This window comes from Seriola aureovittata, chromosome 22, assembly GCF_021018895.1.
Source record: "Seriola aureovittata isolate HTS-2021-v1 ecotype China chromosome 22, ASM2101889v1, whole genome shotgun sequence".
Taxonomy (NCBI): Eukaryota; Metazoa; Chordata; class Actinopteri; order Carangiformes; family Carangidae; genus Seriola; species Seriola aureovittata.
Genome location: NC_079385.1, coordinates 19,181,095 through 19,424,887, shown reverse-complemented (window position 1 = coordinate 19,424,887; position 243,793 = coordinate 19,181,095). Strand labels below are relative to the sequence as shown.

Genomic DNA, 243,793 nt, shown 5'->3' with positions numbered 1-243,793 from the left:
AAAAAGTCATTGTATAGTAAGGTATAAAAACGACATAGTATAGTAAGGCATAAAAAGGACATAGTATAGTAAGGCAAAAAAAGTCATAAAAAAGTCATAGTATAGTAAGGCATAAAAACTCATAAAAATGTCATAGTATAGTAAGGCATAAAAAGGACATAGTATAGTAAGGCATAAAAAGTCATAAAAAAGTCATAGTATAGTAAGTTATAAAAAAGTCATAAAACAGTCATAGTATAGTAAGGCATAAAAAGGACATAGTATAGTAAGGCAAAAAAAGTCATAAAAAAGTCATAGTATAGTAAGGCATAAAAACGACATAGTATAGTAAGGCACAAAAAGTCATAAAAAAGTCATAGTATAGTAAGGTATAAAAAGGACATAGTATAGTAAGGCATAAAAACGACATAGTATAGTAAGGCCAAAAAAGTCATAAAAACGTCATACTATAGTAAGGCATAAAAAGTCATAAAAATGTCATAGTATAGTGAGTCATAAAAAGTCATAGTATAGTAAGGCATAAAAAGTCATAAAAAAGTCATAGTATAGTAAGGTATAAAAACGACATAGTATAGTAAGGCATAAAAAGGACATAGTATAGTAAGGCAAAAAAAGTCATAAAAATGTCATAGTATAGTAAGGCATAAAAAGTCATAAAAAAGTCATAGTATAGTAAGGCATAAAAAGTCATAAAAAAGTCATAGTATAGTAAGGCATAAAAAGTCATAAAAAAGTCATAGTATAGTGAGGCATAAAAAGTCATATAAATGTCATAGTATAGTAAGGCATAAAAAGGACATAGTATAGTAAGGCATAAAAACTCATAAAAAAGTCATTGTATAGTAAGGCATAAAAAGTCATAAAAAAGTCATAGTATAGTAAGGCATAAAAAGTCATAAAAAAGTCATAGTATAGTGAGGCATAAAAACTCATATAAATGTCATAGTATAGTAAGGCATAAAAAGGACATAGTATAGTAAGGCAAAAAACTCATAAAAAAGTCATTGTATAGTAAGGTATAAAAACGACATAGTATAGTAAGGCATAAAAAGGACATAGTATAGTAAGGCAAAAAAAGTCATAAAAAAGTCATAGTATAGTAAGGCATAAAAAGTCATAAAAAAGTCATAGTATAGTGAGTCATAAAAAGTCATAGTATAGTAAGGCATAAAAAGTCATAAAAAAGTCATAGTATAAAGGCATAAAAAGTCATAAAAAAGTCATAGTATAGTAAGGCATAAAAACGACAGTATAGTAAGGCATAAAAAAGACATAGTATAGTAAGGCAAAAAAAGTCATAAAAATGTCATAGTATAGTAAGGCATAAAAACTCATAAAAATGTCATAGTATAGTAAGGCATAAAAAGGACATAGTATAGTAAGGCATAAAAACTCATAAAAAAGTCATTGTATAGTGAGTCATAAAAAGTCATAGTATAGTAAGGCATAACAAGTCATAAAAAAGTCATAGTATAAAGGCATAAAAAGTCATAAAAAAGTCATAGTATAGTAAGGCATAAAAACGACATAGTATAGTAAGGCATAAAAAAGACATAGTATAGTAAGGCAAAAAAAGTCATAAAAATGTCATAGTATAGTAAGGCATAAAAACTCATAAAAATGTCATAGTATAGTAAGGCATAAAAAGGACATAGTATAGTAAGGCATAAAAACTCATAAAAAAGTCATTGTATAGTGAGTCATAAAAAAGTCATAGTATAGTAAGGCATAACAAGTCATAAAAAAGTCATAAAAAAGTCATAAAAAAGGACATAGTATAGTAAGTCATAAAAAAGTCCATAGTATAGTAAGGCATAAAAACGACAGTATAGTAAGGCATAAAAAAGACATAGTATAGTAAGGCAAAAAAAGTCATAAAAAAGTCATAGTATAGTAAGGCATAAAAACTCATAAAAATGTCATAGTATAGTAAGGCATAAAAAGGACATAGTATAGTAAGGCATAAAAACTCATAAAAAAGTCATTGTATAGTAAGGTATAAAAACGACATAGTATAGTAAGGCATAAAAAGGACATAGTATAGTAAGGCAAAAAAAGTCATAAAAAAGTCATAGTATAGTAAGGCATAAAAACGACAGTATAGTTAGGCACAAAAAGTCATAAAAAAGTCATAGTATAGTAAGGCATAAAAAGGACATAGTATAGTAAGGCATAAAAACGACATAGTATAGTAAGGCCAAAAAAGTCATAAAAACGTCATACTATAGTAAGGCATAAAAAGGTCATAAAAAAGTCATAGTATAGTGAGTCATAAAAAAGTCATAGTATAGTAAGGCATAAAAAGTCATAAAAAAGTCATAAAAAAGTCATAGTATAGTAAGGTATAAAAACGACATAGTATAGTAAGGCATAAAAAGGACATAGTATAGTAAGGCAAAAAAAGTCATAAAAAAGTCATAGTATAGTAAGGCATAAAAAAGTCATAAAAAAGTCATAGTATAGTAAGGCATAAAAAAGTCATAAAAAGTCATAAAAAAGTCATAGTATAGTAAGTCATAAAAAAGTCATAAAAAAGTCATAGTATAGTGAGGCATAAAAAAGTCATAAAAATGTCATAGTATAGTAAGGCATAAAAAGGACATAGTATATAGTAAGGCATAAAAACTCATAAAAAAGTCATAAAAAAGTCATTGTATAGTAAGGCATAAAAAAGTCATAAAAAAGTCATAGTAATAGTAAGGCATAAAAAAGTCATAAAAAAGTCATAGTAATAGTAAGGCATAAAAACTCATAAAAATGTCATAGTATAGTAAGGCATAAAAAGGACATAGTATAGTAAGGCAAAAAACTCATAAAAAAGTCATAGTATAGTAAGGTATAAAAACGACATAGTATAGTAAGGCATAAAAAAGACATAGTATAGTAAGGCAAAAAAAGTCATAAAAAAAGTCATAAAAAAGTCATAAAAAAGTCCATAGTATAGTAAGGCATAAAAAAGTCATAAAAAAGTCATAGTATAGTGAGTCATAAAAAGGACATAGTATAGTAAGGCATAAAAACGTCATAAAAAAGTCATATTATAAAGGCATAAAAAGTCATAAAAAAGTCATAGTATAGTAAGGCATAAAAACGACATAGTATAGTAAGGCATAAAAAAGACATAGTATAGTAAGGCAGAAAAAGTCATAAAAAAGTCATAGTATAGTAAGGTATAAAAAGGACATAGTATAGTAAGGCATAAAAGCGACATAGTATAGTAAGGCCAAAAAAGTCATAAAAACGTCATACTATAGTAAGGCATAAAAAGTCATAAAAATGTCATAGTATAGTGAGTCATAAAAAGTCATAGTATAGTAAGGCATAAAAAGTCATAAAAAAGTCATAGTATAGTAAGGCATAAAAACGACATAGTATAGTAAGGCCAAAAATGTCATAAAAAAGTCATAGTATAGTAAGGCATAAAAAGTCATAGTATAGTAAGGCAAAAAAAGTCATAAAAAAGTCATAGTATAGTAAGGCATAAAAAGTCATAAAAAAGTCATAAAAAAGTCATAGTATAGTAAGGCATAAAAACGACATAGTATAGTAAGGCATAAAAATGACATAGTATAGTAAGGCAAAAAAAGTCATAAAAAAGTCATAGTATAGTAAGGCATAAAAAGTCATAAAAAGTCATAGTATAGTAAGGCATAAAAAGTCATAAAAAAGTCATAGTATAGTAAGGCAAAAAAAGTCATAAAAACGTCATACTATAGTAAGGCTTAAAAAGTCATAAAAAAGTCATAGTATAGTAAGGCATAAAAACGACATAGTATAGTAAGGCATAAAAAGGACATAGTATAGTAAGGCAAAAAAAGTCATAGTATAGTAAGACATAAAAAGTCATAAAAAAGTCATAGTATAGTAAGGCATAAAAAGGACATAGTATAGTAAGGCATAAAAAGGACATAGTATAGTAAGGCAAAAAAAGTCATAAAAAGGACATAGTATAGTAAGGCACAAAAAGTCATAAAATGTCATACTATAGTAAGGCATAAAAAGTCATAAAAATGTCATAGTATAGTAAGTCATAAAAAAGTCATAGTATAGTAAGGCATAAAAAGGACATAGTATAGTAAGGCAAAAAAGTCATAAAAAAGTCATAGTATAGTAAAGCATAAAAACTCATAAAAAAGTCATAGTATAGTAAGGCATAAAAAGTCATAAAAAAGTCATAGTATAGTAAGGTATAAAAACGACATAGTATAGTAAGGCATAAAAATTCATAAAAATGTCATAGTATAGTAAGGCATAAAAAAGACATATTATAGTAAGGCAAAAAAAGTCATAAAAAAGTCATAGTATAGTAAGGCATAAAAAGTCATAAAAAAGTCATAGAATAGTGAGGTATAAAAACTCATAAAAATGTCATAGTATAGTAAGGCATAAAAAGGACATAGTATAGTAAGGCAAAAAAGTCATAAAAAAGTCATAGTATAGTAAGGCATAAAAACGACATAGTATAGTATGGCATAAAAAGGACATAGTATAGTAAGGCAAAAAAAGTCATAGTATAGTAAGCATAAAAAGTCATAAAAAAGTCATAGTATAGTAAGGCATAAAAAGGACATAGTATAGTAAGGCATAAAAAGTCATAAAAAAGTCATAGTATAGTAAGGCATAAAAAAGACATAGTATAGTAAGGCAAAAAAAGTCATAGAATAGTGAGGTATAAAAAGTCATAAAAAAGTCATAGTATAGTAAGGCATAAAAAGGACATAGTATAGTAAGGCAAAAAAAGTCATAAAAAAGTCATAGTATAGTAAGGCATAAAAACGACATAGTATAGTAAGGCATAAAAAGGACATAGTATAGTAAGGCAAAAAAAGTCATAGTATAGTAAGGCATAAAAAGTCATAAAAAAGTCATAGTATAGTAAGGCATAAAAAGGACATAGTATAGTAAGGCAAAAAAGTCATAAAAAAGTCATAGTATAGTAAGGCATAAAAAAGACATAGTATAGTAAGGCAAAAAAAGTCATAGTATAGTAAGGCATGAAAAGTCATAAAAAAGTCATAGTATAGTAAGGCATAAAAAGGACATAGTATAGTAAGGCAAAAAAGTCATAAAAAAGTCATAGTATAAAGGCATAAAAAGTCATAAAAAAGTCATAGTATAGTAAGGCATAAAAACGACATAGTATAGTAAGGCATAAAAAAGACATAGTATAGTAAGGCAAAAAAAGTCATAAAAATGTCATAGTATAGTAAAGCATAAAAACTCAAAAAAAATGTCATAGTATAGTAAGGCATAAAAACGTCATACTATAGTAAGGCATAAAAAGTTATAAAAATGTCATAGTATAGTAAGTCATAAAAAAGTCATAGTATAGTAAGGCATAAAAAGTCATAAAAAAGTCATAGTATAGTAAGGTATAAAAACGACATAGTATAGTAAGGCATAAAAATTCATAAAAATGTCATAGTATAGTAAGGCATAAAAAAGACATATTATAGTAAGGCAAAAAAAGTCATAAAAAAGTCATAGTATAGTAAGGCATAAAAAGTCATAAAAAAGTCATAGTATAGTAAGGCATAAAAAGTCATAAAAATGTCATAGTATAGTAAGGCATAAAAAGGACATAGTATAGTAAGGCAAAAAAAGTCATAAAAAAGTCATAGTATAGTAAGGCATAAAAAGTCATAAAAAAGTCATAGTATAGTAAGGCATAAAAACGATATAGTATAGTAAGGCATAAAAAAGACATAGTATAGTAAGGCAAAAAAAGTCATAAAAATGTCATAGTATAGTAGGGCATAAAAACTCATAAAAATGTCATAGTATAGTAAGGCATAAAAAGGACATAGTATAGTAAGGCAAAAAAGTCATAAAAAAGTCATAGTGTAAAGGCATAAAAAGTCATAAAAAAGTCATAGTATAGTAAGGCATAAAAACGACATAGTATAGTAAGGCATAAAAAAGACATAGTATAGTAAGGCATAAAAAGGACATAGTATAGTAAGGCAAAAAAAGTCATAAAAAAGTCATAGTATAGTAAGGCATAAAAACGACATAGTATAGTTAGGCACAAAAAGTCATAAAAAAGTCATAGTATAGTAAGGTATAAAAAGGACATAGTATAGTAAGGCATAAAAACGACATAGTATAGTAAGGCAAAAAAAGTCATAAAAACGTCATACTATAGTAAGGCATAAAAAGTCATAAAAAAGTCCTAGTATAGTAAGGTATAAAAACGACATAGTATAGTAAGGCATAAAAAGGACATAGTATAGTAAGGCAAAAAAAGTCATAAAAAAGTCATAGTATAGTAAGGCATAAAAACGACATAGTATAGTAAGGCATAAAAAGTCATAGTATAGTAAGGCAAAAAAAGTCATAAAAATGTCATAGTATAGTAAGGCATAAAAAGTCATAAAAAAGTCATAGTATAGTAAGGCATAAAAACGACATAGTATAGTAAGGCATAAAAAGGACATAGTATAGTAAGGCAAAAAAAGTCATAAAAAAGTCATAGTATAGTAAGGCATAAAAAGTCATAAAAAGTCATATTATAGTAAGGCATAAAAACGACATTTTATAGTAAGGCATAAAAAGTCATTAAAAAGTCATTGTATAGTAGGGCATGAAAACTCATAAAAACGTCATACTATAGTAAGGCTTAAAAAGTCATAAAAAAGTCATAGTATATTAAGGCATAAAAACGACATAGTATAGTAAGGCATAAAGAGGACATAGTATAGTAAGGCATAAAAAGTCATAAAAAAGTCATAGTATAGTAAGGCAAAAAAAAGTCATAAAAAAGTCATAGTATAAAGGCATAAAAAGTCATAAAAAAGTCATAGTATAGTAAGGCAAAAAAAGTCATAAAAAAGTCATAGTATAGTAAGGCAAAAAAAGTCATAAAAATGTCATAGTATAGTAAGGCATAAAAAAGACAGTATAGTTAGGCACAAAAAGTCTTAAAAAAGTCATAGTATAGTAAGGTATAAAAAGGACATAGTATAGTAAGGCATAAAAACGACATAGTATAGTAAGGCCAAAAAAGTCATAAAAACGTCATACTATAGTAAGGCATAAAAAGTCATAAAAATGTCATAGTATAGTGAGTCATAAAAAGGACATAGTATAGTAAGGCATAAAAACTCATAAAAAAGTCATAGTATAGTAAGGCATAAAAACGACATAGTATAGTTAGGCACAAAAAGTCATAAAAAAGTCATAGTATAGTAAGGTATAAAAAGGACATAGTATAGTAAGGCATAAAAAGGACATAGTATAGTAAGGCAAAAAAAGTCATAAAAAGGACAGTATAGTAAGGCACAAAAAGTCATAAAATGTCATACTATAGTAAGGCATAAAAAGTCATAAAAATGTCATAGTATAGTAAGTCATAAAAAAGTCATAGTATAGTAAGGCATAAAAAGTCATAAAAAAGTTATAGTATAGTAAGGCATAAAAAGGACATAGTATAGTAAGGCATAAAGAGGACATAGTATAGTAAGGCATAAAAAGTCATAAAAAAGTCATAGTATAGTAAGGCAAAAAAAAGTCATAAAAAAGTCATAGTATAAAGGCATAAAAAGTCATAAAAAAGTCATAGTATAGTAAGGCAAAAAAAGTCATAAAAAAGTCATAGTATAGTAAGGCAAAAAAAGTCATAAAAATGTCATAGTATAGTAAGGCATAAAAAAGACAGTATAGTTAGGCACAAAAAGTCTTAAAAAAGTCATAGTATAGTAAGGTATAAAAAGGACATAGTATAGTAAGGCATAAAAACGACATAGTATAGTAAGGCCAAAAAAGTCATAAAAACGTCATACTATAGTAAGGCATAAAAAGTCATAAAAATGTCATAGTATAGTGAGTCATAAAAAGGACATAGTATAGTAAGGCATAAAAACTCATAAAAAAGTCATAGTATAGTAAGGCATAAAAACGACATAGTATAGTTAGGCACAAAAAGTCATAAAAAAGTCATAGTATAGTAAGGTATAAAAAGGACATAGTATAGTAAGGCATAAAAAGGACATAGTATAGTAAGGCAAAAAAAGTCATAAAAAGGACATAGTATAGTAAGGCACAAAAAGTCATAAAATGTCATACTATAGTAAGGCATAAAAAGTCATAAAAATGTCATAGTATAGTAAGTCATAAAAAAGTCATAGTATAGTAAGGCATAAAAAGTCATAAAAAAGTCATAGTATAGTAAGGTATAAAAACGACATAGTATAGTAAGGCATAAAAAGGACATAGTATAGTAAGGCAAAAAAAGTCATAGTATAGTAAGGCATAAAAACGACATAGTATAGTAAGGCTTAAAAAGGACATAGTATAGTAAGGCAAAAAAAGTCATAAAAAAGTCATAGTATAGTAAGGCATAAAAAGTCATAAAAATGTCATAGTATAGTAAGGCATAAAAAAGACATAGTATAGTAAGGCAAAAAAGTCATAAAAAAGTCATAGTTTAGCAAGGCATAAAAAGTCATAAAAAAGTCATAGTATAGTGAGGCATAAAAACTCATAAAAATGTCATAGTATAGTAAGGCATAAAAACGACATAGTATAGTAAGGCATAAAAAAGACATAGTATAGTAAGGCAAAAAAAGTCATAAAAAGGACATAGTATAGTAAGGCATAAAAATGTCATAGTATAGTAAGGCATAAAAACTCATAAAAATGTCATAGTATAGTAAGGCATAAAAAGGACATAGTATAGTAAGGCATAAAAAAGACATAGTATAGTAAGGCAAAAAAAGTCATAAAAAGGACATAGTATAGTAAGGCATAAAAATGTCATAGTATAGTAAGGCATAAAAACTCATAAAAATGTCATAGTATAGTAAGGCATAAAAAGTCATAAAAAAGTCATTGTATAGTAAGGTATAAAAACGACATAGTATAGTAAGGCATAAAAAGGACATAGTATAGTAAGGCAAAAAAAGTCATAAAAAAGTCATAGTATAGTAAGGCATAAAAACTCATAAAAATGTCATAGAATAGTAAGGCATAAAAACTCATAAAAATGTCATAGTATAGTAAGGTATAAAAACGACATAGTATAGTACGGCATAAAAAGGACATAGTATAGTAAGGCATAAAAAGTCATAAAAAGTCATAGTATAGTAAGGTATAAAAACGACATAGTATAGTAAGGCATAAAAAGGACATAGTATAGTAAGGCAAAAAAAGTCATAAAAAAGTCATAGTATAGTAAGCCATAAAAATTCATAAAAATGTCATAGTATAGTAAGGCATAAAAAAGACATAGTATAGTAAGGCAAAAAAAGTCATAAAAAAGTCATCGTATAGTAAGGCATAAAAACGACATAGTATAGTAAGGCATAAAAAAGTCATAGTATAAAGGCATAAAAGGTCATAAAAAAGTCATAGTATAGTAAGGCATAAAAAGTCATAAAAAAGTCATAGTATAGTAAGGCATAAAAACGACATAGTATAGTAAGGCATAAAAAGGACATAGTATAGTAAGGCAAAAAAAGTCATAAAAAAGTCATAGTATAGTAAGGCATAAAAAGTCATAAAAAAGTCATAGTATAGTAAAGCATAAAAACGACATAGTATAGTAAGGCATAAAAAGGACATAGTATAGTAAGGCATAAAAAGTCCTAAAAAAGTCATAGTATAGTAAAGCATAAAAACGACATAGTATAGTAAGGCATAAAAAAGTCATAGTATAGTAAGGCAAAAAAAGTCATAAAAACGTCATACTATAGTAAGGCATAAAAAGTCATAAAAAAGTCATAGTATAGTAAGGCATAAAAACTACATAGTATAGTAAGGCATAAAAACGACATAGTATAGTAAGGCACAAAAAGTCATAAAAAAGTCATAGTATAGTAAGGCATAAAAAGTCATAAAAAAGTCATAGTATAGTAAGGCATAAAAAGTCATAAAAAAGTCATAGTATAGTAAGCATAAAAACGACATAGTATAGTAAGGCATAAAAAGTCATAGTATAGTAAGGCAAAAAAAGTCATAAAAACGTCATACTATAGTAAGGCATAAAAAGTCATAAAAAAGTCATAGTATAGTAAGGCATAAAAACTACATAGTATAGTAAGGCATAAAAACGACATAGTATAGTAAGGCACAAAAATTCATAAAAAAGTCATAGTATAGTAAGGCATAAAAAGTCATAAAAAAGTCATAGTATAGTAAGGCATAAAAAGTCATAAAAAAGTCATAGTATAGTAAAGCATAAAAACGACATAGTATAGTAAGGCATAAAAAGGACATAGTATAGTAAGGCATAAAAAGTCCTAAAAAAGTCATAGTATAGTAAAGCATAAAAACGACATAGTATAGTAAGGCATAAAAAAGTCATAGTATAGTAAGGCATAAAAACTCGAAAAAACGACATAATATACTAAGGCATAAAAAGGACACAGTATAGTAAGGCAAAAAAAGTCATAAAAAAGTCATAGTATAGTAAGGCATAAAAAGTCATAAAAAAGTCATAGTATAGTAAGGCATAAAAAGTCATAAAAAAGTCATAGTATAGTAAGGCATAAAAACGACATAGTATAGTAAGGCATAAGAAGTCATAGTACAGTAAGGCATAAAAACTACATAGTATAGTAAGGCTTAAAAACGAAACAGTATAGTAAGGCATAAAAAGTTTTATTAACAACATAGTACAGTATGGCATAAAAACAACATAGTACAATAAGGCATATAAACGACGTGGAATAGTAAGGCATAAAAAATCATAAAAAAGTCATAGTATAGTAAGGCATAAAAAGTTATAAAAACATCATAGTATACTAAGGCATAAAAACGCCATAGTATAGTAAGGCATAAAAATGATGTAGCATAGTAAGGCATAAAAAGAAAAAAAAATGACATAGTATAATAAGGCATGAAAACGTAATTCTATAGTAAAGCCTAAAAATGACATAGTATAGTAAGGCATATAGATGCCATAGTACAGTAAAGCATAAAAAGTCATAAAAACGAGATAGTATAGTAAGGCAGAAAAACGACATTTTATAGTAAAGGATAAAAACGACATAGTATAATAAGGCACAAAAAGGATATAGTATAGTAAGGCCTAAAAAGTCATAAAAAAGTTATCGTATATTAAGGCTTTAAAACTTTTAAAAAACGACATAGTATAGTAAGGCATAAAAAGTCATATTAACAACATATTTTAGTAAGGCATAAAAAGTCACAAAATTGTCATAGTATAGTAAGGCTTAAAAACTGCAAAAAACGCCATAGTATAGTATGGCATAAACATTTAAAAAAAACAACATAGTATAGTAAGGCATAAAAATGACATAGTATAGTAAGGCATAAAATCTGCATAGTTTAGTAAGGCATATAAAGTCATATTAACGACATATTATAGTAAGGCATTAAAAGTAAAAAAAACGACATAGTATAGTAAGGCATAAAAACGATATACTATAGTAAGGCAAAAAAACGCCTTTTTATACCGTAAGGCCTAAAAAGTCATAAAAACGTCATCATATATTAAGGTATGAAAACACCATATTATCGTAAGGCATAAAAAGTCACAGTATAGTAAGGTATAAAATGGCTCCTGCTAGCGCCTGACTGGTTGCCTACAGAAGACAGAAGCCACGGTTCGCTTGTTAGTTAACACTAGCAAACATGGTTAAATAGCATCATTTGTAATTTTTCAACAGTGGGAAGGATGATGTTACGTACCAGTACGATATTCTCACATGACGTGAGCCCTCAGATAGCCATCGCCCTTGCATCAATCAGGTGCTAGCATGCCTTGGAGACGTAGCCTCTTGGAGGGCACATTGGAAAGATCTGTTATGACTTCTCTTCAAACACAGAGCAAACGAGTTCACTTAAATGTTGGTAGGGAGAATTCTGTCCTCCCAAGATATCAGTAGGAACATTTCCTTACCGTCCATATGCAAACTTATGACCTTGGACCTCTTAAGGTGGTTTGGTTGTAGTGTTCATTTGTTACAGCTGACATACTGTAGACATACTGTATGTATGTGTGTTTGTGTGTGTGTGCATATATGTATTCATCCCCCTGAGAATCACTGATACTGCACTACTCCTTCCCTGTAAAATAACAATTTAATATTAATAAAATTTAAAAGATAAATACATTTAAAACATTAAAAATGAATATTAATACAGATTGAAAGCACAGTTTTCTGTTTCTATCCATTTTCCATCCATTTTTATTTTAAGTAATTCCAAAGCCATAACATAACTAACGTTAATTAAATGACTTGGTTCTCACTTTACAGTATTAACACTTTGTTCGGAACAGTTAATAATTCAGCTGTAACGTCTAAATGAAGGCAGGTTTTGTTTGATTGTTTCAACAGAGCAGCAGGAAGGTGTGTGGTTTCTCTTTAAGCTGTGACTGTGCATCGCTCTGCGTTTGTTCTGTTAACCACAGTGAGGCCTGACTTCCTATATCTCACCATGCAGCACTGTCAACCCTTCCCCCTCCACACAGCTGTGGCTTTAAATATATATATACATATATATATAAATTTGTAGCTGAGGATGTATCTTTAGTTTCTGTGGGGTAATTCTGTTCAATGTAGTAATACTTCAAAAATAATAAATATTCATAAATAGATAAATGCGTTTGTACTGTTGCTAAAAGGCCCAATATATATAACTGACTAAGAGGCTGCAAAACATGATAAAATGTTAATTAATTAGAAGAAATTTGAACATTTACATAAACTTGAATCATGATAAATTACATTAAATTTGAAATCCTGAATGTTTTGTTAAATATTCTTGTTCTAATGCTTTTGTGGTCATATAATTTACACCTCATAGCTAATAATGAGGCTCAGTGCGTCATCCTGTGAGTCACTTTTGCAGCGACTTCATAAAAGAAATTCAAGTAAGTGGCCCTTGAGTCACAAACAGTAATGTGAAATGCACACAATTACATTTTCCTGCAGGTACAAACAATTAGTGGTAAAAGGAGGAAGAAAAGACAAAAAGAGATAAAAATCAATAGAAATTTATTTTCTTACTTATCAAAAATATCTGCGACACCTTTGCATAGATGGACACAAAATAGCTTTCATGATTGTTTCATGTGATTGTAACAGTGAGAAGAAGCACTGGGTTTGGAGTATTTTGGAGGGTGGTGACATGGGACACCTTTCTTTTCTTTTTTTAACAGAAACTGAGATGTGAATCGAAACAAACACAGATAGTGGTTTGTGTTTGTGAAATAACGTGTATATCATTATCATTATTTTCTCTGCATCCAAATAGACAGATTCGTCCTTATAAATAAGGATTACAATAAATATTCCAAATATATTACTTCTTGGGTTGTTAAATACTTTTCAAATATATATTGTGTTTTTGTGTCACACAAAAAGGGGAAAAGTCTTTATGATTCATTATTATTTTAACTTAAATGCTATAATGCTCCTCTATCACAAATAAAATGGGAATGAAAAGTAAGAAATAAACATAAAAGTCTTCAGAAACAGAGTCTGCAGCTTCTCAAAATGACTTCTTCACAGATCAGGAAAAGCACACGGATCCATTCCCATGTGTTTGGTTTGAAGTTTATGTGGGTTCTGCGTCACGTTCTCACACCGACAGCGCCCCAGAAATGAATCCTTCAGCTCCTCGTCAGAAAACGTCCTCCAGTAAATTCATGTTCCCAAAAACAAAAACAAAAAAATTCCTTCTTCTCGCAAAGTTGGAAATCCACACAAACTCCACAAGTTTTCCACCAGGAGGAGGGAAGCTAATCCAACACACATTTGTCCACGTCGTGCACAAACACAACTTGTCTCCTGTCAGCTGAGCGCAGACGTTCAGTGGCGCTCAGTTGGCGTACTGTCTGTAGAAGGCGACTTTGACGCGCTCGATCTGGTGACACAGTTTGATGGCGGGGCCGAGCTTCAGGTCCATACACTCCTGGACTGTGGGCAGAGTCAGCAGCAGCAGCGCCTGACCGTCGATGTCCTGCACAGGAGGAGATAACACATTTTTACTTCACTTTTAAAACTAAATTCACAGATTGTTTTAAGAGAAAAAGATTCTATTTACAGGAACCTACGTAACAAAGGGAAACGAGCCTTTAAATAAGTAAGAAAAACCAACCAACTTCCTCCTGACAAGTTTTCCAGAATTCTGACTTTTATTTTTTTTAAATGAAGCAGGAAAAAATTAGCTGTAACCATCAAAGAATAAAGAGGAGTTTGATCGTCGTGCTGCAAGTGATTCATCTGACGTCACGAGGTGAATAAATATCTGATCACACACGACTCGACTGAGCGCCGGAGATCTGAGCGGTGACACAAGACAAATATTGGCTCAACGTGTTGTAAGGTGGAAAAGCAGAGGAAAAAGTAAATTTACCTTTTCCTGCTTAGTGTGTGTGTGTGTGTGTGTGTGTGTGTGTGTGTGCACGCGTGCATGTACCTGCTCCTGGAAGATGTTTGCCAGCGACGCACAGTCAGTCGAGTTGATGAACTGAACCACTTCGTCTACCGTCCACTCGAGAGGGTTTCTGTCCAAAACCAGCTGACCCTCCTCCTCCTCCACCTGACACACACACACACACACACACACACACACACACACACACACACATATATTAAAGACAAACTTACTTACACAATAACATGCCAACACCTGTGCAGCTGTTCTTTGCACATACTTTGACTAATTCAGGCTCCAGTTGTGCTGCTGCCTGTGGACTGATGTACAGTTAATCAAAGTGATTAACCTATTGATCATCACAGAATCACCACCAGATGAATATGTTGTTGTATCTCTAATGTTCAACCAGTAAATGATAATTAGTCACAGATTTTATCCTTCACTTTGGGAGCAGGTTAAAGTATCTGCTGTAAGCGTCTCACTCCTCCCGTCTCACCTGCACGTCTTGTCCTTTGGGCGGCTGGTACTTGCTGTCGCTCTGGTTGTAGGCCGACAGCGAGCGGGTCGACCTCCTGCGGCCCTCGGAGGCCTCCTGGCCGGACCCCGTGGCGTTTCCCATGCTGACGGCCCTGCGCAGCGTCGCGGCCCGGCGAGGGCGGCTGCTGGTCACCTCCACCGAGGAGGCGTCGGTGTGGTCGTCGCGGGGCTCCGAGCTGTTGCCCTCGCTGCCCGACTGCAGCGCCGCGTCCTCGTCCTCCTCTCCCTCGTCGCTGTCCTGAGGGAAGTCAGACGGCTCAGAGTCAGAGAGGCGAGGCGACAACCTCAGACTCCGCTCGCTTCTTCATAACTGTGTCAGGAGCCACTTCAGTTCGTTTTAAAAGTTTTAATTAAACATTTAGATTCAGAGATTAGGAGCTGTTAAAATAACTTTACTAATTAGACTCGTTAACTATATTTTTATTCATTCAACAAACAATCAAAATAGATTTTCATGAATTCTCAGAGACTTTCAAACCGTTAGTGTTTTGTGACATATTCTCTGTTCACTGTCTGTAAACTAGCTGATGCTTATCGTCATATATGGGAAATGCCATAATCTCATTTCTACTGTTGTTCCATTATGAAGCACTTTCACAATAAGAGCTGCACATATTTCAATATTATCGTGACAACATGCAGCCAATCAGTTACAGCGGCTCTGCTGACACTGAACTTTGTGTTTGAATAATAAGAAGTTCGCTTGTATCTGAACAGGAAGTGAGTGTGAGCGTCTTCTTCTGTTTTTTTTTTTTTTTGTCCATTTGTTTCTAAATTATTCAGCTGTTTCTCGTCCCGTGAACAATGTATTTTTTCTAAATCTTTTTATATGATGTTTGTTAGCGGTCACGCTGACGGTCAAACCTGACCACTTCCTCTGATGTCACACAGGAGGAGACATTTGAGCTGGACACACACACACACACACACCACACACACACACACACAACACACACACACACACACACACACAGAGGTCTGGAGACTGAAGTTCCCCGTCAGTGACGTTAATCATGACTCATGTTGTCTTCAGATTTTCAACTTTCCGCTGACTCGAGGAGCCAGAAGAGTTCTGGTTCCAGTCTGGTCGGATTCTCAGATTCAACAAACTGCTCGTCATTAAAAATGTACAAAACACTTTAGTCATTTAGTGGAAAGTAAATACAAACAGGGAAAACTTGTTCTGATTCTTTGAATGTTAATATTTAAGTTGTTAAGTTCTTAAGTATGAAGTTTACGATTGAAAACTCTCGTTGTTAAAAACGGATGAAAACTGAAAACTTTAATACATCTGATGTAGAATTGGAGGCTTTGGATTCGTTCAGTTAAATCCACCTTTTCTTGATTGATCGATTAGTTCCTTGGTCTTTAAAATGAAAGCGACGACTACAGATGTTTCGTTTTTATCCAAAACACAGATTCAGTTTGCAATAATACAAAACAAAGAAAAACATTTTCTGGCATTTTTGAGCTAAAAATGACTCAAATGTTTAATTAATACTTTTTTTGTTAATCAGCTAATCAATTAAGGGACTAATCATTTCACCTCGACATTATTTTAGAGACCCAAGATCAATATAATCAGGTGCAGCTCAGCTCCTGATTCATCTCAGATTTTCTTTGTACAACATCACACAAAAAAACGTGAGCACATATTGAAACTGAACTTGCAGCGAGTGTAAACTTCCTGCCTGTGTCGTATTTATGGGTGAGTTTGTTTATATTGACACACTGTGATGCGAGCCGGAGCGTGGAGGACGCCCGCTGACACAATCCGAGAGAGGAAAGAAGACGGACGAGGTGGAGAGAGAAGACGAGACGTGTTATCTAACCTGCGGTGAGCCAGCAGGAGTGTAGTCCACAGCGGACGAGCGTCTCTTCTTCTGCACAAAGATAGCTTTCCTCTTCTTCCTGCGGCGCGTCGGCTTGGCCAGCTCCCCCTCCGCCGCCTCCTCTCCTCCCATCGGCTTGGACAGCTTCCTCTTCTTCCCATAGTAATAAGCTGTGCGCACACACACACACACACACACACACACACACACACACACACACAGACAGCAGACGTTTAAAAACAATGCATCCCAGAAACAAAACTCAGCCTCTCATTCATCAGAGGCAATTACCCTCTGATTTACGGCGTCTTCATAGCTGTGGCGAAGGAAGCGATGCGTGTAATTACAGAGACTCACTGTATTTGGTTTTGGTCTGAACGAAGCAGTTCTCCGGGCACTTGTCGGTGACGAGGACGGGGCTGAAGAGGTTCGGGCAGCACTGCAGCTTCACACACACCTTGCGGCAGAAGTCCGGGATCTGGTCGGCGAGGCGGACTATCCTGATGGTGGAGCGATAGGTTTTCCCTTTATATCTGGGAGCGAAACAGAAAAGGAAGGAGGGGAGCGAGGACGTTATTTATTAGAAGAATGGATGGATAATTAAACTATCTGTAATCCATCATGGCGCTCAAGAGTGAGTGATGACCGCCTGTGAAAGTGACGATGTGAAAGTGGCTGACGGTCTCGTTGATGAGGGCGACACAGGAAGAGGCGGAGTGACGCAGGGTCAATGTCAGAGCTAACGGCTAAGGTCAGCTGAGGTGAGCCGATCTGTCGGCGCCGTTCAAGGACGAATCTGATGCTTTTCTGAAGTCGGTCTGAACTCAAGCGACTTCTTCAAACTTTAAATAAATTCCCACGAGAGGAGAAATGACATCCTGTGACTGAACCTTTAATAACACTAAGTTTTTCTCTCCAACATTTTAAGAGTGAGTGCGCAATAAAGAAGAGAAAGAAAAGAAAAGAGCGATTTGATGAAAACGAAAGAGTCGAAATGGAGAGAAAATGATTAGTTGCTTAATTGTTCAATCAGAAAATAAATCAGTATTCTATTTAAAATAAAAGGTTTTAGTCATTTTTCAGGCAAGAAAGTCAAATATTTTGAAAAAAAAGCTAATATCTGTTAAAGTACTTTGGAACTACATTTTTTTCAACCCTTGAACTACCGTATTCCTACGCTCCGTTCTGTCTGATGGGCGTAGTGATACAGTAGTTCAGCGGTTGAGAAAAATGTAGTTCCAAAGTAAAGGGCTGTTTGACGGCAAGATAAAGCTGTGAAAATTTTCAAAATAAAGCGAATACTTAACTTGATATTCGCTTTTTCTTTTTTTTTTAAGTGAATCTACTGCAGGTAATGCACTGACTATAGATGACTATAGATAAATTACCTCACACAACCCCACGTCTAATATCCCCAACTCTCACTTCCACCATTCGGCCGTCAGGTCACACCAGATTTACAGTTTCTATCATGTGGGTATGAGACACGTCGACTCCCCGGCCTCATCAGATCTGAGTAGACTGAACTGAACTTGGAACCTGGTTCAGGTTCCTTTGTAAAAACAGCTGAAAATCATCTAAATATTATAAATGGTAATCAAAAGGAAAGAGGACAAACAAACTAATTATTCCATCACGCTGATACTGACAGATACATTTCCCTCTCATGTTTGTTTTGTCGGGATGAATTGAGTTGTGTACTGAGCCTCCTACACCGCAGACACCAGAGTCAGAAATAAATTGGCTCTTTGGGCCATAAATGCCCCAGAAAATTAAAAGCAGCCCTCTTTTTTGTTGTGAAATCAAAACATTCATGCATGAATGTGATCACTCTGCTCCGCAGGCCACCGCAGGTGACTCACTACAACTTGTTAGCGGCCGATTCTTATTCGTTTTCAGCCGGAAAAACGGGGCCAGTTTTTGATTAGAAAACACCAAGCGTGCAGCCTGAAGCTGTGGAATAATTTGGCTCGGTGCAGCTGGTGGTCGTGGTGGTGGAGGGAAAAACGCAGACCTCACACAACAACAAAAATCAAATGATCAAAAAATTAAATGCTAAAATATTTGAAGGGACGGAGAGTAAAAAAGACAAAATAAAAAAGGCAGGTTTTTCTGTGAGGTCTGGTAATGATTTTAACAGCGGGACAGATGTGATGGTTTCTCTGATTTATTATGATTTAGAAAACATTAAGCATGAAAACCAATAGGGGGTGAAATTTTAGGGCTTCATAGTTGAATAAAATTGCCCCAGATCCAGCGAATCTCCAAATCGAATGGGAAAAGAATCTGTTCTGGCCTGTCGTGGTGCTCAGTGTTTGTACTTTGGGCTCCTCACTTGGCTTTGAGGGTCTCCTCTTGGCAGTCCCAGCTCTGATCCTCCAGCTCCTGCAGCTCCTTCAGGACTCGTCCGGGCTTGTAGGCGGCGTTGATCAACATGCTCAGCAGCTGAGGGCGAAAAAAAAAGAAAGAAAGAAAGAAAAACGAAGCACAACTCAGATTAAAAGAAATAAACTCCTCGTTCAACTCAACAACTTTCAGGAAGAATCACGAGTGAGCGCACACAAACAAACTGGAACGGACAGAAACACACAGATCACGCTCGTCTTTACAAAACTGCAAGCTTGCTCACACACACACACACACACACACACACACACACACACACACACACACACACTCACACATAAACAGAAAATGCGAGTGCACGCACAAACACAGTCTCTGGAGAAATTAAGAGGTTGTTTTGCTGAGCGGTGGTGATGGTGTGTATGTGTAAACACACTTGACTGACAGCTCCTCACATTAAAATGAAGGCGCCGCTGAGAAACGGCAGGTGGTTAACAAGACATCGCCGTCTCGCCCTCCATATTTCACCTCCTCCCCCTTTCAATCTCCGCCGGCCCTCCTCTGCCTTTGAAAGTGTCTAACTCTTTGATTAAACCTGCTCCCCCCCCCCCCCCCCCCCCCCCCCCTGCACACACACACCTCTTTGAGGACCAGCGTGCATTTTCCGGGTCCGACGGCCTGCGGCAGCTCCGCGATGCGTCCTTTGTTGAGGTAGGGTCCTGAGAAACAGCGGTGGTTGACAAAGATCTTGGAGCAGCAGTATCGGCCGTTGGCGGAGCCTGAAAGATCGTGAACAGGACGGTTAACCAGCAGCAGCTCATTAATTACCCCCCCCCCCCCCCCCTTTTACCTCCACATCATCGTGCCTGCTTTATTATCATTACAGATGAGTCACGTTGAGTCATCTGAAATAAAGAGTCTGGGATCTGAGACTAAAATGAAACAAATCTTTCAGGTTATTTGGAATAAAGATTTTGTGTTTTATTTGAATATTTAAAAGCAGCTGTTTTACTCATATTATATTTTAGTTCGAAGCCCTTCCCTCAGGCTTTACCGGTTCAGCTGCAACAGGACTAAGAACTCCTTTATTCTTTTCCTGTGTGCAGTAACCCGGCTACATGTGCACATGTAAATAGTCTTTTTAAACTGTTGTGTGTTTTATTGTATTGTGTATATTTTTTGCATTTATGTTTTTTTCTTTTTTTAATCTGTTCCCCTGACAGCAAATCAAGCTTTGGGCTCCTATACGTCGAGCGGCCTCGGTGCAGAATCTCAGTTTAAATGCTCAGAAATATCTATTTTTTAAAAATGAATTCTTCTTTTCTTCTTCTCTGGATAGAGCGAGAAGTTTAACAATACAATCTTCTTTTTGAACAAAGAAAAAACATTTCACTTGAATGTGAAAGACTCTGACTGTAGAATAGATGCTGAATATCTATGTGGTCCTTGGCTACGGAGCCTTTTGACAATGGGACTTTCCCGTCCACTGCCACAGACGCTCAAAGACACTTTGTCTCATCCTTTTTCTTTTCTGTGGAGCTTAACTTTATTTAAATGAACTGGCAGAATGGTTTTAAATCCATGCTGTCATTTCCTGTTTTAAAGCCTATGAAGTTGTATGTCTTATTGTTTGTTTGTTGTTTTGTAAGTAACTGTATTTATTTCTCTTTTTGTTAATATCATTAGTATGTAACCCGTTTCTGTGACTTCAAGGGTCGACTGAATGATGCTGGCAGCCTCCCGACTACCTGGAAGCGCACCACTACTGCTGGGGGTGAATAGTAATCAGGTGAGGGGATGAATATGCATGAGCGAGTGGGTGGTTTTTAAACAGGGAATTTGGAAAAGAGGGCAGGGGTCTCACGGAAACAATGCTCAGCCCCTCTGCTCTATTTGAGCTTCAACATACATGTTGTTTATTACATGTAAACGTAGCACAAACATAACTGTGTCTTCTGGTTTCAGTTGCTCACATGCATCCAGACATACACCTACTGTCCACCGCCAATCTTCTAAAGGAAATTAATCATTTTTACTTGAGGTTTGTGGCTTGTTTCTATGTTGTTGTTTTTATTTAAGTTTAATATAGATATGATGGATAAAACTATAAAAATAACACTGAAGTTGTTTTTTCTTTAAAGAGAGATTCATTTTAAAGCTCCTCCAGTGTAAAGGTCTGTGTCCATGTGTAGTGTGATTATAGATCAGCTCTAGCTTCTATATTAATACTGTGAAAGTATCAAAGCCTCAGTCCACAGAGAAATGCACACAGCCTGTATTCAGAAACTGAGCCTTAAAACCAGCCGTCAGGACTTCCTGTAACTTTGTGATGTCACATCAAAGCAGTCACCAAGCTCCGCCCACCTGGACCCACCATCCAAACCTTGCAGGATTTGGTTTCTCTGAGTGTTTTCAACTGAAATCTGCTATATTTCTATTGGATCACTCAGAAAACAGTCAGCCAATCAGAAGAGAGGCTCAGAGCCTCCTCTCTTCTGATTGGCTCACCGACCTGTTGTTACTAGAGCTCCAGAGAGAAGCCTGAGAGAGGAGATGTGAAACTACACTGAGATGGTTTTTGGTTCTTAAAACCACAAATATATACATCTATCTATTAGATATATATGATATCTTCTTAAAACTTCAAATAAAAACAGGAAATGTGTCAAATATGGACTTTTAATACACTTTAACATGGTTGGAAAAAAGGGATGCTGCATCTGTGCTTCTCTATTTTTTCCTTATTTATCTTTATGTGGGTGTATTTTTCTTGTTCCAGCTGATAAGAAGCCAAATACAGACATAGTAGTTTCACTACAGCTACAATAACATTTCCTGGCAGAGAAATGTTTCTGTTCTCTAATGTATTAGTGACAAATGAGGATTTCAATAAGCACACAGGGAAATGTTCTTCAGTTGTGCCAAGTAGTTGGACGGTTACACATTTAATCCTCTTCAGACTCTGTGTTGCAACACGTTTAATTTGACATAAATTAGTATATACTATCATAAAGTGCCATGTCTCTGCGTTGGTTTTGAGCAGGTTTACATCAGTGCAGAAATAACTATGTGAGAGATATAGATATAGTTCTGTTCTGTTATTTTTATATCAAACTGAATGTGCTGAAGCTGCAGAAGAAGAAAAACAAACGTCTAACTGTCCCAGTGAAGAGGAAATGAGACTCAACTGGCCACAGTGCAAAATACAGCCACAAGTTGCATCTTGTTGTAGCGTCTTCAATAATCTTTTGAACCGAATCAGGAATGCACAAACACTCCTTTTCTTTGAACAAGATGAATTACTTCGCTGTCGGTTTGACTTTCATCGTCCTGCATGTAAACAACGGTTGTTTCTCTTTCGGGTCGGGTCTGAATAAGTCACTTTGGAAACAACACGGCACAAGTTTGGAGTGAATGCAGTCGGACTGATGTGAGATTACAACAGCTGAAATACACAAGGAGCACGTCGCTGTAATAACTTTATCAACTAATTATCATCAGCTTTGCACAAAGGAACTAAATTAATTTAATGAAAAACTGAACTGTGATATAGAGGATCAGTCTATGAAATTACTTTGATGATTTATTTATTAATTTACTGATTTAATTCAATTACAATTTAATTACCACTGGTACTTACTAACTTGCCAAGCAGTTTCTTTACACCACTCCCTGTTAATGCCTCAATCCCACACATGTTAAAACAAGAACGTCTCCGGCCTCTTTGATGCATCATTAGTGGGTTTGGGATTTTAGTTTGTTTAAATTATTTATATATATTGTATTTATAATATAACATGTATGTTTAATGTTTAGTTTTGCACTTTACATGTTTTATTTAACACAACAATGAAACTTTTATCTATCTATCTATGAAGAGTGAGCGTAGGGGACAACCTCTCTCTCTCTCTCTCTCTCTCTCTCTCTGGTCATTGATTCATTGATTAAAGGGCTTCAACAGTAAAATAGCTTTTGTAAATCTCGTCAATAACGCAGCCCAAAAAGGATTTTGAAGTTAAAACACAAACTAAAGACCGAGCAGCACAAAGAGCGGGGGTTTCCCTCTCGCTCCCAATCACAGCAGCTCATTAGCGTTAATTACTGGAGATAAATCATGTGCGGCGTGGCTTTTGATTACCTGGATCCATGGCGACGGGCTGGCAGTGGTTGACGGGAGTCATCTCCAGCGGCTGGGACGGCGCCAACCTGCGGGAGAAAGGCGATCAATCCGGTGAAAGTAATCAATGAAATTATCCAACTGATGTAACCAAACAGGAAATAACAGAGGGACAGAGTGATCGCTCGGTCAGCTGATCAATCGACACGGCGGCTCCTACAGTGAGTGTAGGATTTAGAGGCAGGTGGGGGGATGAAGTGACCGGGGGGGGTGGGGGGTGGGGGGGTATTGATGAACAGATTCCCCTGAAGGTGAGAAATGGAATCAGAGGTTAGACGAGAGAGCTGACAAAGTGCCGGTGAAGACCACATATTTCTCCCGCTCTCGGGGACCCGCCATTTCCTGCCGCCGGCGGTGTAACGTGTCATTTGTCAACAAAATCAATCAGCGCCCCGGGGAAAGCAATTTCTACTTTAAAGAGCCACTGTTTTAATTAATGGCTCCGGAGCGACAGAGAGGGAGAGGCGGCGAGAGACGGCGAGAAACAGCGAGAGGAGTTTCCGAGGAAAAACCTTCACTCAGGTAAAAAAAAAGAGGCGTGAATGAAACTATTTTCCAACCCTCGTGATTAACTGTCGTTCAATACGGGAACAGTCAGTTTTACCAGTGTTGAGTAAAAACACAAAGACGGAAGAATTATCACTCTGTGATCGTACAAGGTGCTCAGAGCTAAACCAAAGGAAGCTAACTTATTATTTGTTGCTTTACATTCAAATTGAAACATATGATTAAAGTCATGATATAAATGGGGATTAAAACTATATTATATCTCATGGTATAGAAACTGTGATTATAGATTATTATCCTGGGTTTTAGTGGATAATCTGAACCGATGGTTCACAGAACTTAATCAGTTTCTATGTTGTATTATCTCGCACAGTTGTAGATTCATCTGAAGATAGAAAGAAAACAAAAACCTCTGAATCTCTGAATTTCAGCCTTTTAGACAGTCCAGTGACAGACTCCTGTCTACCTCCAAAAACCCACATCAGTCTTTCTCCACCTGCAGCAACTTTGGGTAAATAAATGTTTGTTTTTCTTACTGTTTCTCTGGCTGCACCACCGCTATCTTCTTCTGCTTCTGGCCTGTGGACGAGACAATTAAAGACAGACGGAGTTTGTATCGAGGCCGTCACTCGCTGGGGAAATATACAGTGTCTGTGTGTGTGTGTGTGTGTGTGTCTGTGTGTGTGTGTGTGTGTGTGTCTGTGTGTGTACATACAGACAGGTTTGAGCGGAGGGGTCAGAGGGTAAGCGTTGGCCTCGCACCAGCCAACAGGGAAGATGTCCATGGAGTCGACGTCCACGATACGCTCTGACAGGGGCTTCGCCACACCTGGAGACAGGTAGACAGCAGAGAGAGAGAGAGAGAGAGAGAGAGAGAGAGAGAGAGAGAGAGAGAGAGAGAGAGAGAGAGAGAGAGAGAGAGAGAGAGAGGACGGGTGAGGGAGCTGTCACACACAAACACACACCCACACACATACGCACACTGCTTTTTACCTTCACTCTGAGACACACAGCAGGAGTCCTCTGACACTTAATCCTTCTTACACACTCAGACACACACACACACACACACACACACACACACACACACACACACACTCAGACGTCTGTACCTTCCAGTCGGAGCCACAGCAGGCGTCCTCTGACCTGTGTGATCTGAGCCACACACACCTCCACCGGCCGGTGAGGGTTCACCGCCTCCAGCCACATGTCCTTGGCAAAGCCTCTGCTCTGCCATGCCTGAACACACACACACACACACACACACACACACACACACACACACACACACACACAGGAGAGACAGAGGTAGAGTTTACTCCACGTCCAGGACAGTGATCTAACCAGGCGTAACCTAAAACTGGAGTCACATTACAAGATATTCAAACTGATTTAACCCTGAGTTTCGCCTCGAAGGCTTTAATACAAGCTGCCGGTTCACTGTGTGTTGCGCTGCGCCAGAGGCGGCCCGGCCACGAAATCTTGGTCACCATCTGTGTCGGACCGCACAGTGTCAATGTTGAGGGAGATTAAGGTTGTGTGATGAGAAGCTGTTTGCTTTGCTCTATTGGCAACATCAGACCTTATCAGATTGTTTCTGTCGGTGCCGTTTTCACAGACTTTCATCACAATGGAGACGTTCTACGAAAATATGATCACCATCATCCGTGTGGGCTTTTTTCTAAATGACCAGGACACTGAAACAAAACGGTGAGAGCGTAAAGTCCGGTCACGCCGCTCTTACGTCGGGGAAGCAGGCGTCGGGAACTGCTTCGGTCCCGCTCTGCTTCAGGTAGTCGGCCCAGTCGAAGTCCTGGCCCTCGTATCCTCGGGGCCTCTCCAGGCCCACGCCGTTCTTCAGGCACCACTGGACGGGCAGGATATCAGGCGAGTTGGCGTGACACACCACAAACCGTGGCTTGGCATCGACGGAGAGGTCGTCCAGCGTGACCTGGAAGTAGATCTCGTTGTAGACCTGAAGAGGGAAAAAGACTTTTTAGACATTTTTAAATCAACGTCCACAGAAACATAAAGGTGTGAATCTGCTTCTTCCTTATTCTCCTTCTTCTTCTTCTTCTTAAAGAGGCACCTGCTCGAGCTCGGAGGTTACAGGTGTAAAGAAAGATGCTTTCAAGGTGCATCATGGGAAACGGTCGACTCTGGACTAAAAGTCAGGATATCTCTGATGACTCTGCTGCTGAAGTGCAATACTAAATATGCACTGAAGCAAAATATAAAATAATAATAATAAACAAAAACTAAAATTACAATTTTTAAAGCCAGTTGTACAGTTTCAAAAACATATTTTTGTGTTAAATTCAAATGTGTTTTATTTAATAGTATTTTTTCATATAATTAGCACGTGTAAATGTACAATCCCTGATTTGTGACGGTTCAAATATCCCAAATAAATCTCCAAACTTTACATTTGTGTCCCATCTATTTAAACTATTGATTACTGACACAAAAGGTTGCTTATTTAGGATTTGGATGTCACACACTGAGTCTACTTGTTATTATTATATAACACATACAACTCTACTTATTACGAATACAGCATAGGAATAGTTTTATTAATCAAAAGTAAACTGCTCAATTATAATTTACAGCGAATAAAAAGAGTGATGATGACATGAGGATGAGAAGAGCGAGGCCAAAATGTGCTGCTGCATTAATAAAGGCATCTGAGGAATGCAGGAGGGAGGAGTCCGCTTGGTATTCGTGCCTCCCCCGAGGAGATTATGTTTTCACCCGTGTTTGTCTGTTTGTTTGCTTGTTTATTTATCAGCAGGATTGTGCAAGAAGAAGAAGAAGAAGAAGAAGAAGCCAGAGAAGAAGCCGCCACATTCTGGTGCAAATCTGGTTAAAGAGGCAGATCCAGGAATTACCACTTACGAGAAAGGGCATTTTCTGCCTCGGGGGAGGTATGTGCTCCGCTGATTGCCAGTCTAGTTTTAGATATTGTTCTGTGTGACTCACCTTGGTGACAGAAACGGGGCAGATCTTGAGCTGCTCCCACGGAGAAACCATCTCCAGCTTCATCCCCATCATGAAGGAGTGCCTGGGCAGGTCTACGTGGTCCTGACACAGTAAAGTCAAAACTTTCAGACGAATGTGCTCCACTTCTGATAATTCTCTCTCTCTCTCACACACACACACACACACACACACACACACACACACACATGCACACACACACACACACACATGCAAGATAATGTAGGTCACGCATACGCTGCTGGGTGGGCCTGTAATGAAAGAAGCGCTCGCTGAGGCAAAGTGTTATTCCCAGTTTAATGGTTAAAGAAAAGGCAGATGAAGCGACACCAAACTAAATGTTAATATTTTTTTATTTTTTAATTGATGAATCGATAATCTATGATTTATCTTTTGTGTTTCATTGTGCTGCGATGTCTTTTTTCCTTTCATTCGGTGTTGACAAAGTTTCTTCCGTCTGCATCTCCTCCTGCCAATTACCTGATTCGTCTTCGAATCATTTTTAAACCAGCTGGAAAACGTAAACACGACACTTCCTGTATGACGCAGACTTTTGTTTTGTTTCAGGAAAGGCCTCCGGTCCCAGACAGTGAGTGTGCACAACTGTGAGGGAGATAAATAATGATTTTCTTCCTCAGAATTAAGGTGATGATTCATAGGGAAACAGTTTCTTAATGAAAATAGAAACTTACAAAACTACTTCTTTTTTTTCTGCCTTTGAGATCCTTTTTTTTTTCTTGTGGTAGGAGCAAGTTTTATCATTTGTTTTCGTTCTTATGAAGCTTTTTGTTTCACCATGTTACTCATTCATCCCTCTTGCACAAGCTAGATTTGTCTTGTGCACAGCTCAAAGTTCAGGAGTGTTTGCTTTAATGCAGCAGGTTTCGCTGCTAACACACAAGGTCTGCATGTAAGAATGAGCTCCTGTGTATTTTAATCTTGCATTCCTACTGGCTGATGCTGCTTATATGAAATCAGCATGTTTTAAACACTAAGTCATTTATACAGAAATATTTGTTTCATGCGCCTGTAATTTCCATTTCTTTGGAAGTTTCCGTATAAAATGTAATAATAATAAAATCTTAAAGGTAAACATACTATTCACCTTATTTTTAGAATGAATTCATTCCCATAATGAATTAAAAAGGTTGGTTCAGATGGAGAAATTCGTTCACTGGGGCGTTTTCCAGAAAGTGAAGTATGTGTGAAGTGCGAAGTAATTTACTACAAAGTTCTTCGAAGGGAAACCTTCAATTACCGACTTGTTAAATAAAGCCTCACCGTTTATTATCCACTTTTCACATCATAAATCAATCGCAGGCAACAGAGGTAGTAGTGAGTGACACAACAGTATCGTCTCACCCACACAGTCCCGCAGGCCGGTCGAGCGCCACACGCCGTTTCTGTGAAGGGGAAGAAACGCGGCGGACGTTCACTCACCTTGAACACCTCGAGCGGCAGCGGGCTCTTCTGTCCGTCCAGCCGAGCGTCCTCCAGCGCCTGCTGCCAGTCGGCAGCGCTCTTCACGGACCGAAGCTCTGAGGGTTAAAGAGACGAGAGGAGACGAGAGGTTGATGAGTTAGATCGCAATTCTCCTTCTGATACTCAGCAGCTTCTAAGGAACTTTTCCTTTAAATTACTAAGTTTATTTAATGTGTTTTTTCTGCATCTGCTTGTAAACATTCAAACTCTATAGACCATGTTTTTAATAGTTGCACCTTTAAATCCTTTAACTCACATTTTGTGCTTTTTTTTTTGTATGAATTTCTCCAAAAGAAAATTTTTTTAAGCACAATTTTTGTTAAATTTACTCTCCAGCTGAAATTGATCAGTTTTATCAATTAGCTGAAATGAATTCGGACAAATTCTGCAAAGTGATTCATCATTTAAGTTTATGTTTGGAGAAAAAGTGTAGAAAGATCCACTGGTTCTGATTTCCATGTGTAAATATTTGGCAGTTTTCTTAGTCGTCCATGATAGAAAATAAATCTATTATAAATCTAATAATCTGAAGAAATTGTGATTCTTCACAATTTTCTGACATTTCATGTACGAAACTATTAAGAGATTAATCATGAAATAGTAAACAGATTAAAAGCCCTTATTTAAAGTTGGTGTTAATATAATTATTGTGTTCAGGCACCACAGCAGTTAGACTCCTAACTTCAGCTCCTGTTGGAAGTCTGGGCCAAAATAAATAATCAAAAAGAAAACAAAAGACTCATTAAGTATCATTAACTTTCTCATACACTCTGTAATTAGGTTTTGGGTAAAAATCAAAGTTCCCCCTTGTCGCCACGGCGGTTTGAGGCTGATGTAAATGAAAAGGTGTGAGCAGATCAGACGATCACCTGTGGGCGGTTCCAAGGTGAGACGGTTCTCCGGGGCCCAGCCGAGGGGCCGGAGCCTGACGTCCAGGTAGAACAGCCAGGTGTCCTGAGCCTGGAGGTCTTCAGAGAGGCCGGCGTAGCGCAGGCGAAGCCTCCCTCCGACGTTCTGGATGACTCGGACAGGCCAGTACAGGAAAGGGTCGGAGACGTCCTGAAGCTCCAAGACGGAGCCCTCGACGATCAGGTCGACTGTGTTCTTACCTCGGAGAGGCTGAGAGAGAGAGAGAGAGAGAGAGAGAGAGAACATCAGGAAATTAAAATTTGGGGAATTGTCGCAAAATATGAATCTCAGTTTCCGTCATAAACCTTCAAAGTCTTCCCCTGTGAGATATTCTGACTCACCCCCTCCAGCAGGTTGGCCGGCGCCGTCCTGGAGCCAGTCAGGTCCTGTACGAGGAACTCTGTCCAGTCGCTGTATTTCTCCTTGATGGCTGCAAAGAGACAAAAGAAATAACAAAAAAAACAAAAAAAAAACACAGAGCAGAGACTGAAAAGACGCAGACAATCGCAGCGTGGAACGTGAGCACATCTTTATGTCATGTTGAATTATTAAATGTGTAACCACTACAGAGCAGTGTTAAGTGTGGTCACCAGAGAACAGCATGCGTGAGCTCAGTGCATGCGTGTACTTGAAAACACAAACACACACACAGACACACACACACACACAGCGTTTCTACTGATGCATCTTAAATTAAAACTGCATATGTGTAATATTTTAACACTGAATGTTCATTTTTATGCAACTCAGAGAAATTATTCAGTGTTTTTTTTTTTTTTTTCCTGGAAAAGCATCTGAAGCCTCAATGGCTTCATTCACACTGAAAACATTAAAGCTCCTCCAGTGTAAAGGTCTGTGTCCATGTGTAGTGTGATTATAGATCAGGTCTAGCTTCTATATTAATACTGTGAAAGTATCAAAGCCTCAGTCCACAGAGAAATGCACACAGCCTGTATTCAGAAACTGAGCCTTAAAACCAGCCGTCAGGACTTCTGGAACTTTGTGATGTCACAACAAAGCATGTCACCAAGCCCCACCCACCTGGACCCACCATCCAAACCTTGCAGGATTTGGTTTCTCTGAGTGTTTTTACCTGAAATCTGCTATATTTTTATTGGATCACTCAGAAAACAGTGAGCCAATCAGAAGAGAGGCTCAGAGCCTCCTCTCTTCTGATTGGCTCACCAACCTGTTGTTACTAGAGCTCCAGAGAGAAGCCTGAGAGAGGAGATGTAAAACTACACTGAGATGGTATTTGGTTCTTAAAACCACAAATATATCTTCTTATGGGTCAACAATTATATATAATAACATTATATTGTTTATATATTACAAATAAAACACAGGAAAAGTGTAAAATATGGGACCTTTAATGCTAAATTTAATCCACATGCAAAAGAGAAGTAAGAAAAGACATCATGTCTGGCAGGTATCTGCACGAGTAAACATCAAAATCAAAAACACTATTCGATGCCATATTGAACTGTGTAGTTTCAGTGTTAATGAACCAAACAACAGCTGAAAAATAAACTTTTAAATGTGTCTATTTGTGGATATTTCTGCGAGGTCGGTGGTGGGAAGAGAAACAGGAGTTTCATCCAGACTTTCGGGCATCGGAGGTCGTCAGGTTACTTGTAACTTCCTCTGTGAGCAGTAAACGGTGCATTCATTCAAAGTCACTGTTCAGGTCACGCTGCCACGAATTAGATCATCTATGCGTATATAAACACACATATTTCTATGGGCTATTATTAATTTTATATATACTTTTTGAATATGTTTCTATTTTTATATGTACCATATTACATTTGTGTGAGGGACAAATGAGGAAAAAGAAAGAACTGCAACCATGACTGATATGAAACCAATACTAATATTGATGGAGATGATGTAAAACTGACCAGCTAGACAAAAGATGAAAAAGATGCAAAAGCATTAGCCGAATTTAAAATAGCTCACGTTAGGGTTTCCCCCCAAAAACAACCAGAGCAGTGTTAACAGGGCCAATAGGTTTTGGTTTTCATGCGTCAGAATGAAATATGTTTATTTTGAATATTAAACCTTCACATTGTTCTCTGCACTTCCAATTACTGGAAGACTTTTTTTTACAGCTCCCCTCATCACATGACCTTGTTTACAGTAAACTGCAGTGAGAGCTTTCACACAGATAGTGAACTGTATTTGGGTGCAGAGGGCACTAAATGAGGCAGAACATTTAAATCAGTCTGCTTGTCTTAAAAAATTATATATACTTCGGTAACGGTCAGAAAAAACAAAAAGTGGAATGATGCAACAATAAACATGATATTAAACCCACTGGATCAGATTTGACCCTGAAATCAGGCCTCATGTGTCTCTTAACTTAAATCACAAAGACGAGGACTTTAGACTTGGTCTTGGCTTTTATGAGACTTAACTGGAAAAAAAAACAAGCTACCAGATCACCCAGCTTTTACCTGGAAAGTTTTGGAAAAATAAAAATAAAAATATACATACTGTACGTGCAACTATTAGACTTGTGCATTGAAACTAACAAGCCTTGCAAACAGAAATTCATTTGTTATTTTACTGTCCAGAATCCAGAGACCTGAAGGACTTTCACTTTGTTATGACTTGAGTAAAGTCGACCTGACTCGGCTCTCGACCCTCAACAGTGTCACTGTGACCAAAGCTTTTAACAACAATGGCTGATGTTGTGGGGACCGACTCTTTGAGGTGATTCCTCACAACGTTACCACAACATGAAAAAAAATTTGTGTCTCTTTAATGTGACTGATAGCAGTACACACAAACACACACACTGACATACACATACGTATATTTATATATATATATATATATATATGCCAGGTGGAGCGGTGCCAGGCTGAGAAGCCAAGTGCTGCTTCCTGTTTCCCATAATGCAGCAGAGTTATATAATTCCTGCTTTGCTTTTCATTTGCTTCTGACTCCTGTTTGTCCTTTCCACTCCTTTTAAAGAAATTCAAGGAGGATGCTGATGCTAACCTTCAGTGTCCTGCATGTTTTATTTTTTTCTTCCTGTTAGTAACTTGGAAAAAAAAAAAAAAAGAAAAGAAAAAAGCATCCACAAGCTCAGACACTTGCAGGAGCCACTGAAACGTTGCCAAATGAGTCACAGTTACAGAATGACTCCAACACGCTGTGAGAACTGACGTTCCCTGCAGCATTGATTAGCATCAAGCTGAAGTGAAAGTGAAATGCAGTCTGTGTACTCTGAAGCACGCCACCGCTGAGACTGAAAAGAACTTCTGGATTGAGCTTCTTTGGAACTGTGAAGTGTTTTTGTTGGAACATTTTTATTTTTTTTTGTATTGTATTGTTTTGTTTGGTTTTGCTGGTGATGAAGATGAGTGGGTGTGTTTCCATGGTAAAGAGCCAAGAGAGAGCACTGGTGTTTGAGGATGTGTCCTCGGTTTACCGTGTTTATCGAGCTCCTGTTTGTGTGTTTTTTACTTTTCTAAAATCTTCAGTTAACAGAGAAAAACACGAACCAACATGTTGAGTGGGATTTTTTTTTAAAAGATAGAATAAACAGTTTATATTAGGGGAGGTACATGAAATAAAGACCGATCACTTCGTTAAACCATGGAAAAAAGATGTTTATTTAATGAGGATTAATAGTTCTTCACTGAAATGTTGCTAAAAAAAAGGTTTGTTTTGACTTTTTCTACAAACATCTTTGATTTAGTGTGACATTAACGCCCAAACAGAAACCTAATCTATGACATTTATGCCCATTTATAAGTTTATAACACATGAAATACCCACAGTAAAATTACGTAAACATGAACATATATTAAAAATATGACCAATTTGTATATTGTATAACTTATTGTTGGCATATACAACATGTTAATATATATTTATTTATATATGCAAGGTTATCAAAACAAGAATCAATATGTTTATATCAGACTTTATTAATATCTATCTTGCCATTCTCTAAATGTTTGGACCCTGTTATTTGAAAGTTTTTTAAAAGTTAATTTAATGAGTATTTATACTTCTTAACTGAAACTAACTTTTTTTTTACTTTTTCTATAATAATCTTCAGCTGATATCAGTTGATTGTGACGCTTTTACTTTGGTAAGAGATCCTGGGGTCGACCCAGAACACACTGGAGAGAGATTACATATCTCCCGTGGCTCGGGAACGCCCCAGGGATTCCCCACAGGATGATTCAGAAGTTGTTTCGGGGGAGAGGTGTGATAAGATAAGCTGTGGCAAAATGAATGGACGGAGATGGACTTTCACTTTAAAGCGTGATTCAAACTCGGTGCTTATCAGCGTCTGAAAGCTGCATCAGAACTGAGTGGGGGGGGGGGGGGGGGGGTCAACAACAATTTTCCGTAACTTTCCAATCTGACCATCACACACTTCACACAGCGTCTGGCCAGCTGTGCAGAGGCAGGAGAGAAGGAGGGGTCTTGAACTTCTCTCTACAACTTTCATTCTGTCGCTTTTTCTTGCACACAAAACAAACGCACCTTTTCATGGGGAGGGGGGGGGTGGGGTTAAATAAAGCGCCATCGTCTAAAGAAGTGCGCTGCCTTCACCGCACAAAAACATTGGAGGCTTTCATATCTGATAAGCGCAAGAAACGATCGTATGATTATGAGATCACAGCTATCGAGCTAAAGCATGTAGGTCAAATTCCTAATCAGGTCACAGAACACCTGTTTCCAGATGTTGCATTTACAGTATGAGACAGTAAGTCATTATTATGTCGATGTTTGATGAATGCAAATCACTTGTGTAATTATTTGTAGGATTAATCACATCCCGTCTCTCAGAACAAAGACGTGGTCGTACAACATGTTGTTTACGCTTCAAACCCCCGTCAGCGCTTCAACTTCAACTGGAAACAACATTTAAAGAAACGATTATTTTGTTCACGTCTTCGATATCTAACTAACCTCCAACATGAACGGCCACCTGACCTTTGACCGTTCACCCTCATACTCACACCAGCAGGTAAACCAGAATTCGCCGAGGAGAACCTCCACACAGAGAGGTTCTGGGTTGGAAACCCTGTTTGCTGTGAGGCGACAGAGCCAACCACTGCAACACTGTGCCGCCAAAACTTTCTCTCTTTAATTCCTGTCTGTGTTTTTTTTGTTTTTGTTTTTGTTTCCGTGACATGTTAACTTGAAGGTGTGACAGATGTGATCACCACAGTGAGAAGTTGTGGTAAACAAGAAAAAACGAATTTTCATCTTTCACACACACGTAGAAGCTTAAACATCGAAACGTTCTCACAAACGTTCTCTCTCTGAAAAAGTAAATATCGAACACGCTGGAGTTACAGTTTTTAGAAACTGAAGGCCAGATGTTTTCCCTCTTTTACACTGTGTAGTTTAGTAAATGTCAGCGACAGCTGTTTCCAAAACAAACTAGAGACGTTCAACAAACCTTCTTACTACAGTTATTATTATAATCCCCATTTAAATCACAGATTCGAGTAAATATCTCTGACGCTCAGCTCCTCGGCGGCTGCTGAGGATTTTAAATATATAATCGACCAAATCAATAAAACCTCTAACTCACGGCTCCGGACTCCACATGTCCTGCCTGATTCAAACTCAAATCAACAACCGTGGAATTTTTCCAGCAAATAATTCGACGTGTCGACACGGGAGAAGCCGTTTTTCCTGTGACGCTAACGTGAACGGCGAATGTCTCTGTGGCCCAGTCGCTCACTGTACGGCTGTTTAATAATAGTGTTTTTTCCTGTGAGACTATTTTCTTTCCTCGCTGCTGCTGCTACTGCTACTGCTACACACACACACACACACACACACACACACACACACACACACACACACACACACACACACACACACACTGCTGTGTTGATCTCGGGTGTGCAGAAATAGATAAACTATTTTTACAGATCCTGCTGAGATTAGTCATGAAGCCAGTTAGAGCTCAGCTGAATGGTTGCAGCAGAAGCTAAAACATGCAAACTTCAACCTCCTTCACCCTCCCTCCCTCCCTCCCCCCCTCCCCACCCCCCACCCTTCCTCCCCCCTCCCTCCCCAGCTTGCGGCTTCATTTTGCTGTAGTGCTGCTGTGTATATAAATAATTATCTATTATTCTTCATTTCCATCCCGAAGGCAGCAGACACGCAGAGGTGAAAGCCTGACTTTCACATAACAATAAGTGCATAATTAACCTTGAGGGAGGAGAGATCTTTAAAGCACCCCACCCCCCATCCTCCCCCATTCTTCTACAACTGTCCCGGTGCCAACCTCACCCCTCCTCCTCCTCCTCCTCCTCCTCCTCCCCTTTCCCAGAGGCCCAGGCTGCACCAAAGCTGGCTTCAGTCTCCGAGCAAATATCTTAACATTAAAAAACAAACAAGAATATATGAAAGTTGCATATTTGCATATTCCCCCTCTCTTCTCTGTAAACAACCCGGGCTTATTTAAAAGCTTTACTTTAGATAATCAATGTTATAATTAAAGGAGAAAAAATGGTCTCGGTGCTTCTCGGTGATCGCAGCGGTGCAACAGATTCTAATCAGAGTTAATGGGAGCAAATTGCGCCTGATTCCCCGCTCCGTCTTATCCAGTCATTACGCGGCGGCATAGAGATGAGCTGGAAAGCCCTTTGTAATTTAACTCCATTTTAACTGACAGGTTTTCCAAACAGGCCGTGAGCACGTGGGCGCGAGGAAAAAAAAACCCAACAAAACAAAACAAAAGCCTTGTGTGTTTACTGAGAGACGTCCCACTGTTGTGTTGCTGTGTTTGGCCGGGGCGGTTTCATAAGCAATATTGTTAACATTTTTATAGTCCTGCTCATGACAGGGCAGGGAATATTACAGCAAATCTGTGTAAGTATGAATTACCTCAGCGACGTGTTAGCGCTAAGTGCTAAAGAGCCCCGCAGTGGTATTGTCATCGTGTGTGTCTGTTTTGACGTAGACTTCCTTTGATTCTTTTCTCCACTCACGAAAAAAAAAAAGCTTCTTTTAAAAAGGCGCATACTGCTTATGAAAATGAAGCCTATTCACACACACACACACACACACACACACAAAAGGCACAAACACACACACACTCTTCTATAGTATACAAGACAAACACAGAACCATAGTGAGGTTATGCAAATGTAGAGGTTGCAGCAGGGAGGGCTGCTGAAACGTGAACCAGACTAGAAGCTGTGTGTTGTGTTGTTGTATCAGGCTGCGCTGCTTTCAGTGGAAAGTTAAAACAGGCATCATGACATTACTGAGAGAATACTGCATGTGCAAGTCGATATACAGTATATCACATATGGCAAAGATGTGCAAAAGCTCATATCAAATAAGCGTGGTGAAGTTTCCCACTGTCAGACACCAAAGATATATGTATTAATAATAATAAAGAAGAGGCGGAAGAAGCAGAAAATTAAGAAGATAAATAACAAGAAGACAATTAAGAAAAAGAAGAAGAAGAAGAAGCAGAAAATTAAGTAGAAGAAGAAGAAGAAAAATCTATGCTGTGTCCCTGAGAGCTCACAACATAATGGAAGTGTTTCCAGGGGACACAAAGAAGTGACGCACTTGCATGGATTCATTATAATACACGTGCTATAAAACGTCCATGTGCACTTGTTGTTCAATGCTTTTAACTTCAAAAGTCACAAAGCATCGAAACAGCAAGTGCGTCCCCCTGGAAACGCTCCCGTTGTCGTCGGTGCCACTAACGATCTGCCCCAGGAAACGGGCGGACTCTGCGATCTCCTTCAAGTCCCGTCTTATAACTCACTTTTATCCCACAGCTTTTCCTAATTTTACTTTTCCCCTTGAAGTGAAGTTTTATTTCTCTGTACTCGTTTTTATTCCCTGATTGTTTGAAATCTATTGCCTTTGTTAAGAATTTAGATTTTGAAAAGAGGCTCTATAATTGAAGATTATTATTATTATTATCATGTGCTTGTGTTTTCTTCAGTTGCAGTGCTCTGAGCCCTCAGGGCCACCGTACGTAAAGCCCCTCTCCGCGCTGCCCACTCATTCATTACAACAGCACGTCTGTGAGCTTGTTGCAGCAGAACCAGCTTCCACAGAAACCTGACTCTGGCTCAACTTCTGCTGCAACATCATGTGGCAATGAACAACTGTGTGTAAGGCAAACACGCATCAGGAAAAATATTAAGAGGTTTGACTGTCGGTTTATGTCTCAAATGTAACTTTAATTATAATTTTTCTCTTTTTGAAGGTGGCAGTTATTGATGTAGGATTACTTGCAGGGTTTTTGTGGTTGTATGTGTTGGTGTTGTCTTGTTACTGTTGAGTAATATTTATATCTCTGCTTCTTTCTACCTTCACTATGTTCCTACTGTTTTTTGGGACAACAGTGGAAAAGTTTCTTAAATCCTTAAATCTTAAACTTTTTGGAAGTTTTTTTCACTTTCAATGCAAATTATTATCTTAAATGGTCACGATGCTCAAACTGAATCAAATCAAACGTATTGTTAGTGCACACTGTGGGACTGAGCTAATCTGCTGTTTACCTGCAGAAGCAGATGTCTTGCTGCTGCGGACATTTACACTTGGACTGTTGCAAGAGCTGCGATTGGTCAGTACAGGTTTGCAAGTTCAGGGGAGATTACTGATCAAGTAAATTGAGGAAACGCTCAGATTTAGAGGCAGTGACTGTGTGAAAAGTCAAAATTAAACCTGTTTGTTGTTCCTTTATACCACAAAGTAAATCAGAGAATGTAAACAGCTTAGAGTTGAAACCATTAGTCATTTATCGTTTAGTCGATCGACAGAAAAACTATTTTGAAAAATGCCTAACATTTCCTTATTTTGGCCTTAAGGACATTGTCAATAGGTATTTTATTGACCAAATGATTAATTGAATACTCAAGAAATTATTCTTAAAACACATTTGTACGTTTTCTCTGCCGCCAATCGTGGTTTCTTGCCATTGTGTTTACAAGACAAGAGGTTATAATACGCCCTCCGAGCAGCGCTGGAGCTACAGTGACTCGGTATCGGAAAGTGATGAGACAGGCTAGCTGGTTAGCGTGCTAACTAAAGTAGAAGAAAAGATATGATAGAGACAAGATTTAACATTGGCAATGGTTTCCAGCTCTTGGTGAGTAAAGGAATAACTTGCAATGTTTCTTCTAGACTAGTATGTAAACAGCTGCTAATGCTAACGCTAGCTATGTAGCAATAGCAACCCTTACATATACCTCCTTATAAGCAAAGTACGGCCTAATAATGCACCAAATGAAAAGTAAAATATGACCTTTACACTGGAGCTGGAGGCATAGATCCACTTTTCCACGTCAGCTGATAAAAGCAGTGTGTCAGGGTTCAGGGGTCGCAAGGGTCACACCCAAACTAAAGCAATGTCAGTCTGATTACAGCCAAACACCACAGCACACCACACTACACACACACACACACACACAGCAGAAGAAGAAGAAAGGTCTATCTGAGCGCGTCATCTCCAGCAGGCACGGTGAATTCATTATGCAAATGAAATCTGTTCGACGAGCAGCTACCTTACCCACATGACCAAACTTGTGATGTAGCCTCAAAAAATAAAAATATATAAATAACCTCTTTACTGAATGTATCACACACACATACACACACACACACACACACACACATGAGATACCAAGGGAATCCACAGCAGCTCGAATCCGTCTGAACGAGCTTCACGTGCACTAAAAATGCCATAAATATGCAAAGTAGGTTGAATTACATGTCACTGTCTGGATCTGTAACCGCTGTTAATTTAACTTTCTGACTTACCTGCCAGAGGATTAGAGAGAAAAAGATTTATTTTCCGAGATCTGCATTCGCTCGTCAAAACTTAATTTATATTTCTCATGCACCTTCCTGCTTGAAATCTTCAAAATAAAAACACACAAAAACACGAGGTTACCATGTTTAAATTAAGAGTTATTCTCAGCTAATAATCCAAAAGCAGGAGGGGGGGCACGGAGCCATTACAGGCGAGGTGGAAAAATCAACGCTTTAGCCTGTAAAAATGACTTTTTAATGTCGAAAAATGAGCAAATTACACAACAGAAGTGCTCGCAATGCTGCAAACGGAGACGCTGATTAACTCGGGCGCTGATTTGATGAGCACAAGGGCTTTGCCGAACGCATCACTTAGCAGGGGAGCATCTGAAGTGGAGCGTGTGTGTTTGTAAGGGTGTGTGTGTGTGTGTGTGTGTGTGTGTGTGTGTGTGGGCTGAGTTTTAGGAGCGAGTTTGACAAGGAGTTTAGGTGTGTTCGTTATATGTGGTTTAGTCCAGTTGAAACACTTTAAAGCAAATCTGTGTTCTGGTTTCGCACCTTCTCACAAAAGCGAGCGAATTCTGAAAACGGACTGCAGAGTGAGCAGGGAACCAATCAAAAGCCTGCTGAGTACAGTCATTGTGAAAGTCTGACATCTCTTCTTAAAGCTCAGTCTGGTCTGAAACAACACTTTCAAAGTGTTTTAAATGTGTTAAATATAAAGTTTGTATTATGTTATAATTCATTTAAGTGATTGACAATAAAAGCAGCTGCTGGTTGCAGCTTGTGAGATGGTTTTTGTGTGTGTGTGTGTGTGTGTGTGTGTGATAGTATCCAACCGTGAAGACAGTTTTAGTTTTATTTGCCCTGATATCTGAATGAGATTTTTGTGCTGCACACAGCTTTGAAAAACAACTTTAAAAAAAAAAAAAAAAAAAGAGATAAACAGGAACAAACAGAAACGGTTTCCCTGTCACTTCATTAACGCTGAAGCAACACAGTGACATCAGCAGGATTCACCGGGACGATATGGCGGCGCTCACATTCATATTCATATTCACATCGTTTGTGACAGAGCTGCACAAGCGAGCGCGTCCCGAGAGGTCAGCGCACGATACAGATGATAAGCTCGTGTCCCATTCGCCCAGATTTGGTTTGTTCACACTTCAGTTTGGGTCACTTCAGCATTTAATGTGCGTTTTATCTGCGCGGGTCGAAAAGGGCGAACTGAGCCTTTAAGGAACTTTCTCATTCTCACAGACGTCTCTTTAGCTTCACACGTCCACAACTTTAAATATCCTCAAACTGCTGGTTTCCAAGGTCAAAGATCAACCTTGAATCTTAAGATTAGCTCTTTAAATACTAACAAGTTAAACATCTCAGCTTTATCCCGCTGAGGAGGAGGATTGTGGGAAACTATCACAAGGTTTGGAGCTGCTACTAAATGAACTAAAGAAACAAATACAACACTGCTACAACCAGGAGTCCTGAGACGTCCTCTGAAAAATATGTTATGGCTGTCGGGAAAACACGCTGGTCTCATCGGTACGCCTTCTTTTTCTTTTAAATATGATTTTCAGTCATATGACACACACACACACACACACACACACACACACACACATCCAAAAATGAAAGAGGACAAACAATACACGCAGAGCAAACGACCCTAAACATCATTAACATGTAATTGTGACTCTGTTGTAAGTTACAGAATCAACTGATTATAAAAAGAAACACGTGTTTATGACGGTTTAGCCACTAAAGAAGCGATATCAGAAACTTCTCAGACACTTTTGCGACACATATTGATCTTATCTGCTCAAACACATTTCACACCCAGCCCGTCTCAAGTGACCAGTGACCTTCTCTTCCCCCGACACACACGCCTGTTTATCAAAGCGTCACATTTCTGACCGAGCTGCTGCATTTTGCACTAGTTATCATACGAGCACAGCTTGGTCTTAGCAGGCAAAGGCAGCAGCGCGTGCGTGTGTGTGTGTGTGTGTGTGTGTGTGTGTGTGTGTGTGTGTGTGTTGTGTGTGTGTGTGTGTGTGTGTGTGTGTGTGTGTGTGTGTGTGTTATCGCTCTGCTAAGACACTCAGCTAGAGAGGAGTCACATGCAAGAAAGATGCAAGGCATGACAACTGAGCTGTGAGGTCACTTCCTGTAGAGAGATGAAAAGAGGAAGAGGAAGAAGAGGAGGAGGAGGAGGAGGAGGAGGAGGAAGCACACTGTACATGCGGCCTAACGTTGACACAGTGTTGATTCGATGTTAGCCACTAGTGAGCCGGGCAGGCGAGTTAGTCAGAGGCGCTGTTAGCGCTGCTTACCTTTTCTTAGGTAAACGTTATCTGAGAAACAAAAACACAAACAAAAAGGAAACAAATAAAACAGGTAACTGTAACACAGGTGTGAGCACTCAAAAACACACACAAACACACACACACACACATAACGCTGCTCTCATATTCCGGATGACTAAGCAACACACACACACACACACACACACACACACACACACACACACAAATATGCATAAAATGATGCAAAGCCTTGAAATGAAGCAACAATTTTTATTTTTTTTTGTGGCCATATTCATAAACTGACAGTATGTTGCAGCAGCCTCTGTGGGGAATATAGAGCCGCCTTCATTACATGATTTATGCTTCGGTTTGCATCATTAAACACGCAGCACTGTCAGCTGTCCGTTATCATTATGAAAAGGAAAAGAGGGGAAACAGCGAAGGGAAGAGCTTCCTGAGGGACACAGGAGGAGATGGTTAATAGAGGTGGACATCAGTGGACAGAAACAGCTCATTTTTACAGATTTCTCTTCTTTAACTTCGGCTGAAATCCCTTTTCTCAACTGATATTATGAAAATTGGTGATATATTGATATATATATATAAATGTACGTGAGTTTTGGGGGTTTTTTTTGTTTCAGTAAACGGGTGTTTTGACTTTTTCTGTTTTTTTTCTACCGTCGCCATGAAATAAAAAAGAAGAAATGCAGATGTTGGAGTTGTTGGGATGATTTGAATCTAATCTAACTTCCTTCTTACTTCAATCTACTGAGCGGGTTTCGACTTGTTTGGCACACCTACAGAACGGCTGGAGGATCACGTCGTCGTCCGGTCGACTCTTTCTCCTACAAGGTGCGTATCATAACACACGCCAACAACTCCCTTCACCAGGTGTGTTTTGGACGAACCGTAAATGCTGCTTCGCTGGCAAAAGAGGCGAACGAGCTCAGGTGTGATTTGGAGACGTTCACACGGCTGTTTTTCTTTTATATATTTACATGGTTTTTCTGTCTTTTTCCATTTCAAACCCGCCTCTGTGAATCTGTGAACGTTTCTTCAGATGAAAACGTCGTCGTTACTTTATATGAGTGTTAATTTTAAGAGAGATTTTCACCTTACGGCAACAATTTCATCACCTGCTGTGCACGGACTGAGAGGATGGAGAGTTTAAACTCATCACTCATCTCTGCTGAACGTAAACACATTTAAAAACACCACCGCTCAACAAATTTATACCTTTCTGACAAAATCCTGACAATCTGAACTCTTTAACGGATGTGATTTGACATATTTCAATTCTCCAGTGTGAAGCTAAAACAATTAGTCAGTTAATTGACAGGAAACTAATTGGAAAAATCTTTTTTTAGCCAAAAAAAAGCCTCAAATTTACATTTCCAGCTTCTCCGACTGTAAACTGAATATATTCACATTTTTTTTGGACAATTAATCAAACAAAACACGTCAAATCATGATGGGCATTTAAAAAATAAATAAATAAATCATCCAACAGATTGATTGATGGTAAAAGTAAATCACTCCCTGCTGTCATGTCGTGCTTGGTGACTTGAAATACAAAAATAAATAAATAAATAAATAAATAAAGGCTAGTCCACTGCCGAATGAACGTGTCGTTTCCCTGTTTGATAGATAATCCACGGAGACGTGAAAACAGACGTTTACGAATCACCTGCTGCTACAAAAGGGAAAAATGAGTGAGTCGGTGAAGGGGACATATGGAGGCCGGCGTGAGGGCGAGGACGACCGAGTCAGGTGGAAAACATATCCAGGTCGTCTCACCGTCTCCACAACAACAGAGACGCCGGCTATCCATCAGCGGGGGAAAGTGTCGAGTAAAACAAATGGTCTGAACGCGGCTGGAGAGGGTGAGTCATCTATCTAGTGGGGTGAGGGGGGGGGTGAGTTGGAAATATCACTGTGAGTGAAAAGCTTTGGCAAAAAGTTGTGATATTGTGAAAGGGACAGCAAGAGGAAAAAGGAGATGTTAAGGGTGACGCTTTATTTTGGTGAGGAGTGAGAGGTCCCTCTTTAGGGGTGGGGGGTGGGGAGAGGAGAAGACCCGTCTCTGGCTGTGACCTGGCTGGCAGGTGGAATGACGCTGAGCGAATGTGATGGCGAAGGGCGTGATGTGTCGGTTAGAAAACTGGCAGCGACAGTCAAAGCACTTCAAGGAAAACCTGTCTTTCCGCTCAGTTTATTTAAAGCATTCTTTGTGAGGTGAAGATGGGAGGTGTTCACATGTTTGTGTGTGTGTGTGTGTGTGTGTGTGTGTGTGTGTGTTTGTGTGTGTTTGTGTTACGGTTAGCTGACCTTTGGTGCAACTACCTAAAAACCCTTAAGTGACTCAGTGTCGTGCTGCAGATTTTCAAGTTTTCAATCGGATTCCTTCAGGATGGAAAAGATTTTTTTAAGAAACCAACTATACGGTCACACCATGTTACGAGCGTATCATCATCATCAGTGCAAGAAAAAATAAAGTTAAGACTGTTTTTTTTTTTAAGCTACAATAATAACCGTGTGGTGCATATAATAAAGACACAAAACACCCAATTAAAAAGGCAGAAAATCCCCCCAAAAAATACTGGAAAAAAAATATTTTGCGCAGATTCCTTCACATCTAAAAGACACTTTTCACCCCTGTTTACAGTAAACAAGTTAATGATCCAACAGGCACGGCTCAGGAAACTGTCTTTTGCTTTTGTTTCTGTTGCCACAAAATGCAAATTGAGCAGTAAATTATCTGACTGAGTCTCTCAGACTCAGAGTCGCCGTGTTAAAACAGTATTTTTCTAAAAAGGTCACATTTTGTATAAAGAGAACCAAAAGAGTCCACCTGCAGTATTTTAAGGAAAATTTACCATTTTCACTTGAGGCTTGTTCTCCTAAATTTTAGCTTTAAATTTTGAATTGACCGCAGGTGAAAACAAAAGACAACGCGCACAAATGTATTTGTACCTGGCAAAGGTCAAAGTGACTGCGGATGTTTAAAAAACAGGTGAAAATGTGAACATATACATTAATTTTCACTTCTAATATATTATGTACAGTCAATGGTTTACATAGTATGTTTAACCTGAGGGTGTGTTTGCGTTTTTTTAAGTTGAATAATAGATATAAAACTACAAAAATAAGCCTGAAGTTGTGAAAAAATCTTTTTTAAAGGTCCATCCAGTGTAAAGGTCTCTGTCCATGTGTTGTTTGATTATTGATCAGGTTTAGGTTCTATATTAATACTGTGAAAGTATCAAAGCCTCAATCCACAGAGAAATTCAGAAACTGAGCTTTAAAACGAGCCGTCAGGACTTCCTGTAACTTTGTGATGTCACAACAAAGCAGTCACCGCCCTCAGCCATGCCCCAAGCCCCGCCCACCTGGACCCACCATCCAAACCTTGCAGGATTTGGTTTCTCTGAGTGTTTTGCCTGAAATCTGCTTTATTTTATATCAGATCACTCAAAAAATAGTCAGCCAATCAGAAGAGAGGCTCAGAGCCTCCGCTCTTCTGATTGGCTGACTGACCTGTTGTAACTAGAGCTGCAGAGAGAAGCCTGAGAGAACTAAAACTACACTGAGATGGTTTTTGGTTCTTAAAAAACCACAAATATATCTTCTTATGGATCAACACTTCAGGAGCTTAATGATCCAATTATCGCCTTGAATTTTGTTGTTGTCTTGCAAACAATAAATATAAAACCTGATAAATTTCCAGAACATAACGAGCCTTTCATTTAAGTATAATAAAGCTCTGTATCCTCAATTGATTTTGCAGCAAAAAGTTGTGCTAACTTATTAACTTCATGAGGAACCTCCTTCATATCAGGGATTTCATGTGGCGGCCTGATGCTTCAGATACACGTGTTTCTTCCTACCTTCAGGGGGCATGAGGGCCTTGTCGTTCTGGGCGCACCAGCCCACCGGGTGCAGCTCGGCCGTCATGACGTCGCACCAGAAGTCGGCCTTGCGGTCCTCGCCGTAGCCGCTGAAGCGCAGCAGCAGCAGCTGGCCGCACGTGGTGATGATGGTGGCCACCCAGTACGTGTCCGGGCTGCTCTTATTGGCCACTTCCAGCTTCATACCGGGCTGGAAGCTGCTCTGCAGGCTGATCTCCACCTGGGAGGAGACGGATTGTTAAAGGAAAGGTTGCCGCTACATCGCTGCTTCAAATGTGGAACTAAAAAGGTAATAATCACCATTCGCCTTCATATTGATGCTTTTGGTGCTTTCTGATCAGATTTACACAATAGGAAACAGATGTAAGGTATAAAAAGGGAACTCCACTAATTTTACACATAAAGGTCAGTTTATGGGAAGTAATACGCAGCCTGCTGAAGCAGATGTCATCACGGTCAACTTGCTTTAACAGACAGTCGGAGTTACTAACTGGAACGCAGGATCATGTGTTTTTGGAGCTTGAGTCACACTTGAGGCTAAAAGTCGAGATATTTTTGCCTCTGCTGCTTCAATTTTGCTTTTTCATTTTCAAAATCTCTCCCTATAAACTCCACTAAACTACAACGGTCAATAATATCCCTCCACCGACCCGCCAAGTTGCGGTAAATAAGGTCACAATGTCTCCTTCCTGAGTTACAGCATTTACTAATAACCAGCAGTGCTTTGGCAGAACATTATGATGTCACAGTGAAGTTGACCTTTGACCTTTTTTTGGACATAAAATGCCATCGCTTCATTTTATCCTTATGGAGACTTGAGTCAAATTGTGTCATAATTAAGTAAGTGTGTGAATTTGTGAGTTTTGTGAGGTCACAGTGACTTTTGACCTTTAACGTTTGACCACCAAAGTCTTTTCAGTTCATCTTTGAGTCTGAGTGAATGTTCGTGCCAAATTTGAAGAAGTTCCCTCAAGGCGTCATCAAGATATCTCCTCCGGATGCATGAAAATAGATCCTTTAAACTGCAATTCTACAAAGACAATGAATTGCTGTTTTCCACTGTTTCATATGTGACTGTAAACTCAATCTTTTTTTTGGGGGGTTTTCGGACCGTTTTGTTGAGTAAAACAAGCATTTCAGAGACGTCCGTCTGTGGGAATTTTATAGGCTGAACAATCGATAAACTGAAACGATAAATCAATAAAGAAAATAATTGTGAGATTCAGCCATAGATTTTAAATCAGAGGAGAAACTTTCCTGAGACAGTTTTTAATTCGACTGCAGGCAGCGGTGCTATGAACCGCAGGTGAGAGTTTAATAATCACCGAACAGACTTAACGAGAGCTGAGTGGAACCGGTCCCAGACAACAGCCTTTCAGTTTCTCCTCGCACTGATTTATCGCTTTCCCTCCGCGAGACACTGAATGCAGCACAGCACATAATGCATTTCCACCATAGCCACAGGCTGCCATACAATTCTCGAGAACCCTACGAGCCCGACAGGATGTTCACATTCTACACTCAACACAGACGCACACACTCTCTCTCTCGAGTGAATGGAAAAAGCCAAGATCTTAGAAATAAACACAATACAAATGGCCCCGTGACTTCCTGCTGCAACAATGCAAACGTGCTGTATCACTCCGGTTGGCTTATGTAAGAGAGCTACGGGCAGCCTCGGCAGCAAACACTGACTGCGTGTGTGTAGTGTGTGTAGTGTGTGTAGTGTGTGCGTGTGTGTGTGTGTGTGTGTGTGTGTGTGTGTGCAGGCCCAAGAGAAATCACTGTTTCAATTTGTCCAGGCACAGAGAGAGAGAGAGAGAGAGAGAGTGAGAGTGAGAGAGAGACGAAGGGCTGCACTTTACTGAATCACATTTTTCTGGGGAATTCATGGTCTGTTTCCCAGTGACTCAATCCACTTACCAACAAGGCAATTTAGCTTCCCAGGAGACCTGAGCCGCTCAAATCACCACAGTTTGTCCGACATCGGGGCCTCGCTCACTAAAAAACCAACAGATTCAAATCTCAACCCTTATTACGCTCATCGCTCCGAGTGACGTAAGAAACTGAAACACTGACACACTTCTTTAAAATTTTCTTCCTTTTCTTATTTAAACCACCGAGCAGACAGACACGTCGCCGGGCGCCGCCGAGCCTCACCGGGACGGACAGCTGCGCCGTCGGGTCAAAGACGGAGTCGGCTGAGGTGGATAAAGACCTCGCATCCAGGATGAACCGCGCTCGTCCCATCTGGCCCTCTCCTGTGATGTAACATGGTAATGGAGGCAAAGCCTGGTAATTGTTTGGAAACGGGATGAGTTGTTTTTCGGAGGGAGGATTGAAACAAAAATGACATCAGAGGAGTCTGAGTATTCACATCGTAACAGGCCAATTAATAGAAACCGGATCAATAATCAGTTACCCAAGAGAGGGGTTTAAATCGACCCGACATTCAGATATTTTTTCAAATCATGAAGAAATAAAAGAAAATAATCAAAAAATTACAAAGTAGATTCTGCATTACACCAATCAATCAATCAATCAATCCATCTGTCAATCAAACTGTATTCCCACACAGGTCTGTGCACTTCAAACACCTTTACAGGCGTCGAGACGAGCCAATGATGCGCGTCGAAAATATAAAAAATAAAACATTACTGGAGCTCGTGCACACGAGGAAAGAGAAAAGTGAATAACTTAAATGCGTTTCCGTCCCCGCCCCTGAGCTCAGCTTCCAATCACTTTATCTGAGAGTCAGTATTTTCATATTCTTAGTCTCAATATGTTTTTCTATAAATTAGAAAATAATCAATAACATCAATTATCACGCCACATACATCCACACAGCTTCATTTTGTATTTTAGTATCTTCTGGGATTTTTTAAATCTTTAGTAGAATCTGAAACGGAGCACAGTGGATTAAACCAGTTTGTAATAACTGGCCTGCTGCAGGTCAAAGAGGTTTAAGAGGCTTGAAAGAGAGTTAGTAAAAACAAATAAATAAGTAAAGTAAAGTAATAAAGCTGGAGGACAAAACCGAAAACGCTGGATGCCACAAACTTCCAAACAGGACGCTAGCCTTTCATTAAAACCCTCCTCTGTTTGGTAACTCAAGTGATGTCACCCGAGTCATTTTCTCAAGACACCAGAGACGGAGAAGACGTCAGTCACCTGGTGAGCAGTCAGCATCTTACGTCTGGTGGTGCTTTGAGGGAAAAATGATGGAGTATCATAAAACATAAAGACATGAGGAAATATCTGAACCAGACAGAATCTGACCGTGTTGCTGCCCCCGATCCTCAAAACAACAACGGACACAGAGTCAAAATAACATCTGGCCACTTTGGGTAAATTCAAGTAACTTCAGCTTTTCCTCGGGAAGTTAATTCATCATGATTCTGGCACAGCGGCCGTTCTGCTGAGCTCAGCGTTCGGATGACGAACAACAACATTTAGAAGAAAGGGAAACAAAAAAACCCAAACAATTAGCTGATTCAGTTTTATTTTTGGAAAATCCCCTTAATTCAGTTACTCAGAACACACACGTGTTGATAACATACAGCAGCTTTTCAGTTGAGACCAGATCAGATACTGAAAAGAAAAAAACATGTCAAGTAAAAACTAAAAGGAAGTATAGATGTGGATTTCCTTCGGCGACACGCAGCTCAGCGGACCCGGACCGTGATCCTCAGTCTGAACTAACTCTGCTTCACTTTGGTATCAGACAGTTTCAGCCCGGTGAATCAGAGCAGAGCGCAGATGGCCTGCAGAGTTGTTGCCAAAGGGGGGGGGGGAATAAAAAAGTACCTCACCCTTTCATGCCACCTCCCCACTTTGCATTAAAGTTTTACATGCAACGGTCTCAGCTCTGATCGAGTGGATGCGCTCATCAATACATTCCAAACAAGTTTTAAGTTGTGCGTTAGTTCTTTTCTATCTGATGATTCAGTTTTTCTAGAGAATTTAAGCGGTTTCCTGACTCAGATATCAGAGATAAAGATCAGCGGGGGCTGGTTGAACAAAACACCTTTAGTATGAGAACTTGAGTTTTAATTTCTCCTTAGCTGAGCGAGTTACTTGAGGGAGTTGCACAGAATCTCTTAAAAGGTTTCCTTAATTTAAAAAAAAAAAAAAGGGAAAGAGTTAAAGCATTTGCAGCAGTAAAAGAGATTTTACGGTGGTAAAATTCTACCGTTTCCATGGAGACCGTTGATTTGCTGCCATCAGCACTTGTGATACCTGTTGCCATTTTCTTTATTCATACAAGATAAAGTCAGAGGTACCTTTACTTTTTCTCTCCTTACTTTGGTCGCTAAGTGCAACAGCAGGAGGACGAGATCGCTGCTTCTTCAATGTTACAAACTTCCCAAAAACTGACAACAGGTTTGACAAGTGCTAATGGCAGCTAATCAACGGTCACCATGGAAACAGTAGAATTTTAAAATTGTAAAAATCTCTTTTACTGCTGAAAATAACTTAACTTTTTTTCTTAACTAACACAACTCCCTTAAGTAAAAAAGAAATTAAACTAAGTGTTAAACTTAACCAAACACACACACTGTTAGTTTATTCTGACCCAGACCACACACACACTGCCCTGCTGCCCCAAATACTCACTAGACCACCAAATGTGGATTAATCCGCCGTTGAAAATAGTCCCCTGCGAAAACACCATTTCCCCCTGTTTGAGTCACGTTTCCTGAAAAGCTGCAGGGCCCAGCTGATTTAGGAAATCACTGCAACCCTTTTAAAAAGTGAAAGTACACATTTGTAACCTAGTTAGTTTGACTTATTATTCTTTCAGAAATTCTCTTTGTGTCTGCGGCAACTGTTAGATGAATACAACCACAACAGAGAAGACAGGCATTTAACAACAACGCGCTCCACAGCAACATCGCCAACTCTCGGGGATTAAGTACAATAAATGCAAAAGACACACCTCTCATAGTTACAAGTTTAACTGAGCTCTACTCGGAGGATTAAAGGATCAGTCAGTGAAAAATACCAAGCAATAAAGCCAAAACTTTGAATATTGTCCACAAATGAACATTAAAAAGGAACCATTGGATGTCTGTCTACTGTGATATATCTAAGCCACGCCCACTTGAGAGCAAGGAAACAGAAAAAGAGAGAGGATGATGAGGAATGCTGAAATTAAAAATCATGATCATTTCATCCGACTCTGTAATTTCTGTCTCTAAATATTTTAAAACGACCTTGCCCTGTTTTTGTTTTCATTGTGATGCTTTTTCTTTTGTGCTCCAGTAATTACCCACAAAAAGTGTTTACAGAAGCCCGCAGAGGTTGTCAAACGACTTGTGCGTCACGACGGGGAACAAAGCCAACGGGAGCGCTCCATTGAGCGGCATCATCACCGTGACGCCGAGGCCTGGCGCTCTCCAATGTGTCGTTAAAGGATTTCTGCATATGGTACTTAAACCGAGAGGCTGTATTTAAAGGATCACCGTGGCGATGGGATTGTAAGGCGAAGATGATACGCGGTCACTCACGTGTTTGAAGGTGGTGTGAGGGGCGGCGTTTGCCCCCGTCTCCTCCATGTACTCCTCCCAGTTAAACTCCGCCTCCTCCTCCATGGACTCCGCATCTGGATGAACAAAATGTCCCGTCAATCAAACAGACCTTCGTTCAGGGGATGAGACGCAGGTGGCAATTACACACACAGGCTTCGTGTTTTGTAAATGTAGCCGATCTTACCAGTGTGTGTGTGTGTGTGTGTGTGTGTGTGTGTGTGTGTGTGTGTGTGTGTGTGTCTCTGGAGACTCTTCAGTGTGAAGAGTGTGGGACTGAACCTGCTCTGTCTAATGAGACGGCGCGGTGGGAAGCTGATGTTTTGATTGAGTTTGTTTCTGCTCACTTTTTCTCGTGAACACACACACACACACACACACACACACACACACACACACACACACACACACACACACACACACACACACACACATTTGATAACAAACAGAGCTCAACTCTTAGCATCCTGCCGACACATTGTGTGTCAAACATGGCACATTTTCTTCTCAGTTAATTCAAGATGTCAGATACGAACTACTCGAATGAACACCACTTACTTCTGTGTTGAGGAAAATGTTCCTACAAACTGTCAAACTTTTTTTACGTGATCTTGCAAAGAAATTCTGAAGTTTTCCTTTTCTTGATGGTGATTGTTTCTCGACCGTTTGTAGATAATAAACAAGACTTCTTATGGTGCACATTTACCAAAATGTAAAATACAGGCTAAAAGCAGAACTATGTTACTATATACTGACTGTGTCTGACACGGTAGTTGTAATACAGTTAGTGTCAAAAATATCAACTTACTTTAGCAGGAAATGATAGTATCTACAAACTGTTACTTTGGCAAGTCACTCCCACTTACAGTAAACGACATCCAACTATAACTATTTAAAGGTCCCATATAATATATAGGTCTCTGTCCATGTGTTTGATTATAGATCAGCTCTAGCTTCTATATTAATACTGTGAAAGTATCAAAGCCTCAGTCCACAGAGAAATGCACACAGCCTGTATTCAGAAACTGAGCCTTAAAACCAGCCGTCAGGACTTCTGGAACTTTGTGATGTCACAACAAAGCAGTCACCAAGCCCCGCCCACCTGGACCCACCATCCAAACCTTGCAGGATTTGGTTTCTCTGAGTGTTTTTACCTGAAATCTGCTATATTTATTTTTTTATTTTTTTATGAGATAACTCAGACAACAGTCAGCCAATCAGAAGAGAGGCTCAGAGCTTCCTCTCTTCTGATTGGCTCACTGACCTGTTGTTACTAGAGCCTGAGAGAGGAGATGTAAAACTACATTGAGATGGTTTTTGGTTCTTAAAACCACAAATATATCTTCTTATGGATCAACACTTCAAAATAAAATACAGGAATAGTGTAAAATATGGAGCTTTAATAGTTTTTTCTTTTTAGATTATTTTTGGAATTTTTTGCCTTTATTCAATCGTCACCAGTAAAGAGGCAGGAAGGAAGATCCACGGCCAGAATCGAACCGTGGACGTTGTGGTTACGTGGCATGCAGTCACCAGAGCGTTCTTAATAGCTGCTTTCTGTATTCAGGATTGTAAACAAAGCTGTTTTACCACAATCCAGAATTTGTTTTCATTTTTTTCAGCTGTGGGCATTTCCTCCATTCCCTCTGTGCAATGCATCATGGGGCATATGACACAACTTATGATCCACCAGCTTTCTTTTTGTAAAGGTGGTGCCAAAATTATATATTATTTTAATTACATTCCATCTTCACCTGAACTGAAGAAGAAAAAAAAAAAACACACACACACTGGTAGTATCTCATAGCGTTGCATCATTTGACCCATATTGATCATTGCCTGTGACACAGTGTAATTACTGAAGGTGTAGTCGCTGGGATTTACCGATCCAGAGAGGGACTCTCATAAAACCACAGCTTTTCTGGAGACTTGACACGAGCTGATGCTGAGAAATAAGACACTAACGAATCCTGATGAGCTGGGGCTTACACAGAAAACTATAGTTGAGGTGTTTCAACCTGTGTGTGTTTGTGTGTGTGTGTGTGTGTGTTTCCACTGAAAACACAGGGACAAAAGGGACGACACTCAATTTTTTTTCCCTAAAAATGCTCCATTAACATTTACAGTACCACACAGTGCTTATGCCATAAGCCTGCAAATAAAGGTAATTAACGCCAATAAAAGAACAGCCTGATGCAAAACCTACAACTTCAAAATCTACAACAGACTCAACAGTCAGAGTAACACAGTGAGGAAACACTGATTTATAGACAAATATCAAACATAGTCTTTCCAGGAGACAGAGATTCCTACGTCTACCTTATCATTCACCTGATCTTACGAGGGTAAAGATGAAGCTACAGGGCCTCACCTGTGTTCACCTCCTCTTCTTTCCCATTGGTTGAGTTGTACGTCTTGACCGTGGCGAGGGCCAATGGCTGATCTTGAGTGCGAGACTGCATCCTCCACTTCCCCCGGCGAGTGTTAACTTCAGACCTGAGGTTTTTTTCAGTTCTTCCTCAGTGCATCCCTCTCTTTCCTCGACGCCCCTGGAGGAAGAGAAAGCTCAATTAATAATTTGTTCAAGATACTTGATGAGAAACTCTCCTCTTACAGTAAAACAACAGTTCATAAAGGCTTAAAGTGTGCTCAAACAAACACCCACTTCTCAAGTTAGAATTTCCTTGGAAAAGTCATCTGGCAGACAGGAAATGATGCACTTTGCATCTCCAGTTTCTTCAGAATAAACAAAAGAAGAAGTGGGCGGTTTGCATGAGCGGCGGTGGTCACTGTGGCTGAAAAGGGCAGGAAGAAATGAATACGAACCTCCAGAAACTTTAACTCAATCAACACAAGAAGCAGCTGATCTCTCGGAGCAGAGGCCGAAGCGAATTAAACCAAAACAAACAAGTTGTAGATTTCAACACACAACGCTCATTTTCAGCATCATTCAGAAGCAGAGTGAAAAACCTGTTACTCTGTCTTCTGCGTTTTGCAATATCTACCAATGCATACTGTCTGCCGGCCGCGCGCATTTGCATACCACAGCGAAAAACAAAACGCCGTCAGGATGACCAATCAGAGTCCGACGGAGTAGAACAACTGGAATGACACGAGCGGGAGAACGAGGCTGGTGAATTAAACGCGATTTGAAAATGAGGGGGGAGAGAAAAAACGCAGAGCTGCAGAGCGACAGCACTGTAACTGAATATTGACGGTAAAAGAGGAAGTGTGACAGTAAATATGTATTTGTGACACACACACACACACGAAGGACTTGTTTCCCTGTAAACACCACGATGATTTAAAAACCAGCCCCATTTCCTTCTGTCTAATCCACGTGCCATCCCTCAACATGAAGCAGCTTCCACTCGGTTCTAACTCACTTCAACTGGTGATTATCAAACCGACCAATCAACACCTGATTGGGACTGATTGGGGTTGTTAGTCTCTGCCTTCCCCAGCAACGTTTGATTTTCATGCCGCTCTGATTAATCACTGTGAGGCAAACGTATGATGTGATCAGTCAATCAATCACTCGCAGAGCAGAGCTCATGTCTCTCGTCTCCTAATTAATGTAGTTCAGTCGCTCTCTCACTCTTTCTCACTCTTTCTTCTTTCCTAGATTCATCTTGTGGCCCATTCGAGGGTCCCTGAACCCCAGGTTGGGTATCACTCATCGACATCTCTCTGAATAACCTGCAGACCATCTCCTAGATTCATGTATTAATTATTTGGTAAATAAAGCATCTGAAAATAGTAAAAAAAGAGTCCTTCTTCACTTGTTTTGCAAACCAACCGTCCCAAATGGGAGAAAATTCAGCAACAAATCCTCACACTGAAGACAACTTTCACTTAAACAATCAATTTTCTCTGATCGATTATCCTGTCAGCTCTCATTGTAAATGTTACAGGTCCAAACCACCACGTCACCAGAAGCCAGAGCACGTCAACAAACCGCACGTGTAATAAACAAAACCGAATGAAACCCAGTGTGTATCTGAAACTGTCCGGAGCGATCAACACAACGACAATATGTGAAAATCAGCACCTTCACAACAACAGACCTTGTTTGTCACTTGCCTTGGCGGTTGTCCTCGGCCGTGGAGTCACATCACCAGTGACGCACTCACCGACTTCCACCCACTTTCACCAACCTGGCAATTAACGCCGAGGCTCGCTGCCATCGCACAGCGATCCTCAAAAAAATAAATACATTTACAAAAAAAAAAAAAAAAAGAAAAACAAGCCAAAAAAACAGATCCAGATCATCGGTCTTTGAAATCAATATCCAATAAAAGAGCGGGAAGTATCCTTGTTTTTGATGAGGATCATTGCTGGTATTTACTCAGGCGGGAAAAACAGAAGGAGAGAATCCAACGATCCTCTGATGAAGGTGGAATAAAGTCCTGCGTCTGAAACCCTGAGAAAATTAAAGCACACAAAACACACTGAGACGGCTCCCGCTGCCGAGTGTGTTTACAGAACTGTGAGGCTACGAGGGCTGTGACAGCCTCCACAACCACCCGAGTGTGTGTGTGTGTGTGTGTGTGTGTGTGTGTTCGTGTGCCACCCCCCCTGACGTCCCACAGTAGCTCCAGCATACATCCATTGCGTAAACAACAAGCTGAGCTAATTTGGCTCACATGACATCGTCCACTCCCCCCTTCTACCCCCCCCCCCCCCCCCCCACCCCCCCACCCCCTCTTCACAGCCTATCACTGTTTCTCAGCTACAATCTCCAGCTGCATTGACACATCACTGTTGTCAGCATGCAGCTCTCACTGAAAGTCACCAGAGTCCACTCAAACGTTACGAGGAGCAGCTCTTCAACACGGTTATTCCCCTTAAAATCCCCCTTAAGTTTTTTTTCCCCCCTTACACTATTACACACACACACACACACACACACACACACACACACACACACAGATCTTGCGTGTCTGCTTCTTCCAACACTAAGTGTGCTACAGCTCTGAGGACCGACGGATGATTTCATCAAGCAGAAATTGATGATGAAACAATTAGAAATGTAAGCTTCTAAAATGTGACAATTTGCTGAGTTTTTTTCTGTGTTAACGAGAAATTTGAAGACGTCTCTTTTGGCTTTAGGAACATTATTCACTATTTTCTGATGTTTTATAAACTAAATAATTAATTGATTTATCAAAGATATAAATGAATAGATAAATAAATAGTGATTAAAGTGGCTGCAACCCCAATATTCATGCAGTCCTGGTGGAAATCCACAACATTTTGGATTGTTCTGGCTCCACACTCCAGCACATTGGATTTTAAGTTCAACAATGACCACGCTGGGTCAAGTGCTGACTCAGAGCTTTAATTTGAAGGTTTCAACAACCACATCAGATGAGCAGTGTAGGAGCTGCAGCCCTGTCATTGTCCTCCTGCGCTGTCCATAAACCGGTCTACTCAATACAGATGTGAACACCCTGAAAACTTCCAAATCCAGTGCAGAGCTCCGAGCTCCGAGCCAACAAAACAGGAAATGTGTCACTGTCCAAATACTTATGGACCGCCTTGGTCATTTCCCCAAAATTCACCATGACACATTTATTACATTTGCAAACTTTTTGGACGCCCTTTGGAATTTCAAAGGTCACATATTTTAGTCTTTTTTATCAAGTTCCCAGAGGTTTTAAAAAATGTTTCACAATTCATAAACAAAGAGCAGAACCATTTCTATGTGCACACGAGCAATAAAAAATAAAGTTTTTCCCAATAAAGAGCCTTTAAAAATATATTTCTGTGGGTGGATCCAACAGGTTTAGACAAAATCCACCATTCTCCTTCAAACAACTGGCATTTTATAATAAATCACGGTGAGAAAATAACATTAAGGTCAACTTTAATCATCTTGTAAACTTCCTGTAAGAGCATGTTGAGTTTCTCTTCATTTGGTCCCTCACTGGTTAAACAAGTTTCATCACCCTCGAACCCTCGGGGGCAGAAAAGCATCCACAGGCTTCTTTGTTCAGAAGGCGGTTGTCAGTGTCGATGTGTTTGTCTCGCTCTTTATCCCTGAAACAAACCATCATTTTGGAGGATTTTTTTTTTTTTTTTTTTTTCATTGCAGTGCAGCGTTTTGCTCTTGATGAAACTCACTGGCCTTTCAGCGTCCCGGAGGAAACAGCCCAGATTGGGCACCGGGGGGGATTAAACTGGTCTGGGAGAGTTAATCTCAGACGCGGGACATTTGTGCCCCTGTGGTCTCAGATTGAGAGGAGGGAGGGATTTTTTTTTTATTGATTAGCCCCTGATGGGGCGCTGGGCATCCACGTGTTGTCCTTCTGCCTTTCCCTAAACCCATCCATGCCAAAGATTTAATGGGGGATTTAGGAGATTAACTACCACTGCATGGGCTGGGGTTTTATTGCATTACTCCCTATTAGGTTCTCCTCTTTTAGACCCATCCAAGAGTTGTTTCCTCTTGGCAACAGGAGGCCTTGATGTAACAATTTGTCCTCTGTTTCCTACAGTTTTTAACATAGATGTGCGCACAATGCAGCCTGTGTCTTCCGTGCCCAATTACAACAATCTGATGCTCACTGAAATCAGCTAACTACAAAATGATGAAGGCAAACAGCAACTGCCCCTGATGGACCACAGAAAAACAGAAGAGGAAAACAGTGCAGCAGCCAAGAGAGGGGAGGGGAGTGTGGGGGGGGGGGGAACTCCCTCAGCCTGGAGCTTTCTTATTTCAACATCAATGACTGGAAACACCGTCCTACGACACAGTATGCACAACAACACTGTCTCAAAACAGGAGGACAGAGGCTGAACGTGGCGTTTGCCTACGTCCTCCCCTTATTCAAATACAGGCGGCGAGTTAGTTTGCCAACGTAAAAAAAAGAAAGAAAGAAAGAAAGAAAGCATTTCCTGTAAAGTGGCTGCTTCTTTCCTTCTCATTGGCTTGAACAACTCTTATCAAAAACAGCTAAATGATAAAAGAAAATGACTGTTGGGTGGTTCTTGTAAAAGCCAACAGCTCAACCCGTCTGTAACATGCAGCAGGAGCCATATTGATCTTCACCAGTGGAGAAAATGGATCATATTTTTTTTTTTACTTTTATGGCCACGTTTTCATTTTTCCCCTTAAAACGTGCTCTTTTTTTGGGAGTGGGAGGGGGGAGTGTGGTGGTGGTGGTGGTGGTGGGGGGGGGGGCTTTATCTCCAAGACTGCGCTCACCCACCATCCCCTTCACTCCGCTCGCAGCAGCTCTAAATATCTCTGGAGCAGCAACAACAACAAAAAAAGAAGAAAATCTAAAAGCATGACTTATTCATTTGCACATGATGAACGTTTCTGCTTCTGCTCCGTAACGTGCAGTCTTTATTGTTTCTGTTCGTTATGGTGACGAATTTAATCTGGAGGAGGAATCCTGAGGAATAATGCAAAGCTGTAAAAACCCCCGGATTTGCAGACCGCACGCAAAAAAAAAAAAAGAAAAAAAAAAGAAATAATTACACTGATACGCGCGGTTTAACCCAATTATCTGCTTAATCGTTGCAAATTCACCCCATAGAGAAACAATAGCCGACACTTGGAGGAAAAATATCTCTCCGGACTGTCCAATCATCAACATAACAATCTAAGATTGTGAGCAAAAGGTGGACTGAAATCACCCCGGTGTTGGTTTTAAATGGGTGAAAAAACAATATTAATCTGATTAAATTGGCTTTGGAAAGAAACGTATCGAATGAGCTGCAGCCTTTTTTGATAAAAGTGAAAGAGGAAACGTTAAGTGCACATCAGGAAGATGAGGCGGTGAGGGGTGTAGCCGACCAGGCAGGCAGGCAGGCAGGCAGGCAGGCAGGCATTCAGAGCTGCCTCTCCGGTCATGTACTTTGCACACTCAAAACTGCAGCGGAAAAAAACTCCCACGGAGTTGCCAAATGCTCACTTTGAATTTAATTGATTAAACCTCGTGTATGTCCATCAAAAGAAACCGAACCGGGCGCGTTATCTGCCGTCGTTTTATTTTTTCCTCGTTCAAAGATTTTAAGGCGCAGTTTTCCCCACACGAGCACCATAACCCGCCATGTTGAAAGTGGTTTGACATTTTGGCAGTGTCCGGTATTTTCCGATGGCTTTTTACGCACCTTAAGGTGTCAAAAAAAATCCCACATGACTCATCTATATGTCGGCGATAAGTCATTTCTAACGTTAATCTACGAAAACAACTTCACATCCAACAAAACGTGTCTTTACACGCAGCAATACAACACAGTAAAATAACGTTACAGCAGTTATATCGTGCATATTTTTATTTTTTAAATTAACGTTATTTCCATGACAGTTAATAACATGCTGCACGCGAAGAGAAAGGGAAAGAAAACAACGCAATAAACGGTATTACCGAGAGTGCCACGAGACAGCGTCCTCTCCGCCGGTGAAAGCTGTTAATTACGGCGCGTGAGAGACACTTTGAACAACTTGGGCTCGCGAACGAACGAACGAACGAACGCTCGCGACTATTTTCTCGTTTCTACAGAAACCGCCTCGAGAGCACTTCACGGTTTCTTCTCTTTTTTTTTTTCTTTCTCTTTTTTTTTTTTTTTTTTTTTAAAGCGGAGGAGGAGAAAAATAACTCTCCCCGTGTTTATACCGTCGACATAACGAAAATAACAAAACGCAGCAGCCGCGGAAAAAGCCTCCCAGCACCGCCGGAGCCGTCACCTGTCTTACCTGTCCAAGTTTTTTTGTCGCCTCTCCTTCTCGAGACCCCCTCTGCTTTTTTCTCTCTCTCTCTCTCTCTCTCTCTCTCCCTCTCTCTCCTTCCTCCTCTCCTCGTTCGCGTGAGCCCGAGCAGAGCAGCGCGAGCGACGTCTTTCAGCTGCTGCTGCCCCCGTTCCAATATGGCATCTCCCATCTGCGCATGTCCAAAAACATCTACAGATATTTTCAAGCCAACTCCTTCATTGACCTTTTAGTGCAGCAGCAGCAGCAGCAGCAAAAAAAAAAAAGAAATCTTCAGCCTGATATAAATAGGAAACTTCAGTTCAGCAACGCACCACAGCGGAAAAATATGCAACGGAATATTAGTTTTATTTGCGTTTAAGCAAATTCTGATTAACCTACAAATATTATCTTCAGCATACATCAATTCAACATTACTGGTGGTTAAATCGAAAATTAAATCGTTCATTAATTTTAGCATTTACAGGCGGTTTTATGACCCAACACCCAGCATTGTTTCTGTACCTGAGCAGTTTTAACTGGAATAAAAGCCTCTGCAACCATCAAAACTATAATAAACGTGATAATATTGTTAAGGGCATGTATAAAACTATAGCAGAAACCCAGTTGTGTCGTCATTAAAGCTGCTTCTGTGCACGAAAAGCCTGAAAAGCCAATAAGTTATGATTTCTTATCATCGCCTTTTGCACTTTTGACTATTTCCGTGTATTTTTGGCGTTATTTATTTATTTATTTATCTTTTTTTTTGACAATCCCTTTTTCTCCAAACAGCTCTTGAGGAAATACCCAGACATTTTTGTTGTTGTTGTTATTTTTAATAAACCAGGACCATCTTTTTTATCAAAGTCAACACTATCCTCTAGTGGTGGGAGCCCATTGCACCACTATAGATACATGCAGGCAGTCACAGTTCAAAGGTTGTATTTTATATCAGGTTTTATCTGCTTAAACTGAGGGATGATAATTAACGCCACTACCACTACAGGTAAGTTAGCCCCAGTGAGACACAGTAAAGTTTTATGGCTCATAACTGAACTAAGAGAGAAGAAATGGCCTTGTGCCTACAGAAAGTGAAACCGTCATGACTCTGTGATACAACACGAGGTTAGTTGGGGGCAATATTCAAAATTAAGGCTCAGTGAAATGAAAGTAGCATGTTCCTCTTTAAACATGGAAGTTCACGCTTGACTTTTGGTGAGAAGTGTGCGTAATATAATAATTGCTCAAAGGTCAATTGCCCATTTGTTTTAAAGCGCACAGTAGATTTTTTTTGTTTTGTTACGCAGCATTTTCTTTTTCCGGGAATCCCCTGAAAAATCACCAAAGTCCCCTGACTTTCACCTAAAACTACAGCAAAGTTCATAAAACTACAAAGCAGGGAAGTTATCGCAGGCTTCTATCCTGGCTTCATAACTGAGTATCTTTACTGTGAGAGTCAGTAAAAGAGACGAGCAGACAGGAGGCATGGCGACTCTTTCAAATGGAAAGATGAAGATAGACAGATGAATGAATGAGTAAATAAGTAAATAAAACATTTCCAAACCAAAACTGCGGTTTTAAAATAGTGTTTCTCAGTCTGAGAACTAAGAGACATTAAAGAGTATTTCTTTTACACCATATTCTGTTTTTTTTTCTTCAAGTTTTCTTTCCCAAAGTTTCTCTTTTAATTTGAAATACTGAATACTTTCACTTCTTCAATCCTCAAATAATCAATCTGAAGAGACTAAAATCACTCTTCAGTTCTCGAGGGATCATAATTATCCTTATTTTAAGGGGCCACGAACCAAAGAGGGATTTCAAAATAAGTAACAAGTAGCACCTAGTGACACGATTGCAAGAATGGATTTTATTTTGAAACCTGTCACGGGAAGTTCGTTGTTGTATTTACGGCGGTGGATCTGATTCATTAAGACACAAAGGAATCATAAAGACAGGGGAGGAGGCGCCGGTGCCGGTGTGATGCCACTGGAGGAACAGATGGTTGAAGCGTGCGCCGCGCTCCATTAATCTGCCAGGGAAGAGGCTTTTCCAAGCGCGCGGGAGAAAGGATTATGCCTCCCTTTTGCACCCACACACACACACACACACACACACACACACACACACACAAGTGCATGAGCCTGCAGCCTCTCTGCACGCGGCAGAGAGTCACATATGTATGCATCTGAAGCAGGTTCATGGAGCTCCAGTGAACCATTTAGGAACGCGTAAAAATTCTCCAAATCATCCAAACAACCAACCATCACCATGTGGAGTAAATAGGAATAAATAATTATTTTAAAGAAATTAATGCAAATCTTAATAGCCTATAATCATAATTTACACGGATGCGTGTGTGTTCAATTGTTGGTGACTGTGACACAACTTTACTGCATGTCTGGTTGGTTACGGAACATTTTCACCGTCTTGTTTGGCATCGCAGAATGTGTTGATGTCTCTGCAGCGAGGTGTAAATGTTAAGTTTTATATTTCCCCCTCAATAACATATGATGTGTAACGATCCGTAATAAAAGCCCATTCTAAAAGCCTGCTTTATTTTCATTTATTTCTTATTCTAACAAATACTCTTTATTGATCTGTAAATTCTCTGGCATGTTGTTTCTGTGCCTGTACACCTGAGGCTCCAGGTACGTAATCCCCTGACGTCTGTAGTAAATTGGCATAAATCAGATTTGTCATTAGGAATCCAATAGCTACAGCTTCTTTGTTTTTTTTAGCTTATTTTGAACAGAATGACTGAATGAACCTAAAGATCTCCTTCATTGCATCTTCACATGAGGCAGAGATTTGCCTCGTGCGCGCCTGCCACTGACATAAACACAAAGGGTCTGAAGCGGTCTCGCGCACATTCAAGGAATTCTGCTAGGAGAGTCGCGCGGACCTGAGTCAAACGAACCGAAACACAACAGGAAAGTTAGGGGGAACGTCACTTCAAAATAAAACAAAGGTGGAGCACCTATAGTCATCTCTGTAGGGTGTACTTGTGTGCCTACATGCAAGTGTACGTGATTGCATTTACATATGATCTGATAATAAAAATAAAATAATTCCCCATTAGCATTTATTATATGGAAAATAATTCATGAAAAAACAATAGTGGTATTATGTAAATACACTGTGATTTAAAATGTTAAAATCCTGAAAATGAATGAATATTTGGTAGTTATAATCAGGATTTAGGTTGGTTAAAAGTGTGATGTAAATTATTCAGTTGTTTATCCAATTTCTGTCTCTATGTTTCTCACTTATATTGTTTGAGCTGTATACAAATCCTTTTACCAACATGTTTGCTTTTTCTTTATTATTTACAGTCTCAACACTATTGCAGTGAATTGCAGAAATAGTCTGCTTCAATTTTATATTACATTTGAATTTATTATAGTTCACCAGGATAATCCACTCAGTATAAATTCTGCTCTGTGTTGGCCTACATAGCCTACATTAAAACAAACAATGAAACAAGAAAAAAATATATAAACTAGATGCTTAAAAACATATGAAACAGGACAATAATGTAATTTTATAATTATTTTAAATGTTTATAGGGTGTATTGTGAAATAACCTGACACTTTGTAAAAGGTTAATCTTTATTAATCTCTGTTGTCTCTATCCGTTAATCGCTACAGCCACAACCTTTTATTTTGAAGTAAAACTACCGGAAGTCGGACTTCCTGTGTGGGCTACTTGATCGTAAGTGTTGTTCGTTGTCATAAACATGGATGTGAGTCAGAAAATCGATCGTCTTGTTTGTTCTTCCATCACGACATGTAGCGTCAGCTTCTGGAAACACTGAAGGGGAAACTTAAACTTGAGTCGTTCGCCAGAAAATTTAAAAAACAAAACAAAAAAAAACCCCGCGGTTTGTTTTTCCTCGACTGAAGAAGAGCTAAAGATAAACCCACCGAGGAAGTGCTCCTTTTGTCTCCAACGGCTCTTCTTGTTGTTGTTGTTGTTGTTTTTCTTTTACCGTGTCAACATGGACATGTACGGATACAGCGGGGTCTTCTTGGTGAAACGGTTCCTGGATAACTCTCCATTTGAAATCACAAACATGTCCGACATCAACAAGGCGAATCCGCACGGCTGCGATAACGGAGCTCTGACGGACCGGTTCGGCGTCTTGATCCAGGGACTCCTGGCCATCGTCGCCTTCAGCACCCTGATGTGTGAGTAACTTTTTTTTTTATTGTTGTTGTTGTTGTTTTTGTTGTTGTTGTTGTTGTTGTTGCGTTTATTTATTTTATATTTATATAAAGATTGCAAGTCCACGTGGCGTTTTGTTGACGTTTGTTTTCGCAGGAGCCTCATTAGCTCGCCGCCAGATTCCATTGGAAAATATGCTAATTTAAATGTTTTCCTGTGTTTCGGCAATGAGACACGCCAAATAGGAAACTTCTTGAAACATTATCTGAACATTAAAGACACGATATTAATTTCGGTGTATATTAAGTGCTGTATACGTAACACATTATTCGGAAAAGTTTATCTTTTTATGTGACTGGTGTCGCTTCAAACACCTTACACGTCCACAAAACATTCAGTTGCCAGCAACGGAAGAGATATATATGAACCATTCATTTTAAGTACATATTTTAAGAAAATTAAGCGGTTTGTGGCATATATATCCAAGCCGAATTGGCGGTTAAGACTCAAATGAAACATAAACAATTAAGGTAAACCATACCACACCTATAAACGTGCTGATAAGCAAAGCAGCGTCATAAATTGCGCTGTTTTTTAACTGAAGTTTCGTCAGCGTCTCAGCTCCTCCATTCAGTGAAATTTAATATTCACACACATTGTGCTGCTGCTCAAGGAACATGTCATGCCATGACTGCTTTAAAGAAACTTCTTCAGAGGTGATGTCTGACTGCTTTTAATTATGCTACAGCCTTGTCAGTTTTAAGTGATATATATATATAATTTCAAAAATTTTGACGGTGTGGAGGGAGTATCTACTTTAAGTGCAAAACAAGATTCTCCTTGCAAAGCACAGTGTGGGATTATTCACCCTGAACAATGGCTATTGACTGCTATAAAAACTTGTGACTCTGTGGCAGCTGACTTGGAGAATGTCGGGCATCTCACCAACTTTGGCACCACAGGCAAGGCTTAATACCCCTGCAGCAGTTGCAGCTGAAAGGTGTGATTATTCATATTTAAGCTATAGTTAGTTACTTCTTTCCCAATCACTTTCCTTAAATAATCAATGACAGCATTGATATTATGCAGCTGCCATTTGATATAAAAATAGGTCAGTTATTGGACTCTATCAAGACTGAATTATATGTGCTTTATTTTTATCTTTTGTTCTGAATTCCCAACCTTCTTAAATGTGCTTATATTGTCAATTCACCTTTTGTGCAGGGTGAATTCATGGCCGCTGATATACTATAATGCATGGAAATGAAATACAAATGCACGTGCATCCTGTTTAGATTGCATGAAGTGTGACCGCACATGATCTGATAATCAGTGTGCAGTTTTAAAAGGTCAATGCAGCTAATCAAGCAGCCGACTTCAGAGCAGCTGAATCCTCGGAGCGGGGAAGTGTTGCAGAATTAGACCGGGCCTTGAGGTTGAGTGAGATCAATGAGCTGTAACCTCCGCACGGTTACTTATTAGTAGAGAAATCGATACCTGCTCCCTTTTCCCCTTTTTCTGTTCCTCAGCACGCAATGCAAGTGTCGTTCTCGGTGTAGATACATGCATCTGGTAATACACCGCATTATTTATGTGCAGCAGAGCATTAAGAGCCCTTCAGCTGTAATCACAGTGGCGGTATGCCAAGTCACAGCCAGGCCTGCACTATGCATCCCTCTGCTGATCTCTGAGAGTGCTCTTCCTCCAAGCTATTTTAGGGAGTTTCCTTCCATTTGCTCGACATTATTCCTGCACGCACACAATCCAGATACTGGCTGCATATCCAGTGTAGCTACCACACTTCTTTAATGCAAAGTTTTATACTTTAAAAGTCAGTTTTGAGCTTTTTTTTTTTTTATTTCTTTTTTGAGGAGAAAAGTTTGTAAGCCAGCAGACTTTCAGAAAAGTAAAGTTTGGAACAGTTTAGTGAAAAGTGTGAACAATTAGACTAAATAAACAAGCAATTTAAGCTGCATTAAAAAAAAACTACCAAATAAAAACCCTGGGAAAAGAGTGGAGTGCACAGATGTAAAACACGTCTGCAGGAAGCTCCAGTCCTGTTTTCACATGCCGAGTCACATTCACTGACCTTGTGAGATGGCGAGATAGAGGAACAGTGGGCCTCTGTTCGCCCTGAGCCCGGTGGGGAGGAGTGAAGTGTTGTGGCAGCGCGGAACAAGGATGCGACGTGATCATCTCGTTTCATCTGTCCTCGCTCCCCCGCAGCTCTGCAGACAGACGAGGACAAACTCGCTGCAGACAAACTGTGTTACACATTTTTGTTCCGCAGGATAATCACAAGTCTGACGGCGAAGCTACTGATGAACTGATTACTTTTCTTTTTTGTTCACAGTGAAGAGGTTCCGCGAACCTGTTGGGATCAGACGGCCGTGGAGGATCTGGTCAGATTTATTTCTGTTATCTCTCTGTCTTATCTTTTTTTTTTTTCAGGCCCAGGGCCCCGAGGTGTCAGGGGGCCAAGGGCCAGAGCCCCGATGTGACTGTTGACATTTCTTATTGGAAAGTCAATTAAACAACTACATAAAAGAACCACAGACAGGTGCAAAAGAAAGAGTGACTACGAAGGGACAGGGACAACAGAAAGACACGAACTGACCACAAACCCAAAATGACCAAGTGCAGAATCCAAACAATTACAGAGTTTAAACAAGGGAATTTCTCTCATTAATTATTCTGGAAAATAAAAAGAAATTAGAATTAGAGATAAAAATGTTTGGAATGATATGTTTAGACATGCTACAGAATAGAAAAGTTAAAAGTTAAACACGACCCTTCGTATCTTTCACAGGTTTTTCGACACATCCAAACAGGCCATCGGTGCTCTGTTCATCCACTTTGCCAATGTCTTCCTGTCCACACTCACCAAAGAAGACCCGTGCTCCCTGTGAGTCCTTTATTACCTCAGACAGGTCATGATGAGGTGAGAACGCGGCCATCGCAAGTAATGGTCTTTTACCGTTTTACCATGTCAGGTATCTGATGAACTTCCTGCTTGACGCCACGCTGGGGATGCTGGTCATCTGGCTGGCCGTCAAGTTGGTGTCCAAGCTGGTGGAGTACAAGCAGTGGACGTTGCTTATGTTTGGAGAATATGGTGAGTGACTTCTTTGTGTTTTCTAAAACCATAAAGTATCTGGATGTAGGAGCTGGAGGGAAGAAAGAATAAAAATGTACTTTAGACTGCAGTTGTGGATTCTGCCACCAGAGGGCGGTGTAGGCGAGCTGGTGAGCAGACAGGGAGGAGAGCCAGCGTCTCCAGCTGCAGCTGAGTGTGGAAAACATTCCCAGTAGCTTCAGAGAGAGAGAGAGAGAGAGAGAGAGAGAGAGAGAAACTCCAGGCCAGTTATTTCACTCGCTGGTCAGTAATGGAAATTTACACTGAAACAACTAAAGGGAGCGTTGTGGTCACTCCTCTCCGAGACCCGGGGGTCAAGCTTATACTTGACTTTTCTGGCACTATGACTTCCAGATGGCTGTGTTACAGAAACGCTTCACTTTTCGTATATTCAATAAATGGCAAAAGATGAGCTCGTTTAGACCAGGAACTGTAAACATTAAATGATGATCGCTAGTTTGTGTTTTCGGTTCACTCTCTCTGTCTGCGTCTTTACTTCCTGCTCTTCCTGTCCTAATGACAGACTTGTCCTGCTTTGTGTCTGCTGTGGTGAGACACCTGCATAACAGACCTTTTGGATAGTAGGAGACAACGGGCAGGAAATACTATAAATATGGCCTGAAGTTTCTGTGAAATGTTGTGTTCAAATTACAGAAAAGTTGCAGAATAACTTCTTCACATGCTGACAATCAAGAAATATTGAATTGAACAGAATTTATAGACAAATTTCATGCAAATATTTGACATAATCTGCAATTAAAAAATCTAGAATAAAATGGGAAAATTAAGCCTTATTTGGGGAAAAAAACAAAAGAAAGTACATAATAAATAAATTGAAGGCAAATATAGATCGTGGTTAAACATAGTCCAAAACAGTTGCTAGAAATAAGAAAAGTGAATGTAGTTTTTCCTTCCTGCTTTTGGTTTTAACCACAACATTAATATGAGCTAGAAATGTTTTTTTTAATGATGTTTTCTGGTGTTTTTTTGTGTTCCTCTGTCCTTCAGGCGACCCTCCTCAGGCAGCCGCCTGGCTGGGTCAGTGTGGCATCTACCTGCTCATCATGGTGCTGGAGAAAGGTGTGATCAGCCTGGTGCTGCTCGTCCCCGGATGGTCCAAAGTAAGGACACGCTTCAGCTGTTTGTGCTGCTTTCAGGTCCTGTGGGGAAAGTGGCGTGCTGTGGCATTATCATACCTCTGGCACGGGGGAAAATGTCATTGTTTGACCTGCAAAATAAAAAAACAGAAGAGGAGACGGTTGTTTATGAGCATCAGCTGAGTCTGTTACTGGTTCACCTTGGTTTCTAATCAGGTTTTCAGACTTTTTACCGTCACAAACAACATTTTTACATCCAAAACAATCTTTCCATTTCCATTTCTGGCATCAAGAGATGAAAGAGCAAGAATAAAAAAAGCAGAGGATGAAAAGGGACTTGTATTTTCATTGTAATGGGAACCCTGAAGCAGCGCTGATGTATTTAAAAGACAGTTTGTTCACATGCCATCAGGGATCAAATCTGATTATTTGCATTAGCCCTTGTCCAAGCAACAGATCCATCTAAGGAATAAAAAGCGGTTTACTAGTTTACTTCCGGATAGAACAGAGTTTTGTTTAGTGAAGCGCTCTGTGTTATTTGGAGATATTCCTTTGTTTAAAACCATCTCCACAGAAAGGTTCAGTAAACTCTGATATAAATAAGAAGTTGATGCTTCTCCGTCAGTCTGCATTTTCATATTTATGTGTGTTTTTGTTGATAGTTCTGACACATTTAATATAATTATTTTATTTTATACAGCGCTGATTAAAAACTGAAAGAAACGGAGAGAATAAAAATGAAATATGGGATATTGAGCATATTGTTCTGATATGCTAAGAAACACATTTTTGTACCAGAGGTTGAAGCTTCATGCATATATTTGTATTGTGAAGAATGTTGTTCATCTACTATATGATGGCATGAAATTATAGTCATTTTTCCAAGCAACTAATTGCAAATATCAGATGGTAAAAGAAGAGTTATTTCCACAATGAACTGTGAAAGAAATATGTTTTAAAAAAGTGGAATTTTCTATTAGAAATGATGTATGAAGGAACTTTTTTTTAAAGCTCATAGAGTAAAAATAAAATCGGAATTTATTTGAGCAGATTCGGAGTAAACTTTAAATAAAATTTCAAATTAACGAATGTATATAGTTAATTATATAATCAAGGAATTTATTGCCAAGAGAGATTATTATTATCCAGAATTTCTAATGTCAGAATATTAAACTTTTATTTTTCTTCTTCTCCAGTTGCAGGAGGTGTTGCTAAGCTACATCGCTAACCCTCAGCTGGAGCTGGTGCTGGTCATGCTCATTGTGCCTTTCATAGTCAATGTGAGTTTCACATCTTATTTAAAAAATAAATACAATGTAAAGAGTTCAGTCTTATCTCTGCAGTATTAGTAACCCCCCCCCCCCCCCCCCCCCCCCCCCACCTCTCTCTGGCTCCCCCTGCAGTCCATCATGTTCTGGGTGGTGGACAGCCTGATGATGAGGAAGTACAAGACGATGAAGAGCCTGGACGACTCCTGCGACGGCGCGGTGAAGAAGGCGGACTCGCTGCCCTGGGTGAACAGCGAGGAGTCGCGGGTGAGATGCAGAGTGGAACAGCTGGTTATTGTTTTTAGGCACTTGGGTAATTAAACCAGCTGCTTCGTTCCAGCGATGGTTTCTGTTGAACTTCATTAGAGCTGTAACTGGGAAATTAAAACTGAGGATTAAGACATGACTCTGATCCAAACGGTGAAATTCTCATAGTAAAATATAAGTAAAAAAAAGGGTGAAAACATTAACAATAAAATGAAATTCCAGTTTTCTAAATAAATCACTAGAATTTAAATCTTAAATTATATTGAAATGCATCAAAAATGAAAATGAACAGAAGCATTTTTTACATGTTTACTTCAAATTATTTTGATTTTAATTTGACTGAGCGTAAACAAAAGTGTTTACATGGATTGAAAGTGAGGAATAAAATCTTAGGATCAATACTCTGTTGAAAGATGAAGCAGATGACGGGGGTTATGTGATCTCTCAGAACATAGAAGAGGGTTGGATAATCTTCTCCAGGTCCATGTCTGGAACATTTAACAGAACTTCTTTCTACTGATTTTCTATTTCCATGTTTTGATTCTTTAGTGCAGGTCACATTAAAATGTATTTAAGTTTCTTATAAACTTCTCAAAATAAGCTAAAACATTCAAATCAGACCGATCACTCTGCTCCGAGAGCGACTCCTCGGCCTGTGACTTTTTGATGTTAGAGGAAAAAAGTTCGCCGTTCCCACCGAAACGTCCACGGTGTGTTAAACCAGATGGGCCCCAAACGATAATGTGACGGTTTATTATCTTTTGCTTTTTGGTGAAGAGAGCGGAGACTTTAATGTGTGTGAAAATGGGTGGTGATGGTTGATGTACCCGCACAGTCACGCTGGGTGTCAACCACACCTGTTGTTTTGGGGGGATGAACACAGTGTAAAGAGACACACACACACACACACACACACACACACACACACACACACACACACACACATACACACACACACACACACACAGCTTCTCTCTCTCTCTCTACACTTGATTTAATGAGGAACAAACCCAGAGGAGTTCAGTCCAAGAAACACTGAGTCAGACTGTTCCCCCCCGTCCTCCTTTGTTATTGTAGAGTCGGGAAAATCTGGTTTTCTTTGTGTGAAATTTTGTTATTCTTTAAAATTCATTTTTCTGTTATTAATATTAATGTCTTGAGATTTTTCTTGAAGCTCACATTTACAATATTTTCACCAAAATCACAAAAACAACCCCTTTCTTTTTTTCTTTCTTTCGTCAGACCCGTCCCGTGTCAATTAGCTGCATTACATTAAAATATTTTCATGTTGTTTTTATGCTTTTAAAACATAATAATGTGTTTATGAGCACAAGTTAAAAACACCAATACTTTGGCTCTTTCACTCCAGATAGACAGAATAAACTGCAGATTTTACTGGAACTACTTTCCTTTGAAAAATTAAAATTAAAAAATCTTTATTAATCCTTTAGTAATAATTGAAATCCATCTCTATTGTACTGGATTCCCAGAAACATGGGCAAAGAGACTCTAAACTATCTGCGTTCTGTAATCTGGGTGCGTGACCCTCGTGTCCAGTGGGATGAGAGTGTTTATCCCTCCCTCCCCCCGTCTCCCTCTCCCTGGTCATCTGCCAGGCGGGACATAAATCAAGCCTTCATCCTGGGAATAAAAGTGACATTTAGGAGTCGTTTCCACGCGCTGATGTTATGGAAAGCGGAGTGGAGTGGAGGAGGACGACGGACAGAGGAGGGCATTGACTTGGATGAGGTCTTTTAGAGGAGGATGGGGGGTGGGGGGGGTGGGGGTGGGGGTGGGGGGTTGGTGGTGGAAGCCGCAGCCACAATGCTGTTTGTTGTTTGTGGCTGCGGTTTCATGCCTGTAACATCAAGATTATGGAGGAGATTATCAGATTCTTGGCTCTGGAGCGTTTATTAGAAATTTTATTCAAACAATTTCTTTTAAATTGTCGTAAAAATTCACTTCAGGTTATTGGCTTTAGCAGCAGCTAATTGTCACATTTACTGTGGCGCTTCCCCGGACACTGTGATGGGCGGTAATGGATGCTCCCAGCCCTGTCTTTATCCTCATATCTGAATCTGTACGGCTCCTTAAAGTGCCCTTTATATCAGCTTTTCCACATGTCATGTGCTAACATAGTGCAACACATGGAGGTTTATAATGCTGTAAATTTCTTTTTGCTCCTTGTGGTATTTGAATCCCTGCTGCTGCCGGAGAGCGTCTGCACCGCGGCGGATAAACGGGGATATTTTCCACTTTAGGCCGGGAATGCAGAACCCAAAACACACAAAACAGCTGAGAAGCACTCATCTGTACTTTGTCTTTACGCTCACGGCCTGTGCTCCTCTCTCAGGTCCTGCTGACGGTGGAGACGGACACGGACGAGGCTTCGGAGGGGGAAGAGGAGGAGCCCGGCGATGAGGAGCCAGTCCCCCATGTGCATTACTCAGGGGGACCAGTGAGACCCAGCTGGGTGGTGGTGTAAAGCCAGGTGACGTGACCTCCTACTCGTCCACTCTTAAGAGCCTGAATATGGACAAAAAAAAACTAAACAAAAAAAAACTTGCATCCTCAGATTTAAAGGTCTAAATATCCGCGTCTCTGCAAGCACAATTAAAGGTCATATAACCTGTGAATGTGAACACTACAGCCTTTGCTGCCTTCTTCTGCACTGAAGGTGTGAATAGTTATTGTGTGCATGTAAAAAATCAAATAGCATTTTGGGAAATTAGAAGCTGTTTGTCCTCTCACCTCGCTGCCTCCGACATCAGAGTAACCACACCTGACGGTGTGCGGAGAGGGAGATTACAGAGCAGCGCAGCACCCGCGGGGTGAGACGTACGGGTGGCAGTGACGGAGACTGAAATAAATCTCACTGGGGGACTTTTTGGAACGATGTTGCTCCAAAGAGACTCATTTATCACGTATCATATTCCAAAGAGGAGCAAACCAGTGAAGTATATCTCTATAAATGCTCTAAAATTTTACTCCGTCTTATATAATCACCTCAAATCCACCTTTTTAATTAAGGTGTAATTATAATCATTCCTGCGTGTTCTCGCTCTGGCTGCTTATTCTCAGTGAAGACGGATGATCAAGTTAAAACCACGCACATGTTGATTCCTTGGACGATGTCGATAATGTGGTTAAATGGAAAAGTTTTTATTCCTTTGCAACTGGCTGCTTTTAAAGATGATGATATGTGGGTGGAACGTTGTTTCACGCAATGGCTGAAAAGTGATTTTTATATTTGGAATATACAACAGAATATTAGGACCGATGTAAAATTATATTAAAGTTGTAATTTTATGAGGAAAAAGTTCTAATGTTGAGAAAAAATAAAAATAAAGCAATAATTTATGGGAAAAGAAAGATTTTTATGAGCTTGATTCTCATTTTAGCTTCTTTCTTGCCGAGATTTAGATGAGAGCATCGATATGACTCATGTCAGACACCTGTAGCTTGAGCCAGATGGTTAGCTTAGCTTAGCATAAAGGCTTTAAGCTTTGAGCATAACTGTAGCATAAATCTCTAACACATTATATCCTGTTTGTTTAATATGAACAAAAACCAAAGTGTAAAAAGGGCACATTGTGGTTTCACAGGGGGGCAGCTAGCTGTTCCCCCCTGTATTCAGTCTTTATGCTAAGCTAAGCTAACTGTCTCCTGGCTGTAGCTTCACATTGAGATGCGAGAGTCTTGTCAATCTCCTCATCTAACTCTCAGCAAAAAGGAATAAACATATTTTCCAAAAATGGGAAACTGTTCCTTTTTAAAATGACTTTATCTGGTAAGAATGGCCATTTCGGTGGTAATATTTTCAAAATAAAACATCCTTTTTCTCAAAATGTTATGACTTTATTCTTTTTTTTTTCATAAAATTAAGACTTTTTATTTAATGTAGCTTTATTTTGTCAATATTAGAACAACAATAATTCTCATAACATTTTGACTTTTTTGTCAAACTCTCCTCTCAAATCTCATTTTCCCCCTTTAATAATGGTCCTAATGCTCCTTTGTAGTAACGCTCTCTGTGGGAAGATGCAGCAGCTGTTTGCAAGTTATGGCACATTTATTTATTCTGTTTATATTTTATATGTATTTGACTTTATATATTGTGGTCTGATCTGTGGTGACAACAGTGGAATATAAGGTTTTTAGTGTGTAATGTAAACGGGAGAGTTTTTCAGATCCATCGCCAAACTACAGTTTTGAGTTCTGAATGAATTGAAGTAGGTGATTGATGTATGTTCCTTTTTTTATATATTCAGCAATTTATCACCAAAACATTTCATTTTACCTGTTTACATTTATGGTTTAAAAGCCCGATGGTTTGACAGATTCCGTCTGTAATGTTTTATTTTGTAATCCAATGTAGCTTGTGTATATATATATATATTTTTTTTTTATGAATGAAATGACAAACGTGGATGAAATGTCACAGCACATCCGTCATCAGTGTCATCAACGGGCCGTAAACTGCCACGGTGCTTCTTTACCGAATGTATCTCTTGAATCTGTGCTATGAATAAAGATGATTGACACATGAACCCGCTGTTTGGTGTTTGAATTCCTGCGGCGGCCGGGGGCGGCGCAGCGCGATGACAGACAACCCGAGTGGGACCTGGCCAGAGCACACCTGTGTGGGCGGGGCTGGCAGCCCTGTGACCTCCAGCTGATGACAGGGGTGGTGGTGGGTGGGTGGGGGGGGGGGACTATGGAGCTGTGTGTGTGTGTAGTTGTGTGTTATGCGTGTTAAGTGGACATGTAGTCAGTCATTGGCGCTGGGACATGGGGGTTAGTTGCTGGGGTTGGTGTCTGTGGTAACCAGGTGTGATCTTCAGCTCAGGGTCGCCACGTTTAAGATGTGTTGACACACATATTGGGTGCGTGAGAAAAACACACACACGACACTCTGACATGGACGGAAAATTTAAATTATAAATGTGGTTTTTTACGTCTCTGAACAGAACCTCAAAGCATGTGTTTAAATGTTTTATTTATTTACAATTTAAAAATTATTTTAAAAAATAACACATATATAATAAAAAACATTACATTTCTATTAGAAATAGTAAAAAAATATATTCAAAAGAGAAAACTGTGGGTAAAGAGAACTGAAATGTCAAGTTTGAAATCGTTTGGATCTATTGCAGTGTGATAATTATGGAATTATACAAAATAAAAAGGAGTTAAGTCAAATAATTAAATGCGGCACTACAGTTCGTGGCTGTCACCTCACACTCGGTTAGAACCGTGTGGCCAGTCCCCCGTGTCGAACATGTGCGACATCAGATAGTCCTCATACTGTCCGTCTATCAGCTTGGCTGCGTTGTTTCTGGCGAACCAGCAGTCCACGCTCTGCGTCCCGCTGTAGATCCGCCGGCTCTTCTGAACCACCGGCACCGAGCGGTCCTTCACCTTCAGGACCGGAGACGCAGGAAGCTCCGCCAGTCCCACTTCCTCATACAGGAACTGACCTGAAAGCAGATTGGATCAAAGGCGCGAGTTATTTTTAGTAAAAAGCCTTGACGGTTGATTTTCTGCTGATGTCCGTTCAACCGTTGTGACCATTTGTTCCCACAAAGATAAAAAAGGATTCAGTTTCCACAGAATCGTGCCACAGGCAGTTAGAGAAAACTTACCCTGATGAGGCTCTACTGGCTAAAGTCTTGGCTTTATTGGATCTTTTTTTCTCCACATTTCATTCTTTGGCCTTCGTGCAAATCGTGCAACGAGTGCAGGAGTCTCCTCACAATGATCTCCGATATCTCAAACTGCATTAGACTTAAAACTCACATTTGTTTTTGTTGGGTCTGCAGCTCCTTGATGCAGAATCAGGCAGGTTAAACTGCAAGTGAAGCTGCTCGTAAACTGATGAGGAAGAATCTTTCCATTCGAGATGAAATGTTTTTATTTTGGCTTTTTACTCAGAGTGAAATATAAGCCAATGAAAACACATTCACTGTAATGTTGACCCCAGGAGTTATGGATCAGTTTGCATTCTTAAATCTGGATTTATGTGAAATTCCCGTTAATTTTGGCATCACACCCTGCTTTCAGGTTTTAATTTCAGCTGATGAGGCATCTCAAAAACAAATGGCTGAATTTCCTTGAAACTTTGCGGTGAGTTTTTATAGTCCTGACCTCTTTCTCAATCACCAGCCTTTCTGAAGAAGTTTCAAAACTTCAAAACTGATTCCCATTAAACTTCACGCTGCCCTGGGAGCTCAGTCTGGCCTTCTCATTTTCAAACAAATATGAATACAACCCATAAATCAAATTGAACAAATACAAACCTGCCGCAGTTTAATTCAACTCATAACCTCTTTGTTTTTGTTTCTGAACATATTTAAATCATTTAGCTGGAACCGGATGTGGAGCCACTCTTGGGATAAACTCCCTACTGTTGTGATGTACTGCATATTGTTCCTTCCTCAACGATCACATGATTAAAGCTCTAACCCCAGTGACGCTCACCCAGCAGGCCGTGGCAGTTGTGGGACAACCCCTTGCTGTTGCCGATGTAGAACCCCAGGTGGTCTCTCTGGTAGGGAGCCGGGTTCTTGTACTGATGCAGCAGGATCACAAAGCTGATGTTCCCGCCGACCGTCACCGTCACGTTGGACCTGCCCACAATGGACACCGACAGCGCTCCGCTGTCCACCGCGGCGGTGGAGTGGCAGGGCAGGACGATGCGGTCTCGGCCGTCCAGGATGACTTTCTTCGGGGTCACCTCGATGTAGGCGCGCTTGGGGTGATCCACCACGACGGTGATGGTGCTGAAGTAGGTACGCTGCTGCTTGTGGCTGCCCGGCGGAGGCGGGGCGCCGATTAGCTTGCCGTTCACTGTCACACCTGGAGAACAGAAAAGTGAGATAAGACTTTAAATGCCTTTTGATGATGTTTAACAGAATTATGAGTATTTTTTTGGCCATTTTATGTCTTTATTTGACAGGAAATGCAGCCCGCACGGTTTGCACCATAACCCCTCAGCTGTCAGGTCGCCCCGGCAACATGAGTCTTACCGGAGTGCTTGTGGTCGGATACCAGGCGAAGGATGTGTCCAGGCTCACCGTTGATGTTAAAGCACACTGTCAGTTTGCTGAGGGGGAACTCCACCACAAAGTGAGGGTCACCGTCGGCTGAAGTTGTCAAAGGGGATAAGAGACGGTTGTTTTCAAAAACACAGCTGACGACTTAAAGTGAAATGTCCCAATTTGACAGAGAATTCATTACACAGTGTAAACTAATGAGAAACAGAGACAGTTAGAGTTTGATTTGATGGTATGGAAAGATATTCCTGGATATAGATAAAGGCCTTGTTGTCAGTTCTTGAGCTCAGTTTATGTTCTATACAAGTTTAGTTCACATCTTTAGCCGGGTTCTCCTCGGGCCTGTGAGAACCAGCTCAGATGAACAGAGGAGCGATGAGATGAGAGGAGATGATAGAGCGACAGTAATGACAGGGTCATTAGCCCTCGCTAACTGCCTCTGATGGGATCCCTCTCTTAACTGTAACACATGCACAAACATCCACTTCTGAACTCTTTACTCTGTCCGGTTCACCCACAGTGCGTGTGTGTGTGTGTGTGTGTGTGTGTGTGTGTGAACACGCACATGCATGTTTAAAGTGCCACGTAGGGCCTGTGTTGGCATTTCAATTAGACCCTGCATGTTTTTTTTTTTCTTCCCTCTTTCCAGGTTATGTTCAGAGGCGTCCCTGAACCCCTCGCTGTCTGTGTGATCGCTGCCGACTGTCTGACGAACATCCAAATTACAGGCCGCCCACAGAGAGGGTGTCGAGAGAGAGTCTACTGTACATTCCCCCTCTCCTCTCTTTCAAGTTTTACTGAGGAGCTGTGTAACCGCTGCATATATCCTTACAGTACATAGGGTTCGGATGCTATCGGATGAAACAGGCAGGGAAATGCGTATAACTGTTTACATGATAGAGAGAATGGGGAGTCACCTGATGTTTTGGAGATGGTGATGGATTTCTTGGCCGGTCTCCTCTCAACTTTACCTACGAGGAAGAGAATATTTATCTTCTGTAAATGAGACAAAGGGCTGCAATTGTTCAGTGCTTCCTCTTTAAAAAAATTCCATATGAGTAACATAAACTGTTGTTGGGTTTGTTGTTAGTGCAATACAGGGTGTCTGAGGAGAGGGAACAGTTCAATGGTTCAATCAATCTGCTTGCAGCCTTGACATGCGGCTCTACGGAGTTTGTAGTTTGCTCCTTTGCAGAGGTGTCGTTAGCTGTAGTTAGCTTGGAGTCACAACAGTTACAGTGGCTTCCAAAGGTTACCCGGTCAAATGTTGGGAAAAGATAAACCACCTCCTTTTATCTGTGCATGTGCTAAGTATCATGCAATTACTCATATTTCTGCCACAGTTTGGTAAAAATATAGCTAAATACATAGCTGTAAACAACTAACCTTGCTAGCGACAAAAGATAGCTGTGTATTTAACCATATTTTCTCCAGGGTATGGCCATACACAGTTTTTGTTTGTTGCTAGTCATACTTCCACTCCTAGGAATGACAAATGTAAACAGCTAACTGTGCTAGCAAAAGATAGAAGCTGTTTACAGCCATATGTTAGCAAATTTCTTCAAATTAGCTTTTAATAAACAGCCTGTTTTTGGCTAGTTGGTCGTTAGCGACAAAGCTGACCATGTTAGCAACAAACAGAAGCAGTTGATTTTGCAAAAAATATGAAAATTAGCTTTATGGACTGTGTTGAAGTGGATTATGGAGGTGTTTTCAAAGTCTCAATGGATATTTTGCTTCAAGCTAACTAGAGCTGTCGTCCACCGCAACAACAAAAAAGAAAGGATTTTCAGAATCAATTTGATGCTAAAAATCCATTCTGGTGGAGTATTCTTTTAGAAAAGTTGTAGGTTTCAATCCCTCAAGAGACAGATCAGTTTTTATCCCTGTGTTTGCCTTTTGTAGCAGACTTTTCACACACTCTCTACAACCACATCTAGGAGACACAACCTCACCAACTATGTTGCGCTGAGATGAAGTCTGGCTTCCTGGCTTCCTGTTGGATTTCTGTGGCTTTCCCTCCTCTGTGTCGCCTGGCAGCTCATTGGCAGTTGAGACGGCCTCACCTGCTGCTGGGTTGATGGTGGGCGCTGGAGCCATGGTGCCGTCAGCCAGGACCTCGGGCTTCTCCACCACCAGGTTGGTGAGGGGAGTGAGGAAGTGGTAGGTCAGAGAGAGGTTAGTGGCCTGATTAGTGTGGCCCTCCCTCTCCTTGCTGGTTTGGCTACGCAGCCGCGACCGCAGCCCCTCCTTGACGCTCAGGAAACCCCACACACGTTCCACAAAGTCCTCTGCCACTGAACCCAGAACGTCCGCAAGTCCCTGTGCACCCCCTGACCCCGGCGCCTTGGCACCGGACGCCATTGCGGTTGTAGCTGCTTTCACGCGGTTCGCGGTCTCCATTTCCCGGTGCCGCAGGGGCACGTCCGTCTCCAGGACGATGCTCTTGTCGTTGTTGCTGGCGGTCACCTGGACGTGAAGGGACTCTGCACTTTGGTTGGTGAGCTTCCCAGCGATTACGATCTCAGAACCGTTGAAGTAGTTGGTGAACATTTGCTGAGTGACGTACTTGACGGAGTCCTCTGTGTAGTTGATCCTTATGTCGGACAGCAGAGGAGTTCCTATCTCGTCATAGAACCTGGAAAGAGACGAGAAGAAATGCAGGATTGCAGTAGATTGTTGCAGAGACGACAAGGCAACAATCAGGTATCTCGTAAGCTCTCTAAGGGTGTGTTCAGACTGATTCCCCCTTAGAGAGTTCTGGAAACAAACGCAGAGTCATCAGGCAACTAAAACCTCTTGGTTAAGGCTAGATTGAGGTTCTGGTCGAGGTTCTGGACAGTCGTCGTTGGTAGGAGACGGGATAGAAACAGTCACAACACAATTCAGCTTTATCAGCAAACAACGTGATCTGCACAGTACCCTGCTCTTCTAGCCATCCAGCTGAGCTCTTGTTGGTTTTGTACCTTTGCTCAAGGGCACATCAGTGGTAGTTTCTTGAGGGAGGGAAACGAAACGTGGGTTGTTATTCCAGATTTCATCAAACGTCTTGGTAATCCAAACATGCCACCTTCCGGGCATAAACCTGCTTGTCTAACCCCTTTAAGCCTCTGCCACCCCACTTCAGAGTCTGTGCACACATTCATTAAGGAGTGTGTATGAAGCAGAAATGTGTGTGTGTGTGTGTGTGTGTGTGCATAAGTCCTGTGTCCCATCCTTGTTGTCACGCTGCGGTAAACTTCCTCACCTCTTAGCCAGCGTGTTTGTTCAAGCAGGACGAAGGCTATTATCTGCGGAGTCTATCTGTTAACCCCGCGTACATACCCAGACGCCGGTTTCACAACACGCACACATTCCTGCTCAACTGAACAAACACTTTGTGTGTCCGAGTGCGGAAGAGAGAGAGAGAGAGAGGGAAGAGGGTTGTGTGTAAAAGACAGGGCGGGGGGTCCGAGAGAGAAAGAGGGTGGCTGTTGTGGTCTGTGGCTGTCACATGTTGAAGTTGATTAAAGACGTCTGTTGTCAGCACCGTCACATTTGCGGTCTCCGTTGCTTCGCAGCTCGATGAGAGATGGAGGTGCGTGTCGGAGGGGGAGAAGGGAGGGATTAGGAGAGCTAATTGCTTAATAAGAGGTGGATTAGACTTTTATGAGAGGGGAAGAATTGGACATTAATTGCTTATTTTTAGTAATATTCAGTTACGTCGTCGTATAAAATAGGTGTTGAGAATTTGTTTATTAATTTTCCTACGCTAAATGCCTTGTGTCTAGGATGTGTTTTGTGGGATAATCCTGATTGATTAACAACTGATTCCTGGGAAGTGCATTAAAAAGATAGAACAGCGTAAACCAGAGATGGTTTACGCTCCCAAAAAGGAAAATGAGGATCTTGCATGAAATTTGTGGCAAAATCTTGTATTTTTTAAAGAAATAAATACCTCAAAATGGGGCGTTCTAGACAGCCCACAGTGAGAGAAGGGTCTTCTGGTTTCAGGCCAGTTTTAAACCAGTAAAAATCCAGAAATAAGGAGTTAAAAAAATATTATGTTCTCGTCAGAAAAAGCTGATGTGTAACTGAAAAGGTAGATCAAGCTTCGGGCCAGAGTCTTGCCAGTTTTAAACCATTTTCAGTCCACATTGTAAAGCCAGTCTTAGACCACGTCAGGGCGGTTTTAGACCAGACTAGTTTTATGCCAATTTTTAGACGACTTTCAGACCACATTTTCAAACCGGTTTCAGGTCTGTTTTAGACAAATTCACACTATCTAAGACCAGAAGTTTGGTCTTAAACAAGTCATAGTCGACCTAAGCTTAGCTCTTTGGGATTTAGCCAGAGGAAGTTTTGAATGTTGGTCATTTAGGAGCTGAGATAATGAACAATTCCCATTTTGGTAATTTTTTAAAAATCCAAGATGGCAACCATATTGACATCTAGGAAAATGGGATTGCTTATTTGCTGAAAAAACAAAAAGGTTTAGACTGAACATAAACGCGCTCTTACCCTTTGAGCATGGCGCTGGCGTCGGCCTCCTCGTGGATGCGCCTCATCATCCCGCAGTTCTCCAGGGCCATGCGCTCCAGCAGCCGATAATCCACATCGTTTCCGATCCCGATGGTGAAGATGCAGAACTTCTCCTCCACGGCCGAGCGGGTGTTCCCCAGGATCGCCGTGGACTGGATCTCCCCGACGGTCGGTCGCCCGTCCGTCAAGAAGATAATGAGGGACACGCTGTTCGGGCTGGCGTCGGGGCCCGAGAGGTAACGTCGAAGCAGAGTGGAGCCGGTCTGGATGGCGCCGTCGATGTTCGTGCCTGGAGCGAAGGGACGCCATTGGAGATTAATACTCATATGAAAATGTCAAGGACATGGAAATACGTTTTTATTGCCCTGAAGGGAAAATGAAGAAACCAAAGCTCATTAAACAAGATGTTTTTCCACTTTCAACCCGTATTCAGTGCAGATCTTCACAGTTAACCATGTTCGTTCCAGAAAACCCATCTCTCACGGTCCATTTAAAGTCTTCAGTCAAACCTTAAATGAGACATTTTATGCGACTACAAGAGGAACCGCGTGACGAAGAGGACGAACCACGAGGACGATGAAGTCTCACCTCCCGTGGGCATCAGCGTGAATATAAACTTCTTGGCGTCTCTGACGTTGAGAGGTGTGACGGGAACCAGGCGGTCGGGCTGCCACACTTTGATCTTGTTGGAGAAGCTGATGAAGTTGAAGTGATCGTCAGGACGCAGATCCCTCAGGATGGTGAACAGAGCGTCTTTAGTCTGAGCGAGGAAGAGGAAGAGTTGATGTCAAAACAGTATAAAAAAATGTTTAAATATGAAATTGAGCTTCTGTTTTGTCGCCTGATTCGAGAGGTTTAACGAAGGATCTCAAGGACGCTCTTCAGGAAATTGCCATTTTGAAAAAAGCCTTCAGCGTATTGATGGGGAGGTTTATATAAAATAAAAATATAAAATATAGAATAAAAACATATTCAAATAAAACAGCCTTCAGCCGCTGTGTGGGAGCGTCCACAACAGCACTTTGAAAACTTTTAAAAACTTTTACTTCCAGTTAAGTAACTTTGTTCTGAGAATTAGCTTTAAACTGTAAATAAAAATAACAAGAATTTTAACTCCTAACCTCTAAAGTTAGATAACACATTTTAACCCACAAAGTACGACGTCGTCTCCTTTATCTGACTCTTTGTTCATATCGAGTTAAATAATCAACCTCAAGATTTCGTTTCCTTTGTGAAGACACAGTTAAATCAAATCAAAAAAAGTCTCTTTGCTGGATAATTTAATCAAAGTTCCTCCATCCGAGTTATGAACCGAGATACAAACTAAACATGGAGTTCTGTCGGTCTCTAAGTATTGACATGGGGTTTGTAACATACACAGTTGCATCTGTTTTATATCTCGTGTCGACATATAGTGTGTGTTATATTCTGTATACACTACAGATCTTTGTACACAGCCCGGTCCTGCTCTCTGCAGTGAAGCCATGCGTTATTGTGTAACCGCAGAGAGCTGCAGTGGTTGGAAACAAACCATCAGTCAAACTCTCACAGCCGCTCCACCTCCACCTGTGGAGGGTGGTGTTAGTAATGTTGGAAACTAGTGTCAGAAACAATCATACGCTTAGTTTTGTTTATTATTTTTTGCACCTGACATGTAAAAAGACTTTGGTCATGCATCCGTCAGTGTATTCAGTTGGTTCTGAATGACTTCCATATGTAATTCTTTACAAAACACTTGATCCAAACAAACGTGAAACATTTTCTGGATATTTGCGACTTGTTGAATAATCACGCCACGAATCTTGACACTACATTGTAAAAAAATAAAGTTCAAGTTTTCAGGTTTTAAAAAATGTGTAATTTGTAGAAAGACTCGGAGTCGCAGTGTCTGCAGCTCTGCAGCCCCCCCCCCCCCCCGAGCGTGGGTGTGATATATAATTTGGTGTATGGGCTGTATACAGCAGGGGTCAGAGCCACACTGTGACCTGCTCTGAAGCCCTCTATTGTGAAGCCACATCAAAACTCACTTGTTCTGTTCCTGCAGTCCATTGGGGGCAGCCGATGGGTGGCAGGGTGGGGGGGGGGATCAAGGGGGTCGAGGGTGCTGGTGTCTACAAAGTTCCATTACCCCATAGACACTGACCTTCCTCCCTCACAGCGCGGCCTTGTGCTGCGTGTGTTTCCACTTTTCCTCCTCAACTGAAAATCTGTTTTTCAGTTTCTCTCTCGTCTCCTCTGGTTCTGTGATCTCGGCTCATGGCAGCTGCAGGGATCAGCTCTGAGTCTGGCGGAGGGAGGGAGGGGGAGGAGGTGTGTGTGTGTGTGGGGGGGGGGGTAACTGTGCGATTGCAGATGGAGGAAAAGGTCTGATAATGATATTCCAGTGTGGGAGTGAGGAGGTGGGGAAGTCCGGTTTCGGACCCAATACAGCGATTTGAAAACACTGTAAATGTCTTTGTTCGGGAAGCGAGACTCTCCCAAGACAAACTCCAGGAAAATAAAAAAGACCAAACCCAAATTACCCCTGGAGAGTGAGCGTCAAATTTACTCTAATTAAGACTCACATTTAATTGCTGAGTCAGAAAGTGTCAAATTCAAGCCCATATTTTTCCATTTACGAGAAATACTGTAAACTTTATATCCATCCTCTCAAACAAACATCTGCTAAAGATATTTAATCCATCATGATGAAATATGGAAAAAAATAAAATTCTCAACTCAAGGTCTACTTACTATCTTTTTCCAGCGCTTTCGACTGCATCTCACAGTCTTCATTAACAGGTGGCGTTTGCTCAGAACCCCATCTACTGATGAAGACCATGACATGTAAGTCAAAAGGTCCTGAAACAGCTAGTGGACATTCAGTTGCTTGAATCGTGTCATTGCTGCGTGATAATGAGACTAAAAGCACATTTTATTTTGAAATAGAGTTTCCCATAAGCAATTGAATGCACCAGGATGGATGGATGGATGGATAGATAGATAGATAGATAGATAGTCGTGTGTTTGCTGTAGCTTTAATCTGGCAGCAGTTTTCTGAGCGTGCTGCTTTACCTGTCTGATCTTAGTCCCCAACATGGAGGCGCTGGTGTCGATCACAAACACCACGTTCTTGGGGACGACGGGCAGGTCTTTGGGAGCGAAGTAGTGGACAAAATGGCCGTTTAAAACCTGGGAGGGGGAGAGAGAGAGAGAGAGAGAGAGAGAGAGAGAGAGAGAGAGAGAGCGAGAGAGAGAGAGGAGTTTAAAGACAGGCAGCAGCCGGCGATCAGGTCGGTGCGATTGTGATTGAAGATGAAGCTCTGCGCTGAAGACGGACAGAAGAGTTTGGCAGCGGAGGGAGAGTGAAGCTGGTGGCGGGAAGCCAGAGAAAATGAACGAGTAACAGGTGGGTGGATGAGTGTGTGTGTGTGTGTGTGTGTGTGTGTGTGTGTGATAGCATGCAAAATATGAGAACTATTTTTATGCTTTTTCTGGTTGTCTGCTTTTCTTTATCAAAAGCGTCTGTGTTTATTTTTGTGCTGCAGTTTATCACAGGACTGTTGTTGACGACGTGACTCTCTCTCTCTCTCTCTCTCTCTCTCTCTCTCTCTCTCTCTCTCTCTCTCTCTCTCTCTCTCTCTCACCTGGATGTCTCCTATCCCCATGTCTCTCTGGACGTCGTAGCGGATCACGAAATCTCCCAGGATGCCGCTGGTTGTGATCTTGGCCTGCTGGACGATGTTGGGGCTGAAGGTGATCTTGCAGACGTTCTTCTCGTTTTTGGTCACCGTGGTGACGGGAGGCTCGGGCCTCGCTGGAGCACAAAGAGAGGAAGTGTGTTTGTGTTTTAACTGGATCGAGAACAAAAACCCTGAGAGATGAGTAAAGTGACCGTGACCCAGGAGCGGATACAAACTGGTGCCAGTCTGAAAGATGAGATCCGTGTCCTTTTTATCAGTTTTAACATGAAAATAAGGGAATTTATTAGATTTATATTCAGTATTTCTATTTAAATTCTATATTTATAAAGAATCGTTTATGATATGAAATGAAAAGAATATGATTTGAACATGGATAAAAAAAAAAATAGAGCAAAATAAGAAGGTAAAGCTTCAAAAATATGAAATTTATAATGTAATTCACTGATAAAATATTAAGATGTGATCTGTAAACCTGGTGTCTTTGGTGCACTGGGCACATTTGTGGCTCCGGTGCTCCTGCCGTTGCGGAGCGGCAGCACCTCCAGGTCCGTGATCAGGGAGTGGTCGACGATGGTGACGTCCAGGCTGAGGCGGCTGACCAGCTGCAGCGGCCGCAGGCTGGTGACGTGCTCGTAGCGCCCCAGACGCCGCTGCAGGAGCTCCTCGTAGGTGAGCAGGAAGACCGCCCGGTTCCTACCCGGGATATTAACCGCCGTCCTGAACACCTCCACCTGCGGCTCAGGACTGGAGAGAGGAGGAAACAGGTCACTGACAGTTTAAAGGAATAGTTTGACCTTTATTTTCCTCCTTTCTGAGTTAGATAAGAAGAACAGCGTGAAGTTCTGCTCTTGCTACATAGCTAACGTTAGCATTAACAGCTGTTTACTTACCAGTCTTCAGTGGCTTCAGCCATTGTTGTGTTTGCAAGACAAGAGGTAATAATACGTCCTCTGAGCAGCTACTTCTTCAGGGCAGACTGGGTGCTACAGTGACTCGGTATCGGAAAGTGGCGAGGCAGTCCGATCGGGCCGGGGCTAGCTAGTTAGCATGCTACCTTCATTAGAAGAAAAGAAGTTTGATGGTTGATTTCCACCACTGGAGACAGATCTTAGTGAGTTTCTTCTAGACTGTTAGAAGTAAACAGCTGCTAATGCTAACATTAGCTATGTAGTTATCCTCATTCTTTGATTTCTTAATGAAGATTTTGACTTAACTCATTACTGTATGTATTTTATGTTTAGCTTTTACTGCATTGATGATGCTGCTTTCATGACAGGCCCTATTTTAAAATCTCTTTAATGGCTTCAATGTAAAATTTAAATAAAACTGAAACTGAAGGAGCAGCAGCTGTAAACAGAGAAAACACGACGTGAAAGAAAGAAGAGAAAATATTAGAAGAGGTGGAGCTGTGAGGCGAACGGTCCAAGTGGTGATATCATGAATATGGAAGAACTCTGCTTCTGTCTTAATCTCACATCTTCCACTTCCTCCTCCTCCTTCCTCCTCCTCCTCCTCCTCCTCCTCCTTCCTCCTCCTCCTTCCTCCTCCTCCTCCTCCTCCTCCTCCTCCTCCTCCTCCTTCCTCCTTCCTCCTCCTCTCTGCCCTTTACACAAAATCTCATTTAATAAAATGTCACTTTTCTCATGACAGCTGGAAACGTGATGTCACTCCTTCCATAGATCACTTCTTAGCTCACACATTTATGTGACTGTTTGTCTCTGAATCCATGATCCCCTCCAGCCTCTCTGCTCACACACACACACACACACACACACACACACACACACACTCTCTCTCTCTCTCTCTCTCTCTCTCTCTCTCTCTCTCTCTCTCTCTCTCTCTCTCTCTCTCTCTCTGTGGCCGCCTGGTTGTGGTAAAAGACGTCTTAGTTGGGATATTATCAATGTGTGTTTGCAAAATGGGAACATTAGAGGGAGCGAGTGCTGCTGTGTAATTAGGAGACGCCAGACCATAGGTGTGTCCACACACACACACACACACACACACACACACACACACACACACACACACACACACACACACAGGTTTCTCTTACCTTGCGTCACCTGACTCTTTGTTTTTGGGTTTGCCGTTCTCCTGTTTGACCCTCTTCTCCTTCGGCCTGACCTCGCTCTGGTAGACACGCCCTCCAATGATCCTGGTTCACGGGGTCAAAGGTCGAGGATTAGAGAGCGGCACTCATATTCAGGACCCACCTATTGTCACGGGGCAACCGGGTTCTCTCCGACAAAAGACTGAATTTGTCGGCAAAATCCTGTTGCTGCTTATTTACGGGCACCAGTCCTGCTCCTGAATGAACTACGGCTCCTGTGTGTGTGTGTGTGTGTGTGTGTGTGTGTGTGTGTGTGTGTTAACAGCCGAATAAAAGTAGTCACCCTTTCTTGTCTCCTTGCTAACATCTCCATAAAACACCATCTTTCCAACACGTCCAAATCTGCTCGGACTGACCGACATGCAGACGGGCGGGGACCATGTGACTGTTTGGTGTTTTACTTCTAAAAAAAATAAAAGATGCAAAACTTTTTCTGTTACATCGCTTCCAAAAAAGATTTCTGACATTTATCACTTGATCTCTGTTTTAATGATAAACTTCACAACGTTATTTCCACATGAGTGAGACCAACAGGAGCCCGTTTAAACATTGACTGTAAAGCAGTGGTGCCCAACATGTGGGTGGAAACCCCTTCTAGGGACCTGAGGGGTCACATGACGGTTAAAGAAAATATTCAGACTTTTTCCACAAATTTTTGCCCTTTTTTCCTCTGAAATACTTTTTGCTTTCACCTCCTCAAGGTTCTGAAAGTCCTTCATATTTGTGGACCTGCTTGTAATTGATCTACGCTAAGGCCATAATATGCGATGGGGGGGGGGGGGGGGGGCGATCATCCATCATCTTATTTTGATTTGAGCCCCACCACCTGCTGCTCACGTGACACTGTGTGACTCTTACATGGTGAAGTTGGAGACGTAAGCGTCCGCGGGGATCTGGAACTGGAAGACGCCCTCGGTGGCGGCGGAGTGCCGGTTGAGCATGGCGCAGTACACCGCGGTGAAGGCATAGCGGGAGATGATGGTCGTTTTGATGGAGAGTTCCTGGATGTGCGGTTTGGTCTCCTGCAGAGGAAACGTTTAAAACACCATGAATATTACGCAACCCCCAACGACGCCTATAAATATACTCTGGAACTGCGCCACTGACGCTGAATCTGGCACGACGGATTTTACGCATCCCCGTTGCGCATGTTGACATTATTTTTGATAACTCATCCAAAGAAAAGCTGGACTTCCTTTTAGCTGCAATTACCAAACAGTCAGAGGAATTCTGTTCCCCTGAGCCATGACCCAGCGCATTACAGCTCCTCTGGCACATCTGCGCGCTTGGCTGATCTCCGCGCGTCACGCCCATGGCGCACAAGTTTAGGATGACAAAATTCACTTCTAGATAATTCAAACTAGGTCATGCATTCTGGGGCCACTGTTAACAATAGAAATCTGTGTTTGATCAAACGTTTTCTTAATGACAGGAAGGTCGGTTTCTCCAAACCTGCAAACTCCTGAACTCTTAATATTTATCCTTTGTGCCAAATTATCAAACCCAAGACATCAAGATAAGACCGGACATTAATTTTTATCCTAATTTTCAAATAAACCTCTTAAAATTACCTTTGTTTTCCATTGAATTTTATTTTAAAAGCACAAAAAAACCTTTGGATTCAAACTTTTAATCTTTAAAATTAAGGAACAAAAGTAGAACAGCGTCACATCTCTGCAGTGAATCTGACTTTACCTTGGTTAACAGAGTTTTCACCTGTCGGGGGACCCTGCGTGGTGCCTGTGGGTACAAGGAAAAACAGGTCACGAGAGGAAATCCAAACGCCAGAACGTGCTTCACTTCACTTTTAAATATCTTACAATGTCCAAATCAAATTCTGCCAAGTCGGAATCAATATCATCTTCAAACTGGGAGCCCTCCAGTTCTCCCAGTGCTACACTCGGGCTGGCACATGTCAGTAAGGTCAGCAGCAGCAGCAGCAGCAGCAGCATCTTTCTCCAACAGTCCCGCTCAGTGAAAAGTCAGAAACATAAATGGGACATTATTTCCGAGTCTCCGTCAGTCCGGGTCAAACAGACGGAGCGGGACAGGGGAGTGACACGGTGTGAAGGAGACAAAACACGCCCACCCACCGGAGGAGAGAGATGCGCTGTCCCACTCTTGGATAAGTGGCAATTTGTGCTGCCGCCTTTACGGAGCGTCGGAATTTTGGGGGGAATTAGAAGTAAAGACCCAGGGAAAAAAAAAAAGGAGGAGATCCCCACATTGTTATGTGGGTGTGAAGGAGAGGAATTTGTCTCCACTTTGATGCATTCAAGTGCTTCACGTTCAACATGATGAGTGAAAATTCAGTCAAACTCTTAGAATTTTCCCTCGAAAAGATTCCGATGAGTGAAGGAAGCTGGTGGCGTTTTATATTCTGAAATATAATAATCTATAATAGATTATAATATAATATAATCTGAAAGGAAAATCTCCCACATGCATTTCCACCAGGGGGCAGAAATCCAGCATGAACCCAAAAGTCATGACAGATGGAAAACATGCTGCGTATTGGTGCGTTTCATGTAGACTACTATATGTTTCATTTACCCTTTAACTAAAACTAACTAACCCTTTCATTAAAATACATAATTATGATGAAGTCTAAGCTTGAAGACTAATTTGAAAAAGGCATTAAAGTTTCTTTTATGTCATTACATGTGTAAAGGTAACAGGAGGGTTTGATGGTTGATGACTGGAGTTTACAAGAAGCCCTTGAAGGCAGCATGACACTGCCATAAAGCATAATGAGCTTCCATCAGCTGCCTCTAATCTGACCTCTGTTTCGTAATCAGTAATACAAATTTACGACTGTTATCTTAACCCACACACTCTAAACAAAAGGGGAATATGTTTTAACAACTTGTGAATTGTGCATTTAATTTAAGTGGAAGTAGAAAAACAAATGGCACTTAACACTTTAGTACTCAGGCACAAATTCAGTCAGTGTGGGGGAGTTATAACCTTTGTTTTTCCTTTATTCACACTTTGCATTTACACATTATATTATGTTACACTCCAAAAATCCCATAATTTCAAAACTATTTTGCCTAAAAACCAAAACATCTCACAGTAAAAAAAAAAAAAAAAATGTGCTGTTATGTAGAGGTGAGAGGTGAAGGCTTCAGCAATTAGGTTTACTTTGGCGCCATCTTGTGGCCGTCCTGCAGAATTACATGTTGCTCATGCAGATATTTGTCATGAAAATGTTCATCTTTGTACCTCCATGTTTCACGTTTTAAAAACTGCCAACTGTGTATCAGAAACACATAAGGATGATATTTATATTAAAATGCACCATTAAGGTCAAATCGTGACTTTTAATATCAGAGCACGGGATCTCTAAACAATGTGTGGGATGTGAAACCTCTGTTTAATCTATGAATAGGTCAAATGTGTCCTATTTACCCTGCCCACACTGCAGGCCAAGTTTCAAAGTTTCCTTCTCCTGTCTGGGTTACATGAAACACAACAAATATTGACCTGGGGCCTCGGTGGGGGTGGGGTGGGTGGGGGTGGGGGTGGGGGGTCGATCAGTTCAGTGGATTTTAACCTTCAGTTTTCAGCTCAGCTGTGTTTCCGCGAGGTTCCCTGCAGAAGGACCGTCCGTCTCCCAGAGCTGTGTTTTGTTTTTTATGTGTGTGTGTGTGTGAGGATATGTGTGTTTGAGCCCACAGGCCTGGAAAAAAAAGATGAGGCGTCTGCTGCTGCTGCTACTGGGGCTCCTGCTCCTCCACCAGGGCCGCTGCTTTGAGTTTGTGATAGATGGAGAATGGGAGGAAGAGACAGTGAGTCGGAGGGTGTTAACAGGGACCGGGGGATGTATGAAATCTCTTACAGACTCTGTTTGTGCCACTTTTTATTTACAGAAAAGAGCTTAACCATCGACACAGGCTGATACTGATCTGAAATCACATTGGTTTTGTTTCATGAAGTGAAAGAAAGCTCAAATATACAGTTATATTCTGATGTATATGAATAGATTTGTGTCAGTGGTACTTGGCTTTATTTTAATTATTTTAATCACTGACAAGAAGCGATGACTTTATTTAGTTTAAAAAAAGGATTTCATGATGGAAGTCAAATTTTGTCAAAAATAAATTCATTGAGGAAAAAAATATTTTCTCATTTCACCAGTATTGCAAGAGATTGTATATTATTTATTTTTATGTATTTACTAGTTTTTATCTAAATGCTTGCTCTTAAAACTCACTCACTTTTATATGACTGACAGCTAATTTTTCATCATGTGCTACTTTTTAAAAAATCTTATTTATTCCGTTTATTTATTTCTTTTATCTGAATCCTCTCCAGTTTAGATCTTTGATGTTTAAATCTGATTTTCATCATTTTCTGAATTTAAATCTAAATTTTTTCTTCACAATTTGACCTTTAACACTCACCGACAAATTCACCTTTGTATGTCTGATGTTTCATCATTTAGTCAATATTTTTTTATCTATGAAGTCTGTGCTTTATCACGTTTATCTGGATTTCAGCAGAAAAGTAAAACAAAATCTTAAAGTCTTAGTCAATTTTAATATTTTAAATAAGTGTGATTGTTAAATCTAATGAGTAAAAAAACTTGACTTCTTGTGTATTATTTTTGAAATGAAATGAAAATACTTTTTTTACCTTTAAAATTAATCTTAACAAAATTGCATAGCAGGGACAAATGTTTAAATCTCTAAAGTCGGTTTAAATGTGATGTAAATGACATGAAATACAAAATTACAAAATGTACAGTACGTCTTATTAATCTAACCATGTTAAATCAGCTTGATGGTTAAATCTCATTTTCAGCATTAAAACAAAACAAAACAAACAAAAAAACTTCCTTCTTGTGTATATGAAATTTTCCTGAAAGCTCTGGTTTGACCTTTGACCTCACTTAAGACTCACTTTTTGTTCTGCGGACAAGTCATTGTTTTCTGAGAAAAATACAGGCCACCTTTTTTTCCTGAATTGTGTCATTCACTTTAAGAGTTAAGTCTTTTCTTTCTTCCACCAGCCGGATCTACGGGATCATCGGGAGAGACACAAGGTGAGATCTTTTCTTTTTCTTTTATGTCTAATTTTACAAGACAAAGCAAAAAAACCCTCTGTTTGCCCTTTTTTCTCACTGATGTCGCAACAGCTGCAACACACATCCGTGGAATGCATCTTACTGATTGCACAAAAATAAACAAGGCATCACCAAACAAACCGCCTCTGATCCCGATTGTGATTCTGCATCACCTCCAATTATAATTACCACCGACAAATTTGTGATTTACAATCGGCTGAGAGCGCAGATTCAGAAAGTGTGAAGCTGACGACTTCTCTCTCTGTGTGTTTGTGTGTTTCAGAGAGCGATATTGACCAGCGAGGAGGAGGAAGACTTTGAAGTATGACTCTGGGCTTGTTGTTGGAGCCCTCTCCACTGTGACATAGTTTAACTTTATCTACGAATCAATACGCTGCTGTTTGAAGAGATTCCCATGACTGACGGGTTATTGACTTTGTTCGCCACTAATCCTGCCCTGCTTCCCTTTTCTGTCTTTCTTTACCTTAGAAATCAAATCAGTAGGACAGTCGCATGAAGTCGGCTGCATTAGTTTTTGGCTTTATCAAGTTTTTATCATCTCAAACTATGACAAAATATTTATAATTTAAATTCAACTCCTTGAGAACAGAGGCTTTTGTCTCTATGGAGGTCACAAGACCAGGTCCAAAAGGATCAAGACCAACTCAAGACTGAGACTAGAATAAATGTAGTCGCACGATCATCCCTAAATGGAACATCGAATTAATCAGTCTTCAATCACTTAACCTACTAATGGATGCAACTTTATATACAGTAGTACTTAAAACTGAAATTAGAAATTCAAATTGAACATCAAGAACTAAAATTACACCAGAACATTTAATTTATCTCCTTGTACCTGTTAAATAGATGTGATATTAAGCTCTTACACCAAGGTCTCCTACTGCATTGAAGCTCTAGTGACGTCACTCACTTGTAAGTCGCTTTGGATAAAAGCCAAATGAGTAACTGTAAATGTTACCGATGCCGAATATACCTGGGCTGCAATCAAGACCACCAAAGTCCGATTCGAGTCAAGGCCAGTTCCAAACAGGGTCAAAACCGAGACTGAAACAAGTCCCAGAACCCAGAGACGAGAGAAGTCCAGGTCAGAGATATAAAGGATTCAAAGAGAGAAACAGGAAAGATCCCTATAGGTCATCGCTGTTTCTGTTTACCTCCTCCACAGGCCATCCGTGGGGAAGACATCACGGTGAGGAGCTACAAGGTGGAGAGCCGCATCACGTCCCGCTTCGCCCACACCACCGTCAGGAGCTCTGTGGTCAACTCAGGCTCCAAAGCTCAGAGCATTGGCTTCAACGTCCAGATCCCCAAACGAGCTTTCATCACCAACTTCACCATGTGAGTCCCGGTAACACGCAGTACTACAAAGTACTACCTCGACAGAAAGCCTACCATTTCTTCCTTTTTCCCCTCATTCTTGTTCTTCAGGAACGTGAATGGGATCACGTTCGTGGGCTCGGTGAAGGAGAAGACAGTAGCCAGGAACCTGTACGCTCAGGCAAGAGCCAGAGGCAAGGCAGCGGGCATCGTCAGGTACTGGACCGGCGTCCTGGATTTAAATCCTCTGTAGAGCTCGACAGCCTCATGAAGACTGAGATATGTCTGCTTTACAGGGCTAATTCCCAGGACATGGAAACCTTCAAGACGGAGGTATATGTTCCTCCTGGCAGTAACATCGAGTTCGAGCTCCACTACCAGGAGATGATGCACAGGAGGCTGGGTTTCTACGAACACTCGCTGTACCTGCAGCCTGGGAGGCTGGTGCCACAGTTCCAGGTAAGAACACGACGACGTGTGTGTTTGTTTGTTTGTGTGTGTGTGTGTGTGTGTGTGTGTCTTGCAATCGTCCCTGACCCGGCCTCTCTTTTTCAGGTGGACGTGTACATCTTTGAGCCAAAGGGAATTTCCACGGTGCAAGCGCTGAACACCCTGGGGTCGCAGTTTTCAGATCTCATCAAAACTACGTCTTCCAAAGACAAGGTAATACTGGAAAACACACAGAGATCCAGGACCTCTGGCAAGACTGCATGACGCAAATTTGAATTGAAAAATCTGGATCTATATAAAGATCCAGTGTCTCCAGGATCGTATTGATGTAATAGGTGAAATCTAGTCGGATTAGATTTAGATTGATTGCAATTATTCAGTAAATTCAAGGGTTAATGTAATCGATGTCAGAAGCAGAGGCCATTTTCCACCCAAACGACCAGTGATGGGGTGGGATTAGGGTGGGAATCTTTATCTTCCAGTTTTGATGATGAGTTTTGTAGGAGGAGTGTTGAAAAAAATGTAATATGTGTTGAGTATTTTAGGGAAAAATAGGAGTAGCTTGTATGTGAATATTTGACTTTAGCCAAAAAAGTCAGAGGGAAAATGAACACATGATGAAAAACATACGCCTCTTCATAACAGTCTCCTCTGTGTCCCCAGGCTCACATCGTCTTCAAGCCCAACCTGCAGCAGCAGAGGAAGTGTGAGAACTGCACCGGCAGTGCTATAGATGGCGTCTTTACCATCAGATATGATGTGAACAGGGAGAGCAACTCCGGGGAGCTGCAGGTATCACACGTTTAACCATCCCAAAGTTTGTGTATGAAGCCTCGTTGTTCAGCTGGAAGAGGTTTTGGAGATGACCGTCTCTTCACGCTTCCCCCCTTCGTCTCCTCCAGGTCTCGGACGGCCACTTCGTCCAGTTCTTTGCTCCAAACAACTTCTCCCCGCTTCCCAAAAACATTGTGTTCGTCATTGACGTCAGCGGGTCCATGTGGGGGGTTAAGATGAAGCAAGTAAGAGATTTGCTGTTTACACTCCCAGTTATGTGCACTTTGACCCCTTCCAGCCGTCCTCCTGCTCCTCAGCGCTCCTTTGTGAACCGCTGCCACCGTGTGGCGATTCTGCAGAATGCGCTTTAACACCAAACCTCTCTCGCAGACGGTGGAGGCCATGCAGGCTATTTTGGACGACTTGACTATAGACGATCACTTCAGCATCATCGACTTCAACCACAACGTGCGCTGCTGGAGCGAGGAGCTGGTCCCCGGCTCATCGATTCAGATCGCAGACGCCAAGAGATACATCCGGACCATCAAACCCAATGGAGGTGAGGCATCGTGGGAAAATACTCTTTAAAAAAAAAAAAAAAAAGAATAACGTTTGGAAGACTTTGATTGCTTGTGAAACAGGTTGTACTTGGTAATATTTTACTGACCTTTCACCCCAGGCACCAACATCAACGAGGCACTGATGAGAGCAGTTCAGATGCTGGCGAAGGCGTCCAATCAGGGGATAATTGACCCTCGCTCCGTCTCCATGATCATTCTGGTGTCAGATGGAGATCCCACTGTAGGTAAGACTGACTGACTTGTACTTAAAGGGTCATACGTACAGTACAAACAAGAACTACTTTATGTAACTGCCTTGAACCTCTTGAACCTTTAAGATGCCATTTAAGAGCTTTTGTTTTTAACGTAAACAGCTGACCTCAACATGGATTTCTCTCTGCAGGAGAGATCAAGCTCAGCACCATCCAGAAGAACGTGAAGCGAGTGATGAGAGAGGAGTTCTCTCTGTTCTCGCTGGGCATCGGTTTCGACGTGGACTACGACTTCCTGGAACGTATCGCTATGGAGAACCGGGGCATGGCTCAGAGGATCTACGCTAACCATGACGCCGCAGAGCAGCTACGGGTACGACATTTCTTCATTCCCTCTCAAACAAACCAAAGACAAGATACTCTAAGTGGAGTTGTATATAGAACAGCAGTAACATTTCATTTAGGTTTACACTTCCAAGGAGTTTAATGAACAAAATTTGAAGTCATCACCTCAGTTTCCACTCCTCTCCCTCTGCAGACGTTCTACAGCCAGGTCTCCTCTCCGCTGCTGAGGAGAATCGCCATCCAGTTCCCAGAGGAAGCGGTGTCGGACGTCACCCAGAACCGCTTCGATAAATACTTCAGTGGCTCGGAGCTGGTGGTGGCCGGGAAGGTGCTTCCATCTGAGAGCAACACGCTGACCAGCTTCACCACCGCGTCTGCTGTGAGCATGACACACAAGCATACACTTACAACCATGTTTTGCATCTTTATACTTGAGACAACTTGGCACTAATTCAGTTGTTCCTACAGTTACAAGTTGGGGGGGGGGCGTTCAAGGTCATGGATCAAGGTATAGTACTACCAGTGTCCTCTGTCCAATTTCGTCCCGCAGGCCCGACTGGACATGACCCTGGAAACAGAGGCAGACACCACAGAGCTGGACGCAGAGTTGGCCAAGCAGCAGCACTCGTTCACGGGCTTCGCCAGACAGATGTGGGCCTATATCACCATCAAACAGCTGATCGCCGAAAGGTAAGAGGCTGGAGAGCGTGCGGAGTGATACAAGAAACGTATGGAGACACAAGAAGGTCCTAAATCCAGAAAGTCCAGTGAAAAAACTAGATCCATCATTGGATAGAAATGAAAATAAATGGACAAAAAAAAAAGAAAACATCACCTGAAATTACCTTACAACAAAACCCAAAAGTCAAACCTCGATCACAGAACATGTGAAATAAGGTATCACTGTTCAGTATGAGTATTTAACAGTTGCATTGTGGTTCTCCTGCAGGTCTCTGGCGCCAACAGCCGCCAAGAAGAGGAAGATCACCCAGCGGATCATGTCGCTGGCTGTGGAGCATCAGTTCGTCACTCCGCTCACCGCTCTGCTGGTGGAGAGCGAGGACGCCACGGAGAGGCTGCTGGCCGACTCCCCGAAGGACCCCAAGCACGGCTGCTGCTCAGGTGCCTGACAAAAGCAGCATAATGTTACACTAAATAAACAAAACATTACACAGTAAAAAAAAAAGAGGGCAGAAAAAACACAAAACAAGTAATTAAACCACGTATAAAACACAAAGAGGGAATAAACAAACATCTAAAAGCATAATCTCATGTGTGTGTGTAGGAGGAGGGTTAGTAGGGGGCTCAGCAGGCAATGGCGTGGCTCCGGTGCGAGTCGTCTACCAGCCTCCACCTTGGGTCCAGATGACCACACCGGCCCCCCCGAGTCAGGCCGAGAAGGGTCCAGAGGAGTGGGTCGTGCCTCAGCAGGTCAACTTAGGTAACATGCACACACACGCACACGCACACACTCTGGTGACTTTCATCCCATCGTGACATCATGTTAAACAGTGTGAACAGTGTGTAACGAGTGTTTCTCATCCAGTGGACAACGACCCTCACTTCATCGTCCACCTGCCCGAAAGGAACATGGACGTCTGCTTCAACATCGACTCCAAACCTGGTCATATTCTCAACCTGGTGTCCGACAACGGAACAGGTACCAAAAGTTTATGAAAAATCAATTTTTCTTTTACCTTTAAGCTGCAAACAAAACCACTGAACAGCTTTTGCAGGCCTCAATGCAATTTCCATGATGCTGAATTTGAAGGGAAACCTACATGGTTATTACATTAGCATAGTTAGCTCCATTGCACATATACTTTTGTCATGTCTGCGTCATGTGTGACAGAAAGGCTGGACAGTAAATTCAGTCTTTGCAAAGAAAATAAGTGTTTGGATGTTTTGAACTTACAGCACAAAAAAGAAGGGGTTAGCTAGCTAGCTGTTTCCCCCCTGTTTACAGTGTTTGTGCTAAGCTAGGCTAACCATCTCCTGGCTCTAGCTTCATAGTTGACAGACAGATACGAGAGTTATAAATCCTTTAAAAACAATTATTTTTCTATTTTTCTACAAAAGATGCTGAAATAATGTGTCACTCTGTCACCTTTAACCTTTCACTCGACACTGTACCTTGCGTTTCCTGTCCTGAAGGCCTGGTGGTGAACGGGCAGTTAATCGGCTCAAAGAAGATGCAGAAAGGAAACCTCAAAACCTACTTTGGCACCATCTCCATCTACTACCAGCCTGACGGAGTCAGCGTGACCGTCGGCACCGACGGCATCGCCATGACTGACGGCAGGAACAACCACTCGTTCACCTGGGGGACCACGGCTGAAATCACACAGGACAGGTAACAGTCACACCTTCTTCGATTACAGCATCTTTACTTACCTGGGCTTCACGTCTGGGTCATTTTGCCTCACACGATTCTGTGTTTCAGGGTGAGGGTCTCCATCGTGAAGGACTCTCGTGTTACCGTCACAGTGAATAACAACACCCAGGTGATGGTGTTGCTTCACCGCGTGTGGAAGAAACATCCAGTAAACGTCGACTTCCTCGGTATCTACATTCCCAACAACAACCAGTACTCGCCTCTGGTGCACGGGCTCATAGGTACGAAACACTCACCTGCCTCACAGGCTTCGTTAAAGCAAACTGAAGGGTGATCGGACGCTGATTGACTTTAACAGGAGATCAATAAGTGGAACTTTAAGTGTTAAACTGAAGTCAGAGATGTCATCTTTAACCGTTTCTGGAACATTTACATTTGTAAAAATGGGTTGAAGTCTTCAGGGAGCGGAGGAGTCAGCTGTGGATTAGACACCTGTCAATCAAGCGTACTTCTATTTAAGCCTTAATGAATAAATCACAAAAACATCTTATTTTTTTCAGTTATTCTGCAAAAACATTTACGATTTTGTTACTTTTAAAAAGATAATTTTTATTTCTGTGAAAGGTTAAACATGTTAAACTAACATCTAATGTATTCATCATATATAAATATACAAACGAAGGGAATTCTGCTGCTGGTAGATGCCATACATATGAGAAGTCTTATATTTGTACTTGTTTGGGTAGCAAAGCTTCAGTTACAAGTTTAAAATGAATATAGGATAAACCCAGAATATTTAAATAGTGTCATTAGGTGAATTAGTGGCGTCTGATGACAGGATAAATTGGGTTTAATGCAGGTTTGACCTTATCTAACTGGTGTGTTTGAGCTTAAAAATGTGTGTGATCTCACAGGGCAGTTTTCTAGAGAGCCTGAGGTGAGCGTGCACGACGTCCACGAAGGAGTCGACCCTCTGAAGAAGGAGGCCACCATGGAGGTGAAGGGCAACAAGCTGCAAGTCACCAGGTACGTCTCACAGCGGCTCACGTTAAAACCGACTTCTGAGGCAACCCATTTCTCATTACAGCTATGAACTCATCTGTCTGTGTGTGTGTGTGTGTGTGTGTGTGTGTGTGTGTGTGTGTGTGTGTGTGTGTGTGTGTGTGTGTGTGTGTTCAGGGGCTGGCAGAAGGACTACAGGCGTGACACGAGGCGCGGCTCTAACGTCTACTGCTGGTTCATTCACAACAGCGGGAAAGGCTTCATCGACGGCCACTACACCGACTACATCGTCCCAGATCTCAACAGCTTCCTTCAGACGCTCTGAACAGACACAAACATATTGATTTCTATAGATTGATATATATATATATATATTGATCTACAAATTGAGGTCATAAGTTCCAAAGAACACCTGAAGTCACTTTTGTTTATTTGGACAAAATTTACATCTGCAATGTTAAGATCAACTTGATTATTAATACAAAATTTAAAAAAAAACAAATTGAACATATTGCTCTGTGTTTTTTCTGTAACGCTTCACTGGAAATGCATTGTGGGATATGTATATGTACATGTGAATCATGGGGAAAGTAACTCTGACACAGTAGAGTCCCTCAGCCAGAAACGGCTGCCTGAGGTTAGAGCTGGAGGGGCTGCGGGTTCAGGCCAGTTTAGAGAAATCCTCGTAGGCGACGTCCACCCTCTTTCCTTTGTGTTGACCCTGAGGATGAGAAGACACGAATCTTTAATAACTGCTGCAGCTGCAACTCAGAAACTGGGCTTGACAAATACAAAAAAAAAAAAAATTCAACATGAAAGTGAATGCAGCAAATGGAAAACAATAAAACTTGGTGATCTTTACAACAACTTGTCAAGTCTCATATTTTTATACATTTTTCAGATTGAATGAAACAGATTATGTTTTTGAGTAGTGAATGTTATCAAATATGTTAGTCCATGTTCTATTTTTGGGTCAGAAAATCACATCCATTTACTGCTGATGTGAGAACAGCCTGAAGCCTTGAAATACTTACGGATTCGAGAGTGAGTGTGGCGCAGAAATGTTTTTCATCGATCCCCTCCAGCAGAGCCTCGGTGTCTCTGTACGGACCGTTCACGATCAAAACCTTTTTACCTGCAGGAAGTTTGAGAGCAAGAAGATGCTGAGGACGCTGAACAGCTGAGGCACGTGTTGATTTCACTAAACGACCTGTGGTTTACCTGGTGCAGGTATGACGGTCTCCACGTGGTTCTGGTCCAGCTTCAGTTTGTCTCCGGAGTCGATCATCCTCACCACCGCTGTGTAATTTTCTCGCACCTCCTGCGGCAAAAAAGGATTCACAACCGTTAAAAAACGTCGCAGCTCCTCTTCCCGCTCCACACGCTTCACACGAACGCATACAGAGCATCGTTACCGTGACGACAGCCTTCTTCTTGTGGTACTTCTCTCCCAGTCTCTTGGTGACGACTTTGACCACGATGTTGGGCTGTAGCCAGTAATCCGTCCTGACCGACTGCTGCTTCTTCTTCTTCTTCTCCTCCATCTGACGAGAAAAAACATGACACATACAATCACTAAAATATATAAAACACATATAAATACGTAAAGAAGACAAAACAGAATCATCCGCTCTACCTCTATAATTTCCTCCAGAGCAGATTTCTTCTTCTTCTCCGCTCTGGAGTCTGAACCGAAGGACGTGTCTTTCCTCTTGGTCGAGGATGCTGATGCTGTTTTGAGAGCACTGGCACCAAGGACAGAGCTGCACAGACACACAAACAGGTTTCACACAAACTAATCCTATTATATCCACTTGATAATTGTGGAGAAGAGTTAACACCCTGCACAGAAGCTCCTGTACCTTGATTTGGAAGGACCGGCTACAGATGAAGAGGCGCCCATGTTGAAAGCAACTGCAAGAGAAAAACATTTTTTATATACTTTATGACTTTGAGGGAGACAAATAGAACAAAAATCCGGAGTGAAACAAGTAAAAAATCCAAACCTTTCTCTTCTTCATTCTCACGTTTCAGCTCTGTATAAACTGGAGTTTCCTACAAAATAAAATACACCACAAACTATTATTTTAAATTTTGAAAAATCAAAGTCTGTGCAGATCTCAGCCGAGGTCTGTGACGCTGGTGCACTCACGTCTGTCTCTTTGCTGTCGCGGCCTCTGCGGACCTGCTCCTCGATGAACCTGGCGCTTCTCTCTTCATCGTCCAGCTCCTGCTTCTTCTTCCTCGCCTGCTCCTCTTGGCGGCGGATGGTCTCCGGGTCACGATCAATGTACTGGACGTACCAGCCTTTAGGGGTCTCGTCAACTTTACACAGGCCTGTAGGGATAACACTTAACAGATTAGTAAATACACAGCATATAATCTACTGTACTGACTCTTCTACACATGTTTGGTCTGACTTTTCTACAGGGGAAGCATCATTTTTTATTCTTTTAAAGCATGTGTAAGTTGCATCCGCTCACCTTCTCTGCCCAGCCACTTGGTGAAGTCAGTGAGAGTCTCCCACTGTGTGGAGTTCATGTGGACGTGCTCCCGGTCACTGATGTACTCGTTGTAGACAATGTTGTTATGCACTCGCTTGGTCCCTGCAGATCAAGAGCGAGTAAATGTACACATCATCTCAGTTGCGTTTATAGACACAAACATCTGGATGAACCTGAACTCACCAAAGCGTCTTCTGAGCAGCTCCACGAAGTCGCTCTTGAACTCACTGGTACAAAATGAGGAAAAACGATTAAATCAACCACCTTTAAACCACCGTTAACGTGTTGTCTATTTAAGCTAAGGTTCAGACTCACTCTGAGAAATAGTCCATGAACTTTGTGGGGTCCTCTGAAGCCAGCAGCAGCTGCCTCTGGTGGGACTCAGACATGCAGTGGCATTTGAAGCCATTCTGTCGGCAAACACACAAATTAAGTTTAAGTTTAACACATAAACAACAGCAAAAAAACAACAACATAACACATTTAATAATGAAAATCTTACCTCATCTCGACATTGTTTCTGACACATCTGACAATACCACCGCAACTTCTGGAGACCCTTGGATTTTATCCGGTTGCTTATCGCCTTGGGAGAGAGAAAATCTGCTTTCCCCATCGCGACCAGCTACGACAAACGTAAAACACTCGATATAACGTTAAAAATTAAAGTAAATCGGTAGAAATGTTGCTCGAATCGCCGCTAAAAACCCACGTTCAACCGCTACCGACATAAACAATTTCCGCGAGTGAGGTTAAAATCTCGCGATAACGTTTGCTGTGTTCATGGGCTCTACGTAAGTTTCGGATTTTACCAAACACGTCGTCGTGATTTATTACGTTCCTGAGATGTTTTATGAAATACCAGGAACAAACTTCACTTGGCACAATAATTTTTTTCTGAGGATTTTGGACACAACTTCAAAACAGGGCTAAATGTTAACTACAATTTGATTCTTAATGTTTAGCCGTAATTGTCTTTGAGAAATAGGTGCTTGCCTGTGTGATTTATTAAAACAAATGTGAATATCTGAGATGCTCCCCCACAAGAATGTATTATCAATTTCTACAATATACATTAGATTTATTGCGCAAAAGTTTAGGGAGAGTAGTTAATACCAAAGTAATTAGTGAACTAAATGTTTAGAGTACAATAAAATACTTACGAAAGTTAGACAAAAGTCAGAGATGAAAATGTGTTTTATTTGCCTTTGGTACCAGTAACAAACGCTACATGTTTTTACAAGAAATAATAAATCTACTAAAAAGGCTCTTCACTTTTTTTGGGTAAACATTGTGGGTTCAGTCCGTTTCAGTCATGTGTGTGATCCTCTTTATAACGATATTTCTGCTGGTACATGAAGGCAGCATTCGTCCATTTTGCCCTTAACTTGCGCCTGCGCAGTCCTGCGTGTCTGACCTTCATAGGAGTAACCATGTTCGCCAGGACCAGCGCGTTGGTGTTCTCCCCACAATGGTAAAGTCACAAATATATAAATTGTTCCTCAACAGTCTTTAACTTTATCGTCTTTGTTTGAACTCTGTGGACATGTGTGGCTGTAATGGACGTGTAACGTCTAGTCTGTAAAGCACGCGAGTTATTGAGTGCAAGGACGTGCTAACGTGGAGGCCGCGGCTAATGAATGGACAAGTTCAACCGGCTAGAAGCTAAAGCTAACTGAACTGACATTGTGCGAGTGTCGAGAGAGGAGAGTTAACATTTCACCAATGAACGACTCTGAGCTAATACATTTATAACACATGCATCGGTCACAGTGATAGTCTTAGCTAGGGCTAACTGTCAAAGCCCTAGCTCTGTGCAGAGCTAGCTGATGCTAACTCACTTGCAGCGCTAATCTGTATTCCTCATTTTATAGCCAATGACAGAAGAGGTTAGCTTATGATAACATGACATTAACTCGAAGCTACTTTTAATTGTAAGCTGATAACGTGTTAATAACGCTTTTACATGTTGACAATGCTTGCAGCTAAAACTCAAATGGACTATTTCTGTTCACAGTGGGCAGGTCAGGAACATGGCTACCTTGAAGGACAGTAAGTACATTTGTAAACTAACTGCACACTTTGTAGTAAAAGACAACAGCACAACAACATAATGCAGACTGCAATCTGACACTGATTACACCACAGATTCAAAATTTCAACATCCAGTGCCAACATATAATGCCAGCTGAGGGCAACATCTGAATAATTCAATAAGTACATATGTCTTTATACATCGACCCACCAGTTTGCAGTTGCTTAAAACACAATCTTGAGCTGCAAACTACTCTCCCTGCAGCACACATTTAAAAAACTTAACCAGGTCATATCACTGTCTATATTGAGGGGGGTGAATAAGCAGTCATCTAGAGGACAAATAAGTGATTCCAAATTAGTAGAGCTCATCCTAGTGATTTGTAAAAGGCTTTTATTATTATTATAATTGTAAATGTGCATCATTGCCAATAATATAAACAATAATCTGGTTGCCAGATATGTGAATGGGGTTCTGTGAGATGGCAGTCCTGCCTGTTGATTTGCATTATTACCTGCCATGTTCTAATATGACCAAAGATATTACACATAATGGAGACTGTGGTTTAAACGTGCAGCAAAATCTGAAAACAGCTGACCATTTTATATTGTCTCACTGTAATATTTTGTTGTCATTTTGCCCCTCCTTTAATATTCTGAGTGACAATCCTCTTTTCCCTTTAGTCACCATTCGGTTGAAGTCCATCAAGAACATCCAGAAAATCACAAAGTCCATGAAAATGGTGGCCGCTGCCAAGTACGCTCGTGCTGAGAGGCAGCTGAAGCCAGCCCGTGTTTATGGCACCGGTGCTCTGGGTATGTAACACCTCGCCTCCATGTTACCTCTCACTTGATAAATTGGATTTTACTCTCGATTGTTTCTTAAACTAAGGTTCCCTCCATTTTCTCTCTGCCCTCCAGCTCTGTATGAGAAGGCTGAAATCAAAGCTCCCGAGGACAAGGCCTCCAAGCATTTGATCGTTGGTGTGACCTCTGACCGTGGCCTCTGTGGTGCCATCCACTCCGGTGTGGCTAAGGCCATTAAGAGCGAGATCGCCAACCTGACCGGCGCTGGCAAGGAGGTGATGGTGATCAATGTGGGAGACAAGCTGAGAGGCCTGCTGCACAGGTACTAATCTGCTCTGTTATAACATTGAAGGCCATGAGTCAGGCCCAGTCTTAGTTTATTAGAGGCTGAAATTCCCAGAATGTCAATGTTGCAAAAGCCTCATTGACATTTTAACAATTTTATAATGCTGACGTTTCTGCAGCAGTAAAAATTTGATTACTGTGATTCCTTTTGTTGGCTCTGGTAGCATGAAGTCTGACGGTGAAGTTCAGTGTGCTAGTGGATTAATACACAGCGCTGAAATTATTCTTAATGCCAAAATTTCTACTAGTATTACAAGTTTTCACCTGTTATTCTCTGCAGGGTGAAACAATGTTGAGGTTTCTCTGTCATGAGAGCTGTTAAGATTTAAAATGTGTTTATTGGCTTGAAACAGATGAGAACTTTGTGTATCTTAGCAAAGATTTAAACATGTTTAAAGAATGAAAGTGTGCAGACTGACGATACTCACCGTCTCTCGTCAGAACTCATGGAAAGCACATCATGCTGAACTGCAAGGAAATCGGCCGCAAGCCCCCCAGCTTCGGTGACGCCTCCATCATCGCCACCGAGCTGCTCAACTCTGGATACGAGTTCGACCAGGGCTCCATCATCTTCAACAGATTCAGGTACGAGGCTTTTCTTGCATAAACTGAGAGATTCACTTGTCTGTTTAAATTATCTGTAAAATACTGTATTGCCCTGATCACAAAGTCTCCCCCTTTCTCTGATGCAGGTCTGTTATCTCATACAAGACGGACAACAAGCCTGTGTTCTCCACAGACATCGTTGCCAACTCAGGTAGGACGTGCTGCTTTTGTTCAGAGACATTCAGCCTCGTTTGTCCCAGTTAGACAGATCCTGAACACCTGTGTCTTCTCAACAGAGAACATGGGCGTCTATGATGACATCGACGCCGACGTGCTGAGGAACTACCAGGAGTTTGCTATGGTCAACATCATCTACCTGGCCCTGAGGGAGTCCTCCACAGCGGAGCAGAGCGCCAGGATGACTGCCATGGACAGCGCCAGCAAGAACGCTTGTAAGACTTCGGGACTTCCTGTCGAACACGTGTCACTTTCCCATCTTTCAGAAAATCAGCTGATAATATATGATATATTATGAAAGGATGTGCTGATGTGTAGTGTCTCTTTATATGACGACTTCAGTGACATCACAGTGTTTCTGCAACACCATAGAAACAGTTATTAGTTTTTTATGACGCAGGTAGAAACTAAATCTCTTCTCAAAACTTTTTACCGATTTTTATTTTAACCGATGCTCAAAGGATTAGTTGACTGACAGAAAATTAATTTCCAACCATTTTTGGCTGGATTTATTGTTTTGAGTTATTTATTTACATTCTCTGGTTTTATCTTCACATGTGAGAGTTTCTGCTTTTCACAGTTTTATGTGATTTGTAAAAATAAATTTAGTTTTTGCACATGTTCGTCAGACAAAACGAGCAAAAGGTGGAGACGTTACATCGGGGCCGTGGAGCTTGGATGTACATTTTTACATCGTGAGGCGTAATTAGAGCTGCAACTGTCGACTTTTTTAAAATCAAAAACCAAATTACTTTCAATTTACAAAGATTATAAATCGGAGAGAAGCAGCAAAACCCACATTTGACAAGTTAAATCAGTGAATATATGAGATCTGGGTTTAGTAATTAATCAATTGTACATATATGCTGGTTATTTTATTTTCTGTCACTCGACTAAGTGCTGTTGTTGAATCATTTGCATCATTTAGAAAAAAGTTAATACATTGGAAACATCAGATTGTGGGAAAACAGAAGAGTTTACCCGTTTTTAGATTTCTACTTAATCTCATATCTCGGCCGCCACTTTTTTATATCGTTATGATTTTAGTTTGAAACGTATTCGCGATGCTCTAACATCACTTTTCCTCTTCCGTCACAAAGTGGTGTTTGACGTTGACCGACGGGTTTCTGTCCCTTTCCTTTTCAGCCGAGATGATTGACAAGCTGACCCTCACCTTCAACCGTACCAGACAGGCCGTCATCACCAAGGAGCTCATTGAGATCATCTCCGGAGCTGCTGCTCTGTAAGTCTTTTCTTTTTCCACCACATCTACAGTATTTCCTTTTTTCTTTCTTTTCTCTCTTTTTATTCCACCACTTTTCTATCTTCCTCTATTCATTTGCAGATTTCTCTCTGACTCACACTTTCATTATGTTCCTCCATCACTTTCTGACCTCTATGACCTCTCTTCTTTACTCTCTCTCTTTTCCTCTCAACCATGCATGTCTTTTTTTTTTTTTTTTAAATTTCCAAAAGCCATCACATTCTTTCGTGACTAATTCTCCTCTCTGACCTAATCTGCTCCTCCTCACCCTCGGCTGAACTCAGGAACTGAGGCTTGTCTTAACAGAGGAGGTAACACTGTAGACTAGCCTGTAATGTCAGGATCCCTGTGCGCTGCTTTAGCTGTAGAAGTGAGAGGAGTGTGTGCCGTGAAGCCCTTGATATATAATAGACTAGATGTCCTTTAGGTTTCAGCTTGTTAAACACCGTTGTCAGGTCCGACTTGCTCTTTGTATTCACCGTTCTCACCTTTTCTTCTTCTTCTTTTTCTTTGCAGATAAACGGGCCAGGTCATCGTTTCCATTGCCTATAGCTCTTCAAAAAAAGTACTTCGGACAAGTGTTGTCGAGAGTCTAAATGAACATTTGTGCTTCTATTTGTAAAATATATGGAGAAAATAAACCTCTTACACAGAACCTTCATCCTTTCCTCAGTCCCTGTATCTCATTCCTCACAATAAAACCTGACGACTGAGAAAAATGAATGTTGATGCTCTTCTCTTCTGAAGGTGTCGCTACTTTTAAATCATCAGTTTGTGTTTTTGAATTTTCTTCTAGAAAGGAATTTAGTCTCGGACGCTTAAGAGTTGGTCGACAGTGAATTATTCATGTGGATTGTAAATCTAATTATTCCTCAGTTGTGTTATTAAACAGAGGATGGACAAAATAGCTGAAACACGTTATGTAATCCTAACAATAAATAAATGCCACCTCTGGGCTCTACACTGGTCTTAGTGTGGATTGCATTATTTCAAGCAGTGATTATCAGGGACACGGCGACATGAAGGAGGTTATCGGCCCTGATGTGAGTGAACCACATCAAATACTGTGTCTGAGTCTGAGCCGTCATCACATTCATTCAATCAGACTTTATCCTTTATTGTATTATTATTTTTACCCTGCTACATTGAATCCTAACACCTTGCAAAAACAATGAGCCTATAAAATAAAGGCCAATAAACGATAAATAAAGCCACTGATTATATTTTAAAAAAGTTAAAATGCTGCTTACATGTAAATCAATGATGATTAAATAGTACAAATAAAATTTTAGGACTATAAGAGTCTATTTTGAACAAATAATTTTATATTTTCACCACGTTTTATTTATATTATACTTTTACTGAAGTAAGGTTTTGACTTTAACTGGTAAAAAGAGTATTTTTTAAATCGTGGCTCATGACTTCTTCCTTCCACGGCCTCGTGTCACTTCACATTAAAAACTCTTCCTGTGAATGCAATGCAGCGAGATATGCAGATATGCAGATTTTACATTTGGATAAAAGAGCGTTGGTGTCAGTATTGAGAGAGAAAAGGTCAGAGCAGTGCATCTGTAATTGTTCACGATATTACAATAATCAAATCCCTGGGTAGTATCTCCACTTAATACAAGAGCTACATCTGTTGTTATTGATGCTTCGACTCTGAATTATGACCTGAAGGAAGGAAACTTTTATATGCAGTACACACACTGTTAATCATCATCTACCTCTGAAACTGACACCAGAAAACTGATGTAAAGTCTCAAATCGACTCCAACTTCTGATTTAAAGTTGAGTTTAATCTCAGAGCTCCTTTTGTTGTTGCACACTGACACAGCTGAGCTCGAGCAGGTCCGAACAACCTGAGAACCAATTGTTTTTCCATTGTTATAACTCCATATAACACTACCTCATCTCCTGCTCCTCTTCCTCCTGCAGTTCCCAAAGTGTCCACCAGGCGGCGCTGTCTGATAAGAAATGCGGCGCCGCCTCAGTCCTCCGGCAGCGACCTGCATGAGAGTGAAAACCCCAAAGGAGTGAAGAGTTTGTCGGAGCAGAATGACACATCTTCACGCTTCATTTACTGCACGATAGGCGATTTATTTCTGCTCAATTGATCCTCTATATTCAGATCCAATATCTGATCTGAGTTCAGCCTTTTTTTCTGATATAGGTCCTGTGGTTTCTGGTGGTTGTGATGATCTGGCAACATTGAATGCCAACGGTGACGGAGAATTAGACAGTGGGTGTTTGTGGTTTGCATTAAATATCATTTCTGTACCCGAAACGTCGTCCTTCCTGTAAGTGCATGCCTGCGTGTGTGTGTGTGTGTGTGTGTGTTGTGTGTGTGTGTGTGTGTGTGTGTGTGTGTGTGTGTGTGTGCGCATACATGTCCTGCAGGCCTTGTTTGTCTATTGTATTTGTGCTTGTTATTGTTTACTCCTGAGGGGAGTGAGGAGCGATTGCATCTGAACACTGAAATTACAGCGATGCCAGACTCTGATAAACACAGTCAGGGAGCAGCAGCCTTCTCATTGATCCTCACAGCTCAGGTGTCCAGGAAGAGGTGTCTTCATATACTGATGATAATAACACAATGATGATAACATGGTGATGGCGTCAGGCCTCTGTGGATCTCTTGTTTCCCAGATCTGAGACCAGAGTGACGTTGCAGCTCGGTCCAGTAGAGCGGGAAAACATGAGCGGTCACACAACCGGACAGGTTTGGACCACAGTTGAGCCAAAGCTTGGAGAAACAGCACGGGGAAAAAAAACCTGTATAACTACGGCAAGCACAGCGGGTCAAAAGTGAGTTTCCTGATCGTTTCTTTACCCGTTGCACTTTTTTGTTTGCGGGTTTGTCCGTCCGATTCTCGTGGACACGTTATCTCAGTAACACCTTGATGGAACTTCTTCAAATTTGGCACAAAGAAAAAAAAAAGTGATTTTAGGGGTCAAAGGTCAAAGGTGACCTGTGGTGACCTCACAAAAGACAGTTTCGGCCTTGTGAATGAGACATATCGCCAACGCCGAGAGGGAATTTCTTTAAAATTTGGTAAAAATTTTCATCTGGACTCAAAGAGAAACTGATTGGATTTTGGTGGCTAAAGGTCAAAGTTCAAAGGTCAAAGTTACGGTGACCTCGCAAAACATGATTTTGGCCTTGGGGAATGCAAAATATCCAGAATTCCTCATTGGAATCCCTTCAAATTTGGCACAAACATTCACCTGGACTCAAGGACAAACTGATTAGAATTTGGGGGGGGGTCAAAGGTCAAAGGGCAAGGGCATGGTGACCTCATAAAACATTGCTTTGGCCTTGTAAACCCAATATCTCAGTGACACCTTGAGATAATTTCTTTGTCACAAACATTCACTTGGACTCCAGGACGAACTGACTAGACTTTGGTGTTCAAAGGTCAAAGGTCAGTGCGACCTCAGAAAACCATTATCATCTGGATAAACAGGGATGTAACATGAAACTAGCGGCGGAGGCAGACGCCCACGGGGAGGTGATTCTCGTTGAGTCGCGTGTTTAACTCGATGAGTGCAATTGTGCCATAACCCAAAGGAATGATGGGTAAAAACTTGGATAATGAGACCCAGAGCCAGAGCGTCAAACCAGGCAGATAATATGCCAGGATTCACACCAGCAGCCGCTAACTAGACTCGTTCCAACAAAGCAGAGCAATAACACGAGCCTCGTCCTCTTTTGTTGTGATGATGTTTTATGATGGAAGTGTGTAACGGTGTTAATGTGACGGTGGTTCGACAGTTGGCGCCATAATGAAAAGGCTCAAACATCTGCACATGAGTGACTGAAGAAAAAAGACTAATTGTGTGTGTGTGTGTCTGCAAGTGAGTGTTTCTGCATTAAGGAGTGTATAAAGGTGTGTGTGTGTGTGTGTGTGTGAGTGTGTGTGAGTGAGAGTGAAGACATCTGAACATTGTGTTCGGGGGGCCTCGCCGCCGCTCTGTATTAGCTTCACCTCGTTATCGTTATCGCCCTCCTCCATTGTGGCATGACGGGCGGAAAATGATTAGAGGAACAGGTGACAATGGAGGCAGAGATTTCTGCCTTTACCCGGGGCAGCGCCACTGTCAGGTACAGCAGCATTACACTCAAAAGAAAAGAAGAGGGGGCGCCGCACAAAGGAGCTCCTTTCTTACTTTAAAACACTCACATCTTCTTCAGGAGTGTTCGTCGGAGCCAATTGACTTCCTCCGTCCCTCCATCGCTCTCTCAGGTAATCACAGAGAGAAGGATGAGAGCTCTGAAAAGGAGGGAGACTTTCCACTCCTCCCCCGTTCTTCTTCTTCTTCTTCCTCTTCTTCTTCTTCACACTCAACTCCCGTCTCTTCCTGATCAGACAGAGGGAGGAAAAGAGGGAGAGATAGGGATGAAGGAGGGATGACAGGAAGCGAGGCCGAGGCTGTTTCCCACGGCGACGTCTGTGCGTGTGAGCGACACCGACTCTGATGTAGTAACGCCAGGGCATTATCTCATTCAACACCCCCCCCTTCTCCCACCATCCCCCTCTTATCTCAATGCGTTCCCCTCCCTCTTCTCTCCCCCCCCCCCACCAGCCTTACACAAAGCTATCTGCTCCGTGGACTTTTCTGACTATTTATGTCGGACAAGGTCAGGATCGTTTAAACCGCTCTGCCTCTCTCAGCCCCTGCAGATGAGATAGCGCCGGGAGAGAGGAGGGAGAAACGATCGATTCCCGCCGCCACGCAGATTTATTCCCCTCCTCCTCCCCCACCTCTCTCTCATTTTCCCAGTGGGGTTTTTTTTTTTTTTTTGCACCGAGCCAGGAGGGAGGGTCACCATTGCCGCCGTCACCACCGGGCTCATCAGTCTCTTTAACACCCCGCCATTGGCGTTTAAAATACAGTAGCAGCCCTTAAACTGGCCACTTTTCTCCTGGTCCAAATGAGAGCCGTCCTCACATCAATCTGGCCGGCTCGGGTTCTCCGGGTTGGGGGGGGGGGGTGACTGGTGAGGCCTGTTGAGAGAGAGAGAAAGAGAGAGAGAGAGATTTAGACGGGGGAAGTGGCGGTCTGTATCATTCACAGGGGCGTTTTACAAATGAAGTGGGGCACTTACTCAGGCTGAAGGCTTGATTGTGAAGCCGGGAGAGTGGCGACGCAAACTAGTCAGAGGAGAATATGTTTGCGACGGAGGACGCTGGCGGTTGCTGTGAATCAAAGTTGACGATAGCTTGTAATTTGTGCTCCTCTTCAGTGTTAACCCTCGCTCCGCCATCGCGTTCTGCTGCGACGTCCCTGCGCAATGATTCTCACGCGTCACGTGTCAGTCAAACAGGATGTTGCATTTCTGTTGTTTCCTGCTTTTGGTTCTGATTTTTCTCGCCACGATTAGTCCGCTTGGTTCCTAGTGAGCGACACCTGATCCGGGACTCGGACCGGTGCGGGTACGAGCCGGAGATCCCGTTCTATTGATCTCCATCATGGATCTTTATCATGTCTAAATACCCAGCTCTGGTCACATGATCATTGTTGATTGGTGACGTCCGACAGAGGTCGCCGAGCTAACACCTGACTGTAGGTTTCACCCCCTCGTATTTTTCTACTTTATCGTAACAAATAAAAGTTGAAATCTTAACGTTCAGGGATAAAAAAAAAAAAAAAAAGGAATATTTTAAAATGGCGCCGTCTTTTTCGCTACAAGGTCGCTCAGGCTGGACCGCCAGAAAGAGGGGAAATACCACCTGAACCTGCTGGTTCACTTTAAGATCCATGTGTATTCTGTGGTTCTAAAACACATAAAAGCCTGGCCATGTGTTCGATCAATCATCTGTGGAACATCTGGAACATCTGAACCCTTGTCTGCTCGGCTATCGATGCTAATGCTAACCAACAACGTCTTCTCCTCATCCCAAACAATATCAATACAGTTGCAAACTCGTTTCCTGTCAGTCAAATTGACTAATTGTTTCAGCTGCAGTTTATTTCGACATGTTTCAGAACGGTATTTATGCAAATGTTGAACTGAAAATCCAAACAGCTACAAGAATCGTGTTTATCCAAGATTTTTTATCTCGTCAGAGCAGAAACTGTCAGAATCATTTAGACGGCGGGACACGGAAACTGTCCTTTGAAAGCCAAGATGACAGTGATGCTAACAGTCGAACCTATTCATGCGTGTGTGTGTGTGTGTGTGTGTGTGTGTGTGTGTGTGTGTGAGGAATCTGATCAAAACATCTCATTGGATTCAGTTCATGTTGAGGGCTTTTCTCATAAACAGCCAGTGTAGCATGACGCAGCGTGTCGTCGGCTTTGTCTGAGCGAGTGCTCCGTTTGTGAGAATACTTACATATGTCTTCTTCACTGTGCGTGTGTGTGTGTGTGTGTGTGTGTGTGTGTGTGTGTGTGTGTGATCCTACTGCCACTCATGTCTTGGGTTACTGTGTTTCTGGCTGTATGATAGATGGCTCAGCCCAACCTCAGAGCCCCCAGCCTGAGCCACCGGATAGCATGTCACTGCCAGTTTCCGCCGACTGAGCGTGTGTGTGTGTGTGTGTGTGTGTGTGTGTGTGTGTCTGGCCAGTTCCGACCCCCCGCTGCAACAGGATAGGTGGGTAAGGATGGCCTGGCAGTGAGTCTGCACGAGTGTGTGTGTGTGTGTGTGTGTAGTGTGAACTGCCCAAGGTCCGTGTCCTGCTGAGTGTGGCGGCCCCAGCCCTTTCCTGTCCAGACCACACGTCTAACCAAAACCCAATGTGTGTTTACGTGTCTCTCCGTGAGTGTGTGTGTGTGTGTGTATAGCAGAGTGTGTGTATTCATGAGTGTGTGTGAGCTCTGGATAGTCTCACTGTTTATATATTTGTCTCATCATTTCACCCATATTTTCTCTCGTTATTTGATCAATAATTTAATTTATAAAATGTCAAAAATGAGTGAGAAACAAAAACCCAAACACAATTCCTCAGAGCGCAAAGTGACGTCTTCAGATGATCGTTTTCTCCAATTAACAGCCTCAAACTTTCCACACTTACATCTATTAACTTATTGATTATTTTTTCTGATAAATTGATGAACAGTTTAGTCTTTAAAATGTCACAAAAAGTCTGCATCACCATTTCTCAGAAAAGAAAGCGACATTTTTAAACTCAAATATATTCAAAAAATAATCGACACATTAACTCATATTTTACTTTCTAGAAGCAGCTTCTAAAACAATAAATTAACGATCAGAATTGTTGTTGATTAATTTTGTTTATCGTGTAATCAACCAAATGTGTTTTTCTTTTTATCTCACTTCCGTTTATCTTCCTCCTCGTCTCAGTTCATCTGTCCATCACCTTCACCATCCGAGACCTGACATGGTAAAACAAGCACATCAAGTTATTAATCACATTATTAGTCTTATTATCAATATCTTTAATTATTATTAATTGATAATTAGCCGAACGCTCCACTACAGCTGGGAGCAGCTACGGAGAAAGGTCATGTGATGTGATTGAGTGATGCATCGTTTGTTTCTTTTCCACTTGATAAACTTATGAAAAGATTTTCAAGTCTCTTTGTTCGACTTAATAAACGAATAAGTGATTATCAGAACAGTAATTGATTAATCAGCTGAGTCTTCTTAAAGTTTTTTTCCGCCATTTTTTCCCATCTCACAACTTTTTCCAGCTCTTCTTCTTCCTCCTATTTTTTTTATTTTATTTTTTGCACTCCAACTTCTCTCTGCAAATTTATCTTATTTTATTTTATTTTATTTTTTTAAATAGGTTTTCGAGATTTCTGGGCCGATAACAGACGAACGTACGGCATCTAGAGGAGACGGAAAAATAAGTCGTGAAATCCCCACCCCTCCTCCCCTCCTCCTCTTCTTCTCCTTCTTCTTCCCTGTTCTTCCTCCCTCTCTCCAGAGCTGCCAGCAGACAGTGTGTTTCTCAGTGTAGTGGAGATTATAGCCGGGAATGACAAGCACGCCGTCTGATACCATATCCGCTCTGAATTACAGATCAGCCCTTTTTAAATGATATTTTAAATACTTGCTGCAGGCTGCGAGTTTTCACAGGGTCTTATTTCATTGTTATTATACTAGTACCATATTTTTGTTAGAAAATCAGTGTTGGCGCTTATTTAAATGAGGGAGAGTGGAAGCCGATATACACTCCAGTGTGTTATTTTACTGTGCCACTTTGGAAAATCCCTCAGTACACCCCCTTATACTCCTCACATACACCCACCAACCCCTTTTTTTTAATGTCTTCTTGGTGGGAATTAAAAGGGAGCACTGTGAAAAGGACAAAAGAGAAAGGACAAATTGTAATTAGTTTGATTTTGTGTGTGTGTGTGTGTGTGTGTGTGTGTGTGTGTGTGTGTGTGCTTGGCTGTGAGGTTGGTGCAGCCCATTAAGGGTTAGATTCCCACACAGAAAGAAGACTGAGGCTTTGATTACCTCTCTCATGTGTTGGGGGGGGGAGGGAAAAGGAGGAGGGGGGGTTGGTTTGCTCAAAACCGGGCGTGGATTTGACTTGAATTGTTTCACCGTTGCTCATTTTGATCATTGAATGTGGGATAGCAAAGAGTGTCCCTTTGTTTTTCTTTTTTTTTTTCCTAATGGAGAGACAGGCAGGTCAGGATGTAGAGGAGGAGGAGGAGGAGGTGTAGTACTCGCCGTGGCGTGCTGGGTGGCGCTGTTGCCCCAGCGATTGCTCCCGCTTTTGGATAAAAGGTCCCTCGGTTTCAGTCGAAGGCTCTGAGCTCTTTGTGCTTTGGCGTTTCATGATGGGATTCTCTGGAGAGCAGAGGATGGAGAACGACACTCCTTCCTCCTCTAACCCTCTCTCTCTCACTCGCCCTCTCCCTCCCTCCCTCCCTCCCCCCCCTTTCTCTCTCTCCCTCGCTCTCTGCTGGAATACACCCCAACCTTGACATATTGAGAATGAAAACGACGGTTCCACATCCCATGCTCGCTTGTTGACAGCGTTAACACTCTTTTCATGTGTGTTTTGATAGCTGAAAATGAACCATATTAGAGTGTTATGAGAAATTATGTTTAGTGTGTGTGTGTGTGTGTATACCAGGACATGCATTGCCTTATGTGTGTGTGTGTGTGTGTAAGTCCACATAACTCACTATTTTAGACAGAAAATCATTTTCCTTTGCTCCCACACACTACATTCATGTGCATGTACACACACACACACACACACACACACACACACACACACGAACATACACTCACAGCACTAATTATGCTCCGTGTTTGTTTATGGGGTCTGAGAGAGAAGTATGTAAAATAGACCCAGGGGAGGGAAAATATAGCCAGTGGGGCTAAACTAACAATTTCAACCCTGTCTCACCCTCTTTTCACCCCCCCACCCCACCCCCACCCCCCCTCTCCTGTGCCACCCTCCTGACTCTCATCCCTCTCTTTTGTCTCACCCTCGGTATATTCTCCCAAGTGTCAACTCCCCACATGTATACCCTCTTATCACCCGACACAATACATATATATATGTATATAAATATATCTCCTCCCATTCCTCCTGTATTTGCTTTTTATTATCGCCCTCAACCAGACGACAGTGTCTTATTTTATTTATCAAAATACATTTCTCCACATTCATGCCAGCACAGCTGACAAACTAAACTGCCACGTGTGAGAATCCGTCTGGAGTTTAGCGACGCGGTTGATGAGCAGGAAGATCTGGGTGTTCGGATGCTAATATATGTTCAGGACTAATATTTCCTGCTGGTTTATGATCTTTATCTTTCCTTCCATACGTAACAGTAAATACATTGGGCGAAGAACTGAACACACGTTTGGCCACGGGACTATAAAACCACTCCAATCAGTTTTTAATACACATTAGCACATTAGCATGTCGCTAAATAACAAATCAAAAGCTGCAAACAGCATCGGTGTGTTCAGAGAAAGCAAGTGAACATTTAGTCATTTGGAGCTTCAGTTATCACAGCGACAGCTGAGACACTGGTGGGAGTGGGCGGCTAATACTGACACTTAAACTGATATTGATACTAATATTGATACTTCTTGCTTATGCTAATACTAAAACAAGCAGTAGCACTATATTTAGCATTTTTAAAAGTATATGAACATCTAATACATAGTTTCATTTAGCTGTAAGCATCTATATTGAGTGTTTATTAGTATCTTATATCATCTGTTATCTGTTTATACAGGAGCTCACAAATACATTAATAAACTTATATCTGCTTGTAAGTACAATTTATATATTATATATCATTTATTAAATGTATGCACACTGCTTATAAATTATTAATAGGGGGACTTATTATGTTTATACTAATAATAGCACCAATGCCACCATTAATACTAATAAGTAACACCAGGTAACTGTAATACTGACGCTACAGTAACTGTATGTTAACTTTAATATTAATGCTGGTTCTAATTCTAATCATAATACTTCACTTTAAGGCTAATAACAGCTAATAACAGCCTGTATGTGGGAGTCTGGTTAATACACATGTACTGTATTAAAAACGGTGTCGTTTTGATGAATCCTATAATATAATATCAGCGGTCAGCCGATGGTCTCAGTGTGAGCAATTCAGTGAGTAACTACACAGTCATGTTCAGCTCCAACCTCCGGCTCCAGTGGAGTCCTGCTGTTAAATGATGCTCACTTCCCCCTTATTTTGTGTGTGTTTGTTTATATGTGTGTGTGTGTGTGTGTGTGTGTGTGTGCGTGTGCGTTGGTAGACACAAAGCATTCACAGCCACTTATGCGGCATTATGTCAACGCTTCATTTGTTGGACGGTTTTGGTTTTCAGAGCGAGGCATGTCTCATCATAATGAAATGAGTTTGTGCAACTCTCAAAGTGTGAGACAGAGGTGAGTGTTTTTTTCCAAGGTAGTAGGTGGCGCAGGGTGTGTGTGTGTGTGTGTGTGTGTGTGTGTGTGTGTGTGTGTGAAATTTCTAAGACGATTACATTTTAAATTAGAGAATCTAAATCAGCGTTTATGTCATGTGACACAAAAACAAGCAGCTCAACTTTATCAGCCATTATCTGATATTCAATGCCCTTACACAAAGTGTGTGTGTGTGTGTGTGTGTGTGGTAATGACTCATCCATTGATTCCATAACGCTTTGTGACTTATGCGACTTGCTGAACATCAGCAATCAAATAAAGCCCCTCCATCTCTTCTCACTCACATCACACCATTTCACTTTTCCTCTTCCTCCTCCCTCCATCATCTCTCCTCCTCTCACCTCCTGCTCCGCGGTTTCATTTTCCCTCTCCAAGACTCCATTTTCTCTCTCTCTCTCTCCTTTTACCTCCTTTCCTTTTCCTTATGCAAATAAGGGATGACCCCCCCCCACCCACCCACCCCCCTCCACAACAAGCGTGAGCTTTTCACACATACACAAAACATACACATGCGTGAAAATGATTAAAAGCCCAGATGTACACTGTACGTGAACCGATACTGGGCTTGAACCGGCGCATGAATGCTGCATTTTTTCGATTGAAGCTATGGATTCCCTCGAGGCCTGAAGTGAAAACCCATTAAATCGGACATTTTTCACTTTCACTTGCATATTGTCACGGCTCGGCGAGGACCCTCGAATTGAAAAAATGTCAACTTTTTATTTTTTATTTTAAAGAGATATACAAAAATAAAAGCTAGTTTTGATGATTATCTGAATTTATTTATTTTTGAGTTTCGAAGTGAGGATTGATGAGTGTCTGTTTCCATTCAGTGATGTTATGTGAATAAAGTCAAATATAAAACATCCAAACTAATCAAAGTAAAATGTAAATGGAATTACAAAAACATCAAACAATAAAAGTTTGGTTAATGGAAACGCTTCACGTGTCTCTTAGACGTTGTTCAGGAGGTCGTGCACAAATGTTGCATCTGTGTTTTTGGTTAAAGTCTCTTTCCCCAAAACACGACCGTGCGCCCGAGTTTCCTAAACGTCACCAATAACGCTGAATTCATGCTTCAGTTTCCTTCTTATGTCGATTAAAAAAAACTTACTCAGCGACTTTGTGTTTCTTTCAAACTGTATTTTCTGTCGCACGGTCACATTAGCGGTACGTCCAAGCAACTAAACTAAATCTGACAATTACATAATCAAACTAAATGAACCGTCTTCCTCTTACTCTTTGTCGCTCCGGAGGTAAATATTCAAAGCCTGTAGCTGTTGGTTCCCACACTCGCTCACCTTTTTCCCACTGCCTCAGAGAGTCCAAATGAAACAGAGAAATTCATGGCTCCTCTCCACGAGCATAAAGACCTGGACCTCCTGCCCTGGCCATTCAATTAGCCACAGTGGCCAGTGTGTGTGTGTGTGTGTGTGTGTGTGTGCACGAGCGACTGTGAGTGCAAACTATTGCCCTGTCTGAGCAGCCAACCTCAACTAAGGGCCAGGCTCAAACACCGGCTTAAAGCTAACCAGGTCACAGCTGATGGTGTGAGAACTGGGGCTGTGGACAGTTTAGTGTGTGTGTGTGTGTGTGTGTGTGTGTGTGTGTGTGTGTGTGTGTGTGTGTGAAACCCTCTATATATGTCAGTGTTTGTGCAGGTGTGTTGCCCAAAAAACAAAGGCTGCTACCTGCTACCTGACAGTTTTCCCATGATGTCACTCACAGGCTGCGAAGGTGTCAAACGTGCAGAAAGACTTGAGTTTAAATGTGTTTAGTTTATTTTTATCCACTTAGTTTTTTTCCCGCAGCGAGCGGCGTGCGTACGTGCTGACTCTGCCGACGCCGCCACGTCCGTCTGTCAGCAGCAGCAGCGTGTGTGTGTTTGTTTTCAGGCTACACTGATTTTCTGCTGTAGCGGTTGAGCAATCAGCCCGATTCTGTCGAACACTGACACATTAACACGCCGTGACTTCCTGAAGCTCCAGTGACACGACGGAGGGAGCGGTAGCACATTTATTTATTTTTGGCAACAGCTGGTGAAACAAGATCTCACTACTATCATTTAAAAATATGTTTTTGTGAGGCATCAGGAAATGGTTTGAGTCCAGGGCTGAGAGGACGCTGCGCTGCTAATAACTGGCCTTTGAAAATATTAATTCCGCAAGCGAGCGGACGAAGCGAGACGACGTCGGAGCGAGCGACCACGCTAACGTTAGGCTACGCTAAGCTGAGAGGTGAATGTCGCCTCCTCGTGGTTTAAGCGTATCCAAACGACCCCACGCTTTCCACTTCCTATTCGACATACGACAAGAGTTGCCGTAAGGCGTAAAGGTCGTACGCAGCGGTAAATGTGTCGGCGCGGTTACAGTCGGTGCGTTGGAAACACAGTTCACTTTTCAGAATTAGCGCTAACCCCCGTTCGTTAACGTCACATTTGAAAACAGGAAGTGGTGACGTTAGAGGGATTACTAAAAAATAAAGGTGCAACACAGTGACACAAGTAAATGACAGTGAAAACTGCGGATCCTTATCTGTGTCTGTTTGAACATGAATATCGACGTGTTGGCGGGAATCTGGATCTGGAAGCAGAATTGTGATCGACCTGATCAATGAAGGAAAGGTTCGACTAGACTTTTTATTTTTTATTAATTCTTCACACAACTACTTCTATTATTCTTTCCTTTAGACATGGTTGACGATTCATATGAACTTCTTTCTTTTGAGTGTACTGACACCTGCGCCCGACTGTACAAATATTTAACCCCTGAACAAGAAACTTTACATTTAAAGTTCTGGTGGAGATCGCAAAGTTTCGAAAAAAGATGCCAAATATATCGAGCTGACTCTTTTTGGGAAGTGTGTGTGTGTGTGTGTGTGTGTGTGTGTATATAAAAGGATGCACCCGACATCCTGAAAGTCAATATATAGGTTAATGAAAAGTTGGAACCAGTTGATACAGAAAACTCTTGTAATACTAAAGATACTAAATGGACCTTGTTTTCTCAACTGTAGTTTCCAAAGTAAAGAAACCGCAGCTTTACGCCGACACGGAGGAGAAGTGCTTGAAGTGCACAGGAAAAAAAAAAGGGGGAAATTAAACAACTGAAAAGGTTCATTTGATTCGGATACAGAATATGTTTTATATTGCAATGCAGTGCAGAAAAATATAGTTTTAAACGCCTTAAAGCGACTTAAGTGCAAACAAGTTTTCACCTGAGAGATACAGATTTATAGGAGTCGCTCCCTAAAGCTTCTGCTGCAAAAACAGTGAGGAGGAGAAAAAACTGTTTGTTTAGCGTAGGAGAGAAGTGAAGACGGTTTCGTGCCAAACGTGCGTCATCTCTCTTTGGAATTCCCTTTGGTGAAGTTTGACATTTTTTCTTTCCATTATCCGTCAAGCGCTCGCTTCCAGCTCACCCTGATCGCTTCCACTTTTCTTCCGAGGAATCTGAAGATGTAAACTTACGTAACCTTCTGCGTTTTCAGGCCCTTTAGAGACGCCGAGCTGCTGCGAATATACAATCGTTTTGTCTATAGTTTGAAATCACTAACATGTCAGAGAAATCTGTGATTAAGAGAATTAAAAGAGATTTTTAATTTACTTTACTTTTACTTTAACGCCTTGAACGAGGCGAGCTCGAACCCTGACACACCAGCTTCCTCTTCCTCAGTGACAGGCATTTCCCACCATCAGGGACCGTATAGTGTGTGTTTCTATAGTCTGCCATTCCCGAAGTTGGCGGAGTGTGAAGACATATAATTGCTTCATGAAACCTAACTAGGTGATATGAATAATCTGTCAGTGGAGGAGGCGACCCGGCCTCCATGCCAATCACCGAGGTGTCCCGGAGTAGCGGAGCGTGGCCAAAACCATACCTGTCCATCCGGAAAAAAACATATCTGTCCCTCAACTTCCCCTTTTCCCCCCCAAAGTGCTGTTATCAGACCGGAGGGATGAGTGTGTGTGCGGATGTGTGTGTGTGAAGTCACCGGAGACACTCTATATGCCACCATGATCAACTCCATATCAGATAGAGAACTAGCCACTGATTGGTGTGTGTGTGTGTGTGTGTGTGTGTGTGTGTGTGTGTGTGTGTGTGTGTGTGTGTTTGTTTTCCTCACTCTGATATAGGATTCGAAATTCTTCACAAGACAGCAAGAGGAGAGACAAAAAGGAAAGCTGAATGGAAACAGTTTTGATAAAGGCACCGATAACAAACAAACACACACACGCACACACACACACACACACACACACACACACACACACACACACACACGTTCAAACTAGTTTGAGGTCAGGCTTTGGCAGAAGTTCACTGTGGACAGTTTGTGTCAAAATAGCGACATAGAAGAAGAATCAAATGATTAAAAGAAGCCGAGCCACAGACGTCTGGAGGAGCAGGGAAACTAATGAAGCATTTCCTTCATTTCATATTAAATTAGACATTTAAAAAAAAAAAATATTTACGATTAATCCATAAATAAATACTGAAGATTCAAAAAATTATTTACAAAACAGCATAAAACTCGTTAAATAAACTGTTTATAAATACATTTATTAATTCATGAATAAATAACAGAATTTGAAAAACTATTAGAGTTGCTGTTTCCTTTTCCTATTAGCTTATTGATTAGCTTATTGATTAGCTTAGTTATTTAGCCTTTCTGGTAAAACCAGGATAAACAATCCAAGCTCTCTGACGGATTTACAAGTTTACCTTTACGAGTTTTTCATGAAACAACATGTGACCGCAGCTGCCTGTTCAAAAGTTATTTTTGTATGAGTCAAGACTACAACATATTTAATATATATAACAATATGATATAAAAACATAGAGACACATATATTCACCCCGACATGTAGGTTTGTTATCTTTAGAAACTTGAGGGTCTCTATGGAGCAACGTTGAAAACAAGATATCTGTTGTGTGTTTGTTCCGCACAGTTAGTCTCTCAATACGCACTAATCATGTCAACGGCTTCATGTCAAAACAATTATTTCTAGATCGAAGCTGCTCGTGTTCTGTGTTGCCTTTTAAAAATGCAACGGGCACACCCTCTGAAGCACTTTAAATCTTCCAATTACACATGAAACTGTAACTTGCATGATTAAAGCACAATATCGTCCTCCTACTGCACATTAACAAACAGCTGTGTTGCTCTTAAACCACATAAAACCTTCATGTGTCTCTTTTGCTCGCGTACACTGGATTCTGTGGTCGACTTTAGGCAGTTTGCAGCGGTGAAAATTAGTGTATACACCTCCGTGCTTCATCTCGTGATCCCCTGCTTTAACCACCAACACCCCCCCCCCCCCCCCGCCACACACACACACACACACACACACACACACACACACACACACACACACACACACACACAACCCCTGAATCCCCTCCACCTACACCACATAAACCCAAGTCTGTCGGCCCCGTCTCACCGATCTTATCTAGTCTTTTTCATTTACTATGCTGAACTGGCCTCCATGTGTCATTACTGAACACACACACACACACATGCACACACACGTGCACACACACACACGTGCACACACACACACGAAAATCACAAATACGGGGGTACATTTGCTTTTCTGTCCGCGGTGAATGTGTGTAACATTTGCCTCATAGCTTGTGTGTATTTATCTGTTGAAATGTATGCATACCTTGTGTGTGTACATGTGTATTCAGACGTGTGTGTGTGTGTGTGTGCTTTTGTGGCAGTGTGTGTGTGTGTGTGTGTGTGTGTGCGCGTGTGTGTGTAGATACAGTATATAGCGTGTTTGTTTTTATCAGAGATCTTTAAGCTGGGTCATGTGTTGTTGCTTCACATTTCATCATCCTGCTCTCTTATCTGCTGTTTTCATACACAACTGCTGTAATACTGTTATAACACACACACACACAGACACACACACACACACATAATATACTACACTCCCACCATATAACGGTAAGCTGGTAAAGATAGTTTGTAGGAGGGAGAATGAAGGAGTAAAGAAGAGGCAAAGGGAGGAGAGCATTGAGAGAGGGATAAGAAGGTAGAGGGAAGCAGCTTGTATCTAACGCTGCTGCTGCTGCTGTTGTTCTCCTTGTTGTTGACGTTGGCGGCTGATGCGAGCAGACAGAGGCTGGAACCTGTCAGTGATGCGAGGAATGAAGTCTCTTCGATCGTCTCTCCAGATTATTTTGTCCTCTGACACACACAGACACACACACACACACACACACGTATCTCTCCCTGAACGCCCCACATAGTGTTGTTTTGTCTGAAGCGTCTCTAAATATGAAGGTTTGTGTGTGTGTGTGTGTGTGTGTGTGTGTGTGTGTGTGCTCGGCCCTGAGGTGGTGGGGGTCACTGCTGGGTCATGACGGCTGATATTTATCCTGATATACAGTTTGTGGTTTGAAGCTCTTTTTACACTGAAACTCCTGAGAGTTCACTAACATCCAACGTTAGCTATTGCGACGTCATTTCCTGCAAAGCAAGAACAGTAACTGGGGCAAAGCAGCTGCCCCCCCCCCCCCCCCCCCCCCCCACCCAAAACCAACAACTGCTTCACTGTGCAGCAATTATTTTGTGGTAATTTCACTACAGGAATAGTTTTGTCATTTTTGGGAAACGCACTTCCTCGCTGAAAGTTAAGACGATAAGATCGATACCACTTCCACGTCTGTCTGTGGTAGAAAGAAGCTGGAGCCAGCGGCCGGTTAGCTTAGCCTATAGCATGAAGACTGAAAACTGGGAACAGGAATTGCGATTCTATCCAAAGCTAACAACAAATGCCGACCAAAGGCATTTACCTGAAGCTGGGTAATTAACATATATTATATCTCATTCATTAAATCCATTCAAAAACCAGGAATGGACTCTAGGGATTAAACAAATGGGATACAACATGTTAATTATTGAGCTTTCAAGGTGCTAATAGGTGGGTTTTGTTACCTTGCCCTGCTTTATTCTGAGCTAAATAATTGGCTGGAGCTTCATATTGTACGGACTGATATGAGCTGAGAAGATTGAAAAAGGAACTCTTGGCAAGAAAACCCATCTAGTGTACCCCCCCCCCCCCCCCCCAAAAAAAAAATGTCTAATTATTCCTTCAACTGCAAATTTGTTTGGTAATAATCATCACTCTGGAGCTACAGAAAACTAACGTCATCAGGACGGGTGAAAACATTTATGCATTGTCTTTAATATTCACCATATAAGCAGAATATCAGCTGAAACACTGAGAGTATTAAAAACTAAACTAGACTTTAAAAGACATTTGCACTGAATCCCTCTGTCTGGTCCATAGCACCGGCTTTTAGAAACTTCCCTTTGCTCTGGAAGCGTGTTGCTCTACGCCGCCATCTCCCAGCCCGCCAAACCTGAAGGGGCCCACAAATTTATTTTTTAGTTAAATATTTTACAAACTACCTGCAAAACCTGGGGCAAGGAGGTATTCCAGTGCAGTAGAACTGGTTGGTTTCTGGGGCTCCGGCCAAAATGGTTTGGGGTATATAAGTGTGTGTTAGGGAGCCAAGTAAGAGCCCACAGCTTATATTTACCCCCCCCCCCCCAAAATAAAGCCCCCAGATGGGTTAATCCAGCCTCGGTCTCATGTTGTTATTCTATAGAAACAGGTGTCTCTCACTTTGTTGTCGGCCAACACTTTTCCTCCAACACAAAGTCACAAAATCTTTCCCCCTGGTACGAGACCCACTCAGGCTCTGATTCAGTTACAGGTCTGAAACTTTTGTGCAGTTTAATTTTTCCAGTTCATTTCAACACTTCGACAGTATCCAGCTGCGACACCAGAGCAAATCCAACTACGGTGTCAATAGCTGTGATCCAATTAAAGCAGCCGCATGCTTCGGAGCCATTTCCTGATTTTGGTTTTCTCATTCCAAAACGAAAATTAATTGGCGGCCAAGTGCACGGACCGACTAGACGGAGGAGTTACACTTATTAAACGTAATTATGGAAACAAGTTTGGTGTTGTCAGGTCGTCGTGGTTTCGGCGCGTCGCGGTCCATAACCGCTGTGGAGCGCCACGCCGTCGTAGACAGATTAAACAGATTTCAAATATAATTTTAAGAGTTTTCATATTTTCTGAATTTTTTTAGCTTGGAGGAATTAGCATTGACACAAAAACTTTGCACTGAATCTCAGGAACATGAACTATGAGATTCGTTGCTTGGACAGCGTTCACCATAAAGCCTCCGTGTGCTGTTAATACAAATCATGACCTGTCTGTACCGACCTCGCCGCTCTGCTGCTGCAGGCTGCGGCGGCTCCGCCGAGACTTTCCGCCCAGAAAAATCTTCCTTTGCTTGCACTTCCTGCCTGAGCATCTCAGCTCCCATGAGCCTTTTCTCCATCAGTTTCTGTCCAACCGCCCGAGCCTGACTCATGGGAGCCTTTCCCTTCCCAACGCGCAGCTCGGAAGCTGATTGGATGATGACTCTAATCGTCGGAGGAGGGAGGAGGAGGAGGGGAGGGGAAGCCGAGTGCGGGGGCACATAATGGCTTCCGATTTTGGGGAGGAAACGAGATGTAAATGAGGTAATTATGTGTCTTAACGAGGGCAAACAGCGTTGACATTCTAGCCCTGGTAACCAACATATTTATAGCCCATAATAACCTTAAGTGGGACTGGCTGGAAGGCTGTCAAGAGAATTAGAGCTGTCTGAACAGCGCTGCTTTTGTTTTTATTAGGGTTGTGTGTTTGAATTAGCAAAGGTCTGACTCGGATTCTTCCATCAAACGGGGAGGAATGATATTGACAGGCGTAGCTTTGAGCTTTGAGACCCCGCTGACTCCTCCACCCCCCCCCCCCCCTTTTAAAAAGCCGGTTTGATAGTTTTCATACAGAAAGAGCAGGATGAAACTTTAATCCCCCCTGTGGAGAAAGCTGGAGAGGTCATCCATCTTGAAGTATATACGACGAGGAGAAAATATTTTCACACTGAGATTTTTATATTTGTGTAACTAGTTAGTGCATAAAAAGTGTTTAAGAGTCAGTTGCGAGTCAATGAAAACAAAGAGCGCTCCATAACCAGATTGAGTTTCAGTGATTTTTGGCTTCCCTTCGACACTCCTCCCTCCTCCTCCTCCTCTTCCTCCTCCTCCTCCTCCTCCTCACTGAACTCAGCCAGTTATGGTTCTTTTTGTTTTTAAAACATGACATGAAAAAGGTTTGATTTGAAAATGAATGAAGTGGAACCTGGTCAGTGTGTGTGTGTGTGTGTGTGTGTGTGTGTGTGTGTGTGTGTGTGTGGGGGGGGGGGGGCAGGACTGTGGGTAAATGTTTTGGCATCAGGATTGTGCCGAGCGCAGCAGAAATGCATTTCTGACGGAGTAAGCACAGGGGGCTTTGGAGTTCACCCTATTTTCATATTCTCTCTCTCCCTCTCTCTCTCTCTCTCTCTCTCTCTCTCCCTCATACATCCATTTCCTTCCCTCCACAGATTAAAAATGAGAATTTCGACAGCACTTCTGCGTTGGCATCGCACAGCAGGATTATCATACAGCGCTGAGGGGTTTTTCGGAAGAAGAAATGCGGAGATAGAGTGAATTTATTTTGAACTGCCGGACATTCTCTTGTGGGAGATCAAAGATTTCTTGTTTCTCTTAGAGGAGGGAAATGACAGGAAGTCCCTGTTTTGGGGGTGGGTGGGTGGGTAGGTGGGTGGGTGGGGGGGTTTTTGTGAGAGTAATCTTTCTGTACCTGATGAGTAACTGTAGTTACGTGGTGTTAGTCAGGCTGAGTCACGGTGAAGACGTCGCACCGAGTCAGCGGCTTCGTTTTCCACGTCAGGGAGGGCAAAGTGTCATCAGCAGCCTCACCTGAGAGCCTTTACCTGCTGCCTTCCATGGTACACATATTAAGCAACTCCTTCCCTCCCTCCCTCCCTCCACCACCTCCCCACGCCCCCCCCCCCCCCTCCACCTCTCCCGCCTGCCTCTTTCCGATTGCACTCAGCCGTTACGTTCTCAAGGGAAGGGCAGACTGCTGGCGCCGCACTGTTTGGGCTCTCACTGTATCTCCACACACACACACACAAAAAACAGGGACACACACACACACACACACACACACACACGCATACACCTACCTCCGCAGGTACACAGGTACTCACACAGCAAATTAAGCGCATTGTTGCGTTGCCCTGAGCGCCGAGGGGGTGAAAAGTCATTGGGAGGCTTTGTTCTGGGTGCACATGAGGGCTGAAGCCGCCGGGAGGTTTCTCTTCGTGCTCCAGGGGCTCCAGAAGTTCGCTGGTCTGGGTCGAAGTGACGCTGGCGACCCCCCCGGCCCCCCCCCAAGAGAGGAATCTGTTAAACCGTAGAGCATTAAATACATAAGGTATCATGTTAGCACGGCTGAATGGAAAAAAAATTTGACATTTAACATTTGGCTTGAGTGATATTAAATAAAGTCCAGGCAAACTTTTTTTTTTTAACTTCTTTACATTATTGTATTTTATGTTTCAGATGTTGTTTTTAAAATATCTAATTATAAGCAATAACTTATTCATCACACGCCAAGTTACAACGTACAATAAGCAACGCAGAACTAGAAATATCATATATGGCGGGAAATATCGCGATATTCGATATAATTTAATATCACAGAGTCTAGTTTAAATAGTTTCTCTGAACAACATTATCAGGTTTTCAGATTTATTTTCCAAACTAGTTGATGAGGTTCTGAAACATAATAAACAAGTGAGTTTAGATTAAAAAACAGAAATATTCTCACTGCACCGCAAAATTAAGAGTCTTTATAAGAGATTAAACTACAGATTACACAAACTCAACACTTTATAAAGTCGTTAAAATCAGCTCCACCAATCACAACAATCCTAAAGTGTGTAATTTCATATATAAAACTACAAAAGCAGCGATTCTGCCGACTGTTGTTATTGTTAAGTCGTTTTTGCTGATGATTCTTCTTTACTCTCCTTCTGCCAAGAAAACGAAACTTATCTCAGATTTCAGATCTTTACGTCTTCGCATAAGAAATTTAATTTGTGCGTATTTGATGCTGGAAACAAATGAAACAAAAGTTCCCAGTCTGATTAATGACTAAACCAGTTGCAGGGGAAAATACAAACTGAACCTTTCTGGATAAACTTTTACATCATCTGTTTTTGATGCTGTTTAATAATATGCTTTCTGACAAGACAATTAATAGTTTGCATGTTTAAAACTTACAAAAAAAATATGAGGAAATGACTTCATGGATCTGCGGACACGTTTGACAACCTGCAGTCAAGCTCACGAACCCTCGGAAAAAAACCAGTGTGATTTGTCTTGGAGCTTTTTCACTTTCAGATCGGATCGGTGTCTCTGAATCGGACACTTGTCGGCTCCTCGCTGTGTGTAAGTGGTTCAGCAGATTGAATGAGAGAGAAAATAGAAAAGTGGTTTGAAGGGAGGGAAAATATTTGACCTTCTTGTGAATCGCGGCCTCCCCCTCTCGGCTGCACAGCTCCAGAGTGTTTTTGTGGTTTGTAAAGCTTATTTGACTTTTGACAATAAGTTTAAAGTACGATGTTTAGTTGAGGTAACGCTGGATTATTTTTCCAGTCTAATTTGAAGCAGTAGGCGCTCTCTACCTCAATTTTCTCCCGGCCTCGCTCGCCCACTCGCTCGCTCTCCTCCTCTGCTGGTAATCCACCGTCATCTTGATCAGAGGCAGACGCGGAAAATTAAACAAATAAACTCTTGATGCTTCGGATAACATTCCCCTCCGATCGACCCGACCCCGTGACCTCTGAGACACTCTGGCCGGGGTCGTGACCCCGCCGTGGCGTTGGCTCTCGGCATCAGAGGGGCCTCGGCGTGTTGGTTTGGCCTCCATGTCCTGACCTGTAGGAAAACATACAGAGAAGCCTCGTCTGGTCCGACTCCAGGCCGACGCTTCACCTCCACACACCCAGGAACACCGGAGAGCACCGAGACCGGCGGCTTCCTGTGACTTACAGTACTTCACACCGAGAGCTTTAAATACGAGAAATAAAAACACAAATATTAAGTGTTTTCCACAGAACAAACTGAAGCTTGTAGCGTAACTACCATTATTACTGGTGCTAATAATAACACAACAATTACTCAGTCAATCACACTCAATCAAAATGTCGCCTGATCGTTGTGTTTCAATTGTGAAGTTACTGAGGATGATAAATATATAACTAATACACAGTATGTACAACTACAGTACATGCCCCTATATGTGTGCAGTGTGTGCAACTATCACAACCCCTCCCCTTTATATGTGTCATGTGACTATTTTTGATCCAATCATGAAGTAAATGTAAAATATATATATATATAATAATAATGATAATACGCCTGAGAGTGCAGATACAGCTCGCACCCTCCTGATGTGGGCGTCCTGTCCCTGCGTCGCAGCTCTGAACGTCTGAAATGCTGCAGTTCAGGATTCGGGGGCGTGAACCCGTGACACTCGCCAGGTACAGTTCATGACCCGGGTGGAGACAAAGCAGCAGATGTGACGGTTGATAGAGGCGGCGTGATGCATAAAGGAAGACTGATGGGAATGAAAAACACATTCATGTTCTCTCCTTGGTGTCTGCACAGATAGAGAAAAACCATTATCTTTAAACATCATTCGTCTGACGCTCCACAGAACAGCTTGTTCTCAAATTATAGGATGTTTTTCTGTGCAGTTATGTAGCTGCTCTGTACAGAGAGCGTGATGTTATAGAAGTGTACGTTACACTGTTCTGTTAGCTGCGTTTGAGCTCCTGTCACAAATGATTTTCTTCCTTCTGTTGTTATCGAGATGATCAGTCAGAACTTGTCCTCCCGCCATACGCAGTTATTACTTTCTACAAAACATTTGTAGGTCAGAAGGCGTTTGAATATCAAGGTGAAACCTCTTCTTAGACGTTTAGATTACATATAACCATCTTAATTCACTGGTTCCCAATTTAATCTGTTTCTTCTTCTTCTTCGTAAACAATCTTAAGAAAGAAAAATCACACTTTACTCCTCGAACGTCACTGAGGTGCAAACTGTGACGAGGATTCGCAGGTGAAGAGGCCGGAAGCTTTTTGTTTTAAATGATTGTATTTCTACATGTAGTTAGAATCTGCTTTATATTGAAAGAGATTTAATTTTTAATTGAATTTATCAAGTTTTAACCCTGAAATCGAGGCAGCGTTTGACTCATAAATCACCAAGCTGTGGCTTTCTTTGCTTTATGCTTTTATTTTGAAAGCGGTCAACACATCCGCTGTCTTCAATCCGAATATATGTTTTCGTGGAGGTCAAACTGATAGATTCTGTATCGATGAATCGTTTTGTCCTGTTCCCGCCGTGTTGTTGTTATTCTGCGTCCGCGGCCGCGAGGCGGCTGCAGCGCGGCGTGTCGCTGACAGAGGGATCGAGGACGATGGCGGGTCCAGAGAACCTGCCTCCGAGTCACTTATCCCTCCAAGAACAAAGCCGAGGTTTCTGGATGCGATAGGCGGCACGCATACGTGTTCTCCCCCTTATCTTGTTTATGTGATGGAGTTTTTCAAACGCAAACATTTTCTTTAGATGGCACAGTGGACCTCTGCTCTGAGATAAGTATCGAATGCAGACTTAATTGCCTGAGATAGAAGCTTATTATTCCCATTAAAACGGGCGTTCGGGGCCTCGCTCCCCGGGTCTCTCCACTGCCAGAGTCTCTCTCTCTCTCTCTCTCCTTCCCCCCTTGTCTTTCATCCCCTCCCCTCCCTCCTCCTCCTTTTCTTTCTGCTTGTCTCTATTGTCCGTTTGATGTGGAGATGAAGGGGAAAAAGGGCAAACAAGAACAGTTTGGTGCTGAAAAGTTGGAAAATCTGGTAACAATTGGAATGTAATGGAAGTGTTTGGAGGTCTTGTCCCCTGATGTGCTTAGCTAATGATTTTGCCGCCCTGAGTGCACCCTGCGTTAAGTGTGTACGTGTGCGTCCACACATCACAACGTTTCCCTATCCGTGTGACTCATTCCGAAGCTTTTCCAGTTTTCTTTTAAACGTCTGAATCTTTATTTTATTTTTTTTATCCCTTTGGCGTCTCTTTGTTGGACTCTTGACTTTGTGCAGCTTCGTCCCGCCTGGCGTCCAGCGCAGGTACGAGTCGTGTCTCCTGCTCCTCCGCCCTGACTTCCGTGCAGCGCTGCACGGCCGTTTGCCTTTCAGGGATTTGTGCGTCTCTGGCGGCGTTTTTTCCCCTCGCCAGTCGGCACCGAGCCGGCATTCCTTCACGGGTTCACTGGCAATGCTCAAGTGGCTCCCTCTTAACCGCCCCCCCCTCCTCCCCTCCCCTCCTTCTCCTCCACACTAATCACTCAGGGACATAATCACAGGCCACTTTGAAGTAATAGTCAATTTGCTACGAGTCCACCGTTTAACAGAACCGCTTCGACGCAAGCCGGGGCTGCGAGCTGGCCACGGCAGATGTAAAGATACGGAGGCCGCGCCGCTGGAAAAGGACGCTCTTTTAACAAAAGGTAGCACACGCATGTTTGTGAAAGTGTTTGTTATTGGAGGAAGTCGTCACATGAGGCCTGAGGTTGTGGAGACAGAAGACAAAAGACAGGTGAAGTCGATAAGTGAGAAGCATAACTTTGTCTCTGCGTTGTGTGTGTGTGTGTGTGTGTGTGTGTGTTGTGTGTGTTCAGCTGACGATAAATTAACAGGAAGTGTGCAGACTTCGACCTGTCAGTCAACCCTGCACGCTCCTGCCTCTGAAAGGGCCCCCCGGCGATTTCGCTCACAATGACACACTGTACCTGCGATGATGTGTGCTCGCCGCCCTGCAGTGAATCAAGTCGAAAAGTTGGCTGGTGTTTATTGTTTACAGAACTCCGGGTGGCGCCAGGCCCTGAAAAAACAGGAGCTGAAAAACACTTTGTTTTGGTGGGGAGGCTGCTGCTGTGGTTTTGTAATCGCCATCACTATCAGGGGCCCTGATCGCTTTACAAAGAGGAGGAGGAGGAGGAGGGGGGTGGGGTGGGGGGGGGGGGTGGGGGGGGGGGGAATAAAAGGTATGTTATTCCACACGGTGCACAAAGGGAGGGAACAGAGAGAGAAAGAGATGTGGGTGCTTTGGCAGTGTGTCTGTCTGCCCCTTTTCCTCTTTCCTCCCTCCTTACCAACTTCTAGTTCTACCCCCCCCCCCCAAGCCCCCCCCCGCAGTCTACAGCTGACTCAGGCCAGGAGTCACTGAGACTGTCTGACTGGTCACGCAGGGTGGTCGACTTCCTTCGACTCAAAAGTACGAGGCCAACCGCAGCCTTTTATTATGAGTTAGCTATTAGCTCGTATTAGCACATGTTAGCTCGTATATGATGGATTTAAGGGGGTTTACTCTTGTTTCTTTAATCTCACTTTATGTCACATAACAACAACAAACATTCTGCTCTTCCTTGTGTAGAGTCGAAAGGATCGGGGCCATTGTCTCGTTATATTGAACTTATATATTGTGTTTGTTTTAATTTCTTTCCCTGTGAGAGGAAAGTTTAAGGAGCTGCCACCGTTGGAAGTTGTTTTTGTCGATGCAGTAGTTTTGCATCCTGCTCTTTCTGCTGCTGCTGGCTCGGCAGCGCCGGTCGTTTCCAGCGGTGCGGCTGCGTGTTCTGATGTTTTCTCGGATAATGTTTGTTCAAATGTTTCTGTACCCAGAATGACTTGGAAATAATCGCCTGGTTGGAAAAAAAACTCACAAATTACCGAGGAAGGAATATTTGACGTGAAGTAGAAAGTAAACACAGCAGACATTTGGAGAAAAGAATTATAAATTCACTCCATTTTTCCTGATTATCCGAAGGGATTTGTGGCGTCCTCTCACCCAGAGCGAAGCATACGAGCAGCAGTGGGAATGCTGGGAACTTGATTTCATATTGCTTTGTTGCTTATATTCATTATCCTCACTTTTTCCTCAGTTTTATTTTGTTATTATTGTAGTTTTAGTGGCACAAGCAGATTTTCTTCTACATATAAAACCTTCTTTTCGAAAAGGTCTGAAAGGTGAAAGTGCAGTTTGATTGGAAAGTTTGAGATGTTGCATTCAAGTGCAGTTGTATAAGGTTTCCAGTTATAATTGTGCTGTTTCACAGTCGACCCACCCACCCGACTCCAATGAACCATCCACCACAAATAAACTCTCGGTGTGGGAAATGCTGCTTTAAAGGCACAAAACACTGAGCGCTAACAACTGGAAAACTAAAAGTATTAACAAAAAGTTTCTGCCTCTAAACACAGCTCACTACACAAGCCTTTGGATGGTTTGGCTGCAGAAATCGGCTTGGGAAAAAAGTCACTGGAGCTGAACCTTTGACCTCGGATCACCAAGCGAGTCCACTTAAAGGGCCAGTTCACCCAAACCACAGAATTAAAAACAAACGGCGGCGTTTAAAGGTCATCGTGCAGATAGACTTACAGAAGTTTTTTTTCTGTGAACTTGACCCTTTAAGTTTTTCTAGAAAAGAGAAAAACCGGACTGTCGTGGAAAAATGTCCAGCGCTCTCACGGCGGCGTGGAAGCTGAAGGACGGCGTTCACAGAAGCCGCTCCGCTCTGATACAGACGTAACGGGCAGTATTGTCATCAGCAGCATGTCGTCGAGAAAAGCCGCCACATTACATGTCTGCTTTACCTGTCTGTGAACAAAAGAGCGGCGTGTGTGTGTGAGTGTGTGTGTGTGTGGGCTGTTACGTGCATGCGTTGGTTTTCGGCCTATTTTCAGAGCCATTAGTGTGAGGAGTGTGTAATTCAGAGAGCCCGCGCCGTCTTTATTCACGCGGCGACATTAGGACGTAATGAATCATGAAGGAGGCGTATTGTTCCACGCTACTCTCACTAAAGCGCACACACACACACACACACACACACACACACACTCACAGGTGTAGAACATCATTATCGCCCAGTTCCAATTGATGAAGAGTATTATACTGCCAAATTGATTTTCCGTACTCTGCGATCACGATGACACAAGAAAGGAGAAGACGGAAGAAAAGACGCAATCATCAACAACTTTATACTCCAATCAGCATATCTGAGTACGACGAATAAAAAAAGAATTGCACAGGAAAAAAATGGAGCCGGGGCTCAAATCGTCTCAAATTGGCTTGCTTTTTTTTTTTTTTTTTTCTATCATGAAATGTTACCGATTATCATGAAACGCGTAAATTGAATTCTTTTTTTCATTTAAGTAATAATTGATTTGACATTTCGGAGCACTTCAAAGGCAGTTTGGCCCGAAGGCTCTGCAGTAAATTACAGTATAAAGCTGAGGATTTACCATTAGCTGAGTGTCAAGTGTACGCTCGGCTTTTGCTTCCCCTCCCCATCTATCTCCACCGCCGCCGCCGCCGCCGCCGCCACCTCCACCCCTCCTCACATCCTCTTTCTCCCCTTCTTTCCTCTCTATCTGTTCTCCCCAAACCCTCTAAAATTCCAGTCAAACTTTATACAACTTGTGTTCACTGGGGCTGTTTGTGTGTGTTTGTGCGCCCGTGTCCAGGTCTGCCGTTTTATTGTAACACTATAAAGGCCCCGGTGTGTTTATCAGTAAATGGAGCTCCACACAGTTCGCCTGCCTCCATTATAACTCCCTTTCACTTCCTTGTGTAGTTTATATATATATTTTTTTCTTTCTGGAGGAAATGCCCTTATTTTTTCTGTCTGTGTGTCTTCCAATGCGGGGCGTGACAACAGGCGGGGGGGGGGGGGGGGTGTTTGATATGTAAATAGTCTGTTCAACAAAGTCCAGGTGCTATCTGCGGTGACAGAAGCTGATACTCGGGGCAGCGGACGACTTCCTGTGCTTCTGAAACACACACACACACACAATTAAACACACACACATAAACACACACACACACACACACACACAATGTCACACTGTTATTTTTCTCTTTTTTAATACAAATCAGATGTGGTCCGCTCGGTGTCAGTCCCCTCTGATACGATGGCTACAATGCACCTCTCATGGATAAACAGGGGGCTCGGCCTGAGCAGATCGATACCTCGGTAATCAATAGTTTGATACTCAAATAAAACTCATTTCAATTCACATTTTAAAATTCTGCTGTGGAACTGAAACGCACCTGCTGCACAGTCGCACTTCGATCAGTGGAAGTAAATGTGAAGTAAAATAAAATAAAATCTTTCAGAGGAATCTGTTTAAAAGTTGTTGGTATTTTTTAACTGTTTGTTTTTTAAAGTTAAGCCAAAGCAGGAGTCACGGGCTCATTAATATTAATCAGTTTAAAAGAACTGTTATCACTGATCTCTGTGACACTGACGCATTAAATACTCGTATCACTCTCCATCGTCACTGTCCAGTGAAAACCACATGGAGTTTCTGCACCTCGCCAAAGTAAAAGTAGCAGCGCCACAGTGTAGAAATACTGTTAGAAGTAATAAGCCATGCCTTCAAAGTAAAAGTGCAAGAGTTCCCAAAACTAAAAGTACTAATCATGCAGAATGGTCCACTTCAGAATAACGTACCGTACATCATGATCCGTAAAGACGGAGCTCATTTTAATTTCCCGCCAGGATCAATAAAGTCTTAACCTATAATAATACATAGATTAGATTTTGTATCATTAATCTGAATCTGCAAAGTTTTTGTAAGATAAAACATGGAATATATGTTAATTAATATATATAATATAATGTACTACGCTCTCATTCAAGTGCATAATAAATACTTTTATATTTGTTAGAATTAAGACTTTTACTTGTAACTGAACATTTTTATATTGTGGTATTACTTTCATGTATCTAAGTAAAGAAAATGTTTTCACACTTTTAGATTTAAAGATACTGAAATCTGCACTTGTAGCCGACCTGCAAACCTATCGTGACCTGTTCAGATTCATTATGTCTTTTGCTACGATCAATAATTATGTTTATATAATGTATAAAAGATGCGGCGACTCGTCATTATTCCAACAATCATGTTTCAGCTGCTGGAGCTTCTTCACCGCTGCTAACTTTTAAAATCTACCTGGATACTAAATATCATCCAGAATACACGGCAGATATCCACCTTTTAATTAGTCAGACCCCAACTCACACGCACGTGCAAGACTTTACGCACACGCACACACACACACACACACACCTACTGATTGTCACCTGAATCCCGAGTTAGCTGGAGGTGACACGTATTGTCTTCTGGCCTTGAATTAATGTGCCTGTAAATACGTTTTTTCTACCTCATTCCTATTTGTTAAGTTATTCATAGAACTGCTGATTGCAGGCAGCCGTCAGAGCTAAATGAGGGCCTTTGTTATTGTTGAGTAATTAGGACAGCCATCATCGTGCTCCGAGATGACAGGGTCAGTTAAATAGTTTCTCTCTCTCTCAGTAGTCCGTGCTGATTATGGGAGCTCAGGCAGGCAGGCAGGCCTGGGAGCTGGAGCCGGGGAGGGATGGAGGGGAGGGGGGGGGGGGAGAGAGAGAGAGAGGAGGGGAGCACAGATGGGAGGAGTGGGGAGGAAAGCAGACCTTATCTCAGGCAATTAATCAGAGACACTCATATTGCGGGACAATTATTCAAAGCTCACTCCTGCATAACTCAGCCCAAGGTTCCAGTGGGCTCACTGTCTCTTTCCATCCCCCCCGGACTGGAAGGTCAGGAAAAGTGAGAGGAAGGTGGAGCTGAGAGAAAGAGAGGGACGCTATTGAGTGTGTGTGTGTGTGTGTGTGTGTGAAAGTGTGTGTGTGTGTGTGTGTTGAAGTCAGCCAAAGAAACACAGGGTCAAAGTCGTTCAAAGTCTCGTCTCCTCTTGGGGCTTTTTTTTTTGTTTTTCAAGGAGTTTATTCCCCGTCATGTTTACATGTATTAAGTTTTTTGCCATTGGTGAAATAACATGGGCGTCGTCTGTTAGTGTCTGTGTGTGTTGTTGTGTGTGTGTGTGTGTGTGTGTGTGTGTGTGTGTGTGTGAGTGTGTGTGTGCGTGCACTGGGGCCCGGGGCCAGCATTATCAACATTCCTCGGTGGCAGCAGGGTGGCTCGCCTGGCACCACACAAACAGGAAAAGGAAATAGCTCGACTTCACTACGGTTATCTCCTGGAGAGCCCTCACCGTGTGTGTGTGTGTGTGTGTGTGTGTGTGTGCGTGTGTGTGTGTGTGTGTGAGCGCGGTGGGTGTTTAAATATGGATCCCAGTGGCAGTGCGACAGTAAACAGCTGCAGATCTGTTTATTAAAATCATCTTCATTAGTTTTGTTGATATTTAAAGGGAAACTGTTTAAAGGTGGTTCTGTGCGCCGCGATGCCTTCAAGGACATCGTGTTCATCCCCTTCACAGTGGAGTAGGATGACCCGCTCGTGTGGAACTGGAAAATCTGACGACTGACTTCACAAGTTGTGACAAACTTTTTTTATCCGTTCACTCTGTTGTTTAGTTTTTACCGGTTCAAGGACAGAATTTTTCTTTTCACACTCAAACCACTTGAAAGTCGAACTTAATCTGAACTTGATCTCAAAAATGTGACGTAACGAGCTGCAGTGTCATTATTCTGATTCACAATCTTCAGGTGCGTCTTTACTTCACCTGAAGCCGCGGCGTACAGATGGACGTGATGGATGTTTTCATGCTCTTCTTCAGCCGTTGTCAGGAACACTGTGGAAACTCTTAGCTCCTGTTTTACCCAAACGCAGCGTCAGGTGTGTGTCGCAAAACTTAACATGACAATGAAAAGTTCAGCTTTTCTTCACATTTATGAGGCTCATTCTCGTCTGTCAGTTAACGAACCTAAACACCGTGAAACTACTGAGTAAAAACAAATATCATTTTCATTTTCCTTGTTCTTTATGAAATTTAAATTTAAAACCCCCACAGATTTATCCACCAGCTGCCATTTGAAACATCTACAAAAGCTTCAGTTTTCTCTTCAAAAACAAACTCAAAGACTCACGACACTTCAATGAACTTGAAAACCTGAAAAAAACAGGAACACGTTATCAATAAAACAAAATGCTTATCACCTGGAGGAGTGTATTGATACTGCGGAGATAAGAGGATCCTTTAGCACAACAGTCTTATGTAAATCGGCGACACTGATCTGCCAAAAACTAAACTATTTTTAGTTGGTTTTTTGGCGGCGAGGCGGCGAGCGCCAGCAGAATAACAGCGTGCGAAATAAAAACACGTAAACTCTGGGCCGACATTCAAAAGCATTCACCGCCTCGCCTCTTTCCTTCCCTCTGCTCTCGTTCCAGCCCCAACCTGATCCACAAATGTCACCTCCACTCTATGTATAAAAGGAGAGGAAGACATCGAGGAGGAGGGAAGAGAGATAGATCAGTGAGCGAGAGAGAGAGAGAGAGAGAGAGAGAGAGTGTCATAAAATGCAAATGCAGCCTGCGTCCGCTTTTACAAATTAAATGTCAGGACATAAAATATTGTCAGTTTCATTTTGCCGCCAGAAGGATGACAAATCCATATTCTCCCTTAAATAAAACTCTTATTGCGGCGGAGGGGGTAATCATGGCAGAACAAAGCGCCGTGATTAACGATAGCAATTTATTGTATCTGGCGGCCCGGCGAGGCAGCGGTGAGGGAGAGGAGCAGAGAGACATCATGGTTATCATAATTCATATCGTAAATAACGGGGCCCAGCCAATCACAAGGAGCCGCCGATGTCATCCCAAATAACCTTTGATAACAATTACCATAGAAGGCAGTACAAACCCCGAAGTCACAATGTTATCTTATCCCTATTCTCTGCTTGTAGAATACAACACTATTACCATATAGATTAGACTATTTATAATGGTGCGTGTCATTCCGGGTGCAGCTTTAAGTCGTCACCGCGTATGTGTTGGAGGTGTAAGCGTGGCGAGGTTGTGTGTGTGTGTGTGTGTGGAGGTGAGTGGAGGGAGGGAGCGGGCGGGCGAGCGAGCGAGTGCGTGGGTGGGGTAGGTAGGACCTGTCGCTGGGAGGAGATTATAGCCCCGTCTTTATGAGGGGCTGAATTGCCCTCTCTCAGTATCACACGGCAGCACATTGCCAAGGCGGCCGGCGTTCACAATGGACGTGGTGGGAGAGGAGTCGGGCGACGACGACGGCGACGACGATGTGTGTATGTGCGGTCAGGGAGGTGTCAGGTGGGGTGGGGTGGAGAAGTGAGGAAGGGAAAACTAGAGGAGGAGATATTAGCAGGGAAGCGTTGATAAGTGTTGAAGATTAGCGTGGGCGTATCTTGTCCCAGATGTTGTTCCTCCTCGTTTTATCTGCTGATAGAAAATTTCTGATGGAGAGCGGAGATATAATGTGGATGCACGGCTTCCCACCTACACACACACACACACACACACACACACACACACCTCCCACCCACAGTCGCCGCTTCCCGCCCATGAGAAACCTTCACTCACCTGTTTTAACATCAATAAAGTGTTGTGCTCATTTTGAGACATTAGTGTAATTATTAAAAAGGAAATGAACATGCGTCTGCAGCACGTCGGACGCAGTCAGAGATGGATTTGGGTTCATAAATCTGCTAAATTAAAGGCCCCTCGTGCAATTTTTGACCATTAGCGGCTCGATAAAACAATGTTAAATGAGCGGGACCTCGTTTCAGCGGCGTGGCCCGCGACAAAGACGAAGAAGACAAAGACAGCAAAGGTTCAAAATGACTTTTTCTTCTTCATAAAACACTGGAAGAAAAACTCCACGACGGAGCTTTTGTTAGAGACACGAGACGCGACGAGGCCGCTGCTCTTCAAACAGGTTTATCTTCTTCAGCGATGAAATAAAGTCGTTTAGTTGATTGACACAGAAGTCGGTGATCGGTTAATCGTTCCGTCTTCTCGAATGTTAGGATGAGCTGCGGGTTGAATTGCATTCAGTGTCGCACTCCGAGCGGACGACCGCGTTGCCCTCCGCCACGAGGACGCCGACTGAGCGAGCGCTCCTCCCAGCGGACTCCGAGTGAACTACAGAGACGTACAACAACAACGTGTTCATCAGCACGGACGTATAGATGAGGCCTTAGATTTGAAAATGTTACTTGGGACTCTGGGAAACTACTTTTTGATATTTAACGGCCTAAACATTTAATCAATTACTCAAACGTTAAATGATTATTAAAATAATCATTAAGGGAAAGTACCATAGATACTGTGTAAGAAGTTACCAGGTGTCGTGGACAAACAGTGGACTACACATCAGAATAATATTAACGTAACAGATCCGACATCATGTACGGACTAATACTAAAGGTATTGGATATATATTGATTAAGCAGATACACAGTATCTAACTATAGAGACTACATACAGTCATTCTACATCTACTATATATTTCTATATTTCTGCCTGTGTTCGGTGCGTCTTGTGCGTCCTCTTGTCAATTCAACCTGAAATAGTAAGGACTGAAACGGGGGGGGGGGAACAAAAATAGCTTCAAAGGACACTTGAGTCTTTTACTAGAAGGAGGAGGAGGAGGAGGAGGAGGAGGAGGATGAGGGGAGAGGACGAGCACAAGGACGAGATAAAACAGAGCAGGAGTGAGGAGGAAGAGAAGGGACCAAAGCAAGGACAAGGTGAAGGAGGAGGAGGAAGATATTGCATTCTTATGCTCAACTTCAGAGAGGAGAAATTCACACTTGCGTGTCTCCTCGGCGGCGGTAAAAAAAAAACCTCCCCGTCCAATCCCGGGCCTCTCTTCCTGACGAGACGGCTCCAGATCAAGAAACATGCAACGGCGAGACAGCACCTACAAGCCTGAGGTAGATTAGGAGAAGATAGAAAAGAGAAAGAAAAAGAAGAGAAAGTAATATTTTTTTAAAGTCATGCTCAAGAGCGGGAACGAGAGGAAGACCTCTGAGGACAGAAAGTGATGTTAAATCTCTAGTCAGTGGTAAAATATTTGTAGTTTTTGGCATGGAAGTCCCTGTGTGGGCTCGTGAACAGTTAATCTCTCTTGACAGGATCTTCATTTGAATAAAGATCCTGTCAGCGCTCTGTGCTTTCGCTTGCTTAAGAGGAAGACCTACAGTAGCTTCTGCGAGAACTCAAATTGCTTTGACAAATCATGGCTGATGGGAGAACGGAGCCTTCCTACCTGTGCATAGCTAAAACACGCGCCATGGCGACACCTCAGTGGAACTTCAAAATCTGAAGGAATCTGGGGAGGAAAGAGGCAGAAACACATCTCAGGAGATATTAGAGAAGCTTAAAATGCAAGATTGTGCTGGTAATAAAAAAAAAATGCTGTCTTCTTTAGTTTTTATTTTATTTTAGAGCTTTTCCTCAATCGGTCTGATGTAGAAAGCAGCTGTGACACAAACGCTGTCTTGTATAAATAAAAATAATAATCCATCAATCTCTGTTGTCACGATAATGAAACATCAAGTTTTCAGACGTGTTCAAGTATAAAATCTACACAGCGGCTTTGAAAAAAGAAAAAAGATTTACAGTTGCTGCAACTTTTGCATAATTTATGTATCGTGATTTTTTTCCCTCTTATTTCCTGGTATTTAATAAATCACATTCAGTTTATAGTCATGTGATCGGAACAGCTGTTTCATCGTACAGGAGAGATGGCTGTGCTGGAAACAAGGTGGCTTGTAGTGTCACCACAGGATAGTTTACCAGTAAAAGTTTAGTTTAATTCCAATGAGATGATATTATATTGAACCAAAATCAACAGATCGAGTGATGGAGAGTGATGGGTTTATTTTTTCTTTCTTTCTTTTAATCCGTACCAAACGCCATGACAAGCTCCAATCCGCATTTTTATCCCTTAACTTTAAAGTCAGCTTCATAAATGTTGCCTGGAGATCGTCCTCAGTAGAAAAACTACATTGTGCCAATAATTAAAGGTCCCATTGTATGAACTAAGATGTGCATGTGTAGTGTGATTATAGATCAGCTCTAGCTTCTATATTAATACTGTGAAAGTATCAAAGCCTCAGTCCACAGAGAAATGCACACAGCCTGTATTCAGAAACTGAGCCTTAAAACCAGCCGTCAGGACTTCTGGAACTTTGTGATGTCACAACAAAGCAGTCACCAAGCCCCGCCCACCTGGACCCACCATCCAAACCTTGCAGGATTTGGTTTCTCTGAGTGTTTTTACCTTTTGTTACTAGAGCTCCAGAGAGAAGCCTGAGAGAGGAGATGTAAAACTACACTGAGATGGTTTTTGCTTCTTAAAACCACAAATATATCTTCTTATGGATCAACACTTCAAAATAAAACACAGAAGAAGAAGAAAATATGGAGCTTTAAAATTTTTTGGATGGCGCCAAGAAACCAAACAGTTGAAGACTTTCTGTTTTTTTTTTTTGTAGTTTTTTTTTAAGATAATGATTGTGCCTTGTATTAACTTTTATTTTTAGGGTGTACAGTACAAACAAGCTTGGTAATTATTAGACACTTTGAATCAGATTTAGGAGATTTATGTGTAAAATTTGTCCTGGAAATCAATCAGTTGCATGCAGCTGAGCACAGTCTGTGTAACACCAGATGATGCTGAAGTTGAAATCCCACTGCCGCTCTTTTCTCTCTCTCTCTCTCTCTCGGCTCATTTTTCTTCTTTTCCCCTCAACATTTCTCATCTCCTCTCCTAGATGGAATTCACAAAGTGATTTTCTCCTCGTTCCTCTAAATCTCTTGATCACTTTAATTTTTTGCTAGGCTGCTTCATCGGTGTCCTGGGAAAGAGAAAAGAGGAGGAAGGGGGCAGGAGGAAGGGGAAAAAGCCGACGGGCAAGAGACTGCAAACGAGTCGAGAGAGAGAGAGAGGGAAAGAGAGAGGGAGAATAGTATAGAGTTAAGGCTTTATCAGTGAGTGCCCTGAGGTATGTGGGGACGCTGCTGAATCCAGAGAGATTAGGGGAAAAATGCAGCACATGGCAGTAAGGGGCTTACGCCACAGCTTGTATTAGTTCAGGTGAAAAGAGTATTGCTTTTACATAAAACTGGACAAATCCAGCCACAATGCATTTCCCGTTGGACCACAATGGGGTCCTCTATCTGTGGACCTCACCTCCTGTCCCCTGGGTTCCCCAAAGCTCCTCTATCTAAACAGGAGTAGAGACTGAGGGAAGGAGGAGGAGAAAACACAGATGGACAGGGGGAGGGAGGAGAAGATATGGCGTCGCACCAAACTTCATTTTCGGAGTTTAGCGGGAAGCTGGAGATGGCAAGGGGCGTAATTTCCACAGGGGATGGGGAGGGGGTTTGGGAGGGGGAGGGGGGGGGGGTCATGTCCACCTCGCTTTTCAAAATCCTATTTTTGTCACATCGACTTTTTACAACTTGGATTTAATTTACCCACAAAAGGGAAGCTGTGAATCGATGCAAATGCTGAGACGAGGCTCAAAAATAATGGAACAAATAAAGAAGCTGGGTAAGATAAACCTTGAGGGTGGGGGGTGGAATTACCTGCAGTAAAACGGCTCAAAAAGGTAAATATACATTTGCACAGCTCTATTTTCATCAGTATAACAATATAATCAGCTTTATACTCACCGATCTGACTTTGCTAATTAACAACAATATCTACTTCTTTGCCGTTTTTTTGATCGCTGTTAAGCTTCTGTCAATAAAACGAGTTTCTCATTTAAAGACAACCAGGAAAGTGAGACAGGGAGCTGCTGAGCAGGCTTTTAATGTGAAAAAACTTTGCAGGAAATGTAAAGTTTTAGCAGTAATTAAAAAAAAAAAAAAAAAACAATAAACAAATTGCAACTGGAGCAGATGAGAAAATTACCAGGTTTTCACACTGAAATATGATTAAAAAAATAGCACAGAAAAATAGAAATAAATGATAAAAACTATTTTCTTTACAGTTGAAGTCAATGAAGTGAATGTACAGTATTCTCAGTGAGTTCGCCTTCAATTTATTACCATGCCAACACGTCAGCAGAAGGCTTTGAAACTCCAGTTGGGAGTTTTGTCTCTCTGGGTTTTTCCCTCTCAGGATACACACAGCTTCCCTAATCACTGCGTCTGATTGATTAAGATTGCGTGACCTCATAATTTCCTGAGAGGACGACATTAATCAGGACAAGATACCGTACCTAACATAACGAGGCGATAGTGTAAATCAAGGTTCACTTCCTGTATTTTTTCCTGACCTTTTCAATCGTATCACCGCCTGCTATCAAGTGATCGAACCTTGAATTCAGATCTTCGCATCAGGTCTCCACCAGCGACAGTGTGATCTTAAGTAGGTGTGGCGATTTAATTACAACAATCTACGCAGCATTTCTGAGGCTATTATCACGACAGAGAGAGACGCGGCATCTTTCTTTGATTGAAGAACCCTTCGTCTCGCTTCCCCCAACGTAAACCTTCGCTCTCGGTGGATAGAGTTTACGAAGTTACAGAGGAATGAAGTTTTACTAAAAGCAGGAAGTGGGGGGGGGGGGGTGGGGGGGGGGGAGGATGAGATGAACATAAATCAGAGATGGAGAAAGACACAAAGGCTGTGGAGAGCTAGAGCAGGTTTGAGGCAAAGATTCGAGATGAATGCACTAAGTGATTGAGCAAAAGGTCTCATCCTTCTCTTTGGGCGACAGGTAAATGCTTCACTTAGACACTGAAGTCTCCCATTCTACTTTCACTGGGACTTTTATCTAAATCTTCTGTTCCTGTGGTGCGTTTATCAGCCACGTTTTTTTCATCTTGAAATATAGGTTGAGGGGAGCTTGGCCTGCACACTTCTTTATCTTTCACCTGTCATGTACAGTAAGCCCAGGTAACAATGGCGCCTTACATTACATTACACGCCCGCTCTGTATTCACGCCATCCAGTCAGACATCCAAAGCGGCTCTGACACCCCTCCCATCCTCGCCATTATTGGCAGAACAATACCCTCAAAAAGCCAAGTTGGTCAAAAAAAGAGAGAGAGAGAGAGAGAGAGAGAGAGAGGAACCGTATCTGCGATGGCGCTTAACATCAATTTGTGACACGATTAATCAATTTGGACCCCCCCCCCCCTCTCCCCCCTCTTTCTCGGCGTCTCGTCACTGTCGTCACTCTTTAAATAAAGAGCGGTGGCTGTTTGAATGGGCTCATCGCGATATGGCGCAGGTTAAGTAGGAGGCGCATGTTTTAGGATAGCGCCCTGGCGCTCCCTCTCGCCCTGAAACACTTAGCTGGTGATTAGCATAAGCTGATAGCGCTATCAGGAGTGTGCCATTGTGGTGACCCTGAAGCACCCCACCACCACCACCCCCCCCACCCCCACCTCCTCCTCCCCTCCACCCTCCACAACCACCACCCATCCTACCCCACTCCCCCACCGCCTCCTCCTTTCTCCCTCTGAGAAGGTCTTATCGGGGATGTACAGGGCCTTTGTAGCCTCCTGGGGAGATGATGGAGGGAGGAGGCAGAGGTGGGTACTGTAGGGAAGAAAAATGGAGGGGGGGGGTGTTGGATAGGAAAAGAGGGAGGGGGTGATCCCATTGTTGAAAACTCTGTGTCTTTGGAAGTGTCCTCCAATGTTTTCATGCCTTTTTGAATGATAATATTAGATAATCAACTTTATAAGACTTTACAAAAACGCAGTTAGGAAAAGCTTTAGAAATCGCCCTTTTATCTGAACCTTTTATTTCCACTTGGGTTTTTAATTTTTTTGGGTGATTTTGGAAACATTTCTGTCGGTCTGGATTAAGCTGCTCGGGAGTAACCAGGGACAAATTAGCTCCTGGGGCCTTGTAGCTCCTGTTATGTACAGTTTTTAACCACACCAGCTCAGTGATGGTTGGTCTAGACTGAAAAATCTCCAAAACTATTGGATGGATTGTCTTGAACGTCCCCTGCTGATTCTCCAACCATCATCAGCTCAAATACTTACGACCAAATACCTGAAAAACTAACATTGTACTGTTTTTGAAATTTTTTTTGTCGTATAGCTTCATGTGCTTATCGCTCTTTTCCATCCAAACCTTCTGTGGGACGCACAAAGTAATGAATCATGACATTAAATAGATAATACAGAAGCATTTTAGGAACAGGTAAGTAACTCAAACCCACAGGAATCCAACATTCCCATCAGCTGCTGCCATACTTTGATGTTTAGCAATAATTAGCCAAGCTACGCTAAACAGACAAACAGCATACCTGCTAAACATCGTTAGCATTTAGCTTAAAGCACGGCTAGTGGCTGCAAAGCAAGCATCAACCCTCTTCAAGACTAAGACTAACTTTGTTTCGTTCACGCTCGTGCTTCTCTCAACGTCGGACTTTGCAGTAAGAAAACGATGGCCGAATATTTAAAAGTAAAATTCAAGTTGTAATAAACCAGATTCATGCTGTGAGTTATTAAACAGTGTGAAGAGAAGTGTTTTTGCTCTCAACAGGAGTCCAGCTCCACAAAGGTATGAACACCTTAAGATATCCAGGCATGTCTCTGTCTCTGTGCACGTCTCTCTCTGCACGGCTGAAAGTTTCGACAGTTTATTTTACAAACTTGGAAGTAACACACGAAAAAAAAAAACAGAATGAAAAGTCGATTCATCCAAATTTCTGGCTCTTTATATCCGTGTTACCTATTTCAGGAGGCGGCCGCATCTTCACCAGCGGCCTCTTAAATCACTCCTACGATACCTCGGTGAGACTTTTTGTGTGTGTGTGTGTGTGTGTGTGTGTGTTGTGTGAGAAAAAAAAAAAAGTATGATGAAACCACGAAACAATACGTCGCACATAAACACGAACGTGGCGACACATTTCTTGAAGGTAAGCAATTTCCATGCACGTTAAGAGCTTAGCATCGACACAGCACTATTCATATCAGTTTACCATTATGATGCAAATGATAACAGTGGTGCCTGGCTCCCTCTTTCTCCCTCTTTCTCCCCTTTTCTTCTGCACTTTTACTATGAACAACGCCGCACATTATAGTACAGCTGCACACCTACATTACAGTGTATGTACACACACACACACACACAAACACACACACACACACGATAAAATTCACACAGCTCCATTCCTTATCCCCTTTGTTTGAGCTGATTGGATCTGTGGCGATCACATGTTTACCCAGAGCGCTATCGCTTTGAGAAACCTCCGTCACGGGTAGCGGAGAGTAACGTTTGCCTCTTTTTGTGTTTTCCTTTTATTTTGGAGACGGGCACGCACACATGGTCTTTATGTATATATGCTAATAGGTTGGCTAACACGGTTTCACACTGTTTGTTTCTGAAAATGATGCAACTTGCCAGACATCCGTTTTTCTGCTGATGTTCACATTTTCTTTTCTTTTTTTTCCCCCCTCTCTCTCTCTCTCTCTCTCTTTCTCAGGGCGGGCATTTTAGAGAGAGAGAGAGAGAGAGAGAGAGAGAGGAAGATGAAAAGAGAGGAGAGGAGGGAGGGGAAGGGGCGAGGGAGGCGTGTGTTCAAAATCCACAAAGGTTTTGTAATAAATGCATCGACGACAATAAAAACAAAAACATTAAAGGGAGAAAAGATGTGTTTCTGTGTTAAACAATTAGTGCTGCAGCATTAGAGCCGATCAGGAAGAGACAAAAGCTCGGCAGCAGCAGGGGTTTACCCCAGACACAAAGACACAAAGACAGATGCTCTGCAGCCCAGCCAAGCTACAGTACCACACTAGCTTCCAGTGGATCAGTATGGAACCACATCCGCAATCCCACTGTCTATAGGTCTTGTAGTAGTATAGCATCAAACGCTTTCATCCATCCGTCGACATGATCTGCTCTAAAAAAAAAAAACCCACGTAATCGACAGTTCCCGCGCGCGTTGTCGTCTACGGCTGCGATTTACAGTGTTTATATAAACTAAACACAACTTCATCTAAAGTCTCATCTGTTCCTTTAGAAATAACGGCAGCAGCGCTTTAACACAGAGGTACACAGGTAAATCGTTAATCAAATCAATAATCTATTAGGAGGTTGACTTCACTAAATCTAAAGTGTCTGCCAACGTGCCACACTGGATCTGGAGCCACTCACCCAAAAAGAAAGAGTGAAGTTGCAGTTAATTAAACACACAATTAGTTTTGTTTCACCCAGTAACCGTCAACGATTGGTCGACGACTTAACTGGTAAAATACGAGACTCCAGGAAACCGTCAGACTTTTACTGTGAAGGGCTCGCCCGTCGGTTTCCTTGTTTTCAACCTGCGGTCAATGTTTTCTTTAGAAGCACGATCATGACGGAGCCTGAACTTTAACGCAGGTGATTCCCACCTTGACTAACGACTTATTTTTAACCTTCTCTGGTTTTATTTTTTGTTCCTGAATCTAAACAAACCTGAACCACGTAATAAAACAGACGTATTGGTCGTTGGTTTGGGATCGTACGACGTCGTCAGATCAGAAAAAGCTCATCAGCGTCAAACAAACGATCCAACAGCGTGAAGCAGTTATTGTTGCCGTGCTTTTCTACCTTCTAATACGCTTCCTCACCTGTTATCACTCCAGCTCGTACTTTCATAAACTCTAGTTTAATCCTGGTTGACCGTATATTGTTAAAAAGTGTGTTCAAAGCTACACAGGAAGTGATTTATTTGACGTCGGTTAGGGGGTTAAAATGGATTGAATTACTGGGTCATATTGTTCTTGTCCACGTTTGTTAATTTCAGAAGTTTTGCGTTTGCATATTTAACAATTAGGTAAAAAATATTTGCTTTAAAGAGTCAAAAATGAGATTTTCTTGGTGAAGTCGGGGGAGAAAATGCGTTTGTTGGTTATTCGGTTGAAGCGTCCCTTTACTCAGGTCTCCCTCTCACTGCAGAGGTTCCTCCTGGTGTAATTACCTCAGCACAGTGTCGACAATAGCTCAGGATTACATAAAACTAAAGGATGTTAGTCATAAAGCTGCAGCCTGTGTGGTCACACTCCCCTTTCAGCTCTCGTTTACCATCAATGTGTGCAAGGCTGTGTGTGTGTGTGTGTGTGTGTGTGTGTGTGTGTGTGTGTGTGTGTGTGTGTGTGTGAGGAGCCCCCCTCTGGTGCCGTCTACTCTGTACATGGACTCAATGGCTCCAGTGTTCATACGTGTGTGTGTGTGTGTGTGTGTGTGTGTGTGTGTGTGTGTGTGTGTGTGTGACTGCGGCACTTAACCCTGTGACCGGTTGTGGAATGAGCTTCACAGAAATCGCCACTGAGCCCCCCCCCCCCCCCCCCCCCCCCCCCCGCCCGCCCCTCTACCAAAGCACTGCACCATCGCGGTGTGTGTTACCACCCCAAGAGAGGCCGACCACCTCACACACACTCATACACACACACACACACACACACACACACAAGCTTTCCCTGTGTCCTCCAAGACAGAGGTGGTGACGGCGTGAAGGCCTCATGTTTAGACTCGGCGTCTTTGTTCCTCCCTGATGGTGCCTCCTCTACCTGCATATGAGGGAGGAAGTCTCCGCTGTTTCCACTTTAAAGCCAGGAAGTGTTTGATTCCCTTCGGTTTCCTCGACGACTAAAAGCCCCATTTCATCTTTTTTTTTTTTTTTCCTCACAAACCGCAGAGTGACGCGACGCTATTATTTCCCTTCAGTCTACACCGCCTTCAGTTACACTGGGCTCTTTTGATTTCGCCGTGCGGCCACTTCATCGGGCCTCATTGTCACACACTTGTTGCACGCACACAACAGAATCACCTGCCGCGGCGTCTGATGTGTGTCGAATGAAGTCAAACAGGGGCGCCATGTGCGCCGTGGGCTGCACAGGTGTACGGCCAAGGTTTGATTAATACAGGGAGCCGATAATGGCCTTTGTTGCCCAGTGTTGATGTGATGGATTCCTCGCCTCACCACTACTTCATTAAACATTTTATAACACCTGCAAGTGATTTTGTAAATGAACATGAGCTACACACACTGCATTTTTATTTATTGTTTGTTTAAATTAAGATTGCCTCTTGCCCATTTACAGTCCAAAAGTTTTAAACGTTTATATCAGTTTTTATAATCCCAAAGTTTTGATTGTGGCTTTTTAACTGAGATGTTTATTTACATTTAAAACTCATTGTTTTGTTGATTTTAAGCACAAAAATATCTGGAATTTCTCAAAAGAAGCAGATTAAAAATGATTTTCATCTAGATTTTGTCGCTGACTGAGTGACTGAGTGAAAAGGTTATATCATTGGTCAGCCGGTCGAGTGCTGGAGTTTCTTTATTGGTTGTTGCTCTTTCAAAATTATTTGTGGCAAACAAGCAGTGTTGTCGTCCCGTCTACCAACTGTTTTCCCTCCGCAGACACACCTCTCTATGCTGACTGCACAGCTTCTAACTTCAGCGATCAATTTACGAGTAAATGCAGCTGAGATCACAGCTCAGTCTTTGTCTTTCACGTTTGTGTTCGGTGGTTTTGTCAGACGACTTCACGGTTATAAAAATCAGGATTTTAGCAGCAGCTTGGAAGTGACTGCTGGTTAAGATGTCGTCTTAGTGGATCATGTTTCAGTCACTATTTCACTATTTGTATCAGTACTGTAACAGAAACGAAAAAACATGTAAATGAGAACAGCTTTATTGGGATTTGAGCTGTAAAAAAATACTGTATATGTGAACACACAGAGGAGAACAGATATATACTAGGTTTTAACCTCGTCATGTTTCCTTTTAGATTTTGTTCTCACTCACGTAAAAGTTGTCATTTCTAGCGGTAAGAAGTTGATCATTGAAAGTTAATAATCTAATTTTGTCATGTGAAAAGCAAAGAAAATGATCTGAAAACAAAAAGTGAAGCAAATAAAAAAAAAAACTGAGAAATGCAAAAAGCAAAATTTGTACTTTTAAAATAATTTCTATCCAAATTTCCTGTTTTTAAAATTCCAAATTTCTTTTCCGCCAAAATATTTCTTCAGAAAAAAAACATGTGTTTTGAGGAAACATGGTCACCATCATTGTGAGCGAAACACTTTAACATTTAAAAAACCCCGACTGCACATGAGTGATGGCGAGCCGACGGAGAGAGAGTGAATGAGCGGAGAGACCGGTGAAGGTTGAGGTAAGTAGGTATCAGACTTCCTCCCTTCACACCTCAGAACAAGACTCCATTGATGCCACTCAAAGACAGAAGCAGCCTCGGGAGCCCCTGGCGTTAACCCCGCCCTCTGACCTCCAGCTTAATGGGGTCACAGGGTCGGCTCCTCAACAGGCGAACCACCCGCCCGCCCACCCAACGCTCCTCCTCGCTGCTGAGGACGGGTGCTTATCTGCCGGCGTGGGGGTCAAAGAGCCGTCGGATGGCCTGATGCGAGTTTACGTGAGTGTTATATGTGTTGGGGTTTTTTTTGGGTGCTGTAAACCGATCTGTATGTGCGTGATGTTTGACGTTGTCACTCAGATAAGACATAAAAAATGAGTCGGCCATGTGAGCCCTGCCGGTTACAGCGGGGGTCACGTGGGGTCAGCACCACGGCAACAGTGGCAGTCTGCCAGACCTCCCGTTGAGGGCTCACACTGTGGACATGGACTGTTCAATCACGTGGTTACCTGGCGTCCGCAGACAGGACGCTTCATTTCACCTCTGGATAATCGTCATTCGTCGACGCCCGACCCGGTTAACTGAAGTTACTTTTGTATGTTGCTGAAGAAAGTCTGTTCCTCTTCCAGGAGAAATCCAATCCTTTGTGTAATTCAAGAGCGCGCTTTCTGGAGAGAGGACGTCCACGTGACCGGTAAGGAAAGGACGTGCGGGTCTGAGGTAAGACTACTGAAACAAGCTGATCACTGAGAGTTGAGTTCATGGAAGAAAACCCCACTGGAGATTCAGACAGGAAGTGACATGGGCGATTTTCTTGTTCACCAGTGGCAAAGCCGAGAATCATCTACTGCAAGTAAAAGTACTAATGCAACACTGTAAAAATCAAATTCCAAGTCCTGCATTAAAATCCTACTTAACAGGGAAAAGGTTAAAGTTCCCAATGCAAAAAACGGCTCCTCTGACTTTTATACTGTTAAATAATTAGACTATTATTATTTTAATTAATGTGTAAACAGCATTTTATCGTTGCAGCTGGTTGAGGTGCAGCTACTGACTGTTTTCATTATGGATTAACCTGCCGATTGTCTTCTTGATTGATCGATTTATTTGTTTGGTTTGAAAAACTTAGTGAGAAAATGAACATCACAGTTTGACTTATTTAAGTCAAGCAGTACTTTTGTAATTACTGAAATAACTGCAGAGAATACGAGCAGCAAATCCTCGCATTTGAAACGCTGGAATTGTGAAATGAGAGTTAAAAGGTAAATAATAATATAATAGTATGTTAGTAGTAGTAATGTAAAGGACATGTCAGATGAGGCAGCAAGATCCAGTCGGTGGATCTGGATGAGAAGGAGTAATGGCAGCTGGGGGCCCAGCAGGGGGCAGCACTTAGGATAGACAGACTCTTAGGAGAAGCAAAGAAGAAATCCAGGAAGAGGAAGTGTTTTTAAGTGGGGGTGTGGCCTGTTTGAGCCTCTTTGAGACCATGCGGTCAGTCCAGGTGAGGTGGCCTGTATTGTTTGTTTGTATTGAATTGGTTTGTAGTGAGTCTTTGACTGTTTAGGTGAGTTTGATTGTTTGTTTGTTTGTTTGTTTGATTGTTTGTTTGTTTGTTTGTTTGTTTCATGTCTTGGAGAGTGGGGGAGTAGGGGGGGTCTCCTTGGGGGGGGGGGTCTCCTTGACTCTACCTCCCTCATTCAAAATGGCCGCCACTTTCTCCAACTGTTTAGGGGAGTTTGTTTGCTGAATCTGCTGAATCTGCTGAATCTGCTCATGTGTTTTGTCAGAGTTGATGATGGTGTTGTTTGTGGAAACACTGGTGAAAGGAGGTTGTTAGTTATCACTGCTCATTAGTCTGTATAATTAATCGTTATCATAGGACAGGTTAAGCTTAGGGAGCTATTCACTGAGTCTGGTCCATTTTCTGTAGCACAAGCTTCTTGTGTTTATCTTAAATAAATTATATGCATATTTCTAGTGAAAACTACAATCTTTCACCAGAAGTGTGCTGGAAAGAAAAGTACAAGTATGTACTTATTTACATCCCACCATTTATCCAGCTTTTCCATTTTAATCTGCTGCTGCTACAAACCTCTGCTGGAAACTACCACCACCGATTCTCATCAAAGACATTATTTAAAGTTCTTTTCCTTTATTTTCATCTTATTATTTACGCTCGTGATCTTCCTGCAAGCCGAGCTCTCGTTTCTCAGGCGTCTTCGTCTCCCGACCAGCGAGTAATGGACCGTTCACGTCTTTGTTTCTCCGAGTATCAATTTCTCATTCATGTAGCATGTTGTACAAAGATACAGTATAACCTTATGCTGTGTGTATATATATATATATATATATATATATATATATATGTACCCATAACACTGAGTAACTGTGTTCGAGCTTGGCTGTGTTCGCTGTATTCCCACTGGGGTTTTTTAGTTTTAGTCCTGCCTATAAGATTTCTAACTGTTGAAGGCAGCTGCTGCATCAAGAAAAAAAATCAACTGCACGTCATCTTTTCCCTTTTGTGAACTATTTGTGTAAGTTTGGAAACTTTTTAATACGTTTTTCCCTCCGCGTGTTTGAAATTCTTGTTCCAATTTGTCCAACCAAAAAAAAAAAAACACACAACACATTATTAAGACAGTGCGAGCTCTGAACTCGCTGTGTGCAGATGACACTATTATTGCACTGATATTTCTCAGCCTAATGAAATCGGCTCTGCCTCGCACCAATGGAACACTGTTAACTTTGATCTCACAATTAAGTCTCCATGAACAGCTAATAAAGCATAATCTGCTCTGTATCTGCTTGTCTGCGCCGGAAGCACAGAAAGCCTTTTAGCATATCTTCGCTCCGGCTCCTGACTGACATTTTGTTGCTCTCGGGCTGAAAACAGTGACTTATTTTTATCACGCGCCAAGATAATACAATCAAGTATTAAGGAGTTAAAAATCAAACTGGATCTGCATCGGCTGAGTGGCAGATGAGTGGCAGATGCCTTGCGGGGCTTCTAGTTATTCAGCCGCTTTCTCTTTCTCATCCGTCTCCCTCCACGTTTCAGCAGATGTGTTGACATCGCCGAACACAGGGAGACCAGACCTGCTTTATGATGCCGTTTCGTCACCAGAGGTTGTTCCCTTAATGTTTCTGGGGCTATTTGGATATATCTAAACTGCCCGATCTTTCATTCACTAAATACAGCCACACAGTGATGACGTCACCGCTCTCCTGATAGCTCTCATAACCAGATAGATCGGACTTAATGACCAGGGCCAGAGCAGCCTGAGATTTCTGTCCCACGATAAGACCAATCAAAGGAAAATTGCAGCCTTTTATTTTTTTGAGATCTAGTCCTGCTTCCTCATAAAAAATGACACCGGCCCGAGCAGACAGACGGTAGCAGTTTGGGCCGCTGTATGTCGGAGAATCGATAAGAAAATGTTTTCCACATGAGTTTGGTTCTGATTGTAGCGGACTATTTTTCCCACCTCTCATCTTTAAAATCAGGAGCTGATGTTTTGCGAGGACACGGGCCAAATCTGTTAAGCCTGCAAATTTGTGCGCCGCATGTACCGTATATGTTAAGATATGTACACAATTACATCTTACACTTTTGTCCCCTGTAGGTGGAAGGAAACCTCGAGAAGAAATTCATAAAAAGAGGCTGTAATCGGGAGGAAGAGTCCACCGAGTTGCCACGGGAACGCCCCCGGTGCCTCTCTGATGAGGTGAAAAGGTAAACACTTCAATCGTACACGTCTGTCACAAAAAAACAAAAAACAAACAAGCACTTTCTCTGTGGCGGAACCTCTCGCACCTTTCATCTGAACACCTGTTGTTTTTGTTGGAAGAGAAACTTCTGAGGTCGGTGAGATCTAACAACAACATTATCTGTTTTCACGGATAACAGTTTGTGATGGATATGTTTTTGAAGGAAGAGAAGCCGATAAGATTTTAGTGTCTAATGAGCGGCGGCCTGCTTTCGGTTGATCCTGACCCTGCGCAGGTTATATTAAAAAGCCAAACCATTAGACTTAAGTACATCTACAGGGACCTTTAATGTCTGTCTCCTGACTTATTCCTTGTGATTTATTCCCAACGTCTGAGTCACGGAGTCTCACAGAGTTTGGAGGGAAATATTTGAGAATTGCATCTGGCGTTTTAATAAGTGCTGTTGGAATTATTTATCAGGTTATCTGTGATCTCAGTGGCTCCTGCCTGCTATGTCTAATGTCTTAATGTGTTTCCGTTGGCTTCAGAAAGAGTTTCTGTTGCTCTTTTTGTTTGATGGTGAATAATGTTCTGAGGGGTTTGCGGGATAAAACCGGACCTAAGAAATTCTGCCTTAAAGCCATTTAATTCCTCGCTGAAGAAGTCTGAATGATAACACAGTAAAAAAACAACAACCTTGCACTCTTAAGTTCTGCAGAAACGCGAGATGCAGCTGTTGTGTTGTGAATTTTTGCCAGAAATAATAAAAATTGGACAAACATTTTCTTTTGCTTTGTAAACATCTATAAATGATTTGTTAATTGTTGTCTCACAATTAAAGGTGCTCTGTGGAGTTTTTGTTATATTCATAATTTCTCACCAAAATGCACCGTGTGTTTCCTCACGCTCTAACAGACATGTTCAATGCATTTCCTTCCTAATAAAAGGATTATAAAACCATTTTTTTAATGTACTAAACTGTGCATTCTTTATCGCGCTGTTTTCTTCTTCTTTTTTTTGGCACATTGTGAAGCGTCTTCGCAGCGATACGACCTAAAATAGCAAGAAATATGCATGATACAAAAATGAGCTGTCAGTAATTCCCCAGTGCAGCTTTAAAGGGGCTATTTGTAAGTTTTCTGTGAATTGTGGGGATTGCAGCTTGATGAGAAAGTGACGACACAGGCCGGTGCTAGCTGGTTAGCATGCTAACTTCAGCAGAAGAAAAGTTAATATTGGCGAGTAAAGGAATGAACGTTTCTTCTAAACCGGTAAGTATAAACAGCTGCTAATGCTAACACTAGCTATGTAGCAATAGCAACACTTACAATGAGCTTCTTTAAAAAAATAAAAATAAAAAATGGAAAAGTTTATTCTTCACCTCGGAAACAGTAAAGTGACAAAAAAAAGCTAAAAGAAATTTGGCCTTGATTTAAGAATATGTTGCCAAATTTGAAATGAATGAATATTAATGGTCCAGATAAGAGAAAAAAGCCAGATGTGAAACACCTGCTATGACATCACAGCTGGGGGGTGTGGTCAGTCTAGTCTTTAGTCAACTACACTTAACGCACATGATGCATCTGTTTTTTTAGAATTATTCTGAACTCATAACAAACAACAGACAGTGAAACAAGCTTCAGAAGCGTAAACGCATTGCTGTTCTTTGATTAAAAGCAATTAAATAAATAATTGGAAACAGAATGATTTAATAACATGGTAACAGTTTTGTGAGGTCATAGCAAACAGCCAATCCAAATCTGGTTCCTGATAAGTGGCTGCTTTCTTTCTTAAAAGTTAAAGAAAGAAAGTTAAAATTTGCACAACTGAACAATCTGTGTTAACTTAGAGTTTTATTCTGCTTACTCCTGAAACAATATCCCAACCTTTCATCAGATGCGTCGACTGCGTCAGACTGTTTTTTTAAAGCCGGAGAGCAACTCGGTCTATCTCCTCATTGCCCGCGGAGCTTCTCCCTCCTTTATCAATTCTTTTTAAAACATCAGCTTTTCAAAAGCTGTTAGGGGTGCGATGTGAAAGGAGGGCAGTTTGAATATTCTAAAAAGCTTTTTCTTTAAAGACAGGCCTAAAGCATCATCTGCAATTACACTATTCGTTGTCAAATATGTTTGCATATTCAATATTAAAAAAAAAAAAAAAAACCTGCTGGATGTGGCTTAATTTAAGCAGCCTCATAGGCGACATGCAAACTCCTCAACAATGTGCTGGAGAGAGATACCTTATTAGCCTTATTATCATTATTCCTCCTGATCAGTCTCCTGCACCAGATTGTTGTCCTTCACCTAACTTTCCTCTTTATCGTGTAGACACAGACCAAATAAACTCTGCAGACGCCCGTGGCTCTCCGCTGAGAAGCAAAGTTGGTCGGTTGTGAAAATAAAAATTATGAGACCACTGATGCCAGGACTGAGTGAGGAGTGGGCTATGTTCTGACAGGTGTGGTGTCATGTCAACCGAAAGGCAGAGACGTTTTGAATTAATGAGGCCAGGTGATGGAGGAACTGGAGCCAGCTCTCTCGCCTGCAGTTTGCTGGAGACCTGGTGCGCCGCTTATTTAAATAACCGCCCTTGATCTCGCTGATCACTAGGCTATAGGCTACTTAATTAAAACTAACAAGCAGTGCATTAACACCCTGCCGGCGCGCTGACACTGTCAACCTGGTTGTGTGGAAGCGGCACCCTGGGGAGAGAGGGTGCAGTATCCCAGATGGAGGTGAAGCAGACGGTTGATTTAAAATGCCAGAAAGAAAGATGGCAGGTTTGAGCGCACTGATTGAAAGCGAAGGCATTTCTCACTGTTAGGGGGTTTGAAGGAAGAGTGTGTAATGTGTGTGTGTGTAATGTGTGTGTGTGTGTGTGTGTGTGTGTGTGCACTCAGAATAAAAGCAACATACCCGCCTAGGAAGGCCAGCCTTGAGCTTTATAGACGGGTGCTTTGATGAGAAAGGCCGGTTCATCTTCATCTTCTCGTGTGGACGTCGTCTCCGGCTGCTGATGATGCTGTGCAGCCGAGACAGAAAGGAAATAAGATGTAGGGGGAAATGTGATGGGTGAGCCAAGGTGTGTCAGTTTTACCACAGATGTTAACCCTTTCACATCTGGTTTCCCTCCCTTTAGGTAGCTTTCAGGTTGTTAAATCCTCTCATTCAACACAGTCTGATGCTATCACACACACACACACACACACACACACACATATACATATATATATGGAAATATTCTAGATGTCTTGTGCATTATTTTATACACATTTCACAAGTGTTTAACATATTTTGGAAACTTTGGGATCTGGTCTATAATTTATTATAAAGTTGTGGGATTGGAGACGGTTCGGCTGCACAGTATGAGTTTGTTTTTTATTGCACTGAACAAAATAAAACGACCTTATTTCAGACTAAATGAGCTCGAACACGTGGCGGCGACAGCGTCGTACGTATTTGTTTGACCACTCGACTGTAATGTCAGACGGATTTAATCAGCGTCACCTCTTTACAGAGCAATAAAGTTTGGAGAAATTGAAAAATCCAGTACACAGACACTCTCCACTTCACCCCCCCCCCCCCCCCCTCCCCTTTAAAATTAGCTGATTTTAAATAAAGTTTCTGTGTGTGGACAGTGAAGTAACAAGTGTGATCCGCTCCTCTCCCTCTGGTCGCATCAAGGTTTTCACTGAATTTGTTGAAGGAGGGACGAGTCTGTAAAAGTCACCTTTCACATGGAAGCTGAATTACCCCCCCCCCCCCCCCCCCCCCACACACACACACACACACAGACACACCGTTCACTTTATAGCAGCCTAATTAGCATCATTTAAGATAAGTTTATCTGGGTGTAGATATTATTAAAACGATGTTGAGAGAAGTGGACTCCGGTGCGATTCTGCTCGGTTGCGGCAGTTTCAAGGTGAGACCGAGATAATTAATAATCAATTAAGGAGCAGTATGGATCGGAAAAGCAAAGCAGTGATAAGTACATTTATTCAAGTACAGTATTCAAGTTCCATTTCGTGCCATTTTATATTTGTACTTAATGACAATTATTTGAATAATAAAATTTGATTTTATACACAAAACGTTACATTTCTATATAGATCGAGCTTCCTAATGGGATATAAATCAGCTGTACACAGTCATGCATCTGATCATAAACATCTAATAATAAACATTTAAACTCACATCAGGGGGCGACTTACTACATCTGTATGTTTGATACTTGAATTACATTTTACTAAGTGACTTAAATAAAGTTTACAAAGTTTTTTTTCCCCACTGTTGTAGCATGTTACAACTTTGTGAGTGATGTGAGGTAATGACCCCCCCCCCCATGATGATGAGTATAGTAACGGATGAAAACAAACTACACCTGAGTGAAGTAACGAGTAACGTTTCCCCTCCGCTCTGTTTGTGAATGACTTTGTGGCGACCTCTGTTGCAATGTGCCCCCCCCCCCCACCCTCCTGCACCCCCCCACCCCACCCCACTCCTCTTCATTCGCAGAAAATGGAAATGGCTTAGCACTATCGCCGTTGCCCCGGCAACCATCTGAGTCCCCCATCTCGCGGTGGAGAAATGAGTTCTGAACAGGCTCGAGAGAGGCAGGGATTAAACATGATCCCGCGGACGGACTGTCAGTCAAAAACCACGACTCTCCAGCGCCCCCCCCCCCCCCCCCCCCCCCCCCCCCCCCCCCCCAGAAAAAACAACCAAAACTCAATGTATACTGTGAAACCTAAAAAAAGGTGCGTTTTATTTGGAATCGTCCGTTAAAAGATAAATAAACAAACAAATAAATAAATAAATCAGCTGATAATGAATCCGGCCTGGTGCCTCTTTGGAAGCTATTAAAGCGGGAACTCTCTCTTCGTTTTTAAAAACAAATCCGTTATCCTGCAGCGGATTTAGTGGTGGTCGTTATATTCCAATGCCAAGAGGCGATGGATTAAATTAATTAGCCTGGTGAAGATTAATGACAATGCATAGGCCTTTTGCAGATAAAGGCATGCACTGTGTGTGTGTGTGTGTGTGTGTGCGTGTCTAATTTGGGAAACTTGGGAGAGTGGTTGAAGGTAAACTCTAAATGAGCTAAAATGAGAACAGTATAGATTTAGTGGTTTGAATTGATCTCTGAACGATGCTTCACAGTGTGAGACTGAACTCAAGCTCTTTAAGGACGGATCCATGATTTTATTTATTTACTGTGACACTGAAACACCAGCTAATATTTATGTTTCACTGAGGAACAGATTATTTTAGATGTATGACATCACACACTTACAGTACACTGTGCTGAACATGTGTAATAGATGTGTTTAAAGTAGTAACATCTGGATTTATGCACCTTATGATCAGCTGTGGTGTTTTCACATCTGCACAACAGCTGCTATATCCAGCTGACTCAGTGTCTTATTCAACATGGTAGCTATTATAAGGGAGCTATTAATACATGTATTTAAATATATATATTTGACGTCTGATTGTCAATCAGCTGCAGATTTTTCCTTCTCAGACTCGTTCGTTCAGACGCTTTTAGAAGCTGGAAACGTGTAAATTCATCCAGTGATGCACAAGATAAAAGCAGATGTTAGAAAAAACAAGTTTTTTGCTTCTCATTGTAACTGCACACACAGTCACTTCATTCCTCAGTGGTGCTACTGTAACTTGCAGTCACCACTGATGTAATAAGAAACCACCACTGGTATAAACACACATCAATAAGATCAGAATATCTTTTAAAAATAGTCCAATCAATATGAATCATTTCATTTTAATGTAGAAATTTGTGCTTTATTGCTTCTTAGAAGACTCTCTCTTCTTCTACTGTTTATTTGGTGCTTTATTTTATTATTTATGTCTCAAGCTGTGCTGTAAGTTGCTGTAAACTCTCTACATGTAAAACAGCTTTTTCCTGAAGCGATTATAAATTATTAGATAAGGATCAATCATCTTAAAAAGAGAGAAAATACTTTCCAGATTTCTCTTCTAATAAATTTCTCTACCAATATTTCCCATGATGAAAACACTGAAGTCCCTGCTTCCTCCTGGAGGAGTAATCAGATTACAGTAACGCACTACTGGTGCCAGGCTGTCAGAGACATGCTGAGAGAGCGGGAGAGGGCGGGGAGAGTGAGACCCCTCCACCCCCCCACCCCCACCCTCCCCCTCCCCTCCCCATGCAATTTGATATTCGCCTCTTTTGACAGTCATTTAAAGGGGATCTGGAGAACCCGATAGCCGGGGACTTACACCCCTCCAAAGGCTTTCGGGACACTTTAGCCCGGCTCGGCTCGGGCCCCGCAGCGCCAGAGAGTCGCCAGGCAGGGTGTAAACGTTAAATGTTGGGCTATTTGTTCCGTGGATTGCGAGGAAAATCAAGCCACTCTTTCATTCATTCTTTTTTTTTTTTGAAACCCTCCTCCCATTCCGCCCCCCCCCTTCCTCCCTTCCTCCCTCCTCCTCCTCCTCCTCCTCTCTCTTTTCCAGACTCCACAACCCCACAAACAGTCATTGACTAAAGCGGCTTAGGGAGTCTCCTAATAACGCTTTAACGAATTAAAAGCAGAAGAGAGAGGGAGGAAAAGGAGAGGGGGAATGTTTAGTAATTGCTGAGACTGTACAGACAAAGAGGAATAGGAGGTTATCTGCCATCGTGGCGGTTCCTTATCAGCGGATAAATATTTGTATATCATGGCCAACCGGGGGCCGCTCCGCGCAGCCCTCTAACGCGGTGTTGTGATTGTTGCAGCACAGGTTGATCTACATGGAGATAGCTCCTGTAGGAGAGCGGAGCCGCCGCGCACCTGCAACGCGGGGGGTCGCGTCCGCCTCCCGCCGAAGCCATTTTTCAATTATGAGGTTAAAAGAGTGTGTTTTTAATAAACGACTGCTCATTAAAGAGGGAGTACATTCCCCTGCAGATAACAGGCAGGTCGCTTTGTGCTCATCCCTCCTGGGAGTGACTCCTGACTGGATGTTTGTCCTCCCCCCCCCCCCCCCCCCTCCCTCTCAACTCCCCAGCCTTGCATCTCATTAAGCTCATCTCCACATCTCTATCTGTATCTCCAGTATCTGGGCCGCAGCATCAGCCCTCTTATATGGCCTGTCTCTGCGCAGACAAAAAGATGAAGATTTCCTTTCACAGGGTGAATTAAAATCAGGCTATTTTGGAGAGGGCCCCCCCCCCCCCCAGCCCCTCCATCCCTCCCTCCCCGCTTTAAGCAACAACCAACGTGATCTGGTTGTTTTTCTTTCATATGAAACCCTCACTGGAGTCCCAGTGGCCACCCAGTCCAGGATTATTCTGCTCAGCCAGGAAAGAGGAGGAGGAGGAGAGGGAGAGGGATGGATGGACGGATAGATGGAGGGAGGGAGGGCTTGCCTGGATACCCAGCCGCCTGTAAGTGTCCATCCCCCGGTTTGTTTGACATGGCAGTGTCCCTGGGTATAAAAAGCGATAAACATCTGGTGGCGCTGCCAGGACATTGGAAAATGAGGGATTGGGGAGAGGCAGTGAAAGAGGCTGCGAAAAGACTAAATCATAATGAGAAGAAAGATGGGCAGAGAGAGAGAGAGAGAGAGAGAGAGGGAGACAGAGAGATGCTGATCAGCTAATTACAGCTGCAAATAAAATGCAAATTTATCCTGGCACGATGAGCATGCCCAAGTTTAAACATAGCGCCATCCAAAAATTCAGAGATGCGCGGGCAAAGTGCCAATGACGACTTCCAAACAAAGAGTGATTATCCAATAATAGTAATATTATTATTATTATGATTATTATTAATAATAAATGTATATATGTGCTGTTATCGTCATCATCTTTATTATTATTGTTTTATTATTATTAGCCTGTGCACAGTGCATCCTGGTGGTGCTCAGACTACCAGGCAACACCCCCCCCCCTTCAATAATAAAAAAAGAAAAATGAAGATGGCATGCCTCCCAACAACAGTGACACCACCATGCACATGATGCTACACATCCACAATCCAACAATTACAGTTCCCGCCACACTGTAGCTGCTATTTACGCAGGGTGAGGGGAGGAGGAGGAGGAGGAGGAGGTGGTGGTGGTGGTCTGGGAGGAGGGGGGGGGGGGCACATGCCTTCCATTCCCACCCCAACACACACAATCTTATGTAGTGATTAATGATACATCGCAACCCAACGATTAATCATGGAAAATTAAAAGAAAAAAAAAAAAATCTTGGAGGTGCTCATGGGAGCTGCAGCAGTGGCTAGATCAGGTGGGCTCTGGGTTGGGGGGGGGGGGGGTGAAAGGTGGGGGTGGGGGGGGGGGGGGGGGGGGGGGGGGCTGAAAACGAATTAGCTCCATCGAATCTTTTTAGATGCAAATATTTTGTTATCTCCACTTTGCTGCACTGTTTTTCAGTGTTTATGATTAATTATCTCTTCTTGGTGAAAAATAAATCATGCGAAATTAGGATCTAGCTGACTCCACCGGCGTAAGCAGAGATGGCAGGTCGATGCTGTTAATTTCAGGTTGAAATTGACACACTAATTATAGTGCAGAGTGCTGCTGGAACACTAGCAGGCAAGATTATACCTCTGTGCTTCTATTTTTTTTTTTTTTTTTTTTTTTTTATCAGATCCCCCTTATATTTTACCAATTAAAAATCGTAAAGGCATTTCATTGCCCCGGGATAAAAAAGCAGCCTCTCTCCTAACATGGCCATCACTTTCCCCCATCAGATTCATTGTGATGTATTAGATGCAATAAATTATCCCATGTAACAAAACATGGCGAGCTGAAAGGCTGATAATCTGCAGAGGGGAGATAAGGATTCATTATTCCAAATCATTATGAATCCAGCGTTGGCTGTGACTTCTTTCTTAATCAGCTTCTGTGATCCTGGATACGTGAAGGGAGCAGATAAGAGCAGAGTCGTTTATAATTCTCCCCACCTCGGCCTAATATTTTAAAATAAAATCGCAGGGAGAAGCCGCCGTAAAAAAAAAAAAAAAAAAAGGAAAAAGAAACACACACACACACACACACACACACACACACACACACACACACACACACACACACACACACAGACACACACACACACACACAGAGACACACACACACATTTGGCTTAACGTTTGGAGGGTGCACAGGACGAGAATAATAAAACACATTGAGAAAATAAATAAGTAAATAGATAATACGTGGCCCATACATTTTTGGAGGTGTTTTGTCTCAAATTAAGGTCATCTTATTCGACATTTACAGCGGAGAATCATGTAGGCAGGGAGAAAAGGGAGATATATGCTGCAGTATTTATTTCACATTTGGAGTGGGAAGTGTCTAATAAAATTTAGGCTACACCGGGAGGCTATAAAAGCGGGTGACCGTAAATGATTTACTCCGTTTATGCACTAACGGGGCAGAAAAGCCACGGTACAGGGGTGGGTTACAGATAAAGCGCTAGCTGCTCCACTGGATGGTTTTTTGCTTCTTTTTTTTTTTTTGCAGCTGCACAACTGCAAAAATTAAGGCTAAAAAAGAAAGAAAGGAGAAATGCATGTGACTAAAAAAAAAAAAAAAAAAGATGCAGGTGTATTTAATCAGAATATAAAGGTGACATTATGGCTCCTCATTCTACCTGCTGGTGAGATTATAAATATCAACACCGCTCTGATAGAATTGCTGGGAATAAAAGGCCAGTGCAGTGCGCATGGGCTCAGCTGCTGCTGCTGCTGCTGCTTCTTCTCATTCCGGGCCCATGTGTCGCTACCGGAGGGTTTTTGTGCGTATAGCTTGTTGTCAGCCTCTTGCTGTCACGCGGGAGCTCGCGTCAAATTCTACATTAATCACGCGATTTCACGGCGCGGCGCGAGGAAAAGAGGAGCGTGTGACTTTGGACTTTTGGAGCTGCCGTTAGGACAGATAGGATATAGCTACACTAGCCCGGTTCTGGGAGCGCCAAAAACAGGACACTATAGGCTATTATAGCCCCTTCATGTGATACAGTGTGGCCTATAACAGTAAGGTAAACCCCTAAACGGCATCCATTTACAATTAATTAAGCACTGACTTCACAAAATCTACACCCCTCCTCTTTCCTAAAAAAAAAAGGAAAAAAAAAGCACGTCATTTTATATCCGCTCCCTTTCAAAATTAAAATGTATTTTCCCCCCTTATTTAATTGTATCCAGACAGGAACAAGACACAAAATTGATTCTCTTCTTGTTATTTCCCCTCATAATTAATCTTTTTATTACACCTATAATATGCTTTAATTATCTGCGGCATAAATAGTGGTTTAACCGCTGTTTATATCAAAGCCATCAGTGTGCGCAATTTATCGCAGACGCATATTAACTTCACCTTTACATTGAGATCGAAGAGCTAATCATTCCCGAAAATAAGCACTTTATTTACGTCAAAAGGCAGATTAATAAATCATTACTATCTGGATGTGTTATTTTGTAATTCCATTTACTGAAATACTAATTCCATAAATGAAAAGCTCTCCGCTTATACCCTGCACGGAAATACTGAATTATTCATTGGTTTTAAAAAAGACACATTTGGCTGTAGCCGCGCGCGTTCGTAAGTTTATACAAGGACTGTTCGCGCCAATTATCTTTAATTTATTACCTTAATTGAATTCCTTTCCCAAAGATAGATTTGGGTGTGATCAGTTTACATTCTCCTTCAGAGAGTCAAGGCGCAACACGAGAGATACCAAGCCTTCAGCATCCTCTCCTCTCCTCTCCTCTCCTCCTCTCCTCCTCTCCTCCTCTCCTCAGTGCATTTCACACAGAGGAGGATCGGATTTGCTTGGTGCTCCTTTCAATCAACCATGGTGTCAATAAGCAGGCTAGCAGTAGGCCTCTATATTGCTGCGGGATAGTGCTGGATGCATGTGTGAAGCCGTTTTTTTTTTTTTTGTTTTTTTTTTTTCCTTTTTGCAGAACAACTGCTCAAACCGTCGCCACAGTGGCCACAATGCGCGCATCAGCTCCGATCACATTACCATACACGGCTACGGGAAGATGTTCAAGATGTTGTTTGCCTATACGTGTTGTTCAGATTGCTGTAGCTCTTTAATTGCTGTGGAGTTGGTTGGTGATGAGACACCAGCAGCTATGGCTTCATCTGTCCTTTTGTGGCAGAGGAGGGAGAAAGAAAAAAAAAGAGCGGGGGGGTGGGGGTGCTCTTTCAAAACACAAAAGGAGGTGCAGCATTTTATGTGCCACTGTGAGGTCTTGTGTTCTTGCACTGGAATATCTGCAGAGCACAAACTGCACAGGCTCAATTCTTATGGATAATAAACACACTTGCACAACATGTTCACACCACATTCATCGTATAAAAAAAAAAAGGGGCCACATTTGAACCATAAAATTGATTTTTCTTACAAATAAAAATCACTCTATGTCTTATAATTTCACTTATAATTGACATCTGACAATAGCAAAGCGTTTATATTTACACTTACAGAAGTGGGCGTCACCTGCATGGTCAGGTGTTGCACTTACCCTGTGAAAATATCATAAAAATTAAGAGTTAAAAATAATAAAAATAAAAATGTTTAAAAAGAAATGTCCCTGATAAAAAAATGAATAAAAAAAATCTCATTACATTATTTTAACCCTGTATTGGTTTCTATTGCCTTTTAATTTCCTGTAATGCGTTCAAACCCGGAAGGGGCTGGCGTAGCTGTAGCACAGTAGCACAGTTAAGTATTGGTAAAGATTCCGCCTTTTGGTTTGGCCCAGTATGCGCGTGCAAGCCCGGTAGCCTATGCGTGCGCTCGTGCCTTATGTATATGTGTGTGTGTGTGTGTGTCTGTGTGTGTGTGTGTGTGTGTCTCTCCTTGTTATGATGTGACCGAGGGCGCGCGCGCGCACCACCACCACCACCACCTCCATCATCATCATCATCATCATCATCACCACCACCAACCACCGCCACCACCAACACGACGACTGTGCGAAGTGAGTGTGTGATTTTTTTTCTTCTTCTTCTTCTTCTTCTCTCTCCTCTTCCCCGACCGCGGCTCTCAGCTACTCTCGCCCTCTCTCTCTTTCTTTCTCTCTCTCTCTCTCTCTCTCTCTGTCTCCCTCTCTCTCTCTCTCTCTCTCTAAATGCCATCGGCGCTTCCATCTCTATGTCACTCTTTCTTCACATCTGCAGAAAAAAAAGCCTCCACCCGTCCAGCGTCCACTACAGGTCAGTAAATATTTAGATTTGCTTCGAAGCCGGTGCATCCTATGAATGCTCTGTCCAATGGGCTGCCTCGTCCCCTTCAGCGGCTTTCTGTATATGTGACAACTCGGCTGTGAATGACTGTAAACTTTTACGAGCCCCGGGGTAGCTTCTTTTTCTTGCATTGTTTAGCTTTAAAATAAATGAAGTTAAACGAAGATTTAAAAAAAAAAAAAAAAATGGTGTGGCTTAAATTTTGCATTTAAAAAAAAACCAACAACAACAACAACCAAAAAAAAAAAAAAAAGACCGAGAGTTCAGAGAAGAAGAAGCTGCCGGTTCCAGCCTTTTTCATTTCTCTGTGTGCACTTGCTGAAAAAGAAAGGGGCTGTAGTGTCGGTAACGCTGGCTAACAACATCCATAACGACCGCCATTGTTGCCTTTAACGTCGCCGTTAGGTTAGCTAGGCTACACCGTGTTTTGCTGTGGCTGCTATTTCTCCTTTGTTTTGCTGGTTTTGTTTTGTTTTATTTTAAACACTACCGGAATTCGCTTTGCTACAAAAAAAAAAAAAAAATTTACGACGGCGTCCTTTCCGCCAACATGTAGTCATGTATGTGTCAAGCACGACTCTGGGAATGATATGTAAAAGAAAAACAAAAAAGAATAATAATAATGATAATAATGATGATAATAAAAAAAAGAAAAAAGAAGAAGCTGCATTTCTTAAAATATTGAGCAACCTACCTCAAAATAGCCGCAGATGAGGGGTTTTTAACGACCTATTACCTACCGCTCAGGTTGGCGGTGTAGGCAGAATCCCACAGCCTACAAGCCGTGAAATTGATCTGATTACCTTGCCGGCGGGTCATAAAAAAAGAAGAAGAAGAAGAAGAAGGAGAAGGAGAAGAAGAGGAGTTGGGCTTTGCTGAGACTGCGCTTCTCTTTCCCCCCCCCCCTCCTCCTCCCCCCTCCACCCTCCTTCGTTATTAGTTTCCTCCATGTCGTCTTTGGTCGATATGTCTTGATATGGCGGAGAGTTAGAATGAATAGGATGCCAAATTAAGGGCATCACACGCGCACAGTCACGGGCCAAGAACTCCAACGGTTATTTGCATGCAGAGGAGGCACGAGCGCGAGAAAAGAAGCTCGCGCACCCTTTCCCCCAACCCGGTATTTTATTTATATTTTTTATTTTTTTAAAAATGTGTGAATATTTTTTATGTTTTTAAAATATCCAAACTGACCTCTTCGGTTATATTAAATATAGTAAAGTAAAAATCTTATTAAATCTGTATTACTAAATCTGAAGCTGCTGCTGCTGCTGCGGTTTCATTTAAATCTTTGTTTTGCAACGTTATTATAAGGAGGTTGTTAAAATTGTGGATTTAATCAAAACTAATCAAATTATAGGAGTTAAATGGTGTTTACAGGAGTAATTAATAAATTATCCAGAAATATGAATGGCTTTTGTTTCTGTTGGGCATGCATAGGGCTAAGAGGTGAAAAGGCCCGGTTTGTTAAAGGAAAGATTACATCAGTGTGTCTGGCGAGAAGCGATATAGACACAGATAAGAATCACAAGTCAGTCAATTGGCAGACCGTTTTGTTTTTCTTTTTTTTTCTTTTCTTTTCTTTTCTTTTTTTTGTTCCTCTCGCCGGGAAGAATGACACAACATACGATGAACTACTTTGTCTTTTTTGTTGGTTTTTTATGTTGTTGTTTTTTTTACACACTCGTTAAAAAAAAAAAAGAAACGATGATTTATCCTACATCTTCTCATTTCAAATCATTCTAGGAAATCCACTGCTGTTGTTCAAGTTTCACGCGCTCTACGTGCAGAATTTGACGCCCTCATTTTGTTCTAAGAAGCCGAGTTGATTCACACGCTGACAGAATTGCAACCTCTTTTATATATATATATATATATGTGTGTGTGTGTGTGTATGTGTGTGTGTGTGTGTGTGTGCGTGCTTTTCTTTTCTTTCTTGAAAAGATTAGAAAGGTAACAAATGACTCACAGAGTATGAAATGTAACATAAGCTACAGGCTACCTGCGGTGCTGCACTGGTTTCAAAATGTACAGATGAGCTGGTAGAATATCTCACAATGACACCGTGACTGGCAACACATGCAGCACCAGAGCCGCTTCACCTTCTTTAAATAATTTATTATCTCTCTCTCTCTCTCTCTATATATATATATATATAGCCTCTAACATCTGACCTGTGTGTGTTCGCCTGCGTTCTGTTGTATTTGTGTTGTGCCTTTTTATTTTACTGATTCTTATTTTTATTTGTTATCAAGATGAAAGATTAGATATTATTCTCGGACATTTGTATATTTGCTTGTTTATTTTTGGTCTGTTAATGTGGAAATGAATGAGAGTGTGACACATCATGGATCCGGATATCAAAGCTTTAGATAAAACAGTTAAACAGTAAACACACACACACACACACACACACACACACACACACATACACACACACACATAGACACACACACCTTTTATTATCAGGGTACTATTTTAAAAATAATTGTATATCTTTTGCGTGTTTTGTGATTTTTTTAAATTACAAAAAACGTTAAATGTATTATTATTATTATTATTATTATTGTTATTAGCCTATTATATAGTAGTAGTTAGACCAGTGGTGTTATGTGTAATTTTAGTATTGTGTGATTGTATCTCCCTGACCTCGCGGAAGGAAACTATTATTTATAAGGAAAAACAATGATTCTAATTTGCTGATGAGGACAGACACAATATAAACACACATACATAACATACATACATACATACACACACACACGCACACGCACACACACACACAGCACACATACACACACTCACAGGCGTTATCTAAAAACATTTCATCCTCCACATTGGCAATAATAATCCCGTTCGTGTCTTAAATTCTCATCCGCAATGTAGCACAAAAAAAGGAAGGAGAAGAAAAGTGCGCCATGTGTTGATGTGAATCAGAACTGGCTGATATAATCACTCAGAAATTATCTCTGCCATCAGAAAGCCGGACTGGCCTCTCGCCCACTTTTCTTTTTCTTTTTTTTTTTTATGAATCAAAGCTTTACGCACAGCGGCGCTGCTATTTGTAGGCCATTAGCTGCAGGAGTAGACTAATGCAGGGGGGGGGGGGGCTCACACACACACACACACACACACACACACACACTGACAGGGAAGAGAGAGAGAGACATGGAGCCACTATTTCTCTTTTCGTGGCGACAGTTTTGGGATTATAAATGACAACTTTTTTCCAAGAGAGCCAGTTTTATTCCGCGCTGAATAAATAAAGCTGCGGCGTTATTGACACCGAGGCTTGGGAATCAAGTCATGGGATGGCTTCCATGTCCCATTCTCTAAGCTTCGATACATCCAGTCAAGAAACAAAAAAACATAATCGGGATTTTAGGCTACATTTACCGTCATGTGTTGCCTCCGAGCACCTATAACTGGTAGCCCTACTTTTGTGGATAATGGCTCCGCGATACTTTTCAAGAGGATAATTACACGAGTCCGCTGACAGCTTGACAATGGCAGCTACAGCAGTTTGCATCCAAGTTCAGTCTCAGGTTTGTCTGAGTGAGGAAACGCTCCCTCTGTACGCGCGCGTGCACGTGTGTGTATGTGTATGTGTGTGTGTGTGTCTCCAGGTAGGGCTATCCTGGAGAGGAAAAAGACGACACTTTGCCAAGTCTCTCTCAGTCTGTGCTCCCACGCGCCCGGCTGAGAACAACCTCGATATCAAAGAGGGAGGAGGGGGGGAGGAGGGGGGAGGGATGGGGTGGGAATAAATTGCAAATATAGCCTAGACGAATACGCGCTAATGGAGCCATCACCTGAGCGCGTGGCCTTGTAGCTTTAAAACCTCCAAAAATGCAACGAATCGATGCTACTATTGATTATTGATGCTACATTTCATGCATTGTTTTTGTGCAGCCAATACCCCCCCCCCCCCCCCCCCCCCCCCCCCCCCCCCATCAGACAGAATCTACCTGATATTAAGACAGTCACATGCAGGGTAATGTTGATACCCTCACGTGGGCGTGCGCGCTCCCGCTGCCATACCTACTGCGCGCTGCGAGAGACGGTTCATTTCCTGACTGTTTACACTGCGGTGACGTCACATCCAGTGGCGTCGCCGAGGCTGCCCCCACCGCTCACACACACTCACACTCACACACACACTCACACACAGATACCCCCCAATCTACTACTATTACACACAGCCAATATGAAAGTATATGGAGCAGCCGACATAAAATACTTCCCCAAGGAACCGCCGCCTCCTCTTTGCCGCGCAGCGAGGCGGAATAACGCTGCAGACGCGCGGCATCATGCGTGTGCGACACCGGACATACTGGGTGAACTCCTCTCTGATTTATAAGGAAGAAGCTGCCCTTTAAATCCTTTAAATTAAAGCTGCTTATTTGTTAAACTTGAAAAGAAAGACGAGCTGGGACGCATCAGTCTCTGCGCGCGCTATCGCGTTACATTAAATGCACTGTTTTGAATAAATAATGACACGAGCCATTGTTGCTTGTCTGTCTGAGTTGCCGCAGTGGGTTTAGGTTATTGCAAAGATAAGTTAACTGACAGCCAATAAATAACAGTCTACATTAGGATTTCTCTCCTCTCTTCCCTCTCTCTATTTTTTTATTTTTTTTTGGAGCCTGTATAAGCTCAGTCACCCAGGCGTCCTTGTCCGTGCCTGCTTCACGGTGAGGAAATCGGCTCAATTTGGATCTGCCATTAGAATAATGTGCCTGTCACCGCGAGAGGACGCACTGTCACAATTTTAAGAGCGTAAATGTCCCGCAACCTGCCACTGGCCCAGAGCAACAGGCTCTGCTGCAGCTCCTCTTCTTCTCTTTTTAAACTGCAGCAGGAGGTTTGAGAAAGTGCAGACTTAAGCCGATGGCGTAATAAAACACTAATATTAGTTTTAATTATTTTAATTTAGGCTGTATTTATTTGTATATCTGCTTTTATGAGAAGCTGAGGCGTATATGTTCTATTTTTAAAGGTTTATTTGTATTTCTTTTAATATAGTATTCATGTTTTTTTTTTAAAACATATTAGTGTTATATAGATGAATTTATAATTTATAATTACTTCCTACACCTTTAACTTTCCACCCGCACTGTGTCGCCATTCACAGCAAGGGTGTTAGGCCTCAAAGAGAAATCTCCTTATTTATTATAATATTATCTTTTATGGCAAGGTCATTGAAAAGAAAAATCTTGCAGCACTTCTGCATCTCTCCTGGTCCACGTTATATTCAATTAGGGCAGGCCCCTCCCCTTAACTGATGACACTGACAGACCCTCCTTAAGTTGCGTCGCGCCACAGCTGTCTGCAAGCATTGAGCTGCCTGGCGCCATCCTGAAAGAATGCCTTCACTGTAAAAAAAAAAAAAAGAAAAAAAAAAAAAAAAAAAGGGGGGGGTTGGAGAGAGAGAGAGAGAGCAAGAGAGCAAGAGAGAGAGAGGTAGAATAGAGCAAGGGCGAGGGAGTAAGAGCCACACAGAGCGAGAGGGAAAGAGAGAGAGAGAGAGAGAGAGAGGAGCGGAGTTAATGGAGAGGGCTACAACTGCGCACAAACAGAGATTTGATCAGTGAGTTTAACTTGCTGGTGCCGGTCAGTGTGCAGTGAAGCCATTCACTGCAAACAAGCCCTGCGCCCCGCACCGAGCCTCCACTAACTTGTTGAGCTGGGGCTGAAAACACTGACGTTTTTCTGAGAGGAAGAAGTTCAGGAACTCTGCGTGAGGCTGGATTCCATTTTGGACGTTATTTATATGACAACACCTTTGTTGCATTTGTAATGTGGGGTATGTTTCGTGTTTAAATATGCTTTTTTCTTTTTTTTTTTTTCTTCTTTCTTTTTTTTTTTTGTCTTTTTTTGTTTTTTTTTAAACGCGGGTAAAAATGCAGTTAAGCGTGAGCCTCCTGTGTGTTTTTAGTCGTGCTGCATGTTGAGAAAACAAGGCAATAAATTCTTCTCTCTGTCTCCAGGTGATCAGAAGCAAGCGCGGAACCTGTGGATTTAACCCCCCAAAAAGAAACACGGATTTGGGACTGATTATTTCTTATCTTGTGACTTGTACCGCGTTGCTTCGGCGTGCATGAACATTTGCTGAAGAAGAAGAAGAAGAAGAAGAAAAAAATTAAAAATTAAAACACAGAGCGGAAAGCGATGGAAGTAAGTGCGGATCAGCCACGATGGATGAGCCATCATCCCGCGGTGTTGAACGAGCAGCATCCCGGCTCACATCACCCGGGCCTCAGCCACTCATACATGGACCCTTCGCAGTATCCCCTCGCTGACGATGTGGATGTACTCTTTAATATCGATGGACAGGGGAACCACGTCTCTCCATACTATGGAAACTCTGTCCGAGCCGTCCAGAGGTACCCTCCTCCTCCACACAGTAAGTAACGGCCTCTTTAGGGCCTTTTATTTAATAATGTGCACATTATCCTCCTTAGACGTCTGTGCGTAATTTAGCCCTGCAGAAAAGACTCAATTACTGTCGCTGTGTTTGGAATTATTTCTCTTATCTGACGGTGATCCAGAGCAGCTTTCGGTTTTGGCCTGAGCTGACTTTGTCTTTAAAAAAATAAAATAAAATAAAACAGAGAATTTAAGTGCCGTAAATATATATGCTTCACCTTTAGTTTGTATTTGGGTTTGTGTGTGTGTGTGTGTGTGCCGCTTACAGCCATCACAGCCTATTACCGGCTAAACTTCACCAACACTAAATAACATTCAGCTGACTCATAATGTCAAAGTAGATTTCCAAAAGCTCGTGCGTAATTTGTTTTCTGGATCAATCGAGTGTTTAGTTACGGGTTTAAACAAATACATGTGTTGGCACAGAGGTCACAGACACACCTGGAATATTTCCGTAATGCTCGGAAGCACATTTTTCACTTCTGAGCGCGTGCACAATATTTATTATCACGCAGTATTCATCCGCATAAAGTCATTTGTGAAGTTTCCTATATTGTAACCTTTAACTTCCTGGATGTAGTTTTCTTTTGACTTATGAGTGAACTGTTGTTACACGAAGGCCTGTTCAACGGGGATCAGATGATCTTCAGCTCGACACAATCTCAGTGGAAAGTGTTTTCAATGTGCAGCTGGAGGCAAATTGTAAAAATACGCATAAATGTATTCGGTAAATATGTGCGCAAACTCTTTTATCTGATGCTGTTTTCAGGCCTGAAGCGCAAAAGAATTCCTGTGTATTTACTGTTGCTGTGGATTGAGGTCAGGTTGTGATGTTTTCTTGTGTTTCTGTGCTGCCTCAGGTAGCCAGGTGTGCCGTCCCTCATTACTGCACGGCTCTCTGCCCTGGCTGGAGGGGAGCAAAGGCATCGCCCCGCACCACAGCACTTCTCCCTGGAACCTGAGCCCCTTCCCTAAGAACCCCCTGCACCACGGCTCCCCGGCAAGCCTGTCCGTCTACCCCCCGGCCTCCTCCTCCTCCCTGTCCACCGGTCACTCCAGTCCGCACCTCTTCACGTTTCCCCCGACCCCTCCGAAAGACGTATCCCCGGACCCAGGCATATCCACCCCGGGCTCCAGCAGCTCCGGGCGGCAGGAGGATAAAGAGTGCATAAAGTACCAGGTGACCCTGGCCGAGAGTATGAAACTGGAGTCAGCTCACAGCAGGAGCGTGGCATCAATCGGAGCAGGGTCATCCTCTGCCCACCACCCCATCGCCACATACCCACCCTATGTCCCTGAATACGGCCCAGGCCTCTTCCCACCAAGTAGCCTGATAGGTGGGTCATCTTCTAGTTATGGTTCCAAAACAAGACCAAAAACAAGGTCCTGTTCAGGTAGGCGTGCGCTTTATTACATTCCCTTTTGATCTAACATTATTCCCCAGATTTGCAGCCTTAATGATCAGCCATGTTTAATCTCATATACTTAAAAAAAAATGCCCGCGAGCAGCTCATTCATCCCTCACATGAACAAGCTCTTCTTTTGGGGCTAAAGGCCAAACGGGTCAACCTGTGCTCCAACAGGCGCATCAATGTGCCTCAAAGCTCTTTCTTTCATCACCTAACAATAATAATAATAACAATAATAATAACAATAATAATAATAATGATGGTAATAATAATAATAATGATGATGATAATAATAATAATAATAATAATAATGATATATTTAAAATAAATATTAAAAAAATAAATACAATATTGGGATTTTTTTTTCCCTACCAAAATAAAATCCTCATGACGCAGACGAGTTCAGAGTTTAATGCTCAGATTAATTTAGGTCATTTCTTTTTTCATCTTCCTCTGCACTAACAGAGAGAGGGAGGAGAGGGACAGGGGGGGGGGGGCAGCTCGCTCTCTGGGCTGTGTCGCCCCGTTTATATGTTTAAGATAATCCCATTACTGTCAGACCAGTGCACGCCACAGTTGCATTGTTTACCCAGCGGTAGAGCACCGGATGCTGCTCGTTCATTCACAGGGAAGAAAGAGCGGGGTGAACCGTCGCCGTGGCAGAGTGCACGAACCACCGAGGGAGGGGAGATAGAGAGAGAGAAAAGGGAGAGAGAGTGTGTGAGTGTGAGAGGGAGACATTTCCAAATTTGTGAGGAGGGGAGGGAGAGGAGAAGGGGGGGTAATTATTTTAAAGGTTATTGCTGCAGCAGCTGAAAAGCAGTTTTCTATAATGAGATTAATATCAGCGGCTTTGATGTGAGTATAGAAAACAGTGGATTAGTTGATGCATATCATCAGGATTATTCAGCATCATACACTGGGCCATTAATGCAAATAAAGATTTTTAATTCGAGGATAATGGGAGATAATGTTCATTTAAAAGATATTTCCCGATCTGTGGAGTATCTACATTTGAAAGGGGTTATCAGTGCAGAGAGAGAGAGAGAGAGAGTGTGTGTGTGAGAGTGAGACAGAGAGAGAGAGAGAGAGAGAGTGTGTGTGAGAGTGAGACAGAGAGAGAGAGTGTGTGATCTATACTTCACATTTCAGAGAAAGCGTTCAGCATTTTAAAAAAAGAAGCCTAAACACACCTTGTGCAATAGAAACTCTGCATTGCAGAAACCTGTGTGTGTTTTTTTCTCAAGTCATTTGCTCTGGATCCGACACAGTTCCTGTTTGATTTCAGCAGCAGCTTCTTTTGCCAAAATAGAAAGAAACATACACACACACACACGCACACGCACACACACACTTGTCCTGCTGATGTCTGTCACATCTAAACACTGCACGACCCGGACTGACGTATCTCTCTCTTTGTGAAGAAGTCGGCCTTGTGTGTGTGTGCGTGTGTGCGTGTTTGCGTGTGTTTTTGCAGCTCGCAAAAAAAGGGGAAGTGCGGCTGAAAATGCAAAAGGCTCTCGGCGTTGCACAAAAGCCCTGTGTGAGTCTCTGCTTTCAAATAATCTGAGTGTGACTGCAGCTCCCTTGTTTCACTTTCAGACCCCCCCAATACTATCATCCAACTGTGAGTGCGCGTCTCACCTGTCGGTGTCACTAGAGAAGTGCCAGTCAAACCTCAACACTCCCTCAATCAATTTAAAGCAAAGGAAACATCTTCTAATAACACATATTATACTATTATAATTATTATTATTATTGGCTGATGAGAGAAAGAACAAGGCCTAGATTTTTTTTGGTTTTATTTTGAAATTGTCCAGGACCAAAGTGAACTGTGCTCAGACTGAAAATCCTGTTCAAGGACACGTTGTGGTTTATTTACATGATTTCTGCCTTATGGACCTTAACACTGTGTTCACCACCAACACTAACCACATGTGTTTACTGTATGTGTGTGTTGTAAATATAGTAACTGCTGCAGTTAAATTAATGCTTTTGTTATTATCGTTGTTCTAATATTTGCTGTGATTTCACTAATCTTTTCTACCCTCAGCATAAATTACATGCATCAGGAATTATTTTCTATTTTATTTATTTATTTTTTTTTTTATTATTTTTAAGGATTACTGACCTGGACACTGTCTCCATGTTTTGTGCGCATGTGTGTGTATTTGTGTGTGTGTGTGTGTGTGTGTGTGCGCGTGCACTTGCAGAAGGTAGAGAGTGTGTGAACTGCGGGGCCACGTCGACTCCGCTGTGGAGGCGGGACGGTACGGGTCACTATCTGTGTAACGCCTGCGGACTCTATCACAAGATGAACGGGCAGAATCGCCCTCTCATCAAACCCAAGCGGCGGCTGGTACGTCCCCACCACATTTTTCTCTATTGATGACATTTTCCGTCTCTCTCTCTGTTTTTCCCCTATCCAGGAAGAAGTAGGCCTATTAGCTGCAGGAAATTGACTCGACAAGTGCAGGTCTCTGTTTTCAGATACTACCATAGAAAAAAACTGCACATATTTTTTTCAAATGCAATGACGATGCTATTTTTTATTTGCTAAAATTGTCATTGATTCACAGTTTGAACAATACAATAGCTCCCCCCCCCCCCTCTTCTTTCCTCTCCCATGTGTATTTTGGAGATGCATTTAAACTGCTTCTGCTGTAACTTGTTGCAGTGTGAGGCTGCAGGCCTGCATCAATGAGCTCCAATATTATTTTCATATTTTGGCATTGCTTAGCTGGAGCTATTTTTTTGAGGTTATTTCAGGGAAAGCCCCCCACCCCCTCTCATCAAAGCTGCATCTCTTATGAGCTTTAAGGAGTTCCCCTGCCTTCTTATGAAAAGAGAAAGAGAAAAAAAAAAAAATCTTTCGAGGCAAAGATGGCTGTCCAGTTCTGCTCTGAACCTCCTTCTCTCTCCTCCACCTCCTCCTCCTCCACCTCCTCCTCCTCCTGCATCTCGCCTCTAATGTGAAAACCCGACTTCCCAGGGAAAGGGCTGCCGGATATCTGAGCAGCGCAGATAAGTCGCTTTTAACAACACAGCCCCGCTTCCCCAGTCAAAACATAAAGGCTGCGGAGTCCGAGCCAGGCCAAGCACAGTCACGACTTGAGATTGTTTAGTGTTATAATCCACGCTTAAATACACGAGGATGGGTCAGGTGTGGGTAATTGCCACGCAACATGTGAGTCATAGATGAAGGAAAATGGCCAGAAAGAGACACCAGCGGAGGATAGGCTGATCACTTCTTATTAAATCCACCAAATAATATCTGCCCGGCTCAGATTTGATATTTTGGTTGCAGGAAATATTATTAATAGTAATAAAACAATAATAAAAAGTAAAGATAATGATGCACACACGATTTGTGGACTTAATTTGCATAATAAAGTTTATCCCTCGCGATCTGATTGGGTATTCACAGCACGCAGCAGCAGGGGGTTATTAGGCCACCGCACGTGTATAATTGGAAATCCCTCCCCGAGATAATGTAGTCCTTTACGTTCGCGCGTCCTCTGCGGTCACCTGTCTATCGATTGTTTTTAGAGATTATAACATCAATGTCAAGGCAACTGCAGCAAAGTGAGGCTGAGGCAGGCGCGAGGCAGCTAAATCCATGAGGAGACATGACTTTGACTGTGTCAGGATGAAGGGAGGGTTTCACTCTGCTGGTAGCCTGCAGCAGAGCCAAAAATACACTCTTTCTTTTTTCTTATTAATATTATTATTATGCTTTTAGTTGGCGTGCAGTTATGGCTCATTTCACCGCATCTTACATTCATAATTTCTGTCCATATCCTGATTGCACAGATCCTATATGAGAGGTTTCATGTATATGAAGACTTTCAGGCCCCCCCCTCCCCACCTACCCCCCCTTTTTTTTTCTTCTTTTCATCTCAATTGTTTCACGTCATGAGATCCACATTTAAAACAAGCCTTCGTGGCACTTTTTTAGGGGGAAATTTAATCAGATTTAATAGCTCTCCCATTTCAAGGCACCACTTTTATGTCTTCTGTAAATATTTATTCTGCAGGAGGTATGTGCTCTGTGACGCTATTTTTAGCCTCGAGTGAAAGCAGCTCTGTTTTTGGTATTTATGTCTTTATTTTAAACTATTTTCAGCTTTCAGTGGATGCAAAAAAAAAATAGAATTCCTATGTATATAGAGGTATAATAAAGCCTATGCTGACTACTATGTTTTAATGTTTTTTTTTGTTGTTTTTTTAAATAGCTTTGAGTGAGAATAATGACTGTATTTAATCTGTAATGAAAATGCATTTTCTTTATTGCATTTGTAGCAAGAAGCCACGTGTACAGGGCTGTCAGAATTACACGTAAACACCCAAAAACACCAAATTCATGGTTTTTAAATTGTAGATTTTTTTTAATTTAATTGCAGGTAAAATGCACCAAAATTCACAAATTTCAACTCAATTTTTGTGTTAAAATTTTTTTTTTTAAAAAGTAAATAAAAAGAGTTCCTTCAGGATTGGCAGCCCTGCATGTTGGCGTTTAAACCTTTACATTGATTTGCGGTGATTACGCTGTCATGTGACGTTTTGTGTGTGTGTGTGTGTGTGTGTTGTTGTGTGCAGTCCGCAGCCAGGCGGGCAGGGACGTCATGTGCGAACTGTCAGACGACAACGACGACGCTGTGGCGGAGAAACGCCAACGGGGACCCGGTGTGTAACGCCTGCGGCCTCTACTTTAAACTGCACAATGTAAGTAATAAACCTTCATGGTTGGGGGGGGGGAGGGAGGGAGGGAGGGGGGGAGAAAAGAAGAAGCATCTCTCACTAACCCGAATCACACAGCTCTTGTCTTGAATATATATTCCTCTCCTGCCCCTCCTTTATTCCTCCCTCATCACGTCCTGCTGCCCCCCCCCCCCCCCCCCCCCCAGAATATTTTATCTGACTCGTCCCTGCAGAGAATTTCCGGGGCACGGCGATAACAAATACTGTAGAATTAATATGATTTATTGGCAGTAAGTACGAATCTAAAATGTATAAGACCGAAGTGAACTAAGCCTGCAGCCGCATTGCTTTTCAATATTAAAGGGGGGGGGGGGCTTAATTAAAATTCGATTAATTTCAAGGCCGATTTTTTTTTTTTTTTTTTTTCTTATTTCTGGCCTTTTGGTTCCACGTGCGCCTGGGACTTGAAGTCCCCCCTCTGACCACCAATCCCTCTGATTCGTTTTGGGTTGGTTAGTGCCTCAACACATCATTTCACATCCTCAATCTGAAAACCCCAGGGACTCGTTTACCCCCCCCCCTCCCTCTCTCTCTCTCTCTCTCTCTCTCTCTCTCTCTCCTGTGCACAAAGCTGTCACTTCTAATCAAACAGCCATTGTGGTTGAAACTAATACTACTACTAATAATAATAATAATAATAAGCGGGCTAACTGCTCTGCAGGCCACATGTAGGTAATATTTTCCCCCGACAGATAAAGGTTGCCTATATCCCACATCCCTGTGTCAGGGGGAGGGTATCCTGCTTGTCACGCAAAGTGCTCCCTGTTAAATCACTTTCCCATGTTACTTTTGGCAGATAGTCCGGCGCTCCAGAAACAGACTCAGACCAAGGTTAAAAGGAGAGAAGAATAATATTTCCCAGTTACACATTAGCATTTGAACTGACCCCGACCTCGGTGTAATTGTGAAATTAGTTTATTTTGGTAAATCCAGACTTCTGTTGGGGCTTGCTCCCTTTGAAACAAATTCCACATTCTTCATGGAGAATTTAGCTGAAGTCCTTCTTGCTGGCCTGTGTGTGTGTGTGTGTGTGTGTGTGTGTGTGTGTGTGTGTGTGTGTGTGTGTGTGTGTGTGTGTGTGTGTGTGTGTGTGTGTGTGTGAACAGTCCCAAAACACCTGATGGTAGCAGTCTGTTGTCCTGTAAGCGTTGGGCTCCGATAAGAAACTTGTGCAAACAGAGAAGCTGCCACAAGCATGAGGTCGTGTTCACACCCAAAACACAAGCAGACTCAGTGATCTGGGTGGGGGTGGGGGGTGGGGGAGGGGGTTGTTTCTCACCACGTGTGAAAGATACCTTTCTCATCTTCCTCGAGCGGAGTACAGTGTTGTTCAGCTTCGATGGGGTAAGCGCGGCGGGGGCTGAGGTTTCAGGTGGTTAGCTGCTGCTTGGTGCTGGGGGAGAGGATGTAAGAGGCTGTGCTGTGTATTCTGCGGTGGTCATTGACTCAAACGCTCTGGCTCCTGCTTTTGTTTGATGTGCCGGGCGGCGGCGGCGGCGGCCCGAGCACAGGTCGGAGGCTCAAGGCTTCCTCTTGTGAGGCTGCAGACATCTCAGCATCAAAGAGCGCAGGCCCTGACCGGCTTCAGGTGGGCGTAGCATGCCTCAGAGCTGGAAGCTAGGCAGAGAAAGTCACCCAGTATGGAGCCACATCTTAAGAGAATGAAACCACATCACATAAGGGAGGGAGGAGTGGGGTGGGGGTACAGATTTCTGCCCTCTGCTAATCATCGAGGCCATTCTGCTTAAAGAGTCAGCGAAAAAATGCCAATGTCTCAGAGAGAACCAGAGAGAGAGAGAGAGGGAGGAAGAAATCCCTGTTCCCATTTCCCCGGGAAGAACCCGCTCAGAAAGATCAGGAAGCCAGTCGGCCTCATCCACCTCGCCTCATAATCCTGCCCACAGCCGGAATTCCATCATCCAGCTCTCATTCCCGGCTAAACCTATGCTGGAATATGGCAGCTGGGGCCATTTTGGCCAGGAGACGGCCACGCGGTTGGAGGAGGGAGGGAGGGAGGGAGGGGGGAGGGAGGGGGGAGGGAGGAGTGTTTGAGAGCAGGACTTGGCCGACGCCGGCGGTCGTCATGGCCATGTGTCTCTGTGGTCGACTGGCTGCACATTAGCTGCCAGACCCTTCTCCGTCTCTGTTGTGTGCACACACACACTCTCTCCATCTTCCCTCCAACCCTCCATCTTTCCCCCCTTTTCTCCCTTTCTTTCTGGCATGGCCGCAGCCTCAGATACAGTCCAGCTTAAAGGAATCAACATTTTAAATCCACCCTGACACACACACACACACACACACACACACACACACTATATATAAACAATCTTCTGTTTCAGGATGGGACAGTCAGATTTGCCTTGTAATGGGACTCCATTACATATCATTATGTTCCCCCAAAACCCCAAAGTCTGCTTCTAAGAAAACTAAAGAGCTCAGTGTGCGCCGCATTTTTCTTATTTGTTTTGAGCCGCGGCGACAGCAGCCACTTGAGCTCTCGCTCTTATTGTGTCGCTTAATGTAAAATGGCCTCAGCTTAAGATGTCTATCTAGCCGCATCTGCTGCGACAAAGTGCTAATCTGCCATCTTCTCTGTCTCCTTTCGAGAGCAGATCAACCGACCTCTGACCATGAAGAAGGAAGGCATCCAGACCAGGAACAGGAAGATGTCCAGCAAGTCCAAGAAGAGCAAAAAGTCCCAAGACAACATGGAAGACTTCTCCAAGAGCCTGATGGACAAGAGCAGCTCCTTCAGCCCGGCTGCCCTGTCCCGCCACATGTCGTCCTTCCCTCCCTTCTCGCACTCCAGCCACATGCTGACCACCCCGACACCCATGCACCCTTCCTCGAGCCTCCCCTTCGCCCCCCACCACCCTTCCAGTATGGTCACAGCCATGGGTTAGACGTCCCCGTGCTGCAGCGCCCCTGAACCCTCGGCCTCGCCACCACCACCGCCACCCACCACCACCACCACCACCATCATCACCGCCACCACCGCCCCTCGGTACCTCTGCTGACCTGCTTCCATATCCTAAAAGACAAACAGACTGCTCCTCGGCCCGACCTACGCTCCCCCCGTCTCACCACCGAGCGAGCCGCGGTGCGAGAGCGACAGGCTTTCGGCTCCTTTGCCCTCAGTTGTATCTTATTTTTATAAAAATCAAAGCGTACCTCTGCGATGTGAATGCTTTGCAGACTTGACCTGACTGTGGCGCACTGACCTCCAGGGGGGAAAAAAAAGAGTTTGGTTTTTTTTTTTCCTCCGACCCGGGAGAGAAAGAACATTTTCTCCCCCAAAAGCCGCCGCCACGACCACATCGAGGCTGTCCTCCCAGCTCATCACATGACCCGGAGCTCCATTTGTGTACAAAAAGCCATTTTTCCACACACAGACATTCACAAAAACAGACTTTACCAGAACTTTTTCGACGCCCTCTCCCTTAAAACTTCCAAACCCGCCTCTCTTCACCCTGCACCTGTGTAACAGGAAGACCCCCCCACCCCCCACCCCCTCCCCACCGACCCCACCCCTTTGCTCCCCTTCCTCTTCTTCATCTTCTGCCGAAGATGAGGAGAGACAGACGTTGAATATATTTGTACAAATTGTATGAAATACAGTACATTTAATGAAGACTTTTTAATTAAGTAAGAAAAAAAAAAAGGAAATATGCCCTTGGGCAGCTAATGACGAGAAGGGTACGAGTCACAGCAGGTGGAGAGACTTGCCGCCGGAGGAGAAAGGAGAGGACGCCTCCGAGGCCCGGAGGAAAGAGAGGAAAAAAAAAAAGGGGGGGGGAGGAGGTGGGAAGACGAGCGGGAGAGACTTTTGAGAAAGGGCAGGCCTCGGTTTTTTTTTGCCTGCGTGAATTGTGTTGCATTAAGTTTGCAGAGAGGCAGCGGCTCTGGCTGCAGGCGTCTCTCTTCTTCTTTTATTTTATTTTATTTTTTTTGTTTTTTGTTTTTTATTTTTTATTTTTTTTTTATTTGGATGTGCTATAGGTCTCGGGCAATTGGTTTGTGTTGACGCGTGCACATACACACACACACACACACACACACACACACACAGATACACACAGACACAGACACACACACACACACACGCACACACACATTTGATCACCTGAAAGACTTTCTTCCTGCCCACAGATTATATGCATTGTGAAAAAAGTTCCTGTATTTGTTATTTGTATGTATAAATCAGAGTACCAAAAATACGAAAGAAACAAAGATGTAGAATTATTTCCTTATGTTATGCAGACTGAATGGTTGTAAAAATTTAATAATAATCACTAGTGTAAAATATGACTGCTTTTTTGTTTCGTAATTTTTTTTTTTCCTCTTTGAAAATAATAAACTAGTTTAATCTCTGTTAACATGTTAGCGCTGTGGTCCAGAGCTGTCTTCTGTCTCTTTCTGTGCTGTGTGATCACTGACACATTTCACCCCCATCACCACCACCACCGACACCCAACCTCCACCTACCCACCACAACCACAGCTAAAGCAACACCCTGCCATTTAAAAAAAAAAAAAAAAAAAATTTAAAATCTTTTTTTACCCAGCATGCACAGGAACAACTCTTCTGGTCAGCTGAGCACAAACAGGAAGAACTGAAATAAACAGTGGCAATGGAGGAACAAAAATCAAATGGCAGGGTCAGAGAGGCCACTGAAGGCTGAGGGGGCTTTTGTCTCATCCCACTGACACGCACACACACACACACGCACACACACACACACACAGACACACACACACACACACACACACACACACACACACACACACACACACACACACACCGGCAGACACACGCTGCATTGTACACACACATCAAACATTCACGCAGCAAAGGACGATGAGTCAGGAAACAGCATCATATCAGCCATTTCCCTTCTGACGTGACATCGCAAATCATGTTGTACTTTATGTGAATGAAATCATGATAAACACTGTGAGGAAAAACCTGTTGTCATGTTTAACTTAAAGCATAAATCAGTCACATCAGATAAAACAAAAGTCATCAGTAGAACTGCTGTGTGTTGCTTTCTCCATCACCTCGACTGCTGAGAAATGATTCAAATGTTCAGCTGGGAAAGTTTGAGGAACTACGTGTCGGTTTCGACCACAGCTTGAACCACAGAGTGGATGGAGCTTCCTCCGTGTTTGAATACAGGCGGGAAGGTGACTGCAGACTAAGATACTGTGCACTCTGACCACAGGGGAAAAGACCTGAAGACACAAATCTACATTTTAAACTGTATGACATGAAAGAGTTGACATTTTGAATTCTGCATATTCTGAAAGAATCCCACCATTCATGACTCTAAGAATCCTTCAGCTACTGTTGCTCCACTAAAACACTGAAGTAAAATGTTTCAGGGATTCACAAGCAGCATCTTCTGCACATTAATACACAAAGAAGACCACACACAGCTGCATGCGTGCACGCCGCCCGGTCCACGACATGTTCAGACCGTCATGTGTCAATCAAACTTTGTACCAAACTTCATGGTAGTTCAACAGTGAAACGTTTAGTGAGCACTGCATGCCAAAAAACTATGAAAATGTGAATAAAATTAAATCACAAAACAAAGAAATGAAGTTAAAGCAACCATAAAAAGCACATAAGACAAACAGGGTGTTGTGCAGAAACCTGAAACATGACTCAGGATAAAAACATTAAAAGTGAAAGTTTTATTTCCACTGTGCTTCTGTTTATTTTACAGGTTTAAATAAAACTATTTGCCACAAAGAGTGACAGCAAATCAGAATTTACCTTTGTAGAGTGAACGATACTTCGTCGTCTCTACCTTTCGTTCCCACTCACAGCTTTCAAAATAAAAGATAATTAGCTTTTCATCCGAATTGGTGGCGTAGATTCCGGTGACTCAAAACATACAGGAAGTGTTTTCCCGGATAAGAAAAAAAAAAGTACACAACAAATCAACATCAAGACGTCCAGTTACAGCCACACAGTTTTCATTAATCTGACGAAGCCACAAGTTAAACAGATGTCTTATTTTTTTAACCTCTGCCCATCGTCAGTCTCATTAAGTCGATCCTCACTTATGCAACACACATTATTTGTTCTGGTAGCCATTGCTGAAATGTCGCCCATGGCCTGTAAAGTCCGCACAAAAAATTCACGTGGACTGTTGCTAACTGCATTTCCAATATCGGAATATATTTGCACAAGTGGAATGCCAAATCCGCCTCCCTGCAGAAAAGGCCATACAGAAGTCAGGTATTTGGCATCATTTGTTTCTGAGCCGCTGTGACCAATCAGGAGATTTGCTCCTGTGTTTTAATAGTGAGGTCAAGGGGGCATGTGGAATGAGAATGGGAATAGTGTGTGTGTATGTGTGTGTGTAGAGAGGGGGATTGAGGAAAGCTTTGCCCCGTGGTGGGACCCCATGGCCCCTGGCTGACCTTTTCTCCCTCTGGTGTTCGGCTGTGGACGTCTGCCAAGGCTGACTGGATGTGCAGCGACTGGCTCGCAGGTGAGGACGAATGTGGCCTCTGCGTGATCTCTTCTCCTCTTTCCTCCATCATCATCGCCATCGTCGTCGTCACCGTCGTCAACACGAACCACTTATTTTCTGTCTCTCCTGCGTCCGTCCGTCCGTCTCTCCCTCTTCCTGCGTCTGCCTCTCGTCTTTCAGGTGAGGATGATGACAGATTTGTGGCTGTAATCGGCTCTCAGGAATAGTCCATCTTCATCCAGGCGACGTCGCTGTCGCCGTCTGCAGAGGTCAGGTCAAATTAGGGGTCACCATCATGGAGGAATTTGGCGACAAAATTACCTTTCAAATTGCACATTTGTCAATTGAAATCATTTAAAAAAAGCTGTTTTAGTTCATACAATATTATAATTTTAACAAAACATGAATGAAGGAAAACATAAGAAATGAAAATGACCCCTTTGATGACAAGGGTGTTTGTGGGAATTTTGCATTTTCAAAGTAAACAGAGAGAGAAAAATCACTTCATACCAATTCCCCACGGTGCTAAAAATGCTCGACATTACACCACAGGAAGTAGAAACTTGTTTGCACAGGATATGTTATTTCTTTCATCACATGTTTCTTTACGCTACGAATGGTTTCTGTCAAACATTTCATCTCCTGGTTGAGGCGTGGTACGGTTTCTTTTCACATACAAACACAGAGTAATATTGGTTTTGAAGGACGGAGCGATCTGTGTCAGTGTGGTCACATGTGGGGGAGCAGGTCGAGTGTTGTGGGTTAATGATTTCTTTCCAGTTACACAATTCAAACCCAAATGAAATATGTCTAGAGCTGTTTGTCTGTTACAGTAGTTTGTACTAATAAAGACATTAATGAGCTGATAGAAACAAAGCACCTTTATCATTTATCTAACATCTTACTGCATGCTAATATAATTATCATTTCACTTTACTTTAGTGCGAGTATTTTTTCACCAATATACCAAGCCAGTCTGTATGACACGTGTTAAAGGAATAGTTCGCAATTTTGCTTTCTTGCTGAGAGTTAGACAAGAAGTTCAACACCACTCTCATGTCTGTGCATCAAAGACGAAGCTGGAGCCAGGAGCTGGTTAGCTTAGCTTAGCATAAAGACTGGAAACAGAGGGAAACAGCTAGCCTGGCTCTGTCGAAAGGTTAAAAAAAAAAATCTGCCTACTGGCAACTCTAAAGTTCACTCGTTAAAGGAGCTATTTGTAAGTTTTGCTATCGCTACATAGCTAACATTAGCATTAGCAGCTGTTTACTCACCAGTCTAGAAGAAACGTTGTGAGTTCCGTATCAAACTTCACTCCTTTATCACTGGTTGAAAGCAACCCCCATGTTTTGCTTCTATTTCTATAACTTTTTTTCTTCTACTGAAGTTAGCATGCTAACCAGCTAGCTCTGGCCCGGTTAGCCGGTCTCGTCACTTTCCGATACTGAGTCACTGTAGCGTCCAGTCTGCTCTGAAGACGTAGTGCTTCTCAGAGGACGTATTACAACCTCTGGTCTTTTAAACACAACGTTAGCAAGACAAGCTATAGCTCGTTTGTTTACGCCATAGAAAAACTGAAGTCACTGCTGATTAAACAAACAACGTAATTAGTTAGCTTTAGATGTGCTGGTATGCAGATTTATTACCTTTGTGCAGAGCTAGGCTAGCTGTTTCCCCCTGGTTCCAGGCTTTATGCTAAGCTAAGCTAACTGGACACTGCCTGTAGCCTGTAGACAGTCCTATTAATCTTCTCATCTAACTCTCAGCTAAAATGTCAAACTGTTACTTAAGCACATAATATCAAGTGGATCCAAAATCAAAAAATTCTGCTCATGTTTCCTTATACCATAGAAGTATTGTTGCGACACATGAGATAATAAACTACTCTGAAATGTGTTGTGTGATTACAACAGACACTTTTAAACTCTCTGCCGGGGCACTATATTTATTTCATAGAAACCCAAGGCTAAAAATAAAGGTATTGTAAAGGTATTTTGAGCTGTATAGTGAGCCTACATTGACAGTGAGCTCGCCTACTGTGGTCTGGCTTATCTTTTATCTCCTATGATATCACTTTGATACCCATACAGTATAGCATCATCTAAATTTGTTATAGGATTTGTATAGTCCTTTTTGAAAGTAAGTGGCTGTTGTTATTCTTATCCTTTTCTTTTGTTTTCCAAAGACCTCGAGCCTGAAACATGAGGGATGAGCTGTCGTGGCATTGTGGGAGTTCTCTCACTTGTTCGAGACCCCCTCGCCACTTTCAAAAGAGCAGCTTCGCGTAGCATTGTCTCCTTAACAATCGTAAATTTGAACCATAATCTCCCGTCACAACATAGCAGATAAAAGATAATTATCTCTTTTACTGAGGTGCCCTGGGGCTTCTTGGACGGCCTAGCAGACAACGTGCCTAAACCCTCACCACCCCCCCAACACACACACACACACACACACATTTACTCTCACACATTTGCAACAGGCTTACAAGCCTGCTGCTGCTACGTTGAGATTCGTCGGCAGATGAGTTTAAAAAGCTCGGGGTGTTTGTGCGAATGTGTGCACATGAACAAACAGCATCCAAACCTTCTCTAGTGGCTCTGAATGCACTGATTTCTGCCTGATTCATGCAACAAGGTCTTGGAAAGACACAAGATTTTAGATTCAGAAATTGTCTTTGCGGAGCGCGACGTGCACTGAAGGTGGCACAAAGTTCACGGGTTCACCTCGGGAGCAGCTACGAGCTACAAACCTCAGTCTGTGACAGACAGCGTCAGAGGGAATGAATGACGGCCTGAGAGAGCGCAAGCTGACATATTCTAGGGAGAAGTTATGAGAGGTGAGGCATGAAGGATTGCAGTTAAAGAAGGAAATATTTCAGGGAAGACGGAAGGTTACATGAGTGAAGTACTTTTTCACCATGAGAAAGAAAACCTCCATTAACCTGTGCAAAATGTGCAAAACGAACATGATGCAACACAAATGAGGTCAAGCTAAGTTCTTTAAGTTCTCTTAAAATAAACCGCAAACAACAATCTGATTCACAACTAATGGAAAACCTGTTTCCACTGTCGAACAATATAAAATGTAAAATTTAATACAGTTGAAATATACTTGGTTTGCTTTATTCTTAAAAGGTCCCTTATTGTTTTAAATACTTTTCTATAAAGTGAGAAAACTTCCTGTTTGCTTGAATTATTTTGTGAAATACTCTTATTTGTTTTCTCGTGGGAAGATTGAAACCACCTTCGTGTGTGTATGTTAAATATGAAGACACAGCCAGGTGACGTTAGCTTAGCTTAGCTTAAAGAGGGGCAGCAGCTACTGCTAGCTAGCAGCTCATCTCCTTTTCCCCCCTGTTTTCAGGCTTTATGCTAAGCTAACTGTCTCCTGGCTGTAGCAACATACTTCTTGTTAACCCTAAGAAAACAAGTATTCATCACAATGTCTCACTATTCCTTCAAAAGATCGATCTGTTTCTGGGAAACCTTCTACGAAATCACTATTTCCCTGCTAGTTGCCTTTTAGGAAGACATAAAGAAATAAAATGACTCACTAAATTAGCTGAAATGAAAGTCTATGAAAACAAAAACGATCTACTCATTTACAATAACAAGAGTAACTGCCATTTGTTGCTTTAACATGTGGTGTTTCGCTTCACATTCTGAGTCATGGTGTTGGCATTTTGTTGACCTAAAAAAAAACAAAAAAGAAAAGATAAAACAGTGTAAGGGATGAAAGTCACTGCGAGTGGCTTTTTGCAGAAAAAGTACAATAAAGTAAAATACAAATGCAGTAAATTAGTGTTTTGTTCCATTCAATCAATCTTTCCCTCCTGTGTTTAATTGTCTTGAGGCTTGATTAAAGAGGAAAACATCAGAGATTCCTTTCTTTGGGAATCTGATGTCTAAGTTTTCCCATGAGATCCCCGCTGCAGCTCCTCTGGGGTGAATTCCCATGTTTGTAGCCGCGGCGGCGGCGGCACACGGCTCTCAGGAGAGGTTTTACCACCTCGTGCCATGGTTGGCCTGTGTAACGGACAGCCGACTCTCCCAGCCCCCGGGGCCAAACTGAACCCTCACCTGTCAAAAAAACACTCCGTGGCAGCAGCACATTTGCATGGGCCTGCATCCACAAACTGTCACCGGGGTTTACCCAACGCCACACGAAGCCTGCTGCTGCTCTTCACAGCGAACGTGCAGACTCAAAGCCAAACCATCTGAGCGGCGCAGAAAGCGACTGATAGCTGACTGGCACCTCTTAGCCGCATCACAAATCCACAGAAAAAGTGGAGCAGACAGGTGTTTGTATTCTGTTCATCTGGCTGCAGTGCCAGGGGACATACATTAGCTAAGCCGTGTTTGATGACACGATCTTGGCACCGTCTGCAAAGGTGTGTTTAAAGAGTGTGTGTTGAATACCACTCCGTTTATATCTGGGCCAAGTCATGCGTTAATCACCTTTTAATAAACTGGGTAAGAAGTTGATGTCTTTGGACAGATGTTGCAGCTTTAATATCTCTGCGTACTTTTCGGGGAGTTTAATATTAATCTATTCTAATTTCAGATCATTTCTTTCCTATTTCTTCTACATTTACATACACAAAAATAAGGTTTTTCTTTTTTCATTGTACTACAATGAAGCTTAGACTGAGGCATCAGCTTCCCATCCATGCCAAAAAAAAAACTACAAGAAAGAAACATCTGCCATGTAGAATTTCCTGGCATGAAGAGCCACATTTAAAGATGCAGAGTTTCACATCTCAATGCACACCAGATCTCTCCAAGTTATTCCTTACATCTGCGTTAGATACAATATTCTTCTAGAGCAAGTATCCGGCTTTCTTAAGGTTCTAGTTGACAACACATCACAGGCTCCTCAGTGGGAACCACATGATCAACAAATTATGTTATTATTAAGAAAAACTGAGAGAGAAAGTCTTGTATTTTTGGATGACAAATGGGACTGCACACTTGCCATGCTAGTGGTTTTTAGGCTACATCCACACTAATAAGTTTTCGATTTAAACTGTGTTTTAAAACAAAAACGGTCTCCGTCCAGACGAGCGTTTTAGCTCCATTTCACAAATAATCTGTCCTAACCAACACGCCTGAAAACACGTCATACGGCCATTCACATACACTGGAAATGCGCATGCCGGTGTAAACAGGAAGCTGATTGTCGACTCCGCAGTTGGTTGCTCAGTTGCCAGAAAATACTACAAAACAGCAAAACAGCAATGGCGAGCAGTAAGACCAGAGATTTCTTTGCTTGCACTAACGACGAGGTGGAACTGTTACTGAAAGCAAAACAACTCAACTTCAACTTCGTCAACTTCACCGTTTCCAGTATGAAAACAGCCTAAAACGTCACTACAAGTAGATGTAGATTACAGATTTAGATATTTCATTGGATGAATAAAAACTACAGGAAAAGTCAGGGGGATCGTCAAACTCTGGACCATGGATATCTGCACCGAATTTCATGTCAATCCATCCACTAATTGTTGAGATATTTCAGTCTGGGGCGAAGTGATGGACTGAGAGCGGCTGTATTCTCTGATGCGGTGTTCATGTCGGTTTGACCTTTTGGAACAGTGAGGCGTCCTGTGCATTACCAGCACTTTATGGCAGAAGTCCTGATGTCGAGCAGGAGTGAATAACCTCTTGATACTGCTCACCTTTAAAGATGTTAAATATTGGCACAGGTAACTGGCTATTGGCAGTTCTTACCCAAATATTCCAGTTTCAGAGTTGGCCTTAAAACCCAGAGTAAGTCCAACTCTTGACTGCAACCACCGGGTGTGTGTGTGTGTGTGTGTGTGTGTGTGATCATGCATGTGTCGACTGCCAACAGTTAGAGTAGCTACCTAACTAACAAAGGGACTGCTGTGTCCGTCGGCTGTCCAGAGCCCCGGGGCTGTTTACACATGCCATTGTCTCCCGTGGGCCAATCAGACAAGCCTTATTAGGTAAATAAGCCTGGTGCGGCCAATCGCTGGCAAGCACACGGGAATCTGGGCTGGTTATCTGCAGCACCCCAGGAAGTGGGAGAAATGATGAGGGAAGTGGCAAAACACATTAGTGCAACCTTGTATCTCCTCCCCTCTGACTATCTACCCCATATCTCATTAGGGACTTAATTCATGTGGCCGTGTGCGCTCTGATTGGACGGTCGATATCTCTCTGCTCGCTCATCGTCTGTGGCTGATGGATTTCATAGAGAGGCTTAAGCATCACTGATGATAAATTAGCTGTTTGGAGAAGTGTGAACGTCCAGATTTGCAGATTCGCACTGACCAGCACAGAGGAATGTTGGGGCTTTTATTTCAGCGCCATGCACCTGGACCACATTTGCATATGGCGTTTTCATGTGTCGCTGGGAACTTCCAACATGTGGCTTTTCCAAGTTGGCCGATCAACATCATCGCTTTTGACACGCTATGTTGTCTGAAAACTAAACTCAAAAGACAACAGATAAACAAATGACTGCCCTGCGGCTGAACGAGCCAATTTAATCCTAGTTATGATGTTTAGTCTGGCTTCACACACCTGTAATAAAGGTGTGTGTTTGACTGGTTTTCATTGTCAACACAGCAAAAAGTTGCATTTGGTGCAATATTGATACAACTTAAGTTATAAACGCATCATAATTTGGAAGATAAATCAGCTTTATTGTGTAACTTTGGTGCTTGTGAGAAAATGTGCATATTTGTATTGAAGGTCAAACATGGCAACACATCGCCCTGGATTTCCAGATAAACGTTGCCATATAAAGTCCGTTACTGTCCCTGAACAACCACTGAACTCCGTTACGGCCTTGATCATCAGATATCAACAGGTCAAGTTTTGAATGCACTTCCTTCTTCCCTTATTGCTCTCGTGAAAAATGGTTCTGGACACTATTTTCCCCGAAATGCAATGCACACAAAAGGGACACGCACGGCCGGACAAGCCCAAAACAAATTGCGTAATAAGTGAGCTGGAGAAAGATATTGGAAAGCAAAAATTAATGTGAAGCTTTTCTCCACAACAAGACACAGAAGTTACACGGTGTGCAACCTGGGCCACATTAATTGTGTTAATTGAGTTAATCTTTGACCACTAGTTTTGTGTTCCAGTTTCTGCTTGCAGCAGAGTTTTGTTCATCAGATGATGTTACACTGAGAGGCGTCGCCAAAACAGCCAGAAAGACATAATATCCCTGTTTAAAACTGGCAGCTGCAGATCAGCGCACTGATCCAAATCAGCCACAACAGAGTGACGATCAACCGTGTTATTTTCATACGGCGGCACAAGAATGCCACATAAAGAGTCAAAGCTTCACCCTCCCTGACCCACACTGTCCCCCCGACCCCTGCCACTGTCCCATGTTCCCCCGGTCCTTCCAGCCCCGCTCTGCTTCCACAGCCACTCCACCTCCCTCTGGGAGCCCTGGGAGTGTTTGTACTGGAGGCAGCCAGCGGAGACTGCTGGTGTTTTCACAGCAAAATCTCTTTCCTGAGGTAATGCTGGCCTGGGTTGACCGCTGTAGCATGTAGAGAGACCAGCGGCGGCTCTGGCGAGAGGGTCATGGATGGTCTGTGATCACATCGCCATGGAGCGCTGCAGTTTAATGTTTAGCGGGCCGATAGTTGCACTACGACATGATTTCACAAGCGCTGCAGTTCACATGCATTCGCTGTCTGGGAGACGTAACTGCCTGCCAATATCAACCACGCCCACAACATGTCAGGATAAGTCTGAAATGTATTATATCATGGAAACGAGTATGAGAGGCATGATATTAAAAACCATTACAAAAGTGAAGTCAAATAGTTTCTGCTCATTAGTCCCAATTCATTTTGGAAAATTAAAAAAGAAAACATTAATCATGTTCCTTACTGCAAACTCCAAAATGTATGATCCATCTGCCAACGTTTAAAGATCCTGACAAAGTAATTTATGGATAAATAGCTGAACAGATTGTTTGCCCTCCCAGTGTGTTCTGTTGCCTGAAGCAGCCACAAATACTTCAGTCAGTACCTGTCAGTGCTACCTTGGGTTTTGGCATGTTAGCATGTGAGCTTATAGTTTTAAAGAAAAAGATAATTGCACTGAGAAGAAAACTTTTATGGGGCAAGAGAAAAAAGGAAAAAGTTGTAGTTCCCAAGATCCAAACACATAGTAAAACCTAGAAATCCACCATATTACAATCAGTTTTAAACCCCTTTAAAACACCAATATGCTCAATCTATAGCATGATGCTAATGTTAAAGGTCGCCTATATGATAAAGGTAGAGAGGCTCAGAGCCTCCTCTCTTCTGATTGGCTCACTGACTAGAGCTCCAGAGAAAAGCCTGAGAAAGGAGGATCAACTACTTAAAAACAAAACACAGGCAAAGCGTCCATCAGGGTTCTCAGTGACACGTTCTGTGGTACAGTATTTCCTTGAGTGACAAGCAGGAACTATGACTCAGGGACTAAAACTGGGGCGGCTGAAATACAGGTTAAGTTCCTTAGTTCCTTTGAAAGGTTCCTGAAAAAGTCCCGGTAGTCTTTAGAAAATGACCGTTAACTGCTGGGGGGTAGTTGGTAAGAAAAAAAAAAGCTGACGCAGCAGACGAAGTGTTTTCAGACACGTGGGTTTGACGCCGGTCAGTTACGTTTTTCTGTTGGAGAGTTTCACACCTCACCTTCAACGTCTACGCAGGAAGTCTAGACCGAAAGTAAAGGTGTTCACACCTCTCATCACAGAGCTGCATTAATGCACGCCTCCACCATAACGCCCCGAACCTCAGTCATACCACAGCTGCCACATGAAGATACTGCAGGACTTGAGAATTTAAAATATGTTAATGAACATGAAAGAAAAGCATTTAAAGGAATCTGGGGGTTGTTAGAGACGAGTCATCTCATTTCCACACTCTGGTCTGTCGATAGCTTCAGGTATCAACTACCCGCCGGAATATAATCACGGAAATACTTTAAACAATATATACGTGGAGCGTAGAGGCGTCAAGTCGCCAAACCAGTGGTCACTGGGACGCTGCGACATGCTGCTTTTATTCACACACCGGGAACGAACGAGCCGCCGACTGCTCTTCACACACTCCCAGCCGCTGCACGTTCACACTGAGGGATCAGGCCTCGTCCGGGACAGCAAGCGAACTTTAGGAAGGATGGATTAGGGCCGAGGGAGGAGTTTGTGTGTGTGTGTGTGTGTGTGTGTGTGCTCACCGTGGCCTCTAATTTACTTAAGTGCAGTCTAAACGGCGAGGAAGAGATAAGAATGCCGCTAATAGACCTTGACCCTCCAGTGACAGTCGCACAAAGCAGGCGGACAAAGAAAAGCACCGTAACTTCTTTTGACGACCCACCGCCTCAAATGTATCTGCTGGAGATCAGGCCGAGAGCTGGAGACGTGTGCAAAAAAAAAAAAAAAAAAAAACGTTCTTTAAAGTCATTAGTAAGTTTTGATTGGAAGCTTACCTGAGGCCCCTCGGGCTCTAATGTGTCTGATGATTCACCTGAGCCACGGCGGTGTTGTTTACTGAGTTTACAGCAGTTCTTCCATCAGGGCCTTAGTCACGATAATATGAGAGTGCGTGTGATTTATACTGTAATAGACAGATAAACTGTTCATCTCGCTCCTGCTCTAGGGAACGCTGCACTTAATGGTGCCTGCACAAGCAATTTTTTTTTAAGGTGCAGAATAAGCAAAGTGAAGACACACACACACACACACACACACACACACACACACACACAGACAGAAATATGCTTAACCCTAGCGAGGGAAACCAATCTGTGAAAAAAAAGAAAAAGAAAGCATTGCAGAGCGCCAGTGTAGTGTGGGGTTGCGTAAGAGAGGAGCAGATGAAAAGCGGGAATGCGCCGCTGTCAACACCCGAACCGAACGAGACGGAGTTTGTTTATCTGAACGCCTCCTGATCGCCACCCGTGAACCAGGAAGCAGCAGGTGCCTCGCTCCAACGGCAGGCCTGTATTGTTGACAGTGGATAAACAGGTTGGGGTTGGGATGGGGTAGTTTAAGAGAAAAGAGAAGGGGGTTAGTGAGGGTTGGTGTTTTCCCCTAAACATTGGAGGAGGAATTAGCCCTGACTAGTTCAGTGTAAAATTTGAAAGTGTAAGCTGTTTGTTGTTTTTTCCCCCCCAGTTGGCGTTTATTAGTGTTGTCTTATTGCGGCTCTGCTGAACAAGCCTGGCCCGTGTTGTCAGCCTGGCAGGGGCGACAGTGGGATAAAAAACCCAGTGAGGGGAGATGGCTGGTGTTGGGGGAAGGAGAGTCTCCATTGTGTTTCCATTGTAGCTCTGTCACTCTCTGCTGCCCTGGCTCGCTGTCCCCCCTTTAAGCAGCCCGTCCATGTCAGCAGAAATGAGCTTTTTCCCCTCTTTCATCCCTTCCCTTTTCTTTTCTCCCTCCGGTATTCACTCGACTGTTTCTTCAAATTCCTTAAATAAAAAAAAATAAAAAAAGCCCGATCACACAGTCTTAGCACATTAACACATCTGCGGCTTAACCTTGAGAGCCGGCCTTATTGTCGCCAGGCGATGAGAGCAGCGGGACAAACAAAAGTTTGGATTGTCAAAAGCATACACGGGTTCATTTTGGAACAATGTTGCTGTAAAACTGCAAAAGAAAAAAGAAAAAGTTGTTTCATACAAAAAGTTTGGCTCAACACTGGGCGCATTGTTTCATGTAATGTTTCATCAGTGCAGAATGCTGCGGAGCACCCCGGCGGTTTCTCCTGTTCTTACTCACGCTGCCAGATGGAGTGGGAGGTTTGCCTCGGGGCAGGTGAGCAAAAGGGGAGATGGAGGTGGGGTGAGATGAAGGTGGGGGGGAGGGAGAGGGAGGAAGGGGGGGGGGGGGGGGACTCGGGTGACCAGTTTTACCTGGGAATGACACGAGCCCGTCCGGACATGCAAGGGAGAGATCAGCCCGAGGGGAGGAAAGAGAAAGAGAGGGAAGAGAAGGACAGCAAAGTGAGTCTTCAGAAAAAGGAAAACAGCCCTCATCACGTCTCATCAGTCTTTTCTTTTCTTTTCTTTTCGTTGTTTGGCCTCTCTCTTGCTTTCCTTTATCATATCCATCTCCATCACTCCATGAGTTTTCTGCTGCTCCCAAAAGTAAAGGCTGTCCCCTCCCAACGACATGCTTTTCCATTATACGCTCCTCTCCTTTCTTTCTTTCTTTCTTTTTTTTTTGAATTCCAAGGAGATGAAAATGTTCCTGTAATTGTTGGCCCATGAGGAAGAAAAAGAAAAGAACTCCCACATACCGAGAGAAGTTGGATAAATAGAGTTTGGACAAGCCAGACGTTTTTAAAAGCGTTTTCTTTTCTTCTGCGTCGTCTCGCAGCGACGGCGGGTTGTTTGTTGTCGTCGGATTTTTCACACTCGGCGATTAATCAGTTGTGAAAGTTGAGTCGTTGGACATTATCAATCAACCGGGGCCCGATTCTGATCACTGTCTCGGGCCTGTTGTCTAGATAAGAACCATTTGTTTAAATCCATCCGAGCAGAGGCCTGACGTTCACACGGTGAGACGCACTCGCACCTAGTCACTCCAGTACAGCTGCGTCTCACCACAGTCGGCGGTGTGGACGCGAGCGGTAAAAACCTGCTGTGTCAGACTTGCAGAGGAAATTACAAACAAAGACTGTGGGAAATTTTAGTTGCAAAAGAAATAAATCCAGACAACAAGACTTAACCCGGTGACTTTTGCAGTTGTGAATAATAAATGAAACTATAAGGAAACTCAAAATACCCCCTCATGTGACAGTGCAGTAAATAACACTTCACATGGACGTCTGAGGGGGAGATACTCGAATAACTTAAGGAGAGTTAAACTTTCTGGAGAGATGTAGTCGTGACCCTCGATGCTCCAACGCTCCCTGTTTGAAGACACTTTATTCTTCTTAGTTTCATTTTGAGAAACTGAACTCCAGCTCAGCAGCGTTCTTCTTATTACTCAACCCGCTGCAACAAAATCCGTTTCCTTAGTGACTCGAAGAACGTCGCAGACTCAGATTCAAGCCAGATCAATCACTAGATTTATGTAGTGAAAGTCTTCTCACGCACTCCCCTGGTGTAAATGCACGGATTCCCCTCGTGGCCATGTGTGTGTTCTTCGCCTTGCAGTTTTGTCAGGCGGGGAAAATGAGCCCACCTGAACTCTTCTTCACCCGGACGTCGATGCCTCGCAGCAAGTATCCCCGGTTAAGGGTGAGAAGGGGACGGGGGGTGGGGGGTGGAGGGGGGGGGGTATTTATGAGTTACTCACACATGTCATGCAGATACTCCACAAGGAGTTTTCTCCCTGTCAACGCCCCCACCTCCCCTCTGCCAAAATACAGTGTCTTACTCATTGTTCCTCCTCTCCGGTCGTGTTGCTGTGAAGCAGGTTGAGACACCGGCCGTCCCGCTCCGTCACCGCTCAACCAAACGCCGTCAGAGGTTACGGTAATTACAGGAGCGGCAGCTGAAACTCCGGTCGTCGACACTTATGCCTTTCCTGTAGTTTCTGACTGTATACCACCCCCCCCCTCTCTCTTCCTCCTTCCTCCTTCCTGCACTCACTGACAAACACAAAACTAAACATGAGATGAAATGTGACCAGGTGATGGTGACAGGTGATGACAAACAAATCAGATGCTACACTTATGGAGTTTTTACTAAGTTTTCATTATAATGCCTGAAACAGTTGTTGGTGTTTATCCAGCACCTGTCAGACCGAGTTATTCAAACACTGTGTTTCCCCGAAACTGCTTCTAGTCATCCAGAAATCCCCTGCTCTCTCTGTGCCATAGACACCACAATAACTATTCATTTTCCTGTGATTATTTGATGATAGATCAATATTTAAATATGGCAGCTTTAAATAAACTGTCAGAGTTTATATAACTACTGCTTAATGATGACTACGGCTCTATGAGTGACACTTGCAGGTTTGCATTCGTATTCATCTGATGCTAAAAGTTGCAGCATCATCTTTGGTTCCGGAGACACGTCATCTCCTCCTCCTCCTCCTCTTCCTCCTCCTCCCTCAGGTGAACAACGGTTGATTCACTGAGCCTTTCCGTGGAAGCATTACTCAGTCATGGCCTAATGAACCTGCTCAATGTGTTTACTGACTAACTCCCGTCTCTCTCTGGAGGCTGATGGATTGCTGACAGTGACAGGTGGACGAGGCCACGTTGAGAACATGTTTTTGGGGGATTTGAGGGGCAACACAAGTTCACGTGGGAAATGTTTTTTGTTGTTTTTGTTAAAATCAGAATACATGAAGGAACACTCATGTATTTTCCAGTGACTGCTCACATTGCTGTCGCCAGTTTTCGACCGTCCCCCCCCCCCCCCGCGGTGCCCCGGCCTGCCTCGCAAAACGCCACTTGTAAAACATATGAGGCTTCTATGACCATAAGAGGACGGTAATGGCCTCTCAGATCAATGTCACCGCCTGTTTAGATTTAATTAGCAGCCTTAGAACAGGTTCTCTGTGTGAGTGCATCCACTTAGAGGCCCCTCATTGGATTTTCACGTTCACAATGGAAAGACTGAAGCGTCAATTCTAGTAATCCTATATCTGCACTTGCTGGCCTGTCCCTCGAGGGGCAATGCAACGTAGTGCTCTCTCTCTCTCTCTCTCTCCGTGTTAGTGTGCGTGTGTGAATGTTTTTCATTCATTTGTCATAAAACATATTTGCTGCGTTTTAAATGCGCCTCGAGTGTGTGTGTGTGTGTGTGTGTGTGTGTGTGTGCGAGAGAGAGAGGGAGTGAGCGAGCGCGTCTGCTCGCACAGCGGTTAGATTGATTGAGCGGTGAATTGCGAGTCCCCTGGGTGTTTTTTTAGCGGCTTGTTGTTTCTGTTTTGTGGCTTCACAATGGGCCTGTGTGAATTGGGGTGGGATTTGTATGCGAGTGGGTGGGAAGTGTGCGACTTTACCCGATGTATGTATGTATGTATTTGCAGCGAGCGGCGAAAGGGTTGGAGTGAAGGGTAGCGTGCCTCCTTCTTGCCAAGCTCTTGAGCAACAGGGAATCCAAAATAGATTTTTCTTTTTTTTCCCCTTTCTTTCTACCACTGCTTCGGGTAATTCCAGTCTAAAAGAGGAGCAGAGTGACAGTTTGAGATGATGTAGCACGACTTGTATTTATACAACTATCTGTCAGGGTTGCCTCACACACCGACTTGTTGACGGATTGGAAATTAAGAAACTTCTCTGTACGTGCTGCTGAAACCGTCGCAGGATGAACCAGGGCGAGCTCGTTGTGAAGGTAATTATTTTCATGGACGCAGAGAAAAATAAAAAAAAATTAAAAATGGAGGAACGGGAGTGTCAGTGAAACATCTCCCAGTCCACCTCTCTTCTTCTTCTTCTTCTTCTTGCTTGACCAACCCTGTGTGACCACCGGGTCTGGGCCGGTGGAGGGTGGAGGTCGGCCAGGGATGAATGCTGGGATTGTTGCGGGATGGGACAGGTTTCCTCTGGAGCACCTGGCCATCTGGACATTACATCCCCCAGAGCCGTAATGGATGCCCCCCCCCCCTCCTCCCCCTTTAACTCCTGGCTGAAGACCCATAATGGACACCCCTGCCAGCCCCTAAGGGGAGCCCCCAGTGGGACCTCAGTTTGGGAGGTTGTGCAACAGGATAATGGGCTTCATTTAAAAGCTCCATTCACGGCGAGGCCAGAGCCGGCTCTGAGGAGCTGTGTACTACGGTGGGGGGGGGGTCGCCGGGGGTCACGCCAAGGTTCACGCAGCTCTGACCGCCGGCAGGTAGTTAAAACTCGATCAGCGACGCCGACTCGATACCGTTACCTGCCTTCTGCCACTGCGCTGACAGGTGTAAAGGGGAGGGGCTTGTTGCGCAGGTGTGTGAGCCTGATTCAGGTTACCTACGACTGTGGTAGCGACTAACGTGATTAAATCTAAGGGCCACCGCACTGATATGAACAAGAAAAAGGGAGGTAGCCATGCCCTGTTATGACCTCCTGTGTGCAGCGACAGAAGGACGGGAGCACCTGAGAGCTGAAGACAGGTGTGTGTGTGTTGGCGTGTGTGTGTGTGTGTGTGTGTTGGAGGGAGAAGGGACTCTCTATTGCATGAAGGAATGCTCAACTGTTCATTAACAGAGAGAAGTCATTGGTTGATTTCGCTCCCGTCGCTGCAGGGCTCCTCGCAACATTAACATTCTTGATTTCCATTTGCATTTTAAACCTTGAAGTCTCACACACACACACACACACACACACACACACACACACTGCTTCAACACACATGCACACAGATACATAATTGTCCACTTACATCTGAGCACACATGTGTGCAGAGTTCGTGAAAGGTGAGTCACACTTGCTATGACTTATAGTGTGAGGTGAAAGTGAAGTGCAGCTTATTGGCACGTGAAGAAGAAGTGTGTGTGTGTGTGTGTGTGTGTGTGTGTGTGTGTGTGTGCGCGCTCTGCATGCGCATTACAATACATTTACATACCATTAGGTGTGTTATCTTTTATCCTGTTTCCTGATGCAGTCATGACATAATGCAGCTTCAAAGTGACTAAATCAACTTTTACTCTGTAAACTGTTGCGTTGTTTTACTTTGAAAATCAGAAAATCTGACACTCTCTCTCTCCCTGCTCACATTCCTCAAGTGGTGTAACAGATGAGGCAAGATTTGACATGAAAAAACAGCGAGTGGAACAGTTGAACTTTTGTCTCAAACACAGACATGGCAACTCAAAAAAAAAAAACTCTTGAAGAAGTTTTGCCCCCTTTTTTCTTTTTTTTTTCTCCCTCCCAAAGAGTTTGAGCAGCTCCCCCACCCTCCACCCACCATCCCGCGCCCACCCTCACCCCGGGGGCCTCCTCATCTCATCACCTCGCCACTTCTCCCCTCACGGGAACATGTCAGGTGTGATTGCAGAAGTGAGACAGAGATATTCCAATTAGCCGGAGCTGCTGCATTACAGCGCGGCTGCTCTCGAGTCACGTTGACAGGAGGGCAGCTGGATGGAAGACTACTACTTTATTTAATGGGGCCTCGGTTAAGATGATGGAATGCAGCGCGGCGCAGCCTGAAGTGAAGTCGGAGGCTTTCAGGGAAACCGCTCATCCTCGGTCACTTTCAAACTGATCCACGTTTCCAAAAATCTCATTATCTCAAGACCGAGATGCGCGAGCGCTGAGCGGTTAAAGGCGGGTGCGATGTGCTGTCGGGTCGAATGTGACAATACTGCTCGGGGGTAAAAACCTCCCGGGCAACAGTTTGGTGTTTTTGAACGGTTGTTGATGCTGTTCGAAGGATGATGATGATGATGATGATGATGTCCTGGGTTCTTGTCCTAGAATCTCTCATCTGATTCGTAAGTTACTCTTGTTTATTTTGCAATAAATATTCAGTATCTTGAATCGAGACTGGGTTTTTAAAATTGTGTGCTTTATTAAACAAGTGGTTATTTTTATTGTACGCAGACATGTCAGTGTTTTTATGCATCAGCGTTGAGATTGTCACTTTAAACCTGTTTCCTGTCTGATCGTCCTGCTGTCCAGTGCAGCCACACGCTCGTTCTCCAAACAGGGATGCAGTGCTGCACTAAAGGATTTCAAAACAGTTTTGTGGCTCTTGCAGGTTTTGGTAGGTCAGTGTGAACGCAGGTCAAAGCGAAGACACATGCATCTAATAAAAGCTTTTCATCATAACCTTTACACTGTTCCTGCTCCGTGGTACCACTTCCTAAACTGTGTGCAACCGTGATTCATCCTTTCAGCAAAGCAGGACTCGCTATTTCTATTATTTCACCATGACCACAATCCTTTTCCAAACTTCCTTTTTCCTTAGTCTTACCTTTGCTAGTTGCCACATGCAGATATTAGCAAAAAAACCCTTAAAAAAAAAGGTTGTATGTAAAATGTTTGTTGCATATTTGATATATTTGCACGTAAAAGCAGTTTCTTGTGAAATTATATCTAAAATATGCATTAAAAACACAACAAATGTCATTAATAGCATGAATTTCAGCTAATCAGCTTCATTAAAAACAAATAAAACTTTACTAATCCTTTGACGGTTCAGTTAGAAGAAAAAAAAGAAAAAGAATTCAACACCTCCTGTGCGAGTTTCATTATCAGCCTTTTCTACAGCTGCAGAAAAACTATAAGGCCACTTCCCTCCAACAGTCTAGTGTGACATGTTGGCATGTTTTTAAAACTCCCAGCGCGTGCTTTGATAGTTTTTCCCAACACGTTTTGTCGACCTTTTTCTGGGGCAAGGTGACGCTATCAGTACAAGGGATCTTATCAGCTGTGTAATGTGTCATAAGTGGTAATGTAACTGAGGTGTGTGTGTGTGTGTGTGTGTGTGTGTGTGTGTTGGGTTCGGTAGATGTGTGGCGGAGTGATGGCGATAGGTGTGATAAATGTGCCGATGTGCCAGTCATTTCTGATACACTGGGTAGCCTGAGGGTGGGGTGGGGGGGTTGGGGGGGGGGCAGGGAAGAGGAGATGGGCCATGTTTGATAAATATGGGAGAGATTCCATCTGCAAACAAGGGAAACGTTAAGATTTGTGATTAGACCTGCATGTGTGAAGGCTGCTCTCGCTGTGGAGGACTGAGATTCATGATTTGTGCTCGGTGACAGCTCTGTAAAGTAGAGAGATAGCACTGAGAACGGGCGGGTGGGTTTATTATTTTTTTAAACTGGTGTTGGTGAGTGGGCACTGAGAGGAAGATCAGCTGCGCTCGATAAAGGAATAAACTGCACTGGCTTTCACAAATGCAGATGCAGTGGCAGATCTTACACTATAGTAGCGCCCTCTCCTTTACCCCCCCCCTCATGTGTTTGTGTGTGTGTGTGTGTGTGTGTGTGTGTGTGTGTGTGTGTGTGTGTGTGTGTGTGTGTGTGTGTGTGTGTGTGTGGAGGGGGGGAGCACGTGGAATGTTTCTCTACCTGCATCGACAGGTTACTCAGCTCTTCTTCTTTACCTGTCAGACCCGCAGGGCCAGGTCAGAGCTCGTTATGTGTCTGCATGATGCTCTGTGTGTGTGTGTGTGTGTGTGTGTGTGTGTGTGTTTGTGGATGTTTTGGGGTCTTAATGTTTACTGTACATACAGCTCAAAGTATGGTTGCTAAAGCGGGAGTCTGTTTATTTCTGTTGTCTGCTGTGTGTGAACTGCTTTCTACAGTTATTCAAAAGCTGTTATTGAGCAACACATGCTACCCAGCATGCCGCTGGTTACTGTTACACATGCTGTTACAAAAACGACAACATAGCCTCGTTCCATGTCGGTGAATTTGCCTGCCACATCTCTGATATTGTTAGTAACTCAAAATGGCAATCTCTCATTGCAGTATAACCACTTGTATAATAAAGCACACAATTTAGAAACCCAGTCTCGATTCAAAATACAGAATATTTATTGTAAAATAAACAAGAGTAACTTACGAATCAGATGAGAGATTCTAGGACGAGGACCCAGGACATCATCATCATCATCATCCTCATCCTCAGAACAGCTTCAACAACCGTTCAAAAACAACAAACTGTTGCCCAGGAGGTCTGAAGTTGGTGAAAAATTGAATCACTGCTCATGATAAATGAGCTCAACTGCATGAGACCAGTGAATAAATGTAAATTAAACATGTTCATGATCTCATTGTAAAAAAAAAAAAAGAGAGTTTTGCAGATTTAGCAGACACAGCTAGCGTAGCTAACATGCAAGCTAGCAAGCTACGTTACATATCACGATAACTACTGTTACAGTCCTGTCTGAAAGCAAACATTTAGTTCTAATACTTGTGAGAAAATATAAATAAGTAGCTGAGTGAGGGCTAGATAGCGAAACTTAAAAATAGCTGCATTAACAAGTCAGCTAATTTAGCTAGCTAGGTTGTAATGTTAGCTAGCTACCTGTTACACGCGTTAAACTAGCTGGGTTGAGCAGACTGTGTTCATTGAATATTCAACTGCCTCAAACACTATGTTTCTTCAGCAAATCTCCAAGTCAGAAAGGTAAAACAGGAACTTGGTGTCACTCGTTTAACCAGCAGACTCGTTTCATATGAACAACAATAGCACTCCCTGCAAACTTGCTAACTGGAATGCTGCTCGGGTGTAGACTGAAAATTGCATGGGACCTGCTTGATACGGTCAATGCAAAATAAAAGTTCTCCACTGACGGGAAACGACTAACAAAGCACCGTCAGAGTGAGTTACAACGCGAGGGAAAAAAAACACAAACAATTCAATCTAATCATCGGGCTACTCCGAACGTGAGACTGAAACTAAAGAACAGAGTTCCCAAATTTAGTCATCCCCCTCTTATCAGTCGATGTTGAGGATATGACTGTTTCAGGCTCGGGAGATACGCGCAACTTCCTACATTTTCCATCAAGGTAAAGGCAACACATGATAAGAGCGTTTAGCTTCCTGACTGCACACATGGAGCGCGAACTGAGTCATCTGGATTTTAGAAGAAGAAGAAGATGAAATCACCAATTTGGAGGGTGTAACGAAAGCGTAGGAAATTAACTGTGTAACAATTCCTCCTCGGGGGAAAGTGACACCAGCGGCTTTTGAAAGAACTAACGAGAGAGTTAAGTGGCAGAGGGGGAAAAAAAATTTACTTTCCATTACTGTTTCAGCCGCCCTGCGTTTTGGAGTGTTTCTCTTTCAGGGATAGTGTGTCGCTCGCTCTATAGACGGCCTTGTTCCTGGGCCTGTATTGTTTTACCGGATCGCCCATTGTGCTCTCAGACAGAGTGGGGAGGGAGGGTGGCGGAGGTGGGGGAGGAAGAGGTGGTGGTGGCCTGGTGCCAGCCGTGGCTACACCCGCTGCCAGCCTCCCGCCAGGACACACACACACACACACACACACACACACACACACACACACACACACACACACACACACACAAAGCGGAATCGAGAAGCTCTGGATACGAAGGGTAGCCATGGACGGATCAGAACCACTCAGGCCCAAACAAGGCTCTGTTACACAGGCAGAGACACACACACTCACACATACAAAGTGCTTAGCCATTCACACACACACACTCAAACACAGATAAACAAGTCACTAAACAAGTGCAAACAGTACTGTGACTTCATTCAAACTAATGCCACTTTTACCTCATTAGCTCGAACCGAAAAAACACAATTATTATTATATGTATCTCTGTTTTTCTTGTTGCCAAGGTTGCTGCTGTTATTCTTATAATTATTATTGTGATAAAGTTCCCATTTAGGTCAAGAACACTTTCACCAGCGATATTTTAAGTCTGTGCTTTCATTTTCTTTTGGTGACTGAGTTGGTTTGGTTTGGCAAAGTTTTATTCTTCCCTACATATATTGAAAAGAAAAGAACACGTTCTATATATTATGGGGTATAGATGCAAGAATTAAGATAAAATGTTGATCATGTAAAACCAAGGCACTACACATTCAATAAAAACACGAGTTATATTTCACTGTGCATAAAAACACAATATAAACTTAATATCAAGAGCTGTTTCTTAGCGATCATGGTTTTTCTGTGTCTTTGTGTGAAAGTAAAGTGTATCTTTCATTAGTCGATCCTGGAGCGAGGCCATTTTTAGCTGTTGTAGAGGCACCTTCTCTTTATTCTATGGAAGCGGTTACTGATTTCATTCACGCTGCTATAAATACCTTAAACCTTTATACCTGCTGAAGGCTAATTTTGGATCGTGGTTAGAGAACGTAGCTTTCTAGCTGATACCTTTCATTGGGTGTAGCGCGGCTGTGTAAAGTGACAGACGCCTGTAAAGAGAGATGACTGAGTCAGAGAGGGAGGCAGCTAAAGGAAGTCGTTGTAAAGCCACAAATAACAGCTCAATCACTAGATTCTTTTATTCTAATGTGTATTTTTTATCTCTGCACTTGTTAAAGTTGGATGTAATTATGTTTTTGTAGACTGTAAAACTAACATTTGCTTTAAAATAGGCATAATGTGCAGGTATAATATACTAGGGAGGAACCCTTTGTAATGGGTTTACAAACTGTGACCAATGCAACCAATTAAAAACTGTTAATAAAGGTTGTTAAAAAGCTCTATGCTGATGTTTCCAGCATGACACTTGCCTTTGTGTTTTTAGTTAGCTCTTTAGTCCAAAGGCATCTGGACCACAGTTCACTTATGAAGAACTTATTAACATTAACAGCTGCAGGCTTAATGAGTTATTGCTAGAACCCGTCATTAACGATGTATGTATTAGAACTGCAGACAACTCACTAACCTTTCCCGGTGGCTTATTTGAAAGTTAGAAACCCAAAGGCCGTTTACGTGTTCTACAATCTGGCATGTTTACATAATGGATTTCGTACTCATGGTCATTAACGTATTTTCCCTCTCAAACAAACAAACAAATAAATACATGACTATTCATGACTTCTCTTTTAAACATTTGTCAATGTAGACTTTATGACTTGGTGACTGTGGTTGTGTGTGGGCACATGCATGTGAGATGACTGTGTTAATACCGATACTGAAACAATTAGTCGACTACTTAATAGACACAACATTAGTGTTGATAGTTAGTTGTTGAAGTGATTTATCAAGCAAACATGCCAAACATTTGCCGCTTCCAGCCTATTGGCTGTTCTACATCTCTGTGAACAGAATATATTTGGGTTCTGAACCGTTGATCAGACAAAACATGAAATTCAAAGCTGTTACCTTGCGCTACGGGGAATTGTAAAAGGAAATTTCTCCAAATTTTTGGACGTTTTGTAAATGCAATAAATGATAACCCCAAGTTAGGACATGTGAAGTAGTTTGCCAATGCTATGATGAAGAGTGGAGAAAGTATACGCACACAGCTTATAACAAAGAGGGCGTCCTGGGTGAAAAGAACCCTCTTAAAATAGTCGCTGCTTCGAGTTTGAGTGACTTTTTCCAAGGAAAATCAGACTGTGTGTCTGACTGCGGGAGGTCTGACTCATCCAATCACGCTTGCCAGGTTTTATTAGAATTAATAAAGATATAATGATAGCCCTCCTGTGATTGTAAAATACCCAGACTTGGCAACACTCCAGAGGGAATTGCTTCCTCTGACAAATTATTGTTGAATTACAGGCAGCAAATCTGTCTCCCCTCATTTTCTACAACCTCTTTTTTTCCCCCCCGAAACACTTTGATCTGCCTGTCATCTCTTCTTTATGATTGTTGTCTCATGATGACGGCATCATCTCCTCTAAATAGGATGGTGATCAGAGTCTGCAACAACTTCATAAGCGAAACCATGAGAGTGTCCTGAGTATCGTCTCTAGCTTTCACCCCTTCCCTCATGACGTCTGCTCTCTTTTCACTCTCTATTCTCAGCCACAAAGGCCCGACTTAACCTTTTTACTGTTTAACACTCTCTCTTTAGCAGGCTAGCTGTGACTGTGCCACAGTCTGCAGCTATAAGTGTTCCCTGCACATGCCCTTCCTTTATATATCAGTAGCAATGCAACTAGGTCAAAGCGCTTCAAGTTGGTAGTTTTATTTTGTGATGACAAAATAACCTGAACATAAAATTTTTTTTACCACTTGCTAAAAACATTGCCAGTGCTTAAATTAAAGCAAACATTTGCATATTTAAAATAGTTTGTGGGAAGTGTTTGAAACTGCAGCTGGTGAATCGACAAGCTACTTTTCATTGGCAGACAATAGCAAGTAGTACGAGCTGTTAAACCACAGAAATGCTTTTGTTGAAAGTGGCAACATAGAATAAAAGCTGTAAAAGAAGCAGAATAAAACACAATGAATCTATCACATCATGAAACATCCACTGCTACGAATAGTCAAACCGGCCCAGCTGCTAGAATCTCTCTTGAAACCAGCCCATAGTCCCAGATGGTCAGCTAGGCGCTAGTTGGGGAAGCAACCACTGAGTCTTCATCCTTTTCTCTTGGAAAACCAATAAATACTGTTTAAAATAAATGAGACAAAGAAGACGCTGCACTCGAAAACAGACCCGCAGCCGCTGCACAGATGAGAGTTATGCTTCGTTGGAATTTGAAAGCTGGATCGCTAAATCACAAATATCAACACAGCATGTGAATAGAGTATATGGACTCATATCTGCTTACAGATGGCTTATGTTAATGCCATTAAGCCTTTAGAACATAACCACGGCGAGGTACGGCGAGTGCCCCGACTGCATTGGCATTAGGAGCAAACAGTCAGAACGTGTCTTCACCTTTAGGGCCGAGCGTGTTACAGGCCTACGGTTGGAAGTCACATTTAAACAGGAATTTGCATGACGTACAATGTTAGCATTAGCTGTATGTGATTGTGCATGAAAGCATAAGCAATTACAGTAATGAGACGGACTGCAATTCTTCTACATTTATCCTAACTCGGGCGTTGAAGGCATTTCTGCCTCTCTTTGCGTCTCCTTTGGTGGTAAACTGCAGCGGTAATGAAGAAATCAGTCGACTAATGCCTCAGAGCCGAGTGAATGGTTTCTGAGCGGGACAATAAACATGTGAAACGCCTGCACAATAAAGGACGTCTAAATCCGCGCTTGGGGGCAATGAGGAGGTGCGAGTAGCTTGGCAGACTCTTCCTATGTCTCATCTTTCTCTCGTCTTGCTTCTTCCCTTCACCCCCTCTTCTTTTCTTCATAGCATGGGTACTAGACGAGCCTGAACTGAGAACAAAACCCCCTTGTATAAGAGAGACGGAGGGTGTCGTTGAATCATACTGGAAAAGTTTAGCAATGTTGTCAGTGTTGAGTAGGATGGTATGTGTTGTATGTCTGGAGATTACTTCCACTTTCATTCGTGTCTTTGTTTGCTGAGATATCTGCTCTCTGTGATTAGAGAGTCGTGTTCTGCTGATATCGGCCTTTTGTGTAAAAATAGCGTATTGGGTGTGGCGTCAGCCGTAATCCGGACGTTGTACCGGACCGTTGCGGCGAAGAGGAAGCTGAATCGAAAGGCAAAGCTCTTGATTTAGCAGTCGATCTACATTCCAGTCCTCACCTATGATCGTGAGCTTTGGGTAGCGGAGAGTCTGGGCTCAGCCTTAGAGATCGGGCGAGGAGCTCGGACCTTCGGGGGGAAGAGCTGCTGCCCCTTCGTGTCGAAAGGCGCCAGTTGAGGTGGTTCTGGCATCTGATTAGGAAGCCTTCTTGGGAGCCTTTATTCGGAGGATTTCATACCCCATCTGGCCTGGGAACACCCCAGGAAACAACTGGAAAGTGTTGCTGGGACGAAAGTGGTCAAATTAAAATACACCTGCAAGCACACACACACACACACACACACACACACACACACACACACACACACACACACAGACATGTACACGGTACTTGGCAGTCACCCTCCTGATGCCAGAATGGCTAATTACAGGTGTGGCTGCTTAAGTGATTGGTGTGTGTGTGTGTTTGTGTGTGTGTGTGTGTGTGTGTGTGTGTGTGTTTCTGCCTGTGCGTTTGTGAGCGAGGGATCAGGTGGATACTTAAGCGCTCTTGTTGCCTTTCACTCATACTCTTTGGTAATCCTGCAGGCCTTAGCGCCAAACGCCGTTGCTCGGTTACTGTCAAAGACACCTCAGGTGTTCCTTTCTTCTGCTATACTAACTGGTTTGTGTGTTTATGCAGCTGTTTTATTTCCAGATCTCCTAATGACAGATTCCTGAATGTGTCTTGTCAGTTTCTTTTATGAAGGAAGAATGCACCACATCAACCCGGGGAATTCACACCTCCACAAAAGGTATTGAAACAATGAGTCCACTAATCGATGAGTTGACGATTAATCATTTTCACAAGCAGAAATGCCAAATATTTGCTGGTTCCCGCTTCTCGCAAAGTTTTATTTTGAACCCCGATTCTTCCTCTGGGTGAACCTGAAATCTGATGAAGCCTTGCTGGATCCATAATGTTGAGATTTATGACTTTTTTTTAACATTTTAAAACTTTGTCTTGCTCATTTTTTGTCAAATTGGTCAAACTATTCAATTAAGACCCAATCAACAGACTGTATCCTTGTGCTTGAGAGATTCACCTACTTCATATCGCGACTGGTGGGAAAAACTTGTTTAATTTAACTTTTAAATCTTGATCAATATTGCAAAATCGGGCGGTTTTCCACCCAGCTACTTTTTCTCAGATTTGAACAGATGAAAATAGTCTGGGGGGGGGGCCTCAGTTACTTTTTGAAGCATTTTTCACAGTTTCCCTCAAAGAAAAGTTTGTCTTTGTTCCAATAAAACAGACTGTACTATCCTCCGAGTGATATGGTGACATTGATCGTGGGTTCTAGGCTTTGATTGGACTACTTTTGGCAAAAACCTGTCTTGATGACCCTGCCTGACCTTCCTGTACCAGCACCTTTCCTCCGGTAATCATCACCAGGTCCCACATCGATCGCTACACCTATCCAGGGCAATCTCCGGGTGAACACAGACGGAGAAGGCGACGCTTGAACCATGAATCAGTCTGCATCAATCCACTCTTCATCACTTTTCACTGAAAGGCCTGTGGTGTCGGCTTCCATAAACAATGCCACGCGGTAAGAATCAAGTGAGCTTTCCGCAGTGTAACGCAACACAGCCCAGTCATACTAGCCTCCGCCGGCTCTAATAATATGCATCATTCTTTCAGACCCTCAATATAATTTATTAACAAGCCCAAACTAAAGGAGGCCTCAGTCCTTGTGTGTGATGGAGGGAGGAGAGAAAGGTCTCCTCTCAGGTGACTAAGTGTTTATGCCGGCTAATCTCAAAGGTGGATTTTATTTTTTTTTAACCATTGTGGAGGGAACCTTTTGTTTTCGCTTAAGAAAAAAAAAAAAAAAGACTACTCAATGTAAATGAATAGGGGATCAGGGTTAACCCCTCTAGGGAAGGAGAGAGAGTGTGGGGTGTGTGTGTGTGTGTGTGTGTGTGTGTGAATCTAGTTCAGCCATCTTAATCCAGCACCCAGACTCTTGGCTCCTTGGCTCATCAAAGTGAGAGGCCAGCAGTAGCCGGCCCAGATTTAATCTCTGTGTGTTTGTTTGTATGAGAGAGAGAGAGAGAGAGAGAGAGAGAGAGAGAGAGTGAGTGTGTGTGTGTGTGTGTGTGTGTGTGTGTAAGGGAGCTATGCATTGTGGCCCCTTCATACGCTCAAGGGCTTTGCAGTGATAGCGGAGCTGAGCTAACGTTAGCATCATTTCTATCTTTTGGTCAACAGCGAACTGAGAGAGAAAGAAAGAGAGAGAGGGAGAGAGAGAGAGAGAGAGAGAGAGAGAGAGGGAGGGAGATCCATTGTTGCATTCACACACTTGCAGCAGTATGGGGTCTGCGTGATGGTCGTGGAGCGCTGTCAGCTGCAGATAAACTGACACAGGTCTGAGTTTGCACCTCTCAGCGAAGAGCAAACACACCCGAGGTTTGTGTCGGATAAGAGGCGGGGAGGGCGGAGAGTTTGTTTTTCTAAGTGTAACCAGCAGAGATATACGGTTGAAGGAAATCGAGTGTGTGCGCGGTGAGAGTCGATGCTCAGATTTAACCAATATCAGTTTGTGGAGGCAAATAATGATACCGATCTTTAGGTGATAAAAAAAAAAGCAGATGTACCACAATATACATTATATAATTCACTTCTTGGGTAACTCATTTGTTTTAATCCCACAGTATTTATCCTTTATTAAACAGCTGTATTTGATTTTGCATGACTTTGCATCCATACATTTTACATGCAAAACAGAAAGTCGGCTCGTAAAACACGATGCACACGGTGCACCTTAACACAAAGGCCTCTATTTTCCCAAACGTGCCTGTGCCTGACAAAAACTGTCATGCAGCTGTTTTTCTGTCACGTATGACTTTGCAACGGCGTAAAAATCAGAAGCCGTTAAAATATCGAACCAACCCGCATGTTACTGCTTATATATTTGTGTCACTGTCACATGCAGAAAGCACAAGTTATTCTTCTTTTTCTGTCATTTTTTTTTTTTTTTTTTTTTTTGCAGCAGCAGCGTGCGGTGGTGTGATGCAGGAATGGAAATCTACCTGCTCATATCAAGCCTTTCGTCACACCGGGTTGTTGCCAAGATACATAGATCACTTCATATTAAATTCCTTCAACTAAACTGACACACAGCTGTAAATCAGGGCATGAAAGGAAAGTTAATCTGTTGCTCTCTCTCTCTCTCTCTCTCTCCTTCTTCTTCTTCTTTCCATAACTTTAATGTCTTTTAGTTAATAAGCCAAAAATGCCTGGACTACTTTACATCTCCAAGCACACGGAGTCACTGAAGGTCAAACCACTTAACAGTCTCCATTTTGCCTTTTTAATAGTTTTGTTTTGGCTTGATTACGGGTGGATTCCCTCTCTGACAGATGCTTTCATCCTTTCTCTGTGCATAATTATGTATAAATGATTCAGACTGAAATGCGCTTTGTTAATTTCCCAGCATTCCCTGAGGTGTTATTTACCCATGTGTCTGAGGTCCAATCAGCAAAGGCTTCTTGCCTCATTAACACGCAGGCTAAATGGGTTAAGGCCTGATGAACGTTTCCAGGGAGGAGAGTCCGTGTTTCCTCAGAGCCGTATCTGCACCTTGCAGTTTTTCCTGGGCCGACACTTTCCTCTCCTGACGCTGCAAATGAGAGAAACACTTATGTGACTTTCTCTCTCAAAACATTTAGATATTTTACTTTTCCAGTAGTTCGGGGCACTACTACTTATTTGAAGAGCGAGGGTGTTTGTGGAGATTAAATGTCACCTTTTGTGTCGGAGGACTATTCATTACACAGTCAAAGTTTCCGGGTTTGGATAGAGGGGTCAGACTAATATTTAGAGAGGATGTTGGCTTTTAATAAAATATGAGGCCTGATTGAGTCAGTTATACAATTATTAGTGAGTTCCTTTGTTTGTTTTGTTAAATTTCTTTCATGTTTCCCTTAAAACTTGGAAACTTCAGCCACTTTTGCTTGGTTCTCACTCCCTTTATTTGCAGATGTTTGGTATAGTCGCCACATAATGGGTCCACAAATTTCCCAGTAAGTGAGACCTGACCCGAGTCAGACCAGATTCAAATTATATCCATGTCTTGTCGCCGCCGCCGGCCTTAGTTCTGTGTGTTTATATCTACTGTTCATCTCAGGTTGATTCAAACTGACTCACATCTAATAGTCACTATATGTCGTAGCCAGGTAAGCCATATATTGTTATGTTTGGGATAGGAACGGATACTCAGAAACGCCACCGTGTAGTATGTGATTGTTTCTTTTTTTAAAATGAAAAACAAGGATTTAAACACACAGTAAATATTCTTATATGAATGGATGGAGGCCAGTTTGACTGTTCCAGGCTGGTTGGACATCCTGAGAAGGCCGGGGTCTGTTTCTTGAACCAAACGATCAGTTCATACGTTTTATCTGTTTTAAGCCCCTTTTCCACTGGTCAATAAAACCCGCTGACATCGGGCTTCTGGTTGCACCGTATGAAGCGGCCGTTGGTTACGTGAAGTTCGGAAAGGCTCGTCCGTTTGTCACGTCAGAAACTTGTAGTTGGATTTTAGATCTCCGACAAAGCTTGGTTTTCAAACCGGGGGTATAATGTTGCTGTGGAGTCTTGTTTTCTGTTTTTTCCAGCCTGAAGTTGTTTATATTTTGATGAAGCTGCAGTCACGCTGCATTACCTGAGAATAGTTCCTGTTTGCACCGTTACCGTGGATACAGGGAAAACAATCAACTGTAACAGGAGCGCGATGTTTGACTGAGTTATGACTCTGAGAGGAAGAGGAGCAGAAAACCACAAAGCTGAATTTCTGTTTGTGTTTTAAAGGTTTGAGGTTTTTGTTCCTGGATCAGTTTCACACATTAAAAGAAATGGTTTCACCAGGGAACAAAAAAAACATGTTGTCGGTCTTTAATATCCTCCTGCTGATCAATCAACAGGCCTGTCCTGGGACGGCAGCGTGAAGAGGATTTAACTACTGTCCCGTTTACTCCAGCTCGTCAGATAATTCCCACCGTCCGTCCCTTCTGTCCTTTTGTTCCCTCTCATTTTCCTCCTCTCCATATCTGCAACTGATGACACTAATGCAGTCCTTATCATCAAGGCCAGGTTGTTTTTTATTTTAATTAGGGGAGGCTGGGACACAATGGGGCCTGTTGCTATCTGCGACGCTCACCTCCATCAATCCAGCTGTTTTTTTAAAGGGTCATTCTCCTCATCGTCTAACCTGCTGTCCCCCCCCCCCCAACCCGCTCTCTCCTCTTTCTCCAGAGAACCGTTCGGGGGTCCTGGTTCCCACCGCTTCGGGCTCTCTCTGGAGACCAATATGGAGTGATGGGCAGATAGCGTCACTACTCTGCTGCAGAGGAGAGGGAGGGCGAGGGGTCGGAGGGGAGGACTGGTGAGTTAATGAGAGCAAGTCAGGGCCAGAACAGGGAGGGGAAAGGGGTGTGAAAAGGGTTTTGATGTGGGATAGTAAACAGTTTTGTTTTTGGCAGGGGGCTGACGGCTGAGCTCTCAGAGCAGTAGTTAGTGTTTACCCACACAGGCTGCAGAGGGCTCGGACTATGACCTCTCATAAGTAACCTTGACACAGGATCAACATCAATAAGGCCATAATGGTCAGGGAGCATAAGCTGCTCCATGTGTGTGCGCGCGGGGGAACTGAAGGTTTTCGACAGACAAATTTAAGGTTTTAAAACTTATTGACTACAGCCTGGATTAAAACTTTAAATCATTTGACCGAATGAAAATGCCAGATTAAAATCTTTGTTTCTTCCGAGATCAAGAAGGCTGAACGGTGCCACAAACCTTTGTCCTCTTTATTTATTTTCACTTCAGATTCTGACCCCGACGAGTTTAGCCTCCAGTCGCACCAAAAAGCCAAAGTGAAAAGAGTGTTTGTACATCTGCGTACCGGGCGCGATGCATGACTGCATGTTGGTGGTGTGATCACCTTTAAGAACTTGCGGGTTCTCTTGGTTTTCGTCAAGGGATCGTTCTGCGTACTGGACCTGTGTTTGTGGTTTGGGTTCCAGACAAGATCCAGCTGAGTTGGTTCACCCATCATCTTTAAGGCCTAGTTGGGTCAACTGCAGTTTTTTGTCTCCAACAAGTGAGTTTCTACCGAACCACCGACACGATTCCTTCCTTAAGTAGCTCTAATTTCAAGAACTATTTCTACAACTTCAGCCTGTTTGGGAATAAATAGTGTTTGGACTCTATATCAAAGCAAAAGCGACTAAAACAAGACAGGTTTGATTTTATTTAACTTGATTTAATTTAGTCTGAGCAGCTCCTCACCGCAGCGTGCAAGTGCCAGAAAAGAACATTTACACTGGACGACAAAACCGCACCTCGCCTCCCTGAATCATTTATCACCAAATGTTAAAGAGTTTGTCAACGCCCCTACAGACTCGGGTGATTATTTTAGACTTCGTCAGACTTTCCGAGCACTTGCAGATTTCCTGATGTGTGCGCGCCCTAAGTCTTGAGAGAGCGACGGGAGGGGAAGGTCACATTGCCACGTCCTCGGCGGGGCAAAAGCAACGACTCAGAGAGATAGCAAGGTATAAATTAGATCGAAAGGACGCTGTCACAGAGACAGAGGCAGCCTCTCTTGGGATATCACAAGCATCGCTTGTACATAAATAATCTGAGATTCCTTCTTCTGTGTGGCAGATGAAAGCCTCAGATCCTCATTTCCTCTGCTTAAATAAGTAGGTCACCTCTACGAGTCATTAGCCTCATCAGTTTCCATTACATATTCATGGAGGGAAATGAGTTTACATGTGGATCGCCCCCCTCTTCACCCCTCCTCAGTACACATGAAAGCTCGGGCATAAACGGGCATTCTCGTCGCGGGCTGATTGTGCATCTCCCCTGTGGTCCTGGTTTGTATCAGAGAGTATTCAGAGCTCCCAGAGGACTGCCTCCTTTGTCAGAGCTCGGAGGAGTTAAATCGTATATAAAACAAATTAATTGCCCCTGTTAGATCACTCAAGCACTCACCCGGGGGAGCATGTGCTTATCACACACCCAGGACCGCACACACACACACACACACATAAACACACACACACACACCCTCTCTGCTCTTAGCGTTCCTGTGCTTGCCAGCGTCAGCCCTCTGTGGAATTGTGGGAAGGGGGTGAGGAGGAGGGGGTTGGTCCATCTGTTGGTCTCTGACTCTTGTTTTAATTACAAACACCCGTCCCTACCTATCCCATCTCTGCGCTCCATCTGTCCCACCCAACTCCAAATGTGTCTGATAGGGACCCCTCATGTTGTTTATGGGGCCAATCCGGGCGGCTCTTTAGAGGCGAGTACAGTGGCGAGGAGGCGAGTTTACAGCCCCTTCATTCAGCTTGATTCTCTACTGTAGAGGTCACTCTGATTGCAACCTTTATGTCTAACGCTAACGGCCGTCACGGCAGACAGCACAGCAGGCCTGCCGACTGCCGTTTATGGCCTTAAGTGTGTGTTTGTGTTTAAGTGTGTGTGTGTTCGGGGGTTCGCCCGTCGAGGCGTTTATTGCCTCGTAAGAGAGTGTGTTTAACAGGATTAGACCGATATATTGTGTCTTGATATGTGGAGGTTCAGCGATGGGACTTGAGGTGCAGTCACTCAACTTTTTATGCAACATATCAGGGAAACTAACTTTTTCTCCACTCCATTATCTGATTGGCTGATCCATGTAAAACGTATTGCTGTTGTCAGGTGAAAACCTCGAGAAAAACTGTATTTTTGGAGTTATGTTTGGGAGTTAAACTTCTGATAAACTCTGTACTGACATTGTGCACTAATTCTGTCTTTGATGTCACGATCCAAGAGGGAAATTCAACTTATTTTAACGCATTAAAATGACCAAAAATTAAATATACAGACAAGATAATGAGGACTGAAGAGGTGGAAGAAGTGTTCTGATCATTTACTTACGTAAAAGTTACAATAGCCCGATGTCTCTTAAATGACTTAAATAAATGTACACGTGCTGCGCCGAGTGTTTGCTGGAGGTTTCCTGTCATAAACATTATAACATCAAATCATCATTACAGATGCTTCGACATGTGAGCAGCATTTTAATCCTGTAGCAGGTCAAGGTGGAGCTAAATACGAGTATTTTACTTACTGGAAAGTTTAATCAATATAAATGCATCATGTTTTATTTGTTGCTTTGCATGAATTATACTTGGAATTAAATATTTTTCTGATATAAATATATATATATATATATATACATACACACACAATATAATCTCTATATCATATTGAAATGATAGATACGATTAAGTTTGTTCTGGGTTTCTTCAGACACTGTGACAAACACGAGTTTCATCCAGTTTTCATCAGGTATCAGCTTGTTTAAATCCCCTCCTGTAGTGTTTGAAAGGGCCGGTCTGTACCACTGATGCCTACCATGAGTAGGAGTGTCAGCAGGTTTTTTGGCAGTGTTTGCCTCGACTGTATTCAGTCTCATTTACTTCCTCCTGTGTGTCTCCATTGCGCTGCTCTGTCATCTGTCTCTGGGGTCGAGTGGACCTCCAGAAGCACAATAAAAACCAAATTGGCTATTTGTTTTCTGTGGCTCTGGCTGAGCAGGGGGCCCTGACGCCAACTATCAGCCCATACAGAGCCATCAATGCAGTCAGAGGGAGGCTAACACACACACACACAGTCATAATGTTAATTTAGCCCCTGTAGTTTGATTCCAGCTCTATTGTTTGGCAGATTGACTTGTTGACCTGTTGCATCAGGCTTGTGTACTGAGAGACAAACAGATCTTTATCGGTGATTTCAGGGATTTTGGTGGGAAAAGAGAATCTGGGTCATTTTTTAAAAAACTGGAAGGAATGAACAGGGATTTATTTCATATTATGAGAAATTTGTTATAATCAAATATTTAAATAAATAAATAAATAAAAAAGTTCAATTCACGTCAACCTAATTTCAAAGAAGATATAAACATAAATGTATTAAAAAAATGAAGTAAATTGAATCACATCCAGGGACTGAAATGTGATTCAAATGGTCCACAGTTAGAAGCTGTAATTAACTTTCTGAAGGAGTGAATGGTTTTTAGCTTCTTTTTATTTTGCATGATTGCATCTTTGATTCAAAAATCATTTTATTTTGTTAAAAATATGTTTGACCGTTTGATTTGAATTTCAAAAATAATTCTGTTTTTATTCATCCAAAAGATTCATTCATTTCTCTCCTGTGTTATTTTTTTTTAGCTGCGTGTTATTTATCTGCTAAGTTTTTTCCCCCGGCAGATAATGTAATTTTTATTTAGCTGAAAAACCTGAAAGGCCTTCTTTAATAATCAATATTTAAAAGGGGATAGAAAGAAAGAAAGAAAGAAAGAAAGAGTTGGATCAATAAAAGGTGGGACAGTGATGATGACCAGGTGTGACCGGTAGAAAGGCTGCAGCCCTTTTAGATGTCAATGAGGCCCAGGTAGACCGACCTGTAACGTCCACAAACGCAGCCACACCCCGGGCCGAGCCGGTCGGGCCAGTCAGCTCTAATGGGGGGGGGGGGGGTTGTAAGTACTGGTGGCCCCCAGCAGGACTAAACAAACTCCTCAGTCAGAGCCTTAGCAATGCAAATGGATGTAAATACCATAAACGTGTGTGTGAGTGTGTGTGTGTGTGTGTGTGTGTGTGTGTGTGTGTGCTAGCCCCACACTGAATGGACTGGCCCCAGGGGGCTGACGTACCCCTGTAATCAGCCGACCCCAGAGTAATGTGTGTGTGCCTGTGCGTGTGTGTGCGCCTGTGTGTGTGTGTGTGTGTGTGTTCCTGCTTGCCTAATAAGCTCATTTACCCCCAAGGGCCGTGAGTGTGTTTATCAAAGACATTCTTCTGACTCATTCATCCATCCATCTCTAAACTCTTTGAGTCTTTGAGTGAAATTGCAAATAGCTAACACATATAAAGAAAAATGCAGACTCACTACACTCACTGTGGGGGTTAAGAAGAATCTATATATAGAATCTATCTATCTATCTATCTATCTATCTATCTATCTATCTATCTATCTATCTATCTATCTATCTATCTATCTATCTATCTATATATATCTGTCCATCAATAAGAGCACAGGAACTCTTACAGGAACCGAGGAGACGTTTGTAGGCTCTCTGGTTCTTAACCTGCATCGTGGATCATAGCCGAGTTTCCCCCAGAACTCCCTGCTGCTGAGGCGGGACTCTCTTGTTCTGCTGACGGCCCGGGAACCATCGGGCTGCACTTTCATGTGTGGGAGATTTAAGTCACTCTGGACGCAGCAGGAGCCATTAAGAAGCGACACGATTAGGAAACAATGTGAGGAACAGTAGCAGGTCCCGGGATTAGACAAAGAGGTCAAATGTTAATGTCTCCTCTTTGTTGTTTTAAGGCTGAACACATGGAGGTGAGAGTGTGTGTGTGTGTGTGTGTGTGTGTGTGTGTGTGTGTGTGTGTGTGTGTGTTCATAACTGGACAGGCTTGTTTCTCTGCAAGCAGGGAAAGTACCTTAAATATTCCACCTTAAAAACACAGAGGAATGTGAACTATGCCCGTGCTTTGGTTGAGGACAGAAAGAAAAAATGTCTTTGCACTGTAAAACATATTGAAACTAAAATCTTACAAAAGTCTTAACAGGTAGCTATAAATATTTTTCAAAGCTAAACTAAATGTGAGAAATTAAATCTGAAAATTTAAGGAAATAAAAAGAAACAAATGTGAGTTTTAATTTTAAAAAATTAAAAAAAAAAAAAAATTTTTAAATGTTGTCTGCTCATTATTTCAGTCTCTCTCTGTTTGGTCTATTTTTCCTCTTAACTTTTGATTTATCTTTAACCAACACAACTGTTAAGCTCTTAATTGGCTCTGTATCTAACAGTGTTGTAATGGCCACAAACACACAAGGAGGTTCAGTTACAAGCAGCATTTCTATGTTAAAAAGAAGAAGAACAAGAAGAAGAAGAAGCAGAAGAAGAAGCAGAAGAAGAAGAAGAAGAAGAAGAAGAAGAAGAAGAAGAGGAGGTAATCAGTGACACTCCTCTAAATGTGCTTGGCAAGCTTCCCCAATCTACGCCACAGCAGTGTGCCTCAAGTAAACCATATTTACCGGCTGACAGCTTCTCTAATTACAGGTTTTTCTGAGTCCTGCATGTTGTGACGCTTAACGTTGCCTGGCTGCTTTTAATAGTCGGCTCTGTGTGTTTATTTTATTTATTTATTTTTTGTCTTTTTTTTTTTTTTTTTTTTATTATCCCGGAGCAAATTTCTCTCGTCTCAGAAGAAAACGAGCAGCTACTCTCCACCATCGTTTTAAAGAGCTGCTTACATGCAGAAATTACCAGCATGTAATTGATAGGCAGGTGTGATATATGTGGTGGTGCCTGCCCCCCCCCCCCCACCACCACACCTTGCACACACTGGCTGTTTTCTCAGATGCACAGGCAAAGTTGGCACAGCAAGTAGAAATTCCAGTTTTATTTTGTGAGCTCCATGCTTTTATTTTTCCCTCAATGGTCCCATTTACATTTTAACTTATTCCTTGTTGGTTTGTTTTCTTTGAGCTTTGAGCTTCATCTTATTCCTTTTTCTTTTTTTTAAAGACCAACTGCTGTGAGAAAGTTTTAAATCCTGCATTTCACAATAAAACACTTTAAAATAAAAGTCATAAAGAAAACAAACCTTTCAAATCTTTCATAGGACCTTTGCAGGGTCCCGACCCCCCCATTGGCAACCAACAGGCCTCAGGTCTATATTGTAAGGTGTTGATTTTACTTTATAAAATGCTTGAGATGATGTTTGTTATGATTTATACAAATACAAATGGAATTCAATAGTCTAAAGAAGTGGTTCTCTTTTTCACATCAAGGACCCCTAAACAAAAAATTACACCATGGCCCCCCATTGGATAAGACTTTGTCCCCCTTTGATAGCACTCTCACATCAGTTAGCTTAGCTTAGCTTAGCCAAGTCACAGTCAAACCACAACTTGTTGTTTTTATACTTTGTTTTTTTAATTAGAAAAACATATTAGGTGTTAATTTGTGAACTTCAGAGGTGCTGGTTTAGTTACCGGGCTAGCTGTTTAAGCTAAACTAAGCTAAAGGGCAACTGGCTGTAGCTTTGTATTTAACAAACAGAGATGAGAAAAACTTTTCCAATGACTTGCAACCAGTGGTGTAAGTAGATAAAAAAAGATCCTGCAGTCTCTTTTTAGTTTCGACATTTTAAAAAGTGGAAACTGAACGTACTCCAGAGAGAGCAGAGTTTATTTTCACTGCTGAAATCTCTCTATCATCAATTTTGGAGGCTCAAACGTTTTTAAATGAGTTGAAGAAGGAAAGACGGAGGGACAGATGAACGAATGGAAGAAAAAGAAGTCAAAAAAGGAAAGAAACTAAGAAGGAAAGAGGGAAGGAAAAAGGAAACAAGGTCGAGGAGAAAAAGGCGGTTTAGAAAGGTCAAAGGGTGATCGTGTTATCAAGCTGATCCTGAAACGCTTGAGACATGTTTTGATGTTACGTACAGCTCTCACATACATGTAGTGGAGTAGAAACACAGTATTTTCTCCTCTGCCTTCTTCGGGAGAACGTTGAGTTTCTCTCCGGTTCGTCCTGAGTGCCGTCCTATCCTGACCCCTGGCTCGTGTTAATCGCTCCTCTCCCTGGAAGCACCAGCCCAGATAATTACTCTGAGAAACCCAGATCAAATGCAAACCCTTTCGAAACAAACAAGCTTTCCCATGCACCCGAGCGGCAACACACATCCCTCCGGGGAGCTCCGCGTTCCCTCCCTTTTTACCCCCGTCCGTCAGACCCTCCGCGGAACAAAAAAACAAAAAAACGTGGCCTCAAACTAGTAGCCTAAGAGCTTTCAACTTCCTTCCTTTTCCTCCCCATCTCTCTGTAATGAGCGTGATTATCAATCCAAACAATAGTTACAATAATTGCAGCATTAAAGGGTAGCCATCTCCCAGGCACTTCCTGTCTGGGGATGACTGACATGCTAGCAGCTTCCTGCTTCCTCTCCGAGTGAGTGGGAGTACAGGAAAGGGCGGGGCCTTCCATGACTAATCACTCCGGCCGCAAGGAGCTAATGGGCTAACAAGGTTTAGTAATGTACCATGACATAACGAGATTATGTCATCCTATAATTATATAGCGTGAACCTTATAGAGGTTTGATGGGCTTGATGTGGAGTGGGGCAGCAGAGTGAGGCCTTATCAGTTGGGTATTGCTTTCAGGGAGTTCTTTGTGTGTTTACTTCTTCCAATTTTCCTCGAATGCAACTATAACATTTCAGGCGTTGAAGCGCATCAGCTTTCTCTCATTTCGCCACCGCCAAAGCTTGATGATGGAAAATGTTGAATTTATTTTGATAGATGCTGACGGAAAATCAAGTGCATTTTTTTTTTTTTTACCTTTGTTCTTTTCTCAGAAGTGGCTGTCAGCATCGTTTTACTTTGAAAAAGCACCTCTGGGTGTCTCTTGACTTTTCGCAGAGGGCACACAGGTTTCATCGTTTTCTCACCGTCGTGCGAACTCCCCCCTCCTCCCCCTGCCGCCCCACCCCGCCCCCCTCTTCTAACCACCTGCATGGCCGCAAAAACCAGCTCAAGTTAACTTGGCTCATCATCAGCTATTCTTATCCTGAGAATCAAAACAAAAGGAGGCCGTCGCCGTCGCACACACACAGGCTTTCTCACACTTTCTGACATGTTTACACTCCAAACAGAGCCGGGCAAGAGCTGCTGAGAAAGGCTCTCGTCAGCAGCCTGCCCTCATCACCAAGCTGTCACACACACACACACACATACATGCACGCACACACACGCACACACAGACACACAAACTAGCATGTTTTTCCATCTTCAACTTCCCGAAGTTCAGGACAAAAAGATGTGTGAACGCGTCATGTATATATATATATATATATATGTGGTGCGCCCGTCCACGTCTGCAACGGTGCGTTCAGGACATTGCTGCGTTGCATGTCGCATGTCACACACGGGTCTGCAGTCTGTGCTGCCGTCATGACATCATGGCGTTGGGTATGGGGGGCATTCATCACGCTGCGTCCGTCCCTGTCACAACATCGAGGAAGTGGCTAAATTGTGTTTTTGCTTTTAAAAGAATGAAGAACTAACTGCAGGATCTAACACACCAGAAACATCGAGATGAGGAAGATGTGTTTACAGACGGGAGGGGAGGGGGGGTCCCTGTGCGTATTTTTAGTTGGGGGCCTCCACCTGGCAAGTCGATGAGTTGGTTCACACACTCATTTTTAGAACAATTATTTTAGTATTTGTACACATATGCTCAACACTTCTAGAGGCGATACTAGAGGTATAAACACAACACGCCATAATAGTCACTTTAAAATTGACCTTTAAGTGTTCCTTTAAAAAGGCAGAAATACATGCGTTTTAATTAGTAAAAAATATCTGTGATTATTAAAAAAACTCATTTAAAGGAAATCGGGTTCTATTTTCGTCTTCAATTTCTTTATCTGGCTTTTCATCAGAGGTGGAGTTTGTTTACTCTAACCACAAATGACTTTCTGATGTGATGGGAGGTGAAATCCGAGAAAATAAGTTTAAAATTATTTTTTTTTTAAACAAAAACAAAGCTTCAAATGTGGTTTAAGTTGGATAAACGTTTAGGTATAGTTTGTAAAATTAACACTACAACCGTGTTTTTCAAATTTGATTATTTAATTTTGTTCCTTTGTGTTGAGAAATTCTCCTCCTCCCCAGGCCGAATAAACCGTTGCATTGCAGTGCACTTTAACAGACCCGATGTCACAATACTGCGTTCAGACAGCAATTAATCACAATATATTTTTTTTATGATTGCACTAACAGTTCAAACACACACACCAAAAAAAAAAAATAATAAAACTTTCGATTTTACCCAAACTCATGAATATCTGTCAGCACGGCGGCTGATACCTGCTGCTACATTCCTGCCTCCGCTCAAACAACCTGTCTGCATTCTGGCTTCTCAGCGGACTGAACCGAGTATCGCATCACATCTGATTACTGACTAATCTCGTTGTTCTTGCTCGGGGTTTCCTCATACGATCTGCACGGAGATAGCGCCGAGAGCTGATACGGCGTCGTGCTACTGTAACACTAGTCGCCCATTTACCCAGCTACAGTATCATACAGTGTAGGGGCTCCATACTGCTCCTCCTGTCGCCCCCCCTCCCTCCCTCACTGTCCTCATTACCTGTCATCCTCACTGCTGTCCTCACGGTTCATTAGCAATGCATTGAACAGCCGTTGAGCAAGACGTGTCAAGCGCTGTGCCATCACCGCCTTGTTTCTGTGCTAACAAAAACAAAACGGCTAACTCCAGACTCCCGGGAGTTTCTGTGGAGGTTGTTGCACAGGAAGAAACTCACATTAGACTTGATTATATTATTATCTTTTAAATGTTTTTGTCCCAGAATCTGCAGCTGTTTGCACTCCGCTCTGGTGGGGAAGGGGAGGTGGGGTGGGGGTGGGGGTGGACTGACAGGTACATGGCGATGCGTGCCAAAATACGCAGCGTCGTTGGCGCAGGCGCTGGAGGAGCCGTGTTTGATCGCCTAATCCTGTAATTAGCCGGTTGTGATAGTTGTCTGGGGATGCTTGATTGCAATCACAATAGTGGACCTGCTGTGCTGTCGCCGCATAGCAATGCGGTGATGCAAGCGGAGGCCGCTCTTGTTAGCTTTGCTTCCCTGCCATGAGGAGATGTAGGCGGACGTGGTGGGGGCGCCTGCTCCGTGCAGCTCGGTGGGAAATTGTTAAATGTATCACAGAAGCACTTGATAGTGTTAGTGGTGCATCTCTGTGTGTGTGTGTGTAAAAAGTGGAGGGGGTTTACTCACACCTGCTAAGCACTGGTTGACCACTGCTTCCTCTTGTGCTACTGACAGCACATACAGAGTGGATTTGTGTGTGTGTTTTGTACGACTTTCTGGAGCTGAGTGTATTTTCACTTTGAATGGAGTGAGAAACAGACTCTGTTGGGGGGTGGGGGGGTGACATGACTCTTTCAAATCCAACGTGTGAAATGGAATATTTTCTTTGTCTGTGTGCGGCACATCTGTTCGTGTGTTAGCGTGGGCTGTCGGCAAAGTGGAGCAGTTGGTGTGTCTACACTGTATATGTGTTTGTGTGTGTGTGTGTGTGTGTGTGTGTGTGTGTGTGTGTGCGTGTGTAAGTAGTAGGAGTTTGTAAATATGCGGAGGTGAGAATATCAACCTCCCAACCACACCTATTTTTAGAGCTATGTCAGCTTAAACCGAAAAAAATGACAGAAGTAAAAGAAAAAGAGAAAGAAAAAGAAAAAAGGAGCGAAGGCGCCACTCCCTGCCAGGATGTACACGGCTTTACCATTACAAACACACGACCCAACTATACGTACCAAACAGGAAAGCATACATTATTAAAGGGGATGTGGTTTTTATCGTCTAATGGAGAAAAACAGCAATAACTTCCCCGGTAGTTTGGCATGTGGCGAGGAGCTGCAGGTTGAGACTCACACGGAGGCGAGAGTGGCAGAAGGTGAAGCTTCTTCTCTTACAGGTGTTTATTATGCCACAATTTCCCAACATCCCCCCCCCCCCCCCCCCCAGGCTGACGATTTCTACCCCATAACCTTCACCCACTCCTCCCCCTTCAAGTCTTCTTCTCAGTACAGTAGCAGAGACGGTGAGCCACTTCAAGGAGGACTGTGAAAGCGCTGCCTCCCTTCAACTTCTCCAACGCCCCCTGAGTGTCAAACAAGACCTCTCTCTCTCTCTCTCTCTCTCTCTCTCTCTCTCTCTCATTCCTTCACAGGAAGTTGTGGTTGAGGAGATGTCAGCTTCATCAAACTACTACAAGTTAATCGTATTTTTTTTTTTTCTTTCTAGAAGCTGCGGATCAGTTCAGGCAGGGGAGAGATTCATGAAGAGAAAAAGGCCCAGCTGCTGCCGATAGCTCAACTGTTCATACAGTTTTGAATGTCACAAACCTACAACACACACACACACACACACACACACTGTGACGGCTTTAAGCTCATTCAACTGTTTGGATCACACCTGCTTTATAGAGGGTTTGACCCGCTTCCTTCAGAGGGGCTGCTGCAGGATGCTCAAAACAAAAACACGACCTGCTCAGCCAACTTTATTTAAGTGGCTTTTAACCACTTAAAATAAGGATAAAGTTACTTGTGACCATAGTTGTATTTGTGTATCAGATCATTCTGCTTCTATTATTATTATTATTTTTTTTTTTTGATAATCCTGAAAAGGCTAAACTATCCAGTTAATTCAAGGGAGTGAATCACAAACTGAAGAAAATAAAAAGCAGATGGATTAATGTGGTTATCAAGAAAGGATGCCCCTAAAAATGTAAAGTTTACATGTGGAGGCGCGTGTCCTGCCGAGGACAGAAAGACACATTTCCTGCATTAACACGGTTCCTGTGGCGAAGCTGAATCTCAGAGGTCGGCTGTTGAGTCTTGAATGTGCAGGAGAGAGAGAGAGAGAGAGAGAGAGAGAGATAGAGATGGAGAGGGAGAGAGGCAGAGGAGGTGAGCTTCAGAGAAATTAAACTAATATCACTCTCCGTCTGTAGTGGCTGATATTTCATTTACCAGCGGGGACTGAGGTGCTCTGACCAACCCCGCCCCCTCCCCCCTTGCCAAACCCCCACACCCCAACCCCGCCGCCACCACCATCTCAACCGCTATATGTCTGTCAGTGGCTGGCCCTGACGCTCCCCTGCAGGTGATAACAGATTAAACCTATTCCATTTCATGCCTCAGGCTCCCAAATACAATCCATGTGGGGCTCCTCCAGGCCCTGCGGTTCCCCTACGCCCCCCCCCCCCCTCCAACTCCCTCCCCTCTGGGCCCCCTGCCCTGGGTAGAAAGCTGGCAGCGGCTGCCCCAGTCCACTGGGCTAAGCCGCCGAGATGGAGGCCTGCAAGATTACAGGCCATCTGAGGAAATTACTGTGTGTGTGCGCATGTGTGTGTGTCCAAGAATGTGTATGTGACAGTTTGTGTATGTGTGTATAATAGGGTTATGTCAGCTTAGGTGGTCTATGTGCTGTATTTAACACCGTATTGCCTTCTCTTTTTCACTTATTAAAGTTTAGAAAGTATCTCAGAAGCATAATTGCAACTGAGCATGTATGCTGATTGTGGAGCACCTTGCCTCCCACCTCGGTCTTCCAGCCACAATAAACGAATCGATCCTTCTCCAGCGTGTTGATGTGTTATTTCGTGGAGTCAGGAAGTGTCCATAGGATGCCGCCGAGTTGCTTCCCCAGGCCGCATTCCTGCACTCCAACCAGGGACGGTGTCAGAGGAGGAAATGAGAGAAATCGAACCCACCGCGCTTCCTCAAAAGTGGGTTTCCTGGACTCAGGAAATGGAACGGCCCCCTGGTGTTTAAAGGTAGCCCTGAGTGACCAGACCTCTCTGCTTCCCCGAGGCCTCTTTGGCCTCTCGGCACACTTGGTCCGACATCAAAGTGTTACAGTGTTAAGAGAAAACACATTAGAAGAAAAAAGGCTGGATTCAAACCGATGCTGTTCGTCTCCGTCAAATGTTCTTTGCAAAATCCTCCAAATGCTCCGCAGGCAGTTCTATCTTCACCTCCATCTATCCTGGTCAAGTTGTGGATGTAATTTGTCATGAAGTAGATTTTGATGGTGGCAACAGATAACTGACTAAACACCTCACCTGCTGCCAAGCCGTCACTCACGTTAATTAAAGAGGCGGAACGGAGTGCAGATGTTTTAATCACGGAAAATCTGACAGGGACTCTGTGTAGATGACTGAGCAAGTGCGAAGGTGGTGCTGAAAATCACACACTTTCCGTTTTGAAGTGTTAAACTTTTCTGTTTTCAGCTCAGTGACCAGAGTTGTATTTGTCAAGGGTTGCGCCGACTTCGGAAGTCACGGTTACATCATTGCATTACACTGGTGGCGGGAAAGCGAGCAGAGTGAAAGAGGGGTAAAGTGAAGGTTAAAAATGTGCTGTTGATTGATGACCTTCATCTTTAGAGAATACCAGCGACATAAACGCCCTTTATGGCTCAATACAGACATGTACACAAGCACTGCATAGAGCTGCTAGCATGACTTCAGATTCACATCTTATTAATCTGTAGATGCTTATTCTTCACGACAAAATCTAAATATTTGAATCACAGACATGTGTTTTGATTGACATTTAAAAATTGTTAATATTTCCTATTTACACCGCTGTGTAATTGCACAAAGTTTTTACTCATTAAATCTGAATTTATTCTCAATACTTTTAATAAACTTTCCAGACCTGAGCAAGAGGCCGTTATTAGCTCTGAGAAACTTTTCCTCACTTTGCCACGCATCAGTGCATTTCAAAAACCAGGGGCTTAGCACAAATATTTGACACAGTATTTTGTTTCAGTCGTCAAACCGAGATCTCTCATGAAGCTAAAACTCGCAGACATAACAGAATCATCCCGTGTTCAGCCACTCCCCTCCTCTATCCCTCTGTCCTCCTCACCCGCCTCCCCACTCTCCCTTCAAAAAGAAATGTATGCCACGCCAGAGTTACACAATACTAGGCTTGAGTAAACCTGCTCTGTGCTTCTCAACAGCCAAATAGCAATTCCTCCAATGACCCCTTAAGCGCCGAAGATTACCTTATGAAATGAGAAACGGCGATTATGGCTATATTTACAACTTACTTAGCCCTCACTAGAATCAGCATCCCAAAAGAGAAATATGAAAAATATAGATTTATTGCCTGCTTAGGTACCCAAGCCAGGATCATCTGTGCTTATACCTTACATTTCTATTTTCAGACTGGGATATTCTACAAAATGTGCTTTTTTCTTTTTGGGGAGGGAAGAAAAAAAGTTGAGCTGTAGTTTAGGACCAAATTTATTTGCAGTGTCCCGTAAGGAAATATCTACATTTTAATGTGCGTGTGGAGTTAAAAAAGCACTGAGGAGAGTGAAGGAGCGAGCTCTCCACAGCTTAGTGAAACTCTTCAGACACAGAGGAAAACGCTCCAATAATTTCCAAGAGGCTGGGCATTGATGTGGGATTGTGATGTGTAACTGCATAACAGATGCATAACACAGCGTAGAGGAAAAATAGCAAAAAAAAAAAAAAATAAATAAGTGAAGATTGAGGAAGAAATCAAGAAATAGAGATGTGTGTATTTATACTGTATCTCAGCTCTGCACATTGGAGTGTGTTTGTGAGTGTGATTTCTCTCATGTATCGCTTGCACTAAGAAGAGCTGGCTGATGATAAACAGGATTAGCGGATTATTAGAGGGGGCTGAGGTGTGTGTACAAGTGTGCAACACGAGAGTGTGACAAGAGATGCGTGTGTGTGTGTGTGTGTGTGTGTGTGTGTGTGTGTGTGTGTATTTGTGTGTGTTTGTAGCCGCTGTTTGCTTATTTTTCCTCCCATTCCCCGGTCACACCCACACTCAACTTCTCTCAGTATCAATGCATTTAAAAAAAAATAAATAAAATCCTTAAAAATAGCTGTCCAATCAATGTCTGACCCGTTTCTGCATCAATCCCACACATCTAGTCATGCTTCTTTTAGCCTGTACATTCCACATTATAGTATCTGTGTCGCCAACTCAGCGCTGTAGGGGAGGAATCCCACTGCCGACGCTCTGAAAGCGCCATGACAGTGAAAATGAAGTCATTAAGCCAGGCGTCCCCCCGCTGCTCTCCTTTACTTTTATACCTCACAAAGTCACCGCCGATTGCGTCGGCTGGCGGAGAGACTACGGCCGAATTTGCATGAAGTTAACAGAGAGGGGGGGAAAAGAAGAGAGAGCAAGGATCTATTCATTACCAGGTAATGGAGAATGATGAAAGGGAAATTGTGAAATAGCAGATAGCAATTTTGACCGTGCATATTTAAAAAAAAAAAAAGGAAGAAAGAGAAGGCCAGAGGGAGCCGAGCAGCTTCACAGCCGGGCCGATGAGTGGGCCGAGCCATCAAAATGCTATCTGTTAGCTAAAATTAGTCCGGCCCATGTGAGGTTGCCTGTTAGAATCCCTCTCGTCAGGCAGGAAATACATGGGTGGGGATTGTGAATGAGTAACAAACACACACACACACACACACACACACACACACACACACACACACACACACACACACACACACACACACACACACACACACACACACACGCACACACACACACACACACACACACACACACACAACAACAACCATGGCCTGTGACTGTGAATGAGACAACTGTGCCAGTGTCTAAAAATAACAAACTATGGTTGTACTGTGCTGCTAAATGTCTAAAGCTGGCTAACGCTCACTGCATTCCACAGAGCAGAGTCACTGGATGGATGAAAATCTCCACCCGCTGCGGGGCATTAAAGGTTGACCTGAGGGTTGACACCAGTGTCACCTAATCCACAGGTTTATCTTCTGTACGGTGGCCAGTTTAGGACATCTTTAGCACCAAGGATGAAGCTTAACAGATGCTAACATTAACAGGCCTACAGTTAGCATGTTAGCATACAAACATGCTACCAGGATGCTACGGTTTGCATTTTAACAAGGATATATTTTAGACGCTACAGGGTCATGGAGCATCATTATTCAAGTCTTTATCTGAACTCTGATTCACTTGAGATGAACAACACTGTCGCCTCCTGCCATTAATATTTCATCTTAATTACATTAAGAAAACTACAACATTTCAAGTCCAAATGTTTCATGTATTACTTTAATACACCTGAATTCTTCAAACCCAAAACAACAACATACGCTTGATCTTTGAACCCAAAGGTTACGGTGGCCCCTGAGGACAAAGCACATATAAGAGGCAAAAGCAAAAAAACAATAAGGGGAAACATGCTCATAATTCAAAAATGCCACAAAACAAAAAACACATATAAAGAGAGAAAACACATTCAACAAGAATTAGTACACCAGACGTGCTGCAGGACACTGGATCTTCTCTGAGTAGATTACAGTGGGTATAGTAACAGATACACCTGTCATCCCATCTGTAATGTAAACAGAAGGGACCACACAGCCTCCCATCATTTTCATTTATGTGTATTTATTTTAATTGAAACGTGATGATTCTGTTCGTATGAGAACGCCAAAGTCCACAGAGACAGCGCCGCTGTTAAACTGTCCAATAAAAATTATGTATTCAGTTTTACCTTCAGACAAACTGGCAGCAACAAATATTATATTTGAAATCTGAGACCAAATTTTATCTCCCATAAGGAATTAGACACATATTTCAAAATGCTACACACCACAGGGCCAAGACAAGACTGTTCTCACCGCTGCTGAAATCACTGCCACCAAACAATTAAAGCAGGAATCAAACCAGGAACAGATTACAATATTAGGAGATAGAATATGCAAAATAATGATGATATACGTGTGTTTTTGCAGTGATTTAACGAAGGATGATTCATAGTTCTCCAGTCATCATCACTACTGTCGTCTTTCTGGCAACTTTCAAACTGGAGAAACGCGGCAGCTCTCCTCAAAAACCAGTTTCTGAATAAATCTCAGGTTGAGAAATATGTCAAACAATTGCACAATCATAACCCTTCATTTTAACCACAATGAGAAATTTTAATAACTACGAATGAATTTCTGCAGCTTGTAGAAACAGGAAGTCGGGGGGTGGGGGGTGTCCAGAAAAACCAGGGTTTAACATGAAGCAGTGCCTCACAACACGAAGAGGTCTAATAAAAGTGTCTAATTTAAAGGTGTTCAGTGGATTCTGCGCAGTGAAGGGCAGGGAGGGTAAAAACTTCTCACCTAACAGTGCTGTTTGTGACAGGAAGCTTTACAGGAAATGTGGTCTTAATTTTGAGGAACACAAAACATTCGAGCAGCAGTGATGGGAAACAGAAGCTTCCACTTTTGTGCATCTTTGTGATCAACTGAGATCATTGATTTGACAAACGACGACACACGAACCGAATTATTTAAAACTGTGAGTTATCAGAATAAGAAGAACTAGTCATGTGTACTGTGGCAGACTTTAACTGTGTCACCTCTTGGGATTGTGGGTAAAATAAAGTGCGTGCACAAATACTGACACACACACACACACAAAAATATATATATATATATATATATATATATATATATATATATATATATAAATATATATATATGTACACACGCAGACACTCCTACATGGGAAACCAGACTTTCAGTTGGTGGTCTTTCCTGTCTGCGCAGCACAGGTGTGTGTGGTGTGTGTGTGTGCGTGTGTTTCACTCCTTCACTGTCTTTAAGGTAACGCTTAATTAGACCACAAACTGACACAACTGTGTGTGTTCCTCCATGAGTGTGTGTGTGTGTGTTCCTCCATGAGTGTGTGTGTGTGTGTGTGTGTGTGTGGTGTGTGTGTGTGCGTGTGTTTCACTCCTTCACTGTCTTTAAGGTAACGCTTAATTAGACCACAAACTGACACAACTGTGTGTGTTCCTCCATGAGTGTGTGTGTGTGTGTTCCTCCATGAGTGTGTGTGTGTGTGTGTGTGTGTGTGTGTGTGTGTGTATGTGCTATGAAAGAAGGAAAAAGCACACACACACGTTTCCACTTTAATTCTCAGTCCTGAGCGTTTCAGCATCAATACAAGAGTGTAAATCTCTCAAAAGTCACAACAACAACAAAAACAACAACAAGCTACCAAGCAGCAACTGCACCTTTCTAAGACACATATCAACACTTTGTGCCCCCCCCCCCACCCCCACCCCCACCCCCATGCCCTCGCCACCCCCACGCCACCCCCAGTGCAAGCACACAAACACCCACAGTGACTCTTTGCCTCTTTTAGAGCATCCTGTTCACAAACACCTCGAGAGCAAGTTATTTTGTGCTTCTCAAGGCTCACTTGTACAAAGGAAGAATTAGGGAACTTATTTGTGTTGTAGCGTGCACTCACTTTTACAAAGGGGGAATTAGGAAGTTATTTGTGTAGCTCATGTTCACTTTTTAAGAGAGCAAGCCATCAGTGGAGCTGTTTATCTGTGCCTGTACAAAGCCAGGATTAGGACCCTGTCTTTGAGGCCCGCTCCGTAATCCCTTTATGGATGTCACCTGTCATCTCTCTCTAATCACCCTCCAACTTTCTCTCCCCCTCCATACCTCCTCCTCCCGCCACCACCACCACCCCCTTTCTCTCCCGCTCCTTCCACCGGAGCCCCTCGCTATCTGCTCATCACAACTGCCTCTCGCTTGTTTCCCTGGGATGGAGATGAAGAAAGGGAGGTAAAAGCAGAGAGAGAGAGAGAGAGAGAGAGAGAGAGAGAGAGAGAGAGGGAGAGAGAGTTCAAGAGTGAAGGATGGCGAGAGCGGGAGATGGGGTTTAGGGAAATCGTGAGTTCATAGGGAGGAAGAGACACACACACACACACACACACACACACACACACACACACACACACACGTAAAAACACACACCCTGGCACCCGGCCTAATACCACCCGGAGGCCATGAAGCTAGCATCCCCTCTTCCTTCCACATCTCCATCTTTTTCTCTCCACCTCTCTACCTTTTCATCGCTTCCTCCATCTCCACACCAAATTTATTTTTTTTCCTCCCCTTCTTCTCTCCATCACTCTCATGTCTTTTTACCTTTGTTGATCTCACTCATGTCCCGCCAGCTCCCTCCAGCTTTTCATCCGCTCGCCGCTCACAGGCCCATAAAGCCTCGTGTGTACGTCCACCTATCCGTCCATCCATCCATCCATCCATCCATCCTGTCCTATCTGTCCATCCATCTCTACTCATCTCCTCTCAGCTTGCATGTTTAATGTGATGTATTTATCCTGCGTGTAATGCAAGCCGCAGCTGGCCATTAGTCAATTATGAAATTTAATCGTAACAATTATGAGAATCCATAGCGATTAACGCAGCATTTCCTCTTTCATTTACCCCTGATGATTTTGCAGTGGGGCCATGAATCCTAACTTCCTTATCTCTGTATCTTTCTCCCTCTCTCTCTCTCTCTTTCTGCCCTCCCCCTCCCCTCCCCTCCAATCCAGATCTTTCCTTTCTCTTTCCATAAAGCAAACTTTCCATCACTCTTTTCCAAATCAACCTGTCCAGACAGACCTGAGCTCACCGCTTTAAGCCAACTAATCGAAACTGTGAATGAAAGTGTTGCTATAAAGAAGCAAAGAGAAAAAAAAAAAAAAAAAAAAAGTATATCTCATTAGGCCTTGTCTGGCCTCCATCACATTAAGCCTTCTCCCTTTCTTTCTGTTTCTGGGCAGTAGAGCGGTGCAGTAGCGTGCGCGGGGCCAGGGACTGAGGAATCTGATAGGGATAAACCAATTTGCCGTCCACACAAACATCCCAGCAGGCTTACGCCCCCGCCCCGGCTCCCATTGCTCATTTAAGATGGCGGTCGGAGAGGCCAGCAATTAAGTTTTAATTAGGTGGGGTAATTATTGCCGGGCAGGAAGTATCAGACGCCAGGCTGATTGTTCTCTGGCCCAAAGAGGAGGGGATGTAAGTTAATGGGGGGGGGGTGAGGAGACAAGGAAGGAGGCGAGGAGTGGGAGACCTTTACACCCACGAACCCCTCCTCCCCACTCCCACCCGCCCGCCCACCATTTCATAGTGCCCATGACCTTAGAGACTCACTGAGGGGTCATGTGATGATCAGGGGGTCACGGCACCTGTTTCTCTCTCTCTCTCACACACACACACACACACACACACACACACACACACACACTAGTAATAAGTCTAAAATCTGAACACAAACGTTGTCATGGAGACCCCAGGAAGTGATGTCACTGGCCTGAACAGTGGCACCGGGAGCTCCAGTCTTCCTTTCACACCTACATCTATTTTTATTCCTATAATAAAATGAGAACGGAGCTGCTTCCACATCCACACAGCGAAGAATGAGCCGTCACATGATCGATCGCACGGGTTCAAATCAAGACGGATTATCTATATTGATATATTTGATCTTTATACAACTGCTGGAGGTGTTTCCCCATGAGCCTACATCCCTGGTTGATATTGTTTATTGATATCGTTTTATCCCTAATTATTGTTTTTATATATTTGATTCCCTCTCTTCACTTACTGTCACACCCTTTGCATCATGTTGATATATGATGATGATATTCTGCTCTTTTACTACGCTCAGGTTCTCTCTTCTTTTATCTTTGTAACTTTGTTAAGAAAAGTGCCACAGAAATAAAAGTTATTATTATTGTTATTATTATTATTATTCATGTGTTAAACCAGAATTTTTCTTTGAAGTCAGCTTAATTGAAAGAAATTTTCCAGAAGTAACTGGGTAATTAATCCACTTTCTCAAAGCATTAGTTTATATATAGAGGTCATTCTAGCTTGAACCACTAAATTAACCAACAAGTACCTGAGTGTTCTTCACTCCTCTGCATATTCATTACAGAATAACAGACTCCAATATTTGTGTTTAAAAAGTTTCAGCGGTCGGCGTAAACGTATATTTCATCGTTGCCATTATCGTCCTGTGTTCTGTACAAACCATCTTGCACCGATTAGCAATAATGAAGATATACACAGGTATATATATATATACAGGATTCAGACCTGTCAGGTAACTATTCCCAGGCGTTTTACCGGCTTCTGATTGGCTCAGACGTTCTATTTGTCGCTTGTCCAGAAGATGCTGTGATTCCAGTGAGGGACAAGATGATAGTTTTATGAGGCGAGACTCAGATTTTTGTTCATAATATACCAATCGTATTCAGCTAGAGATTGTATGTGTGAAGTCCTGATTTTAATGAGTGTTGTAGGAACATGATTTATGTTTGTTTGTTTGTATGGAAGGAACCACACTCTCAGTGAAGAGATGCATGAATGTGTTGCATCAAATAAAGTATAATGTGTGAATCATGCAGACAAAAGCATATAAACGCCTCTCAGTGCATACATGTGAGCTCACACACACACACACTCACATACAAATACAAAAAAAAAAGAAAGAAAAACACTCATGGACCCTATTAGTAAGCATCATCCATTGGGGAGTGGGGGATTCACCCACAAAAAAAAATCCCTGACACCCCCTTACCATCTCTTATCAGCAGACACCACCAACCTCCCCACACACACACACAAACAGACCATCAATGATGTCACGAGGCTAATCTCGTCGCGCCTCGGAACCCAATTAAAAAACAGAGATGTGTGGCTGCCAACATCAGGAATCTAATCACATTCCAGGAAAAGGCACGTAATTTCCCTGGCTTTCTGCTGGGGTCGAGATAGAGATTGAGAGTACAGGCAGCAGGGACGGGCGCAGCTCATCACACTCCGGGCCCCAGAGGTAGGCCTGAAGGGTGCTGGGGTTGGGCTGGGGTGTATCTACGTGAGTGTGTGTGTGTGTGTGTGTGTGTGTGTGTGTGTGTGTGTCAGAATGGGAGGGTATGGGAGGAAATGAAGCGGTTATAGGCTCAGAAACATTGCCAGGATAAAAAAAAAAAAAAAAAGGGCTGAATACACAACAAGGAAGCATTAATCCATCTCCACCAACCCACCCACAGGCATAACAACAACAACAACAACACAAACAGAGACAATAACTCTATAGGGACCGTACCATGTTGTAGTTGTAAGTGGCAGTAATATAGGGGGGCTGATATACATGTGAATGTGTGAGTGTGCTGCTTCTAAACGGACCATATAAAGGCTGGAGACTCACATTTAAAGCTACAGTACGTGATTTAAATAAACTGAAGAATCAAAATACATAAAAAAAACTGCTTGACTGGTCCTTTAATACACTGATCAACATCAGAGCACAACTTAACCTACATTATAAAACACTGATGATGTCATGGTGATGTCATCATCTCATTTGAAGATATACAAAAGAGAAAGAAGAGAAAAAAGAAAATTTATAAAAGAAAGGCTGCATGACAAACTGGTGGTGTTTTAAAGATATGGAGAGTGTGTTGCATTATGGGAAATGTAGGATCCAGGGTTTGTGGAGCTTCACCCATACTAAGGATGAAACGTTAGAGTATCTTTTAGGAAACTATTTTGACTTTTTTTTGTTTGTTTGTTTTTATCCGTGAATCAACAAACTTTATTTATGTGCATTGCTGAATTGTTGGAGTGCACGTTTAAAGATTTGTGGGGCCGTTAAAAGGTTTGTTAACGCCACTGATGATTGGAAATCTAGGGGGTTAAAATGATTAAACCAGTTATTTAAGAGTGAAAAACACATCTACAACCATCTTTCTGAATGATAAACCTGAATCCAGCTGTAATTTATATTAAAAACATGACTGATAGGCGTTTAATGACCGGTTATTTTAGTGAACACACACTAACAAAGTTTCTGGCATCACACATGATGACCAGGCTGCCGAAAAATCACATTCTCAGACTAAACGAAAACAAACGTACTGGTGTTTCATTTCTCTTTTCTCATTTCCTGTATTTTTATTTTTTTTTATTCCTCTTCTCTCCTGCACTCAGCTCTCATTGGCTGTGGCTATGCTACGCTATAATTTGATTGGTTAACCTGTTCACATAACAAGACAATAGATGCTACAAACATCAGTGTGAAGCAAAAAAAAAAAAAATGAATCACCTTCATTTTTGTTAAACGTTGAAAGAACAAGGAAATGATGAGAGACATTCGCGAATGGACATCGGTCAAAATGCGACACTGGACGAGAGAAAGCTAAATGTTTTTCTCCATTTGCTTTGTCCGATGACTTGTGGGACATAAAATTCAATTACCAAACTCAATAATCAGTCTGTTTTAGGACAAGGCTTCACAACACTTTTTCAGTAGGAACACACAGAAAGCCTCGAGCCTCAACGAGCACAGACTCGCTCCGATCCTGAAGCTGAGTCATGATAACCAAATCACGGCTTATTGACCCCAGTCATATAAAGCTTTCTCAGCCTCAGAGAAAAGCCAGAGTGGAGGTCTGCCTCAATTTTCGAGGGGGGGTTGCTGTGCAGCTCAGGTGGGAGCCGTTTGGAGAGGTTTGTGGTGGGGGGGGGGGGGGCGATGGTAAAGGTGGTCAGTTCATGACCTGGTCAGGAATGCAGTCACCCTTTGGAAGGGAGCCACAGGGACTTTACACCAGGGGGAAACCTTATAGCTCAAGTAGAAAGCCCTGTCAATCACCTCCAGGCCCTTGCGGGGGGGGGGGGGCATCGCTCCGGCCCCAACATGCACTCCTACAGACGCACCAATGCAGACCAAATGGAGTCTGTCAAAGACATACTCCTTCTCTTGCTCTTGATTTTCTGTCTCCAGAAATGTACTGCTCTCTCTCTCTCCCTCTCTCTCTCTGTCTCTCTCTCTCTGTCTCTCTCGCCCTCTCTCTCTCTGTCTCTCTCTCTCTGTCTCTCTCTCTCCCTCTCTCTCTGTCTCTCTCTCTCTCTCTCCCGGTCTCTATGTAAAAGGAGGTGGGGGTGGTACGTGGGTGAGGAGTTGCTCCATCTTGCTGAGATGGGAGCAAACACAGTTGACAGCTTCCTTCCTCACAGTAAACATTGCAGCGCCACTTAGACATGGGTCAGGGACAAGAACACCCCTCCACCTCCCACCTACTCACCCACCAAAAAGAGTCTCTCCGACACGTAACCCACCTTCCTCCTCCTCTTCCTCTACCTCCACCCCTCCAAACTTAGGATGGTAACACTTCCCATCCCTTGGCCACGCATCCAGACATGTGACCCCAACGGTCTCCAATACCTTTCATCTCTTCACAAACACACCCCGAGTATCACCCCATTCTTGTGCGCTCCCCTGCACCCCCCACGCACAAACACACACACCTCACTTACCCCTCTCATCTTGCTCTCAGCAGACACTAAAGGGTCTTTCAGAAGCTGAGACAACACTGTGTCAACAGCTCACGGCTGGTCTGAAGCCGGCTGAGAGATCGACATGCAGATTGGTTTTCCCAACATCGGGCAACAGTTGGATACAATAACTACATGTTCTCTGTTCAGGTGTGTGAGCTGTAGGTCTTACAGTCGCTGCGACGGGCTTGTTGAAGTGCTCTTCATCTTCATCCTGACGACAAATTAAAGATGAAAGAGGAAAACGCTTCATCTTGACTGGTCCGGAGACGCGTTGGCTCACAAACAAAAGGCTCGGACTTTAAAGGAAGAAAATGCTTTGGGGAAACGGCCCAGTTGGTCGGCAGGTTTATAAAAACTCAACAATGAATTCAATAGAAGTGACTCAACTCTTGAGTTGGATCACTTGAATATGTTTTGTAAATGTAGCATTTATTGCATTTTTGTGACAAACATGCTTGTTTTATTCTGGCCCAGTAAATCCCAGATTCCACGGCCCACATCTGGACTTATTCTGGACCTATTCTTGCAGCTGGAATCTGCCCAGATGTGGAAGTATATGGGCCAGACCCGGGCCAAGGACCCAGTAGTTTCCATAGTTTCATCTGGCCCATATACAGCATGATTGCAGGTTGCGACCTCTTATATTTTGACCTGTTCTGGTGCGGCTGTCAGCCAATACCGGAGGATAACAACTGGAATCTGCCCAGATGTGGAAGTACACGGGCCAGATTCGGGCCAAAGACCCAGGTCAATGTCGAGCCAGAAGTTTCATTATGCTAACAGTCTTATATTATATTAACACAACACATACGCAACTGCTTTGGCTATGTGACTATAGTGTAGCAGAGCTCAGTTGCACCCACAGCACCCGTTAAACTTCTGCTTATGGGCATCGTCCGTGTTAAATGATAGTTAGCCTGTTTCTGCAGTGTATGAGGGGAGTGGTGCTCAGAAAGCACAGAGCGGCAGATGAATATGCTCAGCTCATATTTCTGGAACTTTAGGATTTTAAAATGCATGGGTCTGCAGTCCAAGTAAAAGTGAGATACTGAGGATCCAAGAATGATTCTGGTGTCTAAAAACTTTTAAAATATTTAGCCAAGAAGCCGCCTGCGAAAACTCAGTGTCCCCCCCCCCCCCCCGTAAATGATTTAATCCATCATCAAGTGTCAGCAGGATAAATACAGGATTTATAGACTCTAAATGACTGTCCAGGGAAATATTACCTAAACATTCTATAGCTTTTAAGGGATTAAGCGAGCAACAGCAGAGGAAGAGGCCTGAATGTACGTGTGTGTGGACCGAATTCAAGTCGGTCTATTATTAGTTGGTTCTTGTTCCTCCACTTAAGAGGTCGGCAATGACCTGGTTTCGCCTCTGAAACGTATACAACACGCACATCGTTCCCATTCAAACCCACTGATGAGATAAATCGCTGACATTTCACTGGAATCTTACACACATGAAATGACTTGGACGGCTTCTGGTTCGCTCTGTACTGATTCAGGGAATTAATTGCTACGCTTTCATCTTCCTTTTTCAGAACAATGCTCATTTATTTATGCTGAATATTATGCCTGGCATGTCAATTAATTATCGGCAAATTTGTTGGTAAGATTCGGCTTGTGTGTGAGAGTAATTGAGTGTGTATGCGCGTGTGTGTAATTGAGTGACGTCGCCTCCGTGGGGAGCTGGGGATTGGACTGCCAGTTCTAGATGCAGTTTTCACGTCCTAATTGAAGTTGGTCTTTTGAAGTAATTAAGATAAGGGTGTGGAGACAAAATAATTGGTATTATGCGACAGTAATTAAGCCATGCTGGGTTTTTTTTTCTGCCTTAATTCAACAGCGTCGGCTTTTCTTTACAAACAATGCGGCTGTCTGCAGCTGTTGTGTTGACTCGGCACTTTGCTTTCATCCCCGCTGGTGTTTTTAACTGTGGCCCTCAGATCACCATACTGACCACAGGCGCACATGCTCACGCATTATAATACACTCAGTCACCAGTTTATTAGGAACGCCTAAGTGGAATTAATGCATCTGCAACCTCTCATGACCAGGTGAGAGAAGCAAAGCTGCTGTGATCCATATTTATTAAAACAAATTACAGCCCCATCAAAACTCCACGCTATGTATCTATATGTGTGTGTGTGTGTGTGTGTGTGTGTGTGTGTGTGTCTGTGTGTGTGTGTGTCTGTGTGTGTGCGTGTGTGTAGTATTTCTGTGTGATTTGTGTGCGTTCAAGTCTCAGCTGGAAGCTAACATCTCTGCTGCAAACTGAGCAGCTCAGAAAACACCACTTTCAGCTAACGGTAACCCCTCTTAACCCACCAACAACATGTAGTTTCACATTGTTCATGAGGAACTGGACACCCTCCCTTCACACAAACACACACACACTCACACACACACACACACACACACACACACACACTCATACCTCCATTGTTTTAGCCTCCCTGATACCCAGCGTGTCCACTGAAAAGCTACTTTAACACATCAGCCAATTTCTGAAGAGAGTAATCTCGCAAGGTGTGTGTTTCTCACTTATTCGTATTCTGTTATTCAGGAGACGTCACACACACACACACACACACACACACACACACACACACACACACACACACACACACACACACACACACACATACATTAATGTCTGCATGTACACACGTTTGTTCGTTTGGGGCTGCAGGATTATAAAGAATTCAGAGGCAGGCATGAACAAAAGGAACGTCTTAAATGGTGGACACGTGTGTGTGTGTGTGTGTGTGTGTGTGTGTGTGTGTGTGTGTGTGTGTGTCTACATGCTTGATTTTAGTGTTGGCACAACGTCAGCCAGCCAGCTTAATCCTGCCCCCCTTCCCTGAGCTTGGCCACAACTAAAACAGGTAATATACACTGTCTCCTGCTGAACACACTCTGCAACCAAAACCAGAGTCTTTGTGTGTGTGTGTGTGTGTGTGTGTGTGTGTGTGTGTGTTCACAGCTATTTTGGAGAGGGATGCTATGGCTAAATAAGAGGGAACATCTCACAACAATGCAGGTGCCACCAACAGTCTTGGGTTTTGTCCAATTTGGTAGCACGGTGCTTTTCGTGTGTGTGTGTGTGTGTGTGTGTGTGTGTGTGTGTGTGTGTGTGTGTGTGTGTCTGTGTGTGTGTCTGTGTGTGTGTCTGTGTGTGTGTTTCTTACTATGTGGGACATGACCTAGCTGTGGTTAAAAGCAGGAGTTGTCAGTGGAGTTAATAAAGGCTTCTGGAGCAGCGTTTTCCTCTGGTGGTTTCGACCCCCCTCCCTCATTTCGTGTGTCTGAATGTATATGTGTGTGTGTGTGTGTGTGTGTGTGTGTGTGTGTGTGTGTGTGTGTGTGAGAGAGAGAGGAATGCATCAACACCTGATCAGTGGTTTGGGGCCACAAAGAGTGTCTCTTTCTCAGTTTTTGATTTTCTTCCTCACACCTGCACTCATTTGTTGAAATGTAAGAAAACGGTAAAAAGATATCACATTGTTATTTAAAGCAGTTATTTTGACTTAAAGGAGCTATTTGCAAGTTCTGCTATTGCTACATAGCTAGCGTTAGCATTATCAGCTGTTAGCTTGCCAGTCTTGCCAG

At 42.4% G+C, this 243,793-nt stretch overlaps 7 protein-coding genes across 19 annotated transcripts; 4 read left to right on the top strand and 3 right to left on the bottom strand.

Moving 5' to 3' along the window:
* Window positions 1-12,945: 12,945 nt before the first annotated feature.
* sfmbt2 (Scm like with four mbt domains 2) lies at window positions 12,946-59,557 on the bottom strand. Of its 4 annotated transcripts, none has more exons than XM_056367573.1 (21): window positions 59,034-59,557; window positions 53,024-53,201; window positions 50,635-50,729; window positions 45,104-45,344; window positions 41,244-41,264; window positions 29,478-29,566; window positions 29,097-29,346; window positions 28,186-28,283; window positions 26,728-26,829; window positions 25,493-25,723; window positions 24,861-24,987; window positions 24,464-24,577; window positions 24,285-24,327; window positions 23,203-23,270; window positions 19,704-19,843; window positions 19,054-19,163; window positions 17,076-17,251; window positions 16,719-16,888; window positions 14,846-15,124; window positions 14,389-14,511; window positions 12,946-13,929 (listed from the first exon to the last, which is right to left on the bottom strand). In XM_056367573.1, the coding sequence occupies exons 2-21, from the start codon at window positions 53,112-53,114 to the stop codon at window positions 13,789-13,791; spliced, it is 2,709 nt and encodes a 902-aa protein (XP_056223548.1). In that variant the 5' UTR covers window positions 53,115-53,201; window positions 59,034-59,557; the 3' UTR covers window positions 12,946-13,788. The 4 variants fall into 4 exon arrangements, with proteins under 4 accessions (XP_056223548.1, XP_056223547.1, XP_056223549.1 ...); XM_056367572.1 differs by having other exon boundaries at window positions 59,363-59,557; XM_056367574.1 differs by lacking the exon at window positions 59,034-59,557 and adding an exon at window positions 53,318-54,370.
* Window positions 59,558-63,064: 3,507 nt separating this feature from the next.
* tmem110l (transmembrane protein 110, like) lies at window positions 63,065-73,836 on the top strand. Its single transcript, XM_056368117.1, has 8 exons — window positions 63,065-63,541; window positions 65,872-65,920; window positions 66,328-66,423; window positions 66,512-66,633; window positions 67,663-67,775; window positions 68,948-69,031; window positions 69,155-69,286; window positions 71,640-73,836. Exons 1-8 carry the CDS (start codon window positions 63,352-63,354, stop codon window positions 71,769-71,771), a joined length of 918 nt encoding a protein of 305 aa, XP_056224092.1. The 5' UTR covers window positions 63,065-63,351; the 3' UTR covers window positions 71,772-73,836.
* Window positions 73,837-74,268: 432 nt separating this feature from the next.
* On the bottom strand, window positions 74,269-88,779 carry itih5 (inter-alpha-trypsin inhibitor heavy chain 5). Its single transcript, XM_056368108.1, has 14 exons — window positions 88,479-88,779; window positions 88,354-88,398; window positions 87,517-87,680; window positions 86,602-86,703; window positions 85,018-85,289; window positions 84,489-84,658; window positions 83,917-84,033; window positions 81,451-81,622; window positions 80,842-81,151; window positions 78,297-78,979; window positions 77,259-77,312; window positions 76,315-76,431; window positions 75,767-76,144; window positions 74,269-74,766 (listed from the first exon to the last, which is right to left on the bottom strand). The coding sequence occupies exons 1-14, from the start codon at window positions 88,608-88,610 to the stop codon at window positions 74,525-74,527; spliced, it is 2,958 nt and encodes a 985-aa protein (XP_056224083.1). The 5' UTR covers window positions 88,611-88,779; the 3' UTR covers window positions 74,269-74,524.
* Window positions 88,780-90,239: 1,460 nt separating this feature from the next.
* On the top strand, window positions 90,240-99,612 carry itih2 (inter-alpha-trypsin inhibitor heavy chain 2). The gene is made up of 21 exons (XM_056367696.1): window positions 90,240-90,449; window positions 91,673-91,705; window positions 92,010-92,048; window positions 92,916-93,088; window positions 93,179-93,283; window positions 93,364-93,526; window positions 93,623-93,730; window positions 94,181-94,309; window positions 94,420-94,536; window positions 94,682-94,850; window positions 94,971-95,096; window positions 95,255-95,436; window positions 95,602-95,787; window positions 95,959-96,098; window positions 96,358-96,530; window positions 96,694-96,849; window positions 96,955-97,068; window positions 97,563-97,761; window positions 97,852-98,024; window positions 98,658-98,769; window positions 98,923-99,612. Exons 1-21 carry the CDS (start codon window positions 90,354-90,356, stop codon window positions 99,068-99,070), a joined length of 2,841 nt encoding a protein of 946 aa, XP_056223671.1. The 5' UTR covers window positions 90,240-90,353; the 3' UTR covers window positions 99,071-99,612.
* Window positions 99,159-102,016, bottom strand: kin (Kin17 DNA and RNA binding protein). Of its 2 annotated transcripts, XM_056367698.1 has the most exons (12): window positions 101,752-102,008; window positions 101,565-101,659; window positions 101,433-101,476; window positions 101,229-101,351; window positions 100,898-101,082; window positions 100,752-100,800; window positions 100,608-100,659; window positions 100,382-100,508; window positions 100,161-100,289; window positions 99,967-100,066; window positions 99,780-99,880; window positions 99,159-99,466 (listed from the first exon to the last, which is right to left on the bottom strand). In XM_056367698.1, the coding sequence occupies exons 1-12, from the start codon at window positions 101,863-101,865 to the stop codon at window positions 99,407-99,409; spliced, it is 1,179 nt and encodes a 392-aa protein (XP_056223673.1). In that variant the 5' UTR covers window positions 101,866-102,008; the 3' UTR covers window positions 99,159-99,406. The 2 variants fall into 2 exon arrangements, with proteins under 2 accessions (XP_056223673.1, XP_056223672.1); XM_056367697.1 differs by having other exon boundaries at window positions 99,159-99,880; window positions 101,752-102,016.
* Window positions 102,017-102,612: 596 nt separating this feature from the next.
* atp5f1c (ATP synthase F1 subunit gamma) lies at window positions 102,613-107,450 on the top strand. Of its 2 annotated transcripts, XM_056367700.1 has the most exons (9): window positions 102,613-102,723; window positions 103,267-103,301; window positions 103,968-104,099; window positions 104,205-104,412; window positions 104,877-105,020; window positions 105,128-105,192; window positions 105,278-105,433; window positions 106,365-106,461; window positions 106,999-107,450. In XM_056367700.1, the coding sequence occupies exons 1-9, from the start codon at window positions 102,683-102,685 to the stop codon at window positions 107,000-107,002; spliced, it is 882 nt and encodes a 293-aa protein (XP_056223675.1). In that variant the 5' UTR covers window positions 102,613-102,682; the 3' UTR covers window positions 107,003-107,450. The 2 variants fall into 2 exon arrangements, with proteins under 2 accessions (XP_056223675.1, XP_056223676.1); XM_056367701.1 differs by lacking the exon at window positions 106,999-107,450 and having other exon boundaries at window positions 106,365-106,465.
* Window positions 107,451-166,633: 59,183 nt separating this feature from the next.
* On the top strand, window positions 166,634-184,252 carry gata3 (GATA binding protein 3). 8 transcript variants are annotated; one of them, XM_056367253.1, is made up of 7 exons: window positions 172,666-173,073; window positions 173,258-173,673; window positions 174,557-175,090; window positions 177,319-177,375; window positions 177,535-177,581; window positions 179,705-179,830; window positions 182,482-184,252. In XM_056367253.1, the coding sequence occupies exons 2-7, from the start codon at window positions 173,439-173,441 to the stop codon at window positions 182,770-182,772; spliced, it is 1,290 nt and encodes a 429-aa protein (XP_056223228.1). In that variant the 5' UTR covers window positions 172,666-173,073; window positions 173,258-173,438; the 3' UTR covers window positions 182,773-184,252. The 8 variants fall into 8 exon arrangements, with proteins under 8 accessions (XP_056223227.1, XP_056223226.1, XP_056223228.1 ...); XM_056367256.1 differs by having other exon boundaries at window positions 172,667-173,073; window positions 174,557-175,033; XM_056367252.1 differs by lacking the exons at window positions 172,666-173,073; window positions 177,535-177,581 and adding an exon at window positions 166,634-167,002 and having other exon boundaries at window positions 177,319-177,464.
* Window positions 184,253-243,793: the final 59,541 nt, after the last annotated feature.

Bases quoted from the DNA above. Each gene is read 5' to 3' on its own strand.
- sfmbt2 (XM_056367573.1), bottom strand. From the start codon at position 53,114: ATGCAGTCTCGCACTCAAGATCAGCCATTGGCCCTCGCCACGGTCAAG. The intron at 29,567-41,243 runs GTAAGCAGCGCT...GTCTCTTTGCAG, and splicing joins TAACGTTTACCTAAGAAAAG to CCATCAAGGAGAAATACAGC. The intron at 15,125-16,718 runs GTTAGATAACAC...GACTTCCCTCAG, and splicing joins CTCCTGCTGGCTCACCGCAG to GACAGCGACGAGGGAGAGGA.
- tmem110l (XM_056368117.1), top strand. From the start codon at position 63,352: ATGGACATGTACGGATACAGCGGGGTCTTCTTGGTGAAACGGTTCCTG. The intron at 66,424-66,511 runs GTGAGTCCTTTA...TTACCATGTCAG, and splicing joins AAAGAAGACCCGTGCTCCCT to GTATCTGATGAACTTCCTGC. The intron at 67,776-68,947 runs GTAAGGACACGC...CTTCTTCTCCAG, and splicing joins TCGTCCCCGGATGGTCCAAA to TTGCAGGAGGTGTTGCTAAG.
- itih5 (XM_056368108.1), bottom strand. From the start codon at position 88,610: ATGCTGCTGCTGCTGCTGCTGCTGCTGACCTTACTGACATGTGCCAGC. The intron at 81,152-81,450 runs GTGAGACTTCAT...CCTTCGCTCCAG, and splicing joins CACGCTGATGCCCACGGGAG to GCACGAACATCGACGGCGCC. The intron at 78,980-80,841 runs GTAAGAGCGCGT...GTCTCTTTCCAG, and splicing joins GCCAGCGCCATGCTCAAAGG to GTTCTATGACGAGATAGGAA.
- itih2 (XM_056367696.1), top strand. From the start codon at position 90,354: ATGAGGCGTCTGCTGCTGCTGCTACTGGGGCTCCTGCTCCTCCACCAG. The intron at 93,284-93,363 runs GTACTGGACCGG...TCTGCTTTACAG, and splicing joins AAGGCAGCGGGCATCGTCAG to GGCTAATTCCCAGGACATGG. The intron at 94,851-94,970 runs GTGAGGCATCGT...CTTTCACCCCAG, and splicing joins GACCATCAAACCCAATGGAG to GCACCAACATCAACGAGGCA.
- kin (XM_056367697.1), bottom strand. From the start codon at position 101,865: ATGGGGAAAGCAGATTTTCTCTCTCCCAAGGCGATAAGCAACCGGATA. The intron at 101,352-101,432 runs GTGAGTTCAGGT...CTTGATCTGCAG, and splicing joins GCTGCTCAGAAGACGCTTTG to GGACCAAGCGAGTGCATAAC. The intron at 100,067-100,160 runs GTAACGATGCTC...TTTTTGCCGCAG, and splicing joins AGAAGAAGGCTGTCGTCACG to GAGGTGCGAGAAAATTACAC.
- atp5f1c (XM_056367700.1), top strand. From the start codon at position 102,683: ATGTTCGCCAGGACCAGCGCGTTGGTGTTCTCCCCACAATG. The intron at 102,724-103,266 runs GTAAAGTCACAA...TTCTGTTCACAG, and splicing joins TTGGTGTTCTCCCCACAATG to TGGGCAGGTCAGGAACATGG. The intron at 105,193-105,277 runs GTAGGACGTGCT...TCTTCTCAACAG, and splicing joins AGACATCGTTGCCAACTCAG to AGAACATGGGCGTCTATGAT.
- gata3 (XM_056367252.1), top strand. From the start codon at position 173,439: ATGGAAGTAAGTGCGGATCAGCCACGATGGATGAGCCATCATCCCGCG. The intron at 177,465-179,704 runs GTACGTCCCCAC...TGTTGTGTGCAG, and splicing joins TCAAACCCAAGCGGCGGCTG to TCCGCAGCCAGGCGGGCAGG. The intron at 179,831-182,481 runs GTAAGTAATAAA...TTTCGAGAGCAG, and splicing joins TCTACTTTAAACTGCACAAT to ATCAACCGACCTCTGACCAT.